The sequence below is a fragment of the Elgaria multicarinata genome, chromosome 8 (assembly GCF_023053635.1).
Source record: "Elgaria multicarinata webbii isolate HBS135686 ecotype San Diego chromosome 8, rElgMul1.1.pri, whole genome shotgun sequence".
NCBI lineage: Eukaryota > Metazoa > Chordata > Lepidosauria > Squamata > Anguidae > Elgaria > Elgaria multicarinata.
This window is the reverse complement of record NC_086178.1, coordinates 6,771,732-7,060,089: the sequence shown is the minus strand read 5'-3', so window position 1 is coordinate 7,060,089 and position 288,358 is coordinate 6,771,732. Positions and strand designations below refer to the sequence as shown.

General features: G+C 49.4%; 2 protein-coding genes across 3 annotated transcripts in view; both read left to right on the top strand.

Annotated features, from left to right (window-relative positions):
• The first annotated feature begins 86,118 nt into the window (after nt 1–86,118).
• On the top strand, nt 86,119–214,660 carry LOC134402377 (solute carrier family 12 member 9-like). Its single transcript, XM_063131794.1, has 13 exons — nt 86,119–86,320; nt 121,596–121,730; nt 122,036–122,173; nt 123,484–123,780; nt 126,412–126,519; nt 126,655–126,766; nt 142,106–142,263; nt 144,552–144,634; nt 161,464–161,588; nt 194,652–194,844; nt 202,964–203,138; nt 210,671–210,817; nt 213,339–214,660. The coding sequence occupies exons 1-13, from the start codon at nt 86,119–86,121 to the stop codon at nt 214,139–214,141; spliced, it is 2,676 nt and encodes an 891-aa protein (XP_062987864.1). The 3' UTR covers nt 214,142–214,660.
• A 62,801-nt stretch (nt 214,661–277,461) lies between these two features.
• ECEL1 (endothelin converting enzyme like 1) overlaps nt 277,462–288,358 on the top strand; it is a 62,271-nt gene continuing 51,374 nt past the window's right edge. For both annotated transcript variants that reach the window (XM_063131421.1, XM_063131420.1), the window contains exon 1: nt 277,462–278,223. In XM_063131421.1, coding sequence (XP_062987491.1) covers nt 277,462–278,223 — 762 coding nt within the window. The remainder of the gene's footprint in view (nt 278,224–288,358) is intronic.

Genomic DNA, 288,358 nt, shown 5'->3' with positions numbered 1-288,358 from the left:
TTTGTAGGCATGCAGCACCTGGCGATATTTCCTCTTCATCACCACAGTTAAAGCTATACTGCAGCTAAACTGTGACCAGATATAAAGAGGGCAGGGCACCTGCAGCTTTAACTGTTGTGATGAAGAGGACATTTCACTAGGTCCTTCATATATACAAATGACCCCTGCTGAAACTCCCTTTTCAATACAACTGTTAAAGATCCAGGAGCCGGGTCCTCCTTTTATTATTATTATTATTATTATTATTATTATTATTATTATTATTTATTTATTTATATAGCACCATCAATGTACATGGTGCTGTACAGATTATACACAGTAAACAGCAAGACCCTGCCGCATAGGCTTACAATCTAATAAAGTTGTAGTAAACAATAAGGAGGGAAAGAGAATGCAAACAGGCACAGGGAAGTGTAAACAGGCACCGGGTAGGGTGAGGCTAACAGTATAGAGTCAGAACAAACTCAATATTTAAAAGCTATAGGGAAAAGAAAAGTTTTTAGCTGAGTTTTAAAAGCTGTGATTGAGTTGGTAGTTCTCAAGTGTTCTGGAAGAGCGTTCCAGGCGTAAGGGGCAGCAGAAGAAAAAGGACGAAGCTGAGTAAGGGAAGTGGAGGTCCTTGGGCAGGCGAGAAGCATGGCATCAGAGGAGCGGAGAGCACGAGCGGGGCAATAGTGTGAGATGAGAGAGGAGAGATAGGCAGGAGCTAGACCGTGAAAAGCTTTGAAGGTCAGCAGGAGAAGTTTATATTGGATTCTGGAGTGAATTGGAAGCCAATGAAGAGATTTCAGAAGTGGAGTGACATGGTCAGAGCGGCAGGCCAAGAAGATGATCTTAGCGGCAGAGTGGTGGACATAGACCAGCGGACTGATGTGAGACGAGGGAAGGCCAGAGAGAAGAAGGTTGCAGTAGTCCAACCGAGAGATAACCAGTGCGTGAACGAGAGTCTTGGCAGACCCGAGTAGCAACAGGGTGAGGTATGTATGCCCTGTCATTTTCAACTGGCAATGGGGAGAGTCCCGAGCCCTTACACACCTAGATGGAGAGGGTGAAGCTTAGCTGATGAACAGGAGTAGAAATGGGGCAACTCTTGTGTCTAGAAGGATTTGGTGTAAAGGCCATAGCTACGGGGTTCCCGAGGTGGGAGTCCAGGGGTGGGAGTGGGGGTCAGGTGGCCCACAGGCCGTGCGTTGCCCACTCCTGTCCTGTGTGCTTTGAACACACGCACAAAAGGCAGAAATTCAACAGGTGTAGCTTTTCTGGAAGCATGGAGAAATAATAATGATGGCGAAAGCTGCATCTCGTAAATTGCTGCTGGAAATGGATGCTGCTACCATAAAACCTTGGTAAGTAGCACAGCCAGGCCTGTCCATTGTGAGGGGGAACAAAACATCTCTTTCTCTTCCACAGCCTTTCCAACCTGGTGACTACAACTCCCACCACCTCTTAGCCAGCCATACTGGCTGGGGTATGCTGGGAATGATAGGCCAACTCATGCAGAGGGCACCAGGTTGGGGAAGGGTGCTCTAGGATTTTGTATAACCAGAGAGCTGACAGTGAGCTCTTTAGCTCGTTTCTGCTTCAGGCCAGTATTGCACACAAAAAAGGTCAGAAGGAAAAGATGGCAACTCTAGGAACTAGGACTAGGAATGGAGTGTTGAGTCTCTATGGTACCCAAAGAACATAGACTAAAAGATCTCCAAGGTGGCTACGTAGAGCACTCAGGGGGTCCAAGTGCATGATCAGGTCTGGGCATGTAAAGACAAAGGTAACATTTTTAGGGCAGTGGGGTTATTCTGGAAATGCCCCCTCGCCCCCGCCTTTAGTCCAAGAGCGGATCTACACAGCGCACTGCAGGCGCTTGCATGCGCCTGCAGTGCACCCCGAAAGCGACTGTGTATCATAGAATCATAGAATCATAGAATAGCAGAGTTGGAAGGGGCCTACAAGGCCATCGAGTCCAACCCCCTGCTCAATGCAGGAATCCACCCTAAAGCATCCCTGACAGATGCTTCTGCCCTAAGAGGTGGAGGAAGAGGCGGAGGAGGAGGCGGCTGGGGCGCCACCACCGCCCACCTCCCCGCCGGCCTCCTGCTGCCGGCGAAAGAGCCACCCGGGTCGGAGAGCTTCTTCCGCTCTCCGCCCCCCGCCGAGTGGCTCTTTCGCCGGCAGCAGGAAGTCGGCGGGGAGGTGGGCGGCGGCGGCGGCGGCAAGGACATGGCCGGATTCCCCAGCCGCCTCCTCCTCCACCTCTTCCTCCGCCTCTAAGGGCAGGATCTACACAGTCGCTTTCGGGGCGCACTGCAGGCGCATGCAAGCGCCTTCAGTGCGCTGTGTAGATCTGGCCCAAATGTACCTCTGCTATGCATGGTCACGTTCTGAAGAAACAGTTCTGCAAGTCTGAAGCAAAAGCTGCTTGATGTCACCCCAAAACTACCCCTTCCGGAGTGATTTTGCACTTTAAAAAAGTTTCCTTTTTTAAAATTAACGAGGCATGAAGGAAGGCATACAATCACACATGTGCAAGTAGCACTTTTAAACGTGTTTCTTAACCCGGACAGGTCGCAGGAGGGCAAGACTGACACTAGAGCCAGCGATCGATTCCCTGGTATACACCTCTGTCATTTCAATTAAGCTGAACCCACAGCTGAGGGATAAGCTAAGAGCTCCCTTTTTTATCAGCTCTGTCTTCACCCCAAGGTGTTCATCAGGACGTGGACCAGTGAGTACCTCTGGAATCTTGGTGCCCTCGAGCAGGGAAGAGATGCCGGTAAACCTGCTCCATGAATTGAGGAAGAGAGCGGGTGAAGAACGAGAAGTCGATCTGGGTGCGGAAGAACTCCTCCGCCCGGCGCAAGAACTCCAACAGGGTCTGGGCATACGAGCGCAGCTCTGGAGGAAACAGAACGTCAGAAGAATCATTCTGGATCAGGCCAAGGGCCCATCTGCTCCAACATGCTGTTTACACAGTGACCGACCAGCTGTTGACAGAAACCCACAAGCAGGACACAAGTGCAAAAGCACCCTCCCGCCCATGTTCCCCAGCAATGGGTGTACGTAGGCATACTCCCTCTGCTCCTGGAGGTAGCATATAGCAATCAGGGCTAGTCAGATATAGCTATCAAGGTCACAGCTAGACCACAGCTAGCAACCAGGATGATCAGGGCGTCTGGAAACAAAGCCCTATGAAGAGAGACTGAAAGAACTGGGCCTGTTTAGCCTGGAGAAGAGAAGATTGAGGGGAGACATGAGAGCACTCTTCAAATACTGAAAAGGTTGTCACACAGAGGAGGGCCAGGATCTCTTCTCGATCCTCCCAGAGTGCAGGACACGGAATAACGGGCTCAAGTTAAAGGAAGCCAGATTCCAGCTGGACATCAGGAAAAACTTCCTGACTGTTAGAGCAGTACGAGAACGGAATCAGTTACCTAGGGAGGTGGTGGGCTCTCCCACACTAGAGGCCTTCAAGAGGCAGCTGGACAGCCATCTGTCAGGGATGCTTTAGGGTGGATTCCTGCATTGAGCAGGGGGTTGGACTCATTGGCCTTGTAGGCCCCTTCCAACTCTGCTATTCTATGATTTTATGACCTAAGGTTTATCCTGGGATCATCCAGGGTTCGCCCCTGCCTGAGCACTGGATCACCTAGGCCATAGGTAGACCTAAGGTTTATCCCTGGATCGTCCAGGGATATAGTAGAAGACAAATAAGCTCACTTGATAAAGAGGACTAACCATCCAGGCCAATCTGACATTGCCAGAAGAGTTATGGGCCATCTGTTGATAAGGTATAATGAAGAAGTTTTCTTTGATCTGTCTTTGTTTTGCTTTAGAAATTTGCCGACTGCTAATTGGTAAAGATGCTACCGTGTATAAATATACCTGCTTTTCACATGCCAGTTGAGAAGTTCTTTGTCTGTAGGACTCTCTCTATACAGCTGTATTACGCTCAATAAAACAGAGTTGCCTACAACCAAAGTGGATTTTTATCTTTGACTTTCTTTCTTTCTTTCTTTCTTTCTTTCTTTCTTTCTTTCTTTCTCTTTCTAAACCAGACCATGAAATGGGATCGCACATTTTCTGTATCACCTGCCATGTTTGCCCCTAAATGCTTTGAAGATGGGTCAGGTTTATCTTTACACCCCTTTGGAATAAGTCCTTCAGTTGTTAAGAGACATGAATGGCTCAGATACTCCTTACAATCTCCAAACTGTTATTTTACATTATTTAAATGGTCAAAGCAAAATTAAATATAGCCGACCACTGGGGAGGGGGGGGGAATAATGATCCATCCCTCAGATTTCTGATTGGTCCCCCACCAAAAAAATATAGAATGTGTCATTTATGGTAACATAAACATGTTATCCAAAATCCTGAGCAGGAAGTCAAATAGCTAATATATTTTATAGAGAATTAGTCAGTTTTCCTAATGCGCTGGAATGATAAATATTGGGGGAAATGTTCTACTGCGTCCATTAGTTTCTCATTTATAGTATACATGATTGCATATTATTGCACTGTGTGTGTCAGAGAGGGTGGTGGTGGAGAGGGAGGGAGGGAGGGAGGGAGGGGAGAGAGAGTGGGAGGGAGGGGGAGGAAGAGGAGGAGAGACAGAGAGAGGGAGGGAAAGAGAGGGGGAGGGAGGGAGGGGAGAGAGATGGAGAGAGGGAAAGAGAGGAGAGAGAGAGAGAGAGAGAGAGGGAGGGAGGGAGGGAGGGAGGGGGAGAGACGGAGAGAGGGAAAGAGAGGAGAGAGAGAGGAAGGGAGGGAGAGGGAGGAAGAGGGGGAGAGAGAGGGAGGGAGGGGAGGGAGAGGGAGGAAGAGGGGAGAGAGAGAGAGAGAGGGAAAGAGAGGGGGGAGGGGAGAGAGGGAGGGAGAGGGAAAGAGGAGAGAGAGAGGGAGGGAGAGGGAGGGGGAAGGAGAGGGAGGAAGAGGAGAAGAGAGAGGGAAAGAGGGGGAGGGAGAGGGGAGAGACAGAGAGGGAGAGGGAAAGAGAGGGAGGGAGGGAGAGGGAGGAAGAGGGGGAGAGAGAGGGAGGGAAGGGAGGGAGAGGGAGGAAGAGGGGAGAGACAGAGAGAGAGAGGGAAAGAGAGGGGGAGGGGAGAGAGGGAGGGAGAGGGAAAGAGGAGAGAGAGAGGGAGGGAGAGGGAGGGGGAAGGAGAGGGAGGAAGAGGAGAAGAGAGAGGGAAAGAGGGGGAGGGAGAGGGGGAGAGACAGAGAGGGAGAGGGAAAGAGAGGGAGGAAGAGGAGAAGAGAGAGGGAAAGAGGGGGAGGGAGAGGGGGAGAGACAGAGAGGGAGAGGGAAAGAGAGGGAGGAAGAGGAGAAGAGAGAGGGAAAGAGGGGGAGGGAGAGGGGGAGAGACAGAGAGGGAGGGGGAAGGAGAGGGAGGAAGAGGAGAAGAGAGAGGGAAAGAGGGGGAGGGAGAGGGGGAGAGACAGAGAGGGAGAGGGAAAGAGAGGGAGGGAGGGGGAGGGAGGAAGAGGGAGGAAGAGGGGGAGAGAGAGAGAGGGAGGGAGGGAAGAGAGAGAGAGAAACAGAATGGGGAGAAGGGTTGACAAAGGACCTGGCACTTGTGTAGCTCAACAAAGAATATCTGGGCCACCCACAAGGTGGGTGACTGTTGAACCAGCCCCTGTAGTATCGCTCGCCTTAAACAGCCATTGGATCTGCAGAAATTAACAGAGCAATCATGTTTGTCTCCACATCTTTGTAAAGCTTGGCCAGCAATTCCTAATATCCAGCTGCTTTTAAGGGCACAAGAGTGAGCCAGGATGGGGTTTTCCTAGGGTGACCCTATGGAAAGGAGGACTGGGCTCCTGTATCTTTAACAGTTGCATAGAAAAGGGGATTTCAGCAGGTGTCATTTGTAGGCATGCAGCACCTGATGAAATTTCCTCTTCATCACACCAGTTAAAGCTGCAGGAGCTATACTAGAGTGACCAGATTTAGAAGAGGGCAGGGCACCTGCAGCTTTAACTGTTGTGATGGAGAGGGAATTTCACCAGGTGCTGCATGCATACAAATGACACCTGCTGAAACTCCCTTTTCAATACAACATTTAAAGATACAGGAGCCCTGTCCTCCTTTTCATAGGGTCACCCTAGTTTTCCCCTCCTGGTCAGTTGGCAACCTCAGTTCCTAGTAGAACCAGGAGGAAACTGAGAAGGATAGATTTGGCCAGGGCCGGTCCAAGAGGTTTCCCCAGGCCCAGAAGACACCCTGCCAATCTGAGAGGTTTTCCCCCTGCAAGGCAGCAGAAGAGATCTTTAGTTGTTGGGTGGTATAGAAATACAATAACTAATAAATGAGTGTGCAGGCGCAACTCCCAGGTCACATGCGCACTCTCTGCGTCCCCAACATCCTCTGCCCGTCTCTTTTATCTGCAAGGAATCCCAGCCTAGGGTTCCACAAGGAAACCCCAATGGTTAAAGTAGAGCGCATTGGTCTCAACACCTGCAGGGTTTTTCTCTCCCCAGCAGCACAAAGCCGCACCTTCTGAAATCGTTTCTTCTACACAGCTCTTAGAGCTTCATCCCACGTACCCGTTTCCCTCGAATTATCCCCATAGCGTAAAGCTGCCGTTGTTGCTGTTGTTAGCTAAATCACACCCCGGGCGGTGGCACTCCTAAGATCCTTTGCATACCAGGAAAAGGGTTTAAGAGGGGGGAATGTAAAAAACCATAAAAAAATCAACAGATAACCCAATCCGATTCAAATTTGGTGTGCTTAAAGCCCTCCTTAATATCTATTACTGTGCCGATTTTGATGTCTTTATCTTGAAAACTTACGCAGATGAAAGCATTTGTTCAATTTTTCTTTAAACATATCAAATCCTCCTCCTGCGCCCCCAGTGGCCGCTCGGAGAACAACAAAGGATTTGCTCCGAAAGAGGTAGTAAAATACACCGGTTCTTTCGGCTAAGAAGCACAATTAAAGCGGGATGCGTGGGAGTGCCTCACAGTCAAAGTAGATTATAAGCTGGAAAACTTCGGAGTCCTTTGCCCACCATTCGCAGTGATTGCACAGATCCTGTTGCATCCAGCCGGCCCCTCTCCAAATGCACCCGCAGCGCGCTTGGGAAATACGTTTGCAGGGTTTGACCTTTCGGGAGGCCGAATCATGGTGCAAACGTTCCATCTCCCACTCGGTAAATCCCAAGCTGAGAACCGGGGTCGTAAACAAGGCACACACCCCGCCACCCTGAGAAACGATGCGAAAAACGCGCTGTGTTCAGATTTGATCCTCTTCTCAGAAACGACAAGGCTTTGGGGGAAAACAAATGTTTGCGTAGATTTGATTAAGCCAGGAATGTCCTACAGAAGACCCGGAACAATCCACCCCAAACGCCCAGCCTGGGAAGGACAATGGAGCCGCATGAGATGCCTCTGCGAGACGCCAAGAATCCGGCCTAGCTGACTTTGGAGAGGTTTTATTTCTTGGCAAAGCTGGGAGACAGAGGGAGGCCGAAGGAAACGGCCGTGAAAAGAAGCTTCACGGGAACGCTCCTCAAGCCAGAGAAAGCATGATGTGCCCATGTCAAAACAGGGGATGGAAAACTCAAGATATCAAAACCCTGTGGATTTTTTCAAAGCGGGAGAAGAGATTCGCCTGCTAGAAACGACCTTGTGAAGAACACGCCATTCAGGTCTTACTACTTGCATAAGGGTAGGGTGACCGTATGGAAAGGAGTAGGGCTGGGCACGGACCCCCCCCCCGAACTGCTTCGTGGCCCGATCCGCAACTTTCAGATGGGGCTAATCCGCTTCGGGTCGATTCACCCTGCCCCGCTCCACTCCACGGAGCGAGATCCGGAGAGGCGGAGCGAGCTTTTGCCCCCCCCTTTCCTACTCACTCGCCTCTGCGGCGGATGGCGGAGGCAGGTAAGTGGGGAAGTGGAGGCAAATTGGGGGCTGAATAAGCCCCCCTCCCTCCTTACCTGGCTCCACCACTGTTGCCGCACAGACTGCGGCAGCAGCGGAGCCAGGTAAGCCCCTCCCCCCCACTTACCTGTGTCCGTTGCGGTCTGGTGCAGGCTTCAACTGAGGGCCACGCCCTCAGTTGAAGCCTGCACCAGACTGCAACAGACACAGGTAACCCCCCTCCCCCCTTACCTGGCTCCTCCGACATCGCCACACAGACTGTAGTGCCAGCAGCACCAGGTGAGACCCCTCCCCCTCCACTTACCTGCATTTGGAGCTCTGGATGGATGTGAACCACTTTGCCTCGATCCACAGCTCCCCCAACCCGTTTGGCGGAGGCGGATCGGGTCGCTCCGCTCCGGATCTGCGATCCGAATCGGAGCGGAGCACAGCACTAGAAAGGAGGACAGGGCTCCTGTATCTTTAACAGTTGTACAGAAAAGGGAATTTCAGCAGGGGTCATTGGTAGGCATGCAGCACTTGGGGAAATTCCCTCTTCATCATAACAGTTAAAGCTGCAGGAGCCCTGCCCTAGTGACCAGATACAAAAGAGGGCAGGGCTCCTGCAGCTTTCACTGTTGTGATGAAGAGCCTACATAAGGGAAATCTTTAGGACTTTCGGGGCTGTAACCAACGGGTCTACTTAGAGTAGACCCATTGAAATGAATAGTACTCCTTTAACTCCACTGACATCCAGTGGTTCAACTGTCTCCCTAGCTGGTTTCTTGCTGCTGCTCCAGATTCTGAGCTTTATCACACCAGCGTTATACTGTGCAATCACTGTGAATTGCATGCAAAGGACTCAGAAGTTTTCCACCTTATAATCTGCTTTGATTGTGAAGTACTCCCTGGCATCCTGCCTTAATCGTGCTATGAAGCCAAAAGATTTGCCGTATTTAGCCCCTACTTTTTGAGCGTATCTTCCGAGCCGCCGCTGGGGTGCAGGAGCAGGATTTTACACAAATGCTTACATCTGTGTAAGCTTTGAAGATAAAGACACCAAAATTTGCACAGTAATACATATTAAGGAGAGCTTTAAGCATACCAAATTTGAATTGAATTGGGTCATCCTTCAATTTTTAATGATTTTTTACATTTCCCCCCTTAAACTCACTTCCTGGTATGCAAAGGATCGCTGTCGCCTGGTAGCAAAAACAACAGCCACCGCGAAAGCTTAGCACAACGGGGACAATCCGAGGGAAGCAGGTACGTGGGATGAAGCTTTCAGGATGCAATCCTATGCGTATTGAGACAGAAAAAGTCCTACAAGTCCCAGCATACCTTTTAAACACGCATAGCATTGCATCTTTAATCTCTAAATCACTATGGCTTTCACTGTGTGTGTCTTTTAGCTTTGTTTTAAATAAATTGAACCTTTTGAATTTGTTGTCCGATTTTCATCACATGTGTTTGCAAGCTTGAGAATAGTTTTATAGAAAGAGGAGATATAAACCCATTTAAAATAAACAAATAAAAGGGGGCATATGACAGGCTCCGCTGGGAATTCTCCCTACATGGGATCTCAGCTGTCTCTATCCCCATTAGGAGACCCTCACGCCACCCCTACAGTACACTGATCTTCAGCCGATGAAGAGAGACTGAAAGAATTGGGCATATTTAGCCTGGAGAAGAGAAGACTGAGGGGAGACATAATAGCACTCTTCAAAGACATGAAAGGTTGTCCCACAGAGGAGGGCCAAGATCTCTTCTTGATCCTCCCAGAGTGCAGGACATGGAATAACGGGCTCAAGTTAAAGGAAGCCAGATTCCAGCTGGACATCAGGAAAAATTTCCTGACTGTTAGAGCAGTACAAGAATGGAATCAGTTACCTAGGGAGGTGGTGGGCTCTCCCACACTAGAGGCATTCAAGAGGCAGCTGGACAACCATCTGTCAGGGATGCTTTAGGGTGGATTCCTACATTGAGCAGGGGGTTGGACTCGATGGCCTTGTAGGCCCCTTCCAACTCTGCTATTCTATGATTCTATAATTGGGTATCTCCCCTCCCATTGTTCCCACCTTGCAAACAGAAATGTTTAAGCAGACTCCCTAGGAATAACTGTATAGGTCATTCGTACCGTTTCAGCAGGTTGAAAGATTAAAAAGAGTCAATTTATAGAATCATAGAATCATAGAGTAGCAGAGTTGGAAGGGGCCTACAAGGCCATCGAGTCCAACCCCCTGCTCAATGCAGGAATCCACCCTAAAGCATCCCTGACAGGTGGCTGTCCAGCTGCCTCTTGAAGGCCTCTAGTGTGGGAGAACCCACAACCTCCCTAGGTAACTGGTCCCATTGTCGTACTGCTCTAACAGTCAGGAAGTTTTTCCTGACATCCAGCCGGAATCTGGCTTCCTGTAACTTGAGCCCGTTCTTCCGTGTCCTTTACTCTGGAATTGCCTTGCAATTTTTAAGTAAATGCCCCTGCCTGATCCCCCTGGAGAGAACGGTCACCTCCACAGCCGACTAGGTGAATGCCTGCAGACCAGCCTGCATGAGCCTCCGCCTCAACCTTCCCCACGGCACTCACCGCACTGCTGCCTCTTCGTCTTGCACTTCTCGTCCACGGCACGGGCACAAGCTGCCGGGCTGGCAGAGGGAGAACAGGACTGCGCATAGAAGGCACACAGGTGGCTGAGCTCCACTCGCTGCCGTTCAGCAGGCATCTGGGCCAGGGCCAGCATCTCGAAGCAAGTGGGCTCCTGGCTGGACGGCGGTTCTGTATGGAGGAAAGGGGGAAATGCTTTAGGGCGCTTGGCCCCAGCAATGTCCTCCGGCAAGGACAGAGGTACATAAGAACACCAGATAACCCTGATGCTGGATCAGACCAACCATCTAGTCCAGTACAACCATCGGCCATGGATCACAAGCAGGACACGATGCAACAGCACCCTCTCACCCATGTTCCCCAACAACTAGGGTATACAGGCTTACTGCCTCTGATCCTGGAGGTACCACATAGCCATCAGGACTAGTAGCCATTGACAGACTTCTCCTCCAGGAATCAATCAATCAATATGTTTATTGCTCAGTCCACAGATCACTGCAACACATACAAACTCGACATTTTGCTATACTATACATGATAAAAATTACATATGGTTAAAAATTACAGAGCTATCAAAAACGTAACATGCATTACTAAAAGGATAGTAAGATAGGAGCACAGCGGGCACACAGAAACCATTAATTGCTTCTCAGTGACATTTCATTTATATCTCTGAATCTTTATAACAACACACACCAATAGTATCTAAAAACTTTGCTCTACATCTATTAGCTTTCACTGCAAATAGTGCAACCCTTTGTATTACATATGGGTTGGTTGAATATAATAAGTAACTCAGTTTTTCCTTAGCACCCCAGTATTTCACTTTCTTTAAAAAAGGCTCTAAATAACTTTTCCTTATATCTATATATAAGGGGCAGTCAAATACATAGTGTGTTATGTCCTCTGGAACTGGCTCTCCACAAACACATAACCTGTCTTCTACTGGTATCATAGAATCATAGAAAAGCAGAGTTGGAAGGGGCCTACAAAGCCATCGAGTCCAACCACCTGCTCAATGCAGGAATCCACCCTAAAGCATCCCTGACAGATGGTTGTCCAGCTGCCTCTTGAAGGCCTCTAGTCTGGGAGAGCCCACAACCTCCCTAGGTAGCTGGTTCCATTGTCGTACTGCTCTAACAGTCAGGAAGTTTTTCCTGATGTCCAGCCGGAATCTGGCTTCCTTTAACTTGAGCCTGTTATTCCATGTCCTGCACTCTGGGAGGATCGAGAAGAGATCCTGGACCTCCTCTGTGTGACAACCTTTGAAGTATTTGAAGAGTGCTCGCAAGTCTCCCCTCCAATCCATCCAACCCCCTTTTGAAGCCATCCAAATTGGCGGTGATGGCCACCAATTTGGATCACCGCAAGATGTGGTGATGACGGCCACTGTGTGAACAGAATGCTGGACTGGATGGACCCTTGGTCTGATCCAGCAGGGCCCTTCTGAGGTTCTTATGAATTCCGCACCAATTCCTGAAATTCAGACGACACCGAATTCCAGCAGGTAGGCAAGGAACCTTCAAAACCGGGCCAAGCATGCGTCAGGATGAGGGCTTCAGTTCTTACAGCTTAAATTGGGAGCTACTGATCAGAAGTAGCTGATTTCAGGTAGCTCCTCCCCAGCTTCAACACCTCCCAGCACGCATTACCTTCTGCTGCCTTGGAGCGGCTCCCCATGGCGGAGGCTGAACATTTGAAGGCAACTATCATGTAACGTTGGATCACACGTGCACGCCCGTCGCTGGATTCCTTAACAAAGGGCTCATCTACACCAAGCAGGATATTCCACTATGAAAGTGGTATGAAAGCGGTATATAAAAGGCAGGAGCCACACGGCTGCTTTATAGCGGTATTGATGTGCATTGCAGGATTTACGCTACTGCTTTATAGCGGTACTGAAGTGCACTGACAACTGTTGGGGCCCAGGACACATCTACACCAAGCAGGATATACCACTATGAAAGCGGAATATAGTATGTGTCAATGGGCCCCAACAGTTGACAGTGCACTTCAATACCACTATAAAACAATAGTGTGGCTCCTGCCTCTTAAATAATAATAATAATAATAATAATAATAATAATAATAATAATTTTATTTTTTACCCGCCTCTCCATTTTGATCAAGGAGCGGAACAGCAGTAAGTATAAAATACATAAAATACTGATTAAAAACATAGCAGACATTGTTAAAACATCATAAAAAACATCCTAAAAGCATCCTAAAATCCCCCTGGATAGGCCTGCCGGAAAAGATCAGTCTTTATGGCTTTCTTAAATGTTAAAAGACTGTTAAGTTGATGAATCTCCTCCGGCAGGCCATTCCATAGTCTGGGAGTGGCAGAAGAGAAGGTCCTCTGCGTAATACCTGTCAGCCTAGTTTTGGCTGGCTGGAGTACATTCTTCCCAGAGGACCTGAGTGTGCGGGGTGGATTGTACGGGAGAAGGCGATCCTGCAGGTAGCCCGGACCCAAACCATGCAGCGCTTTAAAGGTGATAACCAACACTTTATACTTCGCCCGGAAACTAATTGGCAGCCAGTGAAGAGATTTTAAAACTAGTGTAATGTGGTCCCCCCTAGGTGTACTGGTGACCAACCTGGCTGCCATATTTTGAACTACTTGAAGTTTCCGGACTAGGCACAAGGTGTAGAGCGCATTGCAGAAGTCGAGCCTCGAAGTGACCAGCGCATGCACGACCGTCTTTAGGTCTTCCAATTCTAGGAAGGGGCGCAGCTGGCGCATCAGCCTAAGCTGATAGTAGGCATACTGCTTTCATAGTGGAATATCCTGCTTGGTGTGGATGAGCCCAAAGCCACTGCAAAGCAGTGTATCTTGAGAGGACGGCAGCATGATCTTCCGCCACTAGATGGCACTGTCTCAATGGAACTGATGTGGAGGGGAAGTATACAATTCAAACCGCGGGGTCGCCCCTCTCCGCCCATATAATGCAGCCCATAACAATCGTTCCAATCGACACCCTGAGGAGCCCAAGCACTGGCGCACGCTCACCTGTAAGCACCCAGACCGTGCCCCAGCGTACTACCACAGGAGATACTACATAGGCCTTATCCTCAGGGCCTTGAGTTCCTCACATGCCCAACCTTTAATCATTTGTATACCTCTTCCATCATGCCCCAACCCATAGTGATTTGACCTTTCTCGGTCCGCCCTTGACATTCAGTTTGTTCGCCCCCCTGCTGGAAGGGTGCCCCACCACAGCACTCACTCTCCATCTGCCGGTGTATCCAGTCGGTGAAGGCAGCAACCCGGGTGTACACCCCGGGCTTCCCACGCTCCCCACAGCCGTCGCCCCATGACGTGATCCCGTACAACACGTAGCGCTCAGACGAAGGCTCCCAGCAAGTCAGTGGCCCCCCGGAGTCGCCCTGGGAGGAAAAACAGCTGTGTGTTCAAATAGGAAACGCCGAAGCAGAGGAGAACCACATCTGGAGAAGAGGAGAGTGATGGGAGACATGATAGCACTCTTCAAGGATTTGAAAGGTTGTCGCACAGAGGAGGGCCAGGAACATTTCTCGATCCTCCCAGAGTGCAGAACACTGGATAATGGGCTCAAGTGACAGGAAGCCAGATTCTGGTTGGACATCAGGAAAAACTTCCTGACTGTTAGAGCAGTATGGCAATGGAATCAGTTACCTAAGGAGGTTGTGGGCTCTCCCACCCTACAGACCTTCAAGATGCAGCTGCACAGCCTTCTGTCAGGGATGCTTTGAGGTGGATTCCTGCATTGACCAGAGGGTCTACTATTCTATGATTCTGTGATCTGCTCAATCTTTTCACTGGTATGAATGGAAGGGTTTTGCCTAAGCTTAATTGCTGTGCGGAGGGGTTGGGGTTGGGCAGGACATGGTGCACAGAGGACAACCATTCCCACCCCAACCTTGAACCCTCTGGAAATCATCCTCCCTGCATGGCACTGAAGCTTAGGAAAAATCTCCTATTGTCAGCAATGGAAATCATAGAATCATAGAATCATAGAATAGCAGAGTTGGAAGGGGCCTCCAAGGCCATCGAGTCCAACCCCCTGCTCAATGCAGGAATCCACCCTAAAGCATCCCTGACAGATGGTTGTCCAGCTGCCTCTTGAATGACTCTAGGGTGGGAGAGCCCACAACCTCCCTAGGTGACTGATTCCATTGTCGTACTGCTCTAACAGTCAGGAAGTTTTTCCTGATGTCCAGCCGGAATCTGGCTTCCTGCAACTTGAGCCTGTTATTCTGTGTCCTGCACTCTGGGAGGATCGAGAAGAGATCCTGGCCCTCCTCTGTGTGACAACCTTTCAAGTATTTGAAGAGTGCTATCATGTCTCCCCTCAGTCTTCTCTTCTCCAGGCTAAACATGCCCAGCTGTTTCCTCCCTCTTTAAATAAAAGGTGAGATTGTTGGGATGCCAATTTATGTGCCACTAATGAACACAGGACATGCATAACCGCAGACAATTGCCCGGCACTGTTGCCTGGCACTGTTCCCCTCTAACCTACCCTCTACAGACCCTTACCTGACAAGAGTCGATACCCCCAGAAAGGTACCCAGCACAGAACATGGCATTGGTGAAGAGTTGGCTCCCCAGTGCGCCACGGCAGATGTCTTGAGCCAGTATGGGCACCCGGGCTTCCATGATCACATCAGCTGCTGGCCCATCTATGAGATAAGCAGAAGATGTTCTAGGCAGCTCCTCATCTGCCTAGTCTCCACCGCTTTGCCACACTTCCATGGCAGTGGAAGACCTAACCATATGCCAGGTGGATGAAGCCACAAAGGAGAGGCCAAATGATCACCCAGTCCCAGAGAGTGTCATCGCTTTTTAAGAAGCAAATCAGTTGAGCTCCTGTAAGAAGAAGCACCCAACTCCAAAGAAGGACTCTTCAAGAGGAGGGAACGTCTTGGCAGCAAGGCTTGTAATGTTCTGCAGCTGAGCCTTGGGTAGGACTCAGGAGGCTCTGGCAACATAAACCTGCATGCTCCACTTTTGCTGGAAACAACGCCATTCCTGCACCTCCTGTATCTTGTGCCCTGACCTTGACTCATGTTTGGACCTCCAAGTTATTGGCCTTTGGACTTCTGCCTGATGCTGTTTCTTGTTTTTTTTTTTTTTTTTAATTTTTATTCATTTTCAACACTATATAAACATAGATAAACATTACCAAAATATAACTGAAACAAAACACAATAATGTTTCTTGGAACTCTGATTATACTTGACAGATATCGCCTGAGGGCCCAGACTCCCCCAGGTCTCCTAATACAGAACAAGGTATGGGCAAGCCCACAGAAATGTGCCCAGGTTAGAAGGCCCCAAGGGGCTCACTTGGTGGTGTCAGCAGCGCGGCAGTCAGCTAAGAGCTGCCATTTTCATTTCCCACTATGTTCCTGACATGGTATCACACTCCAGGGCATTGTGGTTAATTTGATTGACAGCCCTCACAGGGTGGGGATTCCTATGAGGCAATGCATGACACAGTGAAACAATTGCACATCGAGGCCATTACAGAACATTAAAATGGCATAGCAGGGCCAGCCACAAGGTTGTTATGATGATAAAATGGGGTGAGGGGGTGAGATATATGTCACCCCGAGCTCAGGCAGCATATAAATGTAATAATTACTTCTTAATATTAATAAAACTTCACAGATTCTTTTCCCAGAAAAAAGACTCAAGCTGTGCAACAGCAAAAAAACACCCCTAAAACATAAAAAAATGTAAAACAATTACAGGCAGTTACAAAAGATTCACAATCAAATAATAGCAACCCGCTAAAACAACTCGTTTAAGAATATGCCATCAAATGGCTGGATATAGAAGAGAGTCCTGACCTGGTGTGTAAAAGACGATAATGTTGGTGCCCGGTGGAGCTCACTGAGGAGAGCATTCCACAATCGGGGGGGGGGCACCCCCGAAAAGGTCCTCTCCCTTGTTGCTACCCTCTGAACCTCCCTCAGAGGAGGGCCTTGGAGGAGAGCCTTTAAAAGGTTCATACTGGGAGGGGCACTCCATCAGGTACATAAAAACCCATCACCCCCCGCACCCCTGCATGGCTTCTCCCGCCACTACCTTCATAGAGCGAGCCCCAACCAATGATATAGCAGAGCGTCCCCGTGTCCAGTTCTGCGGGTTGCTCAGGCAGGCACACTGGGGTCATCCAGGACGAGGGGGTCACAGGGCTGCTCAGTTCCAGCAGGGCCACGTCGTTGTGGAAGGTCTTGGGGTTGAACTGTGGAAAGAGAAATGAGAAGGAGACATCAGCAGTGGGATAAAGGATATCACCAAGGATGGCTTCACCCCATGGAAGGGTAGAGAGGCGGAATCCCCGTTTCACCTTGGGATGGGACAGGATGCGACTCACAGGGGCGACCCGCTCGCCTTCATCCGGCTTCGTCAGGTCGTAATCGCCCAGGACCACGGACCAGGCCAGCTCGTTTCTGCTCCTGCCAGCGGAAAGACATAAGAATGTGAAAATACAAGAGTGCTCCACTCAGGGCCCGTAGTGAGAGAAACCTCGCCCCTTCCATCCCTAGTACAGGCACCGGCTAACTACTGAAGAGGTGTGCAAACAGGGGTTGGACATTTTAGCTACTTTTCTAGGCCCTAAACAGTTTAGGGCCTCCCATTCAAATCTCCTCTTGACTTCTGCTCTTGGGGGCGAGGCTCTCTGCTTCGAATTCCCCCACCTTCTGAAAGACAGGTGGCCAAAGGAGGCAGGGCCTTTTTGGTTGTAGCGCCTTCCTTCTGGAATTCTCTTCCAAGGGAAGCCCACTTGACTCGTTAACCCACTCACTCTTTGGCTTCAAGAGACTGGTCAAGACAACTATTATTATTATTATTATTATTATTATTATTATTATTATTATTATTATTATTATTATTATTATTGGTTTTCTGGCATTTGCATGGATTTCCCCTGCATTCTGAAAGGCTGCAATGTGTCTCGTGAAGGCTTAGTTATTGGCAGTAAGAACTTTCAAGTAAAAGATGCCAGTATTGTTGGTATTTTGGCCACGCCCCTTTGCCTTCAGCTCCGCCCACCACTGGAATGCGGCCCCCGAGAGCTTCTCTGGAATTGAATTCGGCCCTCAGGCTGAAAGAGGTTCAACACCCCTGGTATAGAGGACACGATAGTTTAAATGCTGTTTCATGGGCTGCAAGGGGAATCTCACCTGGCCTGTCAGGCAGGAAATCTACAAATAATCATATACAGAAGGATGCCTGCCTGGCCTGGGTACCAGTCCCATCCACACGGGCTCTAGCTTCTTTCCCCTTGACATGCTGTGACAGGAATATCGGTAACTGACTTACAGAGTCTCTAAATGAAGGGGAAATCACACTGCCTTATCGGGGTTTTGTGCTTCTGGCTTCTTTTGCGCAATTGAAATGGGCTACATTACACGGGCAGAGAAGGGCGACCACGTGGTCTAAATTGCTGACCATGTGGTATGTAATTGAAGACTTCCCCGCCTCTCGGTGCTCATAGCCTTGAACGGGACAGCGCCCTCTAATGGGTGCTTTGTAGCACAACTTTGGCTGCACACGTTAGGGAAACCCACACTATTTCAGAAGAATCGGAATATCCAGGGGATTTTTTTTAGAGCGAGATTACCAAGGGAAGGTGCGGGAGAAGTACAGGAGGTTGACGGCTTCATCTAAAGGACCTGCAAACTTCTGTGAGTGGCCAGTCTTGAGCATGTCATAATATCGCTGGTGTAAAGATGCTCTTATACTGAGTCAACCATCGGTCTGTCTAGCCCAGCGTCGGCAATTCTGACTGCCAGTAGCTCTCTACAGCGTCTCAGCTAGACTCTTTTCTCCATGATCTACTTTCATATCCTTTTATCTGGAGATGCTGGAATCATAGGTGTGCGCAGCACATTTCAATAGGGTGCCTACCAGGAGGAGGGCTTTCTCTGCTGTGGCACCCCGGCTGTGGAACGAGCTCCCCAGAGAGGTTCGCTTGGCGCCTACATTGTTTTCCTTCCGTCGCCAGCTGAAGACCTTTTTTTATTTTCTCAGTATTTTAACACCTAACTGAACTCAAATTTACACTTTGCCTGTTTTAATCTCATATTTTAACCTATATCAATTTTTGCTCTGTGGTTTTTATCCTGGTTGTGCTTTTCATTTTGTATTTTGTATTTGTGTTTTTAAAATTGTTGCGTTGTTTTGATGCTCTTCATGGTTTTAATTGTTGTGAACCGTCCAGAGAGCTTCGGCTATTGGGCGGTATAAAAATGTAATAAATAAATAAATAATAAGGGGTGCACCCAGTGATATATATTAAAGATGAACATTTGTTAAATACTCAGTCATAAAGGACATTATTTTTAGTCATTTATTTATTAAATGCTGTAGATGCTGATGCCCTACTCGGCGTTCGGCTTGCCTGATCGTGGGGGGTGGGGTCCGTAGCAGGTGGGGGTGGGAATGAGCAGATGCTCCTCAACCCCATCATCAACATCTAAGGTCCTCCTCCGAGTGCCTACTCCGAGGGAAGCTCAGAGGATGGCAACAAGGGAGAGGGCCTTCTCGGTGGTGGCCCCCCGACTGTGGAATGATCTCCCCGACGAGGCTCGCCTGGCACCAACATTGTTATCTTTTCGGCGCCAGGTCAAGACTTTTCTCTTCTCCCAGGCATTTTAACAGCATTGAACAACGTTAAGTTTGTTTTTAATGGACCCCAGAACTGTTGCTTTTAAATGGATACTGTTGTTTTTATACTGTTTTTGATGTTTTTGATGTTTTTTAAATTTTGTATACTTTTAATGTTTACTATTTTTAACTGTTGTAAAGTGCCCAGAGAGCTTTGGCTGTGGGGCGGGATATAAATGTAATAAAATAAAAAAATAAATAAATAGGTGGGGCTTTATGGTGACACTGGCCATTTCCTTCCTGCTGTTGGGAGCAAGGATGCTGTCTTAGAGACAGCAGTTTTTCGGCACGACGGTGGACCAGCCACAGGGCCCTTCCTGCTACGTCGGGATCCCCCTCTGGATCCCTACTCAATACCCGCCTCAATTCAGCACTTATTGCTTGAGACATTAGGGTGTGCCTGGACACACCCAACACACCCCTTGTGCACACCTATGGCTGGAATGGAACGTTGCAGCCCTCTGCGTGCAGAGCAGGTGTTTAGCCACTTTGCTCCGGTCCCTCTCCAGCCAAGAGGTCCGTCGTTATGCCTCGGCATCGCCCTGCTCCCTGCTGAATGGATCTAACCCTCCTCCTCCTGCCTGGGGGCTTCGCAGGAGGATATCAGCCAACTCCAGTTCTCACGTTGACTGGATCCACCATGTTTTCCAGACACCAGGGGGCAGCAGAGACTTCCTGAGTTCGGAAGGGAAGGAAGGGAAGAGACGAAGATGTACCTTGGCTGATAAAAGTTGGGAAGCGAAGAGCGGAGGATCCAGGGAACAAACCAGGGCGTGCAAGGCCTCGGTCCTTTGCCCGAAGCCCAGTCTTACCCAGTGAAGCAGTGGGCAGCCGTCAGGACCCAGGCAGCCCCCACTAACACTCCGCCGCACATCAGCTCTCCGTTGAGGCGAACCGACACCAGCCAGGGCCAGGCCCCAGGCCAGGCTTCGCTGCCCCCCACAATCTTCCCCTTCGCCGTCGTGGTGTTGGGGGCCGGAACCCCGCGGTGCCCACACAGTCCTGGCGGTGGAAGCAAAGGGGAAAGGTTTAGAAGGGGGGGCGCTGGGATATTGGCATCTGGACTCATCACGAAACTGGGCCTCGCCCATTTGTTTCCCTCAGTGTAAGCGCGCGGGGAGAGGGGTACTGATCCACATCAGGGCAACTTTAAGCTCCCCAGCCCCCTGCCTGCTCTTTCTGATGGCTCCCCAACTTTAAACAGGACTTTTATCATTTATCTTCTAGTATTAGTTGGCAGTATATTCATCTTCAGCATTTATATAAGAACATAAGAAGAGCCATAGCTGTATCGGACCAAGGGTAGGGTGACCCTATGAAAAGGAGGACCGGGCTCCTGTATCTTTAACAGTTGCATAGAAAAGGGAATTTCAGCAGGGGTCATTGGTACGCATGTCGCACCTGGTGAAATTCCCTCTTCATCACAACAGTTAAAGGTATACTGCAGCTATACTGTGACCAGATTTCAAAGAGGGCAGGGCACCTGCAGCTTTAACTGTTGTGATGAAGAGGGAATTTCACCAGGTTCTCCATATATGCAAATGACCCCTGCTGAAATTCCCTTTTCAATACAACTGTTAAAGATACAGGAGCCCTGTCCTCCTTTTCATAGGGTCATCCTATTTTTCTAGACGGACATGACAGGCCTTGCCAAGTTATGCTGTATTTTACTGATTCAGGAATTTCCTATTGTGCATGTTTTAAGTGTGAGTCCTTTCTGGATGTTGGTGTGCATGTATTTTGATAGGCCCAGTTTCTGAAGGTTTTCTGTATAGTTTTCTGATGTGATGTTGGTGATTGATGTAACTAATGGTATAATTGTAGGGTGACCATATGAAAAGGAGGACAGGGCTCCTGTATCTTTAACAGTGACATAGAAAAGGGAATTTCAGCAGGTGTCATTTGTATGCATGTCGCACCTGGTGAAATTTCCTCTTCATCACAACAGTTAAAGCTGCAGGAGCTATACTGCAGCTATACTGTGACCAGATTTAAAAGAGGGCAGGGCTCCTGCAGCTTTCACTGCTGTGATGAAGAGAGCGTTTTACCAGGTGCTGCCTGTATACAAATGACCCCTGCTGAAATCCCCTTTTCTATGCAACTGTTAAAAGATTAGGGTGACCATATGAAAAGGAGGACAGGGCTCCTGTATCTTTAACAGTTGCATAGAAAAGGGAATTTCAGCAGGGGTCATTGGTACGCATGTCGCACCTGGTGAAATTTCCTCTTCATCACAACCGTTAAAGCTATACTGCAGCTATACTGTGACCATATTTCAAAGAGGGCAGGGCTCCTGCAGCTTTAACTGTTGTGATGAAGAGGGAATTTCACCAGGTTCTCCATATGTACAAAATGACCCCTGCTGAAATTCCCTTTTCAATACAACTGTTAAAGATCTTAATCACCCACATGTTTAGTTTTTTTTAACGGTTTTTAATGCTTTATGTGTGTATGTTCTGTGTTTTAGGATTTTAAATTTTGTATACTCGTTTTAATCTTAATTTTAGAATTTCTGTAAACCGCCCAGAGAGCCCTGGCTATGGGAGCGGTATATAAGTGCAATAAATAAATAAATATAAATAAATAATAAATTAAAGATACAGGAGCCCTGTCCTCCTTTTCATATGGTCACCCTATAGGCTTACCACCTCTGATACTGGAGCTGGCACCTAGCCATCAGGACTAGTGTCGTGTCTCTCTGAATGCTCCGTACTTTCGCTGGGAGGCAAATCACAAGGCTTGCTAAGTAATCTACAAAGCTTTTATTAAGCAACAAATGTCTCTTCAACCTGGAGAGAGTCTACCTCTTTGAAACAACCCCCTAGGCAAAACTATGCAAACTAAGCAAGACAATTGTCAAGAAGAGAAAGAAGTTGCCTGTAACTTCAAAGCGGTGGCAGGTTCTGGCGTAATCTCTCCAACTTTCTCACGGCTTCTTTACACACCGTGCGTTTCAGCTTCCGGTGGATCCTAGCATCAGTTAGTGTCTCGGAACGCTCTCCTCCGGAAGAAGGCTCACTTCCCACTGAGTGTGTAGGATTTGGCCTTCTGGAGTTAAGGTCTGGAGGGGGCTGATTTCCAGCTGGGGAATCGCCCCGTGTGAGCTTCCTCCCCCACTGGTACAGGCTGGCTGGTGTCTGGCACTGCGTCTTCTAGTTCTGAATCTGATTCTGGTTGATTACCTGAAACACCTTCTCCCGAAACAGGGGCAGTAGGGTTAGACATAGAATCATAGAATCATAGAATAGCAGAGTTGGAAGGGGCCTACAAGGCCATCGAGTCCAACCCCCTGCTCAATGCAGGAATCCACCCTAAAGCATCCCTGACAGATGGTTGTCCAGCTGCCTCTTGAAGGCCTCTAGGGTGGGAGAGCCCACAACCTCCCTAGGTAACTGATTCCATTGTCGTACTGCTCTAACAGCCAGGAAGTTTTTCCTGATGTCCAGCTGGAATCTGGCTTCCTTTAACTTGAGCCCGTTATTCCGTGTCCTGCACTCTGGGAGGATCGAGAAGAGATCCTGGCCCTCCTCTGTGTGACAACCTTTTAAGATTTTTGGGAGTGCTACCATGTCTCTGTGCGATAACCGTTGAAGTATTTGAAGAGTGCTCTTATGTCTCCCCTCAATCTTCTCCTCTCCAGGCTAAACAGGCCCAGTTCTTTCAGTCTCTCTTCATAGGGGTTTTTTTCCAGACCCCTGATCATCCTGGTTGCCCTCCTCTGAACACGCTCCAGCTTGTCTGCGTCCTTCTTGAATTGTGGAGCCCAGAACATGACAGCTAGTAGCCATTGATCGCCTTCTCCATGAATTTATTCAATCCCCTTTTAAAGACATCCGAACTGATGGCCATCATTATATCCTGTGGTAGCGAATTCGTTGGAATCTATGCACGGCCATCAGCAATGAGTGCTTCAGCGCTTCCAGCACTGTTAGAGCGATTAATTGGTTCCTTAGAGAAAGCTAAGCCCACAATAGCTGTCTCCATAAGTCTTCTGGAACGTAGCAAAGTAGATGTTGAGAGGCTCAGAGACGATTGGGGAAAGAAATGATGGGAGTGTTCTATACATTAAATCAATGCAAAGTTGCCATCGCTTCCATATGTGCTATTTCTCTGGGTTTAAAATGAAGATTGATTGGACAAAAATGGATGTTTCGTATATATTGGACATCGTCGAGGCTAACTAAGGAGCCGGCTATATCTGCCAGATGCTGGTGATGTGAAGAGGACAATGCCTCATTGAGGCACATGATGTGGGCATGTCCTGCAGCAGCTTCTGTGGTTGGAGGCCCTTGCTTGCGCACATTTTGTTCTTGAAAAAATCTGTGATTTTTCAAACTGTGTCACTTTGAAATTACATCCTTGCGAGGCAGGGATTAACAGATGGGCAGCAAACACGGATACCGCAAAGCCTTAATACTCCACGCTTGGAACGAAAAAAGAGCCACCCCTGTCACTCAATGGACTGACGCCCTTACTGCTCTTGCTACATTTGAGACCAACTCCTACAGTTCTTATGGAGGCCTATTTAGATAGGGTGACCCTATGGAAAGGAGGACAGGGCTCCTGTACCTTTAACAGTTGTGTAGAAAAGGGAATTCCAGCAGGTGTCCTTTGTATGCAGGCAGCACCTGGTGAAATTTCCCTCTAAAGTTGCAGGAGCCCTACCCTCTTGACCAGGTACAAAAGAGGGCAGGGCTCCTGCAGCTTTCACGGCTGCGATGAAGAGGGAATTTCCCTAGGTGCTGTGTGCATACAAATGACACCTGCTGGAATTCCCTTTTCTATACAATTTATTTATTTATTTATTTATTCAAAGCATTTTTATAGCGCCGCCTCACCATTTCTGGCATCGAGGCGCTTTACAATAACACATAAAACAATTCCATTAAAACCCTCAACCCACATTACAACAATTCCATTAAAACCCTCACCCTCAAACCATTAAAAGCCCTCAACCCCAATTTAAACCACCCCCTCCCCAAACTCTTGTGAAAATAAAAACACCTTACAAAGGCATTTGAAGCAATTAAAAGTGGGAGCCTGTCGAATCTCCAGTGGCACATTGTTCCAACTGTTAAAGGTACAGGAGACCTGTCCTCCTTTCCATAGGGTCACCCTATATTTAGATATTTGGGTAGGGTGACGGTATGAAAAGGAGGACAGGGCTCCTGTATCTTTAACAGTTGCATAGAAAAGGGAATTTCAGCAGGTGTCCTTTGTATATATGGGGAACCTGGTGAAGTTTCCTCTTTATCACAGCAGTTAAAGCTGCAGGAGCTATACTAGAGTGACCAGATTTAAAAGAGGGCAGGGCTCCTGCAGCTTTAACTGCTGTGATGAAGAGGAAATTTCACCAGATTCCCCATCTATACAAATAACATCTGCTGAAATTCCCTTTTCAAAACAACTGTTAAAGATACAGGAGCCCAGTCCTCCTTTCCATAGGGTCACCCTATATTTAGATATTTGGGCTGCCTATCTTAACATATATATTTGAAACGGAGATGTTAATCCTTTCTCTCCACCTCCTTGTGCTTTCTTTTCTTCCATCCCCTTTTTTCCTACGAGTCATGATTACTGTATATTGCTTTATTTCATGATAGGAATCCCTTTTGGGGAGGTGTTTCTTGTTGTAAATAAAAAGAATGTGCCGCAAATAAAAAGATTAAAGTCTTTAAAATGGAAGATGCCTTGACTTAGAGGACTGCCCTCTGACGGCCCTTTGAATAGGGAATGGCTCTGTAAGGTGGGTTGTGTGGCCACCCTAGCCGTTCCCCCAATCCCGTCCAAGAGGCCTAATCTGCAGCCCTGAAACCGAAGCGGCAGCCTCCACTTCCGCACACACACACCCCCCACACACACCTAAATGCTTCTGGGCCCGGAGGCAGGGAGCTGGGCAGGAGTACGGAGCGTGGCTCTTTCATGGGGGGCAGGAGAGGGGGCGTTCCCGCGCCCCTCGTGGAGCTGTCAAACTTAATCCCAATTAACAAGGTGAGTGTTTTGTCCCCGGAGAGCAGTGCTCGGCCCATTGGCCCTGTCAGCACCCAACGCTGACCTTTCTCCTTGCGGGAAACAGCAGGAAACCGCTGCCGGGGCACTGGGGCTTGGCCAGGCCTCTGCTGCGACTCTCAAAGGGAATTGAGGGGCAGCAAGGCCCGTGAAGCAGCGCTGGCCTGGGAGCGGATTATCTTGGCCAGGGGTGACTTTCCAACCTGCTTCCGGGAAGGGACGTTGTCCACCCCTGCACCCGGGGTTGCGTTCTCACCTGCGACGGGCTGGTCTGCAACGGTGTTCAGATAGTCCATGTCGCTTTCCAGCCCTGGAGGAGGACAAAGGAGAGGGTGAGCAGCTGGGCCATCGGTCTCAGGGCCCACCGCCACGGCCCCCTCGGCTCAGGGACGGCTCGAGAGACCTGGGTGGAAAACCCAAAGAGCGCCGGTCCTCTACCCCATGCAGCGGCAAATAAAAATAGAAGAACTGTTTCAACAAATGAGCCCATTAATGGCATCCCAAATCCGCTTCCTAATTGGCAGCGCCACGGGGCCAGCCCAAGACAATTGCTGCCTGAGGTAATAAACAAGATGGCGCCCTGTCCAATTCCATGTTCAAAAAGTGGCTGGACTGACAGCTGACTCTTTCTTCAATATTGATGATCATAGAATCATAGAATCATAGAATAGCAGAGTTGGAAGGGGCCTACAAGGCCATCGAGTCCAACCCCCCGCTCAATGCAGGAACCCACCCTAAAGCATCCCTGAAAGATGGTTGTCCAGCTGCCTCTTGAAGGCCTCTAGTGTGGGAGAGCCCACAACCTCCCTAGATAACTGATTCCATTGTCGTACTGCTCTAACAGTGAGGAAGTTTTTCCTGATGTCCAGCCGGAATCTGGCTTCCTGTAACTTGAGCCTGTTATTCCGTATCCTGCACTCTGGGAGGGTCGAGAAGAGATCCTGGCCCTCCTCTGGGTGACCACCTTTGAAGTATTTGAAGAGTGCTCTCATGTCTCCCCTCAATCTTCTCTTCTCCAGGCTAAACAGGCCCAGTTCTTTCAGTCTCTCTTCATGGGGCAGGCCTCTTTCACCGCACCTGAAGGCAGCATGGTAGTTTAAGGGGCACCAGCCAGGCTGCTTGGCCCACAGCTCTCTCCTCCAGCACCTTGCTGCCACCCCCAGCATCTGCCGCCTGAGCCGAAGCCTCACTCTGCCTAATGGTAGGGTCGGGCCTGCAGGGCCAACTGTGAAGATCTGACCCCAGAGTAGGTTCCCAGAGGTCTCACAGATTACATAGCCCGGTGAGCCCCATAGAGATTGCCCTTCTGCAGTGCACGGACGTGGCGTGATCCTAAAATGCTGCCTTATACTGGGTCAGACTGTGTGCCCATCTAGGCCGCTATTGCCTGATTCGGACAGGCAGTGGCCCGCTGTGGTCTTTCCCGGCACCTATGAGCCTTTTTACACCCGTGATATACGGCACATTCGTGACTGGCCACTCACAAAAGTTTGTGGGTCCTTTCAGATGATGTTGTCAACCTCCTGCGCCTTCCCCCCGTTATCACGGTCTAAAAAAACCCCTGGATATCCCGATTCATCTGAAATATCGTGGGATTTCCTAACATCTGCAGCTGAAGTTGTGCTACAATGCAGCCACTAGGAGGTGCTGTTCCATTCAAGTATAGGAGCACAGAAAAGTAGGGGAAGTTTTCAGTTACAAACACAGCGGTCAGCAATTCAAACTACAAGCTCCGCCCATGTAATGAAGCCCATCACAATCGCGCAAAGGAGCAGGTCCGGTAAGGCAGCGTGATTTTCCCCGAATGTAGAGATGCTGCACGCCCTGAGATCTTCTTAACAGAAGATGCCAGGGCTAAATTTGAGTCTTTTTCATGCAATCTTGGGCTCTACTACTAAGGTATGGTCCCTGCCTAGAGCCGATTCCCCAAAGAGTGCTACTATTTCCCATTCTCCACCGACCTCAGTTTGGCCTTAACAATTCAAGGGTCCTTCTTTGAGGGAGGACAAGGTGGAGAGAGAAATATGACGGAGCACGAGAACACTGGATGCAATACTCTATTTGCCTTTCTTGCAGCCATATCGCACTGTTGGCTCATATTCAGCTTGCAATCTACAACAATTCCAAGATCCTTCTCGTTTGTAGTATCGCTGAGCCAATTGTTGTAGATCACAAGCTGAATATGAGCCAACAGTACGATAAGGCTGCAAGAAAGGCAAATGCTATTTTGAGCTGAATTAATTAGGGTGACCATATTTGGGAAACCAAAAAAGAGGACACCTAGTGTGTGTGTGGGGAAGCAGCTTTCTGAGTCCTGCAGAAAGTACGTTATTCCCCCGCCACCTTAAAGAACCCGATTGGAGTGGAGGAGGGGAAAGGATTTCATTCTGCACCACCACCATCCACTCCAAGTGGGGCCTTTTCTATAATATCCACGAATGACCCACTTTCCCCTTTAAGACCTCAATTGGAGCTCGGGGTGGGGGAATGATGTGCCTCAAGAAAGCATGTCATTCCCTCCTGCCATGCTAATGGCAGCCTTAAAGGGGAAGGTGTGTCATTCCAGGACATTATTGAAAATTATAGAAAATCCCCCCTGACACCATGGAAAGAACAAAAACCAGGACAAATCCGGGGAAATCCTGACAGTTGGTCACCCTACATTAATAGAAGTATAGCTTCCAAATCACGTGAGGTACTGGTTCCTCTCTATTCGGCCCTGGTTAGGCCTCATCTAGAGTATTGCGTCCAGTTCTGGGCTCCACACTTCAAGAAGGACGCAGACAAGCTGGAGCGTGTTCAGAGGAGGGCAACCAGGAGGATCAGGGGTCTGGAAACAAAGCCCTATGAAGAGAGACTGAAAGAACTGGGCATGTTCAGCCTGGAGAAGAGAAGACTGAGGGAAGACATGCTAGCACTCTTCAAATACTTAAAAGGTTGTCACACAGAGGAGGGCCAGGATCTCTTCTCGATCCTCCCAAAGTGCAGGACACGGAATAACGGGCTCAAGTTACAGGAAGCCAGATTCCAGCTGGACATCAGGAAAAACTTCCTGGCTGTTAGAGCAGTACGGCAATGGAATCAGTTACCTAGGGAGGTGGTGGGCTCTCCCACACTAGAGGCCTTCAAGAGGCAGCTGGACAACCATCTGACAGGGATGCTTTAGGGTGGATTCCTGCCTTGAGCAGGGGGTTGGACTTGATGGCCTTAGAGGCCCCTTCCAACTCTGCTATTCTATGATTCTATGAACACAGCTGCTCCTGACCTCACCCCAGTGCATCATCACTCACGGCATTCCTGAAGGCGGAGCTGGCAGTGGCTGACCATGAGGCGAACGCAGCCAGGGGGGCCTAGTCCCTGGCCCGAGCAGAGGCGTCGGTAAGGAGCACATGCTTTGCTGAGGGCCCAGTTCCTGGCCGGCTCATCTGGGGTTGCCTGTGCTTGCAACACAGCTTCGCAGCTGGGCAGGGAGCCTGGGGGCAACGTCGAGGCTGCGGAGAGAGAAAGCAGGAAAGAGAACTAAGAACTGCTCCCAGGCCAACTCCCAAGGCCCTTTGCGGATTAAAACCCCACCTCTACGCACATCGGATCATGGGCTGAACAACGCAGCAAAACCACTTTCGATAATCCCCTGGGAACAAATTTTCTCACGTTCTTTTTTCGCATCCGTCACTAACTTTTCTTCCTCAGTTCACGGAGGGTAAAGCCATCACTGGCTGCTAGCCTTGATGGCTAGGTGCTACCTCCAGTATCGGGGTGGGTGGGGGCAGTGTGCCTGTGTGCACCAGTTGCTGGGGAACATGGGTGTGGGGGGTGCTGTTGGGTCCTGCTTGTGGGTTTCCTGTGGGCAGCTGGTGGGCCGCTCTGTGAACAAAATATTGGACTTGATGGACCCTTGGTCTGATCCATCATCAGGGCTCTTCTGATGTTCTTCCCCTTTACAAAAGTATTTGCAATACTTTTTTGCCTGTACAATCAATGGAAATCAAAAGGATCTTAGGCCGTTTCTACACCTGCCTTTTCCCCCGGGATCGTCCCGGGATCATCCCTGTGCGTCCAAATGACACACAGGGGATCCCGGAAGCAGGGGGGGACGATCCCTCTGTTTTCCTGGGATAATCCTTAGGAGCACTGCGCCCATCAGGGTAGGGTGGGGGGGAGTAGGGGAAATCAATTAAAATTTTAAAAATTACCTTTTGCGCACGACCGTTTGTGCGCTGCTGTCCCTTTAAAAAATAAAAAATGGCGGGCGCAACGCCTCTCCTTCTGAGGTCGTCGCACGTCACGAGTAGACAGAGGAGGGATCTCGCGTTAAACACAACACGAGATCTTCCCTCCTTCATTGCGGGACAACAGGGAGGTCTAGCTCAGCCTTCCTCAACCTGGGGCACTCCAGATGTGTTGGACTGCATCTCCCAGAATGCCCCAGCCAGCTGGCTGGGGCATTCTGGGAGTTGTAGTCCAACACATCTGGAGCGCTCCTGGTTGAGGAAGGCTGGTCTAGCTAAAGCCTTAGAATACGGTATACAGTTCTGATCACCACACCACACACCCCAAAAAAGAGAAAAGGATTTTCTAGAGTTGGGGAAAGTGCAGTAAGGGACTACTCCAATGATCAAGGGGCAGGAGCATCTCCCTTACGAGGCAAGGAGACAACAGCTGGAATTGTTTAGCTTAGAAAAAAGGAGGCTAAGGGGAGACATGATAGAGGTGGACAAAATTATGCACGGTGTGGAGAAGGTGGACAGGGAGACATTTTTCTGCCTCTCTCAAAATACTAGAACCCAACGGGTTCATCCCATGAAGCTGATTGGTGGGAGATTCAGGACAGATAAAAGGAAGGACTGCTTAACACAGCGCAGAGTTAAACTATGGAACTCACTACCACAAGATGTCGTGATGGCCACCGATCTGGATGGCTTTAAAAGGGAGTTGGATAAATCCCTGGAGGAGAAGGCTATCCATGGCTACAAGCCCTGTTGGTGGTGTGCTATCTCCAGTATCAGAGGCAGTAAGTCTATGTACACCAGTCGCTGGGGAACATGGGTGGGAGGGTGCCGTTGCACTCCTGTCCTGCTTGTGGGTTTCTGGCCAGTGTGTGAACGGAGTGTTGCACTAGACGGACCCTTGGTCTGACCCAGCAGGGCTCTTCTTGCGTCCTTATGACAATTCCTTGGGAACTTACAGGCGCACTCGCTGGTCTGATTGCCGCAGTCACCGAAGAGGCACAGCACACACTCCTCACATTCCTGCAGCCGCCGCGTGTGCTCCTCCAGCGCTCGCTCCAGCGACAGCAGCGCACTTTTCATGGCGGCCTCCAGCACCAGCGTGCCCCGGTTGGACAGTGCTGCAGAGGGAGCGGGTAAGACCGGACGTTAGGCGGAGGAAGAGACTAGAATCCTAGAATCCTAGAATCCTAGAATAGTAGAGTTGGAAGGGGCCTCTAAGGCCATCGAGTCCAACCCCCTGCTCGGTGCAGGAATCCAACCAGTCCTCTCCTGCAAATGTCCACCGAAGTTGACTTTTTTTCCCCTTCGGAGGCTGGAGGGAGGTCAGCTGCAAGGGAGAAATGACCTGGGGGAAAAGAATCTGCAGTTGCAGAGGAGAATCTGCAGTCGTGGGAAAGGGAGAAGTGCTCCTAGTGCTACCCACCCCCTTCAAATAATAATAATTATAAAATAATTATAATCATAATAAATAATAACAAGCGTGTTCAGAGGAGGGCAACCAGGATGGTCAGGGGTCTGGAAACAAAGCCCTATGAAGAGAGGCTGAAAGAACTGGGCACGTTTAGCCTGGAGAAGAGAAGATTGAGGGGAGACATGAGAGCACTCTTCCAATACTTGAAAGGTTGTCACACAGAGGAGGGCCAGGATCTCTTCTCGATCCTCCCAGAGTGCAGGACACGGAATAACGGGCTCAAGTTAAAGGAAGCCAGATTCCGGCTGGACATCAGGAAAAACTTCCTGACTGTTAGAGCAGTACGACAATGGAATCAGTTACCTAGGGAGGTTGTGGGCTCTCCCACACTGGAGGCCTTCAAGAGGCAGCTGGACAACCATCTGTCAGGGATGCTTTAGGGTGGATTCCTGCACTGAGCAGGGGGTTGGACTTGATGGCTTTGTAGGCCCCTTCCAACTCTGCTATTCTATGATTCCCCGTTTGGCCTGCTTGTGTTCCATTTCCTTTTATCATGTATTCATTCATTCATTTTTTGCAAGTTGGCTTGATCTCTCTTACAGTGCAAGGCTTTCCCAGAAGCGTTTGGCTTTTGGCATCCAGCTGTTGGTAGCAAATAATGCCAGCTGGTGTTGCCAGAGGGCAGCCTGCATTTGCACTGAGCAACATGGAGCATACAGAGAGGGCGGGTGGTTTGCCTATGAACATGGCTGCCTGAATCAGGCGAAGAAGACCAGCGGGGCCCAAAGAAGTCGGGAAGCCATCGGATTTGAGTGTTCAAGCACACAGGTCAGCTCCAGTCAAGTCAAAAGGAGAAAACCGGGACCCGTTTTTCACCGAGAAAAGAGGGCTGAGAGATGCACACACCGCTTATGTCCCTCTTCCCAAAGCTCTTTTCTTCCAGTCAAGCTGGTATTGGAACTTGGCTGAGCAGAAAAGCACCTGGGGGAACGATATTAGGCAAGAGAGATGTAAGACAGTTGGGGCTGGGGGCTCCGATGTCAGTGGGGCAGTGAATCCACTCCGGGTTTCAGTTGGAACCAATGAGAACTGTAAAGGAGCTCTCCAAGGTGTGGTTCTGTTCTGACAGAAACCTGGAGCGGATTCACTGCCCCCCCCCGGCATTGGAGCCACCAGCCTCCACTGATGTAAGCCATGAGTGAGGATAAGGGTCGTTCCTCCTCTGCACTTTTGCTGTTAAAAATGGGCCTCTTCCCCCCTCCCCCCCCCACACACTTTATACGTGATGTCATAGAATCACAGAATGGTAGAGTTGGAAGGGGCCTCTAAGGCCATCAAGTCCAACCCCCGTGCTCAATGCAGGGATCCACCTTAAAGCATCCCTGATGGATGGTTGTCCAGCTGCCTTTTGAAGGCCTCTAGTGTGGTAGAGGCCACAACCTTCCTAGGTAGTGGGGGCAGGACCATGCGTTGGACCTAACCCCATTGCATGTAGTCTGGCCCCGTTGGGTTTACCTGACATGTCCAGCCGCCCTGGCACAAACGCAGAGATCAAGGACACCCCTCATGCACTGAAGGTGGAGCGGAATTGTGCATGGAAGCTACATTCTCAGTCAGCAGCCGTATGCCCCTCTGGCTGGGCGTTTAGCGCACACGAGAAGTGGGCAGAGGTGGTCGGGATTTCCCCTGGCATGGAGGACCTCACTAATACACCCATGCACAGGTTAGAACTGGTGCAGCGGAGGGCAACAAAGATGAAACGGGGACTTGAGGACAGGCTGGACAGCCACCTCTCATGGGTGGCTTTCCTCCACATTGCAGAGGGTTGGACCAGATGATCCTTGGTCCTTCATCCAAAACAACAGGAGTGTAAGACGAATGTAGAATTATAGAATTGTGATGTTGGAAGGGACCCCAAGTACCATCTAGTCCAACCCACTGCCATGTGCAGGAAAACCAATTAAACCATCCACGAGAGGTGGCCGTCCAGCCTCTTCTTAAAAACCTTCAGAGATGGAGAACCCACAACTTCCGTAGGTAGACCATCCCACCGTTGTACAGATCATACCGTCAGGGAGTTTTAACACATGTAATTGAAAAATCCAGGTAGCTGTAACTTATACCCATTGTTTTGGGTCCTGGTTTCAGTGGCCATGGAAAATAGTTCTTGACCCTCTTCCCTGTGGCATCCTTTCTTGTACCTGAACACTGCTAACATGTCACCCCTCAGTCTTCTTTTCTCCAGGCTCAACATCCCAAGTTCCTTCAGCCTGTCCTCAAGTCCCCGTATCAACTTTGTTGCCCTCCTCTGGACCTGTTCTAACCTGTCCATGGGTGTATTAGTGAGGTCTTCCATGCAAGGGGAAATCCTGACCACCTCTGCCCCCTCTCCCCCCTTCTCGTGTGTGCTAAACGCCCAGCCAGAGGGGTGGACGGGTGCTGAGTGAGAATGTGGCTTCCACGCTCCACCTTCAGTGCATGAGGGGTGTCCTTGAACAATGCGTTTGTGCCAGGGCAGGTGGACATGTCGGGCCTTAAGTCACCCAATGAGTTTCATGGCCAAGTGGGGGCTAGAACCCGGATCTCCCGAATGCCAGTCCGACACCCTAACTACTACCCCACACTAGATCTCAATATTCACGTTGTAGTCTGATTTAAGCCCAAACTGATTTAAATCCCACATGAAGAACGCCTTTATTATTTGGGTCCTACAAGCAACATCCATCCGTCTAAAGGAATTAACCAAAGCAATGAAGGGCTGCTAGCCCTGGACGGCTGTTCTGCACCATAGGGCATGCAGAGGCGTCTGCTTTCCACCACAGGTTGCAATGTGCAAGAATGAAACGAAACCAAAATAAATAAATAAACCATTCTCTCCCCAGGGAAATAGTGTGAGCTCTTCCTGCATCTTATATGTATAGGTACAAATTTAGAAATAATAAGTATAATTTAAACAGAAATACAAGGCATCTCACCTTAGCAGAGAAGACCAACCTATTCATTTATTTATTTACTTAAAATATTTATATCCCGCCCTATATCACTAAGATCTCAGGCGGCGTACAAATAAAAACATACCTTATAAAACAATAAATATACACAGTTAAAACCAAATTAAACCATGATCCATGACCTAGGTTACCCGTGGGCCTGCCTGCCCAGCCTGCTGACTGGGTGCACCCCCACACACACCTGCTCCCTTTTCTCCGCTATGGAGAGATGGACTGAATTTCTCTTTAAATTTACGTTATTCCTGACTTCGCGCTTATGCATACAAACGCGCAACTGTAAATGTCACGCAAATTCATGTCCCGCTTTGTCCTCTCTTTTGACAATGTATAAATGCCACCCCCACCCCCATCCTAACTCACAAGATTCCAGGTTCAGTCAATATCAATAGTAGAGCTGGAAGGGGCCTACAAGGCCATCGAGTCCAACCCCCTGCTCAGTGCAGGAATCCACCCTAAAGCATCCCTGGCAGATGGTTGTCCAGCTGCCTCTTGAAGGCTTCTAGTGTGGGAGAGCCGATCACCTCCCTAGGTAACTGGTTGCATTGTCATACTGCTGTAACAGTCAGGAAATTTTTCCTGATCATAGAATCATAGAATCATAGAATCATATCATAGCAGAGTTGGAAGGGGACTACAAGGCCATCGAGTCCAACACCCTGCTCAATGCAGGAATCCACCCTAAAGCATCCCTGACAGATGCTTGTCCAGCTGCCTCTTGAATGCCTCTAGTGTGGGAGAGCCCACAACCTCCCTAGGTAGCTGATTCCATTGTCGCACTGCTCTAACAGTCAGGAAGTTTTTCCTGATGTCCAGCCGGAATCTGGCTTCCTTTAACTTGAGCCCGTTATTCCGTGTCCTGCACTCTGGGAGGATCAAGAAGAGATCCTGGCCCTCCTCTGTGTGACAACCTTTTAAGTATTTTAAGAGTGCTATCATGTCTCCCCTCAATCTTCTCTTCTCCAGGCTAAGCATGCCCAGTTCTTTCAGTCACTCTTCATAGGGCTTTGTTTCTAGACCTCTGATCATCCTGGTTGCCCTCTTCTGAACACGCTCCAGCTTGTCTGCATCCTTCTTGAATTGTGGAGCCCAGAACTGGACGCAATACTCTAGATGAGGCCTAACCAGGGCCGAATAGAGAGGAACCAGTACCTCACGTGATTTGGAAGCTGTACTTCTATTAATGCAGCCCAAAATAGCATTTGCCTTTCTTGCAGCCATATCACACTGTTGGCTCATATTCAGCTTGTGATCTACAACAATTCCAAGATCTTTCTCGTTTGTAGTATTGCTGAGCCAAGTGTCCCCCATCTTGTAACTGTGCAATCCAGCCAAACTGTGATGTCCAGCCGGAATTTGGCTTCCTGTAACTGGAGCCCATTATTCCATGTCCTGCACTCTGGGAGGATCATTGATATCCCAAAGACAATCTGAGGCCCCAGAGATTAGTCAGAGAAGGCAATATTGGACTCAGTGGACTAATAGCCCGATGGACTAATTCATGCTTATTAGAAGCTTATTCCCGACGCCACGACCGCTCTAAGCACTGCTCCACGCTGCTTACCGATGCACGGTGGGGATTACTAATCGTTCATTAAGTGCATCCCTAAGAACAAGAAGTAAAAGAAGACAATGTCCACATCTAAAAAACTGGGTCATCTGGCCGCCTGGGCCTGCATCCTCTGGCCGCGGTAGCCACCCCAGGCAAGAGGCCGCTGGAGGTGTGTGCTGTACCGTCTGCCAGCGGAGGACTCAGCCAGGACTAGAATGCTGACGGGTGGTGGGCAGCCCATGGCTCTTACCTCGCAGGACGCTGGGTGGCATCGGGTAGAGCTCCTTGCCCAGGGGGGCGGCGAGAGCCAGCTCCACAAGGCAGGGGAAGAGTAGCAACACCACAAAGTCCATGTCCCGGTCGGAGACGGGGACTGGTGTGGGTCGGCGAGCCCTCTAGACCGGAGTACGGAGCTTCGACCTGGCTGCCTCCTTATTACCGGCCACTGACAAGCGTGAACAATGTGTCGGCTGCCTTTGTATATATGCAGTGGCACAGGGGTGGGGTGGGGTGGGGGGAGTGTACAACATTTCCCATGCTTCTGGGGGTGGTGGGGGTGGACACAAACAGCTGAATTCATTAAGGCCCACAGTGATGCCAGGCAGGGTCCTGCAATTGCTATGGGAAGGGCTTTGAGGTTGTGTGCGTTGGGGGGGGGATATAAAGGGGGAGCAGTGTAGCAGAAGGTGGTGGTGGTGTTCTAACAGTGGTGGTGGCGGTGGTAGCCGTGGGGAGATCCAGTTTGGCTTCATTAGGGTATTGAATTGAGCTCGCTTCCCTCCGCTGAATGGGCCCATTGTTTCGGGGACCCCGAGGACACGGCACCATCAAAAGGCCCCCTCATGATCAGAGGCGACCCGCCTCGCTTGATCATTTTCATGCTTTTATCTTCGCCCATGAAATATTGTCAGTTCAGATCACTTTGGCCTCAAAGCCGGGGCGAGAGGCCGGGCGGAGGGGCGGCGGTGGAGGGAGCGAGGAGGCCGGGGTGTGTGTGTGTGGGGGGGGAGAAGCCTGGGCTCCCCCACCAGTTACAAGCAGACGCTGCGCCGCTAGGCCTTTGGTGTGGGGTGGCCCCAGAGAGGGGGGGGCAGCAAGAGGCCGGGGGCGGGGGGGGGATATAAAACAGACACATCAGCAAAAAAAAAAAGCCTTCAGAGGCTTCAGAGTTTCTCCCACCCACTCCCGGCCCCGGGCTGTGTTGTCTGGCAAACAAGCCCCACGGCCTGCCTTTGGCATAATGAATCGTTACGCAAGCCCCACTTTCAGGGGCGCTGCCGCCATTTACGTGACCGGGGGCTGGTTCAAAAGCAGGCGGCAGGGCCTGAGGGGTGTGTGTGTGTGTGTCTGTGTTTGTGTGTGAACAGCGCCAGGCCGAAACTCTTGCGCAGGGCGTTGCCGTTTTATTCTTTTACTATGTACAGCGCCATGTACATTGATGGTGCTATATATAAATAAAACAATAAAGTGAATCAAATGTGTTTGTGCAAGGGCATTGGTGACATTCAGGAGGGCAGGCCGAAGATTCGAGCCGTCTTTTTCATCGGTGGAGGAAACAGCGCCATTTCATCTTGAGCGCCATTCCCTACCCTGGCACCCACGGGTGCTCAAAATAGGGTGGGGAACACACACCGCCGCATTTCTTTTCAGGCAGGCCTGAAACAATCCCACTTCTTCTCAACGGACGTCCCTGAAGTCTGGCCTAATTGGGAGCGAAACCGAATCCGCTTCAAGCCCCGCTTCCCGCCTACACAAACCACTGTTCTGTAACCTTGCCCTGGAGGATTCTGGGAAACTGGAGCCGCTGAAAGCCGAACTGAACATTATGGGTAGGAAGGAAGGTGTCTCAGGGCCTCTGCTAGCTCACAGGTTTCCTGTGTGTCTGTGGGAATGCATCATAAAAGAAATGTGTGTGGTGTGATGTGGTGGGGTTCAGAGCCCCCCGGTCTGATTTTATTTACCAGTGCTTGCAGACTGAGGGGAACAGCTGATTGAGATGATGTCATATCACCGGTCACATCATCTTCTGTTTCTTTTAGTAAATACTACCGGGAAGAAGCATGAGGTGAAGCCATGTGTTTCTTCCTGTATTCAGTGATATTAATGGGTTGGTTTTATGTGACTCCATTCCCAGCCATTACACCAGAGGCTCGAGCACAAGGCACACTCTTCACTGACCAGGCCAGACTGAAACGCCCTTCTAAAAGTTAAAAACGCTGGTGCTTAGGTCCACCTGGAAGCTCTGCCTGGCCCCAAGCCGTGAAGAGAAGATTAAGGGGAGACATGATAGCACTCTTCAAATACTTAAAAGGTTGTCACACAGAGGAATCATAGAATCATAGAATAGCAGAGTTGGCAGGGGCCTACAAGGCCATCGAGTCCAACCCCCTGCTCAATGCAGGAATCCACCCTAAGCATCCCTGACAGAGGGTTGTCCAGCTGCCTCTTGAAGGCCTCTAGTGTGGGAGAGCCCACAACCTTCCTAGGTAACTGATTCCATTGTTGTATTGCTCCTGATGTCCAGCCGGAATCTGGCTTCCTGTAACTTGAGCCTGTTATTCCGTATCCTGCACTCCGGGAGGATCGAGAAGAGATCCTGGCCCTCCTCTGTGTGACAACCTTTTAAGTATTTGAAGAGTGCTCTCATGTCTCCCCTCCATCTTCTCTTCTCCAGGCTAAACATGCCCAGTTCTTTCAGTCTCTCTTCATAGGGCTTTGTTTCCAGACCCCTGATCATCCTGGTTGCCCTCCTCTGAACACGCTCCAGCTTGTCTGCGTCCTTCTTGAATTGTGGAGCCCAGAACTGGACACAAAGGAGGGCCAGGATCTCTTCTGCTTGTTTAGACAGACAGACAGAGAGAAAAATGTCCTCTAATTCCCAGTATGTCCCAGCTGGCTAGGGCATGTTGGAAGTTGTAAGGCTTTTTCCCCCTGTCTAAATATGCGTAGCATTGCGCCCGAGTCTATAATGTGGATATGGCCACTCTGTGAGCCTCCAAGCAGATCAGTGTGGTGTAGTGGCTAAAGTGTTGGACTGGGAGCTGGGAAATCCGGGTTCTAGTCCCCACTCAGCCATGGAAACCCACTGGGTGACTTTGGGACAGCCACAGACTCTCTCAGCCCAACCTACCTCACAGGGTTGTTGTTGTGAGCATAAAGAGGAGAAGAGGAGGAGGATTATGTACACCGCCTTGGGTTCCTTGGAGGAAAAAAGGCAGGATATAAAAGTAATAAATAAAAAATAAATAAATATGGTTTAACGGTAATTCCTTTTCCCCAGGGAACCCTGGAATTGTAGTTCTTTTGGGAGGGGTGTAGCTAAGGCTTTGTCACAGAATTCTCCACCCGTCAGCAACTACAGTTCCCGGGATTCGTTGGGGGAAGGAATGACAGTAAAAAACTGATATAAGTTTCGTAGGTATTGTATGAGTTAGTTTAATTTACATTCCGCGTGCGTATGCATGTGTACGTATCTGTCTATCTATCTAGCATAAATTGGGTTAATTTTGATTGCACGCAGTTCATCTAACTCACAAATGTTCCATTTCCTTTGCCGGGGAAACGCCACTTCCAACCCCGAAAGGCACCCTGTGCAATCAAAATTAACATAATATCAGTACGTTATGGCCTACTATCAAATATAAGCAGATATGGCATTGGTTCTCCTTTAAAAAATAGGACATTAAGACATGGCACACAAAGATTACTCCGTGCACTTTTGAGATTAAAAAAATGACTCACAGTGTTCCTCTTTTCCTTTTCAGGAGAGGGATGGAGGGGGGGGGCGGTTGCTGGGCTCAGCGGTCCTTTTTCTGCACGCACGCACCCCCACCCCGCCCTGCTGCAGACAATGCCATTATATTGCACAGTTCTTAATTGTCGCATGGAGTGCTCTCAACAATAGGCACTTCTCTGGCAGATCAAAGGACTGTAATTGTAGTGGGTAAGGGGGGGCGCAGTGGCTGGCACTGGCGTGGGGGCAAAGGGGGAGATGAAAGGACCACTGGGCCATTGTGTCTCATGTGCATGCGCACTCCGCCTGCCTGTGGGCAGCAGCCAGGGGGTGTAGACCCCCGGCATTTCAACGAATGGGCTCCTCCAGTGTGCGCCTGCTAGCTAGCTCCGTGCCACGCAGGCAAGAACATGGCTGTAACGCCCACAGCTCTTCCCCAGGCCAGGAGGAATTCGGGTGGCCCCATACGCATCGCGAAAAAGAGGAAACACATCGCCCAAAAAAAGCGGAAAAGAAAGGGCACAGATTTGCATATGCCTCTCTCTCTGTATTGAGAGAGAGAGAGAGAGAGAGAGAGATGGAAATCTGAAAATAATTGCCATAATTTAAATAAAGTTACGATCCATCTCACCACAATGGGGGAGGCTGAGCAGGTGAGTGGTCAAAATACTAGAACCCAAAAGGGGCATCCCTTCAAGCTGACTGGTGGAAGATCCAGGACAAATAAAAGGAAGGACTTCTTCACACAACCCTTAGTTAAATTGCGGAACTCACTACCACAAGATGTAGTGATGGCCACCCACTTGAATGGCTTTAGAAGGGGGTGGTATAAATTCCTTGAGGTGAAGGCTATCCATGGCTACTAGCCCTGATGGTTGTGTGCTATCTCCAGTATTTCATAGAATCGTAGAATAGTAGAGTTGGAAGGGGTCTATAAGGCCATCGAGTCCAACCCTCTGGTCAATGCAGGAATCCACCCTAAAGCATACCTGACAAAGGGTTGTCCAGCTGCCTCTTGAATGCCTCTAGTGTGGGAGAGCCCACAACCTCCCTAGGTAGCTGGTTCCATTGTCCTACTGCTCTAACAGTCAGGGAGTTTTTCCTGATGTCCAGCTGGAATCTGGCTTCCTTTAACTTGAGCCCGTTATTCCGTGTCCTGCACTCTGGGAGGATCGAGAAGAGATCCTGGCCGTTCTCTGTGTGACAACCTTTTAAGTATTTGAAGAGTGCTATTTGCGGCAGTAAGCCTGTGTGCACCAGTTGCTGGGGAACATGGGCGGGAGGGTAGTGTTGCACCGTGTCCTGCTTGTTCATCCCTGGCCGATGGCTGGTTGGCCCCTGTGTGAACAGAGTGCTGGACTAGATGGACCCTTGGTCTGATCCAGCATCAGGGCACTTCTGATGTTCTTATGTGCCTGCTCTGCCTGCTGTCTGGGTGCCCACTGTGGATGGGCAACCTCAAGTCCCCCAACCCCTCCCCCACCCACATTCTCTGATTTTGATGGCACTAGAATGTTAAACCAGGTGTGGTCAGGACAGTCCTTCATATAGAGGGCTGTCCTTTCAAAGCTCTTCAAATAGAGGACCGTCCTCTGTAAAAGAGGACACGTGGCCAGCTTGGACAGAAAGGCCTTTGTAAAGGACTTGGGCACAGGTCTTCTTCATCACAGGTGCTGTGATGCCCAATTCAAGGTGCTGGTTTTGACCTATAAAGCTTGACACGGCTTGGGACCACAATACCTGATGGAACACCTCTCCCAACGTGAATATACCTGGTCACTATGTTCAACATCTAAGGTCCTCCTCCGGGTGCCTACTCCGAGAGAGGCTCGGAGTGTGGCAACGAGGGACAGGGCCTTTTCGGTGGTGGCCCCAGACTCTGGAAAGATCTCCCTGACGAGGCTCGCCTGGCGCCAACGCTGCTATCTTTCTGGCGCCAGGTTAAGACTTTCCTCTTTGCCCAGGCATATGGCAGCACATCTTAATCACCCACATGTTTAGTTTTTTAACGGTTTTTAAATGCTTTATGTGTGTATGTTCTGTGTTTTAGCATTTTAAATTTTGTATACTTGTTTTTATCTCAATTTTATAATTTCTTTGAAACGCCCAGAGAGCCCTGGCTATGGGAACGGTATATAAGTGTAATAAATAAAATAAATAAATATCACAAGTGGAAGATGGAAAAGGAATAGGCCAGACGGGCTGCGAGGAGTCGAAACCACGCCATGAGGGGTGAGGGCCAGGCATTTGGTGCCTGTGGGTGAAAAACTGAATGGCCCCTGCCCTAACACCCACTAATTAATGCGCGGCACGATCGACCAGAAAGTTCTCCTGCATAAGAATCAATGGCTACGGTGGCTGGGCATGATGGGAGTTGCAGTCCAACACTGCTGGAGAACACCAGGTTGGACCACAGGAGAGGCATGGATGAGGCAGCAGAGATGTCCGGTAAAGGAACTGGCCTAGGGTGACCATCTTTTGGAAACTAAAAAGGAGGACAACATGGTCACCTCCCAAGGGGGCGTGTCCAGTACCAAGGGGGCGTGCCCACCCGAACATAGCCTTGGTCACATGTCTGATTTTACAGCACACATTTAAGACAAATCTGTTCTACATAACATCTTAATGTTAAAATCACTGAAATAAAGAACAAGTGAGAGATTCAATGTATCTGAAATTAACTTCACTCACTCCTACTTTTGTAGGTTTTGCTGTACTTTGAAGCTTTTGCTATACTCTGTGTGTTACATTCTCCCCTTCCCTCAAATATCTTTTCTGACTGTATCTTCACTCATTGCAAGCTGGTGTTGTTGTTAACAGGGTTTGCTACTGGCCCCAGATCTGTTTCAAATTTGGTATGGCTAAAGCGCTACCTAAATCCTTTAATGGTGCAAAGTCTCATCTCTTTATCTTTAAAAATGACGATTTAAAAAATAATAATTTAAAAAACTCAATTTTGAAAAAAATCCTAAAAAATCAATGGATGAATGGATCTGTTTCAAATTTGGCGTGGCTAAAGCCCTTCCTAAGAGCTATCATTGTGCCAAGTTTCATGTCTTTATCTTAAAAAATGACGGAGTTATAAGCATTTTTTGTTAATTCCCATTAGAGCTGCTCTTTGAAAAAAGAAATCCGGATTTCCCCTCCCCCCTCCCGGATTTGCCATCAAAACTCGGCCAAATCCGGTCAGATGGTCACCCTAAACTGGCCCAGGACTTGAATCCTTTTCCAGCCATCCGTTTTGTAGCACAAGTGGCGGCACAGCGTCCACCCGTTTGCTTTCCATCCTTCAGGCGTCTTCATCCAGTTAAGCACATGGGAGCTTAAGAAGAGCCTTGCTGGATCACACCAAAGGCCTATCTAGTCCTGCGTCCCACCGTGGGCAATCAGATGCCACTGGGAAGCCCACGAGCAGGACGCGAGGGCAATAGCTCTGTCCTGTTGTTGTTCCCCAGCAACTGATATTCGGACCAAGGTAGAGTGCTGTTGAACATCCTCCATGGGTTTGTCCAGGATTCCCTTTCAAAACTACCTAAGCCTGTGGCTGTCACCACAGCTTGCGGCCACGACTTCTGCGCGGTGTATAGATCTCATCTTGAGGATTGCGTCCAGTTCTGGGTTCCACAATTCAAGAAGGACGCAGAGAAGCTGAAGCGTGTCCAGAGGAGGGCAACCAGGATGATCAGGGGTCTGGAAACAAAGCCCTATGAAGAGAGACTGAAAGAACTGGTCCTGTTTAGCCTGGATTATTATTATTATTATTATTATTATTATTATTATTATTATTATTATTATTATTATTCTCAGGGCCTGGAGACTCTCAGAGTGCCATAGATCTTCAAGTGCCCATAGGTCCACATTTGCCCATCTTCGGCAGCGGACAGAGCTGTCTGAGGGACGAGTTAAAGTTGACGTCTCATTGTTTGTTGGAACTTTATTTACACAATCCATCTGTACAACCAGCGGCTGGTGGTCGCTGCATGGGTATACGTCTACTTTAAAAAGCTTTATGAAGCCAAGGGTTGCTGGCGATACTGCTACGTAATCAATAACACTGGCACCTAAATGGTTTATAAAAGTGAACTCCCCTTTCTTATCCTCGGGGGAGGTACCGTTTAGCACATTGAGACCGCTCTGCAAAATCATTTGGGCAAACATTTTCCCTTGGGAGTTTACTGTTTGATCCTTGGAGGGTCTGTCCCCTAGCCATGGGAAATCCTCCTGTGAAAGATGGGTTATTTGTTCTACAGCAGACCAGTCCGAGCCCAGCCGAGCATTAAAGTCACCACAGCTTGCGGCCACGACTTCTGCGCGGTGTATAGATCTCATCTTGAGTATGGCGTCAAGTTCTGGGCACCACACTTCAAGAAGGATGCAGACAAACTGGAGCGTGTTCAGAGGAGGGCAACCAGGATGATCAGGGGTCTGGAAACAAAGCCCTATGAGGAGAGACTGAAAGAACTGGGCATGTTTAGCCTGGATTATTTATTTATTTATTTATTTATTTATTTATTTATATAGCACCATCAGTGTACATGGTGCTGTACAGACTAAAACAATAAAATAGCAAAACCCTGCCGCATAGGCTTACATTTTAATAAAATCATAATAAAACAATAAGGAGGGGAAGAGAATGCACCAAACAGGCACAGGGTAGAGTAAAATTAACAGTATAAAAGTCAGAACAAAATCAAGTTTTAAAAGCTTTAGGAAAAAGAAAAGTTTTTAGCTGAGCTTTAAAAGCTGCGATTGAACTTGTAGTTCTCAAATGTTCTGGAAGAGCGTTCCAGGCGTAAGGGGCAGCGGAAGAAAATGGACGAAGCCGAGCAAGGGAAGTAGAGACCCTTGGGCAGGCGAGAAACATGGCATCAGAGGAGCGAAGAGCACGAGCGGGGCAATAGTGTGAGATGAGAGAGGAAAGATAGGAAGGAGCTAGACTGTGAAAAGATTTGTAGGTCAACAGGAGAAGTTTATATTGGATTCTGAAGTGAATTGGAAGCCAATGAAGAGATTTCAGAAGTGGAGCAACATGGTCAGAGCGGCGAGCCAAGAAGATGATCTTAGCATCAGAGTGGTGAACAGAAACCAACGGACTGATGTGAGAAGAAGGAAGGCCAGTGAGATGAAGGTTGCAGTAGTCCAACCGAGACGAGGGGAGACATATAGCACTCTTCAAACACTTGAAAGGTTGTCACTCAGAGGAGGGCCAGGATCTCTCCTCAATTGTCTCTGAGTGCAGGACACAGAATAATGGGCTCAAGTTACAGGAAGCCAGGTTCCGGCTGGACATCAGGAAAAACTTCCTGACTGTTAGAGCAGTATGACAATAGAACCAGTTGCCTAGGGAGGTCGTGTGCTCTCCCACCCTAGAGGCCTTCAAGAGGCAACTGGACAACCATCTGTCAGGGATCCTTTGAGGTGGATTCCTGCATTGAGAAGGGGGTTGGACTTGATGACCTTAGAGGCCCCTTCCAACTCTTATTAGTCTATGATTCTATGTTTCTGGGCACAGTTTAGCATAATGTGTCGTTTGACTGAGCCTACACCACAACAGCATTCTTTCTACACCAGCCCTATTCTAATATGACATAGTGTATAAAAAGAAAGAAAGATCTCGGGGTTGTGGTGGACAGCTCGATGAAAATGGCGGTGTGCCGCTGCTGTAAAAAAAGAAGAAGAGAGACGCAAACTCCACGTTAGGCATAATCAGGAGAGGAATTGAGAATAAAACTGCCAGTCTCATACTGCCCTTCTACAAATCTATGGGGCGACCACCCTTGGAATGCTATGTTCAGTTCTGGTCACTGCACCTAAAAACAAGAAGAAGATATTGTAGAATTGGAAAAGGTGCAGGAAAAAGGAACCCAAAATGGTTAAGGAGCTGGAGCAAATCCCCTACGAGGAAAGGTTGCAACACCTGGAACTGTTTAGCTTAGGAAGAAAAGACACGCGTGTGGTTAGGGAGACGTTTGCTGGGTTGCAGTTAAACCTCAAAAAAACCAAGATTATGGCAACCAGCTTGATTGATAACTGGCAAATAGAGGGGGAAAACGTGGAGGCAGTGACAGACTTTGTATTTCTGGGCGCAAAGATTACTGCAGACGCTGACTGCAGCCAGGAAATCAGAAGACGTTTACTTCTTGGGAGGAGAGCAATGACAAATCTTGATAAAACAGTTCAGAGCAGAGACACCACACTGACAACAAAGGTCCGCGTAGTTAAAGCAATGGTATTCCCCGTAGTAACCTATGGCTGCAAGAGCTGGACCATAAGGAAAGCTGAGCGAAGGAAGATAGATGCTTTTGAACTGTGGTGTTGGAGGAAAATTCTGAGAGTGCCGTGGACTGCAAGAAGATCAAACCAGTCCATACTCCAGGAAATAAAGCCAGACTGCTCACTTGAGGGAATGATACTAAAGTAAAAACTGAAGTACTTTGGCCACATAATGAGAAGACAGGACACCCTGGAGAAGAGGCTGATGCTTGGGAAAGTGGAAGGCAAAAGGAAGAGGGGCCAACCAAGGGCAAGATGGATGGATAATATTCTGGAGGTGACGGACTTGACCTTGGGGGAGCTAGGGGTGGCGACAGCCGACAGAAAGCTCTGGCGTGGGCTGGTCCATGAAGTCACGAAGAGTCGGAAGCGACTGAACGAATAAACAACAACATCATACTAGAACCCAATGGGGTCATCCCATGAAGCTGAATGTTGGGAGAGCCGGGACAGATCAAAGGAACGGCTTCTTCACACAGTGTGTGGTGAATCTATGCAACTGGCTGCCACAAGATGCCGTGACGGCCACCAATTTGGATGGCTTTAAAAAGGGATGAGACAAATCGATAGAGGAGAAGCTGCCAGAAGCTACTAGTCCTGATGGCTTTACGCTTCCTCCAGTATCAGGGACGGTGGTGTGCCTGTGTATAGCTGGCTGTGGTTGATCATTTTGCAAATGGAATGGTGGACTGGATAGACTCTGGGGTCTGAACAAGCACGGTTTTTCTGATGTTCTTAATCCTGTGTTTCCCAAACTACCCGAAACAACAACAGGACAAGGCAGGTGTGCAAAATGACTCTCTGTTAGAACATCAGAAGAGCCCTGATGCTGGATCACACCAAGGGTCCATCTAGTCCAGCACTCTGTTCACACACTGACCAACCAGCTGCTCACGGAAGGCCCACAAGCAGGACCCGGGTGCAACAGCACCTTCCTGACCATGTTCCCCAGCAACTGATGTACATAGGATTTAGGATGACCCTCTGAAAAGGAGGACAGGGCTCCTGTATCTTTAACAGTTGCATAGAAAAGGGAATTTCAGCAGGTATCATTTGTATATATGGGGAACCTGGGGAAATTCCCTCTTCATCACAGCAGTTGAAGCTGCAGGAGCTATACTAGAGTGACCAGATTTAAAAGAGGGCAGGGCACCTGCAGCTTTAACTGTTGTGACGAAGAGGACATTTTCACCAGGTTCCCCATATATACAAAGGCCACCTGCTGAGATTCCCTTTTCTATGCAACCGTTAAAGATACAGGAGCCCTGTCCTCCTTTCCAGATGGTCACCCTAAGTATATTCATCTTCAGCATTTATATAAGAACATAAGAGCCATAGCTGGATCAGACCAAGGGTCCATCTAGTCCAGCATTCTGTTCACCCAGTGGCCAACCAGCAGTCGACCACCTGCACCCTCCCACCCATGTTCCCCAGCAACTGGTGTACCTAGGCATACTGATACTCCAGATAGCATATGACCGTCAGGGCTAGTAGCCATGGATAGCCTTCTCCTCCAGGAATTTATCCACCCTTTGTTTAAAGCCATCCAAATTGGTGGCCCATCACCACATCTTGTGGCAGCGAATTCCATCGCTTTAATGAGGTGCTGTGTGAAGACGTCCTTCCTTTGATCTGTCCTGAATCTTCCGCCGATCAGCTTCATGGAAGTGACTCCTTCGGGCTCTAGCGATTCCAGTTGCCTCAAGCCGTGTTCCGTTGCCTGACAGCATTTGCTCACCCTCCTCGGCCTCCATCCCACCCTCGGGCAGGAGCTGCTGGCAGGCCTGCCTGCCCCACCCGCCACGCCGGTGCCCCCCTCCTCGTTTCCCTAATTGGCAAGTTTCTCAGCAGCTTCGGCCTAGTCTGTGTCGGTGAGATCATTCGGCCAGGGCAGATCCCACCCTTCTAGTCGCACCGGCCGGGCCCCCCTGGGCCCCGGCGGGACTCCTGCTCCCAGTTCAAGGGGGAAGGTGGGCACTTGGCGGCCCCAGCTGCAGGCAGCGTGTCGGGTTGACTCATCGCTCTTTGTACGGTAATTGGTGTGAGCAGCCAAGCTTAGCAATTGCGGGCCGGGCCTGGGAACAGCAGCAGCGAGGGGGACAATGCGGAGAGACAATGGCGTCCGGTTCTGAAAAACAGCAGCCACCCACAACAATGGGCCTTGGGAGGCGGCCAAGTTCTCCAGCTTCAAAGTGGAGAAGGGGGCGGACAGTGGCTCGGAGGCAGAAGAGGTGGAACATCTCTCTAACCCCCCTGGGGGACCACAGCCCCAAAGGGCCAGGCCACCCAAGCCACCCCGTTGCAGAGGAGAAGGCTTTGCCGCCCCCTGCAGGCCAAGCGGGCAGCCTGCCACTCCTGCCGTTCCAAACCACGGCGCCTTGCCGAAGCGCTGCCGTCAAACAAAATTCACTGCGGCCGTTCGTTTGGGTTTTGCTCCCCAAGGAGCGAGGCTTGCTTCCCCCTGCCTTCACAAGCGGGGAGCAGACGTACTTTCTAAAGAGTCCTGGCTCCGATCTTCCTTAGCCTTCTGGCACGCCGTCCATCTGCTTTTTAAAACGTTTTGAAAGTGTCCTTCGTTCACCTGGACAATCCAAAGTTCAATGGTGGTTGTTAAAGAAAAAAGAAAGCATTTTTAAACCTTGCAAAAGACTCTGGGGAGGGGGAGGTTTGTGATATCACAGGTGCTCGCCAGTCAGTGCTGTGCACTGACCATCTGTCAGGGATGCTTTAAGGTGGATTCCTGCATTGAGCAGGGGGTTGGACTTGATGGCCTTAGAGGACCCTTCCAAGTCTACTATTCTATGATTCTATGATCCAGTTATTGCTGCAATCAAGCAGTTATTCTCTAAGTTCAGGCCTGCTGAGAACTAAATACGTGTGAATAATACACAGGGATTCCTCTTTCTATGTACATCTATATGTACCCTGCGCTGCCTTGCTCATACCAGTCACAGCGTATTTATTTACTTGCATGTTTACTGTTTTATTCATAACCGCTTTTTCCATGGAAGGCATCCAAAGCTGTGTGCAATGATATAAGATAAAATTTCACAACAGGAGATAATTAAATACGAAAGTGTCGATCAAAATGCATATTAGTCTAAGAAAAGCCCCTTTTTATTTTAGATATTCAGATACTGCTTTTCAAGTCAACCTCACAAAGCAGTTTCCTTTAAACAAGACAACACCCGAAATAATTAAACCATACAACGGTTGAGACCAGAAACCTACAGGCTTTGGTTTATTTATTTATTTATTACATTTCTATACCGCCCAATAGCCGGAGCTCTCTGGGCGGTTCACAAAAATTAAAAATATTCAAAGTATAAAACAACAGTATAAAACCATAATATAAAATACAATATAAAAGCTCAACCAGATCAAAACAGCAGCAATGCAAAATTACAAATTTAAAACACCAAGTTAAAATTTATAGACTGTTAAAATGCTGGGAGAATAAAAAGGTCTTCAGCTGGCGTCTAAAAGCATATAACGTAGGTGCCAAGCGAACCTCCTTAGGGAGCTCATTCCACAGCCGGGGTGCCACAGCAGAGAAGGCCCTGCTCCTGGTTGTTTGTTGAAAGTCAGATCTCCTCTCAGGGCAAGATTACCCTTGAGTAGACCTGTGGGGGGGAGGTTGGGAGAGGGAAGGACCCCCTTACCAGGAACTAAGACTAAGCAGCAGCTGAAAAATGAAATCAGATGCAGGCAAATACTCAAAACAAGAAGAAGTAAAAAAACTATTCCAGTCCAAAGATCCACAAAACAACACCAATTTCACCAATTGACAGAATGTCTCTGAAGTGGCATTTGGAGGGAACTATGCCAGCAGAGGCAACTCAAAAGCCCCAGCACCACTACCGAAAAGGCCCTGTTCTTGGTCCTCACCAACAATGCCCCTGAGGGTGATGGGAAGCAACGCAGGGCCTCTGCTGATCATCTCAGTAGGCAGACAGGTTCCCAAACCATATAGAGCAGTGGTTCCCAATTGGTGGGGTCCGTGGCACCATTCACATATTCACCATTCATTTCTGGAGTCCACTGACGACGAATTCCTACCAGAAGTAAAATCTAACATCCCTGAGCACCTGCGTGATTTAGCGACTAGCTTCAGAGATTCCTTCCCTGCACCTAATCCTGGAAACTCATGGATAAGGAATCCTTTTGAATGGGGTGATGTACAACTAACAACTCTATCTGCGGAAGAGCAAGGTGCACTTGTTGACGTGACTTGTGATGGTTCATTGAAATCATTTTTCAAAGAATATAGACTGGACCAATTCTGGATGAAGGTTTTTCCTGATTATAAGAAGTTAGGTGAAAAAGCTTTGAAACATCTAGTTCCCTTTTGTTCCACATATCTTTGTGAACAAACGTTTTTGACATTTTGTTATATGAAGAACAAGCATAGAAATCGGCTCGATATTGATCCAGATTTGAGATTAAGAGTAGGAAATATTGAACCGGATGTGGAAGGGATTGTTCGGGACAAAAAGAGGCAGGATTCCTCCCATCACATTTAGGTTTAGTAGCTGCTCGACATGCCATCATTTGTTCAATTGTAAATTAGACGTTAATATAATTAAATTCGTCTTTATATTCCTAACTAAATCATTGTCATTTTTGCGTGATAATATCACAAATTTTATGGTCTGGTTTTTTAGTATACCTAAAATCCTTTGCTTATTAGGGGCTACCCCTTATTTTGGGGGGGATAGCTAATACCCTGGAAGACAGAAACAAACTTCAAAGTGATCTTGATAGGCTGGAGTGCTGGGCTGAAAACAACAGAATGAAATTTAATAGGGATGAATGCCAAGTTCTTCATCTAGGAAATAGAAACCAAAGGCACAGTTACAAGATGGGGGATCCTTGGCTCAGCAATACTACAAACGAGAAGGATCTTGGAATTGTTGTAGATCGCAAGCTGAATATGAGCCAACAGTGCGATATGGCTGCAAGAAAGGCAAATGCTATTTTGGGGTGCATTAATAGAAGTATAGCTTCCAAATTGTGTGAGGTACTGGTTCCTCTCTATTCGGCCCTGGTTAGGCCTCATCTAGAGTATTGCGTCCAATTCTGGGCTCCACATTTCAAGAAGGACGCAGACAGGCTGGAGGGCAACCAGGATGATCAGGGGTCTGGAAACAAAGCCCTATGAAGAAAGACTGAAAGAACTGGGCCTGTTTAGCCTGGAGAAGAGGAGATTGAGGGGAGACATGATAGCACTCTTCAAATACTTAAAAAGTTGTCACACAGAGGAGGGCCAGGATCTCTTCTCGATCCTCCCAGAGTGCAGGACACGGAATCGTGGGCTCAAGTTAAAGGAAGCCAGATTCCAGCTGGACATTAGGAAAAACTTCCTGACTGTTAGAGCAGTACGACAATGGAATCAGTTACCTAGGGAGGTCGTGGGCTCTCCCACACTCGAGGCATTCAAAAGGCAGCTGGACAACCCTCTGTCAGGGATGCTTTAGGGTGGATTCCTGCATTGAGCAGGGAGTTGGACTCGATGGCCTTGTAGGCCCCTTCCAACTCTGCTATTCTATGATTCTATGATTCTCCAAAAAAATTGCTTTGCACAGGTAACTACCATACAGATAACATTTTTTTTTTTTTTTGGCATTTGAACAACAAGGGGTCTGCAGTACTTAGCTAATTGGGAACCACTGATCTAGAGCTTTAAAGGATCCCTTCACAGCACTGGACTTGGAAAGCACTTATTGGAGCAGGAACAAGGAGGACACAAGGAGAAGGGGCAGAGAGGTAATCAGGACGAACCACCTCTACTCCCTCTGGCTCTCCATTCCTTCCCCCCCAATTTATTTTTATTATCTGTATCTGCGCAGTTGCGGAGATACAGATAATATTTTTTTTAAAGGGAGATCTGCGAGATCCCAACCCCCATTTTTATTTTAACTTTTACAGGCATGGGGCCGCCCATGGTGACCAATTAGGGGGCGTCATGGGCTCCGCTGCCAAAAGAGTCAGGGTGAGTGTCTGAGGTTTTTGGAGCGGCATTTCCAGGGTTTGCCCCTGGATGGCTTCGCAATGGCGGCTGCGTCATGTAGACGACGTGCCGCTACTGCAAAGCCACCCCAGGGCAAACCCTTCGTGTAGACGAGACCAATGAAAGGGATGAATTTCTTGGTTGTGCCTTGCTTTGCCCCGCTTTCCATGTGCACCTTGGACTGATCACTATTGAAGATGGAGTGCTAAGCTGGAAGTACCTGTGGTGGGAATCCACAAGACAATTCTTATCCTTCTGTTCACAGAGGCCATTTCTACACCAGCCCGATGTAGAGGGAGGGAGGGAGGAGGGACGATCCCGTGTTATCCTGATCGTGAGATCCTCCCCTTAGTCTACATGCGGGATCGACATCCTGGGAGGAAAGAGGGTGTACCGCCCGCCTTTTTTTTTTAAAGGAGATCATAGAATCATAGAATTGGAAGGGGCCTACAAGGCCATCGAGTCCAACCTCCTGCTCAATGCAGGAATCCACCCTAAAGCATCCCTGACAGAGGGTTGTCCAGCTGCCTCTTGAATGACTCTAGTGTGGGAGAGCCCACAACCACCCTAGGTAACTGATTCCACCGTCGCACTGCTCTAACAGTCAGGAAGTTTTTCCTGATGTCCAGCTGGAATCTGGCTTCCTTTAACTTGAGCCCGTTATTCCGTGTCCTGCACTCTGGGAGGATCGAGAAGAGATCCTGGCCCTCCTCTGTGTGACAACCTTTTAAGTATCTGAAGAGTGCTCTCATGTCTCCCCTCAATCTTCTCTTCTCCAGGCTATACATGCCCAGTTCTTTCAGTCTCTCTTCATAGGGCTTTGTTTCCAGACCCCTGATCATCCTGGTTGCCCTCCTCTGAACACGCTCCAGCTTGTCTCCGTCCTTCTTGAATTGTGGAGCCCTGAACTGGACACAATACTCTAGATGAGGCCTAACCAGGGCTGAATAGAGAGGAACCAGTCCCTCACGTGATTTGGAAGCTATACTTCTATTAATGCAGCCCAAAATAGCATTTGCCTTTCTTGCAGCCATATCGCACTGTTGGCTCCTATTCAGCTTGTGATCTACAACCATTCCAAGATCCTTCTTGTTTGTAGTATTGCTGAGCCAAGGATCCCCCATCTTGTAACTGTGCCTTTGGTTTCTATTTCCTAGATGAAGAACTTGGCATTCATCCCTATTAAATTTCATTCTGCTGTTTTCAGCTTTCAAATGAGTGCATGTACGCTCCAACTAATATATATATATATATATATATATATATATATATATATATTAAAAAGCCCCGGCCCTGCTCCCCCCTTCCCCGATTCCTCCAAGCCTGGTTCCTTCCCCCAAATGATCCCTGCTACTCGCGGGGAGGAGGGAAGAAGCCGGGACAGGCAGCCACACCTCCCACGGTCTCAGGATCATCCCAAAACTGCGGGAAGAATCGGATTTTCCCAGGGAGTACTTATCTTTGGGAAAACCCGTTCTCATCCCTCCTTCTTCCCAGGAGTCCCTGTGTGCCATTTGGACGCACAAGGACTCGTCCGTGACCAGCCCGGATATTTGGGCTGGTGTAGAATGGCCAGACAACCAGCTGGATTGCAGCCATTACACCTGTGCAGGTAACAACCAGGGAGCAATTTTGTCCAAAGTGAGGCAATTCCCGATCATCCCTCTAGGTGGAGCCCTGTCCCTACCTTATGCCAATTTAAGTACTAGCAGCAGCGCCTGTTGCAATGTACTCTTTTGGCTAGCTACTCCGTGGTTTTGAGCCTCCCGGAAAGCCCCAGACGGGGAGAAGAAGAACAGGGCTAAAGGTGATTCCAGGAGGTATCACTTAGATCAGCCTCTCCCAATCTCCTGGCCTCAACATGTTTTGGACTTCAATTTCCATTGGCCCATACAGCATGGCCAGTGATCACATGTGCTGGACGTTATAGTCCAAGAAGTCTAGAGGGGACCGCATTGAGGAAGGCTGACTTAGGCCGTTGCTAGACGAGGCGTTAGCGCAGTGTGAGGCCCAGTCTCCCTCCTGTGCATCCAGATGACACACAGGGGATTCTGGGGTGAGGCCGGGCTAAGACCTCCCTTAACCCGGGATAAGCGGATTCGCTTTTGGCCCTGCCTTAGGCCGGGGCTGCGGAAGGTCTAGCAGGGTCCCTGGCTTTTCCCGGCTGCTTGCTCGTGAGTAGCCAGGAGGAGCCACGGGCTGGGCACAACATTCCATAGGAGCGCTGTGCCCATCGGGCCGGGGGGGTCACGGGGGGGGGAGATGGGGGCCAGGGAAAAGAGCCAACCCGGCAGGAGAGATGGGGGGGAGAGCGGAGCCAGGGCACGGCAAGCAGGCACGGGCGAGCGGGCAGGGGACGGGCATGGCAAGCGGGCACGGGCGAGCGGGCAGGGGACGGGCATGGCAAGTGGACATGGGCGAGCGGTCAGGGGAAAAGGCATGGCATACGGGGACGGGGGACAAGGCATGGCGGACGGGGGAGGACGGGCAAGCGAGCAGGCAGTGGGGGCATCAGACATTGGGGGGAAATCAGGGGCAGGGGGAGCGGGGAACCCTTTATTTTTTTTAAAAAAAGACTTATCTGTTTCGGCGGTGCGCTCCTGTGCACATAGCCCTTTAAGTGAAAAAAAAGCCGGATGCGACAGGGGTTTCCCTTGCCCTGTCGCATGTTACGTCTGGAAAAGGGCGACGGCGCGCGCTAGCTGTAGCGCGCCGTTGCCCCGACTCCCAGACAAATTATCCAGTAGGTCTAGCAAGGCCCTTAGATCTAGGAACTTGAGTCAACACAGGGCTGCATCTGTTAGTCACAGCGTTTGTACCTGCTGGTCACATAGTTCTCTTTATGCCAATTATTAAACATTTCAAGACTCTCATCCATCCAAGGTTGCTGATATTATACAGGTCTTTGTTCACTGCTGGGCAATATAAATTCCAATCAGTGGTACAGATCATGGTGACCTCTTCGGATGTTTGTGCTTATTTATTATTGAAAAGGACATTTCTAGTCCTCAATGCTATAGCAAAAAAAATGTGGGCTTTTTCACGGAAGAGCTAACGGGATAGTGGACTTGCTCTTGTGCAATTCCCATTCATTTGAATGGAGTTAACCCTCCCAAAGAGTTGTCTCTCCTAGGGCTTGAGAGGGGAGGTGCCATTTTGTAACCGTCGGCAGCATACATGTATTTCCATTGGTTTTCCATCCCACTTCCAGATCTCGGTCAGCAAATCGCAAGACGCCTTCTTGGCATCCAGCCACTCTAATAAAAGCATCACATTAAGAGGATGTCCAACTAGTTAAAAGAGGCAATTAAAGGAGGTGAAGTCATTGGAACACAATGGGTTGGCCAAGTTAACCACGGCCTTCAAGGTGACGCAGACTCACTTACAGACGTAGGAAGAAGGTTGTGAAAATGGATCGGAGCCTTTGTGGGTCATCCGTTGAATACGGAGACAAACAAGCTGGGTTAGAAGACACAAAACTTTCTGTTTTCACCCACACAACCAGGGCCGGCGCCAGACTATATTGGGCCCTAGGCAGGCGCGTTCTGAAGCTGCCCCCCCGCCCGCTTGCTCCCTCACCGCCCCCTCACTCACCTGCCCACCCGCTCGCTCGCTCACTCACTGCTCCCCCCCGCCCGCTCGCTCGCCCACCCGGCCGCTCGCCGCTCTGGCGCCCCCCTCACTCACATGCTCCGGCTCCCCCCCATCGCTCGCCTGCCACCCCCGCTCACTCGCTCACTGCTATCGCTCCCCCCTTGCTCGCCCACTCACCGCCCGCTCCCTCCCGCTCCCGGCTTTGAAGCCAGGACGCCGGGGTTGGGGGGCGGGGCAGAGGCTTTGAAGCGGCACGCCTGGAAGTGGCTTCCTGGCGCGCTGTACTGAAGCCTCCGCCTCCAACCCCAGCGTCCTGGCTTCGAAGGAGCCAGGACGCTGGAGTTGGGCGGAGGCTGGGGCGGCGGCTTTGGAACAGCACACCCGGAAGCCGCTCTAAGACAGCAGCTTCCGGGTATGCTGTTTGGCGCCCTCGTTTGCTTGGTGCTCTAGGCGGCCGCCTGAGTTGCCTCTATGGCAGCACCGGGCCTGCACACAACGTGCTTTCCTTCATCCATTGGCTTCCAAGCTCAATTCTTTTCTCTTTTGAACTCATAGTAAAGCAGCCTTCCCCAACCTGGTACCCTTCAGATGGGCTGGACTACAACTCCCATAATCCCCTGGCATCATGGGAGTGGAGGCAGTAAAGGGTGGCTCCCAGAGAGAGGGCTCCTAGGACTAGCAACAGAAGGCATTGAGCAGCATTTTTCAACATTTTTTCTTTAACATCTTTTTCCATGGTAAGGAAAAAGACAGAAGAAGATGCCGTCATCTGGAGCCCCTGTAAAATTCCATGAATGAGGTAGAACGATGGTGCAATAAGACCCTCAGCTGGAAGTGCAAGGAAGCTGGTAGGGGGAAGGAAGTTAGAATTGTTTGGGGGAGAGAGAAAGATGGGTGGCAGAAGTGGCATGGTGTGAGAATCTCACTATCTCACAGATTGTGAGCTCCATCACACCTTCCCCCCCCCCCCCCGGTATACACCCCCGATTTCCACCTCCGTTTCATTAGCGCGTCAAGCGCTGGTCACTTTCACGTCTGTGCATTGTTGCGCTGTTTCGCCTTGTTTACCTTATCATCCATGCCGGCTCGTGCTTTCTGGTATCGCCGAGGCAAAAGTAACAAGGGATGTATGTCAGCATTTGGGGGGGTCAGGCTTTCAGGCAGGAGTTTTGCCATCCCTACCTGGAGATGCCAGAATTTGAACCTGGGACCTTCTGCATACAAAACAGGGCTTCTACCACGGAACTACAGATCCAAAACACCTGCCCACATTCTCCCACGCTATGATGAGATGTATTGTTGATCTATTTCAGTTCTACAAATTATTTCCAAATCTGCAAATATAGATTTTGTTGTTTATTCGTTCAGTCGCTTCCGACTCTTCATGACTTCATGGACCAGCCCACGCCAGAGCTTTCTGTCAGCCGTCGCCACCCCTAGCTCCCCCAAGGTCAAGTCTGTCACCTCCAGAATATCATCCATCCATCTTGCCCTTGGTCGGCCCCTCTTCCTTTTGCCTTCCACTTTCCCTAGCATCAGCCTCTTCTCCAGGGGATCCTGTCTTCTCATTATGTGGCCAAAGTACTTCAGTTTTGCCTTTAATACCATTCCCTCAAGTGAGCAGTCTGGCTTTATTTCCAGGAGTATGGACTGGTTTGATCTTCTTGCAGTTCAGATCACGAACTTCTTATTGCACAATTTAGAATCAAACTAAAGAGAATAGGGAAGACCCACAGATCAGTTAGATATGAGCTCACTAATATTCCTAATGAATTTGCAGTGGAAGTGAAGAACAGATTTAAGAGACTAGATTTAGTAGATAGGGTCCCGGAAGAACTATGGGAAGAAGTTCGCAACATTGTCCAAGAGGTGGCAACAAAAAACGTCCCAAAGAAAAAGAAAACCAAGAAGGCAAGATGGCTGTCTGCTGAGACACTGGAAGTAGCAAATATAGATATTAATATGCATATGTAAAGCAACTCTGAATCCTCTTTTATCCTCTTTTGAGGGGATGCATTTCTGCTTTTGTGTGTGTGTCAGTGGGTAGCGGGCCACCCTAGATAGGGCCTCCAAACGTATTTTGGAACTGGCCTTTTGCGGTCTCATAACAAATTCCACATTTGATTGCAGATAACAAGGCCTGACACCCGATTAAAGGAATCTCACTTAATCGACTAATTTGTTAGTTGTTTGATGAATTAACCAATTAGAACTGTGTAAATGTGCAAATGCACAAAACAATAATCTTAGTCAATCAATAGATTAATTAGTAAAATGATTAATTATCCAATTAAATCTGCATATCTCCAAATCTGTATGCGTAAAACAATAATTCTAAAGGCAGGCAACATGTGGACGCAGTTGTCAGAGCAGGCCTCAGCTGAGAAAGACGTGCTCTCTTCTCTATGCAAACACAGGAGGTGTCCCCTGCGGTTTTTGTAACTTCTATTAAAAATAGTTAACCATTTTTAGACATTTGCTACATAGCCAATTGGGAATGCTTGTTTTTAATCCATCAAACAGGTTTTTTTAATTAATTGATTAATATAATTACTTAATCAACAAAAAATTGCAGCCCTAAAAAACAGCATTTCGAGTTGCAGTCTTTTATAGCAGCCGTCTCCTGCACCCGTCATTCCCAGCTTGGCCAATATATAATCCTACCTAGTTTACATTTACCTAACGATAAATGGGGTTTACTCTAGGGCTGTGCACGGACCACCCCCAGCTCCGCCCCGCTCATGATCCGCAAATTGGGGATCGGGCCGCTCCGCCCCACCTTGATCTGCCTAGGGTCCGCTCCGCTGTGGAGCTCCGGCTCCGAATCGGAGCAGTACGACAATGGAACCAGTTACCTAGGGAGGTGGTGGGCTCTCCCACACTAGAGGCCTTCAAGAGGCAGCTGGACAACCATCTGTCAGGGATGCTTTAGGGTGGATTCCTGCACTAAGCAGGGGGTTGGACTCGATGGCCTTGTAGGCCCCTTCCAGCTCTACCATTCTATGATTCTATGATTCTATGGTTGCAGCTACAGCATATCTAAAGGACGGTCACCCAGTTTCATCTCCATCAGGCCCTCTTGCTGCTGCTAAAGGAGCTGTCCAAGAACTCTGCCTGGTTCTGACTGAAACCCGGAGAGGATTCGCCGCTCCGCTGATATCAGAGCCACCCGCCTCCACTCATGTTTTCCTGTAAAAGTCCCCTATCCCAGGTGAGAGTTGTACCTACACCCCAGAGTACAAGCCCTGACTGACGGCAGAGGCTAGGTAAAGAGAATTAAGGGCTTCAGGAACTGAAACCGAATGAAAGGAGATGGAACACTTCCACCAGAGGAGTCCAGCAGAGCCCGCCTGGCTGGGGTCTGGGGAATAGAAGCGTGCAGATTTATAGCCGTCCTCTGCCGGCTCGCCCTTTGCGTTTCGCTTCTGATGTAGCTCCGCGCTTAGAGCCTTAGAGGAGAGCCGGAAAAGCCAGAGTCAGCAGACGGAGCAATTACCTCCACGCAAAGTGCAGGCTGGCCTGTCAAGGAAGGGGGGGTTGAAAGAGGGGGTGGGGAGGGGGTGGGGCGTTCCTCTCCCCCTCCCCACCCTGCTCACAGAACTGCAGCTTGACATGCAGACGAAAGGAGACAAAAGCGGACAGAAAAACGTGCTCCAATAAATGTTGAGCGGGTAAAGCAGGGGTGGGGAATCCTTAGATCCAGGGGCGAAATCTGGCCCTCCGAGATTCCCCTTTAACAGTTGTATAGAAAAGGGGATTTCAGGAGGTGTTATTTGAATGCATGCAGCACCTGGGGAAATTCCAGTTAAAGCTGCAGGAGCAGAGGAGGGCAACCAGGATGATCAGGGGTCTGGAAACAAAGTCATATGAAGAGAGATTGAAAGAACTGGGCCTGTTGAGCCTGGAGAAGAGAAGATTGAGGGGAGACATGAGAGCACTCTTCAAACACTTAAAAGGTTGTCACACAGAGGAGGGCCAGGATCTCTTCTCGATCTTCCCAGAGTGCAGGACACGGAATCATGGGCTCAAGTTAAAGGAAGCCAGATTCCAGCTGGACATCAGGAAAAACTTCCTGACTGTTAGAGCAGTTCGACAATGGAATCAGTTACCTAGGGAGATTGTGGGCTCTCCCACACTAGAGGCATTCAAGAGGCAGCTGGACAACCATCTGTCAGGGATGCTTTAGGGTGGATTCCTGCATTGAGCAGGGGGTTGGACTCTATGGCCTTGTAGGCCCCTTCCAACTCTGCTGTTCTATGATTCTATGAGCTATACTAGAGTGAGTAGATACAAAAGAGGGCAGGGCTCCTGCAGCTTTAACTGTGGTGCTGAAGAGGAAATTTCATCTGGTACTGCATGCCTAAAAATGACACCTGCTGAAAATCCCTTTTCTATGCAACTGTTAAAGATACAGCAGCCCTGTCCTCCTTTTCATATGGTCACCCTACCCAGAGTGCCACACCCCCTATTCCACACCGCAGCCCCTTTCCCCTGACTGCTGATCATTTGGTGATTTCCCAACTTTTGTGTGGTTCTTTCCCATTCTACAAGGTTGAAATGCATTTCTTAAGGCTTAGTTACTTAGGGTGGCCATTTGGAAAGGAGGACCGGGCTCCTGTATATTTTACAGTTGCATAGAAAAGGGAATTTCAGCTGGTGTCATTTGTATGCATGCAGCACCAAATCCTCTCTTCATCACAACAGTTAAAGCTCCAGGAGCCCTGCTTTCTTTTGTATCTGGTCAAGAGGGCAGGGCTCCTGCAGCTTTAACTGTTGTGATGAAGAGGGGATTTCACCAGGTGCTGCATGCATAACAATGACACCTGCTGAAATTCCCTTTTCTATGCAACTGTTAAAGGTGCAGGAGCCCTGTCCTCCTTTCCATATGGTCACCTTAAGTTACTGTACTCACAGTAAGAGCTTTCAGCTAAACTATGCTGACATTTTTTGATATTTTGGCCCCGCACCCCTAGCTTTGGCTCCACCCACCACCAGAATCCTGACCTGGGGCTGGTTCATTTCCCCTGGTGTAAGGTCATTTTTGAACCTTCCTGCAGATGTCAACCTGCCTCAACTTGAATGTCCAGCAGGTTGGTGGCGAATGCAGCAGAATCATCCTGTACAAAGTTTCTCAGCCTCAGCTGTGCTGTCCTCCAGATCAGAGACTGCAGAACAAAATATACAAATGAAATTTAAAAACTTTTGGAATAAACCACAGACGTCATTGTGGGGTTTCTTAGATTTGCTTGAAACCCCGAAGCGACTTCTGTGATTTATTCCAAATGTTTTGTTTTGTTATTTCATTCGTATCTTTTTGTTTCTCCTCTTTCTGAACTGGGGGAAAGTAATCCAGACAGGAAAGTCTTCCCATAGTGGGGTGGGTGGGAGGAAACCCCAAATCCTGGAGAGAGAGAGAGAGAGAGAGAGAACGAAAAGGGTCATTCTGGACCGAGATGAGCTGCCTTTTCCATATCTCCCATTGTGGAGTTGAGTGTGGACAAAGCCCCACCTCACTTCTCCTGAGAAGGGCAAAGCTCTTGCTTGAAAGGAGACGGCTTCCACCATCTAACAAAGGGAGAAGTTGTGGAGATCTTTCTCCGATCCTCGCCTTCAATCGCAAGCGAGGCTGGTGACCTCCTCTGGACTGTTGCAAATGTGAAATTTGGCATCTAAATTTGCTAGCTCGCAATTTTCCACTTGCTTTCTGAATCTCTCTCTCTCTTTTATTCTTCCCTCTCTCCATTTCTCTCGCTTTCTCTCGCTTTTCCATCGAGTGTCATCCTGCCAACTTGTGATTTTATGATTATAAACAGGATGTTGTATTCGCTTTTAAGAAGGAATATGAAACTGGAGGTAGAGTTACAAACGGCGCTTTCTCAGCTGCCAAAATAGAAAACAATGAGCTAAAAATACCAAGTGCAGCAAAAGGGTGTTGCGGCAAGGAATTCTAAAGGATCCCTGAGACGGATCCTTGGATCCTTGCTGTCTGAAGCGGGAGCCTGTTCTTAGCAGCCCTGAAAACTGTCTCTGAAAGGTAACGAGGTCCTGGCAAGCAAACAAACAAACAAACTTAGTAGCCTGAGTGGTTTGGGCTCCAGAGGAAAGCTCTTTTGAAATCTGCATTTGGTAGTTTATGAGCATTGTGTATCCCGGGTACAGAGTTAATTAAATGTTGCTTTCATAGATGGGCTTCTCCAAGGAGATCCCCTATGGCTCAGAGGAGTTTTGTTCCTTGTTTTCCATTTAAGATACTTCCGTGCTGGGGAAACAGGACTCTTGATTCTGGGGAGACCCAAGTTGAATGAGTGTAGTGGCTAGGAGGAACGTGAATGGTGAGATGATTTCGATCTGGGCCCAGCCACAAACGCATTAGAGGCCTTCAAGAGGCAGCTGGACAGCCATCTGTCAGGGATGCTTTTGGGTGGATTCCTGCATTGAGCAGGGGGTTGGACTCGATGGCCTTGTAGGCCCCCTTCCAACTCTGCTATTCTATGATTCTATGATTCTAGTTGGATTTTGTTTCTCAGCCCCAGGCCCTAATTTCCAGCAATGAGCAGGGGGTTGGACTCGATGGCCTTATAGGCCCCTTCCAACTCGACTATTCTATGATCACCTCCATGGGCAGCAAGAACTAAATGCCACTTCACATCTGCTGCAGAGTTAAAGGAGGTGGATGGATGGAGCTATGGGACTTAAGGCTGACAAAGGTGTGTTTTTTTAAACACAACTACTGTATTTTGAATAGCTACGTAGGAGGTTAATAGAAGTACAGCTTCCAAATTGCATGAGGTACTGGTTCCTCTCTATTTGGCCCTGGTTAGGCCTCATCTAGAGTATTACGTCCAGTTCTGGGCTCCACAATTCAAGAAGGATGCAGACAAGCTGGAGCATGTTCAGAGGAGAGCAACCAGGATGATCAGGGGTCTGGAAACAAAGCCCTATGAAGAGAGACTGAAAGAACTGGGCCTGTTTAGCCTGGAGAAGAGAAGATGGAGGGGAGACATGATAGCACTCTTCAAATACTTCAAAGGTTGTCACACAGAGGAGGGCCAGGATCTCTTCTCGATCCTCCCAGAGTGCAGGACACGGAATGACGGGCTGAAGTTAAAGGAAGCCAGATTCTGGCTGGACATCAGGAAAAACTTCCTGACTGTTAGAGCAGTATGACAATGGAATCAGTTACCTAGGGAGGTTGTGGGCTCTTCTCCCACACTAGAGGCCTTCAAGAGGCACCTGGACAACCACCTGTCAGGGATGCTTTAGGGTGGGTTCCTGCATTGAGCAGGGGGTTGGACTCTATGGCCTTGTAGGCCCCTTCCAACTCTACTATTCTATGATTCTCTGAGGTGGTTGTCCAAGAGGTCAAGCTTACCTCATCTCTATATTTCTGTGCTGAGAAAAGAGAAACCTGTTGAATGTCTGTCATACACAAGAACCTTTTTCTATAGTTTAAGATTGGAATAAGCTCAATCCATCAAAAGAAGCAGGGTTGACCAACAGGTGAACTCTTCTTGAACTTAGCAAGATAACATACTTTAAACACACACACATGAGGACAATACATCTATTTAAAACTATGCTTTATGATGTCTGGAATCCCTTTTTATTATACTAGAAGAGTGGATACTTTACACACTGACTCACATATATTATCTGTATTCTGATTCCATGAAAGCTTGTACCATAAAAAGGCTGCAAACCTGTACGCACTTACCTGCAAGTAAGTCTCATTGAACTCAGTGGGACTTTACTTCTGAGTAGACCTTCCTAGGATTGCACTGTAAATCTGTTTAAATCTGTGCCCCAAGACTTTGACAGTGCAAACTTAAGTACGTCTACTCAGGAGTAAGTCCCACCGAATTCAAGGGGTCTTGCGTCCAGGTAAGGGTGCATAGAATTCCGGCCTTAGCTGTGTTTGCTGCAACCGATGAACCTCAAAACCCTTCTGGAAAGTATTGATATCTTTATTATATTTAAAATTGGCTAGCAATTTTCATCTTTGCTTAAATTTATTTACAGATAAATAGATATAGATATATAGTAATAGAAATATTATCCAGCTTACTACCCTTTAACTGACATGACTCTTTATACCTCATGGCGAGCAGCAATCTTATTCATCAGCCTCCTCCAACCCAGTTCCCTCCAGATGTGTTGGACTACAACTCCCATTATCCCCAGGCTACCTTCTGAGAAGGCTGGTATACGATTGCCCTGTCAATGAGATTTTCTACATGAGGCATTTATTTTGCACTCTTCATTCCCTACTCATGGTTGCTCCCAGATCCTTCAGATAACGTTATGACCCTCCAATTTTGCTTCTGTGTCTAACCAGCACTTTTGACAAGTTTTTTTTAAGAGCAGGGGAAATGTGGTATTATTTCTGATGGCGAAAGAAGATGCTGTTTCCATTTGTGTATTTACGCTATTCTGCTACATCACAGTGCCTCCTAGAGATTATGTAATGGAAAAGCAGGAAAGGAAACGCTCTTCGTGCAGTGCTCAGATCTCAGTTCTGCGATGAAACTGAAAGTAGATGCAGCAGATTAATTAACATCAGTGTGTAGAAAAGTCCAACACATGAATCTTTGCATCTCCACATTGCAAAAGCAATGTCTGGAGATATATTTTTTTCTGCTCAAAGAACAGAGCCTCTGGCCCCCAGAAGGAACATTCCCAGTATCTGTTTTCTCAGGATGAATCACCAGCACTTTGTGTGCAATGAAACTGTATCCATGGGGCTTTCCAAATTATTCCATTGTGCAATATATGTATATATATCCAATATATATTGGTGACTTATTAGTCGCTCCGAGGGATCAGCTCATCTTTGGTATATAGGGGCTAAGAATTTTTGGCTGCCGTAGGTGAATTAAAACATTACCGTTCCCCCTTCCTTCTGCGTTATATCCTATGCTGAACAGAATAACACAATGACGAGCGTTTTATCACATGTTCACTGCTGCCCGCTCACGGATGTGCACACATCCTTTAGACAACAACGTCTGCCTCCCGCTCCTTCTGCTCATTTTTCCGTTGCAAAATAGACCCTTTTTAATCCGTCTTTTTTTTAAAAAAAAACACGGAATGTGCTGCTATTTCCTGCTGTGTGCAGGGAAAGCGGCGCCATAAAAACGGCCACGTGGTCATTGCTGCTTCCTCTTTCTCTCCCCATGTAAAGAGATCATCGCTCTCGTGGGACAGCAGCAGGAGGCCAGAGCGATGGTAGGGAAATGCGAAAATCCCCCCCCCACACACACACACATCTGATGACTCTCCCGGATACTTTTTTTCCGGCCTAGGAAATCAGGAAATCAAAAGGCTCCCAAGGATGAAGAGTGCAGGTGAGGAACTGTTTTTGGCCCAAGGACCACATTTGCTCTTGGGCAAGCACGTCAGAGCTGCGTGCCAGAAGTGGGCAGGGACATAGCCCAAAGTGGGCGGGGCTTCCCCACTGCTGGCATGTGACTCACTCACTCCCCACATGTTTGCCTGGATGCACACGCACCGTTCAGGCACACCTACACAGACCAAGGAGAGAGAAATTCCTTCTCCCCCCCCCCCCCATGGGCACTTTCTAGACAAGAAGGCTCCAGACAATTGTATTAAAATATAAAATATATAAAAATTCATTATATAAACACCAGCCGTTAACACAAAACTGCCTCTTTGCCGGGCGAGCCAGACAGATTGCTTGGCTGGTGGAAAACAGAAGTAGAGATCAAACGGCAATCTTTATATAAGCGGGAGAGAAATGTAGATGCTGTGTTAGGTAAAAGAAGAAGAAGAAGAGTCAATAGAAGTCAAATTGGATTAGGGTGACCATATGAAAAGGAGGACAGGGCTCCTGTATCTTTAAGAGTTGTATAGAAAAGGGAATTTCAGCAGGTGTCACTTGTACATATGGAGAACCTGGTGAAATTCCCTCTTCATCCCAACAGTTCAAGCTGCAGGAGCCCTGCCCTCTTTTAAATCTGGTCACTCTAGTATAGCTCCTGCAGCCAAGGCTGGTGCCAGACGATTTTGTGCCCTAGGCAAGGCGAGCTATTTGCCCCCCCAAAAAAATTGCGTGGAAGTCCGAACGTGTGCGCCAGGTGGAGAGCTGGGACTGGCTCACTTCGATTTGGGACCGAGCCGTCTGGAATTCACCAGGACTTACTTCCGTGCGAACGCAACCCGCTATGCAGCCTGACGTCCCGATCCCCTCCACACGTTTACTCGGGGGAATAAGGCTTCCGAGTAAGGAGGCATAGGCGGATCGGCCCGCACTGGTGCCTCCCAGTGCAACGCTTTCTCGGATGCAAGTCCCGTTGATCCACAGGCGCAGGATCCGGAAGCAGGAGAGTTTGCCTTGCGAGGAGTCCACACGTTCCTGGCTTTCCTGGGGGAAGGGATAGGAAGGTCCCCTTGCCTGCCTGCTTGGACATCACAGCCTGTTTGAGGAGAGAGGCGAGGTGACCCGGTGCCCTGTCCTCGGGAATAAGGAAGAGGCTGGCTTGAGCCAGGGTCAAGCTCTCCATGTGCTTCTTTTTCTTCTTCTTCTTCTTCTGGTGGTGGCCTCCCAGCTCTGGGAGGGCGGCTTCTGGGTGGCTAGAGCAGCTCTGGGAGGGCAGCTTCCGGGCGGATGTCCGAATGTGGAGCCACCCCACCACCCCAGCGTCCCTGGCTTTGCTTTGGCTGGGTGGGCGCGGGGCACCATCTCGCCCACCCAGGCCCAGCTGAATCCTCGGGCCGGCCCGGCTCATATCCAACAATGCGTGTGAATGCTGTGTTGCACCCCTCTTAGCCCGGCGCTCTAGGCAGCCGCCTGAGTGGCCTCTATGGTAGCACTGGCCCTGCCTGCAGCTTTAACTGCTGTGATGAAGAGGGAATTTCACTAGGTTCTCTAATATATACAAATGACACCTGCTGAAATTCCCTTTTCTATGCAGCTGTTAAAGATACAGGAGCCCTGTCCTCCTTTTCATAGGGTCACCCTAAATTGGATAGTTTTACCTAGTAGTTAGAGGGAATGATCCCTCAGAGGAAAAAGTCCCAGCTTCAGCAAGGTTGGCGCTGCCATAGAGGCCGGTCAGGCAGCCACCTAGAGCGCCAAGGTAAGGGGGGCGCTGAACGCCGCGCCTGGAAGTCGCCCTCCCACTCCCAGAGCCACTCTGGCCGAGCAAGAACAGCTTCCGGGCGCGCCATTCCAAAGCTACCCTTCCGCCCCTCACCCCAGCGTCCTTGGCTTGGCTTCGGCTGGGCACTCGCCCAGCCAGAGCCAAGCTGGGACGCGGGGGGGGGGGGCAAATGGACGGCTCCACGTTCTGACTTCCGGCATGCGAATGGACGGCTCCATGTGTCAGAATGTGAAGCCATCCATTCCCCCCCCCCTCCCCGTCCCGGCTTGGCTTTGGCTGGGTGGGTACCCAGCCGAAGCCAAGCCAGGACGCGGGTGTGTGTGGGTGGGTGTAACGGACGGCTCCACATTCTGGCTTCCGGGCACGCTGGATGTCAGAACATGGAGCTGCCTCACCCCCACCCTACCACAGCATCCCACCCAGCCGAAGCCAAGCCGGGACGCACGTTCTGACTTCAGGCGAGGGAAAGGTAAGGTAATGCGGCCTCCATCCCTGCCTATCTCCGCCTACCTGGGGTGGGGTGGGGGGGTATGGTGGGGTGGGGTGGGGGTGGGGGGTACGGTGGAGGGTGAAAGCAGCTCACCTTGCCTAGGGCGCAAAATAGCCTGGCACCAGCCCTCCAGTGTAGGGTCTTGCCAGTCAGTTCTGTCCTGGAAACAGATCCAAAAAAGATCTTTGCTCTCTGCAGGAAATCCTACAGGATTCCCTTCAACATCTGATGGAGAGCAGAAATCTGTTGGTGCATGAGCGCTGTGGACCCTCAGAGCCTGTGTACACATGTAAACAAATGTAATATTACAGAAATGCCATAAGTTTATGGCGATCTCTGTGTAAAGAAACTGAGCCCTGAGTATGCGCTGGAAATCCTGAAACCTCTCAGTGCCTGGAAGCAGGGCGCACGCCCGTAACGCCCGCCACCACTTCGCCCATCCGCGGCCGGAGGTGGGTGAAATGCATTGCTGTCACGGGCGTGTCATTCTAAGTATTACGAGAAAGACAAAGGGAGCAGAAGCAGTTCTTGTTTCTCCTGTAACATCTAAATCAACTTCCCCAGTCTGGTTGGGGGATACTGGGATTTGTAGACCAGGTTGAATTGGATCTACACAGAGTAATGCTGCAGTCCTCTGCAGACAGGATTAAGCCCCGTTAACCACAGTGGGGCTGACTTCTGAGCAAACACGCATAGCATTGGACTGTGGATTTGGCAACAAGACTAATAAATACGCGAGGGATTTTCAGCCTTAGATTTAGGAATATATGAAGCTGCCTCATATAGACCACGTTGGCATGACACGGTACCTGATGGGGGGGGGTTAATGAACCCACTAGTAGCCTTGGTGTGCAGGATGCATGCAGACACCATTTTGAATAGGCAGCCTCTGATCAGGGTGATCTAGAATATCTCTGTGTTGTGCAAATCTGGCCCTCAAGGGTTAAACAACCCACGCTTAACCATCAATTGGTATATCTGTTAAGCATAGGTTGCTTAACCCCTGATTAATCCATGATGGCTGGTTTGCCTGACACGCTGAATCTCCTTACCTGAAATGGAGGTTGTATATTCCAAATGGTGGCTGTGTGCGCCCCATACACACCAGGGCTAATTGTGGACAAATTAACCCATGATAAGGCGCCGTATCGTGCGAACCAGCCCATAATGTTCAGAGGAGGGCAATAAGGATGATCAGGGGTCTGGAAACAAAGCCCTATGAGGAGAGACTGAAACAACTGGGCATGTTTAGCCTTGAGGAGAGAAGATTGAGGGGAGACATGATAGCACTCTTCAAATACTTGAAAGGTTGTCACACAGAGGAGGGCCAGGATCTCTTCTCGATCCTCCCAGAGTGCAGGACACGGAATAATGGGCTCAAGTTAAAGGAAGCCAGATTCCAGCTGGACATCAGGAAAAACTTCCTGACTGTTAGAGCAGTACAACAATGGAACCAGTTACCTAGGGAGGTGGTGGGAGGTTGTGGGCTCTCCCACACTAGAGTCATTCAAGAGGCAGCTGGACAACCCTCTGCCAGGGATGCTTTAAGGTGGATTCCTGCACTGAGCTGGGGGTTGGACTTGATGGCCTTATAGGACCCTTCCAACTCTTGAAATGTTGAAAGGCTCTTCAACATTTTTATTAATGATTTGGACGAGGAGGTGCAGGGAATGCTGATCAAATTTGCAGATGACACAAAATTGGGTGGGATAGCTAATACCCTGGAAGACAGAAACAAACTTCAAAGTGATCTTGATAGGCTGGAGTGCTGGGCTGAAAACAACAGGATGAAATTTAATAGGGATAAATGCCAAGTTCTACATTTAGGAAATAGAAACCAAAGGCACAGTTACAAGATGGGGGATACTTGGCTCAGCAATACTACAAACGAGAAAGATCTTGGAATTGTAGATTGCAAGCTGAATATGAGCCAACAGTGCGATATGGCTGCAAGAAAGGCCAATGCTATTTTGGGCTGCATTAATAGAAGTATAGCTTCCAAATCACGTGAGGTACTGGTTCCTCTCTATTGGGCCCTGGTTAGGCCTCATCTAGAGTATTGCGTCCAGTTCTGGGCTCCACAATTCAAGAAGGACGCAGACAAGCTGGAGCGTGTTCAGAGGAGGGCAACCAGGATGATCAGGGGTCTGGAAACAAAGCCCTATGAAGAGAGACTGAAAGAACTGGGCATGTTCAGCCTGGAGAAGAGAAGATTGAGGGGAGACATGATAGCACTCTTCAAATACTTAAAAGGTTGTCACACAGAGGAGGGCCAGGATCTCTTCTCAATCCTCCCAGAGTGCAGGACGGAATAACGGGCTCAAGTTAAAGGAAGCCAGATTCCGGCTGGACATCAGGAAAAACTTCCTGATGGTTAGAGCAGTGCGACAATGGAATCAGTTACCTAGGGAGGTTGTGGGGTCTCCCACCTTCAAGAGGCAGCTGGACAAGCATCTGTCGGGGATGCTTTAGGGTGGATTCCTGCATTGAGCAGGGGGTTGGACTCGATGGCCTTGTGGGCCCCTTCCAGCTCTGCGATTCTATGATTCTATTAACCCATCAAATCCATACTCTCTACTCTGATTGACAGCACCTTATAAGAATGGCCACATGCTGTACATGACACAAGACTCCTGCTTCTTTAACACTTATGCAGAAGAGGGAATTTCAGCCTCTAACCACCGTAGCAGCTCCACAGCCTTGCTGTACCAGAGATCCTTTTAAATTAAGATGGCAGAGAGAGGTTGGAGCGGCTCCTTCTGCATGCAAGACATGTGTTCTGCTGCACTGAGCCGTGGTCCCTCCCCATAAAGCCTCAATTGGCTTAATTGATAGATTAATCAACTAACCGTACATTTTATTCAAAAGCTGCTGGAGTAGAAAGTGTGCTCAATTGAACACCACGACTCCTGCTTCACAATTGCATTAACAAACTTTTTCATTCATTACTTACTCTTTCGCTCAGTTAATAAGCGCACCAGAGGCTCTTGGGGAAAACCGACTCAGCCCCTGCTTCTGTAAAAAAAAAAGGGGGGATCACAATACTGTGGGAATGTAGGTGTGTATTTCATTTTAAAATATGTCTTGGCTTTTCAGGGTAGGAAAAGCGTGTGTTACCTGAACAGGCCCAATAGCAGCTACAACCCAGGCTGCTGAAACATAATCAGGCCAGAGCAAACAAATAGGTTTTGTTTTATTTATTTGTTTGTTTTTGCATTTATTTTTTGCATTTATTTTGCAGTCTCTCCCTCCTTTCGCGCATTTATATCCCGCCTTTTTTCCTCCAAGGAACCCAACGCGACGTACATAATCCTCCTCTTTTCCATTTTATCCTCACAACAACAACCCTGTGAGGTGGGTTGGGCTGAGAGTCTGTGACTGGCCCAAAGTCACCCAGTGGGTTTCCATGGCCGAGTGGGGACTAGAACCCGGATCTCCGGACTCCCAGCCAGTCCAGCACCATAGCCACTACACCACACTGGCTCAGGGCCTTCCTAAAATCCTGCAATGATGGGGCCTGGGCGGCTGAGAATGAGTAAGGAGGAATTCTAATTTGCCTTGAGAGACCCTAAAGAGAGCTAGACATTTATAAGCAATAGCAATGAGGTTTTTCCCTCACTCCCTAACTCTTTGGAGTACAACAAGGTCTCCGCCTCCTCGGTGGCTGGCAATTATCGCAAAAACTCCCGAGTCATTTGCCATCTCCTTCTGGAGTGGGAAACAGCAGGGACCTTCTGAGTCATCCTTTGATCGCCAGATGTGGCGAGATTCTGCCTTAGGACTGCACATCTGAATATTGGTGTTGTTGTGCCACCGCCTGCCTTTCCGATTATGAGCAGCGAGTGTTCTAACCCTGCCCTGTGACTCACGCCTGGCAGCCTGTGAGGCACATTCCCTTCACCTCAGCTGCGCATCCGGGGTGTTGCCACGAAGCGGAGGAGAGTCAGAAGACTCACGCCTCTGCAGCAGGAAGAGGAAGGCTGCAGGATGCGGAGAAGGCAGGCCGAGCTTCTCCGCTTCGAGTGTCGGCAGGTGCAAAACTGCAGAGGCTGAGCAGAGAAGGGGGAACTGGAGAACAATTGAAGGGCAGGAACCGGGGCTGTGGGGGATGGACGGATACATCAGAAGAGCCCTAATGCTGGATCAGACCAAGGGTCCATCTAGTCCAGCACTCTGTTCACACAGGGGCCAACCAGGGACCAACAAAGCAGGACACGAGTTCAACAGCACCCTCCCACCCATGTTCCCCAGCAACTGGTGCACCCAGGCTTACTGCCTCTGATACTGGTGGTAGCACATAACCACCAAGGCTAGTAGCCATTATTTATTTATTTTATGTATTTTTTGCATTTTTATCCCGCCTGTCTTCCTCCAAGGAACTCAAGGCGGTGTACATAATCCTCCGCCTCTCCATTTTTATCCTCACAACAACAACCCTGTAAGGTAGGTTGGGCTGAGAGTCTGTGACTGGCCCAAAGTCACCCAGTGGGTTTCCATGGCTGAGTGGGGACTAGAACCCGGAACTCCCGACTCCCTGTCTCTAAATATATGGGGAGGGAGGAAGCCAGCCTGAAAATCAATCCCAGAAGGTCTTTGTCTTAATATTTATTTTATTTTATTTATTTATTTATTTATTTATTTATTTATTTATTTATTACATTTATATACCGCCCCACAGCCGAAGCTCTCTGGGCGGTTTACAACAGTTAAAAATGATAAACATTAAAAAGTACACAAAATTTAAAAACCATCAAAAACATAAAAACAATATGAAAACAGCATCCATTTAAAAAACAACAATTCTGGGCTCCATTAAAAACAGACTTAATGTTGTTAAATGCTGTTGAAATGCCTGTTAAAATGCCAGATCTTTGTGAGCTTGTTGTGGTTACTCAGTGGCGAGAATGAGACACTCTGTATGAGATCAGAGGCACTATTGCTACTTGTGGCTTAAACAACAGCCTTTCATTGCAGACATTAAGGACGTGAAACTTTCCCCCGTCATCACTCCTCACCCACTTCATTTCCACGTGCCTGGACGCTGCTTAGAAAGCACAGGGGCAGATGGCAGCCCCAGCAACCTTTGACTTCTGAATCAGTCCCCAACACCAAAACCTCTCCAGGGTGGAGTAGAGGTGGTGTAGAGGTTAGACTGTATTGGACTGGGACTCAGGAGACCTTGGTTCTAATCCCCAGTCAGCCACAAATCTCACTGGGTGACTTTGGGCCCAGTCACTGACTCTCACCCTGCCTACCTCACAGGGTTGTTGTTCTGAGGATAAAATGGTGAGGAGAATTCTGTGAGCCACCCTGAGTTCTTTGCAAGAGGGTAAAAGGCTGGATATAGATGTCTCGATACATGTTGTTTATTCGTTCAGTCGCTTCTGACTCGTGACTTCATGGACCAGCCCACGCCAGAGCTTTCTGTCGGCTGTCGCCACCCCTAGCTCCCCCAAGGTCAAGTCCGTCACCTCCAGAATATCATCCCTCCATCTTGCGCTTGGTCGGCCCCTCTTCCTTTTGCCTTCCACTTTCCCTAGCATCAGTCTCTTCTCCAGGGTGTCCTGTCTTCTCATTATGTGGCCAAAGTACTTCAGTTTTGCCTTTAATACCATTCCCTCAAGTGAGCAGTCCAGCTTTATTTCCTGAAGTATGGACTGGTTTGATCTTCTTGCGGTCCAAGGCACTCTCAGAATTTTCCTCCAACACCACAGTTCAAAAGCATCTATCTTCCTTCGCTCAGCTTTCCTTATGGTCCGGCTCTCGCAGCCATAGGTTACTACAGGGAATACCATTGCTTTAACTATGCGGACCTTTGTTGTCAGTGTGGTGTCTCTGCTCTTAACTATTTTATTAAGATTTGTCATTGCTCTCCTCCCAAGAAGTAAACGTCTTCTGATTTCCTGGCTGCAGTCAGCGTCTGCAGTAATCTTTGCGCCCAGAAATACAAAGTCTGTCACTGCCTCCACATTTTCTCCCTCTATTTGCCAGTTATCAGTCAAGCTGGTTGCTATAATCTTGGGTTTTTTTTGAGGTTTAACTGCAACCCAGCTTTTGCACTTTCTTCTTTCACCTTCGTCATGACGCTCCTCAGCTCCTCCTCGCTTTCAGCCATCAAAGTGGTGTCATCTGCATATCTGAGTTTACATACCTAAAAACTAACGCTGATTTGGGGAGATCAGCCATGAGAAGCCTGGCCTGTTGAGTGGAGGGGCAAGGACTTAGGGGTAGGGAAAGCCCATTGCTGGGACTGAAGCTTTTGGAAGCCCCTCGCCCCGTCTGCTCCCTCGCCTTCCTTTCCCCATTCACCACCCCCTTCCTTGCGCTGAGCGTCTGCCAAGCCCTGCAAGTCCCTGGAGGAGGATTTATGGGGAGTGATTAAAGAGCAGCAGGCAAGGAGCTTTCAGCGTGATTCCAGCCCGCCACAACGAAAACAAATTGTTGGGGATTCAAAGTAATTAAACAGGTGAAGGGAAAATGTGCGGCTTCGTGCATCGGGCTAGAGCTGGCTTCCACAGTCAGAGGATGGAGTTGTGGTTTGGCAATACACATACCCACAGGTGTGTGCACACATGAGAGCACTCTTCAAATACTTCAAAGGTTGTCACACAGAGGAGAGCCAGGATCTCTTCTCGATCCTCCCAGAGTGCAGGGCACGGAATAACAGGCTCAAGTTAAAGGAAGCCAGATTCCAGCTGGACATCAGGAAAAACTTCCTGACTGTTAGAGCAGTCCGACAATGGAACCTGTTACCTAGGGAGTTGTGGGCTCTCCCACAGTAGAGGCCTTCCAGAGGCAGCTGGACAACCATCTGTCAGGGATGCTTTAAGGTGGATTCCTGCAGGGAGTTGGACTCGATGGCCTTAAGAGGCCCCTTCCAACTCTGCTATTCTATGATTCTATGATTCTATGATATGCACATGTGCGCACGCGCGTATACACTGCTTCCCTTAAATCAATGGGAAGAACATAAGATCATAAGAACAGCCATGCTAGGTCAGACCAAGGTTCTATCAGTCCAGCACTCTGTTCACTAAAAGCTTCACCCCACGTACCTGCTTCCCTCGGATTGTCCCCGTAGCACTAAGCTTTCGCGGTGGTGGTTGTTTTTGCTACCGGGCGACAGCGATCCTTTGCATACCAGGAAGCGAGTTTAAGGGGGAAATGTAAAAAAAAAAAAAAAAAAAATCAACAGATGACCCAATTCAATTCAAATTTGGGATGCTTAAAGCTCTCCCTGATATCTATTACTGTGCCAATTTTGGTGTCTTTATCTTCAAAGCTTATGCAGATGTAAGCATTTCTTTAAAATCCTGCTCCTGCGCCCCAGCGGCGGCTCAGAAGATACGCTCAAAAAGTAGGGGCTAAATAGGGCGAATCTTTTGGCTTTATTGCACAATTAAGGCAGGATGCCTGGGAGTCCTTCCACAATCAAAGCAGATTATAAGGTGAAAAACTTCAGAGTCCTTTGCATGCAACTCGCAGTGATTGCACAGTATAACGCTGGTGTGATAAAGCTCACAGTGGCCAACCAGCTGTTGGCCAGGGATGAACAAAGCAGGACATGGTGCAACAACACCCTCCTGCCCATGTTCCCCAGCAACTGGTGTCTATAGGCTTATTGCCTCTGATACTGGAAGTAGCACATACCCATCAGGACTAGTAGCCATTGATGGCCTCCTCCTCCAGGAATTCATCCAACCCCCTTTTAAAGCCATCTAAATTGGTGGCCATCACTACGCCTTGTAGCAAATTCCATAGCTTGAGTATACGCCGTATGAAAAAGTACCTCTCCGTGGCTTAAGGACAAGCCTTCCCCAGTCTGGTGCCCTCCAGATGTGTTGGACTACAACTCCGACAATCCTCAGCCAACCTGGCCAATGGCTAGGTTGTAGTCCAACATCTGGCAGGCACCCAGTTGGGGAAGGGTCTCCTACAACAACTTTCCCCAACCTGGTAAGCCTCCAGATGTTGTCAGCCACAACTCCCATCATCTCTGACCATAGGCCATGCTGGCTGAGGATTGTGGGAGTTGTAGTCTGACACATCTGGAGGGCTGGCTTGGGACCATGATATCTGGAAAGCCTCTTCTCCTATGCAGCGTTACTCAGGCTTCTGAAGAGTCCCTCGTCTCTCTCCCAACAGCAAGGTTCGAGTAACGTCCGGAGGGGGGCGGAGGGAGGGAGGGGCCCTTTCTCAATGATTGTGCCCAAGAATTTGGAATTTCCTTCCCAGGGAAGTGCATCTATCCCCCTCATCTATGCCATTCTGCCCTGCCAATACACAACGAGTATTTTATTTCAAACTAATTCTGTGCCACGTTTCATGCAATTTGCAAGCGTGGGTGGTTTTTAAAGTGGGGAGGTTCAGAGTCAGAACCCCAGGGATGGGCAAAGGGTTAAAGTTGTCTTCTCCCCTGAGTCCAAATCTGGATCATGTCTCCCCCACCACCACCATGCCTGCCTAAATTACACTGAGGCTGCAATCCAATACACACTTCCTAGGGAGTAAGTCCCATTGGACACTGTGTCCTGGTTCAGACAACACGCTAAACCATGCTGCTTAAATGCATTCCCTTAACCATTTTGTGGTTAAGCAGCATAGTTTAGCGTGTTGTCTGAACCAGGCCAGAGCCTCGTGTGGCGCAGAATGGTAAAGCAGCAATTTCTGCAGCTGAAACTCTCCCCATGGCCTGAATTTGATCCCAGCGGAAGCTGGTTTCAGGCAGCCAGCTCGGGTCGACTCAGCCTTCCATTCTTCCGAGGTCGGTAAAATGGGGGAAAGGTAATAACGGCCGGGGAAGGCAACGGCAAACGACCCCACTATATAAGGACTGCCAAGAAAACGTCAGCGAAAGCTGGCGTCCCTCCAAGAGTCAGTAATGACTCAGTGCTTGCACGAGAGGTTCCTTTCCTTCCCTTTCCTGAACCAGGCCAGTGACCTGGTTCACATAAAACGAACAATCCATGGTTAACAAACCATGGGTTGTTTGGGAACAACCACGGGTTAAAACTCTGATGTTTCTCCCTCAACAACCCAGAGTTCCATGTTCACACAACCTGAAGAAACACCCAGGGACAGGGTGTCTCTAGATAGTTTAGCACAGCAGAAGTGGGCAAGCAGTGGGGAACTCCTGAGACCTACCAGACGAGCGTTTTATCACATGGTCACTAACGCCCACTTAGGGATGATGTCCACCTCCCGCACGCCTCCCGCACCTTCTACTTGTTTTTCCGTAGCAAAATAGACCCCTTTTATACCGACTTTTTAAAAAAACACAAAACACAGAATGTGCCACAATCTCCTGCTACGTGCAGGAAAAGCCGCACTACGAAAACAGCCTCTGAATGGGCCACGTGGTCTTTGTTTACTTCTAGTTTCCCCTCTGGGAAGAATGAAGAAGTGCGGAGAGCCGACAGTAAGGAAATGCAATCCTCCCACCCACCTCCATGCGATGACGCTCCCTGTGTGCTCTCAAACAATGCATGGTTAAGAAATGGTGGGCTGTTCATTGTGTGTGTGAACTGAGTCATTGGGTCCTACATCTAAGTAGACATGTTTCGGCCTGCACTGTTAAAAAAATATTTAGTTACTAATGGTGCCATGTTCCATTTTGAATATTCATCTCTCTTGCCTTATGGGCTTTCTGGTCTTAAGTGGCTCTGTTTTTCAAAGCTGAAGGGAAAAAAAATACTACTGTTTTATATTATTGGGACGATTTTATCTGCTTCTTTATTGTACGCATTGTTTTTGTACTGTTTGGATTTTATTTTTTAAAAACTATGTTTTTCTATGAGCTGCCTTGGGCTGTCACACAGAAAGCCAGGGTACCCGTGAGTCTTAAGAAATAATGAACAAATTATTTATTTGTTTATTATTCGTTTGCTATACATTTCCAGACTGGTGTACAATTGTAAGGCTGCAAGAACCGAATCCTAAAATATCATCGGAACCAAAAAACACAATACAAGTAACAGCAGACAAAAGGAATATACAGCAGAGCTGCGTGCATTAGTGCACCCATTTTTTTGAAAACACAATAAAGGAAGATTTTAACCTGCTTCTGAAAGGATGTCAGAGTGGGACCCCAGTGGAGGTGCCTTACTGGTGTTGTAGCTAAAGAGTTTTCATTTCTAGAGCGATAGGAAATTGCGTATCAATTATTGACATTCTTCCACAGAACCCATGGTCTCCCCACCTGTATTTATCCTCACAACAACCCTGCGAGATGGGTTAGGGTGAGAGAAATAAGATCACTAATGAGCTTTGTGGCTGAGGGGTGCCGGCAAAAAGATATGAAGTTGGTTCATAGAATTCTAGAATAGCAGAGTTGGAAGGGGCCTACAAGGCCATCGAGACCAACCCCCTGCTCAATGCAGGAATCCACCCTAAAGCATCCCTGACAGATGGTTGTCTAGCTGCCTCTTGAATGCCTCTAGTGTGGGAGAGCCCACCACCTCCCTAGGTAACTGATTCCGTTGTCGTACTGCTCTAACAGTCAGGAAGTTTTTCCTGATGTCCAGCTGGAATCTGGCTTCCTTTAACTTGAGCCCGTTATTCCGTGTCCTGCACCCTGGGAGGATCGAGAAGAGATCCTGGCCCTCCTCTGCGTGGCAACCTTTTAAGTATTTGAAGAGTGCTCTCATTTCTCCCCTCCATCTTCTCTTCTCCAGGCTAAACAGGCCCAGTTCTTTCAGTCTCTCTTCATAGGGCTTTGTTTCCAGACCCCTGATCATCCTGGTTGCCCTCCTCTGAACACGCTCCAGCTTGTCTGTGTCCTTCTTGAATTGTGGAGCCCAGAACTGGACGCAATACTCTAGATGAGGCCTAACCAGGTTCCTCCTTATTGAAGATGAACGTTCTAGATCCTAAGACACGTTCTCTGTAAATCAATTCACATTCCAGGAATGGTGCCCAAAATGTATTGAGCCCGACCCACAGACAGCACATTCCAGTAGTGCTCATTTATGGGCCAAATGAAACAAGTAGCTTCATTCCTGATGTTTGGGCTGTGGGTACTGTTGCTTATGGAGCCCAAATAGCCCCACCCATGCGCAGGGTAAAAGGAAAGTCTTCTTCACGGGGGGGGGGGGGCAAAGTTAAACCATGGCATTGGTGACCACGAGATGTAGTGACGGCCACCCATTTGGATGACTTTAAAAGGGGATTCGAGAAATGTATGGGGATTGCCTCTAGGCTAGCCCCAATATCACAGCAGTATGCCTATGTACACCAGTTGCTGGGGAACACAAGCAATAGATTACCGACTTGTGTGGTCATCACATTGGTGGGTGGGTGTGTCTCTCACGTTGTTTGGTGGCAACAGGAGAAAGGGCCTTCTTGGTGGCTGCTCCCATACTGTGGAACTCCCTCCCAAGAGAAGCTAGGTTGGCCCGCTCTCTGCTGTCCTGCTGCCATCAGGCAAAGACATTTCTACCCAAGCAGGCCTTCAGCTTGCAAAATAGTCTGTTGGGTTGGATGCCATTTCTATTCCGTAAATCTTGGTGTATTTTTAACAACAGTCTCTTTTTTTAAAGTGATGGTTCTATGATGGTTTAGCTCAGCCTTCCTCAACCTGGGGCGCTCCAGATGTGTTGGACTGCATCTCCCAGAATGCCCCAGCTGGGGCATTCTGGGAGTTGTAGTCCAACACATCTGGAGCGCCCCAGGTTGAGGAAGGCTGGTTTAGCTGCCTTGAGTGCTGTTTTCTTCCTGAAAAGATAGGGTATAAATCGAATGAATAAATAAATCTGGTGTGAAGAGAAATAAATCTGCCGCTGTCTGAACGGAATGCTGGACTGGACAGGCCTTTGGTCTGATTGAGTAAAGCTCTTCTTATGATCTTAAGGTTTTCAGCCAGCTTGGGGAAAACGCAACAATCGCAGAAGTATAAAAATATTCAGAAATAACCCTAAAATGGGGGCAAGGAAACCCAAATAGCTCAATGAGGACTCAGCATGCTCAGAGGCTATGGAATGCTGATTTTGCAGGGTGGGGAGATAGAATCCTGGAATAGCAGAATTCATTTTCTTGCATGTCCCGCTTGTAATTTTTTAAAACTAGAGGCAATTCATGCAGACACGCCGTATAATTGCAAGAGCCATCACATGGTTGTGCAGTGATCAGGGAATGAACCAGCAGCCGTTGTGTGGAATTTTTCCATATCCCGAGGGCTCACATGGGATCACATACCCAAGACACTCCATGTGATCCACAGGTCTGTGTATTGAGCCAGTGTGTGGCAGAAATGAATGGCAGAGACCCTGGTTCGAATGCCTGTTCTGCCGCAAGGCTTACTTGGACCCGCGCAGCCTGGCCTACCTCACAGGACCATAGAATCATAGAATAGCAGAGTTGGAAGGGGCCTACAAGGCCATCTAGTCCAACCCCCTGCTCAATGCAGGAATCCATCCTAAAGCATCCCTGACAGATGATTGTCCAGCTGCCTCTTGAAGGCCTCGAGTGTGGGAGAGCCCACAATCTCCCTAGGTAACTGGTTCCATTGTCATACTCTTCTAACAGTCAGGAAGTTTTTCCTGATGTCCAGCCGGAATCTGGCTTCCTTTAACTTGAGCCCGTTATTCCGTGTCCTGCACTCTGGGAGGATCGAGAAGAGATCCTGGCCCTCCTCTGACAACCTTTTAAGTATTTGAAGAGTGCTATCATGTCTCCCCTCCATCTTCTCTTCTCCAGGCTAAACATGCCCAGTTCTTTCAGTCTCTTTCAGGGTTGTTTGGAGGATAAAATGAGGCCTGTGGCAATCATGCTGGATTAGACCAAAGGCCTCTCTTGTCTGGCATTCTTGTTCCACGGGGGTCAACCAGATGCCCCAACAGGACATGAGTGCAATAGCACCCTCCCACCCATGTTCCCCAGCAGCTGGTGCACATAGGCATACTGCTTCTCATTCTGGAGGCAGCACATAGCACTTAGCCATCAGGGCTAGTAGCCATTGATAACATTCTCCTCCAGGAATTTATCCAAACTCCCTTTAAAGCCATCCAAATTGGTGGCCGTACCTCCACCTTGTGGAAGTTAATCCTGGATTTTACCTATGCACTGAGTGAATGAGTATTTCCTATCATCTGTCCTGAATCATCCACCAATCAACTTCCTGGGAGGATCCCACTGGGTTCTAGTACCACGTGAGAGGAAGAAAAATATCTGTGTTGGGAGACCATGTCCACTGCCTGGTATTTTCTGGAGGAAAGACAGAATAATTAACACGGACGTTAATCGGTGTAGTAAGAGGCCGACTAAATAAATAATGCTGCAACGTGGAGATGTTGCAGAGGGAAAGCCATTTCCTGAAACACACCTAGACAAAACTTGAAACTGACTGCCACGTCACAAAGTCCAGGGACTCAGGTGTCACAGACGCCAATGTAGCAGGCATGCTGAAAGGAAGGGAAGACGGAAACGCTGGAGGTTGGTGGATCCAAAGTCAGTGGGGCAGGGAATCCACTCCAGGTTTCAGACAGAGCTCTAATGGAAACCATTATACTTTTATATCTAAACTATTCAAGGTGTGGAGCTCTTTTAGAGTTCTGCCTGAAACTCAGCACACATTCACCACCCAACTGCTGTCAGAGGCGCCAGCCTCCACTGGAGGGTAGGGAGAATGTGTCAGGGCCGGCCCTAGCATTAGCCAGAGTGAGGCGGTTGCCTCAGGCAGCAAAATGCCTTTGGCCGGCCCTGGCGAGAACTGACACACTGCCTATCATGTTCCTTGTGCAGCAACCTTCCCCAACCTTGCACCATTCAGAGGTGTTTGACTACAATTCCCATGACTCCAGCCACCTTGGACATGGGCAGCGTACTTGATGAGGCTCAGATTTAAGCTCTTGTTTTTTCCAATTCACTGTCCAGCCTTACAATTGGCTGAACCCATGGATGGGAAGGGCTATCCGTAGCTACGAGCCACGACCACTACGTGGAGCCTCCCTGTGCAGAAGCAATATATCTTGCAAAGAACAGTTGGACAACTGGATGTCTTCATGCTCTCCTTGCGATCTTCCTCGGGCGTCTGGCTAGCCACAGTTGTAAACCAGTTGAACCAGAAGGGATTTTGATCTGAACTTCCAATAGTCTCAGTATGATCCCTTCCCTTAATGTTCCTGTATGGAGAGTAGGGTGACCATATGAAAAGGAGGACTGGGCTCCTGTATCTTTAACAGTTGCACAGAAAAGGGAATTTCAGCAGGCATGTCCTTATGCATGCAGCGCCTGATGAAATCCCCTCTTCATCACAATAAAGCTGCAGGAGCCCTGCCCTCTTTTGTATCTGGCCACGCTAGGCAGGGCTCCTGCAGCTTTACCTGTTCTGATGAAGAGGGAATTTCCCCAGGTGCTGCATGCATACAAATAACACCTGCTGAAATGCCCTCTTCACAACTGTTAAAAAGATACAGGAGCCCTGTCCTCCTTTCCATAGGGTCACCCTGCATCTGTAGAACCCCAGAAGGCTGAACTGGAGCCTCAGGGCTGAGGTTCTGCACACCTGTATCTGAATGACCTTAAGGTGGCCATTCTTGAACAAAGGCGTTTCAAATTGCAGAGCTGAAGTGCAATTTATCAAGAGATTCAACTATTTCCTGTCGTTTGAATGACAAAGGTTTATTATTATTATTATTATCCTCTCTCTTTTATCACTCATGGCGGTTTTTCTAAACAAGTCATGCTGTCTTTTATTGAACATGTTTTGAGTGTGACTGCTTTCTGGATGTTGGTGTGGATGTATTTTGGGAGGCTGAGTTTCAGAAGGTTTTCGGTATAGTTCTTTTGATGTGATGCCAGTGACTAATGCTGCTGTTGTTATTACAACACTATATATATGAACTGGCTCACCCTTGCAATGATGCCTGCGTTATCACCCAGCAACGTTTTGTGAAGGGCGGCTGTTCCGCTCACCACCAGCCTGCCTGTTTTTGCATTCCGGTTCCCTCTGACCACATAGTTCACAACCCACCCACCCTCACCACGTGTATGTAGATCTGCCTAACTGAGGTTAACATTTCATGCAGCCAACGAAGGGGCACTGTCCACGAAAGCTTATGCCAGAATGAACAAATCTGCTGTTAGTGCCACAAGACTCTTTGGTGTTTATTTTTTTACCTTTGCAGCGTTGGTACGGCCGGGCAGCTTGGGGCGGCTGGCCTCTCTGCTCCGGCACATTCAGGGTTTGGGGAAGGCCTTTTCCAGACCACCGCTGTAATGCCGACCACCGCTCCTTTTGGGAGCCTTCACGCCAAGTACTCCGGCACCAGAGGGCAGCTGCTCCTCGTCCCCTTGCGCCTTCGTGGACCCTACTTTCATGTGCAGCTTTCCTTCTCTGCTTTTATTGCCGTTTTTAATTGCTTCTTAGATTTTATGTCTCCGATTTCTCTGGTGTCCGGGGAGGTGTGCCTCGCTGCAACAGCTGTTTAAATCATGGGGAGGTTGGTGGTGGAGTTGCTAGAAAAGGTAAACGGGATGGCAGGGACACAAAAAGGCAGAGGAGAGATAGGAGGGAAGTGGCTGGAGAGAACATGTGGGGCCTGCAACAAGGTGTTGCGGCATGGAATGCTGCTATTCAGGTTTCCAAGTACTCCCATACATTCCACCTCCCTGCCTGGTTTTCCATCCTGCCCCCACCCCCCCAGTTCAGCAGCACTCCATACCCACGGAGCACACTCCATTCTCATTGGGATGTCTGGGGGTTCCCACTCCCCTATATGGATTTTTCCCCTCTGAAGATATTTTGTACTGCTGGAAACCTAGGGGTTCCCCCAGCTTAGGGTGACCCTATGAAAAGGAGGACAGGGCTCCTGTGTCTATAACAGTTGTGTTGAAAGGGGAATTTCAGCAGGTGTCATTTGTATGCAGGCAGCACCTGGTGAAATTCCCTCTTCATCCCAACAGTCAAAGCTGTATACTAGAGTGATCAGATATAAAAAGAGGGCAGGGCTCCTGCAGTTTTCACTGTTGTGATGAAGGGGGAATTTCACCAGGTGCTGCCTGCATACCAATGACACCTGCTGAAATTCCCTTTTCTGTACAATGGTTAAAGATACAGGACCCCTGTCCTCCTTTCCATATGGCCACCCTCCCCCAGCTCTGCTGACACCTCACTCTTCTGCATGCCATTTTAGCTACGTAAGCAAGAGCGCTCACAGCTTGAACATTGGAACTAGAAGGAATAACATGAAGACCTCGGTCTTCCCTGCGTGGTCCCCAAGAAATGTCGAACTCACTGGAACTTCTTGGTCCAATAATAATAATAATAATAATAATAATAATAATAATAATAATAAAAAATAATATATTTCTTACTTACCCACCTCTTCACTTGGATCGAGGCGTGAAGCAACAGCGAATATAAAACACATAAAAACTGATTAAAAACATAGTATACATGATTAAAACGTCCTAAAAACATTCTCCAGGAAATGTCCCATGGAAACGAATGGGACACTCAGTGCTGAGTGAACATGCTGGAGGCAAGCATAAGAGAGAGACTGAGGCCACGGCTAGACCTAAGGTTTATCCTGGGATCATCCAGGGTTCGCCCTTGCCTGAGCAATGGATCCTCTGTGTGTCACCTAGATGAACAGGTTTGACCCCTGGATGATCCAGGGATAAACCTTAGGTCTAGCTATGGCCAGAGACAGGGCCAGATTCTAGTGAGGGAGGGGGGCATTTTCTTGCCTCCTGCCTCCGTTTCCGTGTGTTGTTCAAAAAGATAACGCTGGATGTCACAACGCCACCCAGTAGGTGCCCACAACCACGCTTGTGCAACATCCCAATTGCAACGTGTGGGTTTGCGGAAGAGGGAGGGCGGCACAGCGCTTTCTCTTCGACTCAGCATTGAGGTTGACTGCAGAGATTTCAGCGCAACGGATGCACTCGCAGGGGAAGGCGTTGTCAGGAACCTTAGCAACAAGTCTGGCCACTGGCACACATGGGCAAACCTGGAAAGGACTTCCTGCTTTCCAGGGAGCTGTCTTTATTACACATGCTTATTCTGAAGTTACCCCCCTTCTCCTCATCCCCTACAGGAAATACTGTCCTGTAAGTAAAGGGCAGTGCAGAAAGGGTCAACTAAAAGGATCGAGGCCTTGGAGCGACTCCCGTACATGGAAGGGTTACAACAGTTGGGACTGTTTAACTTAGAAAAGAGGTGAGGGCAGACATGATAGTGCCTACTCCGAGGGAAGCTTGGAGGATGGCAACAAGGGAGAGGGCCTTTTCAGTGGTGGCCCCCAATTATGGAATGATCTCCCCAATGAGGCTCGCCTGGCACCAACATTGTTATCGTTTCGGCGCCAGGTCAAGACTTTTCTCCCAGGCAGTTAACAACATATGCTGAGTTTTTAACAGACCCCAGAATAGTTGTTTTAAATGGATATTGTTGTTTTTATGCTTTTGCTGGTTTTAAATTTTTGTATATTTGTTTTTAATGCTCACTGTTTTTAACCTTTGTAAACCACCCGGAGAGCTTCAGCTATGGGGCGGTATATAAATTAAATAAATAAATAAATGATAGAGGTGTACAAAATTATGCATGATGTGGAGAATGTGGATCAGGAGACATTTTTCTCCAAGAATACTAGAACCCGGGGTCATCCCATGAAATTGATTGGTGGGAGATTCAGGACACATAAAAGGAAGGACTTTCATGATCAGAATGATCAGGGGTCTGGAAACAAAGCCCTATGAGGAGAGACTGAAACAACTGGGCATGTTTAGCTTGGAGAAGAGAAGATGGAGGGGAGACGTGATAGCACTCTTCAAATACTTGAAAGGTTGTGACACAGAGGAGGGCCAGGATCTCTTCTCGATCCTCCCAGAGTGCAGAACGCGGAATAACGGGCTCAAGTTACAGGAAGCCAGATTCTGGCTGGACATCAGGAAAACCTTTCTGACTGTTAGAGCAGTATGACAATGGAACCAATTACCTAGGGAGGTTGTGGGCTCTCCCACACTAGAGGCCTTCAAGAGGCAGCTGGACAGCCCTCTGTCAGGGATGCTTTAGGGTGGATTCCTGCACTGAGCAGGGGGTTGGACTCGATGGCCTTGTAGGCCCCTTCCAACTCTGCTATTCTATGATTCTATGACTTCTTCACACCGAGCACAGTTAAACTATGGAATTCACTTATCACAAGATGGCAGCTAATTTAGGATGGGGCTTTCAATGGCTATTAGTCATCATGGCTAAATATTACCTACAGTATCAGCGGAAGTATGACTCTTTACCCTAGTTGTTGGGGAACATGGGCACGAGGGTGCTGCTGCTCTCAGGTCCTGCTTGTGGGCCTCCGGTGGGCAGCCGGTTGGCCACTGTGTGAAGAGAATGCTGGACTAGATGGACCCTTGGTCTGATCCTGCAGGGCTCTTCTGATGTCCTTAAGTAGGGTTATGATTTCAGACTTGTGCTATGGTCCTAATCCTGTTTTTCTTTGGGAGTCCTCCCCTTGACTTGAAAAAAGACTTAAGAGGAGAATCCCAGGAATGTTTAGGATTTTTTCCTGTCTTCCTACAACTCCCAGCATTCCCTAGCCAGCCATGTTGATTGGGGAATGCTGGGAGTTGTAGTAAGATTGGGGGGGAAATCCTAAACACGCCTACAGTTGCTCCTTACTTTCACGTAAGCCTGAACAGGTCTGCAACCGTGTATTCCTGGGTCTGATTACTCGGAAGTAAATACCACACCAATTCCCACGCGAGGAGAGATGTAAAGGCTAGGATGGATGGGGACAGAAGATTTTGGGAAAACGGCTTCCCTGGAGGAAAACGTGGGAAAGGGAGATTTTTCGTAATTTCTATTGATTTATTTTGCATTATTGATTTGTACTCCGCTTTTCTACCAATAAATAAATAAAAAATGGCACTCAAGGTGGCTATTCCCCCCCCATTTTTAGGGTCTCTCTGTCCCCCACCCCTCAAAATCTCTAGTTATTCCGCCCGATCGTGTCTAGGATTGCTTGGAAGCAGAAAAAGAAAAGAGAAGACCCAGCCTAGCTTGCGTAATTTACTTGCAAGCAGGCACACCCAGGCTGAGTTCGGACGACACGCTCATCAACTGCGGGGAGGGGTAATGGGAAAAATGGGAAACAACCCTTGATTAGCGTGTCGTCCGAACTCAGCCACAGGCTGTCGGGGCTGAAGCGGAGGCGCTCTCTCTCGCCTTACGCGCGCACTCTTCCTAGGGGAGGAAAGGCCCCGATCCAATTGGGAGCCAGTCCCAGCGAGAGCGAGCGGGTGGGTCGGTGGGGGGGGGGGGTTATTTCGTAACAAACGTGCTTGGTGAGGATCGCGCTGCAACGCTGCCCCGGGGTGGGCGTGCGCGCGCGCGCGTGACTCGCGAGGAATCCCGGCGCACCGCCTGGCGGTCTCCTCCTCCTCGCCCGGCAGCCCTTTAACTCCCAGCCATCCACGGCAGAGGCACCGGGGGTGGTGGTTCCCGGCCGGGGCTGAGCCGGGGCAGCAGGAGGCGGAGATCGGGGCGGGTCGAGGGCGGCGCGCCCTGCTGGGACTGCCGGCGGCGGCTCAGTCGTTTTGTCCCGTCCGGGGCGCCGAGTCGCCACCATGCCTGGCTGCCGGGGCGTCGGCGGCGTTGGCTTGTCGGAGCGGAGCCCGCTGCTGGCTTACCGCCTGTGCAGCAGCGTCTCGGTGGAAGCGGAGCCGCCGGGCAGCAGCAACAGCCGGGACCGCAAGCTGCCCACTTTCTCGGGCGTCGTGGTCCCCACCTTGCTCTCCATGTTCAGCGTGGTGCTCTTCCTGCGCCTCGGTGAGTGGGGCTTTCTCCTCCCCTGGCGGGGTTGGGACGCGGGTTTCCGTATACGAAAGCAACCCGAAGGCAGGCGCGAGTTGAACGTGGGGCGGGGTCCTGGGGTGGGGGTGGTGAATTCGAATTCCGCGCGCCAAACACACACATACCCTCCCCAAATCCCACTTGGGAAGCTCGGCTCCTTAAAGTTTGCCCGCGCGCAGGAGGGGGAAACGGCTCTTAAGTGAGACATGGGCTGAGTTCAGACGACACGCGAATCCACGGTTGTTTCCCATTCTGGTCCTATTACTCCCCCTCCCCCGTTGATTAGCTTGTCGTCCGAACTCAGTCACGGTGCCTAAAGCGTGTTAAACCAGTCGCATAGGTTAAATATCTATTTACTAGATGGCCATCAGCCCCTTCCTGAAATCTCTAGTGGTGGTGGGGCCGCCTATAACACTGGCCTACTTTACAGGGTTGTTGTGAAGAGTCCTGAGATAATAGCCAGGAAGAGGTTTAGAGGCCTACACAAGCGTTATTACAGGGAAGCACATGAGTGTTTCCCTGTGTTATAGGCCATCCGTGAAAAGAGCGTTCCGCCATGTTAAGGCCGTAATTGGGGGTGGGTCATTCTGACGTTCGTAAAATGGAAAACGTTTCACCAATCTTTCTGAAACGGAGACCTGCCAGAAAGAAATGCTGGTTTTACATGCCCTGCGCGTTTCAAGAAGATTGGTGAAATATTGAGGGCAGGGTGGCAGTTCAAAGGACCAAAGTGGGAAAAGCCTCTCTGGCTCAAAATGGAGTGTTATAAAGTATTGTGCATCTGTGGTTCAAGCTTGAACCCACACAGAGAAACAAAGGTCCAGGACTTCAGTGTTCAGGAGTTTCCCATTTATTTATTTATTTCATTTCATTTCTATACCGCCCAATAGCCGAAGCTCTCTGGGCTTCTCACATGAAGGCTGGCCTCGCCCGGTTCCTTTTCCTTCCCTCCCCTCATCCCATAATTTAACACCCTTCCTCTGCCAGGATGGTAGTTGTTTATGCTGGCTTCATCACACCCCAAAGTACTTCTTGGCCTTCCTGTTTAGGCCTAGTCCTCACTGAGGCGGTAAACTGTGTTTGGAGCTAAGGTAGGTGGCTCGGGTGAATAACGCTCTTTCATTGAAACTATTACTCCCCTTGTGCGAATGCTCTTTCATTGAAACTATATAACCCTGCCCAGGGAAGACTAGCATGTCAGTGAGAGGGATGTCCCTTCTCTAAACTCTTCTCCCTGACATGCTAGAGCTCTGCATGCAGGGAGGATTGTTTTATATGGAGGTGTCTTTGGGCCTGCGAGGCCCGTCTCCACTTGCTGCCTGAAGTGGCACAGAACAGACAACACCGGCTTACATCCTCAGTGAGAATCAGGTGCTAGTGACGTCCATCATTCTTGGCTCCAGGGCGCCCTGCCTGACAGCACCTTATAATTAACCGGGTGACTAGCTTAAACGCTTTGCGCTCATAAGGTCCTGCCAAGCACCTACATTACCCCATAAGTTTGAGTAACTTAGCAGTCCAAGTGCTTCCTAACTGAGCCATATTATTCATTTAACCAATTTTCCTGGGACCTTGAATTTAGCCTTCGCTCCTAGCTGTAAGATGATGTCTGTATAGGACTCCTTATCTTGTGTAGAATTGGGTCCCCATAATATTTGCTTGCCTCCTTATATCCCAAATGGACCCCCCTCCAATATTCCAAGACTTTAGTAAACACGCCCCACCAATAATATCCTAAAGTCTCTATAACTGCACCCTCCATCCCAACATTGTAGCTACTACAGTAACTGCTATCCCTTTGAGAATTCATAGAATCATAGAATCATAGAAGGGTCCTCTAAGGCCATCGAGTCCAACCCCCTGCTCAATGCAGGAATCCACCCTAAAGCATCCCTGACAGATGGTTGTTCAGCTGCCTCTTGAAGGCCTCTAGTGTGGGAGAGTCCACAACCTCCCTAGGTAACTGATTCCATTGTCGTACTGCTCTAACAGTCAGGAAGTTTTTCCTGATGTCCAGCTGGAATCTGGCTTCGTTTAACTTGAGCCCGTTATTCCGTGTCCTGCACTCTGGGAGGATCGAGAAGAGATCCTGGCCCTCCTCTGTGTGACAACCTTTCCAGTATTTGAAGAGTGCTCTCAAGTCTCCCCTCCATCTTCTCTTCTCCAGGTTAAACCTGCCCAGTTCTTTCAGTCTCTCCTCACAGGGCTTTGTTTCCAGACTCCTGATCATCCTGGTTGCCCTCCTCTGAACACGCTCCAGCTTGTCACACCCTCTTTGACAGGCTGTAAATACTGGCTCTTGGTCTACTCTCCTGTGGCGAGTTTGAAGTGCCTGCAGGCCACCAAGCAGGGATTTCCCCCCATAAATCTTTCTTTGGGGTTCTTGATGTGGCAAAAATGACTCGGCGGGACAGAAGCTAATAATCACGGTGTCCTAATAACTGCCCGGTTAAGCGGGCCCGCCAAACAATGAGGGGGAAATCATACTATTTCCTTGTGTTTTTTGGCTCAAGTGCAAAAAAGACAAGTCACTCTTGTCTTTTGGAAAAGTTAATGTTTATTGTACACTTTACTGCAGAAAAGCAGCAAATAAATATACCAAAGGTGCAATCTTATGCATGTTTGAACAGAAAAAAGTCCTGCAACTCTCAACATGCTGGGAGTTGTGGGACTTTTTCTGTCTGAACATGCATAGGATTACCACCCAGAGAGCTCCGGCTATTGGGCGGTATAGAAGTGTAATAAATAAATAAAATAAAATAAATGAGTGGAAATAATGGTGCTGGGATCAACTCATTATGAGCCAGGCCTGAACTTCAGTGGAGTTTATACTCTGATCAAAATAGGTATGGAACTGCTTAAGCACAGCCTTCCCCAACCTGGAGTCCATTAGATATGTTGGACTACAGTTCCCATAATCCCCAGGGCCTGGTGGTTGGGGAATGCTGTGAGTTGTGGGGCTTTTTCTGTCTAAACATGCATAGGATGGCGCCCTAAATTATCCTTCTCCAACCTGGTGTCCTCCAGATGTGTTGGGCTACGGTTCCCATACTCCCCAGGGCCTGCTGGCTGGAGATGATGGGAGTTGTGTTCCAATCCTTCTGGAGGACAACAAGTTGGAGAAGGAGAATTTAAGGCTAATTTGCCAAGTGGTAAATGTGGTCAGCCCTGCTACCGTCCCCAGCCAATCCTGTTGACCTGAGACCCCATTTATTCAGTTTATATCCCACTTTTCTACTACAAATAGCACTCAAGGTGGCTGTGACAACAACGCGCGCGATAAAATGCAAAATTAAAATTACATCGTAAAAAAATCTCAATTAAAAACACATCAGTAGTCAAGAAATAAACAGCACCCATCAGTTAAAACCTATTTCAGCGTCAGCTTAAAAGCGAAATGGCTGCCGGAATAAAAATGTTTTTGCTCACTAGCAGAAGGGCAACAGAGATGGAGGTAGCCTGCACCCCCAACCCCGTTCAAAATCAGGGAGTTCCGGAGCCTGGGAGCAGCCACTGAGAAGGCCCTGTCTCGTGTTCCTGACAAACATGCCTCCAATGGTGAATGCCTCTCCCAGGGATCTTAAAACCTGGACAGAATCCTAAGGGAGACTGGTCTTACAAAAAGCCTGGTCCCAAATTGTTTAGGGCTTTTTAGGCCATAACCAGCACTTTGAATTGTGCCTGCGAATGGATCAGTTGCCAGTACAGCTGCTATAACAAGAGAGCTACGTGCTTTCTATCATTAGCCGCAGTCCACAGTTTGGCTACAGCGTTCTGGACGTCGCGTGTGTTGCAATCATCGAAACGGGATGTCCTCTCCCTGATAACTTCCACATGCCTCTAAATCTCACTTCGAAGAACTCCATTATCTATAGTGGAGTTGCTCATTTCCACTGGGGATGAAGGCCTGTGTCTTGCTCAGGGCCTCGGAGGAACGTGTGGCAGGGCGAGGCTTCGAACCCAGGCCTGTCCTTGAGCCGCTCAGTGGGGCTCAATAAATTACACAATGCGAATGTCGTGTGATTGCAGAAGAAAAGCTTCCAGATGGAGGGCTAGGACTCTAAAAGGTGCGGCAGGCAGCTCTTCTGGGCTTTTCTTCCTCAACAGCTTTCTTCTAGTAAGATGAAAGATGGAAGTGGCGAGGAAATCTAGGAGGGCTACAAATCGAAGGCAGCAACGTCTGGATCTGTCTGGACCTGCACAGTAAAAGCCTCTTCTGGAAGCACCTCCTGGGAGTCCTTCCTTTGTGGTTCACACCTCATACTTCCTCATTGTCCATTTGAGTGAGAACAAAGTTGCCTCTTTCCCCAACTCCCTGATTTTTAGTTGTAGGCTGCCTTCTCAATGGAACCTTCTCAATGGAACCTTTGAGTACTAATCCGTTGAGTACTTATCAATGGAACCTTCTCAAACCGGGGAGAGGCAAAGAGTGGGGTACCACAGGGCTCAGTCCTGGGCCCAGTGCTCTTCAACATTTTTATTAATGATTTGGACGAGGAGGTGCAGGGAACGCTGATCAGATTTGCAGATGACACAAAATTGGGTGGGATAGCTAATACCCTAGAAGACAGAAACAAACTTCAAAGTGATCTTGATAGGCTGGAGTGCTGGGCTGAAAACAGCAGAATGAAATTTAATAGGGATAAATGCCAAGTTCTACATTTAGGAAATAGAAACCAAATACACAGTTACAAGATGGGGGAAACTTGGCTCAGCAATACTACAAACGAGAAGGATCTTGGAATTGTTGTAGATCGCAAGCTGAATATGAGCCAACAGTGCGGTATGGCTGCAAGAAAGGCTAATGCTATTTTGGGCTGCATTAATAGAAGTATAGCTTCCAAATCATGTGAGGTACTGGTTCCTCTCTATTCGGCCCTGGTTAGGCCTCATCTAGAGTATTGTGTCCAGTTCTGGGCTCCACAATTCAAGAAGGATGCAGACAAGCTGGAGCGTGTTCAGAGGAGGGCAACCAGGATGATCAGGGGTCTGGAAACAAAGCCCTATGAAGAGAGACGGAAAGAACAGGGCCTGTTTAGCCTTGAGAAGAGAAGATTGAGGGGAGACATGATAGCACTCTTCAAATACTTAAAAGGTTGTCACACAGAGGAGGGCCAGGATCTCTTCTCGATCCTCCCAGAGTGCAGGACTCGGAATAATGGGCTCAAGTTAAAGGAAGCCAGATTCCAGCTGGACATCAGGAAAAACTTCCTGACTGTTAGAGCAGTACGACAATGGAATCAGTTACCTAGGGAGGTTGTGGGCTCTCCCACACTAGAGGCCTTCAAGAGGCAGCTGGACAACCATCTGTCAGGGATGCTTAAGGTTGGATTCCTGCATTGAGCAGGGGGTTGGACTCGATGGCCTTGTAGGCCCCTTCCAACTCTGCTATTCTGTGATTCTTGCAGATGTCGTGGCAGGCTGCAGGTTTCTTTTTTTAATGTGCAGTTGGGAAAAAATGTGCAGTTGAAAATCTGATTATGTGCAGTTGAAAAAAGGGGTGAAAAAAATTAAGACACGTGTTATGTGTCTATTAAGAACTTAACAATAGACAAAGTCAGGGATGGCACGTAACACAGATTATATAAGGATGCAGGTGAAAGAGCCCTTGATGGTGGGACTGATGTTGTTGGGTCCTGTGACAGTGTTGCCTGGATAGATGCGGGGGCAGAGTTGGCACTTGGGTCTATTGCATGGTCTGGTCCCTCTGTCTGTGTCTCTGTCCTGTGTGCTGTTGCTGGTTAGCATCTGCTTCAGGTTGGGAGGTTGTCTGTAGGCCAGGACTGGCCTGCCTCCCAAAGCTTGTGAGTGAGTAGTGTCTGTGTTGCTGATGGGTTGGTGTTCACTGATGATCCGTTGCAGTGGTTTCAATTGGGGGCTGTAGGTGACCACCAGTGGTGTACGTCTCTTGGTCTGTCGTCCTTCCTGGGTATCCCTATGGTCTTGTCAATCTGTGTTTAAGTTTAAGGTGCCACTAGTGTTGGTGATCATCCATCCAGTCGTGAAAGAAAAAATCATCTATTTGGCGGGGTGGCAGGAAGGCGCAACCCTATGTCTTCAGTCCTCCGTGCTCATAAGCGCCTGAACTCTGAGGCTTACAAGCGTCTAGTACAGAGCGGGAGGTGCAGTGGAGGTGGTCTTCTCTTCTGCTGCTCCTCCTGCTCTGCATTTTCGCTAGATGGGCTTTTTGCCCATCTAGCTGGGGTGTTCCAGAGTGGGAGGGAAGGAGGCTGGAAATGCCTGGGTTTGGCTCGTATCCTGGCCTTTCCAGTCCGCTTCGCACCCATCACATCGCCCCCTTTACCCTCTCTCTGAGGTCCAACTGGTGCAGTACTTTCTGTGCTAGTAGGGTGGAGGGCAGATCTGAGGCCAGAGTGCTGTCTCCAACCTCGGACCCAGGAATACAAAGCGCCCCCCACCCCCCGATGCTGTCTTGGGACCATCAGATTGCTCCCTAACAGATTTATTCTGCTTTAGGTGTTTGTGGATTAGAGAGCCCTCTTCGTTGTTTGAACTAAGTTTCAGAAATCTCAAAATGGCGGAAGTGAAGATGTGCGCGTTTAAAAATATGTTTTGACATACGTCACGTTTCTTGGAAGTTTTTTGTTAAAAACAACAACGGAAGGATTCCAGTAATGCTTTCTTAAAAGGCCTCTTGTTGGTTCTACTGAAACGGCTTTGCCACATATTTCAGAAGTTGACTCACAAGACACCAACAAGTAGGTTGCACAGAAATTCGAGTTATGTTCCCGAATCATAGAATAGCAGAGTTGGAAGGGGGCCTACAAGGCCATCGAGTCCAACCCCCTGCTCAATGCAGGAATCCACCCTAAAGCACCCCTGACAGAGGGTTGTCCAGCTGCCTCTTGAAGGCCTCTAGTGTGGGAAATCCCACAACCTCCCTAGGTAACCAATTCCATTGTCGTACTGCTCTAACAGTCAGGAAGTTTTTCCTGATGTCCAGCTGGAATCCGGCTTCCTTTAACTTGAGCCCGTTATTCCGTGTCCTGCACTCTGCGCTTGTGTATATTTGAATCTACTCTAAAGCTAGATACAGGTGAAGAAATAAATCTAAACCAGGCAAAGACGTACTTCTTTTTCCAGGCATTTTGATATTAGTTATGGGCCAGTCATTGTGGGCTGCTTTTGTTGTGTTCATTCCAGGGTGGGGTGGATTTGTGTATTGTGGATGAACAGTTTTCATATTCTACTGTTCTTCGATTGTGTTTTTATATTTTGGTTTGTGTAATTGTACTGATTCTGGTTTATGTTGATTACGTTTTTCTGCTAAATTAATAGATTTCTGTATATGTGTTTAAGTCACTTTGAGACTGCTTTTTGTGGTGTGGAGTGACTCATAAACGTTGTTATTAATAATAATAGGTACAGTGACTGATAGTATTAGTTAGGTAACAGTTAGCACATGATTTGGTGGTTTTTCTGGTGTGTGTGTGTGTGTGGAAGTTTTCTGATACTTTTCTGCACATTCAGGCTTTTGAAGAAGCTGCAATCTGCAAATGAAATAAATACTGTGCCCAGCAAAGAGACTAGATCATATTTATTTGGTATTGCAAAGTACTGTATATTAGAGAACCATATAACAGGTCTACAAAAATGGGAGGAGAAAAAAAAAGAGAGGATTCACTTATTCCTTTTGCACTGAACCATAATTTATTTATTTATTTAAGCATTATTATGCCGCCATTCAGCCAAAAAAGGCTCTCACGGCGGCTTACAAAAGTATTTCTTGACATATTGAACCATAATGTATATCCATCCTGTCAACTTTCTCTCCATATAGTCTTTATACACTCATTACTTCTCCGTTTTTACTATAGCCTCTCCTCGCCCCCAAATTCTGAACAAGTGTCAATGTCGGACTCACAACAAGGCACGCAATTCTGAACATAGCTTTTGTAAGAGAAGCCCACTTGCAAGCCGCTTGTTTGGAATGCAGGTCCCTTACCCTGGTTTTGATGGGGCTGCCGCCATGTGGCGTGGCTCACTCGCTTGAGTCACCTAGAACGATTTTCTTTGCAAGCACCTGTTTGCAACCCATTTTAACCTCTGGTGCCTTATCTGATTTGCTTGGTTTAACCCAACCTGGTGCCCTCCAGAAGGTTCTAGCCTTCAGCTCCCATCATCCCCAACCAGTCAGGAATGCTGGAAGTTGTAGTCCAAGCTATCTGGAGAGCACCAGGTTGAAGAAGGCTGGGTTACACAGTAAATGATGTTGTGGATGCTTCTTGGGACACGGTGCTTGGACTCGATGACTTTCAGTTCTCTCCTTATTTGCTCCTAGCTGTGTAGAAGTAGTGTGGGATTGGGGTCTTGCTTCCCTATTTTCAATTGCCAGACATACTAATTAGAGTCCTCCAGTTCTGCTTTTCTGCATTCAACTGCTATAATACACACCCGGTTACTGTCAGTGTACACGCTAGACCAGCCTTCCTCAACCTGGGGCACTCCAGATGTGTTGGACTGCATCTCCCAGAATGCCCCAGCCAGCTGGCTGGGGCATTCTGGGAGTTGTAGTCCAACACATCTGGAGCGCCCCAGGTTGAGGAAGGCTGCGCTAGACTGTACAGAGATTCCAGTTTTGTATTGGGCTCAGAATTCAGGATCCTTAGAATCTCCGCTTTCATAAGGAAAACAAGTTTCTAGTTCTTACGACAAGGACTATGTGTGGAGATTGCCTAGTAAAATTTCAGAAGCTGGATAGTGGTTGATTTCCAGTGATTTCTTTCCCCCTTCCCTATTGAAGTAGAACGCTTCAAAATTATTCCAAAAAAAGCAAATATTGACAAGATTGTATAATGTGTACAGGTTGAGGGGATTTGATATTTCTTGGTATAGTATCTGATTTACCTTTAGCACAATTTTTTATTTTTTATTTTTTAAAGAATTGTAATCTTCAGGGTTTTTTTGCTGCTTAAGAAATCCCCTATAAACATTAATATTAATCAAGACTGAGAATGATAACTGAAAGAATTTAACCCCAGTGATAAAAACATAAGTGGATCTCTTTGATCCTAAGAAAAGCCTGTCGACAGAGATTAATCTTTGCCAATTTTCTAAAGGTTGCAATCGATTGAGTTAGGTTTCCGGTTTCTTGCAGATTCTGGTTTGTCGCCCGATCCTAAGTGTGTTAACTCGGAAGTAAGTCCCATTGAGCTCAGTGGGCTGACACTTGGGTAAGCGTGCATAACTGCACCCTTTATCCAGTGGATTTCCCTGCTGCTAGAAGTAGATGCCAGCTATTGCAGCATGAATCCAGGAGCTTTGCGTCTAAATGCTAATGCTAAGTGCTAATGGAGGCCTGGAGTTGGGTGCAACTTAATCCTACGTCTTTTAATAGTAGCTTTCCCCAACTGGTGCTCTTTGGGTGAGTTGGGTTACAAGTCTGGGGGATTCTGGGAGCCCTGGGGCATTCTGGGAGTTCTAGTCCAACACAGCTGGCTGGAGAAAGCTGTCCTCTAGGCTTTCTCTGGTATTTTAATCTGAACATCTGTCCCGACATGAATCTACCCGTACACTGCGCTCAATACCTAAGGTCCTCCTCCGTGTGCCTACTCCGAGGGAAGCTCAGAGGATGGCAACAAGGGAGAGGGCCTTTTCAGTGGTGGCCCCCCGACTGTGGAATGATCTCCCCGACGAGGCTCGCCTGGCGCCAACATTGTTATCTTTTCAGTGCCAGGTCAAGACTTTTCTCTTCTCCCAGGCATTTAACAGCATTTATGCTGAGTTTTTAACTGACCCGAGAATAGTTGTTTTAAATGGACGTGGGTTTTTTTTTTATATATATATACTTTTGGTGGTTTTAAATTTTGAATATCTGTTTTTAACGTTCATTGTTTTCAACTTTCATAAACCGCCCAGAGAGCTACGGCTATGGGGCGGTCTATAAATGTAATAAATAAATAAATAAATAAACACCGTGAAAAACAGGAGAAAGACATAAGAAAAGCCATGATGGATCAGACCCTAACCTCACACCCTATTTCCCACAGGGACCAACCAGTTGCTGAGAATCCCCCAAGCTGAACCCAAGGGCAATAGCTTGCTTCCACTGTTGTTCCTTTGTTACTAGTGTTGAGAGGCGTGCAGCCTCTGATCCTGGGTTTAGGCTTTAGCCATGGTGACTTTGTAGTCTTGTCCTCCGTGAATTTGTCTAAGCCTCCTTTAAAGCCGCCTTTAACCTGGGGACAGTTTAACCTCTGGACTGGCAGCTGTCCTGATCTTCTTATGACTGAGGTGTAAAGGGGCCTGTCTGTGTCCCTGGATTCCCCTGTCTCCAAGAAAGTGCATCATGTTCAGCTCGGGCAGAGGGCAGAGTCCGAGCAGTAAAATGCCTCTTTCTATTGTCAGTTGATTTAATTGCATACAACCCATCAGCTCTTTTGCAACAGCAGCAAAAAGAGGCAGAAAGGAAAACGTTGAACAAGGCACTCCAATCAGGTCATCATGTGCGCTGTCTTGTCAAAGATAAAAATCCACTTTGGTTGTAAGGCAACTCTTTTTTTTATTGAGTGTAATACAGCTGTATGGAGAGAGTCATGCAAACAAACAAAAATTCTCTATTGGCAGTGTGAAAGGCCGGTATATTTATACACAGCAGCATCTTAACCAATTAGCAGTTGGCAAAATTCTAAAGCAAAACAAAGACAGATCAAAGAAAACTTCTTCATTACACCTTATCAAAAGATGGCCCATAACTCTTCTGGCAATGTCAGATTGGCCTGGATGGTTAGTCCTTATCAAGCTAGCTTATTTGTCTTCTACTATATCAAGTGGTCTTTATTAGTGCATTCTTATTTATTATTGCATTTATATCCTGCCTTTTTCCCTCCAAGGAACCCAAGGCGGCATACATAATCTTTCTCCTTTCCACTTTATCCTCACAACAACAACCCTGGGAGGTAGGTTGGGCTGAGAGTCTGTGATTGGCCCAAAGTCACCCAGTGGGTATCCGTGGCTGAGCGGGGACTAGAACCCGGATCTCCGGACTCTCAGTCCGACACTCTGACCACTACACCACTTGACAGTTAGAAATTCCAATTAAGCATTTCCTTGCTGATACAACAGTTGTAGCATTACAGCACATTCAGGCACATCCGTTATTCCAATCCCATCATGCAGTTCACTTGCAAGAACTAAACTACATACAGAGGCCTACATTCAGAGTGGTTCTATCAAGGCTTGGGGCCTTGCTTTCTCTGTCTACAGCAGAACTTTCCAAACTGTCTCGCGACACGTTAGTGTGTCAGCTGCAGTGTGTAGGTGTGTCACGTGAACGTAATGAGAAACCTCTGAGTCTATGTGAAATAAGCAATACCAACTTGCATGCATTTTTATGCAGCAAACGTGCCGATTAGTATGGTGAACTAGTATATCCCCCTTCCGTTGTATTTGTGTATGCACACCATGGTCGAGGGATCATACAGGTACTGTGCATGCGCAATATGCATAATCGGGTCAAAACAGCTGATTCCGCGTCACTTCCGGTGATGTGGCTGCACCTGGAATGATGCATTTGAGAAATTCCACGGGTCCAGTTTTTTGATGGAACACCATCTCAACCTCCGCTCGATCGCAGCTCGACAAAATTGGTTCAATGTGAAAAGTCTTGGAAATGTATGTTATTATCTTGCAAATCATATATTTTTAAAAATATAAATGAAAGGTTTTCATGAGATGTGTTGTGTCCCCGTACATTTCGTTATTACAGTTTATGTATGTGTCCGTATCTCTTATAAGGGGTTAGTTTAACCTCCGGTTTGCTAGTAAAACTGAATTACTGTGTCGCGAAAGGATGCAGGTCTAAAAAGTGTGTCACCAACATGAAAAGTTTGGAAAGCTCTATCTACAGCAACAGTTTTTAGTGAGGAAGACATTGATGAGCCTGGGTGGATGGATGAAGGCTGGGAAGAGTGTGTGTGTGTGTGCAGCGTCCCTTTAATTAGTTCTATGCCTACAGTATGAGGACCTCTCCCTCTGTTTTCCTTCCTTGATCATTTTCAGTTACTCCGGAAAATAGCTGTGTGTCAGACGAGGTCACAGCCGTTGCAAAGTCAGCAAAGTTTATTTGCATGTTCCAACTTTTCCTTGGTTTCGTTTCCTCATAGCGCTAGACACAGTCCCCAGGGAGACTTCTTCTTCTTCTTCTTCTTCTTCTTCTTCTTCTTCTTCTTCTTCTTCTTCTTGTTAATTTATATAGCACCATCAGTGTACATGGTGCTGTACAGAGTAAAACAGTAAATAGCAAGACCCTGCCGCCTAGGCTTACATTCTAATAAAATCATAATAAAACAATAAGGAGGGGAAGGAAGAGAATGCACCAAACAGGCACAGGGTAGGGTAAAACTAACAGTATAAATTCAGAGCAAAATCAAGTTTTAAAAGCAACGCCGCCTTCCATTTTTCTGGTGCCCTCCAGAGGGTTTGGTCTCCACCTTCCATCATTCTTGACCATTGCTCACGCTGGCTGGGGCAGATGGGAGCTGAAGTCCCCAACACCTGCAGGGAATCGGCACAGATGCGGGACGGGAAACTTGTCTCAGAAAACGTTTCATTTCGTATGTCGATTAGTAACGATGAACGGATGAGAATTGCAAATACAATATTAGGCAACCTTGGTGGTTTCAAAGTTGTAATTAATGGGTGATCATCCCTCATAGTGAATATGTGAGAGAATGCCTATGTCATTAAAATACATATATGTCTGAGTGGGAAATAGAACGAATAAGTAGTCATGGCGAAACTGAAGGTACCCCAACAACTTCAGTGGAAGAGAGTAGAATTCTGTTGAAATGGACCTGTGGTTGTCAGCCTACCAAGCGCAGTTCTTTGGGCTGCTAAAATTAGTTAAAGCATCAACAGTTTTCAGTGCTTTTGTGTGTGTTTTTAAAGGTAAACGATGTAAGAGAAGCGTATGCTATTAGCTTTACATTTTTACGAGTATTGCAATGGAAACGTCAAGTATAACATTTAAATCGCAGTAAGGGTTCAATCTTAATCATGTTTAGACAGAAAAAGGTCCTACAACTCCCATCATCCCTGCAGCCAGCCATGATTACGCCTTGAGTGTCCTTCAGCAAATCAGCCACCGTCCCTTGTCTGCAATATGTGGGTAATATAGCACATTTTGGCCAGGCCAAAGTTACAAAAATCCTAAACAGCCCCTGGGTTGTGTGTGGTTCGTTAACCGCACCAACAGCCCACGCTTCCTGGGTTCGAATGGAACAATAAGCCATGGTGCCCACCCACCATGGCTTGAATATTCAAAATGGCCGCCGGCATGTGCCGCAACTCACCTAAGCCATGGCGAAGTGTCTGAGTCGTCCCTCTGTCGCTGACCGGTCTTGAACAAAGGAATTTCAAGGGCAGATTTCGATGGGAAACAGCTGGACCAGAATTCATCATGAGGTTTAAATCTTATCTCCTGTGGCTTGAAACACACACACTCATAATCGGCTCATAAATGCAAGGGTGTCTGTGTTACCCCATAACAACAGTTTTGTGAATGGCCATTGTTAAGGGAATCACCACGGTCTGTCATTTCCCTTAGATCTCACTGTTTCCAACTACACCTCCACCTCCACCCCCGTTCATCCCATTTTGTGTGTAGTTTGGCCAATTGAAGATAACATTTCATAAGCGTGAAGTCGACTGATTCCATGAAAGCGTATGACAAAATAAATTTATTAGTGTAGATCAGCCTTCCATAACCAGGCACCCTCCAGGTGGGTTGGAATATAATTCCCATCATAGAACCATAGAATAGCAGAGTTGGAAGGGGCCTACAAGGCCATCGAGTCCAACCCCCTGCTCAATGCAGGAATCCACCCTAAAGCAGCCCCGACAGATGCTTGTCCAGCTGCCTCTTGAAGGCCTCTAGTGTGGGAGAGCCCACAACCTCCCTAGGTAACTGGTTCCATTGTCGTACTGCTCTAACAGTCAGGAAGTTTTTCCTGATGTCCATCTGGAATCTGGCTTCCTGTAACTTGAGCCTGTTATTCCGTATCCTGCACTCTGGGAGGATCGAGAAGAGATCCTGGCCCTTCTCTGTGTGACAACTTTTTAAGTATTTGAAGAGTGCTATCATGTCTCCCCTCAATCTTCTCTTCTCCTGGCTAAACAGGCCCAGTTCTTTCAGTCTCTCTTCATAGGGCTTTGTTTCCAGACCCCTGATCATCCTGGTTGCCCTCCTCTGAACACGCTCCAGCTTGTCTGCGTCCTTCTTGAATTGTGGAGCCCAGAACTGGACGCAATACTCTAGATGAGGCCTGACCAGGGCCGAATAGAGAGGAACCAGTACCTCACGTGATTTGGAAGCTATGCTTCTATTAATGCAGCCCAAAATAGCCTTTGCCTTTCTTCCAGCCATATCGCACTGTTGGCTCCTATTCAGCTTGCCATCTACAACCATTCCAAGATCCTTCTCGTTTGTAGTATTGCTGAGCCAAGTATCCCCCATCTTGTAACTGTGCCTTTGGTTTCTATTTCCTAGATGTAGAACTTGGCTTTTATCCCTATTAAATGTCATTCTGTTGTTTTCAGCCCAGCACTCCAGCCTATCAAGATCACTTTGAAGTTTGTTTCTGTCTTCCAGGGTATTAGCTATCCCACCCAATTTTGTGTCATCTGCAAATCTGATCAGCGTTCCCTGCACCTCCTTGTCCAAATCATTAATTAAAATGTTGAAGAGCACTGGGCCCAGGACCGAGTCCTGCCGTACCCCACTCGTTGCCTCTCCCCAGTTTGAGAAGGTTCCATTGATAAGTACTCTTTAAGCTATAGTCCAGCCCATTCAGTGGCCCAGACAGTTGGGGAAGTCTGGTGTATAAAATACCACTTAGTTGTAATATAACTGTAATCGTAAATACATGTGAAGCCCCCTGACTAAAACATGCCTTTGCTATTAACTCTTTTAGGGAACAATCCTAAGTGTGGCTGGCTGGGCATTCCGGGAATTGTAGGACTTTTTTTTTCCTGTCCAAAAATGCACAGGATTGTGCCCTGAGTTGCCTTTGGCAAGTCAGCAGCTTCCCTGACCAAATACTGGAGAATAATGCATGTGAATCATTATCTTTGCTTATTATTATCCATTTAATTTCTAGCTTGCCCGACAGCTGAAGCTCTCTTGAGTGAATGCACTCAAGTGTCAAGTATTATTGATTAGAATGACTGATCAACGAAATGTTCTCGCAGCTAGTGATTTGACTGATACTTTATCACAGAAAGATGTCTTACACCAGGTTGGACTAGCGAGATATTGTGTCCTGTGACTAGCAGTGTCTCTCCGGGGTCTTGGCTTTCCCATAATCTAAGATGCCAGAGATGTAGTCTGGACCTTTTGCATACAGAACAGGTGCTTTTACCCCTGAGACAGGCTCTCATCCTTTGTTCGTGAAGCTATAGGCCTGGTCTACACATGTGGTGGTAGACTGGATTGTGTGACCTGAGTATTGCAGGTAAGGGAGTTGCATTTTTTATATGCTATCAGCATTAAACTCCCTGCAAACAAACAAAAAATAGCTCATCAGGGAGAGAGGTTGTTTCCTGTTGTGCTAGGTTTCTACTTGCAGTGATTTTTGTTTATTCAATTGTTTTCATAGGGGGGCATTTTAAAAAATGCCAGCATTGCTCAATCCAGCATTGTTCAATCCATTATGCCACCTCCTTAGCTCTTTATTCTGATTCCTGTGTCTTTGATTGGGCCTTAATTATGGGTTGGTCAAGGTCAAGGTCCCAGTCCAATGCCTGTAAGTAGAGTTATTATTTATTTATTTGATTTTATGCATTTGTCTACCGCCCCATAGCCGAAGCTCCCTGGGCGGTTCACATGAGATAAAAACACTTAAAAACAATATACAAAGATTTAAAACCACAAAAACAAGCAAAATACTCATACATTTAAGACCACTATAACAACTTTAGAAACGATGAGCCAAAAAACCAGACCCACGGTCATTACATATTGCTAAATGCCTGGGAGAAGAGAAAAGTCTTGACCTGGCGCCGAAAAGGTGACAATGTTGGCGCCAGGCAGGCCTTGTCAGGGAGATTGTTCCACAGTTGGGGGGCCACCACAGAGAAGGCCGTCTCTCTGATAGTGCAGGAGTCCCCAGTCTTTTTGGGGATCCATGGGATGGAAATGGGGTGTGCGCATATCTAACGAGAGACTTTTCACGCAAAGATAAATTTATTATAGCTGCGAGGATGTGGATTGGTGTGTTTCTTTCACACTAGTGGCTGTGACTGTTGGTGGTGGTAGGCCATGGCAAAGAGCGAGGTGTATTCTGGGATGGGGCCGGTCCCACACATTTTAGCACTTGAGGTGGAAATTCCAGCCACAACCCACCGGGAACATTCACCTGCCCCACTGAAGTGAAGAGGAGCTGTGCAAGACCACAGCAGAACGTCCCCGGTGGGTTGTACCCCATGAATCAAAAATGTCTGTAGACCCCTCTGCTACCCCACATCTGTTCCCTGAGGCAGCTGCTTCATGACGGGGCAGCCTCTCTGCTTCCCAAAGAACCGGCCGTCATCTTGCTTCCAAGGCCTCTTCGTCCTTTTGGGGGGAGAAAAAGAAGAAGAGGAGACCAACCGCCCAAAGAGAAATCAAGAATCCCAGGGTGGAGACACTTTGGACTTCCCCAAACTTTTTCTGGTAAACGGCTTCAGTTTTACCCACAGCTGCTTTTTCTTTCTCCTTTCGCTTTGCTGCGGAGGATTCTGGCAATCCCACGCTGTTGTGGCTGAGTAATTTCCCCCTGACATAAGATCTGTGGTTGTGTGTTTTCTCGGCTTGTTTGCCTGACCCAGCGCTTGCGGCAATTAATCCCTTGCCTTCACGCATAGCGGGGTTTTTTTTACTCATCTCTCCAGAAACTTGACAAGGGAGAGGAAAGGTATCAAGTTAGATAGCTGAAGGCCTGATTGGTGCGTGGATGGTTCAGCGAGACTTTTTATGACGCCTCGGCCCTAGCAAGGGGTTTGGGCACTGTTTAGGCCCCACTTCATGCAGCAACATGCCTTGGGCTGGCTCCTTGGATCAGTTGGCAACAGAACAATGGCCAAGAGATTAAACTGTCAACCAGGAAGCAGATTTTGCCATGAGCCACGAACAAAGGAGCTTTTGTGAAAGGAACAGCCACCTTCCTCAGTCAATTAAACTAAATTGCCAAGGACTAAACTGACTGGGCTGGTTGAGGAATATGAGAAGAGGCGTGAACTAGCTCAGACCAAAGGTCTGCCTAGTCCACATAGCTGTTTGCAGCTGCCTGGGGGGAACCCACCGGTAGCACGTAAGGGCATAGAATCATAGAATAGTAGAGTTGGAAGGGGCCTACAAGGCCATCGAGTCCAACCCCCTGCTCAATGCAGGAATCCACCCTAAAGCATCCCCGACAGATGGTTGTCCAGCTGCCTCTTGAAGGCCTCTAGTGTGGGAGAGCCCACAACCTCCCTAGGTAGCTGATTCCATTGTCGTACTGCTCTAACAGTCAGGAAGTTTTTCCTGATGTCCAGTTGGACTCTGGCTTCCTGTCACTTGAGCCCATTCTTCCATGTCCTGCACTGTGGGAGGATCGAGAAGAGATCCTGGCCCTCCTCTGTGTGACAACTTTTCAAGTATTTGAAGAGTGCTCTCATGTCTCCCCTCCATCTTCTCTTCTCCAGGCTAAACAGGCCCAGTTCTTTCAGTCTCTCTTCATAGGGCTTTGTTTCCAGACCCCTGATCATCCTGGTTGCCCTCCTCTGAACACGCTCCAGCTTGTCTGCATCCTTCTTGAATTGTGGAGCCCAGAACTGGATGCAATACTCTAGATGAGGCCTAACCAGGGCTGAATAGAGAGGAACCAGGACCTCACGTGATTTGGAAGCTATACTTCTATTAATGCAGCCCAAAATAGCATTTGCCTTTCTTGCAGCCATATCGCACTGTTGGCTCATATTCAGCTTGCGATCTACAACAATTCCAAGATTCCTTCTCGTTTGTAGTGTATTGTAGGGTTCCATTGTCGTACTGCTCTAACAGTCAGGAAGTTTTTCCTGATGTCCAGCCGGAATCTGGCTTCCTTTAACTTGAGCCCGTTATTCCGTGTCCTGCACTCTGGGAGGATCGAGAAGAGATCCTGGCCCTCCCCTGTGTGACAACCTTTTAGGTATTTGAGGAGTGCTCTCATGTCTCCCCTCCATCTTCTCTTCTCCAGGCTAAACATGCCCAGTTCTTTCAGTCTCTCTTCATAGGCTTTGTTTCCAGACCCCTGATCATCCTGGTTGCCCCCCTCTGAACACGCTCCAGCTTGTCTGCATCCTTTTTGAATTGTGGAGCCCAGAACTGGATGCAATACTCTAGATGAGGCCTTACCAGGGGTGAATAGAGAGGAACCAGTACCTCACGTGATTTGGAAGCTATGCTACTGTTAATGCAGCTCAAAATAGCATTTGCCTTTCTTGCAGCCATATCACACTGTTGGCTCATATTCAGCTTGCGATCTACAACAATTCCAAGATTCCTTCTCGTTTGTAGTATATTGTAGGGTTCCGTTGTCGTACTGCTCTAACAGTCAGGAAGTTTTTCCTGATGTCCAGCTGGAATCTGGCTTCCTTTAACTTGAGCCCGTTATTCCGTGTCCTGCACTCTGGGAGGGTCGAGAAGAGATCCTGGCCCTCCCCTGTGTGACAACCTTTTAGGTATTTGAGGAGTGCTCTCATGTCTCCCCTGAGTCTTCTCTTCTCCAGGCTAAACATGCCCAGTTCTTTCAGTCTCTCATAGGGCTTTGTTTCCTGACCCCTGATCATGTTCTGCAGCAAGTGCTTCTGATACTCCAGGTGATGTATAGCCATCATGGCTAGTAGCCATTGATACCCACCCCACAACCCAGGGGCTGTCGTCTTAGTGCTGCTCTGCTACCAAACCCCGCCCCCTCCCACAGCTTCTGGCAACCAATGGCAGGTCGCCTTCCTCCTGGGAACGCCCCCAGAGCAGTGCCCAAGTGAGGATAGATGGGGAAGAGCCATGCTGACCTCACTCAGGCAGGAAAAGTCAGGGTAAGCCCCTAACTTTTCTGCTCCACGTCTTCGGCTCTTTGCCCTGGGATGGCTCCGAATCAGCGGCTGCATCATATAACTGACACAGCACGGATTCGGAGCCACAGACAGCCTCTCAGTCACACATCTTGGCCTCTCCAACGTCTGTATCCCATTGTGATCCATAAGGCTGAATGCTCGAGATTTTTACCTGAATAAATATCTTTTTGTGTGCGTTTTTCACACAACTGATAATATTTTTTTTGGAGAGTTTATATCTAGGATGTTTACAGCAGGGCTGAGCAGAAGTTAGACCTTCAGATGTCTTGGACTTCAACTCCCATAAGCCCTTGCCAACAGGGCCAACAGTCAGGAGTGCTGGGAGTTGAGGTCCCAAACACACGAATACTCGCTTTCTGCCCACCCCAGGTTTAGAGAGTTCAAGGTGTTTCACACAACATTGTCTGAGTTATCCTTGGAAGAGCCCTGCAAGTAGGGTGATGCTATTATTATCTCAGTTTTGCTGATGAAGGGCTGAGAAATAGGCCAAGCGAGTTCATAGCAGAAAGGCTTCCAGCTTAGGGCATTTCCAGAAGATATTTTATTCATGCAATTAATTCTTAGCTCTTCTGTAGTGCTGCATAGGCACGCCACATACATTTCCTCAGCCATCAGTGCAACAGCCCTGTAAAGGCGGCCAGTATTATTATGCCCCATTATAGAGACGTGAGGAACCAAGTGGGAAAATGCGGCTTGGTTAAGGCCACGGAATGAGCGCAAAGCAGAGGTGAGATTTGAACTGGGGACTTCCAGGTTCACACAACTCCGTCTCATGGCCACTGCATCACAACTCACAGTGTGTTGGGGAAGTGGGCGATTGCCTCACAGTAGGATTTCTGTGTGGGGCTGTCACAGGACGCAAAAAGTGATATATATTTTTTATTGAGTATTGCATTTACTGCACCCAGCAGCCCACGGGTCCATTGCAATTCATTCATTTATTATATTTCTGTACTGTTTCATTGCTGAAACTCTCTGGCGGTTCACCAAGATTACAAACCATTATAAAAGTGCAAAACCTTTTAAAATTAAAAAAAACGCATCAGGAGATAGCACACAGGCAGACAACCTAGATCTAAAAACAAATTTTAAACTCTCAGCCAAAGACAACCCAGGACCTGATTAACCTCATGCTATGCTGCCGAATGTCTGAGAGAAGAGGGCATTTTTAACTGGGCGCCAAAAAAATGGCAATGTTGGTGCCAGGTGGGTCTTGTTGGGAAGACTTCCGTGGCCTGGATTGTGCAGGTGGGCAGGTGATCAAGTGAGTGGCGGTGGTGGCAACGAGGCCACGAGCGCCTGCCATTCCCGGTCCCTGGTAAGTCCGCCCCTCCCTAGCAATGCATGTTGGGAGTTGTAGGCTCTTTTGCCTCTTCGAACCAGGGCTGTGCACTAAGTGGTGGATTCTTCATAAAATGGCTGCCAAAACTTGCACAGTCCTAGTTGGTTCATGCCAGGAGGGGCACTTCATCAGGTGTTGTGGTCCTGAGGTGTGTAAGGCTTTATAGCTCAAAACCAGCACCTTCAATTGCGCTCGGAAACATACAGGCAGCCAGTGCAAGTGGCCCAGAATTGGTCCTATATCATAGAATCATAGAATAGCAGAGTTGGAAGGGGCCTACAAGGCCATCGAGTCCAACCCCACTGCTCAATGCAGGAATCCACCCTAAAGCATCCCTGACAGATGGTTGTCCAGCTGCCTCTTGAAGGCCTCTAGTGTGGGAGAGCACACAACGTCACCAAGCAACTGATTCCATCGTCGCACTGCTCTAACAGTCAAGAAGTTTTTCCTGATGTCCAGCTGGAATCTGGCTTCCTTTAACTTGAGCCCGTTATTCTGTGTCCTGCACTCTGGGAGGATCGAGAAGACATCCTGGCCCTCCTCTGTGTGACAACCTTTTAAGAATTTGAAGAGTGCAATCATGTCTCCCCTCAATCTTCTCTTCTCCAGGCTAAACATGCCCAGTTCTTTCAGTCTCTCTTCATAGGGCTTTGTTTCCAGACCCCTGATCATCCTGGTTGCCCTCCTCTGAACACGCTCCAGCTTGTCTGCGTCCTTCTTGAATTGTGGAGCCAAAGTCCAAATATGTTTGGACTTTCTTGTTTCTGTTATCTGTCCACCACGTTTTGCAAAAGCTGCAGCTTCTGAACCATCTTGAAATGTAGTCCCACTTTGAATATTACCAGTATTGCACAGATCAGCCATGTTGGCTGGGGACGATGGAGGTTGTAGTCTAACCTATCTAGGAGGGCACAGATGGTGACTGTATGACTTACTTGGGCACCGATCGGATAGCTTTTGAGACAGATCGTATTTTAGTTTTGAGACATCACGTCTGACAAGCAGAGCAATTCTCCCTCCTACCGGATGCTAGATATACGTGTTCAATTTTAAAATCAATCGGCAGTTTTCAGATCAATATGTCTTTTGCTTTACATCTCTGGGAACTTGGGAAGTTTATAAATCTAAATAAGGCAGGCTCTAATGCCAGGATTTTGAATGGTTTGTGGAGATGGCTGGGAATGTTCTAGAAAGAAAGATGTCCCTTGGCATGTAAACCTGAAGGTCAACAGGTGACATGGATTCCTGTTCCCTTTGACAATCAGCTTCTTTTATTCAGGGAAATCTCATGGTGAAAACTGTAATGGTTACACACTTCAAAAATACTTAAAGCTGATTGATGGTCAGAAAACTTTAAGCTTCAGGATAATGTACAGTCAAAATGCTACTCACTGCAATAACAACCTGGTTTCCCAGTTGCCATCTCAACGGTTCGAAAAACGAGTTCCAAACCCGACCAAGGGAGGGGAAAGATTCCTGATACGATCCTTCAGGCAATCACAATGGGGAATTCTTGAAAAGCTTAACAAACCATCCCAAGGGAGCTAGTCCAAACATGGCCACACGTTGGTAACTCCGGGGATGTGGCCAAAGCCTAATAAGGATCCACGGTTTAGGTAAAAATGTCAAGCACAAGAACTCCCATGCACGTACTTTAGCACCGGGAACTCCTTGTCACCTGAATCTGGCGGAGGAAAAGTCCAACGGTCAGTCCCAGCCTGTCCTGATGCCGAGCTGACCGCAAACACACAATCCACAGCAAACAAGAATTCAAGTCTATGAAAAGCCTCGCAGTACTTTTCATGGCACAGTCCTTAGAAATCCAAAGCCCAAATAGGAGAGAGTCCATGTGCAGATTGCTTTCAAAGTCCCAAACAGTGATGGATCCAAACAGGGAGGGATTTCAGGCCATGAGTCGAAAGATGATCCTAGCAAAGGCTCCTTGCTTTTGCTCCTGCTTATGAAGGGAAGCGTGGGCCTGTTCAAAACCACTTAACAGACAGGGGCTATGGTCCGTAAATCATGCCCGTGTCCAAACAGGGCGGTACTGCTCAGCCCACCAAGATGACGCTACAATCTGAGTGCCTCCTTCAACAAGGGCCCCCCATGTTTCTAAACACTCTTACCAGTTTCCCACAGAAGTCTTACAGCTCCAAGGCCAAGGGAGGGCATGACGATGAAACCACTCCTTTCTATACTTCCCCTGAGAACCCTGACAGAGATAAACCTGCTCAGATTCTGACATTTCAAATTAGTTCTAATTAAATCTACCTACAACCTGTAAGGCCTCTCGGCCTTGTTGAACCCCTATACCTGACATCAGGCTCTGATGGGGCGTGGAACTGACAGGATGGGTTAATTTAATGGCGGCACAATATGAAGTGGCACAAAACAGAAGAGAAAAAATTCTCAGGGGCCTAAAAAATATTTTTTATTCTGCCAACACATTTCCAAAGGAAATTTCATTCCTCAGGGGCTGCGATTAAAATTCCATCATAAAACATTGTCAACGTTTTATAATACTCCTAAAACATTAAACATTTAAAATTTAGACATGCTTACAGATTTTAAGAGTGTTTTAAACCATTAATAATGTTTTGCAATGATGTATTAGTTTTATCTCAGATAATTTTACTAGCAGTCTTACTAAGAGGGAGCTCTTTTAACAACATTTTGGGGTATTTCTACACACCAGTAGGTGGATGCAAAAAGAAAAAAGAAAAAAAGAGTTTATCTCAAACAATAGTTTTAATATAACAATTTCTTTTGATGATTATGTTTTATAAATGTTATGAATTGTGGATTTGGTGGACAGCATTAATTAATGCAACTTTTCATATCTGTTTAATTTCTTAGGAGTCTTGTGAAATGTTAACGAAGTTTTATGATGGGATTTTAATTGCAGGCCCCGAGGAAGGAAATTTCTTTCTGACATGTGTCGGGCAGAGTAGAAGATTTTTTTTCAGGCACCTGAGAACTTTTTCTCTTTTGTTTTGTGACCCAGAAGTCTTGTTGTTTCCTCAATATGAAGTGGGTATTCTTGATTAATTTTTGTGGCTCACGAGCTGGGATACGGAGGAATGAGGTCTTTGCTGGGTTCCTGGACTGATGGAAGGTTCCAGATTTGTTCTCGTAGTTCATGGTTGTGGGTCCATAGGATCAAAGGAAACCTAGGTAGGCAACACCCAGGTTCTCAGGTAACCATGGGTCACTCAAGCTTTCAGCCTAAACTACCTCATAGGGCTATTGTGAGGATTGGATCGGAATAACCCTAATCCAGTAGTCTTCAACTGGTCCAGACCCGAGACCCACCTTGGACTCCCAACCTGCCACAGGAGACCCACTTTCCCAATTTTCTCCATGGCAATCATGGTGGCAACAGCTTTGGCATGACCCACCTGGACTGATCTGGCGACCCACTTTTGGGTGGCGACACAACTGTCGTAGATCAGTGCCCTTAACTTATACAGTTCTGGGCTTCTTGAGTTGCAGCGGGTAGAAAGGAGACAGCAGAGTGGATAAGAGACTGAGCTCCAGAACAGGACAACCCCCATCTTGCCTCAGGAGATGAAACCTTTATCAATGGAACCTTCTCAAACTGGGGAGAGGCAATGAGTGGGGTGCCGCAGGGCTCAGTCCTGGGCCCAGTGCTCTTCAACATTTTTATTAATGATTTGGACGAGGAGGTGCAGGGAACGCTGATCAAATTTGCAGATGACACCAAATTGGGTGGGATAGCTAATACCCTGGAAGACAGAAACAAACTTCAAAATGATCTTGATAGGCTGGAGTGCTGTCCCGATCCCGTCTGCACGTTTACTTGGGGGAATAAGGCTTCCGAGTAAGGAGGCATAGGCGGATTGGGCCGCACTGGTGCTTCCCGGTGCAAGGCTTTCTCGGATGCAAGTCCCGTTGATCCATGTGCGCAGGATCGGGAAGCAGGAGGGTTTGCCTTGCGAGGAGTCCACAAGTCCCTAGCTTTCCTGGGGGAAGGGAGAGGGAGTCCCGCTTGCCTGGACATCGCGGCCTGTTTGAGGAGAGAGGCGAGGCGACCCGGTGCCCTGACTTCGGGAGTAAGGCAGAGGCTGGCTTGAACCAGGGTCGGGTTTGCCATGTGCTTTTTCTTCCGCCGGCGGCAGCCTCCCGGCTCTGGGAGAGCAGCTTCTGGGTAGCTAGAGGGGCTTTGAGAGGGCAGCTTCCAGGCGGAAGTCCAAACATGGAGCCGTCCCCCACCCCAGCGTCCCTGGCTTCGCTTCGGCTGGGCTGGCGTGGGGCGCCATCTCGCCCGCCCTGGCTCAGCTGAATTATTATTATTATTATTATTATTATTATTATTATTATTATTATTTATTTATTTATATAGCACCATCAATGTACATGGTGCTGTACAGAGTAAAACAGTAAATAGCAAGACTCTTCCGCATAGGCTTACAATCTAATAAAATCATAGTAAAACAATAAGGAGGGGAAGAGAATGCAAACAGGCACAGGGTAGGGTAAGCAGGCACAGGGTAGGGTAAAACTAACAGTATAAAGTCTGCGCAACATCCAAGGCATGTTTGGATAGGAAAAAGCCCCCAAACCTGCTGGACGGGGAATTGTGGGGCTTTCCCCCCCTTTATAAACGCACGCAAGACCAGGCCCTTCAATGCACAGCACACAGACTGACTACAGCAGCCTTCTGCAACCCAGGGCCTTCTCAGACGTGCTGGACTACAATAGTTGTCTTAGTATGGTTTTAATTAATCCTCAGGCCGGGCTGGGCCGGCTCACAGCCAACAACGCGCATGAGTGCTGTGCGACGCCCGGCGCCCCTCTTAGCTTGGCGCTCTAGGCCTGAGTGGCCTCTATGGTAGCACCGGCCCTGCCGGGACCGAAGTATATTCAGAGGTCAAACCTGTTCCTGTCTGCTGTTCTCTTATTATTCTTGCTCCCTCTCATCCTGTCACTCCAGTTCACGAACATAGGAAGCCGCTTGATGCCACGTCATGATCTAGCTCAGTACGGTCTCTTCTGACTGGCAGAAGTGCCAGTCTTGCAGTGTAGCCCACCACATCCGGCGGGCACCATTTTGAAGGTGGCCGCTCTGCGTTCTGGGGCAGAGCGCCTCCTCTTTCCCGCCGCCTGACCCTTTTAACTGGAACCGCTTGCGGGGATAACTGGGGAGCTTTACTCCTAACGCCGCTTGGTTTTAATTCCGCTGTCTGCTTTTACACCGCTCCTTTATGTCGAGTTGTTTTCCTGGATCGTTGTGTGTGGTTTTTTCTGTTGTGGTGGTGATGTTTCCTTGTAACTTTTAACTACCGGCATAAGCCGCTCTAGGGACCAGTTGAAGGGCAAGTTGTAAATGCAACCATAATAAAACACAATGGTTCTGCATGCGCCATGTGCGCTGTACCGCCTGTTGACTGTAGGCCGGCGTCCTGCCAGCAGGCCGAGAAAAAAGAGCGGTGTGGAAGGGGTCCCCGCGGGGGCAGAGGGCCAGGCCTGGTGCAGGAGCTGAAGGGAAAGGACCGGAGGTCTCGATTACTTCCTTCTCTGGTCACGGAGGAGCGTTCAATCTCTGGCGTGCGGCCAGCTGCCTGCCGCGCCTTTTCTGCGCAAGTTGCTTCCTCTCCTGGAACTGTGGCTAACAGCTTTCTCCCCAGCTGCTTACACAGAGGCATTGATTCGCTGGAGGGTGATCGAGTTCGGGGGGACATTTCCCCATGACAGGATGCTCTACACATGGACGGGTCTCTCCCTCATGTGCAGGCGCGCACTTCCCCACGGGGATTAACCTGTGTGTCATCCAAGCCACCGTTTGCCACAAAGCCGTTGGTTCAAACTGGTAATAATCCCCCTTTTTAGTACTGCTTTTTTTTTACAATTGATACAAGGCCATCAGGGTGTCAGAGGACAGGCCCCCCAGTCCCAAGGAATTTCCAGCTTAAAATTCAACACAGGGAAAACGGCAGCAGGGCGGGAATCAGGGTGGATTTGATTTAGATCACGATTTAAATCACTACTCAGAAAGACTTGATTTAATCATGTGACTCCCCCCCTCCCAAAAAAACCCATGCATTGTATTCATTGAATTTTTTGAAACTTAGCCCTTAATTGATTCTGTGTACGCAGATTTGCAAAGGCGCAATGGGACTGTGATCTCTGCAGACCCAAATTCACAGTTTTGAGAACTGTAAAACCAAGCATCTGTGATAATAACTTCTAGATAGAAAAAAAATGCCCCATAATCTTTCAGAAACCTCTAGAAGAACATGACATTGCGAATGGATGAATGGAATTCATTTACCCCCCAAATTTAAACATTGCATGAATATACAGCCTCATGCTACATAATTAAAAACGAATCCTTATTTCATGATGAATCACCTTTGGACTATAATGTATCTTAAATAGAAAACTATCTTTAGGTAGGTTTTTCCTCAAAAAGAATTTTATTAAAAAAAAAATCCGATTTAAATTTTAAAAAAAATCCAATTTAAATAAATAAAAAAAAATCCGAATTTTTTTTTTATATATATATATATATATATATATATATATATATATATATATATATAAAACTTTGATTTCTATCCACCCTGGCGGGAATAGACGAGGAAGATGTGACCTGCTGCACCCCAGTTCCCCAAGCGTCGTGAACTCCGGGGGTGTTGTGCTTCCTAGGTTTGGTTTCTGTGGAAGAGAGGTCGCTGAAGGTTTATCGGCATTCTGCAATAGATGTTTACAAATGTGCAGATTGGGCAAAGGCGGGGGCTCACTGTTTAAATCGCTCTTAGAGATGCTCTCTGGTCCAACGTCAGGTTTGCTGGGGGTCCGGGGGTCCCCCACGCCTGGCTTCCTCTGATGCTGCTCTGTGTCAAAGTTCTACAGCAGGGGAGTTCAACCCAGGCCCGCGAGCCAAATCCGGCCTGCCCGGGGCCCTCCACAGTTCCTTCTTTAGTCCTGCCCCCTTTGCCTTTAGCCCCGCCCATCAGTGGAACACGACTCCTGAAAGCTGCTGCAAAATTGAATTGGCCCTGGTCAGTGACCCAGTTCGCATGATCATGGAATGTTTAACAATCTACGCTGGCTTGTGAACCTCGCCACGAGTGCGGGTTGCGCGCCATCTGGATTTTCCTAATTTTTGTTGCTGGTGCGGCTTGCTGTGTCATTTGAACCCAGGCAACATGGCTTGTTTGAGGGGACAGTAACCCTCAAATAACCCATGGCCTGTGATTGTTTAAGGGTTGCGCGCCATCTGGATTTTCCTAATTTCTGTCGCTGGTGCGGCTTGCTGTGTCATTTGAACCCAGGCAACATGGCTTGTTTGAGGGCACAGCAACCCTCAAATAACCCATGGCCTGTTGATTAGTTAAGGGTTGCTGCTCTCATCCCAAACAAGCCACGCTGCCTGGGTTCAGATGACACAGCAACCCGAGCCACCAAGGATAGGCACACAACTGGCGCATGTGGCGAAGGAAATAAGCCACTGTGCACTGCAAAAAAAACACCATGCGCTGGAAAGGACCCCTGAGAGGTAATTTTGGCCAGGGGTGAGCAGACATTAGCTTTGTCAGATTTGCTTTGTGTTTTTCTAGAACGTCTAAGATCCACGAAGCACCAGAGCCAGGCATTAAAGTCAGACTAAAGGACAGAATGGTGCCGAACACATTCCGAGCCTAGGAATTCATTTTCCCGGAGCAGAACAGAACTAAGCTTTCAGTCCTTTCATTCAAAAATCCATTCCTGATTCCCCCGAACTTCCTTCATTTCAGCAACCTAGTTTGGGTGGAAAAAGTCATTTTGTCTGTGCTATTATTAAATGATTGGCAGCCAATCAGCTGTGCTGGTCTACAGCAAGTCACCCAGAGACCTACCAACAGATTTAAATTGATCAATGTTCCTTTTTTTTTTTTTTTAATAATTTTTATTTAATACTTCAATACAATACATACATCAATACAATAAAAAAACAATACTACATAATACATAAATTGTTATATATCATTTGATAACATATATTCTAACTTATTCTGTTAACATAATCATACTTAACATAAAAGTGCACCCCCCACCACGGGATCTTATTCCTGTTTCCAAAATCTCATAGTTTCTTCTGGAGTGCTTTCCCACTCCCCTTAGATAAGACAAATTCTAGGAACTGTTTCCATATTCCCTCAAAATCATTTGTTTTTATCATTCCTCTTCTAACTTTTATATTACATGTTAATTTGTCATTAATAGCAATATCCCATATTTCTTTATACCAATCTTCTATATGATAATCCCCTTGAACCTTCCAATTCCTAGATATCATTAACCTTGCTGCAGTTAACAAATTCGTTATCAATTCTTTTGTCTCTTTGCTACAATTTAATTCTCCATATAATGATAACAATGCCACTACAGGTGTCTCTTCAATCTCCATTCCTAAAATTTCTTTTATCTCATTAAATACCATTTTCCACAATTTTTGTACAAATTCCCACCACATATGTAAATACATTCCTTTTTTTTTTTTTTGACAACCTCTCCAGCAATTTGCTGAGTTCAGCTTATTTATTTTATTTAATCTCACCGGGATTAGATACCACCTCCATATAATCTTATAATAATTTTCTTTTATCCTCACAGACATACTTCTCAATACTCTTTGTTTCCATATTCCTTCCCAACTCTGTTGCCCTATTGCCCAAGAAAGGCAAATGCTATTTTGGGCTGCATTAATAGAAGTATAGACTGAAAGAACTGGGCATGTTTAGCCTGGAGAAGAGAAGATTGAGGGGAGACATGAGAGCACTCTTCAAATACTTAAAAGGTTGTCACACAGAGGAGGGCCAGGATCTCTTCTCGATCCTCCCAGAGTGCAGGACATGGAATAACGGGCTCAAGTTAAAGGAAGCCAGATTCCGGCTGGACATCAGGAGAAACTTCCTGACTGTTAGAGCAGTACAACAATGGAATCAGTTGCCTGGTGAGGTTGTGGGCTCTCCCACACTAGAGGCCTTCAAGAGGCAGCTGGACAAGCATCAGTCGGATGCTTTGGGGTGGATTCCTGCATTGAGTAGGGGGTTGGACTTGATGGCCTTGTAGGCCCCTTCCAACTGCTATTCTATGATTCTATGATTTGTTCCTTCAAGTCAATTTCCCAAACCATCTTGCCAATACTTTCTGTCTCCCCCTTTTCAACTAAATAAATTGATCTCTGTTCCATCCCTGATCTTGTCCGAACTTCGGATTCATCCACGCTATGCATGTCTTCCGGTTATAGGTATTCAAGGTTAGTTACAGCGGCGTGCAGACGAAGGGACAACTTAGAGGCCGGGGAAAAGGGTTTGTTGAGCAGAGATTTGACAGAAGCAAGAGGTGGCATCACTCAGAAATGTCCTGGGAGGCAGCTCCGGTTGTACGGGACAGCAAGGGGGAAACAGCAGAGCCATTTGTTCGTTCGCAGAACTGTGCTCCCACGTTTCCTGGAAGAATCAGCCCTTTCCTTTTCTTCTGCTTCCAGTGCAATGGCAAATTCACCATAATTGCAGCAAAGGGTGGCGTGGAGCCCCCAATTCCTGGCAGTGGCTCACCTCTGTGCTACCTTAGCTTAGCCAAAAACGCAAGCAAAAGAAGCACTAGGTGTGCCGTCTTGTTTACTCCCGTCTCTACTTCCTCTGTGGTTTTCCTCTCTTTGATTTTTAGATTGTAGGCTCCACAAGAGCCGGGAACTGCCCTCTCGTACTCTGTAAAGTGCTGTGCATGTTGATGGCACCATAAAATAAGAATAATTGCTCCTGAAAAGGGAAGGATTCATTTGTAGCCCTGAGCCAAATAGGTGTTGATAATCCTGTCTGTCTTGAATTGGTCTAACCTATTTTTAGAGCCTCCCCCCCAATGGATAAACCATCACAACATCCTGCTGCAATGAATTCCATTGGTTAATGATTCACTGAATGGAGGACGTGCTTCCTTAACTTTGACCTGTGTTTGCTGCCGGTCTGTTTTCACTGCATCTTCCCAACACTGAATCTCAGAATTTATTTATTTATTTATTGCATTTCTATACCGCCCAATAGCCGGAGCTCTCTGGGGAGTTCACAAAAATTAGAACAGTATAAAACCATAATATAAAATACAATGTAAAAGCTCAACCAGATCAAAACAGCAGCAATGCAAAATTACAAATTTAAAACACCAAGTTAAAATTTATTTATAGACTGTTAAAATGCTGGGAGAATAAAAAGGTCTTCACCTGGCATCTAAAAGCATATAATGTAGGGGCCAAGCGAACCTCCTTAGGGAGCTCATTCTGCAGCCGGGGTGCCACAGCAGAGAAGGCCGTCCTCCTGGTAGCCACCTGCCTCACTTCCTTTGGCAAGGGCTCGCGGAGAAGGACCCCTGAGGATGACCTTCAGGTCTGGGCAGGTACATATGGGAGGAGGCGTTCCTTCAGATAGCCTGGCCCCAAGCCGTTTAGGGCTTTGAATGTTAATACCAGCAGGGTTTCTCCCTGTTTGCCGTATCCCTATCACTGATGATAATTCTGTCCCTCCCAACTTACCCACACCTACAGAGAGCTTCGGCTATTGGGCGGTATAAAAATGTAATAAATAAAATAATAAATAAAATTAATTCATACTTTAAATATATTTCAAGAACTCCTTGTCAGTTACTTGCTGCCTGGGTTTCAGGGTTGTTAGGTATGTTCACAACAGCTGGAAAGCTGTGATTTTGTACAACTGCTGCCCACACAAGACACACCTGCTTACTACTTAACTCTGAAAGTGGGGCACTATTTTTTACATTTGTTGATCAAAATTAAGGATGTGAAGTTTCTAGTGGGGCCTTCCTTGGATGGGGATGATGGAAAGCAGCCAAATTGGTGGTCTCTAGCCCAGGGGCCACTGTGGCATCCCTAGCCCAGCGGCCACTGCATCTGCTCTGGTTATAGGTTCTTGGGTAGGTAAACTAGGGTGACCCTATGAAAAGGAGAACAGGGCTCCTGGATCTTTAACAGTTGCACAGAAAAGGAAATTTCAGCAGGTGTCATTTGTATGCATGTCGCACCTGGTGAAATTCCCTCTTCATCACAACAGTTAAAGCTGCAGGAGCCCTGCCCTCTTTTAAATCTGGTCACTCTAGTATAGCTCCTGCAGCTTTAATTGTTGTGATGAAGAGGGAATTTCACCAGGTTCTCCATATATACAAATGACACCTGCTGAAATTTCCTTTTCTATGCAACTGTTAAAGATCCAGGAGCCCTGTTCTCCTTTTCATAGGGTCACCCTAGGTAAACCCTGAAATCTCAGAGCGCTGTCACCAGTCAGAGTGGGCAAAGAAAAACCAAACACCTGACTCTTCATATAGCTGCTTTCTAAATCCATAGAAAACTTGGAGAGCTCCTTTAGAGTTCTGCCTGAAACCTGGAACGGATTCACCGCCCCACTGACATCGGAGCCGCCAGCTTACACTGCTCTGAGGTTCCGCAAAAGGCCGCACCCCTTTCCCCTGGCTCCACCCCCTTTCCCCTGGCTCCACCTCTTTCCCCAACTACCGATCCTTTGATGGTTTCGTTTGTTGTGTGATTTTTTCCACCTTTCCAAAATGTTGAGATGCTTCTTCTAAGTTTTCTTAACCGGCAGTAAGAGCTTTACGCTAAACCAGGCTGGGGTGTAGGGGTTGCTTTTTTGGTATTTTAGGCTCCCCCCACCACTGGAATGTGGCCCCAAAATAGAATGCACCCCTTAAATGGGAGGAGGTTCCTCACTCTTGCTGTAGAAGGGAAGCAAGCTCTCCCGGGAAGCAAGGGTGATAAAGGAGGAAGAACAGGGAGGTTTCTCTTGCATCTTGTTTGGAGAAGATGTGGGTAGTTCTTCCTTCCGTTCGAAACATCCTTGGGTTGGGAGAAGAGGGCTGGGTAGAGGCAACTTGGGATTTAGGCTGGCTGCCTTGCAAAGTGCATGCCGTAATTTTTTTAAACCTCCATAATGTCTTACCTGAAGCAAATCCCCCCTCCACCCCAAGCTATAAACTCCCAGTTTCTTTCGGCTTTCTCAGTAAGATGCTTCAGCCCAGGTTTCCCTGACCTTGTGCCCTCCAGAGGTTTTGGACTTCAACTCCCATCAGCCCCAGCCAGCATGGCTAATGGTCGTGTATTCTGGAAGTTGTAGCCCAAAATATCTGAAGGGCGCCGGGTTGGGGAAGTCTGCTCTACCCCATAATCAATTTATTTGCTCTTTTCTGTACTTTATCCAAATCAGCAATGTTCTTTCTGAGCAAAACTGCATACAAGGTGATCACCCATTCATTTCTATGGCAATTCTACAAACGAGAAGGATCTTGGAATTGTTGTAGATCACAAGCTGAATATGAGCCAACAGTGTGATGTGGCTGCAAAAAAAGCAAATGCAATTTTGGGCTGTATTAAGAGAAGTATAGCTTCCAAATCGTGTGAGGTACTGGTTCCTCTCTATTCGGCCCTGGTTAGGCCTCATCTAGAGTATTGTGTCCAGTTCTGAGCACCACACTTCAAGAAGGATGCAGACAAGGTGGAGCGTGTTCAGAGGAGGGCAACCAGGATGATCAGGGGTCTGGAAACAAAGCCCTATGAAGAGAGACTGAAAGAGCTGGGCCTGTTTAGCCTGGAGAAGAGAAGATGGAGGGGCGACATGAGAGCACTCTTCAAATACTTCAAAGGTTGTCACACAGAGGAGGGCCAGGATCTCTTCTCGACCCTCCCAGAGTGCAGGACACGGAATAACGGGCTCAAGTTAAAGGAAGCCAGATTCTGGCTGGACATCAGGAAAAACTTCCTGACTGTTAGAGCAGTAAGACAATGGAATCAGTTACCTAGGGAGGTTGTGGGCTCTCCCACACTAGAGGCCTTCAAGAGGCAGCTGGACAACCATCTGCCAGGGATGCTTTAGGGTGGATTCCTGCATTGAGCAGGGGGTTGGACTAGATGGCCTTGTAGGCCCCTTCCAACTCTACTATTCTATGATTCTATGAATTCATTGCTCTTTCTGTATTCTTTCCATGCTGCTTCATTATAATATTATTTTATGGTCATAATATCGTTTATTACATTATTTTTATTTTATTAATAGTAATAATTTAAAAATCGTTAGCTCTTCTGCAGTCATCACTGTCTTCAGAGTGGCTTAACAATACAATAGAAGCCATACAAAGGATAAAACCCACAACAGGCAAGTTAAAACCGTGCATACAAGGAGGTGGGGAACTAAACAAACCACAAGCCCTGGGCAAATAAAAAGCGTTTTCACCTAAAGCCCCAAAAGAATAGGATTCTGTCAAGCTGATCGTAATAGCTGGGAAAGTCCATGTGCGGGCAGGGAGTTCTTGGAGAGACGTCTTATCAATGGAGGCTGAGCTCCACCATATTCATAGAATCATAGAGTAGCAGAGTTGGAAGGGGCCTACAAGGCCATCGAGTCCAACCCCCTGCTCAATGCAGGAATCTACCCTAAAGCATCCCTGACAGATGGTTGTCCAGCTGCCTCTTGAAGGCCTCTAGTGTGGGAGAGCCCACCACCTCCCTAGGTCACTGATTCCATTGTCGTACTGCTCTAACAGTCAGGAAGTTTTTCCTGATATCCAGCTGGAATCTGGCTTCCTGTAACTTGAGCCCGTTATTTCGTGTCCTGCACTCTGGGAGGATCGAGAAGAGATCCTGGCCCTCCTCTGTGTGACAACCTTTTAAGTATTTGAAGAGTGCTCTCAAGTCTCCCCTCAATCTTCTCTTCTCCAGGTTAAACCTGCCCAGTTCTTTCAGTCTCTCTTCATAGGGCTTTGTTTGGAGAAGAGGGCCTTTTCTGTTGTGGCACCTCCGTTATGGAATGAGCTGCCCAGAGAGGTTCATGGTGCTCCTTTTTTGGCACCAGGCATTTTAGCCTTTTAGTTCCGTTTGTTTTAAATCCGTTATTGTATTTAAAATCTCCGCCTTGCTGCTAGGTTTAATTCTGGTTTTACTTTTATTCTGTTGTTGTAAACTTTTAAATGTTATATTCTACTTCACGTTGTTATCAGGGAATTTCAGCTATTGGTCAGTACAGAGATGTAATAAACAAACAAATAAATAAATAAGGAAGGATGGTTCAGAGGAGGGCAACCAGGATGATCAGGGGTCTGGAAACAAAGCCCTATGAGGAGTGATGGAAAGAACTGGGCATGTTTAGCCTGGAGAAGAGAAGATTGAGGGGAGACATGAGAGCACTCTTCAAATACTTCAAAGGTTGTCACACAGAGGAGTGCAGGACATGGAATAACAGGCTCAAGTTACAGGAAGCCAGATTCCAGCTGGACATCAGGAAAAACTTCCTGACTGTTAGAGCAGTACGACAATGGAACCAATTCCCTAGGGAGGTTGTGGGCTCTCCCACACTGGAGGCCTTCAAGAAGCAGCTGGACAACTACCTGTCAGGCATGCTGTAAGGTGGATTCCTGCATTGAGCAGGGGGTTGGACTCAATGGCCTTATAGGCTCCTTCCAACTCTAAATTCCTGGAGGAAAGGGCTCTCTATGGCTACTAGCCCTGATGGTTGTGTGCTATCTCCAGTATTTGAGGCAGTAAGCCTGTGTGCACCAGTTGCTGGGGAACATGGGTGGGAGGGTGCTGTTGCACCATGTCCTGCTTTGTTGGTCCCTGGCCAATGGCTGGTTGGCCCCTGTGTGAACAGAGTGCTGGACTATATGGACCCTTGGTCTGATCCAGCATCAGGGCTCTTCTTGTGTTCTTACTATTCTATGATTCTAAGTACTTTTGGGTTTATGGAAAGCCTTCATATGCCTCTCTCTCTCTCTGTCTCTCATCGCTGGCAGGTTTCGTGGTGGGTCAGGCCGGCTTGTACCAGTCCCTGGGCATGTTCCTCGTGGCCTACTTCATCATTGGCATGACCGTCCTGTCTGTCTGCGCCATTTCCACCAACGGGGCCTTGGATGCTGGTGGTGCCTATTGTATCCTTCCCACACAAACCAAAGGAGACGACCGCTGGAGCGGACCGAAGGTCTCTCTAGACCCGTGTTCTGCTTCCCAACAGCAACCAGGCCAGAATAAACCAGGACTCCTCTGATCGCCCCCGTAAAAGCGCTAGAATAAACCAGGCTTCTTCCTTCCCTATGTCAAACCCCTGCGCCCCCTTCCTGCACCCTCTTGACGTTGGGGGAGTCATGGTTGGGGTCCATCTTCCTCCGGTTGGGGCATGCGTCACAAGGTAGCAGCGTGTGATCTGGTTTCCCGCTCCTTGACATGCCTGGCGCAGATATGATCAGCCGTGCCCTGGGGCCCGAGTTTGGTGGCAGCATTGGGATTATGTTCTTCTTAGCCAATGTTTGTGGCAGCGCCCTCTACATCCTGGGGCTGGTGGAGGCCGTCGTGGATGACTTTGGCGTGCCAGGAGGTGAGTACCAAGCTTCCTAACCTCAGAGAGCTCCTTCAGACTGGCCCTGGCTGACACCCGGAGCGAATTCGCCGCCCCACGGACATCGGAGCCACCCGCCTCTGCTTCATCCCTCTCCCGAATTTTGTACATTGTATGCCTTCTCAGTCCCCCGGGGGAGTCTTGCCACGTACTTTGCTAAATTCCAGCCTAACCCAACCTGGAGCCCTCCAGGTGTGTTCGAGTACTTTGGCCACGATGGCTGAGAATGATGGGAGCTGTAGTCCGACTTATCTGGAGAGCACCGGGTTGGGGACAGCTGCAATTCGTTCTTAAGACTGCGGGTGTTGAACCTCAAGGAGCCAAATTTGATACTCTGGGGCTAGCAGATGGCTCCACCCCTTTTTTGTAGGCCACAGCCCTTTTCCCTCAACGGCTGATCATTGGATGTTTTGCCGGCCTTTGCATGTTTTCCCCCCAAATCTAAAAGGTTAAAACGCCTCTCCTAAGGCTTAGATCAGCCTTCCTCAACCTGGGGCGCTCCAAATGTGTTGGACTACAACTCCCAGAATGCCCCAGCCAGCTGGCTGGGGCATTCTGGGAGTTGTAGTCCAACACATTTGGAGCGCCCCAGGTTGAGGAAGGCTGGCTTAGATGCTGGCAAGAAGATCTTTCAGCTAATAAATGCTGGTGTTTTGGCCGCGCCACTTTTGCCCCGCCCCTTCCCCCCTTTTTATATTATTATTTATTTATTTATTTATTTATTACATTTGTATACTGCCCCATAGCTGAGGCTCTCTGGGCTGTTTACATAGGATAAAAACACTTAAAAGCAATATACAAAAAATTTTAATCACAAAAACATTCAGTTTAAAACCACAAAAACATACAAAAACAAACCCAGGCTCATTACATACTGCTAAATGCCTGAGAGAAAAGTCTTGACCTGGTGCTGAAAAGGTAACAATGTCGGCGCCAGGCGGGCCTTGTCAGGGAGATCGTTCCACAATTGGGGGGCCACCACTGAAAAGGCCCTCTCCCTTGTTGCCATCCTCCGAGCTTCCCTCGGAGTAGGCACCCGGAGGAGGACCTTGGATGTTGAGCGCAGTGTACGGGGAGGTTCGGGTCGGGAGAGGTGTTCCATCAGGCCCCGCCCACTCCTGGAATGCACCCCCCCCAAAGTTTCTCCGAAATGGAGAGGTGTGCATGCATCTCTCTGTGTATATGCACGGATATCTGTGCGCTTGCATATCTGTGCTTGCATATCTGTGTATCTGTGCACATGTGTGTGTCTGCGTTCAGCCTAACGCTCCTCTTGGTTGTCCCGACAGAGGGCACCACCGGCACGGCTATCCACGTCCTGCCGCGCGGTTACTGGTTCGACCTCTTGTACGGCACGCTGCTGCTCCTCCTCTGCCTGCTCGTGTGCCTGGTGGGTGCCGGCATCTATGCCAAGGCCAGCTTCCTGATCTTTCTCATTGTGATGGTGGTGCTGGGCACCGTGTGCCTCAGTTTCTTCGTGGTGCACCCCCACGCGGTGCAGCTCCCTCCGAACGACAACGGGACGGTCCGTGCCAACGCCTCCTTCACCGGCTTCAAGTACAGCACCCTCCTGGACAACCTGCGAGGTGAGATGCATTGTCGTCGTCTTCCGGACACCCCCCCCCCCGGAAAATAATCTCGCCCCGTCCACGCGTGCCGTGCTTTGCAAACAGCAGGGGTAGAACTGAAGGGATTTGACCAAGGGACATTCTGGCGTAGTGAAAGCAGCTTCATGGGTTGGCCTGCTGTGTCTTTTAAGAAATGTGCATTTTTAGAACCGTGTCTTTTTAGGATTTTTTAGAACTGTGTGGAGGCTTCCTCCCCTCTCTCTGCATTTCTATTGCCTTTCCTCCAAGTTGCTCAGGGTGGTGTGCATGGCTGACAATACCCCATACCCCCCCCCCCCGGCAATTTTATCCTCAGAACAACTCTATGAGGTAGGTTAGGCCAGGGGGTGGCAGAAGGTAGACCTGCAGATGTTTTGGACTTCAGCTCCCAGAAGCCCCTGCCAGCACGGCCATTCGTCAGGAATGCTGGGAGTGGTTATCACTTATTTATTTTATTTATTTCATTTCATTTCTATACCGCCCAATAGCCAAAGCTTCTCTGGGCAGCTTACAGCAATACAATATAAAAACACAGCATTAAAATTTACATATACAAAATTTAATAAAAGACATTAAATAGCTAAAAACAGCTTCAATATAATACTTGGCCTGTTTAGACGGCTGGCACAAATGCCCCATCATGTGCCATTAAATGCCAGAGAGTATTCTTCAAATACTTAAAAGGTTGTCACACGGAGGAGGGCCAGGATCTCTTCTCGATCCTCCCAGAGTGCAGGACACGGAATAACGGGCTCAAGTTAAAGGAAGCCAGATTCCAGCTGGACATCAGGAAAAACTCCCTGACTGTTAGAGCAGTACGGCAATGGAACCCGTTACCTAGGGAGGTTGTGGGCTCTCCCACACTAGAGGCCTTCAAGAGGCAGCTGGACAAGCATCTGTCAGGGATGCTTTAGGGTGGATTCCTGCATTGAGCAGGGAGTGGGACTCGATGGCCTTGTAGGCCCCTTCCAACTCTGCTATTCTATGATTCTATGAGTAGAGGGCGATCTTAACCTGGCGCCAAAAAGCTGACGCTTTGGCACCAGGCGGGCCTGAGTGGGGAGCTCATTCCATAGTCGGGGGCCACCACAGAGAAGGCCCTGTCTCTCATCGCCACCCTCCGAGCCTCGCTTGGAGGAGGCACTCGGATGGGCGCCAGACATCTGGCAATCTACTCTCTGCCCATCCCTGGGCTAGACGATGAAATTGTGAGTACCCCAAGGTCACACAGTGAGAACTTCACGGAACCTGGGGCTTGATGTTGTAATTGGCACATTAATTATGGAGCAGGAGGTGGGGGGTCTTAATGAAACCTGCTACCCCCCTCTGACTTGCTCCAATTTTAGTCCCCCTCCCTATAACTTGACCACTGGTCGTAGGCTGACTGCTGCACCCTGCTGCCATTCAGAACCATTACAACCTGCAAACAAGAAACAAACCAGAAGTTGCAAAGGGTTCACAAAATATTGAGACGTGCCTGCACGCGCACGCACCCTCCTCCCTTAAAATAAGAGCTCAGCCCTGGAACAGGTTTCCAGGGCCGAGACATGGCTGTAAAACAGTGACGCGATGAACGGAAGGATGTTCCTGGTGGGCAGCGTGGGGTCTTTTATTTGCCTCACCCACTCACAGGCATCTGGGGCTTAGGAGGCGGGGCATGCAGGTCATGGGGCGGAGCTTCCAGGGAAGGCGCCCATCTTTTGGGGTTGAATTTGGGTGGGTCTCCAAAGTAAGGCTCAATTTGGAGAGCGAGGGGTGTGTTTTCATGGGGCAGGCAGTGAAATTGGGCCTCATTTCAGTCAGGCAGCCTCTTTTTAAACTTATTTTTTCTTGCCTCTACTGTGTGTTTAACGGTAGCAGCCGTGGGTGGGATCTCTTCTCCGCGAATTCTTCCGCAAGGCACCTGGGCTTTGTGTCATTCTCCCATTGAGAAGTTCACCAGACTGCCGGGAGATAAAGTTTCCAAAATGGGACCTCATTCCTCCCCCCCCCCCTGCCATTTCCCCCTGGGGCTATCCAAGAGGCTGTGTTGTTCAAGGGCATTCTGGGAGGATGTCCCAGGGCATTCTGGGAGGAAAAGATGGCTCCCGCCAGCACCTCTCCCCTGCCTTGCTGGTGGCTGCTGCAAAGCTTCCAAGGCACCTGGGAAGTAACGTCCCTTCTCACCATCCGCCCTCACCTGCCGTCTACACCCTCAAATTGCCAAAATGACTCCCCATCCGTGAATGGGGGGGGCAACATTGAAAGGAGAAAATGAGGCTGGCTGAGCTTGAAATGGAAGACGCTGCAAAGCCAGAGCAGCAGCGACTTTGGGTGATTGGGTGCTGTTGAAGGAGGCAGGCCCCTGTGTCGTTCAGCTAATGGGCAGAAGAAGAGAGAATTTCCGCAGGTGCCACTTTTCTCCCCCGTGCAGTACTCGTGTGGTGACAATTTGCACCCGTGGAAATTCCCTCCTTCCTGCAGGCTCTTTAAAGGCAGAGGAGCCCTTTCTTCCTTTGCACCTGGTCATTGTAGCAGCGTTTGGCTGGGCACCTCTCCGTGTGCCCTTCACTGGAGAGAGAAAGGCTTTTTAAAAACCTGATCTCTGCCTTCTACGTGATTGTCCCGCAGCTGACTACGGCGTGGATTACACGACCGGACGCCTGATGAGCTTCAGCACGGTCTTCGCCGTCATGTTCAACGGCTGCACGGGGATCATGGCTGGCTCCAACATGTCTGGTGAGTGTGGATTTTTGCAGGGCTTGGCGGGAAACTGGTGCCAGGGGCAGGGGAAGCAGGTATCCTAGCAGAGGAATATTCTGCTAGGCCTTGTGATGGGGCATCCATGATTGCTCTTCTCCTCCTGTTCCTTAGGGGACCTCAGGCGGCCCAGTTACTCCATCCCCCGGGGCACCATCACGGCTGTCATCTTCACCTACATCGTGTACAACTTGTTGGCTGTGATGCTGAGTTGCACCTGTGACAGGTACGTGTTGGACTGGCCACCAGGGGGAGCTCCTGTTGCATGGCTCTTTCTCATTCACTCTCTCTCTCTCTGTGTGTGTATGTGTGTGTGTGTGTGTGTGTGTGTGTGTGTGTGTGTGTCCAAAGGCTGAAGACTTCTATAGCCTGTCCTGTCCTGAGGAAGTTCAGGAGCAGACAATCTCCTCATTTTGTCCTCCTGCTAACCCTCCTGGTGTGGTAAATTCAGTTATTCCCATTTTAAAGACCGAGAAACTAAGGTGACACATTCCAGGTCTGCTGCAAAGTCTGCCCTGATCCCAAGCTTGGAGCTTCATAAGTCAAAATCTGCCCTTTTAATGGCTTTTGGAAGTAAAAAGGCAGCTGGTGCAGTTGCTATAAAAGGTGTGTGTGTAGGGTGGGGGACAGCATGACCCCCCACCTCCCTGTGAGAAGCCTGGCTGCAGCATTCTGAGCCAGTTAAAGTTTCCAAACGGCCTTCAAAGGCAGACCCATGTAGAATGTGTTACAGTAGTCAAGTCAAGAAGGAACTAAAGGCGTGGGTCACCGTAGCCAGATTGGAAGTTTCCAGAAAGGCTGGCACACCCATCTTAACGGTGCAAAGGTGCTCTTGCCCATATCTGAGACCTAGATATCTAGGTCTAAGTCCGGCTCTAAGAGCACCTTCACACTGCGAACTCTTGAGTTTTCAGAAGGAGTGCAACCCTTTGCTATACCAGTTGGGCATCCAAACGGCCACCCTTCCTACTGATTGGAAGAGCCGCTGCTTTGCCCGGATTGGAGTGTGGCCAGTCCTGTCCAGCTCTTCCGTGGTTGCCAGTTCGAATCACGTTGCAACCTTTCCCCAGAAGGGAAAGGGAGCCTGCACCTTAACAACAAAAACTCCACCCCCAAAACGGTGAAGATCCATGGGGCAGTGGCTGAACGCATGCATATTGCGCCCAGGCGGCCTCAATCCCACGCCTCTACAGTTCAGTGGATCCCTGGTGGCAGGACTGCGAAAGGATCGCCAGAGAGCCAGTGCCCCTTGACACAGACGAGAGATGGAGCTGGAGTCCGACGTGGGATGTGGCAGTTTCATAGGCTAAAGAGAAATTGTGACTAGTCCAAAGCCACCCGGTGGGCACCAGGATTGGGTGGGATTCGAACTCAGGCCTCCTCAGTCATGCTTTAATCGCTAGGCCACCTTAGGTCCTAAGTGTCTTTTCAGGACCTGCTTACTCGTTTTGCCATCTGCATCCTGTTTGCTGCTCTGCAGAGGAACTGATGGGGTATACAGCGTAGAAAATGACACATGGTGTGGCGAGGGAGACATTTTTCTCCCTCTCCTATAATGCTAGAACCCAGTGGGCTCATCCCATGAAACTGATTGGTGGGAGATTCAGGGCAGATGAAAGGAAGGGATTCTTCACACACAGTTTAACTAATCCCATAGTTTGACTAATTCACAGTTAAACTGTGGCATTCACTACCGCAAGATGGCTTTAAAAGGGGGTTGGATAAATTCCTGGAGGAGAAGGCTTTCCATGGCTACTAGCCCTGATGGTTGTGCGCTACCTCCAGTATCAGCGTTAGTAAACCTATGCACACCAGTTGCTGGGGAACATGGGCGGGAGGGTGCTGTTGCACTCATGTCCTGCTTGTGGGTCTCTAGTTGACAGCTGTTTCGCCACTGCGGGAACAGAGTGCTGGACTAGATGGACCCTTGGTCTGATCCAGCATCAGGGCACTTCTGATGTTCTTATGGCGCCTGCCCTTGGGGCAATGGGCCGCAGTGCCAGGCCTTTGGTATCCTTCCAATTCTCCCTCTATGTGCGTTTGATCTCTGCACATGAAAGCCGGTTCTCTGCCGCCTCATAACCCGCCCTTAACTTCCCCTGCGTCTCTGTGGCCGGGATTATGCACACCGTCGCCCGGGAACAAACGTTCTGGGCTTTCTTTCTGACCTCCCCTCCTGGGTTTGCCTGTTAATTTGCTTTGGAAATTTCACAGCCCAATTGCACGTTAAAAAGGGAGCGTGTGTTGTTGTTGTAGTTAGAGCCCCCCCCCCCAATGCCAGAAAAGGCATCGAAACGCAATTTCCTCTCCCTGCGCGCCCTTAGCAGAAGCAAAGTGTGTCCCTGGCCGTGGCGGCACAACGTTAAGCACGGCTAAAATTGCATTGACCTGCCCCAGCAACCAATTCCAAGAAGGTTGCAAGGCAAGCGGCCCGGGTCAGGAGCGCTTTGAGCAACCTCAAATCAGAATTGACGCGCCGGAGCACCTGGGGCAGAAGGCGCTAAAGAGCCCGCAGCCAGGTCTGCGGTCTGTTGCCTGCCCTACTCTCCCAGTCTGTGGACACTTTGAAGTCAACATTCCTTTGCAAATGACTGGCACAATATGCTTACCAGTATGGGGGTTCATTGGCATTATTATTATTATTATTATTATTATTATTATTATTATTATTGAATCAGAATAGTAGAGTTGGAAGGGGCCTACAAGGCCATCGAGTCCAACCCCCTGCTCAATGCAGGAACCCACCCTAAAGCATCCCTGGCAGATATTTATTTATTTATTGCATTTATATACCGCCCCATAGCCGAAGCTCTCTGGGCGGTTTACAAAAGTTAAAAACAGTAAACATTAAAAACAAATATACAAAGTTTAAAAACATAAAAAGCATAAAAACAACAGTATCCTTATAAAAACAGCTATTCTGGGAGATGGCTGTCCATAATAAGTGATATTATGACCATAAAATAATAATACTATAATGAAGCAGCATGGAAAGAATACAGAAAGAGCAATAAATTCATAGAATCATAGAATAGTAGAGTTGGAAGGGGCCTACAAGGCCATCGAGTCCAACCCCCTGTTCAATGCAGGAATCCACCCTAAAGCATCCCCGACAGGTGGTGGTCCAGCTGCCTCTTGAAGACCTCTAGGGTGGGAGAGCCCACAACCTCCCTAGGTAACTGATTCCATTGTCGTACTGCTCTAACAGTCAGGAAGTTTTTCCTGATGTCCAGCCGGAATCTGACTTCCTGTAACTTGAGCCCATTATTCCGTGTCCTGCACTCTGGGAGGATCGAGAAGAGATCCTGGCCCTCCTCTGTGTGACAACCTTTCAAGTATTTGAAGAGTGCTATCGTGTCTCCCCTCAATCTTATCTTCTCCAGGCTAAACATGCCCAGTTGTTTCAGTCTCTCTGTGTCTTAATAATAATAATAATAATTCTTTTCTCGCTCATGGTGATTTTTCTAGATTATGTGATAGCTTTACTAAATCATGCTGTCTTACTCAGAAGTTGTTGTTATTATTTTTGTTGTTATTATTTTTTCCCTGTAGCCTTTACACCTCACAATTATGCCAAATGCCCTTTAACTGGATACAAAAGGACTCCCCCACCCTCACTTGGCCCATGTTTATGCAGCACGCCTTTTATTCCTCCTGTCTGTTTTTCTGAATGTTGTTGTCCTTTTGGGGTTCTAGCCCTTTAAGGGAAGTCCTGGCAAATCAGGCCGCGTATCCACCTGGTCCAGCCCCCTTTCCCAACCGGAGACCAGCCAGAGGCCTCTGGGAAGCCCCCGATCTGGCCATGAAACCAACAGCCTCCTCGTTGCGTGCCCCGAGCCTTTGGCGTTCAGAGGAATTCTCTCTCTGAACATAGAGGTTCCATTTAGCAATCCACACCTCCTAGCTTTCGGGAGGTCGGTTCTCCATGACCTTTTTAAAACGAGCAATTCTCACAAAAATGAATCTTTTCTCAGAGCCTCCCAGCATGCCCCCCCCCCCCATAATTAGCGTTTTGTACTGGAAATAATTTTGTATTGATAATGGCATTTTAGGATGCTCGAAAGCGTTTCGTGTATCATCGACAGTCACGTGAGTTAAGTCAGTATTACCATCCCCAGCTGGCAAGAGTGAGTGTACGAGGTTATTTGCTGATCTCAAAGTGGCCATATATTTTATTTATTTATTACATTTATATCCCGCCCCATAGCCGAAGCTCTCTGGGCGGTTTACAAAGGTTAAAAACAGTGAACATTAAAAACCAATATACAAAAATTTAAAACCATCAAAAGCATAAAAAACCCACCCCAACAATATCCATTTAAAACAACTATTTTGGGGTCAGTTAAAAACTCAGCATATGTTGTTAACTACCTGGGAGAAGAGAATAGTTTTGACCTGGGGCCGAAAAGATAGCAATGTTGGTGCCAGGCGAGCCTTGTCGGGGACATCATTCTGTAACTGGGGGGCCCCACTGAAAAGGCCCTCTCCCTTTTAAGACTCAGAAGAACATAAGAAGAGACCCATAGATCTATTCGGTTCCACAACCAAATGCCCCAGGGAATCCCAGAACCAGGACATCGATACAACAGCACTCTCCCACCCATGGTCCCCAGCAATTGATGTACATAGCCATACAGGCTCTGAAAGTGTAGGTAGCACAGAGCCATTTGGACTAGTAGCCATGGATAGCCGCCTTCTCCAGGAATTTATCCAACCCTCTCTTAAAGCCATCCAACTTGGTGACCACCGTTACATCTTGCACACCGTTTAACGACGCGCTGTGTGAAGAAGTCCTTATAAAAGAAGTCTTTTAAAAAGAGAAAAGCCATTCCACCAACTAGAAGAACAGTGGAAGAAGACCCCCACCACTGGATGTGGATGGGTAAGGGTCTCAGTTCCCCAAATTTCATGCGCAAAAATACTCGCCACCCCAGTTATCAGTGTCATTTTGATTCAGAGAGATTTCCACCCCACCCCCCTTTTGTACTTCAGACTGCCATCCTTCCCTCAATCTTTCACCAATCTTCTAGAAATTTTCAGAGTATGTAAAACCAACATTTCTTTTTGGAGCATGTAAATTTCAGCAAGATTGGTGAAACATTTTCCATTTTCTGAACGTTAGAATGGCCCACCCCCCAATTATGGCTTTATAACAGTGGAATGCTGAAGCAACGTGGCTCAGGCCACCTGGTGAATCTGTGGGCAAGGTGAGATCCGAATCCAGGCCTCTTTAGCTTGCGGCTTGCGCAGCCTACGATTTCCCACCTGCTCCCTCCATTTTCAGGTGCTTCCGCACGGCAGTCCGCAGCATCCCCTAATGCTACAGGGCCTAGTGCCCGTTTCTGCCACACCTGCACACCCCGGGTGTCCCCCTATGGCCAGAGCAGTGCCCAAGCTTGTGAGAAGTGGGAAACCGTGCTCCCTTTCACATCATTCCTCCCCCAGCCAACTCCAGGGAGGTTCAGAAATTGGGGGCTGGATAAAGCTTGTGTGTGTGTGTGAGAGAGAGAGTGTGTGCTTGTGCCTGCCTTGTTCTCAAAGAGCACGGCTTGTTAATTTTCTGCTCTGGAAAGTGCTGCCATAAATCGCGGCGGGGCTGGGGCAGCCGCCAGGAATTGGTTAGAATTATAGCTGTCATGTTCTAATACCTTAATGCACGGCCATTGCTCATAATGACAGGGGACAGGGCAGCTTGCAAGCCCGGTGCCTGACATGCAACTGGCCCCCTCCGCCCCCCCACCCCGCCAATCATCCCTCCTCTGCGCTGAAACACTGAATAGTCCACACCGCCGTCCCCCCTGCTCCCCCGTCTCTCTCTCTCCTCCTCCTCGCCCACTCCCAATATCGCATCAACATGAGCTGATTGGAAAGACACGCCAATGAAATGCTCCCCATCCTGTTGCTTTGCTGTACAGATCTTGCCCTGTTGGTTGCTGATTGCTGGGTGGGGGTGGGGGTGGGGGTGGAAGTGTTTCTGGAGGGGGGTGTTATCTACTGTGATCTATTAGAAAAATGGGGCAAGGGAGGCACAATCTAGAAAATGAACCAGCGCCGGGTTAGAGGTCCAGGTGAGGGGAGATGATTTCAGGCAGGCTTCGGAGCCCACCCGGGAGGCTTCGGAGCCCACCCGGGAGGCTTCGGAGCCCACCTGGGAGGCTTCGGAGCCCAAACAGGAGGCTTCGGAGCCCAAACAGGAGGCTTCGGAGCCCATCCGGGAGGCTTCGGAGCCCATCCGGGAGGCTTCGGAGCCCATCCAGGAGGCTTCGGAGCCCAAAGGGGAGGCTTCGGAGCCCAAATGGGAGGCTTCGGAGCCGACCTGGGAGGCTTCGTTGCCCATCCAGGAGATTTTTGTGTAATGGAGCAGCTGAGAGACTGGGTTATGTGAACCAAGAAGCGTCCAGTTAAAATCTAGCCATTGCCCCCCTCCCTCCCCAGGTTCCCTCCCTCCTTCCCATCCCTCCCCCCACCCCCGATTTACAGTGTGCAGCTGCAAACCCCCCCCCACTTGCTTGTCACGGGGGTTCTTGAGAGGAGGCGTGCAGAGTGCTTCGAACGCCCCGAAGTGCTGCATAAAGAACAGCAACGATAATATAATAAGATCTTTTTTTTTATTAGCGGATGATGTTGTTTAATTGGCCCGGCGGCCTTAAAAGCGTAATTTAAAAGCGCCCAGGATGGCGTCGGCACAAAGGTGGAGGAGAGAGAAGGGGTTGCAGGTAGGTTGGGGAGCCGGTGTTTTATTAAACTGAAACAACCCCAACTCTGACTCTCAGCTCCCCTGCAGTTCCGTCCCCATCTGGCCGCTTTTGGGGCCAGCCGTGGGATCCGGTGCCTTCTGACCACTCTCTGCATTCCAACCTTTTCACTCCCCCCATCCCCAAATCCCCACGCAACCCATGCAGCATGCACCCCACACACTTTTAAAACATTACGAATGGCTTTTAGCCACAACGTCTGAAGCAGGAGCTCCGTGCATAGAGGCACACCACCAGATACTTGGGGTGGGGGGTCAGCTCTGCCTGGGAGTTGGCCGGGCACGGTTTGGAAAGGCCTCTGCGGTAGACAGATTAATTCAGCAGTTCAGTTCTTAATCTGTGCGCCCAGTGGAGGTGGTCTCCATGGCCAAGAGAGTCTCCTTTGCTGGCCCTAAAACAGAGATGGGGAACCTCCAGTCTGCGGCCCCCCCGAGGATTCTCCATTCAGCCCTCGAGCTTCGTCAGTCGAGCTGTTGCAACGACTTTGAGCCGTTGCAAAGCTTTTGCAGGTGCTTGGAACTGAGGTGGGCGTTTTGCACAGCGTCAGCTCCAGGGCGGCGAGGCCCTCGGGCAAGGCCCCCTCCATGGCCCCCCCTCCCTCGCTCCAAGGGGCTCATGGGCCCCTGCTAGGCTCTGGGCCCTCAGCAGCTGCCCAACAATGCCTACCCTTGACCCAGGTCCTGATTTTGCAGGCAGGAGAACTGATGGCCACCCGTTTGGATGGCTTTAAAAGGGGGTTGGATAAGTTCCTGGAGGAGAAGCCTATCCATGGCTTCTAGCGCTGATGGTTGTGTGCTATCTCCAGTATCAGAGGCAGTAAGCCTGGGTGCACCAGTTGCTGGGGAACATGGGTGGGAGGGTGCTGTTGCACCATGTCCTGCTTTGTGGGCCCCTGGTCAACAGCTGTTTGGCCACTGTGGGAACACAGTGCTGGACTAGATGGCTCAGTGCTCTTCAACATTTTTTATTAATGGTTTGGACGAGGAGGTGCAGGGAACGCTGATCAAATTTGCAGATGACACCAAATTTGGTGGGATAGCTAATACCCTGGAAGACAGAAACAAACTTCAAAGTGATCTTGATAGGCTGGAGTGCTGGGCTGAAAACAACAGAATGATATTTAATAGGGATAAATGCCAAGTTCTACATTTGGGAAATAGAAACCAAAGGCACAGTTACAAGATGGGGGATACTTGGCTCAGCAATACTACAAATGAGAAGGATCTTGGAATTGTTGTAGATCACAAGCTGAATAGGAGCCAACAGTGCGATATGGCTGCAAGAAAGGCAAATGCTATTTTGGGCTGCATTTATAGAAGTATAGCTTCCAAATCACGTGAGGTACTGGTTCCTCTCTATTCGGCCCTGGTTAGGCCTCATCTAGAGTATTGCGTCCAGTTCTGGGCTCCACACTTCAAGAAGGATGCAGACAAGTTGGAGCGTGTTCAGAGGAGGGCAACCAGGATGATCAGGGGTCTGGAAACAAAGCCCTATGAGGAGAGACGGAAAGAACTGGGCCTGTTTAGCCTGGAGAAGAGACGATGGAGGGGAGACATGATAGCACTGTTCAAATACTTAAAAGGTTGTCACGCAGAGGAGGGCCAGGATCTCTTCTCAATCCTCCCAGAGTGCAGGACACGGAAGAACGGGCTCAAGTTACAGGAAGCCAGATTCCAGCTGGACATCAGGAAAAACTTCCTGACTGTTAGAGGAGTACGACGATGGAGCAAATTTCCTAGGGAGGTGGTGGGCTCTCCCACACTAGAGGCCTTCAAGAGACAGCTGGACAACCATCTGTCAGGAATGCTTTGAGGTGAATTCCTGCACTGAGCAGGGGGTTGGACTCGATGGCCTTGTAGGCCCCTTCCGACTCTACTATTCTATGAGTCTAGGCCCATTGGTCTGATCCATCAGGGCTCTTCTTGTGTTCTTAATGGAGCTCTGCATTTTGCAGGCAGGAGAGCCACTGTGAGCTGAAGGCCGGAGCATGCTCCCATGGGTGGTACAGCCCCTCAGTGGTACAGCCCCTGCTTTGTGTGCAGGAGGTCCCAGGTTCAATTCCCAGCAGCTCCAGTCAAAAGGATGACGTGGAGCCCCGTGGGGGGGGGGGGGGCTGCTACCTGGCAGAATAGGCCATATTGGGCAACACCGATATTTAGGCAGCTTCTGATGTTTCGATGTAGGCGCGCAAGAGTCCCTGTGGACAATGAGGACGTTTCCTCTGGCACAGCCTCGATTGGAAGGCTCTGTGCAGCTTCTCCCACACTAGAGGCCTTCAAGAGGCAGCTGGACAAGCATCTGTCAGGGATGCTTTAGGGTGGATTCCTGCACTGAGCAGGGGGTTGGACTCGATGGCCATGTAGGCCCCTGCCAACTCTGCTATTCTATGATTCTATGTTTCTATGATTCTATCCGCCCCCCCGCCATCCTGGTCCTCCCATCCCAGGGGCCACGATGAGGACGGAAGCGTGTAAACGGTGCCGGCTGTACAACGGATGCGTGTTCTGAACTCCACTCCGGACCCTGAAGCAAGAACTGGGCGGGGTGTACTCCCTGCAATGCTGCCTTGAACCCGTGCTGGCAGTCCAGTGGGGGGGGGGAAATGGGCGGCAGTCTGGGCCCCCAATCTGGGCCTGCGCCTCCCCCCCCGCCCTTCACTCTGTCGCACCTATTAGCAAAGTGATCAATTTCGGGGGGTAATTAGGTATTAATTGCTGAAAGACACCAGTGTTGATAGCCCGTGCTAATTTATCTCCCACCTGCTCGCTGCCTCTTGTTAAAATCCAATTAAGGCCCAGCCATTTGTATTGTTTAATGTGTTCGCAAAAGTTCCACATCCCTCTCCTTTTATTTCCTTTATTGAATTTTGGCCAGTTGGCTCACACACACACACCACACACCAGAAGCTTCATTGGCCTCCTCCACGTAAAACAGGGCAAGTGACTCCGAACTGATCAATGGCTCGTTCGGGCCAGACCCTGCCGCCGAGATGTCTGGGCCACCGCCGCCGCTGCGCTGTACGTGAGGAGTTTCCAGCCGGCTACCTGGGCCCTGCTGCCGGAAGGCTGGCAGACCAGACCGCAGCTCCTCAGGTGAGGCAGGGGGCACCCCGACCAATATTCAAGAACTTGCCTGGCAAAGTGGACTTGCTAACCGACCCACTGGGCTCACTTGCCTCCCGTGTCTCTAAAAACAGCTGGACTGGCACGATCTCTCTATTCGACCCTGGTTAGGCCTCATCTTGAGTATTGCGTCCAGTTCTGGACTCCACAATTCAAGAAGGACGCAGACAAACTGGAGCGTGTTCAGAGGAGGGCAACCAGGATGATCAGGGGTCTGGAAACAAAGCCCTATGAAGAGGGACTGAAAGAACTGGGCATATTTAGCCTGGAGAAGAGAAGATTGAGGGGAGACATGAGAGCACTCTTCAAATACTTGAAAGGTTGTCACATAGAGGAGGGCCAGGATCTCTTCTCAATCCTCCCAGAGTGCAGGACACGGAATAACGGGCTCAAGTTAAAGGAAGCCAGATTCCAGCTGGACATCAGGAAAAACTTCCTGACTGTTAGAGCAGTACGACAATGGAATCAGTTTCCTAGGGAGGTTGTGGGCTCTCCCACACTAGAGGCCTTCAAGAGGCAGCTGGACAACCATCTGTCAGGGATGCTTTAAGGTGGATTCCTGCACTGAGCAGGGGGTTGGACTCGATGGCCTTATAGGCCCCTTCCAACTCTACTATTCTATGATTCTATGATCCGGCCGGTGAAGCTGTTCTGACAGCATGGCAAGAAGGCATGGTCTCCTGCTAATACCTGCAGGTCCGGCTGCTCTTGTGGGCAGAGGAGCAGAGCCGAACTAAAAAAGGTGGGAACGCTACGGTGCTAGATCTGCTAATTTCCTACTCTACACCTGCTCTTAGCCTTCCGTCAACAATCCATCAAGGCAAGGTGGGTTTGTTGCTCCCGTTTCACAGATACGGAAGGGGAATAAGGCTGCGAGAGGCAGCACATGTTTACTTTACAAATGTTATATCAGTTGCAGACAGGGTTCTGTGTCATGGGACTTCTCCCTAGGAATCCTGGGAATTGTGGTTTGGTGAAGGCGCTGAGAAGTCTCCGCTAGCGGACCCCGGGCCCTTTCAATGGATTGTGCATCCCAGAGTTCCTTGTGGAAAAGGAATAAATGTTAAGTTAAATTCACTCAGTAGCATCGGTATTTCCCTAGTGGGAGGTTTGTTTGGTTTTTGCAGGAGGATTTCTGGCACACCTGAGGTCTGGGGAGCTCCTTTGCCTGATGAGGCTGGTAGTGGGGCGGTGAATCCGCTCCAGGTTTCAGTGAGAACCAGTCAGAACCCTCCAGGAGCTCTCCAAGGTGTGAAGCAGTCAGTGGTGGGCAGCCATCACTTTGAGTTTCCCACATTGCTCTGGGATGCCCATCACTCCAGGGAATTCTGGGAAATGTTGCTGCAGCTGCCCACAGGTGTTTACGCCAGTCCTGAGCTCAAAGGATGAGAAGATTTTGCCTCAAGTGCCCAGTGCTCTTCAACATTTTTATTAAAGTGCAGGGAACGGTTATCAAATTTGCAGATGACACAAAATTGGGTGGGATAGCTAATACCCTGGAAGACAGAAACAAACTTCAAAGTGATCTTGATAGGCTGGAGTGCTGGGCTGAAAACAACAGAATGACATTTAATAGGGATAAATGCCAAGTTCTACATTTAGGAAATAGAAACCAAAGGCACAGTTACAAGATGGGGGGATTCTTGGCTCAGCAATACTACAAACGAGAAGGACCTTAGAATTGTTGTAGATCACAAGTTGAATATGAGCCAACAGTGCGATATGGCTGCAAGAAAGGCAAATGCTATTTGGGGCTGCATTAATAGAAGTATAGCTTCCAAATCGCGTGAGGTACTGGTTCCCCTCTGTTCGGCCCTGGTTAGGCCTCATCTAGAGTATTGCGTCCAGTTCTGGGCTCCACAATTCAAGAAGGATGCAGACAAGCTGGAGCGTGTTCAGAGCAAGGCAACCAGGTTGATCAGGGGTCTGGAAACAAAGCCCTATGAAGAGAGACTGAAAGAACTGGGCCTGTTTAGCCTTGAGAAGAGAAGATTGAGGGGAGACATGAGAGCACTCTTCAAATACTTCAAAGGTTGTCACCCAGAGGAGGGCCAGGATCTCTTCTCGATCCTCCCAGAGTACAGGACACGGAATAATGGGCTCAAGTTAAAGGAAGCCAGATTCCAGCTGGACATCAGGAAAAACTTCCTGACTGTTAGAGCAGTACGACAGTGGAATCAGTTGCTTGGTGAGGTTGTGGGCTCTCCCACCCTAGAGGCCTTCAAGAGGCAGCTAGACAGCCCTCTGTCAAGGATGCTTTAGGGTGGCCTTGTAGGCCCCTTCCAACTCCGCTATTCTATGATTCTATAAGTCTGCTGTGCAAATCCAGCAGGTCTGTCTGGCTTCTGATTTTGTTTTGGGCTCTGCTTGAAGTTGTCTCCCTTCGGGGTGCTTTCCTGACCTCGGGCTGCCTTGGCTCTGTCAGGAAATTCCGCCCGACGCCCTCGGCTGGACGAGCAACGCGAAGCGTTGAAATTGGTTTGTCTTCCTTGGATACGGTCTGAAGAATCGCCTCCCTCCCAGGGACCTCCAAGCCACACAGTCCGTGGCTCTTAATGGACTGAGAACAGAAGGAGCGTCCTTCCCCTGGATGGTTCTGGGGGCGTGTTTTGGGAGCGCAGCGGGGTGTGGAACGGCCGAAGGTCTGAGCCCGAGGCGTCCGGAGGGACCGAGAGCAGCTCGCGTTGTCCGGAACGATGTTCGGGGCACACGGAGGCACCGTTTTTGACAGGCTCAGCGAGGGGTCTGTTTGTGCGAATTGGAACAGCGGTGGAGGGATGGGCGCCTTGCCAGACGCCATGTGCATACAGTCTTGGGGTGTGCTCAGTGTGTATGAGGATGGTGTGTTTAATTAGGGTCCATAATGCCGTTTAAGAACATAAGAGCCCTGATGCTGGATCAGACCAAGGCTCCATCTATTCCAGCACTCTATTCACGCAGGGGCCCAACCAGCCATCGGCCAGGGACCCACAGGCAGGACATGGTGCAAAATAGAATCATAGAATCATAGACTAGTAGAGTTGGAAGGGACCTCTAAGGCCATCGAGTCCAACCCCCTGCTCAATGCAGGAATCCACCCTACAGCATTCTTGAGAGATGGCTCTAGTGTGCGGCAGCACCCTCCTGCTCATATTCCCCAGCAACTGGTGTACATAGACATATTGCGTCTGATACTAGAGGTAGCCAAGTATTTACCCAGCCCCCTTATGAAGCCATCCAAATTGGTGGCTGTGGCGTTACACCCCACAAGTCAGTTCCCAAATGTATGTCTGCAGTTTGTAAGTCTGTGGTGAGTTTAGAACGTGGGCCTGAGTGGGCGGAGTTAGAATGTCTTGGGAGGGGAGAGGAGGGATATATAAGGGAATGACGGAGGGGATTGAGGGGGACTTTTGAGGTCCTCTTAGGGCAGCCTTTCTCAACCTGGGGCGCTCCAGATGTGTTGGACTACAACTCCCAGAATGCCCCAGCCAGCTGGCTGGGGCATTCTGGGAGTTGTAGTCCAACACATCTGGAGCGCCCCAGGTTGAGAAAGGCTGTCTTAGGGTCTTTAGTGCTCTCTGAGTTTAGAGTACTTATGTTCTGGGAAATTTGAGGTTCAGGGTAGAGAGTGGAGTCTTTAGAGTGTGGTGTGCACGTAGTTGATGTATATCAATCAATACAGATAATAAAGAAAGCTCAAGAGTGATTGTGTGAGGGAAAGGAAAGCGTGTATGTGAATGAGTGAAAGGATGGGATGAAAGGTTTCAAAAAGGTTTTTAAATGTTTTATTTGAAACAAAGCTTGTGAACTTTTAAAAATAAATTTAAATTATTTTGTTTTTAACTACCACAAAAATCCCACGTGTCTGTTTGGCATTTATCCTCTGAAGTTTACACATTTAGCACCCACTCTGACAATAATTCACCTCAGCACATACAACTCACAGTGTTTTATTTTATATATTGACATCCTTTTCCATTTAAGCCCTTTCTCCACATAGTTTGGAGGAAGGTGGTTTTCATCCCTTGCCTCAGGCGTATCAAGCGGTGGTGCTTGGCTTGAGCAGGGAGTTACCGTGGCCGGGCCTGGTGTTCAGAGCCTGTGTCATGGCAGTGGCCACCACCGCATCTTGTGGTAGTGAGTTCCATAGTTTAACTCTGGGACGTGTGAAGGGCCTTTTCGGTGGTGGCCCCAAGACTGTGGAACGATCTCCCTGACAAGGCTCGCCTGGCGCCAACGCCGCTATCTTTCCAGCGCCAGGTTAAGACTTTCCTCTTTGCCCAGGCATATGGCGGCACATCTTAATTACCCACATGTTTCATTTTTAACGGCTTTTAATGCTTTCTGTGTGTATGTTCTGTGTTTTAGAATTTTAAATTTTGTATGCTCGTTTTTATCTTAATTTTTTAGAATTTCTGTAAACCGCCCAGAGAGCCCTGGCTATGGGGGTGGTATATAAGTGTAATAAATAACTTAATAAATAACTAAATAAGAAGTCCTTCCTTTGATCTGTCCTGAATCTCTCACGCATCAGCTTCATGGGATGACCCCATTGGGTTTCTCGTATCTCCTGCCTCTGCTCTTGCGCTGTGTCGTCCTTGGGGGGTGCCAGCTGAATTGAGGATAATGCCTCAATGCAGCTGCCGAAGCGGCATCAAGCCCACAAAAGCCCAGGCTTGAAATCGTGTTCGCTGTATAAGGCGCCGCCAGAAAGTTGTGTGTCAGCGATGGACTGACCCGGGGACGCTTTGCAAAGGGTTATATCTCTGGCAGAGAGAGGGTGGTTTCTTTCTGGACCAGTCCACCCCACTCCGAATTCTCATGTACCCTGGGGGTACTTCCAGGTGAGGCTTTCCTGGTGCCATAGAATCATAGAATAGCAGAGTTGGAAGGGGCCTACAAGGCCATCGAGTCCAACCCCCTGCTCAATGCAGGAATCCACCCTAAAGCATCCCTGACGGATGGTTGTCCAGCTGCCTCTTGAAGGCCTCTAGTGTGGGAGAGCCCACCACCTCACCAGGCAACTGATTCCATTGTTGTACTGCTCTAACAGTCAGGAAGTTTTTCCTGATGTCCAGCTGGAATGTGGCTTCCTTTAACTTGAGCCCGTTATTCCGTGTCCTGCACTCTGGGAGGGTCGAGAAGAGATCCTGGCCCTCCTCTGTGTGACAACCTTTCAAGTATTTGAAGAGTGCTATCATGTCTCCCCTCCATCTTCTCTTCTCCAGGCTAAACATGCCCAGTTCTTTCAGTCTCTCTTCATAGGGCTTTGTTTCCAGACCCCTGATCATCCTGGTTGCCCTCCTCTGAACACACTCCAGCTTGTCTGCGTCCTTCTTGAATTGTGGAGCCCAGAACTGGACGCAATACTCTAGATGAGGCCTAACCAGGGCCGAATAGAGAGGAACCAGGACCTCACGTGATTTGGAAGCTGCCTTATTTGCAGACTTTTACCTCTGTGTGTGTGTGTGCCCAGATCTCATCCTGCATTTGTAACCCTCCGGCATTTTCCCACCGCTGCTTCTGTCTTTTCTCTTTACCGTAGAAAATGTGTTAAGGAGAGCAAGGCCGAATGCCTTCTGGCTGGTCGTGCCAGCAGGAGCCCTTCCCCGCCTGGGAGCCTCCCGGAAGGAGCCCTGCCGCTCTCCTCCCTCCCTCCCTCCCTCCCTGGCACAATCACCTTCTCCATGTTGTTGTTCTTTCCCTCAGACTCCTCCTCCAGCGGGACTACAGCTTCCTGAGGGACATCAACTTCTGGCCCCCATTCGTCATCATTGGCGTCTACTTCTCCACTCTCTCGGCCGCCATGAGCAATCTCATCGGGGCCTCCCGGATCCTCTACGCCTTGGCCAAGGATGACCTCTTTGGTGAGTGAACTCCGGCAGCCTGAGCCTGTTCCTTCCGCCCCTGCTCTGTGCTCCAGGGATAGGTGTGTCGTTCCAGGGAAATCCGGCCCTTTTTTGGCCTCGCCCGATTTCCGTTTCACTCCCCACCGGGCTTGTATTTGTGAGCGGAGCCGTGGGTTTCTTTCTGAAATCTGGGAGCTTCGGGGCGGCCGTGTTAAAAATGTGCCTAAATAGCAATTTGCGCATATTTTGGCTGCAGTTTTGATAATTTGCGCAAATTTTAGCCACAATTTGTTCACATTTGGGGTGTAGTTTGTGCAAATTTTGGCCATAACTTGCACACATTTTGGGTGTAGTTTGTGCAAATTTTGGCTGCAATTTGCGCAAATTGTTGCTTGCACAAGTAACACCCCCTCCCCCTGAAAATCCAGAAACTGGACCGACTCGTTGCACACCAGGGAAAACGAGACGAAGTCCAGGGTGGGGCCAAGCGGATGAAAGCTCAGTAAACTTCAGCCCTTGGACGGGATTCCTCCAACATCCGTATCCAGGGTCCGAGCAGAACCGGCCCTACCATGAAGCGGGAGGATGTGGGCGCAGCAGGTGGCAGAGTATGGCCTCCCAACCCAGCTGGCCTTGCCCGCCTGCCGGTTGGCCGGCTAGCTTACTTTTCTTGGGGGGGTGTTTCTAAAGCGGTCCAAGGAAGATGCTTCGTGCTCTGGGCCACAGCCACTGCTCCCGTGTTCCTGCTTGGCTCTTTCTGCCTGTGTCTCTCCCTGACGGCTCCTCTATTCCAGCGTCTGGCCGTCCTTTCGAAGTCCTCTGTTTTCCTGGCGGGCTGCCTGGCTGCTCCAGCATGATGCTGGAAGCTCCCAGAATGCCTGTGCCTTCCCTTGATAGGGGCTGCCTGCCAGTAGGGCTTTGGTCCTGAGCCTAGGCCTAGGCCTGGAGGCATCAGGCCAGGGGTGGGCAACTTCAGGGGTCAATTTCAACCTCCCCCCTCCCAGGAGCCGTAGCCCTGCTGTCGCTTTATGTGCACCCTCTCCTCACACTCATAGAATCATAGAATAGCAGAGTTGGAAGGGGCCTACAAGGCCATCAAGTCCAACCCCCTGCTCAATGCAGGAATCCACCCTAAAGCATCCCTGACAGATGGCTGTCCAGCTGCCTCTTGAAGGCCTCTAGTGTGAGAGAGCCCACAACCTCCCTAGGTCACTGGTTCCATTGTCGTACTGCTCTAACAGTCAGGAAGTTTTTCCTGATATCTAGCCGGAATCCGGCTTTACTTAAGCCCATTCTTCCGTGTCCTGCACTCTGGGATGATCGAGAAGAGATCCTGGCCCTCCTCTGTGTGACAACTTTTCAAGTATTTGAAGAGTGCTATCATGCCTCCCCTCAATCTTCTCTTCTCCAGGCTAAACAGGCCCAGTTCTTTCAGCATCTCCTCATAGGGCTTTGTTTCCAGACCCCTGATCATCCTGGTTGCCCTCCTCTGAACATGCCCTTCTCTGAACACTCATAGACAGACAGACTTATAAATACCCAACACACCCATGCTTCCTCTCTTATCCGCCATTCTAGCAACTTGAGAAGGCTAGCGATGGCTACTAGCCCTGCTGGGCTATGGGCTACCTCCCGTCTCAGAGGCAGTTAGCCTATAGACACCAGTTGATGGGGAACATGGGTGGGAGGGTGCTGTTGCACCATGTCCTGTCTTGTTGGTCCCTGGTCGACGGCCGGTTGGCCACTGTTCTGAACAGAGTGCTGGACTAGGTGGGTTTTTGGTCTGATCCAGCATGGCTCCTCTTAAATTCTTGATCCCTGGGAAGAGGGAGAGGTTAATATCCAAGCAGTGCAGGGAGGTACTCCATCAGTCTGCTTGGTCTTCTCCTGCCAACAGGGCAAATCTCTTTTGAGTTTCCTCTTCGGCGCCTCATCTAGACCCAAAAAAGGCCTACAATTCCCAGCACTCCCGGACAATGAATGAACTAAACATGGCAGCCATGTCACTGAATTAACATGTAATAAAATGGGCCGCAGTTCTCCACTGTGGTCCTTTAGGGGACCAGTCCCCCACCCCCTTCCCACAGCTTTCTCTCTCTGATACATACTGGTTTAATAGAATCTCTGGACTTTATTTATTTATTTATTTATTTAGAATATTTATTGCATTTTTACACCGCCCAGTAGCCGAAGCGCTCTGGGCGTTTTGCAAAAATTAAAACCTTTCAAAATATAAAACAAACAGTGTGAAAAAAAATGTCTTGTGTTTCTCTCTCTCTCTCCGCCATTCTCTTCTGATGGCAAAGGCAGAGTTCTGGCCCCGGCAAAGCGGACGTCCCGTGGGGGCAACCCCTGGGTGGCTGTGGTCTTCTCCTGGGTGCTTGTACAGGTGAGTTTTGCCACTCCTCGGCGATCCCTTCTGGGACTATGATTTCATGCTGAAGTTCTCAGTTGTGGAGAAGTATCGGCGCTGGTTGGGGTTGGGGCATTTAAGGGCGCAGCGTGCCCGCGGCAAGAGTCCCGGTGGATCAGGACCGGAAGCTGGGGGAAACCCTGCGGTCGATTTGTCCAGGGGGCCGGGCAGGACTGGGACAGCAAGCCATTGCAGGCAAGGTTGGATTCTGGCGATGGGGCCCGGAAGCATTTATAGGCAGGCCAGGCTGGGGTGACGTAGGATTTCGCTACCGTGAGATGTAGCGACGGTTTGGATGGCTTTAAAAAGGGATTTGACAAATGCGTAGAGGATGAGGCTGCCCAGAGCCACTAGCCATGCTGGCTGCTCTTGTTATGTTCTTATGAGAGGCCCCTGTGGCGTTACACCCCACAAGTAAGTTCCCAAATGTATGTCTGCAGTTTGTAAGTCTGTGGTGAGTTTAGAACGTGGGCCTGAGTGGGCGGAGTGAGAATGTCTTGGGATGTGGGGGAGTGATATATAAGGGAAGGACGGAGGGGATTGAGGGGGACTTTTGAGGTCCTCTTAGAGCAGTCTTCCTCAACCTGGGGCACTCCAGATGTGTTGGACTACAACTCCCAGCTGGCTGGGGCATTCTGGGAGATGCAATCCAACACATCTGGAGCGCCCCAGGTTGAGGAAGGCTGCCTTAGAGTCTTTAGTGCTCTCTGTGTTTAGGGTACTTAAGTTCTGGGAAATTTGAGGTTCAGGGTAGAGAGTGGTGTCTTTGGAGTGTGGTGTGCACATAGTTGATGTATATTAACCAATACAGATAATAAAGAAAGCTCAAGAGTGATTGTGTGAGAGAAAGGAAAGCGTGTATGTGAATGAGTGAAAGGATGGGATGAAAGGTTTCAAAAAGGTTTTTAAAAGTTTTATTTGAAACAAAGCTTGTGAACTTTTAAAATAAATTTTAATTATTTTGTTTTTAACTACCACAAAAATCCCACGTGTCTGTTTGGCATTTATCCTCTGAAGTTTACACATTTAGCACCCACTCTGACAATAATTCACCTCAGCACATATAACTCACAGTGTTTTATTTTATGTATTGAGATCCTTCTCCATTTAACCCCTTTCTCCACACAGTTTGGAGGAAGGCGGTTTTTATCCCTCGCCTCAGGCGTATCAAGCGGTGGTGCTTGGCTTGAGCAGGGAGTAGCCGCGGCCGGGCCTGGTGTTCAGAGCCTGTGTCGTGGCACCCCCCTCCTCCCTCCTCTCACGCACACAGTGCAAAAACTCTAAAACCGTTGCCTCTGCAAGGGGCCATAAAGAGAGCATAGAGCTGGCGTTTCGAATCTGAGGTTTGCAGGTCAAATCCAGCCTGCCTGCGGCCCCAATCCAGCCCTACGTGGTTCCCCAAATGGCCACGCCTCTTTGCCCTGCCCCCGGATCCTTTGTTTGGTTTCCTGGCCTTTACGCCGTTTTTGGCCCATTTTAACTGGTTGAAACATCTCTCCTGAGGCTCCGTTACCGGCACTAAGCACTGTAAGCTAGAACTCCCTGGTAATTTTGGCCACTCCCCTTTTTCCCTTTGGCTCCGCCCACTCCGAAACACAGCCCTCCACGAGCTGCTCCAGACAGATTCCTCCCCTCCGGACTGAAATACCACCCCCACCCCCCCGGTATAAAGCCTACAGAGATGTTGGGGTTGGATGGCTGAATAGTTCCCCGCTCTGGCTTCCAGCCCATCACAGCGTTTTTAATGGCGTCCGCTGCGTTCACGCTGCCGTTAACATTTGGGACGGGGTCTCTTGCCTTTTCTTTGAAATAACGTTTTGGTTTCCTTTTTATCGGCATATGTTTTATGTTGTCATTAGCTGCCTTGGGGGCCCAATTTTGTTTGAAAGGCTACTTAGAATTTTTTTAAAAATAGAAACGTATATATGCGTGTAACTGCATTCGAGAGGCAGGATGAGAAGTTTGGATTTGATCTAATGAGCTGCGGAGGAGAGGAGCAAGTGAGCTATGCCTGAGGGTGCGGGCAACATAAGGCAGAACAGACCAGCTTTCCTCAACCTGGTGCCTTCCAGATGTTTTGGACTTTTCCTCCCAGAATCCCCAGCTAGCTATGCTGTGGGCCTAGGAGATTCTGGGAGTAGAAGGAACCAATGACCTAGGGAGGAGGTGGGCTCTCCGACCCTAGAGGCATTCAAAAGGCAGCTGGATGGCCATCTGTCAGGGATGCTTTAAGCTGGATTCCTGCATTGAGCAGGGGGATGGACTTGATGGCCTTATGGACCCCTTCCAACTTTACGATTCTATGAAATACTTGAAAGGTTGTCACACAGAGGAAGGCCAGGATCTCTTCTCGATCATCCCAGAGTGCAGGACACGGAAGAATGGGCTCAAGCTACAGGAAGCCAGATTCTGGCTGGACATCAGGAAAAACGTCCTAACTGTTAGAGTGGTACGACAATGGAACCAATGACCTAGGGTGGTCGTGGGCTCTCCCATGCTAGAGGCCTTCAAGAGGCAGCTGGACAACCACCTGTCAGGGATGCTTTAAGGTGGGTTCCTGCATTGAGCAGGGGGTTGGGGGAAGGAAGGGAGTACTGGTAGGTGCCAGGTCTTGTTGGCTAATGGCCTGTGCCCCCCCCCTTCCCCAGCCCAATCCAGCCCTGTCTCGCTCTGCACCCCTGGCACTGAAGACCCCTAGTTCCATACATAGAGACTTCATCTTTTCAGACCCACCTTTAATCCAAACAGGCGTTTTCCTTAATTTTGTACCCTATAATTTGCACAGTGGGAACACGTCGATGTAGTGACTCGCCCTAAACCAAACTGCAGCACCCAGCCCTAAAAGCAACTGCCCTAGCCCCCCAACCAAAACCGCCCCCAGCTCACATAAAACACAATTTTATAAACCCCCCAACCAAAATTAAAATACAATAAAACCGAGAATTGTATAAAACGGCAACTTAATAGAAGAAAGAGGATAACAAAGAACGTTGCACATTAAAAGCCAGGTGGAATATTTGGTGGTGGTGGGTGGGGAGAACTTCACACAGGACACCTTAAAGCTTAAAAGGGATCTGGGGGAGGAGGCTGAGCGTCTATAAGGAGAGATGGTCACCTTGTTTGGTTTGTTTATCTGTGTTTTTATGCCACAATTCTGCCCACAAGGCCAGGGCAACTGATATAGAACCATAGGATCATAGAACAGCAGAGTTGGAAGGGGCCTACAAGGCCATCGAGTCCAACCCCCTGCTCAATGCAGGAATCCACCCTAAAGCATCCCTGACAGATGGTTGTCCAGCTGCCTCTTGAAGGCCTCTAGTGTGGGAGAGCCCACCACCTCCCTAGGTAACTGATTCCATTGTCATACTACTCTAAAAGTCAAGAAGTTTTTCCTGCTGTCCAGCTGGAATCTGGCTTCCTTTAACTTGAGCCCGTTATTCCGTGTCCTGCACTCTGGGGTGATCGAGAAGAGATCCTGGCCCTCCTCTGTGTGGCAACCTTTTAAATATTTGAAGAGTGCTCTCATGTCTCCCCTCCATCTTCTCTTCTCCAGGCTAAACATGCCCAGTTCTTTCAGTCTCTCTTCATAGGGCTGTTCCCAGACCCCTGATCATCCTGGTTGCCCTCCTCTGGACACGCTCCAGCTTGTCTGCAGCATGTTCAGAGAAGGGCAACCAGGATGATCAGGGGTCTGGAAAAAATGATCTTTCCCCCACAGACCTCCACCTTACCTTCACAACAACCCTACGAGGTAGGCTAGAGTGAGGAAGACCGACCGCTCTGTGGCTGAGCAGGGCTTTGATTTTGGGTCTCCTCGTCTAATTCCATCCCCTCCAGCTCCTGGATCGCTCCTGCCCCTGGATGTAGTAAGCTCTGGGCAGCTGTTCCAGGAGAGCAGCTGGGGAGGGGGGCTTGCCCGGGGGGGGGGGCGGTGTAGGATGCGGAGGAGAGGGAGGTGAAACAGAGCGCGACGGCAGACGCCCGACGTGAGATCCGTATCAAGCACTGCTAGAGGCCTCCCAGGTGCATTAAGCAATTGGTCTGATGCCGTGTGCAAACGTATCAAAGCGGAGATGCGTCGCGCCGCCTCTGAGACGGATCATGGCGAGGCACCCCGGAGACTCCCATCAACTCATCTGCAGGAGCCGCCGTCTCCTCCCCCCCCCCCCCAACAGCTCTCTCGGTAGCGTTCGCCGCTCCGCCAAATTGGACAAATACATGTAATGCAAAAAAAATTGCCCCATTAGCCGGCTAGGAACATTGCGGTGCGCTCGGAGACGCAGGAGCGGGAAGGGGAGGTGAGTGGGGGGAGGAACCATTAGGCGCTTCAGGCCCAATTGAAGTTGCCATGGATCAGAATCAACTGCGGGTGGCAACAGTGGCGGCGCTGGCTGTACGAAAGACTCGGGTGTGTGTGTGTGTGCGTCACGGCTGGACGTGATGGCAGCCTGACTTTCGAAGTCTAAAAGTGTTGCTCTCGAGCGAGCCCAAACCTCAAACCTTCCCCAGCCTGTGCCTTCCAGATCTGTTGGACTACAGCTCCCATAATCCCCCATCCAGAGCATAGAAAGGCATGGGTGATCTCCCAGATAGGACGGGCTGCATTAATAGAAGTATAGCTTCCAAATCACGGGAGGTCCTGGTTCCTCTCTATTCGGCCCTGGTTAGGCCAAATCATGAGTATTGCGTCCAGTTCTGGGCTCCACAATTCAAGAAGGACGCAGACAAGCTGGAGCGGGTTCAGAGGAGGGCAACCAGGATGATCGGGGGTCTGGAAACAAAGCCCTATGAAGAGAGACTGAAAGAACTGGGCCTGTTTAGCCTGGAGAAGAGAAGATTGAGGGGAGACATGAGAGCACTCTTCAGATACTTAAAAAGTTGTCACACAGAGGAGGGTCAGGATCTCTTCTCGATCCTCCCAGAGTGCAGGACACGGAATAACGGGCTCAAGTTACAGGAAGCCAGATTCCAGCTGGACATCAGGAAAAACTTCCTGACTGTTAGAACAGTACGGCAATGGAATCAGCTACCTAGGGAGGTTGTGGGCATTCCCACACTAGAGGCATTCAAGAGGCAGCTGGACAACCATCTGTCAGGGATGCTTTAGGGTGGATTCCTGCATTGAGCGGGGGGTTGGACTCGATGGCCTTGTAGGCCCCTTCCAACTCTGCTATTCTATGATTCTATGAGACGCACCAAGCCATGGCTGCCTCCCACAACTCACCTTTTACAGAGACCTCCCGGGTCTTAGTTTCTTCTGGAGTTCTCCAGAGTCCAGCCTCCTATTTGCTCCAAGAACTGTTTCCATAGCCATATTAAACGAGAGTGCCTCTGAGCACACGCAGGGTGTATTTTCCACAAGATGGAGGTGCTGCGGTCCACCCTATGGAGATCTGGGGCATTAGAGATGATAGTTCTCCGCTCAAGCCTCTATCCCTGAACTTCTCTTGCAGTGTGGTGCAATTTCCGTTGCTCATAATTTGTGCAACATGTGGGATTTGTAGGTGCCTGAGAGGGGGACCTTGGAACGTCATCTCAACCAGTCCCGTGCTCAGTGCAAGGTGCCTCTACAGCAGGCGTGGGCAACTTGTACCCCCTGACTGTTTTGATAGCCCCCGCCTGCCCTCGTCCATGCCACTTTTGCTGCTGCAACAGCAGAGACATTGGCGATCTGCTGCTGAAATTTGGTGGTACCGCAGTGCCGAAAGAGACTCTATTTTGCTTTAAAATGATTCATTTATTTAGTGCATTTTTATAGAATCATAGAATCATAGAATAGCAGAGTTGGAAGGGGCCTACAAGGCCATCAAGTCCAACCCCCTGCTCAATGCAGGAATCCACCCTAAAGCATCCCTGAGAGATGGTTGTCCAGCTGCCTCTTGAAGGCCTCTAGTGTGGGAGAAGAGCCCACAACCTCCCTAGGTAACTGGTTCCATTGTCGGACTGCTCTAACAGTCAGGAAGTTTTTCCTGATGTCCAGCCGGAATCTGGCTTCCTTTATCTTGAGCCCGTTATTCCGTGTCCTGCACTCTGGGAGGATCGAGAAGAGATCCTGGCCCTCCTCTGTGTGACAACCTTTCAGGTATTTGAAGAGTGCTCTCATGTCTCCCCTCCATCTTCTCCTCTCCAGGCTAAAGATGCCCAGTTCTTTCAGTCTCTCTTCATAGGGCTTTGTTTCCAGACCCCTGATCATCCTGGTTGCTCTCCTCTGAACACGCTTCTCCTTCCGGGGCACAGATAGAGGAGAAGCAGGTCATGAGGAGGAGCAAGCCCTGGGGGGCTCTCATCAGTACCCCTCCCCATGCTGACCCTGGATACCAGCCTTGGGTATGTCCCCAGTTCAGATCCCCAGAAGCTCACCCACAGATTGGGAAGGTGACTGTTTATCTTAGCGGCTCTCCACATGCCCGCCCCCCCCCTTGCCCTGACATCACCGCTGCTGAAGGCGGCTGCTCATTTGGCGGCCATGTGCCTTATCCAAAAAAACGATGGCGGCCAGTACCGGGGCTGAGGTAGCCACCTGCTGGAAACTCACCGAGACTCAGACAGTTCAAGAGTTCTCTGTGCTTGCTCCGCCCGAGAAGCCCAGAAGCTTTATAGGTCTGGCTGAAATCCTCTTGGGTCCCCTGAGCTGCAGTACTACCCTCTGGCCACCCGCAGCGGTGGTGCCAAAGCGCCGCTGAGAACTGGCCGGCAGCTCCCAGGAGCGACGTGCGAGAAACTCATTTCGCTTTGCAGAATTTAGCTGCTTCGCACCTCCCGAACCCGAATGCCAGCGCAGCCCGCGGCCAAAGGGCGTCCGTTTGCGAGCTCGCGATGCCATTCGCAGAGGCGAAATGCGTTCCCAAAATGCGGACATTTGAAAGGGGGGGGGGGAAGTGCTTTTTAAAAAGTGCTTTCGTCGGTGGTATTGAGTGCCCAAGTATGGACCCTAGCATGGAAACGAGTACTTCGCGATTTTCGTGTGAAAAGTGGGGAAGAGGAAACAGCTCACCGTCGGAGTCGCATTGAGTTTGGATTGGGAACTTAGAGGATTGTCAAGAAGATTGGGTTTTGCTGATCTCCGCCTCCCGTCTTGGCAGAATGCCTCCCTTCGCCTTGCTGGTCCCCTGGCGCCATCCGAGAGCACCGTGACGTTACGGGAAGGGAAGAGCCAGTGTGGTGCAGTGGCTAAAGTGTTGGACTGGGAGTCCGGAGATCCGGGTTCTAGTCCTCACTCGGCCATGGAAACCCACTGGGTGACTCTCAGCCCACCCTACCTCGCAGGGTTGTTGTTGTGAGGCTAAAATGGAGAGGAGGTGGAGGATTATGTACGCCGCCTTGGGTTCCTTGGAGGAAAAAAGGTGGGATATAAATGTAATAAATAAATGAGAGGGCGGGCCCACCTCCCCTTGTGCTCCGCCCTGTTGCGAACAGAAGACCAGCTTGTCCGCCAGGTGTCTTGCGAACGTTCTCTGACCTGCGTGATTTGGGGCGGGGTGGGGGGCGCTTCCGTCCCAGGGCACGCACGCCCCAGCCTGACAAAAGCGCCTCCGTGTGCAGCAGTGCAGAGAACAGCCAGCCCCTTCCCAGTTCGTCTCAACGACGCTCTGCGGGAGCCTTGCCCGCTGCTCCCCCCGTCCCCATGTGCTCCCCTCGGCGCTGGGGCACGCTACCTTTCAGCAGTGGCTCTTTTACCTTGACGAGCAGCTAAATGAATTATAAATCAAAGGCAAGTGTCTGGGGAGGGGCGGAGGAGAGACTCCATTAGAGCGGCCGCGCACGATCTCCGCTTGGCGCACGCTATTAACTCGCAACCAGCTAAAAATCCCCAATTGCTTAAATGGTCTGAATAATCTCAGCCTGTTCCCTGCAACCTCCCACCCCCTCCCTCCCTCCCACCGAAAACAATTACGGCCAGTTGGGCTGCACCGGGAAGACGCGGCTCCTTTCCTAGGGGCCGGGGGTGTGGGAGGGGGAGGCGAGGGTCTTCGCAGCGGGCAGCAGGCCAGGATTTGGCCCACGTGGGAAGGGCGGCCGCTCAGTGGCGGCCAGGGCATCCGCTTGGTATGCAGAAGGCCCCCGGTTCAGTCCCCGGCATCTCCTCTGCTCATAAAAAGGCTCTTACTAGGCAAGGCTAGGAAAGGCCTCTGGAGAGGCGGAGTTCATAGAATCATAGAATAGCAGAGTAGGAAGGGGCCTACAAGGCCATCGAGTCCAACCCCCTGCTCAGTGCAAGGATCCACCCTAAAGCATCCCTGACAGAGGGTTGTCCAGCTGCCTCTTGAAGGCCTCTAGTGTGGGAGAGCCCACCACCTCCCTAGGTGACTGATTCCATTGTTGTACTGCTCTAACAGTCAGGAAGTTTTCCCTGATGTCCAGCTGGAATCATAGAATCATAGAATAGCAGAGTTGGAAGGGGCCTACAAGGCCATCGAGTCCAACCCCCTGCTCAGTGCTGGGATCCACCCTAAAGCATCCCTGACAGAGGGTTGTCCAGCTGCCTCTTGAAGGCCTGTGGGCAGGCCACAGTTCTCCAGGGCAATGGTTCAGATCTTTCCTATATGCTGCGACCTGAGATTCTTAGGACGGGAGATACCAGGGGCTGAACTGCAGTGTGGTGTAGAGGCTAAAGTTTTTGGACTGGCAATCGGTAGATCTGGGTTCTAGTCCCCTCTCAGCTATGGAAACCCACTGGGTGACTTTGGGCCGGTCAGAGGCGCTCAGCCCAACCTGCCTCACAGGGTTGTTGTTGTGAGGATAAAAATGGAGGATTATGTATGCCATCTTCATAGAATCACAGAATCGTAGAGTTGGAAGGGGCCACTAAGGCCATCGAGTCCAACCCCCTGCTCAATGCAGGAATCCACCCTAAAGCATCCCTGACAGAGGGCTGTCCAGCTGCCTCTTGAAGGCCTCTAGTGTGGGAGAGCCCACAACCTCCCTAGGCAATTGGTTCCATTGTTGTACTGCTCTAACAGTTAGGAAGTTTTTCCTGATGTCCATCCAGAACATCTTGAGTTCCTTGGAGGAAAAAAAGGCCGGATATAAATTCAATAATAAATAAATCAATAAATTTATGTGCAGGCTGCAAATAGGGATCTCGAAGAAATACAACAGGAGCGTGGAGTTCGATGTGTTTCCCCAAGTTTGGCCTCCTCCCTCCCCCCCCCGGGTTCCTGCTGCAGCACCTGACCCTGTCTGCAACGTGTCGGACCACTTTGCAGTTTTTCTGGGCGTTTTGTCCATCCCACCCCCAGCCACACCCGCAGGTTCTGCAATTTGCACAAGTTTGTAGCCATTGGCTCAAATTTCTCAGCAGTTTGTGCCCTTTGGGGGCCGAACGTGCGCAAATTCGACCGTGACGTGTGCAGACGGCTCGGAAATTCACGTCCTTTGCAGGATCTGTGAAAAAGAAATGTGCAAAGGAAAGAGGCAGAGGTTTAGAGACGGCCCGTTTGCTGTTTGGGGATCTCTCTTTCCGATGAGATACCCATCAGAGTTAGGAAATGACAGCCCTCCCGCTCAAGGAAGGGAGCAGGTGTGTGTGTGTGTGTGTGTGTGTGTGTGTGTGTGTGTGTGTGTGTGTAAGAGGGGGAGAGAGAGAGAAATTGTCAGTTTGGGGAAGACAGAGCAAGTGAGCACCAAACATTTCTAGCTGGCATTAGGTGGGCAAGGGAGCTTGTTGCTTCCCCGGGGGAATCTTTCCCCCCTGCTTCTTTACACTCTGCTCGTGTGGTTGCTAATCAAGCGCATCTGTTACAAAGACACCTTAAATCTCTCCGGCGCGCTCTCGAGTCTGCAAACTGGCTGTGCTTTCCCCTGGAACGCCTTGCTGCTCGGGGAAGTGGGGAACAATATAATCGCCAGTTGCCAAGATGTTCCCTTTCTCTCCGTGTTCTGCTTCCAGCGTTCTGCTGTACTTGGGTGGGTCTAAAATTATACCTGCGCCCGGGAGCTCACCTGCCGCTTTTCCTTCTTGAACTCGATGCTGGCAGTGCACTTACGGTTCAGCAGCAAATTACACTTGGGAGATCACACTGTGAGCAGCCCTCCTGGGCCGAGAAGAAAATAATAATAATAATAATAATAATAATAATAATAATAATAATAATAATAATAGAATAGTAGAGTCGAAAGGGGTCTCAAAGGCCATCTAGTCCAACCCCCTGCTCAATGCAGGAATCCACCCTAAAGCATCCCTGACAGATGGTTGTCCAGCTGCCTCTGGAAGGCCTCCAGTGTGGGAGAGCCCACCACCTCCCTAGGTAACTGATTCCATTGTCGTACTGCTCTAACAGTCAGGAAGTCTTTCCTGATGTCCAGACGGAATCTGGCTTCCTTTAACTTGAGCCCGTTATTCCGTGAAGGTAAACTACCTTTTACTGAGGTATCCTCTTCTGCCTTGTGTGTTGAATTTCTGCCCATCCAGGAATGATACCTTTCTAACTCTTGAAGGCCTCGAGTGTGGGAGAGCCCACAACCTCCCTAGGTATCATCATCATCATCATCATCATCATCATCATCATCCATTTTTTATTTCTTACCTGCCTCTCCCTTTGGATCAAGGCAGGGGACAACATTAGTACAGCAAATCAACACATCTTAAAAATTCTTGATTTCAGATTCATCTGGGTAGGCCTGCCGGAAAAGGCTAGTCTTTAAAGCTGTCTTAAATTCAGACCGAGAGAGTTAATTTTACAAATCTCCTCCGGCAGGCCATTCCACAATCTAGGGGCGACATAATTGGGGTAGAACGCTCTTTTCCGGGGGCATGGGTGGGTGGAATAGAAGTCTCCCTGTCCCCCTGTGCTTGCTGGGTGGGCTTATTATGGGATAGCTCTTGGTTTTTCGGGGCCAACCGATACCTGGCATGAAGGAGTCGTGCAAATCTTCTTAAAATGGTGTCAGTCAATAGCAGCTGCTGGAGGTGAGCTTGCGGTCAGGATCGGGTCCACGGCACACAGGGAGGGCGCTTATGGGTCTGGGCAAAAGTCCCCTCTCCGCCGTACTTTGACTTGGCATGAGAGGCAAGCTTCCGTTGGTGGCAAGAGTGGTTTTCCCTTCCATAACCAGAAGGCGGATTGGGACCTCGTCACAGGAGGAAAGGCTTCAGCCCACCTCCCCACGCGCTGCAGTCCTGGTTCTGACGGAGAGGTGCGAAAGCAAGGAAAACCCCGTAGGGCAGTGCACCTGGCACTTTAATAAAACTTTTACTAATAATATTATTGTAGAAGATTGCTTGGTTCCGCCCTTGCCTTTGGCTATTTTTTACTCCACTGAGGGAGAGGCCCAGCAGCTGCAGTTTTGGGTTCTTTATCAGCGTCGCAGGTGTTTTGTCCCCCAGCTCAGGGACACGCCGAAAGTCCTTTCTAAGCAGCCCGGCCGAACTTACCCTATACAGATTTGTGTGCACGTGCCAGTGGGTGCTTCCTCTGGTAGCTCCCTGGGGGTTTTCTCCTTGCGCATGTGCGCATCTGCTCTTTGCGTTACCATGCGCACCAGATCTCTGTTTCACCCACCCACCCCTCGGTACACCCTTTTCCATTCACATGTTGCTTAGAGGCTACTCAGTGGAGGCTGGTGGCTCCGATGTCCGTAGGGCGGTGAATTCGCTCTGGGTTTCAATCAGAACCTGCCAGAAGTCTAAAGGAGCTCTTCGAAGAGCGATCTACTGAGTCTACGCCTCCACCAAGCCTTCCCCCAACCTAGTAGCCCTCCAGCTGTTCTGGACTCCCACACAGGCCCCAGGCAGCATGGCCAGTGGTCTGGAATGCAGTCCCAACACATCTGGAGGGTGCCCGGTTGGGGAAGTCTGCCTCAGACTCTCTCAGGTCCCCCCTGGTGCTTTCATGGGTGGTGGCGGGGGCACTCCCTCACGGCTGGCGTGTGTGGCTGGCATTCAGCATGAATGCCCTCTTGGTGAAAGATGGCCACCTTCAATTGAGGCAATGACTCACAGACAAATTCCTTGAGTGGCACGGCCTGATCCTGTTGGCAGAGTAGAGTTAGGTGTTCTCTGCCTCAGGGATGCTAAGCTCAATGGAAGCCTGGGTGCTGCAGAGCATTGCATTCTGGGAATACGGCTGGGTGCTGCAGAGCATTGCATTCTGGGAATAGGGCTGGGTGCTGCAGAGCATTGCATTCTGGGAATAGGGCTGGGTGCTGCAGAGCATTGCATTCTGGGAATAGGGCTGGGTGCTGCAGGGCATTGCATTCTGGGAAAAGGGCTGGGTGCTGCAGGGCATTGCATTCTGGGAAAAGGGCTGGGTGCTGCAGAGCATTGCATTCTGGGAATAGGGCTGGGTGCTGCAGGGCATTGCATTCTGGGAATAGGGTTGGGTGCTGCAGAGCATTGCATTCTGGGAATAGGGCTGAGTGCTGCAGGGCATTGCATTCTGGGAAAAGGGCTGGGTGCTGCAGAGCATTGCATTCTGGGAATAGGGCTGGGTGCTGCAGAGCATTGCATTCTGGGAATAGGGCTGGGTGCTGCAGAGCATTGCATTCTGGGAAAAGGGCCGGGTGCTGCAGAGCATTGCATTCTGGGAATAGGGCTGGGTGCTGCAGAGCATTGCATTCTGGGAATAGGGCTTATCCTTGCCTCCAGTGAGCGTAGGACACCTCTTGTCATCCTGAGGACCTTGAGTCTTGTCCAGCTGCCAGTCTCTCTCTCTCCCTCAGTCTCTGTCATCCCCACCACCCACTACCTGCAATATAGGAAATAATAATACTGGCCTGCCTTACAGGGCTGTTATTTATTTGAATTATTTTTATCCTGCTATTCATCCAAAAAAGGCTTCCAGATTGGCTTATAATCAATCAGCAAAAAAAGACAGTCCTTATGTTTCACAATATAAAAAGACATGACACACAAGGAAAAAAGCGATGAGGGAGAAGGAAAAAAAATTAAGTAGGCTGTCAGCAGGACTGGTGGAATTAAGGCCTTGCTTCTCCACTCATCTCCACCTCTCGCCAGGTACCTTGAAAGGAAGCCCCACTTTGTTCCTTCCTCTGATGTTGTAAAAGTGATTTTTGGAATTCGGGTCAGTTGAGGGTTCAGTCGTGTATTCCAATACAAGCAGTGCAGGCTGGTGGCTCCGATGCCAGTGGGGTGGTGAATCCACTCTGGGTTTCAGTCAGAACCATAAAGAAGCTCTCCAAGATTCGTACCTCAGAGAGCTCCTTTAGAGTTCAGGCTGAAACTTGGGACAGATTCACTGCCCTTCTGATGCTGGAGCTCCCAGCCTCCACTGGAGGCAAACTGCCCTGATCCGTTGAATCCTCAACTGATGGGCAAATCAGAACTACAGTCAGAAAAAAGGCGAAACAAATTCTCAGGGCGCAGATGTTTTTATTTCAAAGCCCAGCGCGTTTCGGCCTGTTTTCTCTCAAAGGCCTTTTTCAGGTGGCGCTGAAATTTTCAGGTGGCGCTGAAATTTTCAATTACGAACTCTAAATCCCAGTGGGTTGACTTGATTTTTTGCCACTTTTGTGGCTCAGCAATGACTTGCACCCCCCCCCCCCACTCCCCAAATAGCAGCAGTGTCTCATGGCAAGACCTTGTACTTATCAGAGCCGCATGACAACACCTGGCAGAGCCTGGAAAAAACGAAAAAGAACATAGGAAGGTCCTTAAAATGGTGTTATTTCCAGTCACCGTTGAAACAATTACCTTGCTAGAGAGAATTCTGCAGTCATCTTCTAACAATTTAGAATTTTGTGGAAATGGCTTTTATAAGGTTTCATCATTTGATATGTGTACAGTGTCTTCATGTAATAATAATAATAATTATTATAATTTTAGAACTTACTTACTACTACTAATAATAATAATTTTTAGAATTTATTTACTGGTATAAGCCCTTGAGGCAACGTGCCCAATTAACTTTTCATATACAAACTCATAGAATCATAGAGTTGGAAGGGGCCTCTACGGCCATCAAGTCCAACCCCTTTCTCAATGCAGGAATCCACCCTAAAGCATCCCTGACAGATGGCTGTCCAGCTGCCTCTTGAAGGCCTCTAGGATGGGAGAGCCCACCACCTCCCTAGGGAGTTGGTTCCATTGTCGTGCTGCTCTAACAGTCACGAGGTTTTTCCTGATGTCCAGCCAGAATCTGGCTTCCTGTAACTTGAGCCCATTATTCCGCATCCTGCACTCTGGGATGATCAAGAAGAGATCCTGGCCCTCCTCTGTGTGACAGCGTTTCAAGTATTTCATAGAATCATAGAATGGTAGAGTTGTAAGGGTCTCTAAGGCCATCAAGTCCAACCCCCTGCTCAATGCAGGAATCCACCTTAAAGCATCCCTGACAGATGGCTGTCCAGCTGCCTCTTGAAGGCCTTTAGGGTGGGAGAGCCCATGACCTTCCTAGGTAATATAGGACGTGTTGTCCTGTAATTATAGTTGAATCCTAGCGGCCTGGTTCAGACAACACGTTAAACCATGCGTGTTGTCTGAACCAGGCTATTGTATTTTAATGTTGCAGCCCCCCTGAAGAAGGCCTTTGAGAGAATACAGGCCGAAACGCGTTGGGCTTTGCAATAAAAAAAACTGTTTGCATACTGAGAATTTGTTTCTCTCCCCCCCCCCCCCCCCCCCGACCTGGCTGGGATGCTCTCCTCCTTTACGGTTTTGGTTATCAAATCCAGAACTACAGCTCCGATTTCCCGTTTCTTCTAACGTTAAGGTGACGTTGCGTGTTCTGAAAACATAATAGCAACGCCTTTTTTGAGATCAAATGTGTAAAGAAATATGTATTTAAATGTGAGTTTCTGGGCAGATTTCCCTTTCGGAAGAGGAAGCAGATTAATGTGGAAACGAGAGAGAAACGGGCGTTTAGAATGAGGATCAATGCTGAAACAAACAAAGGCTGAGAGTCCTCCTTTTTCTCCATGCCAGGTCCCCCTTTAGTTTTTTCAATTGGCTTTTTAGGTAGCTTTTCTATAGCAAAATGTTAGTCTTGTTTGAATCGGACCTGTTTTCCACAGCAGATTTTAAATGCAGCTTTTTATGAAATCTATATAATTGTTTTCAGATATCGGTTGGGTACACCATGAATGCGTGCGGGCTATTCCTCAAATTGCCACTTGTTGGTTTTTAGTTTTCTGTCTGGATATATGCAGCTTGAGAGCTGCCCATCGACTTAAGATTAAAGCAAAGCTCGAATGAAGAGAGGAGAGAAGAGAAGGAACCCCTTTAAAATGGATAACAAGCTGGTTGGAATCCTCAGGCTCCTTTAAATGTATTCTAAGACCCTTTCTACACCTAATGGTGCAGAGGGAGGGCGAGGATCACGCGATATGCTGATCACGAGGTCCTCGCCCTGGATTCACACGCGGCGCGCGACGTCCGGAGAGGAAGCAGGGACGTCACGGCCACCATTTTGGGGGGGCTGGGGGGAAGCAGTGGGGCCGGCATGCAAGAGTGAAGCCTTGCTCCAACAAAAAAGTAAGGGGGAGAAAAACTCCCCCCCCCATGAAATTGGCCCCCAAACCCCCTCCCTGCGATCCAGGGGTGGCGAAATTGCTGCCACCCCGTCCCCTAATGGGCACGGAACCGAGCAGCGCGGCTCTGTGCCCATTTCTGGTGCCAGGCAGGATAAGTTCATCTGTGCCTCAAGTGACAGTTCTGGATCCAAGAGCACCCCCAAACTACGGACCCGATCCTTTAGGGAGAGCGCAACCCCGTCCAGGACAGGGCAAACATCGCCTCGCCGGACAGATGAACCACCCGCTAACAGTGCCTCCATCTTGTCTGGATTGAGTCTCAGTTTGTTAGCCCTCATCCAGGTTAGCGAAGCTCTGGTTCTCTGGGGTTAGCACTAACCACAAGCCGTGCTGTCGCACACAACACTTTAAGCCACGGTTAGAGCCGCAAGCCCTGCTGCAGACAGTCCGGCCGTGGTTAGAGGAGAGCCAGTTCCAGAGGACATAACACACTATGTATTTGACTGCCCCTTATATATAGATATAAGGAAAAGTTATTTAGAGCCTTTTTTAAAGAAAGTGAAATACTGGGGTGCTAAGGAAAAACTGAGTTATTTATTATATTCAACCAACCCATATGTGATACAAAGAGTTGCACTATTTGCAGTGAAAGCTAATAGATGTAGAGCAAAGTTTTTAGATACTATTGGTGTGTGTTGTTATAAAGATTCAGAGATATAAATGAAATGTCACTGAGAAGCAATTAATGGTTTCTGTGTGTCCGCTGTGCTCCTATCTTACTATCCTTTTAGTAATGCATGTTACGTTTTTGATAGCTCTGTAATTTTTAACCATATGTAATTTTTATCATGTATAGTACAGCAAAATGTCAAGTTTGTATGTGTTGCAATGATCTGTGGACTGAGCAATAAACATATTGATTGATTGGTTAGTGCGTGAGCAGGGGTTAGCAAAACGCATCGCCCAAGGCACCTTCGACCCTGTTGCTTAACCCAAAGCCTTAACCAGCAGGGTTAACGGCGTCTTCTGAACAGGCCCATCGATAGCCTTCTCCTCCAGGGAGTTATCCAGCCCCCTTTTAAAGCCATCCAAACGGGTGGCCGTCACGACATCCAGCGAATTCCAGAGTTTGACTATTTGAAATACGGAGTGCTTGGGAGGGGCCGGGGGCCGCTCTGGGATTTGGGCCGCGGGCTACATTTGGCTGCTTCCTGTGTCTTTCCACTGCCCGTTTATGAAAGCCACCTTGAGGCCGTGAAAGATGCAGTGTGACACATTTTGGCATGCGCCAACGTTTTCAGCAAACGAGGCTCGGGTCGCCAACCGTTCATGGCTGCCTGCTACGTCTCACCTCTCTTGTCCTCTGCCCCTCGCAGCTGGTGCTCTTCTCTGGCAAGCTGAACACCATTGCGGCCGTGGTCACCATCTTCTTCCTGCTCGTCTATGCCACCGTGGATTTGGCCTGCCTGGCGCTCGAATGGGCATCTGCCCCAAACTTCAGGTGCGTTGGGCGCGCAGGGGAGGAATTGCTCGGCGTGGAAACCACCCACAAGCTTCCAGGTGTGTTGGGCTGCAACGCCAATCCTCCCCGGTGGTCGTGCGGGCTAGAGGTGATGGAAATTGAAGTCCAACACAACTGGAAGGCACCCGATTGGGTAGGGATGAACTTTGGTATTTCTGAGGGTAGGTGGGAGGTTGTGTGTGGCTGCGTGGATCAAAGGGGAGCAAGATCATAGAATCATAGAATAGCAGAGTTGAAAGGGGCCTATAAGGCCATCAAGTCCAACCCCCTGCTCAATGCAGGAATCCACCCTAAAGCATCCCTGGCAGATGGTTGTCCAGCTGCCTCTTGAATACCTCTAGTGGGAGAGAGCCCACCACCTCCCTAGGTAACTGGTTCCATTGTCGTACTGCTCTAACAGTCAGGAAGTTTTTCCTGATGTCCAGCTGGAATCTGGCTTCCTTTAACTTGAGCCCGTTATTCCGTGTCCTGCACTCCGGGAGGATCAAGAAGAGATCCTGGCCCTCCTCTGTGTGACAACCTTTTAAGTATTTGAAGAGTGCTCTCATGTCTCTCCTCAATCTTCTCTTCTCCAGGCTAAACAGGCCCAGTTCTTTCAGTCTCTCTTCACAGGACTTTGTTTCCAGACCCCCTGATCATCCTGGTTGCCCTCCTCTGAACACGCTCCAGCTTGTCTGCGTCCTTCTTGAATTGTGGAGCCCAGAACTGGACGCAATACTCTAAATGAGGCCTAACCAGGGCCGAATAGAGAGGAACCAGTACCTCACACGATTTGGAAGCTCTACTTCTATTAATGCAGCCCAAAATAGCTTTTGCCTTTCTTGCAGCCATATTGCACTGTTGGCTCATATTCAGCTTGCGATCTACAACCATTCCAAGATCCTTCTCGTTTGTAGTATTGCTGAGCCAAGTATCCCCCATCTTGTAACTGTGCCTTTGGTTTCAATTACTTCTACTCTCCCCACCAGCCCACCCCTTTGTTTGTTTGTTTATTTGTTTATTGCATTTATATACCGCCCCATAGCTGAAGCTCTCTGGGCGGTTTACAAAGATGAAAAAGATTAGATTAAAAAGACGGGGCATTAAAAGTCAACATACAAAATTTAAAAACAAAAACATAAAAACAGCTAACATTTAAAAACGATTTTAAAACACTCAGCCAGGTCAGAGCCTGTTTTGGAATCAGTTAAAACTCAACATATGCTGCTCAATGCCTGAGAGAAAAGGGAAGTCTTAACCTGGTGCTGAAAAGATAACAACGTTAGCGCCGTGGAGATTGTTCCATAACTGTGGGGGGGCCACCACTCCCTTATCACTCACGGGAAGCTATGAAATGGTGGTGCGGGTTCCCATGCCTCTGTTCCCTTGACCGTTGATTGATCGTTTGGTGATTTTTTCAGCTTTTGCACAGTTTTTCTCCCCAATCCTAAAAGGTTGAAATTCCTCTCCTGATGCTTTAGTACCTGGAAGCAAGAGCTTTAAGTTAAAATATCCTGGTCTTTGGGGTCTTTTGGCCTCACCCACCACAGCAGTGCCGTCCCCAAGAGCTTCTCCGACAGAGCTGAAAGAAGTTCCGCACCCAATAAGAACTAGGGCCGGCCCTTCCATTAGGGAGTGTGACACAATTGCCTCAGGCGGCAGGTACAGGGGGAGGGGGAACAGCAGCAGACCTCTAGCTGCTCTCAGGAACTCTCTGGCTGTCTCCCGTCTGTGGGAGGGCAGAGAAGTGTACGAGAGACGACCTGTCTTGGACCCCGGAAATGTTGCCTATCGTGGAGGTTGCAATACCATCGAGTAAGGCTCTGTCCGCTTCTGTACCCAGACTGGGCAACGGGCGACCTTTGGTCTTTGGTCTCAGGCAGCGAAATCACTTGGGATGAACCAATAAAAAACCAACAACACATACCAGCATATAAAACATTTAACGCAGTCCCCAAAATAACCATATGCAGCAGGTTGATTTCAGAACGAAACAGAATTGTCATTGTCTGCCTAAATATAAAAGCTTTCCTAAGTACCAAATGTTTGTTTTAAAAAAATTGAATTTAATCACAGGCAGAGCATTTTATAATGCACACACACACCCCAACCAATTAGGAACCGAGACATCTTTGAAGGAGGTTCTGGGGTACGCGGTTGGTTCACAGCCACTTTTTGAAATGGCCCCACGGCGTACGGCCTCCATAGCATCTTTCAGCACGGCTGGCTTTCCACAGGAGGCTGTGCTCATAGCCAGCGTTGGGACACCCTCACCCTGACCTGGAAGACGTCAGACCTGTGGTCGTTGTCTTCCCCCGGCCCCTGCCTTTCCCTTGATCTCCCCCTTTTCCCTGAAATGCATTTCCCATGCGACGGAGCAGGATGGGGGTCAGACATCCTCTAAACCCCCCGGGCCGTATGCATGTTGCAGAGTAAGTGTGCCTGCTCAGGGACATGTATTGAGATGGTTGTGGGGTGTGTGTGTGAATGGGTGGGAGGGATCCCCTCCCCTCTCCCTCTGCCCCCTCTCCTGCTGGGAGAGGGGGCAGAGGCTGGAGTGCTGGGCTGAAAACAACAGAATGAAATTTAATAGGGATAAATGCCAAGTTCTACGTTTAGGAAATAGAAACCAAATGCACAGTCACAAGATGAGGGATACCTGCCTCAGCATTACTACAAACAAGAAGGATCTTGGAATGGTTGTAGATCGCAAGCTGAATATGAGCCAGCAGTGCGATATGGCTGCAAGAAAGGCCAATGCTATTTTGGGCTGCATTAATAGAAGTATAGCTTCCAAATCGCGTGAGGTACTGGTTCCTCTCTATTCGGCCCTAGTTAGGCCTCATCTAGAGTATTGCATCCAGTTCTGGGCTCCACAATTCAAGAAGGACGCAGAAAAGCTGGAGTGTGTTCAGAGGAGGGCAACCAGGATGATCAGAGGTCTAGAAACAAAGCCCTATGAAGAGAGACTGAAAGAACTGGGCATGTTTAGCCTGGAGAAGAGAAGATTGAGGGGAGACATGAGAGCACTCTTCAAATACTTAAAAGGTGGTCACACAGAGGAGGGCCAGGATCTCTTCTCGATCCTCCCAGAGTGCAGGACACGGAATAACGGGCTCAAGTTAAAGGAAGCCAGATTCCAGCTGGACATCAGGAAAAACTTCCTGACTGTTAGAGCAGTACGACAAGGGAACCAGTTACCTAGGGAGGTGGTGGGCTCTCCCACACTCGAGGCCTTCAAGCGGCAGCTGGACAACCCTCTGTCAGGGATGCTTTAGGGTGGATTCCTGCATTGAGCAGGGGGGTTGGACTCGATGGCCTTGGAGGCCCCTTCCAACTCTGCTATTCTATGATTCTATGATCCTCACTTGCAGGAAGCCTCCGCCCCTGGCCAGCAGCTCTGGGAATCCTCCTCCCCCTCTGGCCCTCGCTCCGTTGGCGGGGAGAAGGGCCTGGTGATCAATTTCTCCCCCGAGCTAATCCCATCAAGCCGAGCACATCGGCCGTGTAATAAGCATTTATGATCCTGTTTAAAAAGCTTTTGCCCTTGAGCAAATACCGTTTTTAGCCAAGAAGGGGAAAAGGGAAAGGGGGCGGCGGGAGGGGGGAGGGAGGGAGGGAAGACCCCGACTGCATTCGGCTCTTTGCAGTGAATTTATGGGACTTGTACTGCTCAGCTCTCTGAGGCGGTGTGCCAGTGTTTTTTATGGAGCACAGTTTACATTAGTGGTAATTAAACTGAAGGGAGCAGGAGATGGGGGGAGTGGGGGGGGTGCATGCGCGCGCACACGCATGCCTGGAGTGGCATTCCTGGAACCAGCTTCAACCTTTTTGGTGAATGTTAACTCTCCTGCAGCCCTGGGTGCCGGCAAGGGCTAGAAAGGCCAAGAGAAGACACGTAACATTTGAAGAAGCGCTGTGAAACCCTGCGTTGCGGGGCTGTTCCAGGGCAGGCTCTGAAGAATGGTTCAGTATGGTTCATTTTGAAGTGGGGAGGAAAGCACCTATTGGCTAGCACCTGGAAAGTCACCAACTTATCTCCCCCACATCACCCTAATCCCTGTAGGACAGTGGTTCTCAACCTTCCTAATGCCGCGACCCTTTAATACAGTTCCTCATGTTGTGGTGACCCCCAACCATAAAATTATTTTTGTTCTTCTCCACATGATCCATTGTCATGGGATGGTTTGCTAATGAAAATAATACATAACAATAGCTTTAATAATACAAGAGATGATACATGACATAGTTCAGTCAATACAGTTTCCTAAGACCATTGGAAATATGTGTTTTCCGATGGTCTTAGGCGACCCCTGTGAAAGGGTCATTTGACCCCCAAAGGGGTCCCGACCCACAGGTTGAGAACCGCTGCTGTAGGAGTTTTGCAAATATTTTGTGGCTATTTTCTCTTAAGGCGTGCTGCTGTTGTTTCTCTTGCTGTGGATGTTAAAAGCGTAATGAGAGAGTCAAGTTTGACAAATGAACCAATGTTCAAATTGCTATTTCGCATGTATTTTAGGCAAGTTGTAAGGATAGAGTCAGTTTGGTAAAGTGGCTAAGGTGTCGGACTGGGAGTTGGGAGATCCGAGTTCTAGTCCCCACTCGGCCATGGAAACCCACCGGGTGACTTTGGGCCAGTCACAGACTCTCAGCCCAACCTACCTCACAGGGTTGTTGTTGTGAGGATAAAATGGAGGATTACGTACGCTTGGGTTTCTTGAAGTAAAAAAGGCGGGTTATAAAGGTAATAAATAAATAATAATAATATCGCGAAGGACCATGTAGTGTGACTACTGTTAAAAGCATAATGTTTTGTCTTCCCACACAGAACATTGTGTGTGTGATAAAAAATGCTGGGCGCTAAAGCTTCATGGGAGATGAAAGTTCTGTTTCCCACTCTGCCACAGGGTTCTCTTATGCCCTTGGCCAAGTCATCAGCCGTGTGCACGTGTGTGTGTGTGTGTTTGTGTGTGTGTGTGTGTGTGACATGACGTCTCCTTTGGGAATTCTTCTGTGCTGTTTCTCTTTTGCTCTCTGCATCGCTGCGTGAGTCGGTGATGTGCCCTAATCCCAAACAAGATCATGAAGCCTCCAGGATTTCCTTCTCTCCCCTATCCCGGAACATTTTTTTCTGATTTATGCGTTCGTTACCCTGGAACAACAGCCCTCCCTTTTTTTTTGCATGCTCAGTTGGCATTGCTTAAATGCACCTCAGGCTTTTTAAACGTTCGTTTTCACGCCGAAAAGATAAATGGGAGGCGAAGCCATGCTCGAATTTATAGGGGATGGTGGCCCAGGGCCCCTTAGCTACTGTTTTTACAAGACTGTTGTGGGGGACATGATTTGGCTAAAATCCAGAGTGTTGAGGGATTGTGGATTTCGTGGAGAGCCCCCTGTGTCACACATACTGCCCCACGTAAATCAAGCCCTGCAGTGAAACTTCTCTCTTGGTTGTTGCCTCTCACTCCTCTGCCTCCATGGCCATCAGAAGCCAGCTTGGGGCAGGGACCTGTCGGTCCGTAGCTCCCGCGATAAGAGCGCGTGCTTTGCCTGCCAAAAGATCTCCCCTGACATCTCCACCACAAAGGATCTTGGGAAGCAGGTAGTGGGAACAACCTCTACTGGAGACCTAAGTGAGCCACCACCAGCCCAGGTGTCCAAGATGGACAAAGAGACCTGGATGGAACTGGCTCCCTGTGTTTGTAGAGCTAAGAGGACTGGCAAAGGCCTCTGTCTGCCCTAAACCCTGAAAAGGTGCTTCCAAACAACGCTGGGAGAGATGGAGCAAGGGTCAGACTTAGAGGAAGACAGCTGTAAGTTAGACAGCAGCCTTCCCCAACTGCTTGCCCTCTAGATGTGTTGGTTTTCAACTCCCAACACAGGAAGAAGGGAAAAAAACCCGAAAGTGGAGAACATCCAAGTCAGGACAGAAAAAAAAAGAGAGAAACAGGTTCTCAGGATGCAAAAAATACTTTACTTCAAAGCCTGATGCATTTCGGCCCATGTTCTTTCGAAGGCCTTCCTTCTATGATAATCAATGGCACCATTGATTATCATAGGAATCATAGAATAGTACAGGTGGAAGGGACCTCTAAGGCCATTGAGTCCAGCCCCCTGCCTAGTGCAGGAATCCACCTTAAAGCATCCCTGACAGATGGCTGTCCCGCTGCCTCATGAAGGCTTCTAATGTGGAAGAGCCCACAACCTCCCTAGGTGATTGGTTCCATTGTCATACTGCTCTAACAGTCAGGACGTTTTTCCTGATGTCCAGACGGAATCTGGCTTCCTGTAGCTTGAGCGCGTTATTCAGACCCTCTGGGAGGGTCGAGAAGAGATCCTGGCCCTCCTCTGTGTGACAACCTTTCAAGTCCTCGAAGAGTGCTATCATGTCTCCCCTCAATCTTCTCTTCTCCAGGCTAAACATGCCCAGTTCTTTCAGTCTCTCCTCATAGGGCTTTGTTTCCAGACCCCTGATCATCCTGGTTGCCCTCCTCTGAACACGCTCCAGCTTGTCTGCATCCTTCTTGAATTGTGGAGGCCAAAACTGGACACAATACTCAGTGCCGAATAGAGGGGAACCAGTACCTCGCACAATTTGGAAGCTATACTTCTATTAACGCAGCCCAAAATAGCATTTCCTTTTTTTGCGGCCACATCACACTGTTGGCTCAGGTCAGACCCAGTCAGAACCACCTTGGACAGCTCCTTTGGACTTCTGACTGGTTCTAACTGAAACCCGAAGCGGATTCACCGCCCCACTGACATCGGAGCTGCCAGCCTCCTCTGCTCTGATGATGAGAAAAGTCCATGAACTCATGCAAGTTAACGAGTTATTTGGTGAGTGAGGGGAACAATCGCTGCTTGAGATCCATGGGAGCTGATCCGGGTCAGAGCAGACAAAACTGGGCCAGGCAGATCGGTGTTGTGACTTGGCCCACTTGACGTTACGTTAGCTGCAGGGTTGTGACCGCTGATACGGAAGGTTGTGTCTGTGTTCACTGATCTGTTTGTGCAAGTGGAAGGCTGGAATTGCGCTCATGCGCATGCTACATGCTCTCCTTCCCTTCCTCCCTCTTGCTAATTTTTTTTAACGCTCTCCCATCGCTATTGGAGGGTCGCACAATGAAATTAATTGCTATTGAGAGCATAAATTACAGAAGCGCCCCCCCCTTCTCTCCCTGCTCTGATGAGTTTCTCGCTCCTTCTCTAGGGTTTCGGAGACGACAGAGCAAATTTTGTGGGCTATGGGGAGAAGGGTGGATTCCTGCATTGAGCAGGGGGTTGGACTCGATGGCCTTGTAGGCCCCTGTCAACTCTGCTATTCTATGATTCTATGATTCTAAGGGGGATACTCCACGGGTCTAGCTGGAGAGAGGAGCAGGGCAGGAAGGATTTTTAAGTCTGTTCTGTTTAGAATGTGGACCTGAGTGGGGGGAGATTGAATATCTTAGGAGTGGGGCGATGAAGATATATAAGGGAATGACTGGGGTGATAAGGGGGGGGTGTTTTTAAAGTGCTTTGGTTCGAGGGAGAATGAGAGGATCAGGGTAAAGAGGATTGTCTTTTGAGTGTAGGATGCAGATAGTCAGTTGGGGTGTATTAAACAATCCTGATTATAAAGAAAGTTCAGGAGTGAAGGTGTGAGAGAAAGGAAAGCGTGTATGAGAAGAGAGAAAGGATTGGATGACAGGTTTTGACAAGGGTCTGAAAAGTCTTATTATGAAACAAAGTTTGTGAACATTGAAATACGTTTTTATTCCGTTTGTTTCACCACCACCAAAAAACCCCACGTGTCTCCTTGGCATTTATTGCCTGCAGTTATATACTGTACATATAACACCCGTTCTGACATTGATTCACCATCGGCACCTATAATTCACAGCGCGTTATTTTATTCCTGAAATCGTTCCTGTTTCACCCCTTCTTTCTCCACATAGTTTGTGGAAAGGTGGCGTTTGTCCCTCGCCTCAGGCTCATAAAGCGGTGGCGCTTAGCTTGAGCAGGGAGCGTCCGCGGACGGGCCTGTGGTAAAGAGCCTGTTGTCGTGGCACAGCACTCCCCGCAAGGCCTTTTTTGGGGGAGGCTGACTTCCCTTGTTCATTTCTCCGTTTCAATCCTTCCCTTTACATGCACAGGGAGTTTCCTGTTATAGGAAGAGCTCCTGTTGCACACATTAAAAATGGGGGTGCAGTTCCACCTGGGAGGGGGAACACATTGCTGCTGCCTGAAGCCCCTCCCCCTCCCCAAAGCCCCTCCCCTCACAATCACCGGACCCCTTTCTCCGTGCAGAAAGACGCACAGAGCAATTGGCCGGTGTCTCTCTGTGCCCGGAGAAAGGCTCTAAGCTTCCCTTGCTCAGTGCGAGAGAACGGCCTTCTCCTGGGCTTAGACCAGCCTTCCTCAACCTGGGGCGCTCCAGATGTGTTGGACTGCAGCTCCCAGAATGCTCCAGCCAGCTGGCTGGGGCATTCTGGGAGATGCAGTCCAACACATCTGGAGCGCCCCAGGTTGAGGAAGGCTGGCTTAAACGGACCCGTGGTCTCTCTCGGCGTGAGGCCTCTTCACATGCCCGTGCGTCCTCCTCCTCCTCCTCCTCCTCCTGTGGCTGATGCCTGATTTGCGTTCCTGCAGGATAGTATTCCCACTAAAAAGATGTGTTTGCGTCGTCATCCTCAAACACCATAGGAGGAGAATCTCCCGTTTCAGTCGGGGAGATGTGGGCTTTTAAGTTTAATGCAAAGCTTTTATTATCTCTCTAAAGAGCTGAATCGATTGTAAGATTTGGATGGCACGCCACCTGCACAGTTTCAATCAAACACTAGTTTTTTTTAAAAAAAAAAACCTGCGGGGAGGTGAATGAGGTCAGGGCATGTGCGTGAAGGAGGCCGAGGCTTGCATCTATTTTTTTAAGGACACGAATGGAGGCTTCTACATTAAAAGAGGGCAATTCCTAGGCCCCATTGACCCACGTTTTCCTTTAGGAAGTAGCCGCTGCCCCAGCGCGCGCCCCCTGCCCCAGTGACACCCCCCTTCCCCGTTGCTCGCGTCAAATGGCAATCCCATCCCTCCACTTCTCTTTCTCTCTTTCTCTCTCCCCCCCCCTTCCTGCCACGGAGGTCTCCGGCGCACACGAAATAAAAAGGGATTTTAATTACCTTTCAGCAAAAACAACAATTAGAGAAAATCACAGCTTGTGGTCTCCCCGCCCCCGGGCTGGCTAATCGCACTCCAGCGCTGAGTGCAGAATTGGGTGTGTGTGTGTGTTTGCACAGAGAGGAGGAGGGGCGGAGGGGAACGCGAGGCCGACTCACCCACCCACGCGGCACCCGCATTTTGCAAGCCGGTCCGTTGCCCACCGACAGGTCCTTTCACCTGGCTAATCGATTCCTTGCACACGCGTGCACACACGCCCACGCCCAGACTTGGTGTGTGTGTGGGTTTTTTTATTTTTGTGGATGCTCAGCCTTGAGAGTGAGACCTTGCTCCGAACTGAGGTGACTCCTCGTGGCCCCCTTTCTCACTCCCCCTCCCCTCCCCTCCTGTCTCTGCCCTCCCTCCTATGAAAAATAACGTGCGTCGGGATGGATGCAGGGAATGGGTACCAAAACGTCAAACCAGGCATGCTCAGAGTTTCCCTGTTCCCCCCCCAAAAACACCTGAGTGGATGTCCTGCTGCCCTGAAGACTCACGGGGGTCACGGAGTGCCCTACCCGATACGAGAGACCCCTGGGGCTTGACAGGTGAGAAGCCATCCTTTCAGGCTTCCATGTCAAGGGCTGCCTTCCGCCGAGTCAGACCGCTGGTCCGTCAAGCCCAGGGATGGACAACTTTCCAGTCCCCGGATTCCCCCGGGAGGCCGCACTCCTGTTGCCTGCAGTGGCGAATAAAAACAGGGCAAACTGCTCGGGAGACTCAAATGGGCCATATTTATAGAATCATAGACTAGTAGAGTTGGAAAGGGCCTACAAGGCCATCGAGTCCAACTCCCTGCTCAATGCAGGAATCCACCCTAAAGCATCCCTGTGACAAATGGCTGTCCAGCTGCCTCTCGAAGGCCTCTAGGGTGGGAGAGCCCACCACCTCCCTAGGTCATCGGTTCCATTGTCATACTGCTCTAACAGTCAGGAAGTTTTTCCTGATGTCAAGCCGGAATCTGGCTTCCTGTAACTTGAGCCTGTTATTCCATGTCCTGCACTCTGGGAGGATCGAGAAGAGATCCTGGCCCTCCTCTGTGTGACAACCTTTGAAGTATTTGAAGAGTGCTCTCATGTCTCCCCTCAATCTTCCCTTCTCCAGGCTAAACCTGCCCAGTTCTTTCAGTCTCTCCTCCTAGGGCTTTGTTTCCAGACCCCTGATCCTCCTGGTGTCCCCCAGCAAATGGCGCGCGTAGGCGTACTGCCTCTGAGACTGAAGGCAGCCTGTTAGGCCCGCCGCTCCTGATCTGTCAAGTTGTAAACCAACGGCTCCGCTGAGTAGGATCAAGCGAGGCCGGGCTGGCGCTGGAGGAGGGGGCCGAGAATTGAGAAGGAGAGGCAAAGGAAAACTTTGCTCTTTGCTTTCCCCTTTTCGTCTCTTCCTCCTGCGAAGGTGAGATGTGACAAAACAAAAGATGGGTGCTAAATCCCCAAATCACAAACAGGGATTTTGTGTGTCCACGTGAGCACAATGCATTTTTGGGGGGAGGAGTGAAGAGGGGGATCTTGCAAGACCTGGAGGGGGTGGGCAGCTCGAAGCCACTGCAAAGTCCCTGTCAGGAAGGCTCCAGCTGCTCACCCACCGCAAGGGCTTCGCCCTTCCACGCCCCGGGGTCAAAGTGAGCGGCGGACCTTTGCTTTTACAGGAGAAAGGGAAAGGGTGCACGTCGTTGAGGCGCCCGTTGCTGCTGGGCTTAACCAACCTTTCCCCAAACTGGTGCCCTCCGGAGGCGTTGGACTGTAACCCCCATCATCCCCAGGGGTTGCAGTCCAACGTCTCCGGAGGGCACCCAGTTGGGGAAAAGCTGCTCATGGCCATGTTGGCTGAGAATGATGGCCGTTGTAGTCCAACACCGCTGCAGAGCGCTGCGTTTGGGGAAGGCTGCCAACGGCCGTGCTGGTTGGGGGATGATGGAAGTTGTAGTCCAGCACAGCTGGGGGGTGTTGTGTTGGCGAAAGGCTGGGCTAAAGCCATCCCTCTGGTGCCCCCGTGCCCAGTTCGGAACGGAGCCCAGTCCTCCCTGCATTGCTCCATCCCGGTGACGCTGGGTGCTCACTGTTTAATCTATACATAGACAGAGGCTGGCAACGTGCCCGACATTACAGCATCTTGCAGAGTTGCCTGGAGAAGCTCCATCCATCATGGTCCCCTCCGCCCGCCCCCCCTCCACCTGCCTACGGACTTCCCTTCCGCGGCAGCTGGACCCTCCCCTGAGCATCAGAGGATGGAGCAGTTTGGGCTTGGTGCCTGGATGAGGCCGTATCGCCTACCCTGACGGATTCAGTTACCCTTGCCTAGAACGAAGGGAGGTTCGGGGATTTGCTGTTGGAGCAAAAACTGCTCCGGGTGATTCCAGTTTTGTGGGCTGGGGTGTTGATCAGAGGCGTTGCTCTCCCCTGACAATATCGTTGGTTGCTGCCTCTTCCTTTGTCCCTTTAACAGGAGCCATTGAGGCCCCGTCCCGCCTCCTTTCTCTTGGTCATGCTGGAGTGTAACAGGTAGGGCTGTGGAGGGACCACCCCGAACCGCTTTGGGTCGATCCGACCCTCCCCTGCTCGACAGAGCGAGATCCAGAGGGGCAGTTCGAGATTTTGGGCCCCCCTTCCCTATTTACTTGCCTTCCCGGTGAGCAGCGGAGGCAGGTAAGTGGAGAAGGGGGTGAAATGGGGGACGAATAAGCCCCCCTACCCCCTTACCTGCCTCCGCCGCTGTAGCAGCATGGACTGTGGCGGCGGAGCCAGGTAAGCCACACACACACACACTTACCTGCCTCCGTCGCGGTCCGTCGAAGATTCAACTGAGGCCCAGGCCTCAAAGCGGAAGCAGGCCGCGCCAGGTGAGCCCCCCTCCCTCCCCACTTACCTCCGTTCGGAGCTCCGGATGGAGGCGAATCGCTTCGTCTCGATCCACAGCTCCCCCGACCCGATACGGATCCACCTTTGGCGGAGGCGGATCGGGTTGCTCCGTTCCGGATTCGCGATCCGAATCGGAGCGGAGCACAGCCCTGGTAACGGGACCCTGGTGAGTGGCTTTTCAGTAGCTTGCCAGAGCACTGAAACGCTGTTTTGTGATGAGAACCTCAGAAGAGTCCTGATACGGGATCAGACCCAGGGTCCATTTCGTCCTGCATTCTGGATTGTGGGAAGCCCACAAGCAGCGCAGGAGCGCAGTATCAAATGTGCAATAGCAGTGACAGTTGGTAGTTCGTGCTAGCAGCCTTCCTCAACCTGGAGCGCGCCAGATGTGTTGGACTACAACTCCCAGAATGCCCCAGCTGGGAGAAGCAGTCCAACACATCTGGAGCGCCCCAGGTTGAGGAAGGCCGTGCTAAAGCCATCCGGTAAGAGTCATGGCTGAGGCGGGATTTGAAACCAAACCTCAAACAGACAGTGTGGTGTAGTGGTTGGAGCGTCGGGCTGGGACTCAGGTTCTAGTCCCCACTCAGGCCATGGAAGCTCCCTGGGTGGCTTTGGGCCAGTCCCTGACTCTCGGCCCGACCTACCTCACAGGGTTGTTGTGAGAATAAAATGGAGAGGAGGAGGAAGACCACGTAAGCCACCTTGGGTTCCTTGCAGGAGGGAAAAAGGTGAGATAGAATTGTAATAATACAAAATCCAACCGTCAATCTATCTATCATGGCTCTTTTGTGTCCCTGAGGTTATGCGATACCTGACGAGAATCCTCTCCCCGCCTCCCACCTACCCCTGGCCAAGTGGTCAGCAGTTACTTGAGGTCGCTTTCCCACAGTCCTTTGTGGTTCCCTAGAATTTCCCACAATGCTCTCCCCCCACCCCCCGGGGCTACTGAACGCTGGCAGGCAGTGGCGAGAGACAGGGAAGGATGACATTGGGGACTCCAAAAGACGGACGCGTTGTGTGAACGCAGACGCCATGCGCCTCGAGGTGCTCACCGTAACTCTGGCGTTGGAGAGTTGCCCGGTTCCGTCTGTTCCGGAGCGGGACTGTGAGCAGAGTAGCTGTTCCACGGCTGTCTGCAACCAGGAGTTTGTGTACTTGCCTGCCCTGGTCAGCCAGCTTTGCTCTTCCATGCAAGCCGCTCCGTTTTTCTGCCGCTTTCATCGTGTGATAATGGGGGAAGTGGCAGCGGGGGGGGGGGAAGGAAATAGCACTAAAATGAGTGAAACCGACTTGATGTACAGTTGGAAACCAGCGCGTCCACCTCAGATCGAGGGAGCCTCCGAGCCTCCGAATCTGCTTTTGTTTCATGGGGGGGGGGGGGAGAGGAAATCCGAGCCCCCGAATCAGCTTTTGTTTTATTTGTGGGGGGTGGGGGTGGAAGGAATCCGTCTTTCTGATTGACTGTTTTCTGTTGGCTCCTAATAAAGCAGTCGGGCAAAAGCAAATCTTAAATGCATTGTTTTTAACTCTTGGGATTTGGAGGCAATTTTGAGATGTGTGTGTGTGTGTGTGTGTGTGTGTGTGTGTTTTCCTGTGAGTTGTAGTTTGTCATGTTTGATGGGGTGGGTGGAAGGAAGCGTAAAGCGTGATCCGTGGCTCTTCCAGGTGGCACCCACAGCCCAGTAGAACCAGGGCAGGTCCTTCTTCTGTGCAAGGTTGCCAGTGCCCCCCCTCACCCCCCCCATGGAATGGATCCAAGCAGAAGGAGGCTGGGGGGGGGGGGAGACTCGTTCATGTTGCCAAGTAAGCCTGCAGCCATTATCCCAGCTGGATGCATTAGCACTGAGAACCAGAGGGAGGGGGGTATTTTTGGCCCGGGGGGGGAGGAGGACGGGGGGAGAGACGATTTTGCTGCCTGAGATAGTAATTGAAGCCGTTCTGCCCAGCTAATGGCTGTTATGATTAAGTTCTATTATGGAGCCCGCGCACAGGAGCGGGTGGGTGGCGTTTTTTGTTGGGAAACGCGACGGGGAAGGGACGCATTGACAGCCTTTCAGAGGGAGCGACAGAGCCTGCTGCTCCTCGGCCACACGGTCCCGTCCCCCCTGAAAAGTTCTTAATAGCAGCCCACATAATAACCCGCGAGTGGTAAGAAAGAGCACATTCCGGGGTGTGGGGTGGTGGTGAGGATTTGCTGGGAGGCTGCGTCTCCCCTTCCCCTCTGCAAGGACAAAGTAATGAACTTGTAGGTTCTCTGGGCGCGTGCCCCGCTGCTGCACCCCTTTCCGGTCCTCTCCACCCTTCCTCGCCGCCCCGCCGTGACTTTGACCCAGTTTACGTCGAACGAGGCTGGCCCAGCGCTCACTCTCAGCCCTTGGGCCGAAACCTGTTTTGGAGAAGTTTTCGGGGGACCATATTCTAATGTGGGGCAAAGGAGAGGAGCAAAAATACCACCAGCACAGCGACGCTTCAAGGTCGTCCTGCCAGGAACCAAGACTTGAGAGAGGCATGGAGAATGGGGGGGAATCGGCCTCAAAACCAACCAATGATCCGCGTTGGGGGTAGGACTTTGGCACGGCCGTCTGGGAAACCTTAGCCGGCCGAATTTGGCCCGCGGGCTTGACCTTCAACACCCCTGATGTAAACCTAAGCACCAGGTCAGTCGGCAGACCTGTGTCACCTTTACCGCTCGTGATGGAATAAGTTATTTCCAGGGCGATTGCAAACTGGTTCCCCGCTTGGGGCATGATAAACGAGGCCCCTGGTGTGCATGGAGCATCGTGGAATAACTGGGGAGACCCACTGTTTGAGCGTGTGCCACGTCCCCTGGCAATGGTCATTTCTCAAGTGTGCAGCAGGTCTTGAACTGATGACCTGAGGTTTGTCAGGCAGGGATTTAGCCAGTCCACCACCACTGGCCAAAGAAAGGAGGTCATCGACCCAGGCCAGCGACAAAGGCCCTTGGCAACTATAGGCCTCAGCTGGTCATGTGACTGGCAAAGGCTTAATTGGTTTAAAACAGGGCTGGGGAACGTCAGTAGGTCCAGGGGCCTGTTTCCTCCCCCACTCCAGGAACCACACCTCTCTCCGCTACCGAAATTGTCGCCAATTTTGCCACTCGAAATTCGTGATGTGGTGTCAGCAAAAAAGCTGCAACCTTCCTTTGAAACCAGGCTTGTGGGAACCGTGCACCTTGTTTTAAAGTAGAATCGCCCTCCCGGGAGACTTCCAAAAATGAGATTTTGTTTGATTTTGTTTTAAAAGGAAAATAACCCTTTTTTGCTGCCGCTGCTGCACTAGCAAATTTCGGTGGCAGTGAAGGCCGAAAAAAGTCTGGCGGGGGGCAGGCGGCTAATGCCCACACCTAATTCAAAATAGACATTAAAAGGCCTCAGAGGGAACCTGCAAGCTACTTCGACTGCTCTGGTTCCTGAGAAGAAACTGGTTGTGCTGGAGAAGGGGTGCTCTGGAAATATTCCTCTCTTCAACAGCTCACTCACAGGTGTAGACAAATATTATCCCAGATGGAGCACCGTAGACCCGGAATGCAAGTCTAGCTTCTGGAACAGATTCTGGGCCTCAGTATCTTAGCTTGTGTGTTCAACTGTTATTGTGGCTGTGAGAGTGGCCTGGCATAAACGTAGCCAGGAGGAAGTAATTGAATCGTAGAGTTGCAAAGGGCCTCTAAGGCCATCGAGTCCAACCCCCTGCTCAGTGCAGGAATCCACCCTAAAGCATCCCTGACAGATGGTTGTCTAGCTGCCTCTTGAATGTCTCTAGTGTGGGAGAACCCACAACCTCCCTAGGTTATTGGTTCCATTGTTGTACCGCTCTAACAGTCAGGAAGTTTTTCCTGATGGCCAGCTGGAATCCAGCTTCCTGTAACTTGAGCCCGTTCTTCCGTGCCCTGCAGTCTGGGATGGATGATCAAGAAGAGTTACTGGCTCTCTTCTGTGTGACAACCTTTCAGTTCCTTGAAGAGTGCTCTCATGTCTCCCCTCAATCTTCTCCAGGCTAAACAGGCCTAGCTCTTTCAGTCTCTCCTCATAGGACTTTGTTTCCAGACCCCTGATCATGCTCCAGCTTGTCTGCATCCTTCTTGAATTGTGGAGCCCAGAACTGGACGCAATACTCAAGGTGAGGCCTAACCAGCACTGAATAGAGGGGAACCAGTACCTCGCACGATCTGGAAGCTATACTTCTATTAATGCAACCCAAAATAGCATTTGCCTTTTTTTTTGCAGCCACATCACACTTTTGGCTCATATTCAGCTTGTGCTTGATTGTCTCTTGCTATGGGGGTCATCTTACAGCAGAGGTGTGCATTCCAGTCTGTGCATATCTTTGTATCCTAGAAGTGTAGGGACAGGCTCTTCGAAAGGGCCCAGCAGTAGCTAGGAGGTGAGTTTACAGGGCTCAAACCTCAAGTATTCGAAGGGAATTGAGGAAGGGTGCAAGAAAGATAGAGAACTGGAGCCAAAGGGACAAGAAAAGAGGGCAGTGCCTAAGCAGAGAGGGCAAGACCAGGCCTTCCCCAGAATCCTTTGCAGCAGTTCGCCACCGCTTGCCCCTCTGTGCTGATACCGCTTGGCATTGTCTGATTCACGGCAGCCTCGGCCTGCCGGTATATTGGCAACATGGTGGATAATGAATTGTTTACGACCGGTAGTTCTGTTTTTCAATGAGCTGAAACGTGTCGGATAATAAGTTGTTTATAAGCCGTAAATCTCGGCTACCATAAACCCAAAGCGCATCACTTAATGGTGAATTGCCAGCTCTGGCCCCCTTCGGGCGGCGGGTCTCAAGCCCGCCATCTCATTGGACGCCGGATCGATGGGAAGCGGGACACCCTTCTCCCATTGGACGGCGTGCGGATGATAAAGCCGTGAGCTCCCGTGCCGTTGGACGGGGCCCGGGAGATGAGTTGTGAGGTCCGTCCCTATTGGTTAGTAGATGGATGATGAGTTGTGAGCTGGCGTCCCATTGGGTAATGAATTACTCGGAGACATACTTGCTCAGGAGAAGTAAATCTGTTTGCTACATTGTTGCAGAGTTGTGATTATATTGTAGCCACGCTCTGTAAATCACAGGGAAGGGCCTTGATATACTGCTCTGGGAGCTGGTTGCAGCAGGATACATCTGTACCGGCAGGCTGGGGCGACCGGGCGGCAGCTCCGCTCTCCTCTGCCTTATCCCGGGCTGGCTTTGATGCGGTCCCCTGGGCAGGCCTGCACCTTGACTGCGTGCCAGTACACAGTCAAGCTATGCTGGTAAATGCCTGGAGACAGGAGCGGGAATCGTTAACGCAATAAGCAGGGGCGTTTGTGCCTGTCTATAAAAAGAAAAAGTCTGATTTCTGCACCGAGGCGAGCTTGAATTTGCGAGTCAATTTCCACGTAATGTTTGCATGGTTGATTCTGCCGCCCGTTTGCCACGGGGAAGGGATTCAGGCACAGGGCTGAAGAAATCCTGCTTTGATGCTGCCCCTCCTCCCCCTCTCTGGCTTTTGACATTGGCTGCACGTGTCCGTTTTTAGCCATAAGGTCTAGAAACCTGTTTCTAAATACGTTGGAAGCTTAACTTTTTTAGATGCCGACTGCCATGATTTCAGTGTGGTCAGCGATCCCGTCTAGCTAGGCGTGGGGTGGTTGTTCTTAGCCGGCAGAAAGAGGAGGAAGTTCAGTGTTCCCCACAGAGAGAAAGAGAGTTGCAGCAGGCTGTTCTAGACAGTGAGCGCGGCAAAGTGAAATGCTGGGGAATTTCCGTAGGCAGTTGTTGTTTCAGGATGACAACCCTGAGTCAACATACCGGAAGGTGCCTTCCGTGATTGCATAAACAAGCGTGCGGCGCTGTTGGGCTGCCATATCGCACCCAGACTAGGGAATGGATATCAGGTGTGCTAAGCCGTGCATTTTACAAAGCCAGCTGTGGTGCACGGCTGCTGATGCCACGCTCGGCATTTGAATCGTAAGAGTCGGAAGGGACCTCAGTGGCCATCTAGTCCATCCCCCTTCTGATGCAGGAAATCCACTGGGATAACGTGGCTTTATGCCTCAAACGAAGGAGAGCCCAATCCCTTCTAAGGCAGCCTGCTTCGCTGTTGAACGGCTCTTACCGTCAGGACGTTCTCCCAAAGATTGAACCGGAATCCTTTTCCTTGAAACAGAACCCCATTGCGCTATCTCCAGCTTTTGCTGCCTTGCTCCTGCAGTCCTGCCCAGCCTCGGGGGCTGCCGGCCCAAGGAGACTGCTCAGCTGAGCTCCTTTGGTGTGGTTCAGCAAGGAAGCAGCCTATAGAGCCTCTTCAGCACCAAGGACAGGGACTGTGAAGCATGAGAGCTCCACGTGAGCCCTTAGCCCATGCTTCCAAACCTGGCGCCCTCCAGATGTTCTGGACTGCCACTCCCATCATTCCCACGCAACAGGGCCCATCTTAGTGGAGAGTCTTGTTGAGCTAACAGAGAGGAGGGGTTCTTCTCCCCATTGGTGCTGTTGGAGTCACTGGTCTCTTCTTCCAGGAAGCCTTCCGATGGTGTCCCATTGGGTGCTCCTGCAGGTAGGTTTGGGGGCTTGTGGGGGTTGGAAGAAGCCTCCTTCCGTCAATAGGGCTTTCTGGTCCACTGCGCAAGAACTGAAGTGGTTGTAATAACAGCGGCTTCCCTTTATTAACGTCAAATGACAATGCAGCCTTGCTTGGAGGCTTAATAGGTGCAGCAGGCCAGGCAGAGCGAAGCACAGTTCGCCGTTGCTGTTGTGGGAGGAAAACCGTTGAGGCTGTGACATTGGACAGCAGCCGCCAGCAGGATGTGTTTGTGTATTGTTTTGTTTTTGTCCTGAGGGCTTTGAGCAGGCGCAGTCTATCTGAGCACTGAGAATAAATGCCCTGAGCATAGAATGACTCATGACAGTACTCCGTGGAGGTAAGGGTGTCTTCATGTCCTCCAAGGCCACAGGAATACGTGGGGTTCCTATTTATGCAAGATGTATCTGGTTTCTAAAATGAGAGGTGCTGGAGCTCAGGAAACCTACCAGATTGCTGGGATTTGAGGAACCTCAGCTTATAACTCAGGGTGTGTGGAAGCCATGCTGCCCAAGCTGTGCGTCCCCAAATCTTAGCTGTCCAAGGCCTGGAGGCAGGGATGCTGATGTGGCCATTTGTCTGCCTTGGCGATCGTTCTGCAGCGAGCTGAGCTCAGAAGCAACGGTTTATTCTTAGGGTGCAGAGGATAGGGGGCTTGAGAGGCCGTGTGAGCGAGGGGCCGTTGCCCAGTGGTAGAGCCCGTGCTTTGCATGCAGGAGGTCCCAGGTTCAAATCCAGCATTTCCAGGTAGGGCTAGGAAGGAATCCTGAAACCTTAGAGAGCCACGCTGCCAGCCAGTGTTGGCAATACTGAGTTAAATAGACCAAGGGACTGGTTCAGTATAAGCTAGTTTCTTAAGTTCCTGCGAAGGAGCAGACATGTGAAGAACAGATGCAGTCACAGAGATGTCTCAGTGTGCACATCCTGGCTCTTCTGGATTGCCCCCGCTAAGCCGCTATAAAGACCCTTGACCAGACCGACACCTGCCCTGGTGGGGGCCGTGTTGCCTGCACCACATCACAGAGTGGGAGAACTCATTCTTTCCTTCTCCCCCCTGGTATTTCCCCTGTGTTGAAACTCTGGGTAGCCCAGTGAAATTGCTCAGCAGCAAGAGACGGGCTGGCGAAAGGAAGCCTTTAATCACACAACGCAGAATTAAGGAGTGGGTTTTTCTAGTGCCAGAAGTGGAGAAGGCCTGTCTGTCCAAAGAGGGCAGACAGATTTATGGAGGGAGAAGTGCTATTCACATCCGCCGGGTGGAACCTCCATGTTTGCATGCAGTGTACCTCCGCATACCAGATGCCGAGGACATGCAATGGGGCGAGCCTTCGCGTCCTGTACAGGTGCTTCCCGGGGACACCTGGCTGGCTGGACCCTCTTGGAGACAGGCAGGCCGGGATTTCGGCGGGCCCTTGCTCTGATCCGGCACAAGCTTCTGTGCAGGTGCCTGGGTCAAGTCTCAGCGATGTCGCTGCTTGGTAGGCCAGAGAGCCAGAAGTCAGGCGTCTCCAGGAAGGATAGGCAAACTTGGCTCTCGAAGGATGCTCTCTGGAATAAGGCAAAGCGAGTTCAGAGCTGGCTGATTGGCTGGGCCACCGGGGGAAAAGCGCTTTAATGGCATTCTGCGTGAAGAAGGGGCAAAGGCAGCTCAAATTGGGAATTGAGCTTTCGATAAAGGCGCTTAAATAGACTTCGCTTCCAGGGGAATTGAGGAGTTTGGTTTGTAAATGATCCGAGAAGTTGTTAACGGCCTCCGTACTCCTACTTTCAGCATTCCCGTGTGTGCGTGTGTGTTTCCTGGTGTTAAATTATCATTGGGAGCCTCTTGGATTCTGGGGGGGAGGCGGTTGCACTTCTCCTGTTCAAAGCACGAATTGAAACTGCACTCCCCCCCCCCTTCCTGCTCCTTTGAACCAGGTCAGAGGCTTTGGGCGTTTTCACACATTGGCACAGAGTACTAAACTAAACAAGAGCCGAATGGGACTCCCGTCACTGGATCTATGTAAACAGCCCAGAGAGCTTTGGCTGTGGGGCATTATACAAATGCAATAAATAAAGTAAATCATTATTATTATTATTATTATTTATTTATTTATTTATTTATTTATTTATATAGCACCATCAATGTACATGGTGCTGTACAGAGTAAAACAGTAAATAGCAAGACCCTGCCGCATAGGCTTACATTCTAATAAAACCATAATAAAACAATAAGGAGGGGAAGAGAAAGCAAACAGGCACAGGGTAGGGTAAACAGGCACTGGGTAGGGTAGAACTAACAGTATAAAGTCAGAACAAAATCAAGTTTTAAAAGCTTTAGGAAAAAGAAAAGTTTTTAGCTGAGCTTTAAAAGCTGCGGTTGAACTTGTAGTTCTCAAATGTTCTGGAAGAGCGTTCCAGGCATAAGGGGCAGCCGAAGAGAATGGACGAAGCCGAGCAAGGGAAGTAGAGGCCCTTGGGCAGGTGAGAAACATGGCATCAGAGGAGCGAAGAGCACAAGCGGGGCAATAGTGTGAGATGAGAGAGGAGAGATAGGAAGGAGCTAGACTCTGAAAAGCTTTGTAGGTCAACAGGAGAAGTTTATATTGGATTCTGAAGTGAATTGGAAGCCAATGAAGAGATTTCAGAAGTGGAGTTACATGGTCAGAGCGGTGAGCCAAGAAGATGATCTTAGCAGCAGAGTGGTGAACAGAAACCAACGGACTGATGTGAGAAGAAGGAAGGCCAGTGAGAATCATAATCTCGGGGTTTGTTTTTAAAGTTAAAAGCAGCCACGAGGGGAACCGAGAGGAGGGGAGTTTAACACTTTCACCTCCTGCCGTTTTCCTGATCTCAATTGCCGCACGGGCAACCCCGATAGAGCGGAGCTGGAAGTTCTGAAACGAGAACTTTGGGCTAGAATTTGGGAGGCCTGATAGAGGCTGAACCCCTGTTCAGGTTTGGAAGCAGAGGGAAGAAAGTCATGGAAGGGTGAAAATGACCACCACTGCCTAGAGCTCTTCAAGGGTGGCACTGGAGATTCCCCCCCCCCCCCACACACACAGAAGCCCCAATAAAAGAACAACCTCCAAACTGGTGACCTGCAGATGTGTCGAGCTACTATAACCCCCATAATCCCCAGCCAGCATGCCCCCCATTGCTGCTTTTAATTTAAATCTATTCACAGATTTCCCACTCTGTAGTGTGTCAGGGCCGGGCCTGGTACGTTGCAGACGGGACTCAAAGTGAATTTTACCCTGCGCAGGTCGCTGGAACAGAAAAGGGTGCCTGTTGCTCTGTGGACTGGTACCGCAGGGCTCAGTCCTGGGCCCAGTGCTCTTCAACATTTTTATTAATGATTTGGACGAGGAGGTGCAGGGAACGCTGATCAAATTTGCAGATGACACAAAATTGGGTGGGATAGCTAATACCCTGGAAGACAGAAACAAACTTCAAAGTGATCTTGATAGGCTGGAGTGCTGGGCTGAAAACAGCAGAATGAAATTTAATAGGGATAAATGCCAAGTTCTACATCTAGGAAATAGAAACCAAAGGCACAGTTACAAGATGGGGGATACTTGGCTCAGCAATACTACAACGAGAAGGATCTTGGAATGGTTGTAGATCACAAGCTGGATATGAGCCAACAGTGCGATATGGCTGCAAGAAAGGCAAATGCTATTTTGGGCTGCATTAATAGAAGTATAGCTTCCAAATCACGTGAGGTACTGGTTCCTCTCTATTCAGCCCTGGTTAGGCCTCATCTAGAGTATTGCATCCAGTTCTGGGCTCCACAATTCAAGAAGGACGCAGACAAGCTGGAGCGTGTTCAGAGAAGGGCAAGCAGGATGAACAGGGGTCTGGAAACAAAGCCCTGTGAGGAGAGACTGAAAGAACTGGGCATGTTTAGCCTGGAGAAGAGAAGATTGAGGGGAGACATGACAGCACTCTTCAAATACTTCAAAGGTTGTCACACAGAGGAGGGCCAGGATCTCTTCTCGATCCTCCCAAAGTGCAGGACACGGAATAACGGGCTCAAGTTAAAGGAAGCCAGATTCCAGCTGGACATCAGGAAAAACTTCCTGACAGTTAGAGCAGTACGACGATGGAATCAGCTGCCTTGTGAGGTTGTGGCCTCTCCCACACTAGAGGCCTTCAAGAGGCAGCTGGACAACCCTCTGTCAGGGATGCTTTAGGGTGGATTCCTGCACTGAGCATGGGGTTGGACTCGATGGCCTTGTAGGCCCCTTCCAACTCTGCTATTCTATGATTCTATGAAAGGCAGAATGCCAGGATTCTGGTATTTATTCTAGGTTTGGCCAGTCCAAAGCCCCTTCCAATCACAGGGGCTGATGTTAACGCATCTTCTGTGCACCTTAAAACTCTGAGTCCTGAGAGCCACACAGTCTTGTCTGAGTTCAGCCCCAAGGTCTTGGTTCCAGGTTCAGATCCCCGAGGCACCTGGTCCAAGCCTCTGGCTTGGAGTGGGGATACTCAGGCCCAGGGCCCCAATCCAGCCTTCTGGGGTTCCCCAGATGCCCCCCTGCTCCACCCGTGAATCGTTACGTGCACACACACACACACACACACACACCTCGTCACGTTAAACGGTTGAAATACTTCTAAGGCATAGTTACTCGCAGTAAGAGCTGGACTGCTTCTCTGAAATTGAATTCGACCCTTTGGCCTGAAGAGAATCAACATCCTTGCTTCTGATCTTCTGTCGTGCTGTTTCACATGCAGGATACTTGTCAGTGAAAGGCATTATTTTAAAATCCACGGGCTGTCAAGCCAATGTTAAAAAATAAAATAAAAAAATCTCACGTTTGTGGTACCAAGGTGGCAAAAACGCAGGAAGCGCTTTTTAGCATCGTGGGTGAAAAACAGCTTCAGAAGCGGAGAACTGGAAGTCTTAAGTGCTCCTTGTCTCTGTGTTCATCCCTCGGCCCCCAGGCAGGACTCTCCAAGTCCTGATTTCTAAGTGGATGCTTAATTGATAATTACCCAGTTTGCAAGCCCCTGTGACTACCAGGGAGAGAAGGGTTGGAGGGAGTACTTTGGCGCGTGAGGAGAAGGAAGGCGGGTGGGGGATCAAGTCGGCTACCGAGCACGGGGCACGGCTGCTGCCCAAGTCCACAGAATGGAATATGCCTGGGGCTCAATGGGTGTGTGCTGGGTGGGGGGCGGAAGTAAAACTGTGCACCTACCTAGTCCAGTTTTTATGCCAACAAAAGCAGCCGCTTGTTGCTCAGTTTGCACAAGTCCTGCGTTTGCATTATTTTGCATAATTTATGTGCGTTCCTTTTTTAATTTCATTGTGGTTTTGCTGGTCACGGAGGAGCAACCGGATATCCCTTCTGAGACTGAGCAAGTCTTTCCTACACACTTTCAAACTTTGCAGCCTTAAGGGATAGAAACACCTTCTTGAGCAGGTGGGTTTTGCTGTGAGCATGCAGCCCCTGCATATGGCTTGGCTCTACTTTCCCCGTGGGTGTGGGTGTGCGCAATGGCCCAAAATCGTGGACCCCATGAAGACCAGAAGTCTCCATGACCCTGGAGAAAACCATCTTCCTCCTGGAAAAGTGCAAGTTCAAGTGGAAGTTACAGGTGTAACTTCTGATCCATAAACAGCTGCTTTTGTGATGCTGCCCACAGGAACAGGGACAGGCCACTAGTCAGTGGCAAAAGGAGAGAGACCAAGAGGTTGCCTGAGCCCTGTGTGGGTGGCCTTGGCCAACTTCAGTGCCCTAATTCCCTCTGCACAGAGGCTGTGAAGAGGGATTCCCAGCGCCCGTTCCATGCGCTGAGCAAAACCCTGCAGAGCAAAGATGGGAGTCAGAATGCAATAGCGTAGACCTCTGGATCGTTAAAAGTTTAAAGCAGAATAAAACCAAAGTAAAATCCAGAGCAAATGCTAGCAGCGTTATAAAGATCTAAAAGTGCAATAGCAAATACTTAAAAACAAAAAAGATTAGGTATATAAAGAAGCACCCAAAGGCCACAGTGTAGGCACTAGGTGAGCCTCTCTGGAAAGAACATTCTGCAGCTGTGGTGTCACCACTGAAAAGGCCCTCTCCTCTGTAGCCACCTGCTTCGTCTCCTTTGGTGGGGGCACCTGGTGTTCGGCCTCTGAAGATGACCTTCCTGTCCAGGCAGGTATATATGGGAAGAGATGATCCTTCAGGTAACCTGTCCCCAGAAGTGGACTGGCAGCCTTTGGGTTTAGAATGGAGGGGACAGCATCAATCCCTTACAGACCATATGGGGAGAGGCCAGAACAGACTGAGAGAAGGTCCCTGGGATCAGTTCCTTAAACTTGCAGTTCAACAGTCAGGTAGTAGTCCAGCTGCCAAACTTGCGTGTCCTGCTCCCGTTCAAGAGAATGAAATATGGCTGGGGCTCAATGTGTTTGTGCTGGGGGCCAAGGAATTAAAATTCTGCACCTAGGCGGTCCAAATCCTATGCCAACCAAAGCTACTGCTTCTTGCTCAATTTGCATCTCCAACGAAGATGGGCCAATCGCTCTCGCTCCATCCGACTAGCTAATTTCCCCATACCTGAGACAGGTTCACCTGTGGCTCACCTGACAAGGAGAGAAACTGGATGGACCCCAATCAGATACAGATGTATACATCTTAATTCATTGTTTTGGGCATCATGAAATGGAACGATTGATGGGTGGTGGTCCCTGCACAACCTCATGAGCCAGACAGCACAAAATTGGTACTAAAGTACGTATATATTAATCTATTTATTTATTTATTAAAACATTTGTATCCCGCCCTATATCACTGGGATCTCAGGGCGGCGTACAGATAAAATCAGAACAGTGTCAACATAAATAATATAAAAACGTATTAAATCGTTAAATTAAAACCAGTAGAATTTTTTTTAAAGCAATAAAAACAATTGCAACTGTGTAACAATGGCGAATTTAGCTCTCAGAGGCTTTGATAAAGAGCCGTGTTTTAACTTGGCGCTGAAATGAAGCCAGCGTCGGCGCCAGTCAGGTCTCCAAGGGGAGGGCATTCCACAACCAGGGTGCCACCCCAGAGAAAGCCCTGTGAATTTAGAGTTATGGTGCAGGTAATCTGAGAGAATAACGTATTTTTAGCTTGATGAAGCGGATCACAAACATCCCTAAATACATAAAGGTTATGATTACTAAAAGTCTAATAGAAATAGTGGCAAGCATATTCTTAATGAAAGCAAAACACAAGTTCCTCTCCATCTAGCAGTTAGTATATAATTTTCATGTTTACCTTAATAGAAAGCATGGTTGAAAGGGTTAGCAGAAGCACGTTGGGGGTAGGCTTCGCGTTCGCTCCCTTTCTCTCTACACAAACTGGTTAAAATCTTATTATTCGTAATATTCTAACTAACATTAGCTCTATATTCTTATCTTAAATAAACATAGTGGAGGCGGGTGGCTCCGATGTCGGTGGGACGGTGAATCCGCCCCGGGTTTCAGTCAGAACCAGTCAGAAGTCTAAAGGGGGTGAAGCGCCTTGGATAGTTGTGTTACGGTTCTGAGTGAAACATGGAGTGGATTTGCCGCCCCACTGACATGGGAGCCACCCGCCTGCACTGAATCGACACCTATATGGCTTGACTTGCACCAGAGCTTCAGACCAGTCGTAGCTCCGGCACCCAGTATCAAGAGACAGAAACATCCCATTCCCCTCTTGAGACAAAGGGCTCACCTGTGGGCACTGGCTCACCTGTGGGCAGCTCCCTTGCCCTACTTCCAAGAACACGTTCTTGCCCACAAAGCTACCTCAGAACACTTATAAAACTAATCACCTCTACCAAATACAAGACGTTCTTCTCAACCTCACACATTACAATATGTCTTCTTCCTTCATATTTTTGGGCCGGCAGGCACGTTTGGGAGATGGTGTGCTCACAAAATGGCAGCCATGGTGAGGGGGCCTTATCAGTTTACAAAATGGTAGCCGTGGTGAGGGGGGCTTATTAGTTCACAAAATGGCAGCCGTGGTGAGGGGGCCTTATCAGTTCACAAAATGGCAGCTGTGGTGAGGGAGCGTTATCAGTTCACAAAATGGCAGCCGTGGTGAGGAGGCCTTATCGGTTTACAAAATGGCAGCCATGGTGAGGGGGCCATATCAGTTTACAAAATGGCAGCCGTGGTGAGGGGGCCTTATCAGTTCACAAAATGGCAGCCGTGGTAAGGGGGCCTTATCAGTTCACAAAATGGCAGCTGTGGTGAGGGAGCGTTATCAGTTCACAAAATGGCAGCCGTGGTGAGGAGGCCTTATCGGTTTACAAAATGGCAGCCATGGTGAGGGGGCCATATCAGTTTACAAAATGGCAGCCATGGTGAGGGGGCCTTATCAGTTCACAAAATGGCAGCCGTGGTAAGGGGGCCTTATCAGTTCACAAAATGGCAGCTGTGGTGAGGGAGCGTTATCAGTTCACAAAATGGCAGCCGTGGTGAGGAGGCCTTATCGGTTTACAAAATGGCAGCCATGGTGAGGGGGCCATATCAGTTTACAAAATGGCAGCCGTGGTAAGGGGGCCTTATCAGTTCACAAAATGGCAGCTGTGGTGAGGGAGCGTTATCAGTTCACAAAATGGCAGCCGTGGTGAGGAGGCCTTATCGGTTTACAAAATGGCAGTCGTGGTGAGGGTGGATTATCAGTTCACAAAATGGCAGCCGTGGTGAGGGTGGCTTATCAGTTCACGAAATGGCAGCCGTGGTGGGTGTGGCTGGCCGCAAAATGTTCATTTCCCAGAAGGCAAAGGGGCTAGACTGGAAGAAAAGCAACTTGTCCAAGAACCTAATTACAAGGCAGTGGTGGGGTCTGAGCTCTGACCCAAATAAAGATGGAGCTGCAGGGCAGCCCTTCCCTTTGCAGTCTGCCAGCCTCCCAGTAAAAAAAATAAAAATAAAACATCTTAAGAAAAAAAATGAAAATCAGGAAGGGCAGGGAGCTTGCCAGGCACCAAAAGAGACATCTGGGGACTCATTGGTGCCCCTGGACACCATGTTGGAGATCCCAGATGTAGATGAACCTGGACTAAAGCAACCAATGGTCTGATCCATAATAAAGCTGCTTCCTGGAATGTCCGCCAGCTGAAATTGCCAGGGCTTGGGAGGCCGGTGTGGACACCCCAAGGACAACGAGGGCCAGGATCTCTTCTCGATCCTCCCAGAGTGCAGGACACGGAATAACGGGCTCAATTTACAGGAAGCCTGATTCCGGCTGGACATCAGGAAAAACTTCCTGACTGTTAGAGCAGTACGACAATGGAACCAGTTACCTAGGGAGGTGGTGGGCTCTCCCACCCTAAAGGCATTCAAGAGGCAGCTGGACAGCCATCTGTCAGGGATGCTTTAAGGTGGATTCCTGCATTGAGCAGGGGGTTAGACTCGATGGCCTTGTAGGCCCCCTTCCAACTCTACTATTCTATGATTCTAAGTGTTTTAGGTGCCTGAGTTTTAGGGTGCTCACCAAGAGTGGTTAGGGGGTGTCTGAGCCCCCCCCCCCCCCACTCTGCTCCCTCGCCCCGCTGCAGTTATAGCACATTTTAGCAGGCCTTTTGCTGCTGGACTGAAGGCAGCAGAGCTCTGGTCTCCCTAACCCCTCCGCACTGTGTTAACTAGCTGGCAGCTTTTCCCCCTCTTATCTTGCCTGCGTGACACTCACCCTTACAGCTATTTAACACTCTCTAAACGGGGTCTCATCTTGCCTGGGGGCTGAGCGCTTTCTAAAAGGAGTAATTGAATCTAGACCTTCTCTCCCCCACCCCTCCGACAGACACTTGCACGCGCGCACACACACATCATCTCTCAGGAAGAGGGGTGAGGACTCCGCATCATTCTTCATGGAGCCATTTCCCAGCATTGATTAGCCCCGTGAAGCTGGAAAACGTAGGAGAATAAAGCATCTCACATTGATGAGCGAACAGGACTCTTGAAAGGCCGGGACTCCGCTACCAAGGCTTAATTTGCATCTTTTCATTCTCTCTGAGGAGGTACAAGTAGGAGCGATGACGGGGAGACTTTTTCAAGGCGCCATTGTTCGAGTGGCTTTATTTCTCCATGTCTCCTTAGTACCCCGCCGGATCTGTGCATCTTCCTCCTTTTTTTGTGAAAGAGAGAAGAAATTTTTAAATGAGTCCCCTGAGCATGTGCAGAGTGTGTCCTCTTCCAACACTGAGCAGAAAATAATAAGGATCCCGGATCCCGTACGGGCCTGGTCTATGACACGTCCTCTCTTTAAACAGCTCCCTTGATAAGGTTTTGAGAATATGGCCCGGCGTGTTTTGTTTTGTTTTAATTTAAAAATAAATGCCATAATGGTACTTCCGTCCCACTGCTAAGCCGTATGCCAGTACTCCTTACAGGCTTGCTTTCAGCGCTGCCTCTCTGCTACTCTCAGGAATGAAGTTGAACCGTAGAAGCCTGGGTTCGAACCTTCTTGGTCAGTCCTAGTAGGCAATAGCATCCACAGGAAAGGAGGAATCTCCATTGGTGCCACACAAGGAACAGTGGGAAAGGCTCCTGCCATCATCTAACTTCGGGTCCACCTGGTTTGTGGCCTTGTTCACATCTTGCTCCATCTAGTACGGATACGTTTATTTATTTGCATTTTTATGCAATTAATCTACCAAGACATGCGAGGCAAAACCGTGACGTTCATCAGCAGACTGCTTATGCATGCCACGGCAGGGTCGGCTCCAGGCTTGAGGAGTCCCTGGGCAAGGTGTCCTCTGGTGGGTTTACCTGGCCTTGGTAGCAGTACTCTGGGGGCTCCACACCTTGGAGAGCTCCTCATAGAATCATAGAATACCGTATTTCTTCGATTGTAAGATGCCATCGATTGTAAGATGCACACTAATTTCAGTACCACCAACAGAAAAAAAACACCTAAGACACACCCGCGATTCTAAGATGCACCCCATTTTTAGAGATGTTTATATAGGGAAAAAAGTGTGTCTTAGAATCGAAGAAATAGGGTAGTAGAGTTGGAAGGGGCATACAAGGCCATTGAGTCCAACCCCCTGCTCAATGCAGGAATCCACCCTAAAGCATCCCTGACAGATGGTTGTCCAGCTGCCTCTTGAAGGCCTCTAGTGTGGGAGAGACCACAACCTCACCAGGCAACTGATTCCATTGTCACACTGCTCTAACAGTCAGGAAGTTTTTCCTGATGTCTATCTGGAATCTGGCTTCCTTTAACTTGAGCCCATTATTTCATGTCCTGCACTCTGGGAGGATCGAGAAGAGATCCTGGCCCTCCTCTGTGTGACAACCTTTTAAGTATTTGAAGAGTGCTCTCATGTCTCCCCTCCATCTTCTCTTCTCCAGGCTAAACAGGCCCAGTTGTTTCAGTCTCTCTTCATAGGGCTTTGTTTCCAGACCCCTGATCATCCTGGTTGCCCTCCTCTGAACACGCTTGTCTGCGTCCTTCTTGAATTGTGGAGCCCAGAACTGGACGCAATACTCTAGAGCTTTAGAACTCCGACTGGTTCTGACTGAAACCCCGAGCGGATTCCCCGCCCCGCTATCATCAGAGCCTCCACTGCACCTCAGGCCTTCTTCGGAAGGACAAACCCCCAAATCCCCCCCCCCATCTGATAGGGCCTTGTCGACTGCTTGGCCAAAGTTGCAGTGGCAGTGACGGGAGCTGGTCTTTCCTCACCCTTGTCAGCACCTTTCCTTTGCCTGCCATTTAACCTCTCTGCCTCTTTCTGGGGAAACAGCTTGGCAGCCCCGCCCCCCAGGTGTGCCTGTGTGCATTAGTATCTGTGCGCTTCAGAGCTTCTGTAATATGCGCTCCTCCGGCCTGCTGCCGAGCCCCAGGAGGGCGCCGCCGTTTTATACACATCGATTACGCACTTAACCACCATTTGCGTTTTATCCCTCACCTTTTCTCCTCTCCGAGCGGCAACGCAGGAGGCACACATGGGCCGCGCATGCATGCACGCACCCTCACGCACTGCCTCTCCCCTTGTTCTCCTCTCCCCCCCCCTTTTCCTGGGGTTCGGTTGTGCAAGAGAGGCGGGAAAAGGAGGGAGACGGGAGTGATTAGTATTCTGAGCCTTTTTTAAATCTTCCTAAGCAATATAGATAAGACAGCGGGTTAGATGAGAACAATTTAATTAAGTCGTATAAAGGAGGCCCTTAACCGGCACCCTGGCTCAGCCAAAGTCTCCGCTTTGCCAAGCGCGCCTGCCTCCGGGCGGGGACCGGGCTTGATGTCACACAGGGCCCTGACTGCAGCCCCCCCCCCCCCGTTTGCAGGATCGATTGCCCCTTTTTGACTCCTTTTCCCTCCCCACCCGCCTGCCCCCCTCCTCCTCCCCACCACAAGGCGGAATGAAAAAACCAAGAGTGGAATTAAAAAACGCCAAGCACTTTGGGGATGTGGTCAGGATGAGAAATGCCTGCACAATCACAGGCGCCCAAGATTTTCTGGAGGAGATTTGAGGCTCCCTTGCCCCAGAGGATAAATAAAGATATGACATCGCGGGTGGGCAGATTTGCAAAAAAAACCAACACATTTTTAAAGCAGTATTTTTATTCTCCTTCCTCTGCGGAGCGCAATACTGGGCATATCTTCAGGTTGTGCTGTTTTATGCTTCCAACAGACCTTGGAGGGATGGTTAGGCTGAGAAATAGTGAAATGTCCAGTAGGCTTTATGGCCGAGCAGGGATTTGAATTCAGGTCTTTCCAATCCAGACTTCTATTGTCCCCTAGATGTGTTGGGCTGCAACTGCTGATTGGGAATGATGGGAATTGTTGCCCCAAACCTCTGGAGGAGCCCAGGTTGGGGAAGGCTCCTGCCATCTAACTTCCTTAACTACTTAATGCGTAATGTCTTAATGCATCACCGATCGATAGAAACTGAGCATTTTTCGTGCCCTGACGTGAATGGTGTGTACTTAAGATCTCAAGAGGGATGGGGGAATCATGTCCAAGGAGCTGTGTGATTAAAATATAAATTTAACAGATGTGTATGGCACTTTTTTGTCATTTTAATATCTGGGGGAATTGGGTTGTTTGTTGTTTGGCATTTTGGTTAGAGATATATGGTAACCAGACTGCGACAGGTTCACTTTTTAATTGCATAAATAAGGCTACATTTTTCCTAAGTTTCTGCGGAACAAAACTTGTGCAAAAGCCCTGCTGCATTCACAAGTCAGCTCACGTCTCCCACATCTAAGAAAGACCAGTGCCGAGAGAGCAACTTTTTGAAATAAGAGGAAGTAAAGCTCTCGCTCTTAAATAAAATGTTTTGTCAGAATAGGCCAGGCAGTTTTATTAATGAATTCTCTGACCGGTGCTGCCTCTCTCTCTTTGCTTTCTCTCCCATATCTAAATCCCGTGATCTAGCCACGGGCATGCTGCCTTTCAAGGGTTGTTTGTGTGTTTGTTTGTTTGTTTTCCCTTCCCGGCACAAGCTCTGTACCTTTTAAAAGGTGCTTGGCAGGCAGAAGTTCAACAGGCGAATCTCTTCCCAGTTTGCAGTAGCAATGACGAGAGTAAGTTTCCCTTGTTGAATTTGTGCTGTCCTGCAGGTGTTAAAGGGACGTGTTTCTGAGAGGGCAAGAGAATCTCCGTTCGCTCATCTCCTTTCCTGAAATTAGATGGTTTCAGTAGTCCGCTTGCTTCTGGTGTCACTAAATTAAAAAAGAAAACTATGTTCCCTAACAATTGCCTTGCTGGATCAACTCTCTAGTCCAACTTTCTGTTTCCAGTGTGGGTCAGCTAGATTCTTCTAGCAAATCATAGGGACAGCCTACTTGCAGGCCCTGTTAAGCTGGGGTGATCTTTTCATTCCACTTGCACAAGAACATTTTTGCACTGGGTTTCCAGCTGCCGCCTTTTTTCCCCACGACAGAAATTCAACAGATACAGCATTCCCAATTGCTGCATCCTCAGCCCAGTCTTAGCCACACCGTTGAAGTTCTGCCTGTACTTCCATGGGAAAAATGCTATGCAACCTATGTGCGTGGGAGAGAGAAGTCAAAACCTGGATGCAAAAGCCCCTTCTGTGCAGGAAATGGTATACATGTACAATCATCACACAGCCCCTTTGGAGTGCTTGAGCAGCCTTGAGAAAGCAAAGCTAGAACTCTTTTATCTACTCAAACGTCTTGTGGTTGGAGATGAGTGCCTTGGACTGTCTTAATGGCTCCTTTGGGGCAAAAGCAATTGCATTCCATCTCCATTGTCTTTAAATGTTGTTAACCAACTGTGAGCCTTCTGGGACAGGGCAGGTTAAAACCCAAATAAGAGGATTTCCTATAAACTGGGCGGGAGTTGCATCCCAGGACAGCCGTGTTATTAGTGCGAAGTCCCTGATCGAATGACGGCCTGGCGTGGATTGGGGGGGGGGGTGTCACATGGCCCTTCGTAGAATTTCAGAGGTCTAAGTGGATCTGTGCCTTCTAACACACACCCTGTGCTCCTTCCACAGGCCCACGTTCCAGTATTTCACGTGGCACACCTGTGTGCTGGGCATTGCGGGCTGTCTTGTCATGGTGTTCCTCATCAGCCCCATCTATGCCTCGGCCAGCGTGGCCTTCATGGTGGTCCTCCTCGTGGCTCTCCATTACCTGTCGCCCAGCAGCAGCTGGGGCTACATTAGCCAAGCCCTCATCTTCCACCAGGTAAGGACAAACGCCGCTAGGCGGGATGTGAAAGTCAGGTCCAGTGAAAGCACATTCACACCTTCCCACTGGAGCAGATCAGAGACGGGGATACATATGCATTGGATATGTCAAGCAAACTGGTGCCCTCCAAGTGTTTCAGATGAGAGCTACCATCAGCCCCAGCCAGCATGGCCAGGGATGATTGGAACTGTAGTCCAAAACAGTTGGAGGGCGTCAGGTCTTCTACAAGTGTTCTAGGTAACGCTGCCTTTGAAGAGTCTCCAGGCGTGACAGTCTAGGATAGCCTTCCCCAACCTAGCGCCCTCCAGGTATGTTGGACTACTACCCCCATCATCCTGAGATATTATGCCCCTTTGTCGTGCAGGTTGGGGATGCTGGGAGTTGTGGTCCAACATGTCTGGAGGGTGCCAGGTTGGGAAAGGCTGCTTTAGCCTATATAGGTTTTTACGCTAATAGATACTTTTAATGATTCTCTTTTCGTAGAATCATAGAATAGTAGAGTTGGAAGGGGCCTATAAGGACATCGAGTCCAACCCCCACCCCCAGTAGCTTTTCGTATTTTTGATTTGTTTTTCTGAATTTGAGCCGCTGTGTCCTTTAACAGAAAAGCAGAATACAAGTGTTCAATCAACCTACCGTCTTGAACAAACTTCAACATTGCGACCAAATAAGAACCCAGAAAATGAGAAAACAAGAGGTCTGTAGTTGTCCTAAGATAAGGGTGAAAGGGAGGAGGAAGGAGAACGTTTCCTGTCTTAGGATCCTGTCCCTTCCATACATTTTGGCTGGGCGGCTTCTCTTGAGAACTGCTCATTTGCCAGAGACAGAACCAGGTGGTCCTCTGTATTCCAGATTGATTTATCTGGTGTAATAATAACTTTCTCAACTTGCAGCCATTGCCTTTGCCTTGTGAGCCTTGTCCTTCTGTGTATCCCTTTAACAGACAGCTTGCCCTTCCAGCTGGCGCCGCTCCCAAACGCCGCCTTTCCCTGGGATCCGTTCCCAGCCCCAGCGAATTGGGCCCGTTGCCCATTCCCAGCCTTTTAATTTTTGTGTCATAAAACCGACACTTAAAAACTCCTGTTAGCGCGTAATGGAATATTCTTATTACCCAGCTGCTGACTTGCTGGCCCGCGACACAAAACACGAGCCCACGTTCATGCCGTGGCCAGGGTGGGTTACTAGGTCGGCGGCTTGGCCTGGCATGTTGCTTGCAGTGCCGGGCCAGACACCACTTGCATTTCGGGGTGGGTGGGTAGAATGTATGGGGAACATACGTAGACGCGTGCGGATTCTGTTGGTTGGTCTTTCTCTGCTTGTACGTGAGCAGGTGGGGTGAGGGCGAGGATGGGCCCCCTCCCATTTTAGAGGTTTCTCAAAAGCTAAAGTTGTGAGACTCTTGTGGCAGATCTTAGTTTCCAGATTTTAGCTTTCCCAGCTGCACACTTATGCATGTTCAGACAGAAAAAAAGGTGCAAACTTATGTATGTTTAGACAGAGTGCAATCCTATGCATGTTTAAACAGAAAAAATGTGTAATCCTATGCATGCTTAGACAGAAAAAAATGTGCAAACCTATGCATGTTTAGACAGACTACAATCCCATGCATGTTTAGACAAAAAATGTGCAAACCTATGCATGTTTAGACAGAGTGCAATTATATGCATGTTTAGACAGAAAAAAATGTGTAATCCTATGCATGTTTATTCAGAAAAAATGTGCAAACCTATGCATATTTAGACAGTACAATCCTATGCATGTAACATGCATAGGATTGTGCCTTCAAACATGTATATAGCGCTTAAGAGTGTCCAGTACTGAGATATATTATCTCAGTACAACAACCCTGTTGGTTACTGTTCCCGATGTTGCAAGTTTTGGAGCTGAGTGACTTGCGGCTTGCCTGAGGCCAATGAAGAGCTCCTGGCAGAGGCAAAATCTTACGGACGCTAACCCTTCTTGCCTTGCCTGCTGGCCTGCTGTCTGCTGACTTGGCTTGCTCCTCACTTGCAAGGTAGAAAGTGGAGTCAGTCCTTCTGCACACTTCTCTGTGCGTCAGGGCAACAGTCAGATGTAAACCTCCTGGACAGCAGCTGCGCTGCCTGAGCCCTCCCCACTCCACGGAATTCATGTTCAACAGGAGCTGCTGCAGGCTTCATCGGGCCATCCTGTCTGTCTCTATCACCTGTGCATTGCTGAAATGCATCTGACTCTGGGATGGAACGTTTCTGGCACTCGATGGCCTTAGAGGCCCCTTCCAACTCTACTATTCTATGATTCACAGAATCATAGAATCATAGAACAGTAGAGTTGAAAGGGGCCTACAAGTCCATTGAGTCCAACCCCCTGCTCAATGCAGGAATCCACCCTAAAGCATCCCTGACAGATGGTTGTCCAGCTGCCTCTTGAAAGCCTCTAGTGTGGGAGAGCCCACAACCTCCCTAGGTAACTGGTTCCATTGTCGTACTGCTCTAACAGTCAGGAAGTTTTTCCTGACGTCCAGCTGGAATCTGGCTTCCTTTAACTTGAGCCCGTTATTCCGCATCCTGCACTCTGGGAGGATTGAGAAGATCCTGGCCCTCCTCTGTGTGACAACCTTTGAAGTATTTGAAGAGTACTGTCATGTCTCCCCTCCATCTTCTCTTCTCCAGGCTAAACATGCCCAGTTCTTTCAGTCTCTCTTCATAGGGCTTTGTTTCCAGACCCCTGATCATCCTGGTTGCCCTCCTCTGAACACGCGTTCATTTCATGATTCTATGAAATGAACAGGAGCTGCACAGCATCCTGGGGTGCGGTGCCCATTGGGGTGCGCCATTTAGAATCGCCCCACCTGGATCAGCCCCCTCAGTCTGTCCAACCCCTCACTCCCACACCACACACCCCCAGATGGGAAATGTCAAGTTTTGTTTTTAAGTCCGGCAGAGCTGCAAACATGTCTGTAGCCATCAGTCTGTCTTGTGACATTTAGCAGATCACTGCACAAAAGGAGGCCCAAAAGCAGGTGTCGCAAACACTGCTTGGGGATTCCCCCTCCCTTTTTCTTTTTCTTTTTTAAAAAAACACCCTCTCTCATTCCTGGTCCTGCCGCACCGGGTCTTTGGTTAGGAGCCAGCGACAGATTGTGTTCAGAAGAGGGGGGCGAGAAAGAATTAGCGTCTGTGCTGTGTGCGTCTGGGGTAATAGCGTTTACTCACCGGGGCGATGGTACCCCGATGGACGCTGATCAAAGGCACTTGTCCCTGTAGTGAAGACAAATGCCAGGAGCTGAGGATGTAAATGCATTAGCTTGCCCTGAACTCTGGCTTGTCGGACTGTCATTCTCATGTGTGCACTCACACACACACACACACACACACACACACACACAGTGAGGAAGGTAATGGCCAGAGCTCCAGCAGAAGGAGAAAAAGTAGCAGCTGATTTTTCCTTGTCGCTTCACAGCGAAGGAGACAAGGATAGTTTTACTTTGGGGAAGTAATCTGCGGAAATACCGAGAATCGTCGCTCTTCAATTCCCCGAAGAGCCGTCATGTAGAAGACAAGAAAAGCTTCTTCTCTGTTGCCCCACGGCCAGATCTAACAGGCTTAAGTAGATTTTGAGATGAAGATTAGGAGCAATGATTTGATGGTACAAGCAAGTGGACCATGGAACCAGTGACTTAGGGATGTGGTGGGCTCTCCTTAAGAACATAAGAAGAGCCCTGATGCTGGATCAGAACAAGGGTCCATTTGGCCTAGCGTTCTGTTCACACGGTGGCCAACCAGCCATTGACCAGGAACCCACAAGCAGGATACAAGTGCAACAGCACCCTCCTGCCCATGTTCCCCAGCAACTTGTGTCTATAGGCTTATTGCCTCTACCACTGGAGGTAGCATGTAGCTATCAGGACTAGTAACCTTCCCCCGGTAATTTATCGAACCCTCTTTTAGGGCAATCCAAATTGGGGGCCATTACTACATCTTGTGGTAGTGAGTTCCATTGTTTAACTCTGCGCTTCGTGAAGAAGTCCCATCCTTTCGTCTGTCCTGAGTCTCCCACCAGTCAGCTCCATTGGGCTCCGGTATTATGGGGAAAAACTTGTCTTCCTATCTACATTCTCCACACCAAGCATAATTCCGGAACAGTGGGCACAGGGCTATTGAGGAAAACCAGAGACCGTTGGACGCCTGAGGCTGGTGCAGTTGGGCACGTGAAGATCATGAACAGGGAGATAGAGCTGGCTGGGGGATGCTGGGAGTTTTAGGGCACCAGGTTGGGGAAGGGTGTAATACGGTATTAAACAGAGGTGTTGAACCTCTTTCGGTGTGAGGGCCAAATTACATTTGGTGAAGCTCTCAGGGTCAACATGCCAGGAGTAGGCCGGAGCCAAATGGGTGGAGCCAAAATACTGAGAAATACCAGCATATATTAGCTTAAAGCTCTTAAGAACATCATAGAATCATAGAAGAGTTGGAAGGGGCCTACAAGGTCATCGAGTCCAACCCCCTGAAGTGGCCTGCTGGATCAGACCGAAGGTCCATCTAGTTCAGCACTCTGTTCACACAGTGGCCAACCAACCATCGACCAGGGACCAACAAAGCAGGACATGGTGGTGCAACAGCACCCTCCCACCCATGTTCCCCAGCTGCCAGCAAGGAGAGGTGGGAAGCCAGTGTCAACGCCAACACTTCCTGGCACTTTCCTGAGAGGCCACAGTGAGAGACGTGACCGGCTGCGACCGAAACTATCCCAGACCAAAAAATCCCACGTGTATCGATGGCCCTCACCGGGACCACCGCGGTCGTCGTCCAGCATGCCGTTTCTGTGAACGTAACTCGCTGGGGGGTGGCCGTCTTCGCCATTTCAGGTCCCGTCCCCCCGCTGCTGACGGCAAGCGGCCGTCGACTGGGAGCGCCACCCGTGCGTCAAGGCGGAACCACCAGCATATGGGGCTGTCAGTGGCTGCCACCCCTCATTATCCCCTCAGCGCACGGCACGGGGAGTGGGGCGCTCAGGCGGAACTCTCCTCCTGCCAATCCGGGGAGCTTGACAGGCAGGTGCCGTGTTCCTCGCACGCTCCCCATCTGCCTCTCCTTGTACTTGTGCGTCAAGCCTGGCTGGCCGCGGCAGAAGCGTGGGCTGCCTTCCCCGGGGGCAGGAGGGAGGGGAGGACGTGGCTGCAGCGGAAGGTGGACAGGACTTTTCTCTCCGTATCGTTAGCGGGGCAATTCCCATACCCGAATCTGGCCTGAAGCGAAACTCGGAAGCAAATTCCGACGTCCCTCAGGCAAAACACATCCATTTCATGGGAGGCCAGGAGAGTTTTGAGTGAAATTTCGCCAGGGCATTGCCAACAATGGCTAGGCTTTTGCCTGAAGCAGAATTTTGGGGTTCCGCAATTTGGAAAATTGTGAGGGAAGTCAAAGGGAGTTGGATAAGGCTGGCAGAATTTCTCACGTCCCTTAAGATAGGATGAATACGGGTGGCCTTTTTTTACCACACATTTTTATCACATTATTATTATTATTATTTATTTATATAGCACCATCAATGTACATGGTGCTGTACAGAGTAAAACAGTAAATAGCAAGACCCTGCCGCATAGGCTTACAATCTAATAAAATCATAGTAAAACAATAAGGAGGGGAAGAGAATGCAAACAGGTACAGGGTAGGGTAAGCAGGCACAGGGTAGGGTAAAACTAACAGTAGAAAGTAACAGTAGAAGTCTGCACAACATCAAGTTTTAAAAGCTTTAGGAAAAAGAAAAGTTTTTAGTTGAGCTTTAAAAGCTGCAGTTGAACTTGTAGTTCTCAAATGTTCTGGAAGAGCGTTCCAGGCGTAAGGGGCAGCAGAAGAAAATGGACGAAGCCGAGCAAGGGAAGTGGAGACCCTTGGGCAGGCGAGAAACATGGCATCAGAGGAGCGAAGAGCACGAGCGGGGCAATAGTGTGAGATGAGAGAGGAGAGATAGGAAGGAGCTAGACCGTGAAAAGCTTTGAAGGTTAACAGGAGAAGTTTATATTGGATTCTGAAGTGAATTGGAAGCCAATGAAGAGATTTCAGAAGCGGAGTAACATGGTCGGAGCGGCGAGCCAAGAAGATGATCTTTGCGGCAGAGTGGTGAACAGAAACCAACGGACTGATGTGAGAAGAAGGAAGACCAGAGAGAAGAAGGTTGCAGTAGTCCAACCGTGAAATAACCAGTGCATGAACAAGCGTCTTGGCAGAAGAGACAGACAAAAATGATCGAATCCTGGCAATATTATACAGGAAAAATCGACAAGATTTAGCTACTGCCTCAATATGAGGAATAAAGGAGAGCGAGGAGTCGAAGATAAAGCCAAGGCTACGAGCTTCCTTGACCGGAGTAAGCGTAACATCATTGACAGTAAGAGAGAATGAGAGATGAGGAGAAGGTTTAGGAGGAAAAACAAGCAATTCAGTCTTTGCCATGTTAAGCTTCAAGCGACGATGAAGCAGCCAAGCTGAGATATCTGAAAGACATGCCGAGATACGATCGTGAACATCAGGAGAAAGTTGCGGAGATGACAGATATAGTTGTGTATCATCGGCGTACAGATGATATTGGAGGCCATGAGATTGAATAAGCTTGCCCAAGGGCAACATGTATAAGGAAAACAACAACGGGCCAAGCACCGAGCCTTGCGGAACCCCTACTGAAAGGGGAAAGGAGGAAGACGAGCTGCCATTAGTCAACACGCTGAAAGAGCGACCCGCTAGATAGGAGGCAAACCAGTTATAGACAGAGCCACAAAATCCAAGGTCATGAAGGGAATCTAAGAGAAGATCATGATCAACCGTGTCACACATCTGCACTGGTAAAATCCTCTGCAGGACTTGACAGGATATCCCTGATGAGGGTCATTTAGTGGTTTGGGATCCACAGAGTCTGAGGGGGGGGGGGCATTTTCTCCCAGAATGCCCCTTGGAACAAAGTTTTGTCATCTCTTTCCAGGGCAGGATGGGGAAAACAAAATGGCGTCTTTGAACCTTCGGGAACACCAGTAAATTTCACTCAGTGTACTCCTCTCCCTGAAATCACCAAGCTTCCCCTGACCCCAAATATTCCCAGAATGCAAATGGGGCTGTTAAATTTGATGGCGATGTTATTTGGGCCCCTGACTAGCTTTCTTACTTTGGTAGGAATGAGTCCTTTGTTCAGAAGTTTTGTAAGGGTTTCGTTGTGCTTCAAAGCTCTGGAAAAAATCCCTCTCCCATCAGCCAAAGCATAGTCTAAGGATTTGTTCTCCTACCTTGACAATGATCCCTTGGGTCCAAACTAGGCAGGACGATGAAAATCCATGAACGCATTTCCATGGACTTTGTAAAGTGCTTCAAGACAATGGAAATGCATTCATGTTTGGACCCAAGAGATCATTGTCAGGGTGTCTGGTTCGGGCTGCCCATGGATCTACCTGGGCCTGCAACTAAACCGAAGCACGTGTGTTAGATCAATGTTCTTTTCACCCAAGGACGAAATCCAAACAGCCCTTAAGCATGACTCCACCATTCCAGTGACAGTGGGTTCAAAAGCGCTTTATTGATTAGTAATCAAGGCCTGGTCTCTTCAAAGGGAGCAATCAGACAAAAGACATAGGGAATACAGTACAGTATTTGAGCTTGCAAGGGGCAGGGCCCAGTAGCAGCATTAACCAATCAGAACATAACACTGGGGCATAGCTAATTATGCTAAACAATTCTCTCTGTTCTGTAAACAATACCTTTGGCCTTACAGTAAGTTACAGAAAGTTAACTTTGACACAGGAATTCTGGAGCCAGAGCTCTTGTTTATATTAGATAAGACAGATGCAAGGATGTACACAAGGAGATATTTTCTCATACATGACATTATGACATTTTGCCTGCAATTTGATGGCTACTTTACAGTTTCCTGTTAAAAATGGAGAGACTTCTGCTAACAAGTGGGCCTGAAAACAACTGCATTGCAATTTTCCGTTTACCCCTGCCCTCCTTTTCCCTCCCCTTTTCCCATTTCCCCCCGAGTTGAATTTTACACTGAAAGGACCTGACCTCTTGTGAGGTGTAGGGATGTGAGGTTTTGAGGCGTGGCTCCTCTTCCTTACTCTTCCCCCTTGTGCTTCCGTCCCTCCCAGGTCCGTAAGTATCTGCTGATGTTGGACATCCGCAAGGAACACGTCAAGTTTTGGCGTCCCCAAGTCCTGCTCATGGTACGGAACCCTCGGACGTCCCTGCAGCTGATCAGCTTCATTAATGACCTGAAGAAGAGCGGCTTGTATGTGCTCGGTCACGTGGAGCTGAACAACCTCGGTAAGGGAGCAACGGGGATGAGAAGGTGGGATCCCCACGGCCATCGGGTGAAGCAGCTGGAGGTGCAGAAGGAGAATCTTTTAGGGTGGATTGTACGCTTTATATTTATTTACTTTATTGAATTTATATACCGCCCCACAGCCGAAGCTCTCTGGGCGGTTTACAAAAGTTAAAACCAGTGAACATTAAAAGTATATAAATTATAAACCATCAAAAATATAAAAACAACAGTGTAAAACAGTATTCATTTTAAACAGTGACAGTTCTGGGGTCCATTAACAAACAAACAAACTTAGCGTATGTTGTTAAATGCTGTTAAACGCCTGGGAGAAGAGAAAGGCGCCGAAAAGATAACAGTGTTGGCGCCAGGCGAGCCTCCTTGGGGAGAGCATTGGGGGGCCACCACTGAAAAGGCCCTCTCCCTTGTTGCCATCCTCCAAGCTCCCCTCGGAGTAGGCACTCAGAGGAGGATCTCAGATGTTGAGCACAGTGTATGGGTAGGTTCATGTCGGGAGAGGCGTTCCGTCAGGTATTGCGGTCCCAATCCGTGTAAGGCTTTATAGGTTGAAACCAGCACCTTGAATTGGGCTCCGAAACGTATAGGCAGCCAATGCAAGCGGGCCAGAATCGGTGTTATATGTTCGAACCTTCTGGTTCCAGTTATCAATCTAGCTGCTGCATTTTGCACAAGCTGCAGCTTCCGAACCATCTTCAAAGGCTGCCCCATGTAGAGAGCATTGAGGTAATCTAATTTGGAGGTTACCAGAGCATGGACGACTGAAGCTAGGTTATCCCTGTGCAGATAGGGGCGTAGCTGGGCCACCAAATGGAGTTGGTAGAAGGCACTCCATACCACCGAGGCCACCTGGGCCTCAAGTGACAGAGATGCTTTAGGGTGGATTCCTGCATTGAGCAGGGGGTTGGACTCAATGGCCTTATAGGCCCCTTCCAACTCTACTTTTCTATGATTCTAAGACCCATCCTCCATTACAGGTTTCTCCAACCAGGTTCCTTCTAGATGTGTTGAGCTGGAATTCTCATCATTACTCAGAGCCAACGTGGCCAGTGGACATGCTGGGTGGGATTGATGGGAATGGTGGTTCGACCTATCAACAGGGTGGGTCTGGACCAGCTCCCTGTTCTTTAGAGAGAGAGAGAAAGCGCATATTTCCTGTTATAAACTGAGACCACCGCGGTGAGTGTTGATCAGTAGTTACAGATCTGCAATTTAGTCGGTTAATTATTTAGATTAATTTCTTTGACACGTTTTCGTTGACTGGAACGGTGGCACCAATTAATCACTCAGTCAATTTTAAAAGAAAATGTCTTTAAAGTATTTAAAAAATTGCAAAGTGTGTATGTGTGTGTGTGGGGGGGGTGAACTTGGGCCAGATGTAGCCCCCATGTTTTGCATGACAAAGGTCCACTGCAAAGGGTCTCAGTTAAGTATTCGAGGCAGTAAGCCTGTGTGCACCAGTTGCTGAGGAACGTGGGCGGGAGGGTGCTGTTGCACCGTGTCCTGCCTTGCTGGTCCCTGGTCAATAGCTGGTTGGCCCCTGTGGGAACAGAGTGCTGGACTAGACGGACCCTTGGTCTGATCCAGCATCAGGGCTCTTCTTATGGGATGCACGACCTCTTCCAGAGACCCTGGAAAGCTGTTGCTGGTCAGAATGGACAATGTGGGGCTAGAGGGACTGATAGTTTGACCTGGCTGAAATGCTCAGTCTCTGCTGCGGTCCATGACCCTGTACGCCCGACTGCCTCCCTGACCTATCGCAGATCATGGCTGCAGATGCATCTCCATGTGCAGAGGTGATTGCAGGCCTGGAAACTGAGCAATGTGTGTGTCCAGCGAAGCCGTGAACCACGAGCTCTCATCAACGTGATGTGGGCGGGATCTCCCCAAATCCTGCCCCTCATGCTGCCGTTTTCTTCGTTGGTGCGCATATCATAGAATCATAGAATAGCAGAGTTGGAAGGGGCCTACAAGGCCATCGAGTCCAACCCCCTGCTCAATGCAGGAATCCACCCTAAAGCATCCCTGACAGAGGGTTGTCCAGCTGCCTCTTGAATGCCTCTAGTGTGGGAGAGCCCACAACCTCCCTAGGTAGCTGATTCCACCGTCGCACTGCTCTAACAGTCAGGAAGTTTTTCCTGATGTCCAGCCGGAATCTGGCTTCCTTTAACTTGAGCCCGTTATTCCGTATCCTGCACTCTGGGAGGATCGAGAAGAGATCGTGGCCCTCCTCTGTGTGACAACCTTTCAAGTACTTGAAGAGTGCTCTCATGTCTCCCCTCAATCTTCTCTTCTCCAGGCTAAACATGCCCAGTTCTTTCAGTCTCTCTTCATAGGGCTTTGTTTCCAGACCCCTAATCATCCTGGTTGCCCTCCTCTGAACACGCTCCAGCTTGTCTGCGTCCTTCTTGAATTGTGGAGCCCAGAACTGGACGCAATACTCTAGATGAGGCCTAACCAGGGCCGAATAGAGAGGAACCAGTACCTCACGTGATTTGGAAGCTATACTTCTATTAATGCAGCCCAAAATAGCATTTGCCTTTCTTGCAGCCATGAGATACCACAATTATTATTATTATTATTATTATTATTTATTTATATAGCACCATCAATGTACATGGTGCTGTACAGAGTAAAACAGTAAATAGCAAGACTCTGCCGCATAGGCTTACAATCTAATAAAATCATAGTAAAACAATAAGGAGGGGAAGAGAATGCCAACAGGTACAGGGAAGGGTAAGCAGGCACAGGGTAGGGAAAAACTAACAGTAGAAAGTAACAGTAGAAGTCTGCACAACATCAAGTTTTAAAAGCTTTAGGAAAAAGAAAAGTTTTTAGTTGAGCTTTAAAAGCTGTGGTTGAACTTGTAGTTCTCAAATGTTCTGGAAGAGCGTTCCAGGCGTAAGGGGCAGCAGACGAAAATGGACGAAGCCGAGCAAGGGAAGTAGAGGCCCTTGGGCAGGCGAGAAACATGGCATCAGAGGAGCGAAGAGCACGAGCGGGGCAATAGTGTGAGATGAGAGAGGAGAGATAGGAAGGAGCTAGACCGTGAAAAGCTTTGAAGGTTAACAGGAGAAGTTTATATTGGATTCTGAAGTGAATTGGAAGCCAATGAAGAGAGGCAGGCCAAAATGGTCTGCGCAGAGCGCTGGTGTCAAGGACAAGGCGTGGTGAGCCTGCACCCCGTCAGGGGCCCACTGCCAAGAGCAGCTTGGCGTTCCCCTCCCTTGGCCCTCCTCTTCCTCATTGCCACCTGCTTGCTCGCCTGCCTCTTGCTCTGACCCAGAAAACCCAGCTGACTCGCTCCCTGGTTCTCTGCCTCTCAAGCGAACGGTAGCCGTGATGAGAACGAGGATGACGTGGAAGAGCAGCAGGTGATGGGGTGTCCAGTTCTGGGCTCCACAAGGAAGTATAGCTTCCAAATCACGTGAGGTCCTGGTTCCTCTCTATTCGGCCCTGGTTAGGCCTCATCTAGAGGATTGCGTCCGGTTCTGGGCTCCACAATTCAAGAAGGACGCAGACAAGCTGGAGCGTGTTCAGAGGAGGGCAACCAGGATGATCAGGGGTCTGGAAACAAAGCCCTATGAAGAGAGACTGAAAGAACTGGGCCTGTTTAGCCTGGAGAAGAGAAGATGGAGGGGAGACATGAGAGCACTCTTCAAATACTTAAAAGGTTGTCACACGCAGGAGGGCCAGGATCTCTTCTCGATCCTCCCAGAGTGCAGGACACAGAATAACGGGCTCAAGTTAAAGGAAGCCAGATTCCAGCTGGACAACAGGAAAAACTTCCTGACTGTTAGAGCAGTACGGCAATGGAATCAGTGACCTAGGGTGGTTGTGGGCTCTCCCACACTAGAGGCCTTCAAGAGGCAGCTGGACAACAGGGATGCTTTAGGGTGGATTCCTGCATTGAGCAAGGGGTTGGACTCGATGGCCTTGTAGGCCCCTTCCAATTCTGCTGTTCTATGATTCTATGAGAATGCCGGCTCCCTGAGGGAGGGCCCCCACTGAGGACGTCTTGCCCTCAAGAACGGAGAGCTGGCACTTCTTTTGCATCGCATAAACGGATTGGGGAGCGCTGTGCATGCAAGAGGCCAGGACGAGAAGCTCTCACCGCTCGGATCAACGTTTGGGGCGGTGGTTGAAAAACCGGCCTGTAAGTCTCAGCCCAAGCCTGAGTTTACTTCTACTCGTTAGCGCATGCACCGTCGCGGAAACACACGCTGGGCAGCACACACGCTCCAGCCGAAAGCATTTACAGACACAGAGGGGTGTGCGTTGCACGCCCAGGCACTCGCTTTTGCCTAACTCCCGTCCTTTGTACTGCAAATTGATTTCTCAGCCGCTTTTGTGAAGGCCGCAAACGGGGCCCCTCCCTGAGCCATTCTGGTTACCATGGTGACTAATGGATTTTTTTCCCCCTGAAAAGTGGGTGGGGGGGGTTAGTACAAGCAGGGGGATTGTTAATTTCATTTTTCAACCACGTCGCAAAGAAAGAGCGAGGGAAAAATAGATCAAATCCAAATGATTGTGCAAATCTGAGAGAGACGGAACTGCGGGGTGGTAGCGGGTGATCGGCCCCTGTGAGGTAGGATCTGAGCCTTTGGTGGGATGGGGGGTGAAGTCTGCACCCCTTGTGAAGCCACACTGTGAATAAGTTGTGAGCATAAAGCAGTTTTACACGCTACCCACGTTGGGGGAACTTTGTGGCAGATGGAGAAATAGCACTTCATGGGCATGGCAAGCAAGGACTCTGTTCGGACAACACCTGAAGCCACGGTGGTTAAGCATTTTGAGCTAAACATTATGGCTTGGGGTGCCGTGTGAACCATTCCTAACCATAGAATCATAGAATAGCAGAGTTGGAAGGGGCTTACAAGGCCATCGAGTCCAACCCCCTGCTCAATGCAGGAATCCACCCTGAAGCATCCCTGACAGATGGTTGTCCAGCTGCCTCTTGAAGGCCTCTAGTGTGGGAGAGGCCACAACCTCACCAGGCAACTGGTTCCATTGTCGTACTGCTCTAACAGTCAGGAAGTTTTTCCTGATGTCCAGCCGGAATCTGGCTTCCTGTAACTGGAGCCCGTCATTCCGTGTCCTGCACTCTGGGAGGATCGAGAAGAGATCCTGGCCCTCCTCTGTGTGACAACCTTTCAAGTGCTTGAAGGGTGCTATGGTGGCTACACCATTGGCTGCAAAAGGGTTAGCGGCCTAACCATGGCTTAGCGTGTCGTCTGAACAGGCCCGAAATGCCCAGCACTGTAACACAAAAGTATGACCCAGAATTCTCTGAAATGATGTTTTAAAAAGAGATGAGTGACGTTGAAAGGCAGCTTTGGTTAATGGTTTAGGGCGAGTTCGTAGTGGGTTTCAGAGAGGCGAGGGAGATCTCCATTGAAAGCAGAGAATATGACTGGGTTCAGACGACATGATTATTATTATTATTATTATTATTTATTTATATAGCACCATCAATGTACATGGTGCTGTACATAATAAAACAGTAAATAGCAAGGCCCTGCCGCATAGGCTTACAATGATAACCAACAGTGGGTTAAATAGTCAACGGTGAGTTAAACATTGTGGTTTAAGTTTTATACTTTAAACTGTACTTTATGGTTTTGATTTTTGTGAACCACACAGAGAGCTTCGGCTATTGGTCGGTATAGAAATGTAATAAATAATACATTGTCAACCGGTTGGTTATTGCATCGGCTGGACTTGGCACTGTTGACTATTTCGTCGCACACAGTTGGTTATTTTCGGCGACTACAGAGTCCTCTGGCAAGAGCGACCAAAGGGGCGGCCGCCGCTCTAGGCCAGCCGGCAGGACTCGCAATGGCTGATGGGATACCAGAGGGAGGACTGAAGTGGGAGAGAGGTCAGGGGATGTTTCAGTTAAACACACCATTGAGTAATAGTCAACTTGATACTGGCCTTCATCCACACCACGGATGATGATGATGATGATGATGATGATGATGATGATGACGATGATTTACATTTATATGCCTCCCCATAGCTGAAGCTCTCTGGGCAGTTTACAAAAGTTTATAATCATGTCATGTGGGAGTACCCAACCAAAAATCAACCGTAGAGTTGACTATTAACCCACCGTTGACTGCTGTGTTGTCCGAACGCAGCCTATGGAAGTTTGAAGAAAACATAGTGGGTTTGCCAACTTTCTCCCCCACCCCAAAAACGGATAAATGTAACAAAAGAAAAAGAAGTTGGGATAACGTAGGCCGCAGTCTTTGAAACCTCTGTCGTGGTAAGGCCTGTGGCGTCAGACAATTTCCTGGCCATTGACTCAGTGTTAGCAGTATAAACATTCCACTAGCTTTGGAACCTTAAGAACAGGACGGACGCGAAACCTAGGAATAGATAGGGCCGTGTGCCGCTGGTGGCTGCAGGACCTAAGAGAAAAAGAAGGTGGCAGCACTATCACCATGTGATAGGGTTGGACTCGATGGCCTTGTAGGCCCCTTCCAACTCTGCTATTCTGTGATTCTATGATTCTATGTTGTCGATCAACTCTTAGATCAGCTTTCCCCAACCTGGCACCCTCCAGAAGGGTAGTCCAACCCTTCTGGAGGGCGCCAGGTTGGGGAAAGCTGTGTTAGATGGTTTGCACGTAGTGGAAGAGGAGTGGAATGTGACCGGCTCATATGAGAAGGATCACACGTCTGTAACAGCACTGCATATGAATAGCGCAACTGGGTGGGAGCAAAGGGGAGAGCGATAGGGCATCAACATTGAGACGAGGCATTAGTGATGATCTGAAAAGAGATTCCAGAACCAGTTCATAGATTAAACGCTGCCACCTTTTGCTCCGTACTTACCGCTTCCAAAGCTGCTCACGCTTATTGATAGGTTGGCAGGCTGCTCTGTCAGAAACCTCCCACCCGTCTCTATCCATGAATGTGGATTTGGACCCTCTTTATCCCCAAGCTAGCCTGGGGGGCGGGGGCATGTTTACACCAGCCCTATATCCCAGGGTAGTCCTTGGATTGTCCCTGTGCATCCAAATGGCACACAGGGGATCTCGGGAGCAACCAGGGACTTTCCCTAGGATATCTGGGACCGCGGAGGTCCCGGGATCATCCCAAGGACCGTGGGCCATGTGGCCATTGCTCCCGGGTCGTCCCTTCCTCCCCGTAATAGCAGAGCTCTTAAAATGGGCACGGAACTGCGTGAGGGCAATCCGTGCCCGTTGACGGTGGGGAGTGGGTTCGGTTTCTTTTTTGAAAAAATACTCTCGGTGGAACGCAATTGCGCTCTTCTCCCGTTTAAAAAAAGAAAGTGGCGGCCGCGACGTCCCTCTTTACTTCCGGGACGTCGCGCGGCTGTCAAGACGTTGGGGGAGGGTCGCAGAAGCAGGTAAGTCCGCGATCCTCCCCCCTCCCTCCCTCCCTCTACACCCTCAAGGTGTAGAGGTCTCCTGCTCACCTTTCCCTTTGTTATGGAGGCCCGTGGCAACCCCAGCACGCTGACCCCTCTCCCTTTGGCTCTCTAGACTCCCTGCCTGCCGACCCGCTGGCCGACCAGTCTGACTCGTGGCTGCAGCTCGTGGACAAACTGAACATCAAGGCCTTCGTCAACCTGACGCTCTCGGACTCGGTGAGGCACGGCACCCAGCAGCTGCTTTTCATCTCTGGCTTGGGTGAGTCGCCATCTTGTTTGGGCCATAGACCTGGGGGGGGGGGGTGGAAGAGCAGGGGCCCAGGCAGCCTGTCATCCTCCTGCTAGCCGCCGTTTTAAAGCAGAGCCTCAGCCCTGGACAACCACCTTGCCGTGATCTTCTTTGTCACATGTTGTTGTAGCAAGGAGCACTGTGGTGGAGTTTGGGGTGAATGAATGGATGGATGGATCACTCTATACCTGTTCTGTGTCAGTTTTGCACATGTCCATTCATAAGACCGGTGGGTCCCACTTCTGCATCCACCTGTGATTTTTAAAAAAACACGTGAAACATTGCACGACTTTGGTAAGCGTCTTTCACAAAATACTCATGATGAACTGGGAATGTTTAGCCTGGAGAAGAGAAAATTGAGGGGAGACATGATAGCACTCTTCAAGTACTTAAAAGATTGTCACACAGAGGAGGGCCAGAATCTCTTCTCGATCCTCCCAGAGTGCAGGACATGGAATAACGGGCTCAAGTTACAGGAAGCCAGATTCCAGCTAGACATCAGAAAAAACTTTCTGACTGTTAGAGCAGTACGACAATGGAATCAGTGACCTAGGGAGGTTGTGGGCTCTCCCACCCTAGAGGCCTTCAAGAGGCCTTCAAGAGGCAGCTGGACTACCATCTGTCAGGGATGCTTTAGGGTGGATTCCTGCATTGAGCAGGGGGTTGGACTCGATGGCCTTGTAGGCCCCTTGCAACTCTGCTGTTCTATGATTCTACGATTCTATGATTCTATGTTATCATAAAGTAGATATTTTTGGGTGCACTTTAGCCTATAATACTTATTTTATATGCATTTTGATACCTTCCCCCTTTTTGTTTTCGTTTTTGAGCTGAGAAATGTATCATAAAGTTCAGAGAAGTGCAAAAACCAAAGGGGCATTGCATTCCGATCCATTGGTCTGGGAAATGCAACTTCGGTACATGTGCTCAAATAGGTGGCCTGCATGGAAGCCTCAAGCATCCCTGAGTAGAGCACACAGATTGGGTGCTGCAGAACTGTGGTTTATTCAGTGGCACCACCGGTTAAAAAAGAAATGCAGGTAGCAGACCTGGGAAAGTCGGAGACTTTGGAGTCAGAATCAATGGTCCTAAGTTAGATGGACCAGTGGCCCCAGTTCATATGGTCTGAGAGAGTAGGTTAGCAGTCCTTCTAAGGGGCCTTTGGTACCTCTGCATCCCAGGTTATCATTCTAGCTGATCAGGGGACCGATGGAGTACATAAACTAGGGGGATTTGGGGGGGGGGCGATCTATACATTAGTGGTAGAATAGTGTACCTAGTTTGCATGCAGAAGGCCCCAGGTTCAGTCCTCAGGATTTCCAGGTAAAAACTGGCAACAACCTCTGCCTGTAAACCTGGAGAGCTGTTGCCAGTCAGTGGAGACAGCAGTGGAGGCTGTTGGGCTGATGTCAGGTGGGGCAGTGAATCTGCTCCGGGAATCTGCTGTGGGCTGCATTACTAGAAGTATAGCTTCCAAATCACGGGAGGTACTGGTTCCTCTGTTCGGCCCTGGTCAGTCCTCATCTAGAGTACTGTGTCCAGTTCTGGGCTCCACAATTCAAGAAGGACGCAGACAAGCTAGAACGTGTTCAGAGGAGGGCAGCCAGGATGATCAGGGGTCTGGAAACAAAGCCCTATGAAGAGAGACTGAAAGAACTGGGCCTGTTTAGCCTGGAGAAGAGAAGATGGAGGGGAGACATGAGAGCACTCTTCAAATACTTAAAAGGTTGTCACACAGAGGAGGGCCAGGATCTCTTCTCAATCCTCCCAGAGTGCAGGACACGGAATAACGGGCTCAAGTTACAGGAAGCCAGATTCCGTCTGGACTTCAGGAAAAACTTCCTGACTGTTCCAGTACGACAATGGAACCAGTTACCTAGGGAGGTGGTGGGCTCTCCCACACTAGAGGCCTTCAAAAGGCAGCTGGACAACCCTCTGTCAGGGATGCTTTAGGGTGGATTCCTGCATTGAGCAGGGGTTGGACTCGACGGCCTTGTAGGCCCCTTCCAACTCTACTATTCTATGATTCAGTCAGAACCAGTCAGAAAGCCGAAGGAGCTATCCAAGGTGTGAGGCAATGGCTTGGAGTGGGGCTGCCAGGCACCTTGGAGAGCTCCTTGAGAGTTCTGACTGGTTCTGCCTGAAACCCAGAGCGGATCCACTGCCCCACTGGCATCGGAGCCACCAACCTCCAGTGGCAGACAGCCCTGGGCTAGATGGACCGAAGTTCTGGCTCGGTATAAAGCAGTTCCGTATGTTCCTAAAACGGTGACGCTGGCCAATGAAATGCAGCGATACTGCTTCTTCGTGTGGCTGCCATTTTGTTCGGAACTGAATGCATCTGATACAGTTATTGGGGAAATCTGGCCAAAAAAAAACCTCGAGGGGAGGGGTGTTTGTGGGCTCCTTTGCACCGCCTCACAGTGCAGTTTTGTCCGTTACATGCAGTAGAACTCAGCAACTTCTCCTTGTCTGTCTTCCTCTCCCCTAGGAGGCATGAGGCCTAACACCGTTGTGCTAGGTTTCTACGACAACAGTGCCTCCCAGGACTGCCTGTCCCAACACCCGTCCTTCAGCAGCGAGGAGGCGGCCTGGCAGAATTTCCCTCCGGTGTTGAAATCGGAGAGCCAGAAGCGGCTGTCCTCCCGCGAGTACGTGGCCATTATAGCCGACGCGGGGAAGATGCTTCGTAACGTCCTGCTTGCCCGCTACTTCGACGAGCTGAAGCTGCCTCAGGCGTTAGGGTGGCGGGCACAGCCCCTCATTGACGTCTGGCCCATCAATTTGCTGCGTCCGGACAGCGCTCGCTACGTGGACACCAGCAGCCTCTTCCTGCTCCAGATGGCCTGCGTCCTAGCGATGGCCCGGGCCTGGCGCCGGGCCCGCTTGCGCCTGTTCCTGTGCGTGGAGAGCGGCACCCGGCCCCGTGGCCAGGAGGACAAGTTGCGGCAGCTCCTGAAGGACCTGCGCATCCAAGCGGACATCCACATGGTGCCATGGGACGACGTGGTCGCCCTCCACTGGCACAGCCGCCAGGAGGGAGCAGGAGAGGGTGACGTCATCAACTTCCCGGGCAATGTTGCCTGCGTTTCCGACGAGTATCTGGGCGCAGTCAACCAGCTCATTCTCCGGCAGAGCTCCGCGCCCACCGTCCGCTTCCTCTACCTGCCCCGTCCCCCCGCCGATACCAACCTGTACCTCAGGTACTTGGTTCAGCTTGAACTCCTCACCCGTGGGTTGGGGCCCACTTTGCTGGTGCACGGGGTCAGTGCTGTGACCAGCACCGAACTGTAGGCCACGTGCGTGAGGTCTCTGAGTAATGGGCTCAGGGCGGTTTGCTTGCTGTTGTACACTATGGTCAAGGGTTTGGTGACTAGCGAAACACCGGACTGGGATAATGTATGAAGGAACAAAGGCGAGACGAGCTGAAGAGAGATTACTGCAGCTCCTCTATTCGCTCTGCCTGAGCTGGCTCTCGTCACCCGTCTTCCCTTTTCCCCACAAATTGGGCCACTTTTGAGGCCTCCCAAACACGGGAACAGTGAGCAAGGCCTGGTGCTCGGCAAAGCTGTTGTAGCCACGAGAGGACTGTTACCACCATGTGCCTTCTGCTTGCACTGTTCCTTTGCACTCCGGCAGAGGTGGAACGTAGCAAGACCAAGGAATGTCAAGCCAGCACCGGGTTCCTCGATTCGACTCTTGTCAGCAAGGAATCTCCATGGGTCAGTGGCCTTGGAAACTCTGGGACCGCCACCTTTCTTTTGACACTTGTAGAAATGGGAACAAAATTAAAAATGGCATTGTTGGATCTAAGGAGGCTGTTGTGGTGGCATTGGATAATAGTGAGGCCGGGGAAGGCAACGGCAAACCACCCCGCTATAAGGCCTGCCAAGAAAACGTCAGCGAAAGCTGGCTTCCCTCCAAGAGTCAGCAATGACTCAGTGCTTGCACGAGAGGTTCTTTTCCTTTCCTTCCTGCGGGGTGACCTAAATGACACGTTGGTTACTGCAGCGTAGAGGACCCTCTGCTGGTGTCCAACTGTGGGCCAGTTCAACATACGATAACTGCAGCTTTCGCGTGATAGCTTGACTGTCTGAAATGGCAACAGATCCGTTTATTGTTTGAACGCGAGCTCATCGTTCCTACACTTCCACCTCAACTGTCCTTATGCCCGAGAGATTGTCCGGTGGGTCTACAGTGTACCAACTGTCCAGGCCCTAAGAGAGAAGTCTGAAGTAATATTCTGAACAGCAGTCTCTCACGTTAGGAACATGGGAAGCCGTGGAGGGGGTGAACCCGGTCCGAATTTCAGTCGGAACCAGTCAAAGGTTCAAGGTTTCTGGCACGTTTTTAGCTTGAGGATCACCTGTGTTTGATAGTGGAGGCTGGTGGCTTTTGCACCTTGGAGAGCTCCATTAGAGTTCTGTCTGAAACCTGGAGTGGATTCATTGCCTCATTGACATCATGGGAAGCTGATTTATACTGATTCAGACCATAGATCCCTGTAGCCCAGTATTGTCTGCACTGACTGGCAGCAGAACTCCAGGATTTCAGATAGGTTTTCTTCCCAGCTGTACCTGGAGATGCAGAGGATCAAACTTAAGACCGTTTACATGTAAAGTACGTACTACTCCACCATTGAGGTATAGTTTGTCCCCATAATTCTGCCTAGTTTTTGTGTGTAAGCAATTCCCCGATGAGCCAGAACCATACACTGCTGGTGATTGCTCTACCACTAAATTCTTCACCGGCAGTGTGAACCTGACTTCACAAATTGTCTTCAATATCAGTCACTTCAATCTATATCCCACCCCCAACTCACCCACCCATACGAACAACAGTTTGCTCTGGAGTTTAAGGCAACTGAAATATGTTGATGATGTCAAAGGTACTAGCCAATAGATGCCCATCAAACCTAACTCCCCCCCTACAAAATCCTAAAGACTTGCAGCTCACAACAGACAAAAGAAGAAGTGTGTATTTTCAGGGCTCTCGAAGTGTGTTCAATCCACTTCAGCCATGGTTAAAATATTACTTCTGTCTTCATTACTGGGTCCTTCGTGCAACTGTTACTTCTGTCTTCATTACTGTGCCCTTCATGCAGATGTTGCTTCTGTCTTCATTACTGTATCCTGTATGCAGGCTCCTGTTCAAGTATTAATCGTGGCCAGAATCGAAATTTGGTTACCTAGAAGAAATACAAAATCACCCTGGCTAAACCTTCCAGGACTTAGTGGTAGATCCTGCATCATTCCCCATTATCTCGGGTGGTGGGACATCCACCTAAAATCCCTCAACAGACAACTTGTCCCACACCTCTGTTCTAAGCCACTCAGTGCAGGAGTTTCAAGCAATGGCCTGCTTTGCCCCCTAACCTTGCAGAGTGCTGATTTAGGTAACCTTTGAAGGCTTCCTTATGCTGGGTGCTAAGAAACCAGAACTATTGCCTCCCACGTCGTACCACCTCTCTAGATCCGTCTCTCCCCTTCTCTGACCAGGCAGGTGCGAGAGGGAAAACTGCCAGGATTCAATTACTGGTGTCATTGCTGCCTGCTAACAAAAGCTCCCCCTGGGGCTGTCCTCCCTTCATCCAACTTGTCACTTTTCCTGACAGGCGGCCGCTTTCTGTCACCGCAGCGCCGCGGCACACGCTCGCCCCCACCGTGGCCCTGGGCTGATCAGTCCTTCTCAAGGAGAGACGCGCGGCGGGAAGACCCTGCGGGGTTGCAACTTCGGTGGTGAGCAGTGTGGCATGACGTGCCCACCTGAGGGCGTCGAGAGGCCGTTTCGGCTCCTCTGGCTGGTAGAAGTAGGTTGTGGAACCACCCTCGGGGTTGGAAGGATGTGAGAGGTTTGGCACGAGGTCTGACAAATGCCTATGGGGGTCACCAACTAGCTGCTCGTGGGGTGAATCTGCCCCAAATCCTCCCCTTTTGTCAACAGTTCCTGTCCCTTTGATTCTTCCTGAAATTGATCCTGGGTTAGGGTGATCCAATGGAAAGGAGGACAGGGCTCCTGTATCTTTAACACAGCCTTCCTCAACCTGGGGCGCTCCAGATGTGTTGGACTACAACTCCCAGAATGCCCCAGCCAGCTGGCTGGGGCATTCTGGGAGGTGCAGTCCAACACATCTGGAGCGCCCCAGGTTGAGGAAGGCTGCGTTGTATTGAAAGGGGGGGGGGTTCAGCAGGTGTCATTGGTATGCAGGGAGCACCTGGTGAAATCCCCTCTTCATCACAACAGTTAAAGCTGCAGGAGTATAGCTAGAGCGGCCACATACAAAAGAGGGCAGGGCTCCTGCAGTTTTCACTATTGTCATGAAGAGGGAATTTTAGCAGGTGCTGCATGCCTACAAAGGGCACCTGCTGAAATTCCCTTCTCTATACAGCTGTTGAAGATACAGGAGCCCTGTCCTCTTTTCCATAGGGTCACCCTATCCTGGGCCAGAAGGGAGACAGAGCCACACATAACAGAGGAGTCTCCTTTTTCCTCTCTTGCGTAGGCGCCCATGCCCGCCCCCTTTCCCTCTTACTATAATGAAATGGAAGAGAATCCCCATTTGGAGTATTAGTGTACACTGGTTGGGGTGGGCGGGGATAAGCATCCCCTCTTTTTACAACCCTGATTGTACTTCTAAAAGTGGCTCAAGGAGACACAATCCCGATTGCCACTTGCGCTCTAAAATTGAACGGATCTCCCATTCTAGCCTCCCATTCAGAGTCTATAGCAGTCTTCCCCAACCTGGTGCCCTCCAGCTGTTTGGATGTCAGCTTCCATAAGCCCTAGCCAGCATGGCTAACACTCAGGAATTCTGGGAATTGGAGTCCAAAACATCTTGAGATCACCAAAGTGGAGAAGCCCGGTGTGGAGGGTTATTGTCGTCATCACCCACTTCTCATTGCTCCAAACACATGTAATGGGTGTATAGGTACGTGGTGGGAAGAACTTCTATGTTAAGAGAGTCCATAGATAAGTTCATCAGACCAAGGGTCCATCTAGTCCAGCACTCTGTTCACACAGTGGCCAATCAGCCATCGGCCAGGGACCCACAAAGCAGGACATCGTGCAACAGCACCCTCCCACCCATGTTCCCCAGCAACAGGTGCACACAGGCGTACTGCCTTGAATACTGGAGATAGCACACAACCATCAGGGCTAGTAGGCATAGATAGCTTTCTGCTCCAGGAATTTATCCAACCCCCTTTTAAAGCCATCCAGATTGGTGGCCATCACTACATCTTGTGGTAGTGCGTTCCATAATTTTAACTATGCACTGTGTGAAGAAGTACTTCCTTTAAACAAACATATTTATAGTCCAGCAGACAATCAGTGGTTGATAAAGCCACCCTTTACTCGCCCCCATGGTCCTGGGTCCCTCCCTTTCAAGGTCCTGGCCCTAGAAAGGAACCTTTCCTGCCATACCTCACTCTCAGGGCCAAATCTTGATGCACACACACCTTGTCTCTAATTCCCCAAAACAAAATGCTTGCATGCTGCTGCCTGCAACGCACCAACAGAAGCTATCTCCAGAGGGCCTCACTCTCCACCCGCCCTTTCCCAATCAAAGAAGCCCCACGCACAGTGAAGCACCAGCACAGAGGGAATTTCCTGCTGTTATCTCCATTCTATAGTTGGAGATAACGGGATTCCTCTGCCTCATCCACAACCACCGGTGGGGGTGGGGCCACGGAGGTGGCACAGGCTGGACGCAGAGCCTTGAATAAGGCCCACAGGCTGGAGATTCTTGCCCTGTATGCTGTTGTAACTAAGCCAAGGTACCTGTATTGCAAGATTCCTGCACTGAGCAGGGAGTTGGACTTGATGGCCTTGTAGGCCCCTTCCAACTCTGCTATTCTATGATTCTGTGAAACAGCCCACGTTAACCCCGTCTGTCCGGTGTGGCATTACAAATCATCAGCTCCTTGGCACAGCGACCTGTCTTCCGTGCAAAACACCATGGCGATAGTATGGCGTGCTTTAAGGAATAATAATTTCCACCACAGATTAAGAAAGAGAGCAAAACCTCTCTATGGCCTTGGAGAAGCCTGGCCAATGGCAGTGTTCACTTTTAGCCAGTTACTCCAGTGTGCTTGAGAATCCTACAGTTTTTCTACAAGGGGACAGGGTGAAGAATCCATGCTAGGTGGCTTACATGAGTCTCACTGGCGCCCCTTTCATGCGCCGCGTTGTGGCTATTGCTTCTCCCATGCTGCAATCTCCCTCGGTAACCATATCATGCATTTAAACTGTTCGTTTTCGGGTACCTTTCCCCGGTCAAGTAGAGGCCTGGCTTTTGTCATTTGGGACATGTTGGGGGAGGGTTTTTACAACGTTTGGCAGCGCACACGTGCGAGAGGATTCCACTCTCGTGGGTGGGGGGTGAAGGGTGGGAATGCCCTGGGAGTCTAACCCACCAATGCGTAAATGTGCAGGCGTGGGCGCAAAATGGCAGCATGCGCTACCCGATCATGGTTGGAGCAGTTTAGCGCTGAAAGAAAAGTGGGTTTTTTTGAGAATTGCCTGGAAAACTGTCTGCTAAGACGAGCATGGGATGGGGCAGTGGCACAGTGGATCCCACCCTCTCCACGCGTCTTCCGTTTCTGGATGATTCTGTGCACCTCTCAGCCTGGGGAAGGTGGCTCTCTCGGGCAGTGCGCCAGCTCCTGGGATTGATTTGAACAGGGGCCAAGCCCCCCCCCCCATGCGCCACTCTGTCTTCCGTACACCAGCCACATGGGTGGCTTTAATTAGAAGGGCTAATGGGAGGAGGGGGAACAGAGGACTGGCTAGCAGAGTCAGCAGTTCCAGGGTGGGAGATCTTCCTTGCCTGGTGGAGATGAGACCCCCCCCCCCATTGGCAGGCGGCAGCTGGAGGTGCTGCAAAGCCAGTGTGTAGGCAGAGAGTCTTTGAATCAAGAGTGGTAACTCTGTCGTCAAAAGTAGGGTTATGTACCCACCCACCCCCGATCCACCTTGGGGGCAGGCTCGGAGCCCCCAAAGCAGCCCTGGTTCGGCTTGGGGGTGCTTCAGGGGTGGCCTGACCCGCCTCGGCACCAAAGCCGAGGCATCTTGGATTTTTCTGGGTGCTGGCTGCGCAGCCGGCACCCAGAAAAGGCCCCCTTTCCCCGCTTACCTGCTGCCGCCGCCCACCACCGCTGTCCGTCGTCCACCATCCTTGTGTCCGGCGGCGACGGTCCCTTACCTGCTGCCTCCACCACCATCACCGCCATATGCAGCAGCAGCAGCAGCGGAAGCCGCCAGATGCAAGGGCGGCAGATGGAGGAAGAGGAGGCAGCAGGTAAGGGACTGCCGAGGGCCACTCCGAAGCGCCGAGGCACCCCGCAGCTTCGGAGCCAATTCGCTTCAGCTTCAGGGCGCCTCGGGCTTTGCCCGAACCGCCTCAGAACCGAGCCAAAGCGGGCCGAATCTACCCACCTCGGCTTGGATTCAGGGCCTCGACCTGAGGCACTGCACAGCCCTAGTCAAAAGCAATGTTTTCAGGCCTGGCACAAGCGCTCCAAGCTGAGGTTCCAAGACTGACACTGGAAAGGGCTGTGAGTCATAAGGAAGGTTTGAGAAAGACCACACCATGGCCCGGAAGCAGCAATCACTGCTAATCTCCATCCTCAGGAGGTTAAATGAGCACCTTAGAGCATGTGCAAAGTACTTTCCTGCTTCTTGGTAACCACAATGGGTATAACTTGTGTAGCTGCGCTGCCAGAGATCTTCTCTGGCAAAAACGTGTTTTCCAAGGACCCTGCCTTGATTTCTTGTGCTTTATTTTAAAAAGTGCACCCTCTTTTCAAGGGGGGGGGGGAGGCAGCCCTGCAGTCGCCTGATGTGAGCTGTAACATCAGAAGACCTCCGTGCTGTTCAAAAGCTACATTTTTCACATATTTTGCCCAACACAAATCTTTAATATGACCTCCTCAGCATGAATTTTTAAAACCTCCACAAGAACCGCTCATATATAAATCAGGGGTGGATTTTGCTCCTTCGAATCAGAACGGGAGGCATCTATCCTACTTCTTAGGGGTGATCCTCAATGGATGAGACTTGAGGGCAAATAATTGAATACTGCATTCGTTTTGCGCCCCCTATTAGGTCAACAACAATACAAATTGCTTTTCCAGGTCAGACTTTGATTCCATCTGATCTTAGTCCGGTCTCCTGTTTCCAGCGTTTGCCGGCCAAGTGGGTAGACATGGTCCAGAAAGGCGCCTTATAATTTGCGTAACCTTTTTTTTAAAAAAATGGTTAAAGGCTAATTATGATCTATTGATTATCTCTGTAGAGCAACGGGAGTGTCTTCTCTGTTAATACTACAGGTCTACGGACTCACAGCCAGTGTTCTAGTCTTCTTACACTGCTCTGCTTAGGTTGGCCAAACCAGCTGTTTATACAAATAACTCATCTGGGCATGACTGAGTGCCAAGAGCTGTGGTGAATTAAGAATAGTTTATTAGTTGTGAACATTTTAAGGTGCTGCTGCTGAAATGCCGCATTCTCCCCGCTCAGAAGCTCTTTCGCAAGAAGCCTGTTGGTTGCTGCTGTCCAATACCATGTTTCCATTTTTTTCAAATTCACTCTCTGATTGTGCTTTCTTGTAGTAGCTTGCAGATGCAAAAGTTATAACAATGCCATCCTTCCTGGCCTGCTGCCCTCGCTAATCCTCTGACTAAACTGACACCTTATCACCTTGAAAATTATGCCTAATTATTCCACAGTAATAAGAAAAGGCTACTTAATATGACGGCCTCCAATGTGTCCAAGAGGCTGCCTGCCCCTCCTGATTTAAATTTTATTTCTTGAGATTAAACAAAAAAATGGCGTGGTAGCTGCCATCTTTATTTGTGTACAAAAGAGCGGAGGGAGGGGGAGGTTTCTTCTGGAGTTCAGACCTTAACTTCTTCCTTGTACTTAGGTTCTTGGGAAAATTGCTTTTCTTTTAGTCTCGCCAGTTTGCCTTCTGGGAAATGGGCGTTTTGTGACTGGCCACAGCTTCCATGGCGGCCATTTTATGACAGAGCAAGCCTGCCATGGCAGCCATTTTGTGAGAGTGCCCACGACCCACTCAACATTCCGACCCCAAAAAGGTTGGGGACCCCTTCCTTAATATAACAACGACAACTGCCTGTATGTTAACCGACCTTTTGAGGGACGTTTTTGCACCCTTGTCCAAGCGGTGGCCAGAGGCAGGGACCCGCATTGCCCCACCCTGGTTCCGCCATTCCCTCTGAGGGTCTGGTCTGTGACTGCCGCGCTCCGCCGGTGTCATGGCGGGCTGGTGGCAAACGAGGCCCCCAGACGAAGCAGACCTGGCAGGATGACGGGAATCCGGTGGTAGCGCCGAACGGCCCTGTCATTTAAGCCGGCAATTTCCTCCTCCGATAGCCATCCGAGTGACACTATTCATTTTCCTATTGAGCGCAGCTCTATTGATTATGAGGAGGGGAGGAAGCAACTGCCAGGACGGCAGATAAACATATTAGCTGCTGCCTGCCGCACCGGGAGGGGCCTTTCACACTCCGCAGTGATGGATGGGTTCCTATTAGCCCCGGAGCAGGTGGAGAATTGCAGCGGCTCTGGCTAGGGTGGTGACAGAGGCAGACCGGGGGGGGGGGGGCTGCAGATGGCAGAGAGAGATGCGGGGTTTTAGCAGGAGGCGACCGCTTATCGTCCCCAAGCACGTCAACACCTCATGCGAGCGCTGGGAAGGAGGGCCTCCGTCCTTCTTGTGGCGATTTGGGGGGTGTTTACTTGAGGTTCCTGAGTCGTTGTTGCGTCGCTCTTTGCTGGTGGGAACAGCAGGGCCGGCCCTGCCATTCGCAGAGTGAGGGAGCTGCCTCAGGCGGCAAATGCTAGGGGGCGGCAGAGAGGTGTTGGAGGGCAGAGTTGTGTGTGACATGCGGCCCGGCCTAGCCTGCCCAGCGGCCCCCTTTCTTCTTCGCGGTCTCTGTGCATCACACTGATGGGCTCTGCGCCTGCGCGGAGCTTCATCCGGGAACCTTCTATAGCCTAGAGTTTTGGCGGGAACCCGGTCCGTACTGCGCATGTCCCCAGGGATTCCCACCTGAGCCCCTGAGTTCTTCGTTGACCGCCATTGTGGTAGCTTCAACTGCAACTTCTCCGTTCTTTCGAACCGCTTAGAGTAAAAAATACAAATAAAAAAAATGTTATATTCCTTATCCTTTTATTCACCCTCCTTTCTATATTCTTGTCTTCACTCCATCTGTTTTGCGATTATTTTCCTCGTGTTAGTTTAGCGATCGTTGATCGCTGTGCCCTAGCGCATGGCCGTTAAGGCACCCTTTCGTAAGTGTGTTCGCTGTGGGAGCAAACTTCCACCCACAGACAGGCACTCACTTTGTGTTTTATGCCTAGGTGAAGGACATAAGGTTGAGACCTGCCATCATTGTATGTCCTTCACCAGGCAGACCCGAAAACACAGAGCGGATCGCTTACGATCCCTACTCTGGGACAAAGCCCTCAGAGCAGTAGACACACCCTTGAAGACGAGTAGACAACAACTCATGGCGACTCCAACCCGAGCAGAAGCTCAGGATAATAGCGGGCTGAACATAATACAAGTCTCCCCGGCCAGGTCATCCTCAACCTTATTTACTATGCCCTGCCATTCACAGAGTTAGGGAGCTGCCTCAGGCAGCAAACGCTGGGGGGCGGCAGAGAGTTGTGTGTGACATGCGGCCCGACCTAGCCTGCCCAGCGGCCCCCTTTGCTCGCCGTTCAAGTAGAGTGGAGGATTCTGCCCCATGGCCAGTGCTGAAATGAGATACAACGGCCAGCCCGGTTTGGTTTTGCGCATGGAATTCGGGAGGGCGCCATCTTGTCCTGGCCTCAGGCAGCAAAATGTCTTGGACTAGCCCAGGGGTTCTATCCAGTCCAGCATCTTCTTTCAACAGTGGTCGGCCACAGCAGGTATCTCTGTAGATCCCACCAGATGGGCATGAAGGCAACAGCCCCCACCCACCCACCCCTCAATTCTCATGCTCCTCTGAGGTTTCATTTACCTTTCTGTCCTTGTCCATAAATTTATGGAACCCTTTATAAACACCATTGGAGCTCGTTGTGTCAGCAAAGCCTTGCGGTAGTCAAATGCCGTCAACCCTTCCTTGGGTGAAGACAGATGCCGTTCCTTGGGCCCAGCGCTCCCAAACTGTTTTGGGTTGGTGGGCACACCGGGAATTCTGAGAGAGTGTTGTGCGCATCGTCACAAAATGGCTGCCATGGCAGACGCGGCCAGTCACAAAACACCCATTTCCCAGAAGGCAAAGTGGCGAGGCGAAAAGAAAAGGAACTTGCCCAAGAACCTAAAGGCAAGGCAGCAGTGGGTTTCCTGAGCTCCGAACCCCAAAACGACTCTTCTGAACCCCCAAATAAAAATGGCGCAGGAGGGCAGCACTTTGCTTTGCAGCCTGCCAGCCTCCCAGGTGAAACATAAAATAGTATTTTTAAAAAAAATCTTAAGAAATAAAATAAAAATCAGGAGAGACGAGGAAATTGGAAGGGTCCAAAGGAGTTACCTACACTAAGGAGTTACCTCCCACACTAGAGGCAGCTGGACCACCATCTGTCAGGGATGCTTTAGGGTGGATTCCTGCATTGAGCAGGGGGTTGGACTGGATGGCCTTGTAGGCCCCTTCCAACTCTGCTATTCTATGATTCTATGATACAAGCACATTGGCGCCCACGGCATTGGGGACCCCAGCTTTAGCCTGTCCCGAAACTATCAAGATTGAGGAGAGACATGATAGCACTCTTCAAATACTTGAAAGGTTGTCACACAGAGGAGGGCCAGGATCTCTTCTTGATCCTCCCAGAGTGCAGGACACGGAATAACGGGCTCAAGATAAAGGAAGCCAGATTCCAGCTGGACATCAGGAAAAACTTCCTGACTGTTAGAGCAGTTCGACAATGGAATCTGTTACCTAGGGAGGTTGTGGGCTCTCCCACACTAGAGGCCTCCAAGAGACTGCTGGACCACCATCTTTCAGGGATGCTTTAGGGTGGATTCCTGCATTGAGCAAGGGGTTGGACTCGATGGCCTTGTAGGCCCCTTCCAACTCTGCTATTCTATGATTCTATGATCATCCACCAATATCATTGGATGACCTTCAGTTTTAGCACCAGGTGAGAGGGAGAAAAAAAATCTCTGTCTGCATCATACGTAATTTCATGAACCTCTACGGTACCCGGTCTTAGCGAAAAGCTTTCTCTTTTCTTCATGTGGAAGGTGATCCAACCCTTTGATCATTTTTTAGTCCTTTTCACAAGTAATCCACCTGAGGAGGGAATGATCTCCCGAGGCATTGCAAGAGGTCCTGGCAGGCACCGTTTGGATCGTGTTCTACTGGCACTGGGCAGCCAACCTTCTCTGACACCTTGCAGTGTAGGCTCTGGGAAGGAAATACATGGATACAGTCTGTGAGCCAATGCTGCACCAAAGCAAAGCCAGCCTGAGAGCCAGTGTGGTGCAGTGGCTACAGTGTCGGACTGGGAGTCGGGAGATCTGGGTTCTAGTCCCTACACAGCCATGGAAACCCCCTGGGTGACTTTAGGCCAGTCGCTGACTCTTAGCCCAGCCTACCTCACAAGGTGGTTGTGGGGTTTTCCCCTCGTATAGACAACCCTCAGCTACTAGGGTAATGAACAGGCAGGGAATAGGGCAAAAAAGGGGCTGGGGCAGAGGGGGCAGGAATTGTTTGCATCCCTTGGCTCGCGTAAGAAGGGGCAAGGCCCAAAATGGAAGAGGGCCCTGCTGAACGGACAAAGAGTGGAGCTACAAGGCCAGGTCTGACGGCATCGGCACAAAATGATGCTTGCTCACGCCGTCCTCCATCCGCTTCCTCATTCTTGGTCTGCAACCTACCCTATGGGGTGGGGGTGGTCTGCATCACTCTTCAAATACTTGAAAGGTTGTCCCACGGAGGAGGGCCGGGATCTCTTCTCGATCCTCCCAGAGTGCAGGACACGGAATCATGGGCTCAAGTTACAGGAAGCCAGATTCCGGCTGGACATCAGGAAAAACTTCCTGACTGTTAGAGCAGGACAACAGTTCAAAAATTGAACTCTGGGCAGTTCAATTTTTTGTGACCCGCCCAGAAAAATGTAATAAATAAATAAAATGTAATAAACAGTGGGACCAATGACCTAGGGAGGGTGTGGGCTCTCCCACACTAGAGGCATTCAAGAGGCAGCTGGACAGCCATCTGTCAGGGATGCTTTAGGGTGGATTCCTGCATTGAGCAGGGGGTTGGACTCGATGGCCTTGTAGGCCCCTTCCAGCTCTACCATTCTATGATTCTAGCCCTCTCCGAAAAACATGGGCTGCGTCACCGGAAGAACACACATGGCTAGAACTTTCCTTCGTGGGTGCATGTGCACCCATTACCCAGTGGCAAAAGCATATCTCAAATGGGCCACCTTGCCTGACATGGCACCCATGAGACTCCGTCAACATGGCCAATTGCTAAGGTGGATGGGAGCTGTCCCAAACATCTGGAAGGCACCAGTTTGGGGAATATGCTACCTCTGGTATCAGAGGCGGTATGCTTATGTACACCACTTGCTTGGGACACACTTGCAGGAGAGTGTTGTTGCACTCATGCCTTATTTGTGGCTTTTCTATGGGCAGCTGACTGGCTACCTCTGGAAGAGGATGCTGGCCGAAACAGGCCGTTGGGCTGATCCAGTATGGCTCTTCTTACACACTTTTGGAAAGACATGACAGCACTCCTTGAAAGCTTGTCATACAGAGGACGCCCAGGATCTCTTCTCCATCCTCCCAGAGTGCAGGACACGGAATAACGGGCTCAAGTTACAGGAAGCCAGATTCCAGCTGGACATCAGGAAAAACTTCCTGACTGTTAGAGCAGTACGACAATGGAATCAGTGACCTAGGGAGGTGGTGGGCTCTCCCACACTAGAGGCCTTCAAGTGGCAGCTGGACAACCCTCTGTCAGGGATGCTTTAGGGTGGATCCCTGCATTGAGCAGGGGGGTGGACTCGATGGCCTTGTAGGCCCCTTCCAACTCTGCTATTCTATGATTCTATGATGCAAGCACATTGGCGCCCGTGGCATTGGGGACCCCAGCTTTAGCCTGTCCCGAAACTATCAAGATTGAGGAGAGACATGATAGCACTCTTCAAATACTTAAAAGGATGTCACACAGAGGAGGGCCAGGATCTCTTCTCGATCCTCCCAGAGTGCAGGACACGGAATAACGGGCTCAAGTTACAGGAAGCCAGATTCCAGCTGGACATCAGGAAAAAATTCCTGACTGTTAGAGCAGTACGACAATGGAACCAGTTACCTAGGGAGGTGGTGGGCTCTCCCACCCTAGAGGCCTTCAAGAGGCAGCTGGACCACCATCTGTCAGGGATGCTTTAGGGTGGATCCCTGCATTGAGCAGGGGGTTGGACTTGATGGCCTTGTAGGCCCCTTCCAACTCTACTATTCTATGATTCTATGATTTGCTTGCCATTTTGAAAAGGTGGAGACTTCCGCCTGCTTTTTGCTTAAGCAAAGCACTTAGAAGTGGGAAAGGGCAGCGATGGGGTTTGGTGGCATTTCCTGCCTGGACTGCTGTCGCTGACGCAGCCACAGCCGCACGCCCTGAAACCGTGCCCGCTCTTTGCCCCGGTGCGTGCCGCACGGCATGAAGCTGGCACTGTGAGGAGTACCACGGCGATGACAGAACTTTCCAGCACTGCAGCCGTGGGCGGAGACAGCGGCAGGGTGCGGGCGGTTAATTTTATTTACAAACAGGCGGGTAAGCTGGCGCAGGGCAGACGAGTAATCAGGACTGAGGGTCCATAATGTTAATTATCACGACGTAATTAAAAGCACATAAAAAGCCTCACACTTCATTAAATTAACTTCCCAGGCTCGGCGCAATCACAGGAGAGTGGAGTTTTTAACCCACGACGTTCTGCGGCGGAGCAGATGGAAGCAGAACCCAAAGAGATGATCGAGAGGCGAGATGGCCGCTGTTCTCGATTTCAGATATCCGAAGGGCTGCCACAGAGGCCACGGGGCAGATTGGTTTTCTGTTACTCCAGAGGAGAGCACTCGAACAGTGGGTTTAAATTTCAGGAAAGGGGATTGCCACTCAATGTTAGGAAGAACGTCCTGATGGTATGAGTTGGCCTCAGAAGATGGTGGACACTACTTCATCAGTAGGCTTTAAGGCAGCCTTCCTCAACCTGGGGCGCTCCAGGTTGAGGAAGGCTGCTTTAAGGCCTGTTGTTGTAGGAGTGGGTTCCCTCCTGCATCTGCAGGGGGTCAGACTAGATGATCTCGAAAGTTTCTTCTATGATTCAAGCGGCTTTATTTATTTATTTATTTATTCATTGGAGGTTTTGTGGTGTAGTGGCTAGAGTGTTGGACTGGGAGTTGGGAGATCCGGGTTCTAGTCCCCACTCGGCCGTGGAAACCCACTGGGTGACTTTGGGCCAGTCACAGACTCTCAGCCCAGCCTACCTCACGGGGTTGTTGTTGCGAGGATAAAATGGAGATGGAGGAGGATTATGTATGCCACCTTGGGTTCCTTAGAGGGGAAAAGGCAGGATATAAATGCAATAATAAAATTAAAAAATAAACCATTTTTTAAGAGTAAGCCCTCCCCAGGTGTCAAACAACAAAACGTAATCCAACAATCACAAAATCAAAATGAACAGCCAAAAACCAGGTGGCACCGCACACTTCATGGCCCCCATAAAGTCACAATTCAATTATAGACCAAGGTAGGCAGGTGAGACTTTGGGGCCCACTTGGAGGCCTGTAATGATGGGGCCAGGCAGACATCTGTTGCAGGGGAACTAATTGGATATCTTGTTTGATTGATTATTTATTTGTTTATTTATTTTACAGATCAGTGCTAGGGGAAGCCGGACAGTGTTAGGGGCATAAGATTGTTCAATTTACTGGCTCTGAGGATGGAGACAGGGTTCTGACCTCGGAGCCAGTAAACCAGGCTCCCTGTCCCCTCCCCTTGTAGCCAACACAGAGAGAACCACGTTGGCTACTTCTCCATGCTTGGAAACCTGGTTGTGGACATGGGGGAAAGGGAAAGGTCCTGGGGCAGGGAGAGGAGGGGATATGGGATTATGCAGCGTTTTATGCCTCGCCTAAGCCTCCTTCCTTCCCACTCCAAAGTATCGCAGCTAGATAGGCGAAATCGCCTGTCCAGCAAAACTACAAGGCAGCCGCACAGAGGCGAGGACTGCCTCTGTCCTCTGGCCACCCTGCATTAGGGTACTCGGAGTCGGCAGTTTCCGAAATAGGATTGCACCCTAAACAGTTTTTACCCTGATCTTCAGATGAAAAGGCTCCCAGAGTGGCTTACGAAAGATCAATAAAAACAAGTCCGTTCCCGCCTGCAGCCCTATGGTCTAAAATAATGTGGCACAAAAGGAAAAAGGGATGAGGAGGGAAGAGGAAAACCAGCAAACTCAAATTTAACACTTTGGATAATCGTTGGGAATGCCTTTAAGTGTGAGAATTGCCATTTTTTCCAGACCCTCCCCCCCCCCCAAGTGTTTAGGTTAAACCAATATGTGAAAGCGGATTGATCTTGACTTTCACAGGCTGCGCATAGAAATGCATGTCTTTGGATGCAGCACGTTTTCCTTCCATCTCTCACTACTCCCCCCCCCCCAGCAACTGCCTATCCAAACAATAAATGCTGCAGAATGTATTTTAATTGCAGCGATTCCATAATAAGTGCTACCAGATCTGTTGTGAGATTAAACATTCCATTAAGCATCCTTATGTTTTAAAAAACGAAATGGTTATGGTCAGTTATTACCAACACGCCTGCTTTAAAAGCCCAGTGCAGGGCAGGCTATCACTGCAGCGTTGGGCTAGATGCAGCAGGCAGAAAAGAACCTTTGCCAATATCTGGGAAGTGGAAAGCTCAGGCTGTGATCCTTTGTGTGAAAAGAACAGGGGTGTTACAAGTACATAATGTGCATGTGCAAGCATAAGTATTCAGAAATGCCAAGCACAGCTATCAACGTCAAAGTACAATTCATCAAGAGATTCAACTCTATTTCTTGCGGTTTGAATAAGAACAAAGATATTATTATTATTATTATTATTATTATTATTATTATTATTATTATTTCTTTTTTCTTGCTCATGGTGGCTTTTCTTAGGCTGACCATATGAAAAGGACAGGGCTCCTGTATCTTTAACAGTTGCATAGAAAAGGGAATCTCAGCAGGTGTCATTTGTATATATGGAGAACCTGGTGAAATTCCCTCTTCATCACAACAGGTCAAGGTGCAGGAGCTATACTAGAGTGACCAGGTTTAAAAGAGGGCAGGACAACTGCAGCTTTAACTGTTGTGATGAAGAGAGAATTTAACCAGGTTCTCCATATATACAAATGACACCTGCAGAAATTCCCTTTTCAATACAACTCTTAAAGATACAGGAGCCCTGTCCTCCTTTTCATATGGTCACCCTATCTTTCTAGACGGACATGACAGGCCTTGCCAAGTTATGCTGTATTTTACTGATTCAGGAATTTCTTGACTATTGTGCATGTTTTAAGTGTGAGTCCTTTCTGGATGTTGGTGTGCATGTATTTTGATAGGCCCAGTTTCTGAAGGTTTGCTGTATAGTTTTCTGATGTGATGCTGGTGATTGATGTAACTAATGGTATAATTGTAGGGTGACCCTATGAAAAGGAGGACAGGGCTCCTGTATCTTTAACAGTGGCATAGAAAAGGGAATTTCAGCAGGTGTCATTTGTATGCATGTCGCACCTGGTGAAATTTCCTCTTCATCATAACAGTTAAAGCTGCAGGAGCTATACTGCAGCTATACTGTGACCAGATTTAAAAGAGGGCAGGACACCTGTAGCTTTAACTGTTGTGATGAAGAAGAAATTTCACCAGGTTCCCCATATATACAACACTTGCTGAAATTTCCTTTTCAATACAACTGTTAAAGATACAGGAGCCCTGTCCTCCTTTTCATAGGGTCACCCTAATAATTGTGACTTCTTCTTCTTCTTCTTCTTCTAATGATATAATTGTGACTTCTTCAGTTGTTGTTGTGTTGTGTTATTTTCCCACTGCATATGTTATTTTTTATTTTTTTTATTTAATACTTCAACATACATCAATACAATAAAAAACCAATACTACATAATACATAAATTGTTAGATAACATTTGATAACATATATTCTAACTTATTCTATTAACATAATCATACTTAACATAAAAGTGCACCCCCCACCACGGGATCTTATTCCTCTTTCCAAAATCTCATTGCTTCTTCTGGAGGTGCTTTCCCACTCCCCTTAGATAAGACAAATTCTAGGAACTGTTTCCATATTCCCTCAAAATCATTTGTTTTTATCATTCCTCGTCTAACTTTTATATTACATGTTAATTTGTCATTAATAGCAATATCCCATATTTCTTTATACCAATCTTCTATATGATAATCCCCTTGAACCTTCCAGTTCCTAGATATCATTAAACTTGCTGCAGTTAACAAATTCGTTATCAATTCTTTTATCTCTTTGCTACAATTTAATTCTCCATATAATGATAACAATGCCACTATAGGTGTCTCTTCAATCTCCATTCCTAAAATTTCTTTTATCTCATTAAATACCATTTTCCACAATTTTTGTACAAATTCCCACCACATATGTAAATACGTTCCTTTTTTTTACAACCTCTCCAGCAATTTGTTGAGTTCAACTTATTTATTTCATTTAATCTCACCGGGGTTAGACACCACCTCCATATAATCTTATAATAATTTTCTTTTATCATCACAGACATACTTCTCAATACTCTTTGTTTCCATATTCCTTCCCAGCTCTGTTGCCCTATTTGTACCTTCAAGTCAGTTTCCCAAACCATCTTGCCAATACTTTCTGTCTCCCCCTTCCCAACCAGTATTCTATATATTTCACTCATTAACACTTTTATTAATTTATTTCCCCCTTTCTCTGCATATGTTAATCAGCTCACCATTGCAATGGTTATCACCAATGTTTTGTGAATGGCAACCATTAAAGTTATCCCTGTCGTTCCTTTTCACATTTCAGTTCTCTCTGACAACACAGTTTACATCTCATACACACAACAGCATGTGTATATAAATTTGCCAATTTGAGGGGCCAGGCCAGCACCTCCTTTGCATGAAGAAGGCCTCTGGCATCTTCAAGGCTAGAAAAACGTCTGCCTGAAATCCTAGGGGCTGTCTATATGGCAGCAGTTTGCTGCTGTGATCAGCTAAACTCCACGCTTTTGCTGCATCGGGGTGATGGCGCCTAACCCCTGTGCTGCAACAAAAGCGTGGGGGGGTTCCAGTGGCTGGGCTCAGGCAGACAGTGACCAATCAGGGGTCGCCGTCCGCCCGTCCACGCCTCCACCCCAACTCCGGAGCAAGGATAGACGGCAAATGTGCCTTACTCACCTCACTCCGGAGAAAAAAGTCAGGGTAAGTCCCTGAATTTTTTCTTTGCAGTTTATAGAATCATAGAATAGCAGAGTTGGAAGGGGTCTACAAGGCTCAATGGATTCCTGCTCAATGCAGGAATCCACCCTAAAGCGTCCCTGACAGACAGCTGTCCAGCTGCCTCTTGAATGCCTCTAGTGTGGGAGAGCCCACAACCTCCCTAGGTAACTGATTCCATTGTCGTACTGCTCTAACAGTCAAGAAGTTTTTCCTGATGTCCAGCCGGAATCCGGCTTCCTTTAACTTGAGCCCGTTATTCCGTGTCCTGCACTCTGGGAGGATCGAGAAGAGATCCTGGCCCTCCTCTGTGTGACAACCTTTCAAGTATTTGAAGAGTGCTCTCATGTCTCCCCTCCATCTTCTCTTCTCCAGGCTAAACAGGCCCAGTTCTTTCAGTCTCTCTTCATAGGCTTTGTTTCCAGACCCCTGGATCATCCTGGTTGCCCTCCTCTGAACACTCTCCAGCTTGTCTGCATCCTTCTTGAAGTGTGGAGCCCAGAACTGGACGCAATACTCTAGATGAGGCCTAACCAGGGCCGAATAGAGAGGAACCAGCTTCACCAGAAAGCCCCACGATGGCTGCAATGTGGCTGCTGCATTGTAAAATTTATCGAGCGTTACCATGCACCCACCCCGGGGCTTTCTACGCATATAGACAGTGTATGCTGCCATTCAGTGTCAATAATACTGGGCTAGATGGACCTACGGTCTGACTCTGGATGAAGCAGCTTTCCATGTTTCTAGATTAACACCTCATGCATCTGATGAAGTGGACAATGTCCATGAAAGCTAATGCCAAAATAAATGTATTCGTCTCTAACTTGCCACAGGGTTCTTTTCTTGTTTAAGTACATAAAATGGGCATGGCCTGCCAACAGGAAAGTTTTAATGAAAGGCACAAGAGCCCCCAAAGTTTCAAGAGGGTTTCACTTGTCTATTGTTGTGTGTTTGTACAGTTTGATCACTGAATGGTTAGCTGATGAGTGGCTGGGGATCTTGAACAAAAGAACCTTAATTGTCCTTAATGACTGGGGAGGTTTTCTCAGGGAGGTTTTCTTGATTCCCCGTTCCACTGGTGTTGGAGCCACCAGCCTCCACTGAATCCAACAAGTCTCCAAACGCAATAGCAGAATATTCAGTCCAGATACAATTCATGCCTCAGCCAGGGATGGTGCCCGGATGTTCAGCACTTGTTTATTCTGCTCAGATTTATGTTCATTTTTTTATGTATATTGATTGATATTTTAATAGATTATTTTATTGTTTGCATCTATTTTATGATGCATGCACTTTGAGGTTCTTTGGTGGCAAAGTGGCCTTAAAATATAAACAACGAGTGAACTACTCTGAGTAGAGGTGTGCTCGCCCGTTGGGCGGGGTTCTATCCAGCGTGCTGCGATTAAGGAACAGAAGTCCTGCCAGTAATTTAAGGAAGGAGTTTTTTTGTCATGCACAATGCATCCAATATGTCTTTGCTTTCCAAAGCTACTTCTCCCTGAAAGCTGCTATTTGACAGAGACAATTGGAGTTATTTAAGCAGCATTATGCTGCAGCAAAGTGGGGTGGAGGGAGGCCCCACCAGAATTGGAGGGAATGACCAAAAAGACAAGTTTTCTTTGGGTCTGGCTGGGGAGGAGGTGGCCGAAATGGAACAGGTGAGGGACGGGGGTCCATGAAAATAGGCTCGATGCTCTCAGAGGTAGGGTGACCATATGAAAAGGAGGACCGGGCTCCTGTATCTTTAACAGTTGTATTGAAAAGGGGATTTCAGCAGGTGAAATATGGAGAACCTGGTGAAATTTCCTCTTCATCACAACAGTTCAAGCTGCAGGTTCCCTGCCCTCTTTTAAATCTGGTCACTCTGGTATAACTCCTGCACCTTTAACTGTGGTGATGAAGAGGAAATTTCACCAGGTGCTCCACATATACAAATGACACCTGCTGAAATCCCCTTTCCTATACAAGTGTTAAAGATACAGGAGCCCTGTCCTCCTTTTCATAGGGTCACCCTACTCAGAGGTAAACCTGTGTCAAGGTGGGGGCAAAACAGACGTTGCTTTAAATCCAATTTCACAGCTATGGATTTTTTTTCCATTGTTACTTTAGAATGCGGAGGGCTGATCTGGAACTTACCCCCAGGGGAGTCCCAATCTGGATTGGGGCCCTATACTACTCTAGAGCAAAAATGAAGGGGGAAAAGATGTAGCGGATCTAAAGCAATATTTGTTTTCGCCCTGGCATCTGCAGATGGAAGTTCACACAATGGAATACTCCCATGACGGAGCTATTCACGTAAGGGACCATGCACACACACAAAATCCATGCATGAAAGTGTAGGCCGAAGCCTGCTCCATGACCTGCTGGTTTTCTACGTGCAGGGATTTGGATTTTTAAAGCTTTGAGGGAAAGGAGGAATATTTACTCACGTGAAACCGGTCTGCCGTCTGAGGTGATGCAGCCCAGATCCAAGAGGACCACCCGAGCGGGAAGTTGGCTGTAAATTAGAGGATTGTTCCTCCTCTTTGGAGCGGGGGAGGGGGGATTTCCAGCTGGATTTTGGGGGGGTGTCACCGAATGGATGTGGCAGTAGCACTCCGTAAGAGCTGGCAAAGAGGAGAAAAATGCCCCACTTTGTCAATGGAGAGCCAGTGTTGTGTAGTGGCTAGAGTGTCAGACTGGGAGTCGTGGGATCCGGGTTCGAGTCCCCACTCAGCCACAGAAACCCACTGGGTGACTTTGGGCCAGTCACAGCCTCTCAGCCCAACCCACCTCACAGGGTTGTTGTTGTGAGGATAAAATGGAGAGGAGGACGAGGAGGATTATGTACACTGCATTGGGTTCCTTGGAGGAAAAACGGTGGGATATAAATGCAATAATAAATAAATAAATAAATTGCTTAAAATTGTGGGATGGGGCGAGAGGAATGGGTTTTGTGTGAAGCAGAACTCTGCCCTGCTGTGTCTCTGGACACTCCCAGACTGCAGTGAAGAGGAGTGTTTTGGGAACAGCCTTCCCGGAGTCCCACCGTTCGTGCATCTGTTCTCCTCGGCTCTGCCGCCAGACACCTCCCCGGCGACAGCTGGGAAGCAGCCCCGGTGCCGGCCACCGCGCCTGGCCTCGGTGCCAACGGCAGGTGGGCCGCTGCCCTCTCTTCTCGACCCTCAGCAGCTGTCGATGTGAGGTGGTTCACGGGCAATCGCCGGTCACCAGCCTCCTGCTGGCAACTGGCGTCCCCTCGGGAGCCTGGAACGGCCACAGGAACTGTGGAACAGTTGGCCGGCCATTTGGCAAGCGAGGGGACCGGGCTCCGAGCCGCCACCTCTCTGCATGCCCCCGGTGGAGCTGGGTCTTCACCAGAGATGGGCCGCCCCGCCTGTGAGGAGGCCTGGCAATTTAACCCCCCTCTCCTCAAAAGAGCCTACTTCTGTAGGTACCCTAAAGTAAATGCATTTAGGTATTATATATTTTTATTATCTATGCCACGTTTTAGGGTAGAAAAACCTTTCAAAGGTGGCTTACACACGCACGTACCCCCGACAACATAAAACTATAAAATCACGTTCTCATAAAATACAGATTTAAAGCAGCCATTTAAAACCTTTCACAGTCCCGCAGCACATCCATATAAAACCAGTTTGAACAGTTTAAGAGAAACACGTTTAAAAACACCAGCGACACGTTCTGAAGGCACATGAGTATGCAGGCTCTGGTCAGTGTTTGGAAGAGGGACTACCTGAGAACAACATGTAGCCTCCTTGAATTCCACAACACAAGAAGGTGGGATAGAAATGGAATAGAATAAACGAATAATTAGAATCCATTACAGCTCGGAAATTCAGCTCAGAACCTCAATTAACAGCAGTTCAAAATAAACGGCCTTTCAAGTCCCCTTTAAAAGCCTGTACTGATAGAGGCAAATATATATATCGCTCGGGATGGGAGCCCCACAGATATGGGACCACCACCAGAAAGGCCCTGTGACTAGAAAAGCATCCAAGGCGATGTCCAGGGCCTTCCCAATCCACAAAGAACACGCTAAAGCAGCCTTCCTCAACCTGGAGCGCTCCAGATGTGTTGGACTGCATCTCCCAGAATGCCCCAGCCAGCTGGCTGGGGCATTCTGGGAGTTGTAGTCCAACACATCTGGAGCGCCCCAGGTTGAGGAAGGCTGCGCTAAAGGTTCTACAAGTTGAACATCATCCGTTAGCCCTGGACAGCAGACTGAGCAGCTACACTAGTCACCTGGTCAGACTTCTTCACTATGGTGCGATGTCTTGTATTTCTATTCAAATGACAGCGATTATTTCTCAATTTTCATAGACAGACATAAATGTGCATGTGCAAATGATCTGCAAATCGGTGTCTTCTTCTGTCTCCTTTTTTGCTGATGCATTTCCCTCTGGGGGGGGGTGCAATGCAGGGTGAGAGAACACCAAGATCTCTAGGGCAGGAGCTTCTGCAGCTTTAACTGTTGTGATGAAGAGGGAAATTCACCAGGTGCTGCGTGCATACAAAGGACACCAGCTGAAATTCCCCTTTTTATATAGCTGTTAAAGATACAGGAGCCCTGTCCTCCTTTCCATAGGGTCACCCTACCCAAGAGCTCCGGCTATTGGGCGGTATAGAAATGTAATAAATAAATAAATAAAATAAATAAGTCTTCCCACCCACCCCCATCAACAGCAGAGTCTTGGCTGTTCCCATTACAATGACTGTCCCCGTGCAGCACTTAAGGACTTGGCTTGCAAAAGGCTCCAGTTTTTCCTTGTTCATCATTTTCTGGGTCACCTTGTCGAGAGGCGCGGCGCACGCAGGGTCCTCTCCCCCCCCCCCCGGCCGTCAAAGGACCAAGGCTGAAGCCACTGCCAAGTGGGCTGGGATTATTGTTAGCCGGCTGCCAAGAACATCCAGAGACAGAACGCCTGGACCACGTAAGTGTGGAAATTAAAAGCCATACTTACGGCTGCTGGGAGGTTTGTGGCATGGGAGGGGTGAAGGATTTTCCATGGGACATCTGCCTCATGGCAGGCAGAAATTCTCAATTGCCCGACTCAGACTATGGTTTGCTTTTTTTATAGAATGCTCTTAGGACATAGCAAGCACTATAAGAATATGCTAGGAGTGATTATAGGACATTTAACATGGAATGGAGATGCAGAGAGAAGAAAGGCTTCACCTGCTGAATTTCTGCCTGCAAAGAGCACGAGAAGAAACGGCAGCAACCCACACTTGTATTCATCCCTCTTCTCTACCCATTCGTCCCCCTGCCTGTGGTTGTCTTCCTCCCCTGCACTGCCATGGCTCTTCAAATATTTAAAAGGTTGTCACATAGAGGAGGGCCAGGATCTCTTCTCGATCCTCCCAGAGTGCAGGACACGGAATAACGGGCTCAAGTTACAGGAAGCCAGATTCCAGCTGGACATCAGGAAAAACTTCCTGACTGTTAGAGCAGTACGACAATGGAATCAGTTACCTAGGGAGGTTGTGGGCTCTCCCACACTAGAGGCCTTCAAGAGGCAGCTGGACAACCATCTATCAGGGATGCTTTAGGATGGATTCCTGCATTGAGCAGGGGGTTGGACTCGATGGCCTTAGAGGCCCTTTCCAACTCTGCTGTTCTATGATTCTATGATTCTATGCATTCAGATTGTATGCTCCGTGGGGCAGGGACTTGCCCTTTGCTTACGTTGCTTTGTAAAGTGCTACAGCCACCGGTTTATCTCCCTCCCTCCTTTTACTAGAACCTGAGGTCAATGGATGGAGCTGACTGGCAGTACATAAGAGCATCAGAAGCGCCCTGATGCTGGATCAGACCAAGGGTCCATCTAGCCCGGCACTCTGTTCACACAGGGACCAACCAGCCATCGGCCAGGGACCCACAAGCTGGTTCGAGATGGCTAAAAGGAAGCCATCATTAAGTAATGGAAATTGCTACCACAAGGTGTAATAATAGTTGTTAGCTTTAAAGATTCACAGAGGGTGTCTGTCAACAGCAATTTTCAATGAAAGCTAAACTGAATTTCCATGGCCCAATTCCATGGGAATGGTCAGAGGACACTGGGCTGACCTCTGTCGGAAGCAGGATGCTGTTCTAGATGGCCCTTGGCCTTATCCATACAGTTGTATGTTTTTTCAGCCCTCCTGTCCTGTATACCTCCTTGGGAGGGTTTTACCCTTAAAGACAGCCTAAAAAGAAAGAAAGAAATCCAGACAGAGATGTTGATGTTCGTATGGGAAAAATGATTCTCCCACAGCCTCTGTTCTAGGTAAGGATGTTAGAGAAATTCGTAACAGAATCAAATGAATTCAGATTTTTATGAATCTGACCTGCAGATTCTGCATGTTTGTTTCATTTTGCTTTACTTTCTGACATTTAGTCTTGCGGGGTGGGAAACATAGAAATAAAATTAAAATAACACCAGCTGAAATTTTCCCCATTAGCTAGTACATGAAAATGTTTGGGCAGGATTTGCACATTTGGGATGGGATTTGCACATTTTTGCAAGGGCGAATTTGCGCAAATTTGGGAGCTGGGGAAAAAAATCCATTTCCATCAATGAGCGGACAATGGAACGAAAAGCACCAGATAATCCACCAAATTCAGACAGAATGGATTTTACAAAACCTGTCCATCCCTGGTTCCAGGTGTGTAAAAGCGGAAAATCTGAGCAAGCGTGCTAGTTTGTTGTGCAGGCGAAGGAAATGAGGACCAGGATTTAGTGCATCAAAATTGCCATAGATATGATAAAATAATCACCGCTGTTTATGATAATGGGAGGAAGAGATGGGGACGAGATTGGCGGCCACGGCTTGGCTGTGGGGTGACGGGTCTCTGGCCGATTTCTCATCGGGGTTGGACCGACAACCCGCCCCCCCACCGCCGCCCATCTCTGCCACCACGAGACAATAGCCGGCGTTTGGCTATTTCTTGGAAATTTCACAGCATTCATTTCGGAGCAAATAAAAGCTGTCATTGCGGGAGAAATGATACCAATCGGGGCCTTGAAAAGGCAGCAAATTACACACCCGAAAATGCAGTGCCGGAGAGAGAGAGAGAGAGAGAGGAAAAATGCATATTAAAAACACAAAGAGGCACTTTGCCATCAGCTGCGCTTCCCCTGACGATCTGCAATAACCACACTTTACATAATGCTGCCTCTCCACCTCAGATTAATTTCACAAAGAGAGAGAGAGACCGAGAGAGAGAGAGAGAGTCTCGGAGGCAAGGAGGGGCCGCTGCAGAGAACCCCCCGCACCCCTCAGGCCTTGTCCCCGAGACCCTCAGGGAGCACCCTCCCTTCCTCCGGAGCTGCCCCCCGTAACATAAACTGCACGGTGTTAATGTCTCAATTTGTGCATCCTGTTGCTTCTAGAGAATGAGGAGGGCCTTCTTAGCCAGGCTGCCTCTCAGCAAGGGATGGCATGAGCAAAGAAAGAGAGGAACGGGATCCTTCTTTTCTTTGCTTTTTAAGTGGTGGAAGGAAAGGAGGAGGCAGAAGTGAAAGAGCGGCCACTGACCCCAAGAAATCTACCATTTAAATGTCTGTGACAGCGGAGTGGTCAGACACCTGCTTTCAGAACATCCATGCTGGATCAGACCACAGGTCCACTTCATCCAGCTTTCTGTGCACACGGTGGCCAACCAGCAACCCACAAGCAGGATGTGGAACAGTCCCCCTCCTGCCCAAGTTCCCCAGCAGCTGGTGTATATAGGCATACTGCAGGTAGCACATAGCCATCAGAGCTAGTAGCCCTTGATGTTCACCTCCAGGAATTCATCCAACCCCCCTCTAAAGCCATCGAAATTGACGGCCATCTCTACATCTCGTGCTAATGAATTTTGATGTTCTCCAGGAATTCATCCAACCCCCTTCTAAAAGCCATCGAAATTGACAGCCATCTCTACATCTCGTGCTAGAGAATTTTGCCTGCAGGATGTCCCAAGTTCAATCTAAGTAGGGTTGGGAAAGACCCCTGCCTGAGAGTGTCAAGAATACCAACCTAGATGGCCCAGTGGTCTGACTCAGGGTAAGGCTGAGGTTTAATCCCATGTCACGATCCCGGCTGTCATGCTGCCACTGGAGTCGTCTTCAGAGGAGGACCAGAAGCTTCAGAGCCAGTGGGTCCCTCAGGAGACCCTGGCAGTAGCCCAGTTGATTGGGGCGCTTCAGGAGTGATGCCTGGCAAACCTGCCTACTAGGGAGGCAGAGTGCTCAGCTTCTGAGATGGGGAGGTGCTGAGCCACAATCTGGCCCCGAGAACCCCAGCACCTTAAGATCCACGATAAGATGGTGGCTGGGTGAAGGAGTGCACGTTTCCTGAAGAGGGCAACTCAATAGTTGGGCTCTCCTCATGAGGAGGACCTCGGACAAGGCTCTAATGTGATGCAGCTGAGCACTGGGTGGGGCTGCAGTAACTCTACCATTTCTCACTGGTGACTTCAGAACTGCTGGGGACAAGGCCCCTGCCAATTCTAGTGTCTGCTATCTTGCCTCCTGTGCCCTATGATTGATGCTCCGTGCTCCTGACCTTTGGTCTGTTTCTTGACCCTGCTTCTGGACTGAGAGATATATCTGTCTTGACCTCTGCCTGCTATCTTGACCACTCCTGCCTTAGCCTGAACCCCATTGGACTGAAACCTGTGCGCTTGACCATTTGCATGCTTAATTAATGACTGTTGAATACCTCCCTGTATTTGCTTTGCAAAAAGCCAGGACGCAGTCTAGCGTAGGACATCTAGCCCTTGATTCAGAACCCCGAGGACTGGAATCTTACTTTGTTTTTTATGGGAAGCACAATAGCTCAGTGACATGCATTTCATGCAGGAAGTCCCTGGGTCGATTGCTGGCATCTCCAGGCAGAGCTGGGAAATACTCTCTCTGAAAACCCTGGGGAGATGCTGCCAGTCAGTGTAGGCAATGCTAAGTTGGATGGATCAAGGACCTGATTCCGTTTAAGGCAGCTTTCCTATCTAATCCTCCATCTGTCAGGGATGCTTTAAGGTGGATTCCTGCATTGAGCAGGGGGTTGGACTCGATGGCCTTAGAGGCCCCTTCCAACTCTACTATGATTCTATAATTCTATGACTCAGTTTATCCCTAGATCCAGAATAAGATCTGCACAGTTCCCCTGTGTGAAAACAAGTGCTGGTGTGTTCTCAGGTGATCCCTACGAGGAGGACCCACAGCTCAGCAACAAAGTACATGCTAGGGTAGCCAGGTGTCCTACTTTGCAGAGGTCAGTCCTCTATTTTGGAGTGCTGGCAGGGGGCAGTTGCTGATTGGAAGCTGTCTTCTGCTTGATGTCCAGCTCATGTTTGATTTAGGGCACAGGGAATGCTGGGAGTTGTGGGACTTTGTTTTCCCCTGTTGAAACATGCATAGGCCTGTGCCCTTGAAGGTGAAGAATTACAAGAAGGGAGAGGCCTTGAAATTGCTCCCCAGTGGTCATCCACCTGGACAACAGCCTGAGTAGCCACCCGGTCATTCTCCTCCACTATGGAGAGATGTCCTGTATTTCTATTTAAATCATGGTTATTTCGAAATCTGCATCGATGCCTATACATTTTCAAACGCGAATGTTATGCGAATTGACGTCCTCTGTTTCGATGATGCGTTCCGTCTTCCTTGGCCGTACCTAAGCGTCCACCCTCTGCATGGCACGCCAATGGTCACGGATTCCATCCCAGTTAAAGGATCTGAGGCCGATCTCTTTCTCTGGAGGAGACTCTGGAGAACTCTGAGCAGAACAGAAAGCAGAAAGGGTCTGGCCCGGCACAAGGGCAGGTCGATATGTACTGCCAAAACAGATCATTCTATAATCGCCATCGGTGGACCCGGGGAGGGCAAAACGGTCCTCCAGAGAACCTGAGTCTTCATTTTCGAACGGCTGCTTCAAGACAGCCTTGCCTGGAAAGGTCAAGGAGAAAGGACACCGTGTGGCATTTTTTCGTTCTTCCTGCATGCCTCAGCTGGGATCCTCCAGACGTTACGGTCGCCGGGTCCAAAGAGGCTTGGATAGCATCAAAAGACAGTTGCAGCCTCGCTCGTATCCCGGCTGCAGCTGCCATGGTAACCCACGCCAGACAGGCATCTTGCAAAAGGCCTTCCTGATTAATCAGTGTGCACGATGAACGGTTTCTGAGCCCACTGGAGGGTTGCTCGTGGCAGGCAGAGGGGCGAAAGCCACACTGAGGACATGAGGGGCGAGAGCCAGCCACACACAGCCTGGACACGAGGCACGGGGGCTTGGGAAAGTATTAAATGTCAATTAGGACAAAAGGGGCAGAATGCTGAGCCAGGTAGCCAGGTCTTTCAGAGCAGACCACAGGTGTGAAGGAATACCCATGACTACCATCCCCAAAAGGCCTGGCAGCTCCAGGTACCAGGATGCCAGTGAACAGCACCGTGACCCAGAGTGGCCGTGTGTCCTCTTTTACAGAGGACTGTTCTCTATTTGAAATGCGGCCTGTAGGACTGTCCTCTATTTTTAAAAAATTAAAAAACAGGTTAAAAGGGGAGCATCCAATACAGGTCCAGTCTAGTTCCAAAAGCCTGCTGAAACAAAAAAAAGTTTTTGCCTGCCTCCAAAAGTGCAGCACAGAGGGAGCCAGCCTAGCCTCCCTGGGAAGGGAGTTCCAGAGCCTTGGAGCAGCCACCGAAAAGGCCCTCTCCCGCGTACCCATCAGGCGTGCCTGGGATGTTGGTGAGACTGAGGCCTTAGCTACTAGACCTAAGGTTTATCTCAGGGTTGTCCCTGCCTGCTCCCGGGATATCCTGTGTGTCATTTAAATGAACGGGGATGACCCCGGGACGATATTTATTTATTTATTTATTTATTTATTTATTTATTTATTTATTTTATTGTGTTTTTATACCGCCCAATAGCCGAAGCTCCCTGGGAAAAACCTTAGGTCTAGCTAAGGCCTGAGAGAAAGCTTCCCCAGAAGATCTCAGAGCACGGGCAGGTCCATATGGGAGAATATGGTCTTTCAGATAACCTGGACCCAATTCGTAGAGGGCTTTATAGGTGATACCCAGCACTTTGAATTGTGCCCAGAAACAGACCAGAAACCAGTGAAGCTGTTTTAACAGGGTTGATGCAAAGCACATACATAAAGTGCTTTACAGAGCAGGGATGGGGAAATGTGTAACTCCACAGATGATGATGCACTACAACCCCCATGATTCTTCACCATTGGCTACGCTAGCTAGGGCTGATGGGACTTGCAGTCCAACAACATCTGGAGAGCCACATGTTCCCCATCTGTGCTTGAAAGCATGGGTCTCCAAGTGGTGGGTCGGGACCCACTCCTGAATTACAACCAGAGCAAACGTGAGTCAGCATTACCACCATACAAAATAAATGGTAAAAAATGTAAGACGTTGGTTCCAAAACATGCGTCTGGGCTAAAGTTGGGTCCCAGGTCTGAGAAAGGTACTGGTTCCTCTCTATTCGGCCCTGGTTAGGCCTCATCTAGAGTATTGCATCCAGTTCTGGGCTCCACAATTCAAGAAGGACGCAGACAAGCTGGAGCGTGTTCAGAGGAGGGCAACCAGGATGATCAGGGGTCTGGAAACAAAGCCCTATGAAGAGAGACTGAAAGAACTGGGCCTGTTTAGCCTGGAGAAGAGAAGATTGAGGGGAGACATGATAGCACTCTTCAAATACTTAAAAGGTTGTCACACAGAGGAGGGCCAGGATCTCTTCTCGATCTTCCCAGAGTGCAGGACACGGAATAACGGGCTCAAGTTAAAGGAAGCCAGTTTCCAGCTGCACATCAGGAAAAACTTCCTGACTGTTAGAGCAGTACGACAATGGAATCAGTTACCTAGGGAGGTTGTGGGCTTTCCCACACTAGAGGCCTTCAAGAGGCAGCTGGACAACCCTCTGTCAGGGATGCTTTAGGGTGGATTCCTGCACTGAGCAGGGGGTTGGACTCGCTGGCCTTGTAGGCCCCTTCCAAGTCTGCTATTCTATGATTCTAAGTTGGATACTGCTCTAAAAGCAGGCAAAAACTTTTTTGTTTCAGCAGGGTTTTGGAACCACACTGGAACTGTGTTAATGTATTGGGGGGGGGGGGGCTTTTAATCTGTTACTGTTTTTTTTAAAAAAAAATTAACATGGTTTTAATTTTACTGTAGGTTTAATTCTATTTTAAATTTTGTAATTTATATTTATATGTTTTAATTGTAATAATAACAATAATAATAAATTTATTTATTTCCCGCCCCTCCGTTTTGATCGAGGTGGTGAACAGCAGTAAGTATAAAATACATAAAATACTGATCAAAAACATAGTAGACATTGTTAAAACATCCTAAAAAACATCCTAAAAGCATCCTAAAATTCCACTGGATAGGCCCGCCGGAAGAGGTCAGTCTTTATAGCTTTCTTAAATGCTAAAAGGCTGTTAAGTTTATTTATTTATTGCATTTCTATACCGCCCAATAGCCGAAGCTCTCTGGGCGGTTCACAAAATTAAGACCATTCAAAGTATAAAACAACAGTATAAAACCCTAATATAAAATACAATATAAAAGTTAACGCGTCTCCTCCGGCAGGCCATTCCACAAACGGAGCGGCAGAAGGAAAGGTCCTCTGGGTAATAGTTGTCAGCCTTGTCTTTGTTGGCTGGAGTAGATTCTTCCCAGAGGACCTGAGTGTGCGGGGCGGATTGTACGGGAGAAGGCGATCCCGCAGGCAGCCCGGACCCAAACCATGTAGGGCTTTAAAAGTAATAACCAACACTTTATACTTCGCCTGGAAACAAATTGGCAGCAAGTGAAGAGATTTTAAGACTGGTGTAATGTGGTCATCCCCCAGGTGTACCGATGACCAGTCTGGCTGCCATGTTTTGAACTAGTTGAAGTTTCTGGACTAGGCACAAAGGTAGCCCTATGTAGAGCACATTGCAGAAGTTGAGCCTCGAAGTTACCAGCACATGCACGACCATCTTTAGGTCTTCCGACTCTAGGAAGGGGCGCAGCTGGCGTCACGCCAGTCCTTTTCCAGTTTCATTGGCTGCCAGTCCAGGTCCGGGCCCGATTCAAAGTGCTGGTATTAACATTTAAAGCCCTAAACGGCTTGGGGCCAGGCTCTCTGAAGGAATGCCTACTCCCATATGTACCTGCCTCAGGGGTCCTTCTCCGCGAGCCCCTGCCAAAGGAAGCGAGGCAGGTGGCTACCAGGAGGAGGGCCTTCTCTGCTGTGGCACCCCAGCTGTGGAATGAGCTCCCTAAAGAGGTTCGCTTTGCACCTACATTATATGCCTTTAGACGCCAGGTGAAGACCTTTTTATTCTCCCAGCATTTTAACAGTCTATAAATACATTTTAACTTGGTGTTTTAAATTTGTAATTTTGCATTGCTGCTGTTTTTATCTGGTTGAGCTTTTATATTGTATTTTGTATTATGGTTTTATACTGTTGTTTTATACTCTGAATGGTTTTAATTTTTGTGAACCGCCCAGAGAGCTCCGGCTATTGGACGCTATAAAAATGTAATAAATAAATAAATAAATCAGCCGAAGCTGATAGTAGGCACCTGTACATGTTTGAATCTCATCAACCACCTTGAGTCCCAGTACTGGGAGAAAGGCGGGATATAAATATCATCATCATCTTTGAAAATGAGAAATATAATAATTATTATTTACACCTTCTGAGATCTGCAGCTACAAGGTGTGGCGATAGGCACTGACTGAAATAGATGATGATGATTTTTTTAAAGGATTGTTTCCTATTATTTCAAACTATTTATTCCTAATGATAAGCCTGGATTTAGAATCTAGCCTTTTATTTGATTTTATTTAAGCCCACAGTTGGAATTTCACCTTGTGGGTGTTTTTCTTTTTTCCGTCTGCTTCATTTATCTGTGACTTCAATTAGCTTAAGTAGGCTGATTAGTTTGTTCAAAAGTGGACTAATTGAAGTCAAATGTTGCGCAAGCTTAGCAAATTAACGGCATAAATTCCAAGCAAATACTGTTTCCACTGCTGGTAATTATTCTGGGCCACTGGCGGAGTGGGCCTCGCTTAGCCTTAAGGCTGAGCCACCTGTTCACCTGTGGAAGATTGTTTGGGACAAAGTGTGTGATGGGAGGGCACGCCCATGGCGAGGGTGGGGTGGACCCCATAGGGCGCATTTGTTTTTTCATGGCTTTTCACAACCACAATGATCCCATTCTTGGGTTCAGCACCATTTTCTTTTCTATAACTCAGTGATCCTAGCCAATCAGGGATCATTGCATGAGCAAGATTATGTCATACTGCTACATAGCCATTCAGAGTCGGCTATATAGATCATCACTCACATCAAATGAAGCAACATTGCCCTCACTGGCAGAGTGTGGAGGGGTGGGGGATGCATCCCTGTGTTACCTGGACAATTGGGTGAATCTCCCTGATTTGGGCTGTGCTGTGGATATTTTCATCGTCTACCCTTGCAGCACACACAGGGAGCACAGAGATGCCTGAATTTGCTTTCCTTTTCCCCCTCCTCCTCCTCCCTCCCAATCTCCTTTCCTTTTGTGTCATGTCTTTTAGATTGTAAGCCTGTGGGCAGGGACTGTCAAGAAATACTTTTGTAAGCCGCCGTGAGAGCCTTTTTTGGCTGAATGGCGGCATAAAAATCCTTAAATAAATAAATAAAATAAATAAATAAATAAATAATATTATTTGTTCCTAGACAGTGCATGTATGGTAGGTAGGTAGAAGAGGCCTTCCTTGCCATTTGAGAGGAGAAGGCCTCTTTCAAGATGGCCTTTACCATCCTCTGGCCTTATGAATACTTAAATTAAACATTATTTAAGAATTCTGAATGTATTCCCTGAGTAACCAGGATTCCCTGTTTCATTGCTCAAAGAATTATTATTCAATTTTACTTTGAAACTGCAATCTTGTATTCTCTTAGCCGGAAGTAAGCACCATTGAACTTAATGGACTTACGTCTGAGTAGAAATGTACAGGATTGCACTGTGAGTCTGGAATCCTATACAGGCATAGTGGGGAACCATTTTTCTATGGGCTGCTGGATCAGACCATGGGTCCATCCAGTCCAGGATTCTGTTCACACTATGATGCCTCTGATACTGAAGGTAGTAGCACATAGCCATCAGGACTAGTAGCCACTGAGCGTCATCACACGGGGGGAATCGTGTTTCCTTACTGTCGCTTCTCCGCCTGTGCATTTCCCCTCATTACTTCCTCATTCTCAAGGGAGAGGAAACAGGAAGTAAACAACATCCACGTGGCCCATTCAGTGTGCCGATTTGATCACGCTGCTTCTCCTGGCCACAGCAGGAGATGGCAGCAAGTTCCGTCTCAAAAAATAAGTTGGACTTACTGGGTGTTTTTTTTTGTTGTGCGAAGAAGGCTAGGAGGGGCGGGAGGCAGAAGATGTCACGAGGCGGACCTGCGAAAAACTGTGAGTGCCCAGGAACGAGCGTGCAATAAAACCCTCGTCTGATGGAGCTCAGAGTTAGCTTTCGCTTCCAGGAATTTATCTAACCCCCTTCTAAAGCCATCCAAATGGGTGGCCATCACTACATATCGTGGTAGCGAATTCCATAGTTTTAACTATACGCTGTGTGAAAAAGTCCTTCCTTTTATCTGCCCTGAGTCTCCCAGCCATCGGCTTCATGGGATGACTTGGTTCTAGTATTATGAGAGAGAGAGAGAGAGAGAGAGAGAGAGAGAGAGAGAGAGAGAGAGAGAGAGATGTCCCCCTACCCACATTCTCCACACCATGCCTGATTTTGTACACAGTTGGGAGATGCATTTTCCGCACCTTGGATAAACTCCTTTAGAGTTTAGACTGGCTCTGAATGAATCCTGGAGTGGATTCATCAGCCTCCACTGCATGAAATGAATAGGGGTGTGCTCCGCTTCGTTATGGATCCCCGAGACCTCCTAAGCCTGGTTCCATAGCTGATCGGGGGAGGTCCGGAATGATTCAGACCGTTCTGAAGCTTTGGAGCCAGGTAAGGGGTAGGGGGGCTTATTCGGCCCCCATTTTGTTCCTCCTTCCCCACTTACCTGCCTCCACTGCCCACCGCAGACGCAAGTAAGTTGGGGAAGGGGGGGCAAAATGGGGGCCGAATATTGATCCGGACCTCCGGATCTCGCTCCGGAGTGGATTAGGGGAGGTCCAGATCTACCCGAACTAGTTCGGGCCCAATCTCGGATCCGAAGCGGTTCGGGGAGGGTGTGCACAGCCCTAGAAATGAACCTGTGGGCTGCATGCAGCCGAGGACCCAAATATTTCCCATCCCAATATATACACTTAACTATGTGTAAGATCCATTGGATGCAATGGGACTCCCTTCTGGGCAATCCACGCCTAGGATTGCACTGCAAGGTAGACGCTGCAGTTGGTTTTTAAAAATGTTACGGCTGTATATCACCATGGGAAATTTTAGTGGGCAATTAACAAGTTTTAAAATAAATTAACAAGGCAGGCAGGCGGGCAGGCTTAGAGTAGGTGGAGTTTATCGTGTAGGGGCGAGCAGTCCCGGCTGAGATATTTGTTTGTTTATATCGCCCCATCAAAGCGCGATATGGCTTTACAACATACAGTTCTGCCGAGGCTCTCACCATCTCAAATTTGGCACAGAGAAGGCAACAGAGGAAGGGATGGGGAACATGGCACAGTAGAGGAGGAGAATAATCAGGCTTTATTTCAGTCCCATATCCTTGCAGTGGAATCCTATGCGCCTGTAAACAAGGTCTAGATGTGCCTTTGCCACATTTGATCCATAGGTTGGCCGCTCCTGCAACGCTGTTCCCTGTGGCAGGCTCCCCCAATTCCCTGTTCCTTACAGCCATTCTGTCCAACATTGGCTGTTTAGCCTGGAGAAGAGAAGACTGAGGGGAGACATGAGAGCACTCTTCAAATACTTGAAAGGTTGTCCCACAGAGGAGGGCCAGGGTCTCTTCTCGATTATTTATTTATTTGTTTATTTAACAGTGTACATGGTGCTGTACAGAGTGCAGGACACGGAAGTATGGGTTCAAGTGACAGGAAGCCAGATTCTGGCTGGACATCAGGTTAAAACTTCCTGACTGTTAGAGCAGTACGATAATGGAACCAGTTACCTAGGGAGGTTGTGGGCTCTCCCACACTAGAGGCCTTCAAGAGGCAGCTGGACAACCATCTGTCAGGGATGCTTTAGGGTGGATTCCTGCATTGAGCAGGGGGTTGGACTCGATGGCCTTGTAGGCCCCTTCCAACTCTACTATTCTATGATTCTCTTTCTTATCTTCCCCAAATTCCCCCCAAACCTTCCTCCTTTCCTTTTTCTTCCTCCTCCTTTTTTTCTCCCCTTCTCTCTCCCTCAGCTCTTCTTCCAACCGCTCCCAACTTCTAACCCCTCCTTCCATTACCATGACAACCCATGTCACACACCTCTACTCAGCAGTAAGTCCCATTGAGTTCAATGGAGCTTACTCACAGATTCTTGGATGTAGGGTTGAAGCCTTAGTTAAGGTGGGGTAGCGGAAGTAAGGAGTTGTTCCCAAGTTTTCTCTGAAAAGGAGGCTTTTGAAGAGGGATTTGAAGAGAAGGGGAGAGGCTGGGTTCAGACAACATAATAATGAACAGTGGTTTAAATAGTCAACGGTCGGTTATTTAACCCAATGTGGATTGGGTTGTGTGGAGGGAGTTTTTTAACCAACAGTTGGTTATTTGGCAGAAATAATCAACGCAAATAACCAAGACTGTGCAGAGTTGGCTGTTTGAACCACTGTTGGTTATCGTGTTGTGTGGAGGGTACTGCGATGCCACCCCCTCACACACAAGGCTTTGATGCACACACGTCCCTCAGGCTAAGCATCACCACTTAAATACCCGAGGAAGGCGTAAAAAGAAAAGGATAACCTTTCCCTTATAGCAGAGGGAAAAGGTAAGGGGATTTGGAAAGGGCTTTTCTGTGAATATAGCAGGCTGAAGATTTAATGTAATGTGTTTATTTATGAACTAATAGAGCAGGAGACGCAGCCAAACTGACATGTGGTTTTATGGTAGCAAAATAAAGAAAATGTTTATTGTTGTTTACAGTTCTTAGTTCCTTCAAATTCTATTCAACTCCTGCTTATTCTTAAGAATACTGCTAGTAACAAGTCTAATCATAACAGTCCTTAGTCCCTATGATCTTATTTTCACTCACTCCTCACACAACTCCTGACAAGAAATTGCACAGCTAAACACATCTACCCTCCAAACCCCATCACCAACTGAACCCCTCAGACCACTCGACTCCCCCATATATATAGACTCCTCCCCCTTTCCACAGCATCACCAGCCCCACCCACTCAGTCCAACATTCCGCACTCTCTAGACATACTCAACCAGACATACCTAAGGGAATAGAAATGTGGGTAACGCCACAGGTACTGTTGGTTATTTCCTCAGCCACAGAGACTCAAGGCAAAAGCGGTCAAAACGGTGGCTGCCGCTAGAGCAGGATAGATTTTTGACAGCAATGGCTGATGGGATACTAGTGGGAGGACTGAGGGGAGAGAGGGCAGGGGATGAGTGAGTCAACTCATGCAGATCTTAATCCACACCACGGTTGATTATTATCATGTTGTGTGAGAAGTACCTCCTAGATAAACAACTGTCAAGTTAATTATTACCCCACCATTGACTATCATGTTGTCTGAACGCAGCCAGAGACTCACACAGGTGTTCTGAGATGTTTCCAGGCATAACAAGTCAGCAAGGGAGAAAAGGGGTGGAGTCATTTGAAGAACCAACAGGAAGGGTGGCCAAGTGTCCTACTTTACAGAGGGCAGTCCTTTATTTTGAGAGCTGGCAGGGGACAGTCCTGTGTTTAAAGAGGTGTCCGCTACTTGAAGAAGTGTCCAGTCCAAGTCTGGTTTAAAGTTAAAAAACATACCGGAAGGGAAAACCGGGGGAGGCCATGAGATTCCCCATCAACAGTTATCACCTGGACAATGGACTGAGCAGGCACATGGGTTACCTGGTTACAATCTTCCACACTGTGATGACAGGTATCGTGTTTCTATTTCTGGGAGTTGTAGTCCAGTACATCTGGAGAAGGTTTGGGAAGGAGGCCCTAACCTATCCAAAACTGGGGTGGGGGGTAGTTGGGTTTGCTATTAATTTACCTGCCAGCTTGCCAAGAAGATAAAACATTTGGGACGCCACATTTTGCTCCCGAGAGCTCCCAGGGGACCGGAGCCTTTAAACACAGTTTAATTGCAGGTCATCTCTTTACAGGAAAATCTCTATTAGATCTCAGATTATTAATAGCCTATAAAATGTGTTTATGGAACAGCTGCTGGATAGCAAATATATATCAAGGGGAGCCGTGAGTTGCTCCCGACTGTGGCTTGGTATTTTCGAGGACGTGCCTGAGTTAATTAGGTGAAAAACAAATGGACACACCTTTGCGGTTATGTTCTGCCAGCCTTCTCCTGAGCTCTGGGGGTGGCTTTGCTGAGTCGAGGGAGTCCTGTCTTCTCTGTGGATGGCTGGGAAAAACTCAACCATGATCTAGAAGAGGCTGACCATCACACACACACACACACACACACACACAGAGAGAGAGAGAGAGAGAGAGAGAGAGAGAGAGAGAGAATCTCTTTCCACACTGTGCTTCTGTGCTCTTTGGACGATACACAGAAGATAGGGAGATGTTACGAGGCCCTGGGACAGAATGACCCTGTTCAGATGACACGCTAAGCCATGGTGGTTGGTTAAGCATTCCGAGCTAAACGTTATGGCTTGTGAACCAAGGCTTAGAGTGTTGTGTGAACCGTTCCGAACCATGGTGGCTCCATAACCACGGTTCCAACACGCTCACTAACCATTTGCTGCAAAGGAATTAGCGGGCTAACCGTGGCTTAGCGTGTTGTCTGAACAGGCCCACTATGATTGTTCATTTCCCATTGCCAAACAGTGCAAAGTTCAGGGGAGTCAACCGCAGAATCATGCAATTAGCACTGTATGAAATGGTGGCTTCCCCTGAGGAACACTGGGAATTGTAGTTCGGGAGGAAGCTAGCAATTGCACGCCTGTCTCCTTCTGCCCCTGGACATCTGTTTTGGTGCCTCCTTGCCCCTGCTGATTTTCATTTTTAGAAAATTATTATTATTATTATTATTATTATTATTATTAATAATAATTTTAAACTGTGCGCCTGACATGCTGCAAAACGAAGCACCACCTTCCAGAGCTAACTTTTATTTCCAAGAATGCCTCTGGGCCCCCTCTGGCATTCCTGGCCAAGTTCCTTGTCTCTGAGCCTCATTGGGTTGCTGTCTGTGAAATGGGTGCTACAGCAGGAAAACGTGGCTTCAAAGGATGTTCTTGGGCACGTTATTCTTCTCCTCGTGGGTGGGGACATCTGGGGAACCAAATTTGCCCTGCGGGTCTGATGTGCAAATGCTCCTGCCTTTCAGGGTGGCTGAGTATGCTTTAGGGTGGATTCCTGCATTGAGCGGGGGGTTGGACTCGATGGCCTTGTAGGCCCCTTCCAACTCTGCTATTCTATGATTCTATGAAGATGTAGTGATGGCCACCAATTTGGGTGGCTTTAAAAGGGGGATGGATAAATTCCTGGAGGCGAAGGCTATCCCTGGCTACTAGCCCTGATGGTTGTGTGCTATCTCCAGTATTGGAGGCAGTAAGCCCGTGTGCTGAGGCCAGCCAGAGAGGAAGACAGCTAAGGTGGATTCCTGCTTTGAGCAGGGGGTTGGACTTGATGGCCTTATAGGCCCCTTCCAACTCTACTATTCTATGATTCTATGATTACAACTAGATAATGTATATTAAGTGCTTTGAAGTGCTATACAAATAATAATAATAATAATAATAATAATAATAATAATAATAATAATAACGACAACGACAATGACAAACGTCATTGTTCCAGGAAACGTCCCCTTAATGACCAGCCGCGGTTTATTTTGCACTTCGTTTCTTTTCAAAATGTACTTTTAATGTGTTTTTTATTCTATTTTTATCTTATTTTATTTGTTCATCGCTCCGAAATTCTGAATGGGGAGTGGTAGATAAATATTGTAAATAACTAAAATAAATAATAATAATTTGCTAGTGAAGAAAGGGCAAATACAGCCCCTTCTTCACAGAATGCATAATTAATTCACTGCCATAAGATGTGTTGCTCTCTACTGGGATAGATGGCTCTTACATGGGGTTAGTCCTTTATTTATTTATTTTTCATTTATTTAGACACATGCCCCAGCTTCCCAGCCCATTCAAAGAGCCTTCCAGAGCTCATAATAAAATAGCAAAGGATTAAATTAGCATTATATCTAGGGTGACCCTATGAAAAGGAGGGCAGGGCTCCTGTATCTTGAACAGTTGTATAGAAAAGGGGATTTCAGCAGGTGTCATTTGTATATATGGGGAACTTGGGGAAATTCCCTCTTCATCACAACAGTTAAAGCTGCAGGAGCCCTGCCCTCTTTTGAATCTGGTCACTCTAGTATAGCTGCTGCAGCTTTAACTGCTGTGATGAAGAGGGAATTTCACCAGGTTCCCCATATATACAAACGACACCTGCTGAAATCCCCTTTTCTATACAACTGTTAAAGATACAGGAGCCCAGTCCTCCTTTTCATATGGTTTGAAGATTCACAAGAGCCAGCTTTGGATAAATAATCATTATTAGACTAAAACCTTGGGTTCAAAAGAAAGGGGGTACAGCACCAATAGGCATTTGCCAATTATTTTCCCTTTGTTCTGCTTTTCAGGTCCGATAGAAACTCCCTATATCTGAGGCATAAAAAGTTGTTTTTAACGTTTGGGGATTTTTGTTTAAAGTTTGATGTACGTGGACTATTCTGTTTAGATTTTAGATGTATGTATTTGTTTAAAGATTAAAATATTTTCTACTAATATGATTTTATTGTAATAAGTATAGTTATACCTAGATTTAATATATTGTTTGTATCAGTTTTCTTAAACTTACTTGGCTTTCAGGTTTGGTTTTGGTTTAAGATAGCACTTTTTCACATTTCTTTCAATCCAGCATTAAACAACGTCTATGGCTGGGGGAGCACATAATTCACCACCTCCTCCCTTTCCGCCACCTGAGGCAGGGGCTTCACTCCACTTCATGGGAGGGTCAGACCCTAGGATGAAGATAGGGTCTGTCAATGGTTATTAGCTGTGACAGCTAAGTGGATCCTCCAGGATCATAGGAAGTGTACCACAAGATGCCAGATGCTAAGAAAAAACAAGATTAGAAGTTTGGGATCTATTTTCTTGTAAACTTTCCATAGGGGTCTGCTAGGTGAGATAGATGTTGGTCCTAGTTTATTCGTGTAGTGGTAAAAGCTTTTCCTGGGCTGTCCTACTTTAGACTGCAGATAGAAGTGATATGTTTGAATGCTCACCCATCCTTGTATGTAGAAAGCTCATACCTCAGGAAGAAGGAATCAGCCCTGCTTTCTCACTGGCATGTATCGAGCCAAGTTAAGCATGTATTAAACCTATAGACATGCAACTGAAATAAATACCCATTTCCCCCTGTTTACCCTCCGCCCCATTTCCTCCCATTCCTCAGTTATTAAACGCCTGATTGTAACCTCTTCGGGGCAGGGGCCTGCCCACCTGCAAAGAGCCATGCACCTACTAAGCCATGTTCAAGGTATTATCCTTGACATATAAATTATAGAATCATAGAATCATAGAATAGCAGAGTTGGAAGGGGCCTACAAGGCCAACCCCCTGCTCAATGCAGGAATCCACCCTAAAGCACCCCTGACAGATAGTTGTCCAGCTGCCTCTTGAAGGACTCTAGTGTGGGAGAAGAGCCCACAACCTCCCTAGGTAACTGGTTCCATTGTCGTACTGCTCTAACAGTCAGGAAGTTTTTTCCTGATGTCCAGCCGGAATCTGGCTTCCTGTAACTTGAGCCCATTTTTCTGTGTCCTGCACTCTGGGAGGATCGAGAAGAGATCCTGGCCCTCCTCCGTGTGACAACCTTTTAAGTATTTGAAGAGTGCTCTCATGTCTCCCCTCAATCTTCTCTTCTCCAGGCTAAACGTGCCCAGTTCTTTCAGTCTCTCTTCATAGGGCTTTGTTTCCAGACCCCTGATCATCCTGGTTGCCCTCCTCTGAACACGCTCCAGCTTCTCTGCATCCTTCTTGAATTGTGGAGCCCAGAACTGGACGCAATGCTCAAGATGCGGCCTAACCAGGGCCGAATAGAGAGGAACCAGGACCTCGCATCGCTCAGCACCTAACCCTCGTCCCACGACTGGTTACGCTATTGCGCCATTACATCCATTGCTGGGGCAGGCAGAGGGATCACCCCCCCTGCAAATTCAGCAACCTCCATGGGGAAGGACGACATTAGAGAGTCTTCTTTCTTTTCTTATCTTTCTTTTTTCTTTGCCGGACAATTAATTCACCCTATTGCTTGGATAAATAGCAGATGAGCGGCGTTCGCCGGCAGCCCCGGCGTGTGCACGCCGCGCTGCGTTGGGTTTGCATTTTCAATTGCAAAATCATGCCGTGTTGATCATACAAGTGGAAAAATCCTATTTGTCACCTGCAGTTGCGGCATGAATACATCAGCGGGTTAGAGAAATAAAAGAAATGCCGGGGCTGGGGTGGGGGGGAATAGCGATGCCCGGAGGTGTGTGGGTGGGTGTCGGAGGCAAAATTGGGAGCAAAAACTCTAGAAAGATCAGCCTCCCCCCACCTGGACCCCTCCGGATGGGTAGGACTAATTAATTGTCCAGCAAAGAAAAAATAAAAAAGACAAGAAAAGAATGAACAGCCTCTCTAATGTCGTCCCTCCCCATGGAACTTACTGAATTCGCACGGGGAATGATCCCTCTGCCTGCCCCTGCAATGGATGTAACGGCACAATAGCGTAACCAGTCGTGGGACGAGGGTTAGGTGCTGAGCGATGCGAGGTCCTGGTTCCTCTCTATTTGGCCCTGGTTAGGCCTCATCTAGCGTATTGTGTCCAGTTCCACAATTCAAGAAGGACGCAGACAAGCTGGAGCGTGTTCAGAGGAGGGCAACCAGGATGATCAGGGGTCTGGAAACAAAGCCCTATGAGGAGAGACTGAAAGAACTGGGCATGTTTAGCCTGGAGAAGAGAAGATGGAGGGGAGACATGAGAGCACTCTTCAAGTGCTTAAAAGGTTGTCACACAGAGGAGGGCCAGGATCTCTTCTCGATCCTCCCAGAGTGCAGGACGCGGAAGAACGGGCTCAAGTTACAGGAAGCCAGATTCCAGCTGGACATCAGGAAAAACTTCCTGACTGTTAGAGCAGTACGACAATGGAATCAGTTACCTAGGGAGGTTGTGGGCTCTCCCACACTAGAGGCCTTCAAGAGGCAGCTGGACAACCCTCTGTCAGGGATGCTTTAGGGTGGATTCCTGCACTGAGCAGGGGGTTGGACTCGATGGCCTTGTAGGCCCCTTCCAACTCTGCTATTCTATGATTCTATGATTCTATAATAGCGATGCCCGGAGATGTGTGGGTGGGGGTCGGAGGCAAAATTGGGAGCAGAAACTCTAGAAAGAGCAGCTTCCCCGCACCTGGACCCCTCCGGATGGGTAGGACTACAACCCCCATTATCTAGATTTGGGGGGTGGGGATGGGGATGGGGCTTAATATTCCGTTCCTCCGTCCTTTTGCAGTATCAGGAACTTTCGTTTATGGATTTGCGTTATCCCTCCCCATGACGCTTCCTTTTTGAACACTGGATCGTTGTTGTTTTCAAACAAAACAAACAAACACACACACACACACCTTTCTCGTTTTTTGGAACAAGTCGACCCTTTTCTCCCCCTGCGGTTTCATTAGCTCAGAGCGGCATCCGTGTCGGTCAGCTGTTCTTTGCTTTGCAGATAGTTTGCTTGGTTCTTTCCCAATACTCAAAGTATTCAAAGATTTATTACTGTCAGAGACCAGCACAATCCAACTTTTCAAAGCTGAAGGAGGAGCACAGCACTCAGGCAGAACCCTCATGCTCCACCAATTTGTGGCAAGGGAGGCAGGAGCCTTATTTTAAATATCCAGACTACCCCCCAACCCGCCATGTATTTTGGGGAGGGGGGCTGCATGCTGGAACTCACCCTGCCCTCTCCCCAGCCTGTTTTCGTGGCTTGGGACCGGAACGGTGGAACCTCCCAATATTCTGTGACCTGCCACCCTGACCTCTGCACAGCACCCGTTCTATGGTGGCACCCAGGACAGTTTCTCAAAATTTTAAATGGGCCCCTAAAAGGTTGAGGACGCTGGGCTTTGTTGTACAGTGGGTGCAGCAATAAAAAGACAGAGAGAGAAAGAAAGAAAAAACCCGAAAGAAAACACCCCAGCGCCTTCGGCCTTCGGCCTTCGGCCTTCCCCTCTGCAGGCCTTGAGGAAGTAGATCTCCAGGGTTGATCTGAAGGTTCACAGTTTTCGCCTCCATCCTAGGTTTTCCAAGGGTGAAGGGAGAGAAGGAAGGAGGCAGCTGTGATTGCCTGCTTGCCTCCAGAGCTTAGCTCTGCCCCCATGGCATAAAATCACAGAGTTGGAGGGAGTTGCCGTTTAGTCCAAACCTGAAGACAGCAACTTCCGGCTTCTGAGCCTAATCCAGCCCATGGAGGTTTCGGCTCCCCTGCGGACCAAGGCCACTCTCCTCTTCAAGCTCCACCTCCTGGCCTGGAGACTAACAGCTGCTTAGTTAGGAAGCTGGGAGAGGAATCTCCCAATAGAGGGCAAATTGTGCACAGGAGAATCCCCTTGTTATCTCCAAACACAGATTGGAGATAACGAGGGGATTTGGAGAGCCGCGGTGTTGCCTGCCCAGAGTCTTCTCCTCTGTGGGATAAGGTGCTGGGCAGGCGAACCTGGTTCCTGGCACCTGGGTTGGGAGAATGATCCTCCTGATGTGGCCACTGGGGACCAAAAGTTTTCCATGTACCACATCCTCTTCCCAGTGCAAGAAGGCACAAGGCAGGGGGAACCATTTCCTGACCATCCTGTCAGGAGGGTGATCTTCCCGACATGGTTGCTGGGAAGCAAGTGACACCAGGGGGCATGCCCCTGCCCCTTGGATGCCCCCTACCCAGCCCTACGGAGGGCTGCTTTGATGGGGTCATTTGGCCCCCTTCGCATGATGGTTTCCTGCCTTGCCTACCATCTGCCAAACAGGCCTCTCTTTAAAGATCTCTAATGAGGGAGAACCATTAAGTGGTGAATCCGCTCCGGGTTTCAGTCACAACCAGCCAGAAAGTATCTTGGAGAGCTCCTTCAGAGATCTGACTGAAACCCAGAGTGGATTCGCTGCCCCACTGACATTGGAGACACCAGCCTCCACTGCGTGAGGTGCCAGGTGCAGCCAGGCTCCGCCCCTTTCTACACCAACCTGGACCCTCTGCCACTCCCCCAGCACCAATAGGCTCCGTTCCATCCCACCAGGCTCCACTCCTTGGCTTGGGCTCCACCCACCCAACACACACCATGGGGATGCGGCTCACCCAAGGGCTCATCGCAAAGGTGCCATCCGTTCCATCCCACAGGATTTGCACCCGGAGCCCGCCCAGCATGGCTCCGGGTGCAAATCCTGACTCATCCTGAGAGGCACCGAGCGGAGCTCCGAGTGTAGCCGAAATGTCAGCGTCGCTGCAAATCTGGCTGTCAGAAATCGGAGGGGGCAGCTTTTTATGCCTTAGCTGTCATTACTTATTAAGTTAGGAAACATCTGCAGACGTTGGCAAAGAAACAAATAGTCTCTGGGGCGGCTGAAGGGGACGGTGTTTACACAAACCCTGAATTAGATTAGCAGAGCTCCGACTCCACTCCGCTGCTTCCTTGTTCGAGTCCTTTGGACACCGTGTCGCCATCGCCAGGCTCATAAAGAGAAGCACGCGGGAATGAGAAGTTCAGCTCTTGCAGGCGGCGTAGCGTCTTCCAGCCTTCGGTTCCATAGGGCAGCCTCCTCCATCCTGGTACCCTCTGGATGTGTGGGACTACAACTCCCATCAGCCCCAGCCAGAATGGCCACTGACAGGGGAGATGGGAGTGGCTGTCCCACGAGCCCGCAAACCTAGGCATCTTTCGTTGCATGGAAGTCCGCCGTGTTCGACGGCCCTGCAGCCTAAACCTTCACTGCATCATCCCAGCAGGAAGCATGTGTGTCATTGAGCCTCAAAGCGGGTGGGTGGGCAGAGGTGCCATCCAAAGCTCAGGCCAAGAGGGCTTCCGCCTTGGGACCAAGGAGGTGACCTGCTCTTCTTCCAGCCACGTCCTCCTTGGTTCTGTTGGCCACCCAATAGGAACCCTGCTGGCTGTGTGGCACGTCTGGAGTTCTGTTCACCACATCAGTCAGAGGCAGGATGGAAGCTGGGAGGGGGAGGGGAGATTTAACTGGGGAGGGAACAGCTGGCATCTGCCTTGTCTCCCCCTGCACCAAAGGATTCTGGGCACCACACTTTAAGAAGGACGCACACAAGCTGGAGCATGTTCAGAGGAGGGCAACTGGGATGATCAGGGGTCTGGAAACAAAGCCTTATGAAGAGAGACTGGAAGAACTGGGCAGGTTTAGCCTGGAGAAGAGAAGATGGAGGGGAGACATGAGAGCACTCTTCAAATACTTAAAAGGTTGTCAGGTTGTCACCCAAAGGAGGGCCAGGATCTCTTCTCGATCATCCCAGAGTGCAGGACACAGAATAACGGGCTCAAGTTACAGGAAGCCAGATTCCAGCTGGACATCAGGAAAAACTTCCTGACTGTTAGAGCAGCACGACAATGGAACCAGTTACCTAGGGAGGTTGTGGGCTCTCCCACACTAGAGTCCTTCAAGAGGCAGCTGGACAACCATCTGTCAGGGATGCTTTAGGGTGGATTCCTGCAATGAGCAGGGGGTTGGACTCGATGGCCTTAGAGGCCCCTTCCAACTATATGATTCTATGATTCGGTGAAGTAGGTGTTGTTCAGCGGCAACGGATGCAATGAAGCGAGGGCCAACGGCCCTCAGTTGCTTGAAGGAAAGTAACTTCCATACAGCTTTTGGAGGACTGACGTAGCAGGAGTCAAGGAACGCTATGTTTTGCTTCAGACTTCTAGTGCCCTTGGTGACAAGGGCTTTACACTTATATAATATAATAATATAATGTAATATAATATTACATCGTTAGCCTTGCTGTGCCTTCACCTACAATGCCTGCAATTTGGCCCTTCTCATCTAGCCCCTGACAAAGGGATTCTGCCAGGGTTTCACTTTCCAGACCTCTCCTTAGCATCACCCTTCCGCAGCTGATGGGCTGAGGGCAGCTCCTGGCGAGGGAATTGCCAAGGTGAGGCCTGTCTGCGTGGCAGGAAAACGGCGCCATCCGGCTGCCAGGATTCAGAGCAGCCCGGAACGAACTGCATAAATAACCTGGAGACCCTTTCAAGTGCTGCTCCCTTTCCTCCACTGCAGCTGCTGCTGGTGACAAATGCTCCGTCGTCTTGCTAGTGACAGATGACGCGTCTCGCAGGAGAGGAGCAAGCAGTGCCGCTCCTAGCAGGGCCTGGCGAAGAAGAAGAAGAAGAAGAAGAATGACGACCTTATCAGTGTACAGAGACCGGCAGTGGAGGCTGGTGTCTCCAAAGTCAGTGGGGCAGTAAATCCGCTCCGGGTTTCAATCAGAACTCTAAAAGAGCTTATATAGCTTCTTTAGGGTTCTGAAACGCGGAGTGGATTCATTGCCCCACTGACATAGGAGACACCAGCCTCCACTGGAACTACATTGTGGGTATTTGAAAGACTATAAAAAAGGCTTCGTTCCTAAATCATCATTCATAGAATCATAGAATAGCAGAGTTGGAAGGGGCCTACAAGGCCATCGAGTCCAACCCCCTGCTCAGTGCAGGAATCCACCTCAAAGCATCCCTGACAGATGCCTGTCCAGCTGCCTCTTGAAGGCCTCTAGTGTGGGAGAGCCCATGACCTCCCTAGGTAACTGGTTCCATTGTTGCACTGCTCTAACAGTCAGGAAGTTTTTCCTATGTCCAGCTGGAATCTGGCTTCCTTTAACTTGAGCTTGTTATTCCATGTCCTGCACTCTGGGAGGATCGAGAAGAGATCCTGGCCCTCCTCTGCGTTACAACCTTTCAAGTATTTGAAGAGTGCTCTCATGTCTCCCCTCCATCTTCTCTTCTCCAGGCTAAACAGGACCAGTTCTTTCAGTCTCTCTTCATAGGGCTTTGTTTCCAGACCCCTGATCATCCTGGTTGCCCTCCTCTGAACACGCTCCAACTTGTCTGCATTGTCACCACCGATTTATTTGTATGCTGTTTTCCCATTATAAAGTCATGTTCAGTGCAGCTAATAGCAGCATAAAAAATAAAATCCACAATTAAATGTATTCATTTATTTATTCCATTTGTATCCTGCCTGCCTTCCAAGGAGCCCCAAAGGGCGTGCCTGATCCCCCTTCTCTCCTTTTTATGCTCACAACAACAACCCTGTGATGTTGGTTAAAGCTGAAAGACAGTGATTGGCCCACAGTCACCCATTGGGCTTCATGGCAGGGTGGGATTAGAACCTGGTTCTCTCGAGACCTGGTCCAACACTCTAATCACTACACTACATTGCCTGTAAAATATAGCAACATTTCTACATAATTGAGAATTGCAAATCATAGCAAGATTTAAATAAACACACATAAAAACATCTAGCATTAATAAATATATACTTGGATTAAACAGCTAATAAATTTACACTGAGATTAAACTATTATGCATGGTGTGGAGAAAAGTGGACAGGGAGACTTTCCCCCCCTCTCTCATAACTCTAGAACGCAGCGGAGTCACCCCATGAAGCTGATGGGTTGGGAGTTTCAGGACCTAGGAAAGGAAGGACGTCTTCGCACAGCGCAGAGTTAAAATGATGGAATTTGCTACTACAAGATGTAGTGATGGCCACCAGTTTGTCTACTTGTCGTGATGGCTGTGTACTGCCTCCATTAGCAGAGGCAGTAAGCCTGTGCACACCATTTGCTGGGGAATGTGGGGTGGGAGAGTGCGGTTGTACTCATGTCCTGCTGGTGGGCTTCCAGTTAACAGCTGGTTGGCTACTGTGTGAAGCTAGGGTGACCATATGAAAAGGAGGACAGGGCTCCTGTATCTTTAACAGTTGTATTGAAAAGGGAATTTCAGCAGGGATCATTTGTATATATGGGGAACCTGGTGAAATTCCCTCTTCATCACAACAGTTAAAGCTACAGGAGCCCTGCCCTCTTTTAAATCTGGTCACTCTAGTATAGCTCCTGCAGCTTTAACTGCTGCTCTGTCGTCCTTTTCATATGGTCACCCTATGTGAACAGAGTGCAGGACTAGTTGGATCCTTGCTCTGCTCCGGCCACGTTCTTCCGATGTTCTTAACCAAGAATGATTAAACTTAAGGTCAAAGAGAGGAGAAATGAACAAATGCAAACAGCAAACATAGTGGAAGCCAGCTTTGTAGCTGGAGTCACGTCAGTTGCTTAGGCGTGTGCAAGGGGTGTGCCGGGTGTGCCCAGGCACACCCTAATGCCTCAAGCAATAAGCACTGAATTGAGGAGGCCATTGAATAGGGATCCAGACAGAGCGGGAAGGGTCCTCTGGCTGATTGAGGTCCCAAGCCGTGTAAGGCTTTATAGGTTAAATGGCACTGAAATAGATTCCAAAGTGGAGCCTCAGTTTCCAGGCCCATAGCCAGCCTAAATATTCAGGGTGGTGGTGGTGGTAGGGGGCAGTTTATCTGGTTTGCAGGCCTTTTAAAGACAACGTTGTAAACTGTTTAATTATTTCTTTGTATAAAAAAAAATAGGGGGCAGAAATAATTTCATTGCCCCCTGGGCCCCCTCCATAAAGCGCCCCTGTGTCTTCTTCAGGAAGGCAAACTGTGGGTTATTGATTACAGCAGGTATCGAAGTGCACTGACAACTGTTGGGGCCCATGACACGTCCCGTATACTGTTTTCAAACCACTTTCAAAGTGTTATATCCTGCTTGGCATAGAGGTGCCCTCTGCCTGTGTTGGACTACAGCTCCCTTCATCCCCTCCATCCAGCATGGCTGACCCTGGCGGGGGATGGTGGGAGTTGCAAGTCCAATTCATCCAGAGGGCACTGCACTTCAAAGCCCTTCAGGGCTGTTCAGTTAACTCTAGGGCATGCTAAATGCTCCTCCATGCCCCATTTCTAGAAAATAAGCCCAGAACAGCCAAGCCAGGTATTCAGTTGACGTTAAAGGCTCCCCTCTCCAACTGTTCTTGCTGTTATTTTCGTGTCCCCATTCAGTTCTGTATTCGCTGGTTCTTTAATAAACAGTCTACGACTTGACTTAATGGATCCAAGGAAGGCAAACAGAAGAGGCGGCTTCTTGGAAGCGAAACGGTGACAAAAGCGCAGCACAGGAGTGAAGTCTTGTGGCTTCTACAGTGCGCAGGAACTCTGCGCACTTCAGGATCTCCGGCCAACCCCTGGTGCAAGAATGCTTCACTTTCGCATGTTCAAAGGAGAGATGTCAGGCCCTGTGAAGTGCCCCCGAACCACGTTCAAAGCAGAAGCGAGTTTTACAAGTCCCGAAATTACTCTCCAACTGGATTGAAATCAGCACTGGAGAAGAATTACAACCAGTTTCCCCCACGGAATTGGGAAAGTGTCTGCGGTGCTCCGTTGCCTTGGACGGCGGAAAAAGAAGACGCTAGCAGAGGGTGTGTGGGGGAGAGGGCTGTCACCTGGAGAGAACCAGTATGGGGTACCCCCTCCCCATCCCCTCAAACTGGGCCCACTCTCACCCCCATGTAAATGACTAGAGCTGGAGCTAGGGTGACCATATGAAAAGGAGGACTGGGGCTCCTGTATCTTTAACAGCTGTGTGGAGAAGGGAATTTCAGCAGGTGTCATTTGTATGCAGGCAGCACCTGGTGAAATTCCCTCTTCATCACAACAGTGAAGGCTGCAGGGGCTATACTAAAGTGACGAGATACAAAAGAGGGCAGGGCTCCTGCAGCTTGAACTGTTGTGATGAAGAGGGAATTTCACCAGGTGCTGCCTGCATAACAATGACACCTGCTGAAATTCCCTTTTCCACACAGCTGTTAAAGATACAGGAGCCCGGTCCTCCTTTTGATATGGTCACCCTAGCTGGAGCTGCCCTATTAGGCTGAATGGGGAGACCGAGGAACTCGCTGAAGGGCCCCAATCCACGATGGGAGGGTGTTACTACCAGTGATCCCTAACGGGGCATAGGCACCCCTTCAGACTGGCCACCTGCAGCAGCAGCTCCCCACAGATGCATTGAGGGGGATACCCCAGAGAGAGATGGACAGGTAACTTCCCCAAAGGCCACCGCCATCCCTTCAGATTGGCTCAGAGAAATCCCCTGACATCTCCCATGTTGAGTGTAGGGAAGAGCTCTGATAATTACCAGGTTTGTCCAAGGGGAGTTTTAGAGCGCTCGCCCATCTTTGGGTTAAAGCATTTTGCAGGTGTTAGCTCAGTAAACCTCTCAACAACCCTGTAAGGTAGGCCAAAACGACTATACCCATATTGCAGATGAGAGACTGATTATTATTATTATTATTATTATTATTATTATTATTATTTATTTATTTATTTATATAGCACCATCAGTGTACATGGTGCTGTACAGAGTAAAACAGTAAATAGCAAGACCCTGCCGCATAGGCTTACAATCTAATAAAATCATAGTAAAACAATAAGGAGGGGAAGAGAATGCAAACAGGTACAGGGTAGGGTAAGCAGGCACAGGGTAGGGTAAAACTAACAGTAGAAAGTAACAGTAGAAGTCTGCACAACATCAAGTTTTAAAAGCTTTAGGAAAAAGAAAAGTTTTTAGTTGAGCTTTAAAAGCTGCGCTTGAACTTGTAGTTCTCAAATGTTCTGGAAGAGCGTTCCAGGCGTAAGGGGCAGCAGAAGAGAATGGACGAAGCCGAGCAAGGGAAGTAGAGGCCCTTGGGCAGGCGAGAAACATGGCATCAGAGGAGCGAAGAGCACGAGCGGGGCAATAGTGTGAGATGAGAGAGGAGAGATAGGAAGGAGCTAGACCGTGAAAAGCTTTGAAGGTTAACAGGAGAAGTTTATATTGGATTCTGTAGTGAATTGGAAGCCAATGAAGAGATTTCAGAAGCGGAGTAACATGGTCGGAGCGGCGAGCCAAGAAGATGATCTTTGCGGCAGAGTGGTGAACAGAAACCAACGGACTGATGTGAGAAGAAGGAAGGCCAGAGAGAAGAAGGTTGCAGTAGTCCAACCGTGAAATAACCAGCGCTGAGAGACTGTGGCTGGTTTAAAGTCACCTACATGGCTGTATCTCTGTTTCGCCAGGAAGTTTACCTTACTGCCCTGTTCAGAAGACACCTTAAACCATGGCTTTAACCACAGTGGTTAAGCCAGAAAGCCAGGCCATGTTCAAAAGGCACCTTAAACCATGGTTTAAGATGTCTTCTGAACACAGTCCTGCTTTCTGGCTTAACCACTGTGGTTAAAGCCATGGTTTAAGGTGCCTTCTGAACAGGGCCATTGTCTCTCATCCTCTGCTGTCTTCCCTTTCACACATCTTCTTTATTTAGCTCATCGTTATTTAGCTTGCAAATCTGCAGACGGGTTTTTGTGGTTGTTCACTCTACGTTTTATACTTTATAGCACCTTGGCTGGCTTTCTTCTCTCTTTTTTTTTAAGGCACTTATGAATATTTATCGTTCCTTTATTATTATGGCAGAGGCAAGATTAGAACAAGGGACTCAGTGGCTCTTACCTCGGTGCCCCAGCCAGGAGCTCTGTGTGACCCCACACTGCATTTCCCAGCAGCCCCAAGACCTGCAGGGAACCTGGAATGGTTTACTTAAAATCCAGCCCAGCACAGAACCCCCAGCAGCGGTGCATAAATAAAGGTAAATAAATATATGTAGTGCTTTGCAAAACGTTGGGATTTATTCTTTCAGTGCCTGTGTGCTGCCTTTAATTTTTACTGCCCCATGCAAACAGGTACCTTGCGTCATTAATAACGGGGTCTGTGTGTGCGTGCGTGCACGCGTGTGTTCTGATTCGGCAATATAACATTGCTAGTATGGCACTTAAAACCCAGTCTTATAGTGCCAGAAGTTCCTTTTCTTCTATCTCAGTGGAGGCTGGTGGCTCCGACGTCAGTGGGGTGGAGCATAGAATCATAGAATCATAGATTAGTAGAGTTGGAAGGGGCCTCTAAGGCCATCGAGTCCAACCCCCTGCTCAGTGCAGGAATCCAACTTAAAGCATACCTGACAGATGGTTGTCCAGCTGCCTCTTGTGTGGGAGAGCCCACCACTTCCCTAGGTAACTTGTTCCATTGTTGTACTGCTCTAACAGTCAGATTGAGAGGAGACACGAGAGCACTCTTCAAATACTTAAAAGTTCGTCACCCAGAGGAGGGCCAGGATCTCTTCTCGATCCTCCCAGAGTGCAGGACATGGAATAACGGGCTCAAGTTACAGGAAGCCAGATTCCAGCTAGACATCAGAAAAAACTTCCTGACTGTTAGAGCAGTACGACAATGGAACCCATGACCTAAGGAGGTCGTGGGTTCTCCCAAACTGGATACTTTCAAGAGGCAGCTGGACAACCATCTGTCAGGGATGCTTTAAGGTGGATTCCTGCATTGAACAGGGGGTTGGACTCAATGGCTTTGTAGGCCCCTTCCAAACTCTACTATTATATGTTTCTATGTTTTCAACCACCACGGTGAAAACATCTCACTTTTTTTTACCCCCACTATTCCTCATGGGAAAGATTATTTTTGTTTTGCAACAATTTAAGAGAACTGCAGTATCCAGCCAGAGGGAAGCCCGTAGAACTAGGGTGACCATCTGGAAAGGAGGACTGGGCTCCTGTATCTTTAACAGTTGCAAAGAAAATGGGATTTCAGCAGGTGTCATTTGTATATATGGAGAACCTGGTGAAATTTCTCTTCATCACAACAGTTAAAGTGCAAGAGTTATACTAGAGTGACCAGATTGAAAAGAGGGCAGGGCACCTGCAGCTTTAACTGTTGTGATGAAGAGGAAATTTCACCAGGTTCTCCATATATACAAATGACACCTGCTGAAATCCCCTTTTCAATACAACTGTTAAAGATGCAGGAGCTCTGTCCTCCTTTTCATATGGTCACCCTAGTAGAACATCCCTCCCCAGGCTGGTGCCCGCTAGCTATGTTGGACTATAATATCCAGGATCCCCCAGTCAGCTGGGGGATACTGAGAGTTGTAGTCCAACACAGCTGGAGATTGGGAGGGGGCCTTTCCCATTGAAACTGACAGGCCTTTGCTATGGAGGGATCGTGGGCGAAATTACAGGTGAAGGTGACTATCCAGAATCACTGCTATATCCTTTATCCGCTGTGGAACTTCTCTGGTGCAAGACCCCACTGAAATGTGTGGGACGCTGTTCAGGAGTAAGTATGAGAAGTGTTCTGATACAATCCCCATTCACTTCAGTGGGGGGCTTGTATCACAGAATATGCCCTGGGGATTGGGCCCGTTGAGTCAAGGGCTTGGTCTACTACAGCTGGGCCCAGCCCAGTGCTCTCCAGATGTGTTGGACTGTAACTCATGTCACGCCCAACCAGCTTAGAAAAAAGTTTAGAGAAAAGAGCGAGTAACGGGAGACCTGATAGAGGTGTACAAAGTTATGCATGGTGTGGAGAATGTGGACAGGGAGACATTTTTCTCCCTCTCCCATAATACTAGAACCCGGAGACATCCGATGAAACTGATTGGTGGGAGATTCAGGATAGGTAAAAGCAGTGGAGGCTGGTGACTCCAATGTCAATGAGGCAGCAAATCTACTCTGGGTTTCAGTCAGAACCTTCACACCTTGCTTAGCTTATTTGGAGTTTTGAAAGGTTCAGAACGGAGCGGATTCACTGCCCCACTGACATTGGAGCCATCAGCCTCCACTGGATATGAGGAAGGACTTCTTCTCACAGTGCCATTGTTAAACCATGGAATTCGGTACTGCAAGATGTAGTGATGGCCACCCATTTGGATGGCTTTAAAAGGGGGTTAGATAAATTCCTGGAGGAGAAGTCTATCAATGGCTACTAGCCCTGATGGTTGTGTGCTACCTCCGGTATCCGAGGCAGAAATCCTGTATACACCAGTTGCTGGGGAACATGGGTGGGAGGGTGCTATTGCACCCCTATCCTGCTTGTGGGTTTCCCGCAGGCAGCTGTTTGGCCACTGTGTGAACAGAACACAGGACTAGATGGACTCTTGGTCTGAATCCACTGTGGCCCTCTTTATGTTCTGAAGGCTGGTGTGTAGCCTTGAGCTCCAGTAGTGCAGTGGCTGTGTGATGAATCTGTGAACTGCCTTTTTCATCTCCATGAATCTGGAACTGCCTCTTTCACCTCCGCGAATCTGTGAACCGCCACTTTCACCTCTGTGAATCTGTGAACTGCCTCTTTCACCTCCGTGAATCTGGAACTGCCTCTTTCACCTCTGCGAATCTGTGAACCGCCTCTTTCTCCTCTGTGAATCTGGAACTGCCTCTTTCACCTCTGTGAATCTGGAACTGCCTCTTTCACCTCCGTGAATCTGGAACTGCCTCTTTCACCTCTGTGAATCTGTGAACTGCCTCTTTCACCTCCGTGAATCTGGAACTGCCTCTTTCACCTCCGTGAATCTGTGAACTGCCTCTTTCACCTCCGTGAATCTGTGAACTGCCTCTTTCACCTCCGTGAATCTGGAACCGCCTATTTCACCTCCGTGAATCTGGAACTGCCTCTTTCACCTCTGTGAATCTGTGAACTGCCTCTTTCACCTCCGTGAATCTGGAACTGCCTCTTTCACCTCCGTGAATCTGGAACTGCCTCTTTCACCTCCGTGAATCTGGAACTGCCTCTTTCACCTCCGTGAATCTGTGAACTGCCTCTTTCACCTCCGTGAATCTGGAACTGCCTCTTTCACCTCTGCGAATCTGTGAACCGCCTCTTTCTCCTCTGTGAATCTGGAACTGCCTCTTTCACCTCTGTGAATCTGGAACTGCCTCTTTCACCTCCGTGAATCTGGAACTGCCTCTTTCACCTCTGTGAATCTGTGAACTGCCTCTTTCACCTCCGTGAATCTGGAACTGCCTCTTTCACCTCCGTGAATCTGTGAACTGCCTCTTTCACCTCCGTGAATCTGTGAACTGCCTCTTTCACCTCCGTGAATCTGGAACCGCCTATTTCACCTCCGTGAATCTGGAACTGCCTCTTTCACCTCTGTGAATCTGTGAACTGCCTCTTTCACCTCCGTGAATCTGGAACTGCCTCTTTCACCTCCGTGAATCTGTGAACTGCCTCTTTCACCTCCGTGAATCTGGAACTGCCTCTTTCACCTCCGTGAATCTGTGAACTGCCTCTTTCACCTCCGTGAATCTGGAACCGCCTATTTCACCTCCGTGAATCTGTGAACCGCCTCTTTCACCTCTGTGAATCTGGAACTGCCTCTTTCACCTCTGTGAATCTGGAACTGCCTCTTTCACCTCCGTGAATCTGGAACTGCCTCTTTCACCTCCGTGAATCTGTGAACTGCCTCTTTCACCTCCGTGAATCTGTGAACTGCCTCTTTCACCTCCGTGAATCTGGAACCGCCTCTTTCACCTCCGTGAATCTGTGAACTGCCTCTTTCACCTCCGTGAATCTGGAACCGCCTATTTCACCTCCGTGAATCTGTGAACCGCCTCTTTCACCTCTGTGAATCTGGAACTGCCTCTTTCACCTCCGTGAATCTGTGAACTGCCTCTTTCACCTCCGTGAATCTGGAACTGCCTCTTTCACCTCCGTGAATCTGTGAACTGCCTCTTTCACCTCCGTGAATCTGTGAACTGCCTCTTTCACCTCCGTGAATCTGGAACTGCCTCTTTCACCTCCGTGAATCTGTGAACTGCCTCTTTCACCTCCGTGAATCTGTGAACTGCCTCTTTCACCTCCGTGAATCTGGAACTGCCTCTTTCACCTCCGTGAATCTGTGAACTGCCTCTTTCACCTCCGTGAATCTGGAACCGCCTATTTCACCTCCGTGAATCTGTGAACCGCCTCTTTCACCTCTGTGAATCTGGAACTGCCTCTTTCACCTCTGTGAATCTGGAACTGCCTCTTTCACCTCCGTGAATCTGGAACTGCCTCTTTCACCTCCGTGAATCTGTGAACTGCCTCTTTCACCTCCGTGAATCTGTGAACTGCCTCTTTCACCTCCGTGAATCTGGAACCGCCTCTTTCACCTCCGTGAATCTGTGAACTGCCTCTTTCACCTCCGTGAATCTGGAACCGCCTATTTCACCTCCGTGAATCTGTGAACCGCCTCTTTCACCTCTGTGAATCTGGAACTGCCTCTTTCACCTCCGTGAATCTGTGAACTGCCTCTTTCACCTCCGTGAATCTGGAACTGCCTCTTTCACCTCCGTGAATCTGTGAACTGCCTCTTTCACCTCCGTGAATCTGTGAACTGCCTCTTTCACCTCCGTGAATCTGGAACTGCCTCTTTCACCTCCGTGAATCTGTGAACTGCCTCTTTCACCTCCGTGAATCTGTGAACTGCCTCTTTCACCTCCGTGAATCTGGAACTGCCTCTTTCACCTCTGTGAATCTGTGAACCGCCTCTTTCACCTCTGTGAATCTGGAACCGCCTATTTCACCTCCGTGAATCTGTGAACCGCCTCTTTCACCTCTGTGAATCTGGAACCGCCTATTTCACCTCCGTGAATCTGTGAACCGCCTCTTTCACCTCTGTGAATCTGGAACTGCCTCTTTCACCTCTGTGAATCTGGAACTGCCTCTTTCACCTCTGTGAATCTGGAACTGCCTCTTTCACCTCTGTGAATCTGGAACTGCCTCTTTCACCTCCGTGAATCTGGAACTGCCTCTTTCACCTCCGTGAATCTGTGAACTGCCTCTTTCACCTCTGTGAATCTGGAACTGCCTCTTTCACCTCTGTGAATCTGGAACTGCCTCTTTCACCTCCGTGAATCTGGAACCGCCTATTTCACCTCCGTGAATCTGGAACTGCCTCTTTCACCTCTGTAAATCTGGAACTGCCTCTTTCACCTCCGTGAATCTGTGAACTGCCTCTTTCACCTCCGTGAATCTGGAACTGCCTCTTTCACCTCTGTGAATCTGGAACTGCCTATTTCACCTCCGTGAATCTGTGAACCGCCTCTTTCACCTCTGTGAATCTGGAACTGCCTCTTTCACCTCTGTGAATCTGGAACTGCCTCTTTCACCTCCGTGAATCTGTGAACTGCCTCTTTCACCGCCGTGAATCTGGAACTGCCTCTTTCACCTCTGTGAATCTGGAACTGCCTCTTTCACCTCTGTGAATCTGGAACTGCCTCTTTCACCTCCGTGAATCTGTGAACTGCCTCTTTCACCTCCGTGAATCTGGAACTGCCTCTTTCACCTCTGTGAATCTGTGAACTGCCTCTTTCACCTCTGTGAATCTGTGAACTGCCTCTTTCACCTCCGTGAATCTGTGAACTGCCTCTTTCACCTCCGTGAATCTGTGAACTGCCTCTTTCACCTCTGTGAATCTGGAACTGCCTCTTTCACCTCTGTGAATCTGTGAACTGCCTCTTTCACCTCCGTGAATCTGGAACTGCCTCTTTCACCTCTGTGAATCTGGAACTGCCTATTTCACCTCCGTGAATCTGTGAACCGCCTCTTTCACCTCTGTGAATCTGGAACTGCCTCTTTCACCTCCGTGAATCTGGAACCGCCTATTTCACCTCCGTGAATCTGGAACTGCCTCTTTCACCTCTGTAAATCTGGAACTGCCTCTTTCACCTCCGTGAATCTGTGAACTGCCTCTTTCACCGCCGTGAATCTGGAACTGCCTCTTTCACCTCTGTGAATCTGGAACTGCCTCTTTCACCTCCGCGAATCTGTGAACCGCCTCTTTCACCTCTGTGAATCTGGAACTGCCTCTTTCACCTCTGTGAATCTGGAACTGCCTCTTTCACCTCCGTGAATCTGTGAACTGCCTCTTTCACCGCCGTGAATCTGGAACTGCCTCTTTCACCTCTGTGAATCTGGAACTGCCCCTTTCACCTCTGTGAATCTGGAACCGCCTCTTTCACTGTCTGCCTGCTTCTGTCCTCCATCTTTAATACGGGGATGATGATAATAATAAATAATGGTCTACCTTACAAGGTTGTTGCACAGATGCCCAAGGGAGGAAAATATACGATGTCCTCAGAATGTTCTAAATGCCCTATACATGCTACCCCGCCCCCAGAGAAAGACTAAATGGCTGCACATGTGGTCAGTGCCCACAGGGGCTTGCTTGTGGTCCAGTGTCCCCCACAGGATACACATCACGCTTAGCTGACATGCCACAGGGAGGAGCTGACTGCCGTACACTCCACATTATGTGCCAATGGGGCCGACATGATCTGCAGGTGCGCATCATATGGTGGCGCCCCTCCTCCATTCTTTTCCCAACCCTTTTGATTTACCCGGAGCAGAGTGGCACCCGCTATAAATGATGGGCTATAAATCTCCACTGGCGACACCCGCTGTAGAAGGCGGACTTATGGTGGGGTTTCATCTGCATTGCAGCGTTATGTTCCCGATTGGATTCAATCTGGATATTGGAAGTGGGTTGGGGAGAGAGAGAGGGGGGGAGGGAAAGGGAGGGAGGGATGATCAAACTCCTGATTTCCACGCCCAACCCTACTTTTTCCTGGCGCGCACACATCCACCTAGGCTGGAACACGGGAGCTGCCTCCCCAGCGGGCCCACAGACCCCCACGCAGCCGCCAGCCTCCCACAGAACTACACTGTTGCACACATTGGGAATGGGCCAAGGGATCAACTCTGTCGAGGCCATAACCCCCCCCCCCCAAAGTCCTCTGCTCCGGTCCTCAGCCTCGCCTGGGACAGGACAACACCACCTGCCCCAGGCAATCCACAGCCACAGCAGCCACTGTGCCATGAGCAGAGAAGCCACGGGAGCCCAGGAAGGGTGCGCCAGGCGGTGGCTGGAGCAGCGCCACTCTTCAGTGTGAAGCTAACGTATCGCCAAAAGCACCCGGAGCGACGGGAAAGGGCTCCCCACCCCCCGAAACCCTGGGGTCTCTGCAGCAGAGGCTGGTGGCTCCGATACCAGTGGGGCTGTGAATCCGGTCTGGGTCCCAGCCAGAACTTTCAAGAAGCTATCCGAGGTGCTGATCCTATTGGGCTCAGCACCTCGGAGAGCTCCTTTAGAGTCCTGACTGGTGCTGATTGACACCGGGGGGGGGGATTCACAGCCCCACTAACATCGGAGCCACCAGCCTCCACTATTCCCCTACTAACACCCCCTCCCCGCTTTCTCCCTCCCCCTCCTGCTTTCTTTGCCTAGCTCAAAGGGCAACGCTCCCTTCCCCCCCCTCCGTTGCCCGTCAGGTCTTTCTCTTGCTTCCCCCCCCCCCGCAACTTTTATATATTCCTCCCAGAGAGGGGTCTCCTTCCTGTATGTCACCGGGGCTCCCCCCTTCTCCGGCCAGCCACTGGGGTCTTTGCCACGGGATCGTGGAGGGGGAGGACACACGTGGCCCCTTCCCCCCCCCCCCCGTCCGCCCCGCTTCTTCCTTTCCCTTCCTCTGGCGCGGCGCCTCAGTGCTACGGAGGGGATGAGGTAAGACTTTTTAGCTCAAGCCTTGCCGGACTATTTGCATAATAACCATCGAACGGATTCCCCACCCCCCACCCCGCGCGCCCTCTTTCAAGGGGGGAGGGGGTGGGCGGGCTGGAAAGGGGGGCTGAGGCGGAGGAGAAGCCCCCTCCCCTCCCCTCCTCTCCCCTCCCCGCCCCGGGCAGGCTGCAGCTCCGATCCAGGCGATCGCACGATCTGACAGGTACTTGGGGAGGGGAATCGGGCCCGGGGGAGGGGGGGGAGGCGGTTGGAGGCGGACGGACGATCGCGGCGCTGCCTCCCGGCGCCACTGCGCGACAGACGCCGGCCACAGCGGTCCCCCGCGCTCCGGCGCCGCTCCGCGCACTGTGGGGGTAAGATTCGGAGGCGGGCAGGGCTCCTGCGAGGCCCCGTGGGGTGGGGTGGGGCTCGGGCAAGGCGCTCCCCCTCCACCCAGTCCCGATCTGGCTGGGGGATGGCCCGTGGGGGCGGGAAGGTTTGGGGCTGGGCTGCGTCGAAGAGCCGCGCCGCTGCCTGCAACTTTCCGGCGTTGCTTTCGGAGCGCTCCGTTTGCGCCGTGGAAAGCGCAACAGATCGGCCGGCGTGGGGGCGCGAAGGCGCCGGAGATCCGGGCCGGGGGGAAGCGGGGAAGGGAAGGGGGCCCGGGCCAACATGTCCCGAAACCGGAAGGCTTCTGGGGGGGGGGTGTCTCCAAGTTACACAGGGGGAGGGGCTGCCCCGGACTGCGACGCGCAAAAATTGCTGCGCTGTTTGGAAAGTGCCCGGAGGTTGGAAGAACAATGAAACAGACGCGCGCGGGTGGGGGGGAGGGGGAGACACCACCTTCTTTGCCCCCCCCTCACACCCCCAGAAGTTGATCTCGGAGAGCGGAGATGTTATTAGGGTGGGGGAGAAATCGAAGGTCCCCCGCGGAGTAAACGGGCCATTTCAGGGGCGGCGGGCTGCTCCGATTTCAGTAGGGTTGTGGATCCGTTCTGGGTTTCCCTCTCCCATAATACTTAGAACCCCACCGGGTCACCCCCTGAAGCTGATGGTTGGGAGAGGTTCAGGGCAGATCAAAGGAAGGACTTCTTCACACGGCGCAGAGTTGAAGTAGGAAATTCGCTACCATAGGATGTCGTGATGGCCACCAATTTGGATGGCTCTAAAAGGCAGATGGATAAATTCCTGGAGGAGAAGGCTATCCATGGCTACTAGCCCTGATGGCTAGGTGCTACCTCCAGTATTCGAGGCAAGAAGCCTGGGTGCACCAGTTGCTGGGGAACATGGGTGGGAGGGTGCTGTTGCACCATGTCCTGCTTCTTCATCCCTTGTCAATGGCTGGTTGGCCACTGTGTGAGCAGAGCGCTGGACTAGATGGACCCTCGGTCTGATCCACCATCAGGACACTTCTTAGGTTCTAACGGATTCACAGCCCCACCAAAATCAGAGTCACCAGCCTCCCCTAGGGGGATCCCATTCCTTCCTTCTCGGTTTCAGTCAGAGCAGAAAGAGGGTGCAAGTGGCGAAGGCGGAGGAAGAGCTGGAGGAGGAGGCGGAGGAGGGGGGTGTACCCGTCGTCTGGCCTTCGATCGTGGAAAGAAAAAGTTGACGGGCGATCCGGCGTTTGAAGGATGGCCCGTCTGGTCGGCCGGGCCGGTTCGGACGCCTTTCACCGCCGCCCTCCTTCTCTTCTCCCCCCCTTTTCCCCCTCGCTCCCCCATTTGCATTGCCAGCCAGGCACCCCCGGGGTCGAGCGCCCCTCGCCCGGCTCCTCCTTGGCGATCGATCCGTGGCTGGAAATAGCCCACGGTTCTGTCTGAGAAGCAGCCGGGGCAGCTTAGCTCTCCGCATCTGTTGAAGGCGAGGATCCTTGGAGGGCGTGGGGGGGGGGGGCGCTGGGCTGCTCTCGCTCCCTCCCTTTTAAAGATCGTTTAACAACCGCTCAATAAATAAAAACATTACAAGAGGGGTGGGGGGAAACCCACACAGCCTTGATCAAAGGGGAAAGAGGCGCTTAGCGCTGCTCAACGCGCCCCCCCCTCGGGAAAACCAGAGAACGCCCCCTCCCCCCCCATTTTCAAGTTATAGGGCGGAGCGAGCCCAGCTGGTGGGATGCAGAGAAGTTAGAGGTAACCTCTCCGGTCCCTTTCCGCTCACGATTTTGATCCTAGACAAGGCTGGTCAGTTTCACCCAAATGTCCATGCGCGATCCGCTGGTCAGTTACCTCCTTCCCTTTCGGGCGGGCTGGAAACGTCTTTTGAAGCCGGCAAGGGCTTGGAGCAGGGGCGGGGTGGGCGTGTGGGTAGGGGGTGGGGTGGGTGGCTGGCTGAGGGCGGAGTGGGGGTGGCCCGCAGCCCCCCCCCCCTTTGGATCCGCAGCGAACCACGTTCATTTCCAGGGCGATTCCCTTTCAGCGGAGAGTCTCCAAAAACGAAGGGGGTGCTTTCCACCTGCCTTGCCCCAAGCCGGTGCCTTCCAGATGTGTCGGACTACAACTCCCATAAGCACCCAGCCAGCATGACGGGAGTGGTAATCCGACACATCTCGAGCGAAGGCGGTTTGAGATGAATGAATGGAGTCTTGTCAGTTTCAAGGGAAGTCCTCCGAAGAGATGCGCGTCTCCGGCGGCGGAGGGCTGCTTCCGAATCGGGGTATCTGTGTGTGTGTGTGTGTGCGCGCGCGCGCGCGCGCGTGTATCCTTTGCCATCCTACTCTGCCCCGTCCCCGTCCCCCTCCTCGCTCTCCATGCGGGTGGGGCCCATCCCAACATCACAGACACAGGCAGCGTGTCTCTTCTCTTCCGGATCCGCCTCCCTAAAAACATGTGTTGTTCTCGTTCTTTTCTGAGCCGGGGTGGGTGAGAGAAAGGACACGGAGAGATGCAATTCGGAATGGAGAGGACATGTATGTGGGGAGGGCGGTTAATTCGGGGTGGGGGAAGGAATCACTTCCATCTCATAGCCCCAGAAGACGAGATAGTTTACAATCAGCAAGAGTGAGACGGGGGGGGGAGGGGGCGGTCATCAGACTTTCCTGCCCGCCCCCTCCAACCTCAGTTGGGAACAATTCACGAGTCTTTTTTCTTCTTCTTATAAGTGCTGTGCCTCAGGACATTATTAAAAGAGGAGATGCACCATCACAAGTTCTCCCCACCATCACTAATTAAAATATCTGTGTGTTTTTTCAGAGCGCCGCCCCCCACAACAGAATTTTAAACAGGGAGGTCTCCATCTGTTCCCAGGCAGCGCAGGTGCCCTCTCCCCCCCCCCCCCCCGGCGTCCAGCGAGGGGTTCCCCTGGATTTCCGCCCAGGATCCGCGCTCCAGACCATGAGCCTCCGCCACGGCTTGCGTGATTGCCAACCTTGAGCGCCCCCTGCTGGACGCAGCCTCGGCCGCGCCATGGCCACCCAGTGACCCTCCTTGCCCCTTGCCTGGCAGCCAGCCCTGCAGCCAATGCCGCGCCGGCCGGCCGCCAGCATGGAGAAGACCTACTCGCTGACGGCTCATTACGACGAGTTCCAGGAGGTGAAGTACGTGAGCAAGTACAACAGCAGCAGCACCCTGCCCAACGGCTTCAACCTGCAGCTGGGCGCCCCCGGAACCAAGAAGCCGCGCTGCGGCCTGCCGCGCTGGAGCCGGCGCGAGATCTGCCTGCTCTCGGGGCTGGTTTTCGCCGCCGGCCTCTGCATCATCCTGGGCTGCATCCTGGTGCTCAAATACATGGCCCTGGAGCAGGACGCCTATTGCCTGGAAGGCTGCCAAGAGAGGAAGGCCTTCACCAAGGCCTCCCGCTTCATCGCCACCAACATCGACCCCACCATCGACCCCTGCAAGGACTTCTACTCCTTCGCCTGCGGCGGATGGCTCCGGCGGCACGCCATCCCCGAGGACAAACTCATCTACGGCATCATCGCCGCCATCGGCGAACAGAACGAGGAGAAACTGCAGCGCCTGCTCCTGCGGCCCGTGCGGCGGCCCTACCAGGCCTCAGCGGAGCGCAAGGTCAAGGAGTTCTTCCGCTCCTGCCTGGACATGGCCGAAATTGACCGGCAGGGGGCCCGCCCCATGCTGGAGGTCATCGAGGACTGCGGGGGTTGGGATATGGCGGCCACTGGCCGGCAGTGGCGCTGGGACTTCAACGAACTGCTGTACAAGACTCAAGGCATCTACAGCACGGCCGTCTTCTTCTCGCTCACGGTCAACCTGGACGACAAGAATTCCTCCCGCTACGTCATCCGGGTAAGTTGGCCAGCTGGCCGGCCGGTCGTTCACGTTGGATATGGCAGGCACAACCGCTGGGGAGCAGTCAAGGCCGGTGGCGCTGATGCCGGTGGGGTGGTGAATCTGCTCCGGGTTTCCATCGGAACCAGTCAGAACTCTAGGCAAAGCACCCTGGAGAGCTCCTTTAGAGCTCTGACTGGTTCCGGCAGAAACCCGGAACGGATTCGGCACCCCACTGGCATCGGAGCCACGAGCCTCTCCTGTTTGAGTGTGAATCAAAACCTAAGCAGGGTAAGTCGACGAGAAATCTCACAGGAACGTATGAAGGTGTTTTCAACTGAACCAGAGCATTGGCCCACCCAGCTCAGTATTATTTTGCATCAGTTTTTCCCAACCAGGTGCCCTCCAGATCATAGAATCATAGAATAGTAGAGTTGGAAGGGGCCTACAAGGCCATCGAGTCCAACCCCCTGCTCAAGGCAGGAATCCACCCTAAAGCATCCCTGACAGATGGCTGTCCAGCTGCATCTTGAAGGCCTCTAGTGTGGGAGAGTCCACCACCTTCCTAGGTAACTGATTCCATTGTCGTACTGCTCTAACAGTCAGGAAGTTTTTCCTGATGTCCAGCTGGAATCCCCTAGCCAGCCATGCTGGACAGGTTGGGGCAAGCTGATCTACATGGATTGGGGCCTTTTGCAGGCGAGGTCTGCGCTCTACCACTCAGCTATGGCCCCTCCCCTCATACAAATGCAGCACTTGCCTGCCAGAACAAGCCGGGACTGCCTGGGCCCAGGGTCATGCGTGGTTTTGTCGACCCCTGGTGGCTGAATCTTCTCCCCTGCAATTGATCGACTTGTGTGTGTGCTACCTGTGCTACCACACAATGCTTGGTCATCTTTTAATCGCTCCTTCACTGCCATGTGTGTGCCTGTGTGTGTGTGTCGGTGTCTGTGCCTGCGTACACCAATGACCACTTTGTTGTTTTTGCTGCATAGATAAGCTTCTGCTTTTTATTTCTTTTCTTTTTAAAATCCATTGAATACTCATCATTTTCAAAGGAAATCCATCAAATTGCGGGATTATTATTTTTTTTTAAAAAAAAAAAACCAGACACATAATTCAAGCATTGTTATATGCAGTTGCAGCCGTATCATACCTACTTTCCCAACAGTTAACAAAAGGATCCCGTCCCTTTCAAATGTTCAATACACCTCGTTCTGCCATACATATTCAGTAAGGCTGAAAACAGACAATCATTTTTAGGAGAACTGAAAGTGGTTTGCGAGAGGCGGGGGCCCTTCTTACAGTAATCCCTCCAGGCAGAGCTGAGCAAAGTGGTCCTTCTTTCTCATTGCCTTCACCTCTCGGGGTGGGGGGACCCCATTCATTTCACTGTCTAGCTCCTTCCTATCTTTCCTCTCTCATCTCACACTATTGCCCCGCTCGTGCTCTTCGCTCCTCTGATGCCATGTTTCTCACCTGCCCAAGGGTCTCCACTTCCCTTGCTCGGCTTCGTCAATTTTCTTCTGCTGCCCCTTACGCCTGGAATGCTCTTCCAGAACATTTGAGAACTACAAGTTCAATCGCAGCTTTTAAAGCTCAGCTAAAAACTTTTCTTTTTCCTAAAGCTTTTAAAACTTGAATTGTTCTGACTTTTATACTGCCTGTTTGGTGCATTCTCTTCCCCTCCTTATTGCTTTATTATGATTTTATTAGAATGTAAACCTATGTGGCAGGGTCTTGCTATTTATTGTTTTACTCTGTACAGCACCATGTACATTAATGATGCTATATAAATAATAATAATAATAATAATAATAATAATAATAATAATCTGCCCACAAATGCTTTTTGCATTGTAGATTCCAATTTGTCCACACCACTAAAATAACCAACTAAGAGATTAGGAGGAGCACATGAATCCGATTTCAGATCACGCCGCCTTATCTGAGAGCAGCGTACCCCAACCTGGTGCTCTCTAGGTGGGTTTGGACTAAAATCCCCCAAACTGACTTGCAGCAACTCACAGTTCAATTGCAGCAGCAACAGCACAACAAAAGGGAATTAGGTTGGAGAAGTCTATGTTAGAACATTTCCACCGTATGGAACAAAGTAGTGTCCAGGGCACATTTCAAGCTGGAGCGTGTTCAGAGGAGGGCAACCAGTATGATCAGGGGTCTGGAAACAAAGCCCTCTGAGGAGGGACTGAAAGAACTGGGCATGTTTAGCCTGGAGAAGAGAAGATGGAGGGGGAGACATGAAAGCACTCTTCAAATACTTCAAAGGTTGTCACGCAGAGGAGGGCCAGGATCTCTTCTTGATCCTCCCGGAGTGCAGGACACGGAATAACGGGCTCAAGTTAAAGGAAGCCAGATTCCAGCTGGACATCAGGAAAAACTTCCTGACTGTTAGAGCGGCACGACAATGGAATGAGTTACCTAGGGAGATGGTGGGCTCTCCCACACTAGAGGCTTTCAAGAGGCAGCTGGACAACCACCTGTCAGGGATGCTTTAGGGTGGATTCCTGCATTGAGCAGGGGGTTGGACTCGATGGCCTTGTAGGCCCCTTCCAACTCTGCTATTCTATGATTCTATGATTTCCTCCCAGACCCTGCCCAGTGTTCATACATCCAGTTGCCATGTGTGACGTGGCCCAGATATAAAAACAACGTTGATCCCTCATCCATCAGCAAAGCACGTTGTTATAGCGATAACATGTATGTCACCACACGCCAGCATTTTACACATGAACGTTTTTTGTTTTGTTGTTTGATCTATGCGTATGTATGTGCTGGGATGGGCTGTGACTTTTTGCTGCATGTCCTGTGAGCCTCGTGTGGTGTAGAGTGGTAAGCAGCAGTTACTGCAGCCGAAACTCTCCCCACGGCCTGAGTTCAATCCCAGCGGAAGCTGGTTCTCAGGCAGCCGGCTCAGGTTGACTCAGCCTTCCATCCTCCCGAGGTCGGTAAAATGAGTACCCAGCTAGCTGGGGGAAAAGTAACTGCGACTGGGGAAGGCAATGGCAAACCACCCCGCTGCAAAGTCTGCCAAGAAAACGTCAGCGAAAGCAGGCATCCCTCTAGGAGTTAGTAATGACTCAAGTGCTTGCACGAGAGGGTCCTTTCCTTTCCTTTCCCACTACTCCTACTTGCATGCAGTGAAAATCCCACAGATATAAGCAGGAAGCACAACAATCAACAAGTAGTCACCGCACATGGTGAGGGAACTAAACAACCAACACTGCAAATGCCCTTCAAATATTATGAGCGTCATCACACGGGGGGGGGGGATCGCGCTTGCTTACCGTCGTTTCTCCACCCACGCGTTTGTCCCTCATTACTTCCTCTTATGAAAGAGGAAGTAAACAACGTGTGCGTGGCCCATTCTATGGGCAGTTTTGATGCTGCCACTTCTCTTGCACACAGCAGGAGAGAGCAGCAACTTGCATCTTTAAAAATAAGTCGGACATACCGGGGTATTTTTTTTGTTGCACAAAGAAGGCCAGAAGGGGCGGGAGGCAGACGATATCATGAGAGGGACCTGCGAAAATCTGTGAGTGCCCAGGAACGAGGGTGCAATAAAACTCTTGTCTGATGGAACTCTATGTCTGGGTTACCCTTTAAACACCTAACTGCAGTTTGTACACAATGCATGTGAACTCAGACAATCAAGCATGGCTCTCCTATTACACAACAACTTCTGTTGATAGGAAGTAATAGGAATTCAGTGGAATTCAGAAGCTGCCTTATACTGAGTCAGACCCTTGGTCCATCCAGCCCAGTGTTCTCAACACTGGCTGGCAGCAGCTGTCCAGGATGCTCTCTAACCATTGAGCTACGCTGCCTCCCTGAACGGCTCACTCATTCATTACATTTCTCCACTTCCCCATAGCCAAAGCTCTCTGAGCGGTTTACAAAGATTAAATTGTAAAAGTTTAATTTTAACTGTAAAAATATAATACGATAAAAAATAATATAAAGCCTTTTTTACATACGTAAATGTAAAAGCAGTTTAAAGAGATCGACAGTAAAAATCCAAGGTCGGTTTTTCAATGCCAGTGAAAAGGGCTACAGGTGAAGCCCTTTGAAGGATAAGGTGCATTCTGCATTGCTGCCATTCGGCCTGAGTTTATTGGACAACGAAGCCAGTGTTGGGCTGCTTTTGTCACCATCTGCTGGACACACAAGTCAAGGCAGGGTGTGGACATAACTCCAGGGTGACCCTATGGAAAGGAGGACTGTCCTCCTATAACTTTAACAGTTGAATTGGAAAGGAAATTTCAGCAGATGTCATTGGTATGCATACAGCGTGTGGTGAAATCCCCTCTTCATCACAACAGTTAAAGCTGTAGAAGCCCTGCCTAGCATGACCAGATAGTCAAGAGGGCAGGGCTCTTGCAGCTTTAACTGTTGTGATGAAGAGGGGATTTCATTGGTGCTGCATGCATGCAAAGGACCCCTGCTGAAATTCCCTTTTTGATACTGTTAAAGTTACAGGAGCCCGGTCCTCCTTTTTATAGGGTCACCCTACACAACTCCGACCACATGTAGACGGTGGGGTTTACTCCAGAGGTGCTTTACTGATCCCCAGGAGAAGGTCTGTGTAGGTGCATCTTATCTCATCCCTTTACCAAGTTACCAAAGAAACACCCAGACGTTTGGAACGGTCTTCCCCAACTTGGTGCACACCAAATGTTTGGGACTACAATTCCCATCATCCCAAGCAAGCATGGGGATTTTAGCCTGTTATCGAAGCTCCGTTCATAAAAATCATGCCAGCAAGCCAATGTTGCTAATTAGGGCTGGGAAGCATCAATCCCCTCATTGATTGTGATGAATTAATTAATCACAGTTTTAAAACCTGGATTTTTGAGCTGGGGGTGCCCATCCTCTTTGAGAGGGTGTCAGATGGCAACACTGTCTAGCTCCTTCCTATCTTTCCTCTCTCATCTCACACTATTGCCCCACTCGTGCTCTTCGCTCCTCTGATGCTACATTTCTCACCTGCCCAAGGGTCTCTCCTTCCCTTGCTCGGCTTCGTCCATTTTCTTCAGCTGCCCCTTACGCCTGGAACGCTCTTCCAGAACATTTGCGAACTACAAGTTCAATCGCAGCTTTTAAAGCTCAGCTAAAAACTTTTCTTTTTCCTAAAGCTTTTAAAACTTGAATTGTTCTGACTTTTATACTGTTAGTTTTACTCTCCCCTGTGCCTGTTTGGTGCATTCTCTTCCCCTTATTGTTTTATTATGATTTTATTAGAATGTAAGCCTACGCGGCAGGGTCTTGCTATTTTATTGTTTTACTCTGTACAGCACCATGTACATTGATGGCGCTATATAAATAAATAAATAATAATAACACTACCGTGGGAGACTTTCAGAGAGCATCTCCTGATCCCTTTCATGAATATAACTTTTTGGGACAAGGGCATGTAGCGTCTTCGTGCAAGAATGCAGACTGAAAATATCAGCCCTGAGCAAATCATCAGTCCATCGATAGGTGGGCTTGCACTGCACAAATTCACCAATCACCCATCTAGGGTGGGATTGCCCACTTTGCCTGGCAAGGGGTCTCCAAGGCAGAGAGGGGGGTCTTCCCATCCTCTGCTGTGTGTGAGAACCTTGCAACTTGACATCCCGCAACTTGTATCGGAGGCTGTCTGCATTTGATAGGGTGACCAACTGTCAGGATTTCCCCGGATTTGTCCTGGTTTTTGTTCTTTCCATGGTGTCAGGGGGAATTTTCTATAATTTTCAATAATGTCCTGGAATGACACACCTTCCTCTTTAAGGCTGCCATTAGCATGGCAGGAGGGAATGACATGCTTTCTTGAGGCACATCATTCCCCCACCCCGAGCTCCAATTGAGGTCTTAAAGGGGAAAGTGGGTCATTCGTGGACATTATAGAAAAGGCCCCAGTTGGAGTGGATGGTGGCGGTGCAGAATGAAATCCTTTCCCCTCCTCCACTCCAATCGGGTTCTTTAAGGTGGCAGGGGAATAATGTACTTTCTGCAGGACTCAGAAAGCTGCTTCCCCCACACACACACACTAGGTGTCCTCTTTTTTGGTTTCCTAAATATGGTCACCCTAGCATTTGAGAATCCATTCGATCCTCTGTGTCACAGCTTTTGTAGGTTTTTGAGAGGCAGGCCACGCTCCCTTTGAAAAGGCAGATCACGATGGGAGCAGTCCTAGGCCAGCATCAGCAGCCCTAGGCCAGTATCCGGCCCGGCTAATGAAGGTTGCGCTGATCAATAGCTCGGAAAGGCCCAGAACGGTGGTGTGGGGTGCCCGCCCCACTCCTAGCCCACTTGATTATTGTAAACAGTCCCTTTCCAAACTTCCCCAAACACACCTCATTTCCCAGGTGCGACGTGCTTGCGTGGAAATTGCCACGGCATCTCCCAGGTTTCGTGTACGGCTTGTTCCCTCCGCCCAGCCATTTGCTCCTCCAACTTGACAGCAAGATTTAAATAAATAGATTCTTTAAAAAATATATATTCTTTTTTGCTGGGTTGGTGGCAGCAGAGAAATTGGTCCCTCAGGCAGGGCGGGTTTCGGCCCGGGCTCTCGGTCTTCCCGGCTCCTTGACTCCGCGTGAATTAGTGAGGAACACAGGAAAACGAAGGCGCTTGCTTGCGAGTCAGCCGTAATTGCATCCTCGGGCCGCGAGGCGCTGGCGGGACGCCGCGTTGGGTGCCAGGCCTTTATTTGCATGGCAAGTGGCAGGCGCACGGCTTCGGTGTAGGCGCTGCTTTTATACCCAAATTAATAGGACTTAGATGGGAGGGAAACTTCGCCAGGCAATTTCCCTCCTCGTAATTGCAGTGTTTAGCGAAAGCATCGTGCCAGGCAATTTTCCAGGCTAGCGGAGGATCCGCGTGAACAGAGAGAGAAAGAGAGAGAAAGAGGAGGAGGAGGAGGAGGAAGGGAGCACTCCCCCGGCAGAAGCTCTCCAAGGCACAGAAATGCCTTGCTGGGCCTGCTGGGTGGATCGGGCCTACGAGTCTGACTAGTCCAGTCTCCTAGTGGCCAGGGCCGGTGCTAGACTATTTTGTGCCCCAGGCAAGGTGAGCTACTTTCACACACACACAGCCAAAATGCCAACTTTGATTTTAAAGAACATATGTTTCCTGGAAAAAATAAGCACAAAACTTGGAACTGCTAAATTTATTTTAAAGTGCAAGAAATACATCATGCCAATTAGAGCAAACAAATTGGAAAGGAACGTCTATGGGTCTAAAATGCATTATTTAATAGGAATATCACCTCCAAATCATCCCCCCAACTCACACACGCGTGTGCGTGCACACACACACACACGCTCAGCATCACTCACTCCAAACAAACACACGCATGAAAACATGCATTTACTCAAAGACTCCATGCACCCCATTCACGTTCCGGAAGTCCAAACGTGCAGCTGCCCCACACCCACCCCAGCATCCCTGGCTTCGCTTCGGCTGGGCGGGCGCGGAGCACCATCTCGCCCGCCCAGGCCCAGCTGAATCCTCGGGCCGGGCTGGCTCACAGCCAATGCGTGTGAGTGCTGCTCTGTGCCCGGCGCCCCTCTTAGCTTGGCGCTCTAGGTGGCCGCCTGAGTGGCCTCTATGGTAGCGCCAGCCCTGCTAGTGGCCAACCTGATGGAGCTAGGCTCCATGTCAACTGCCATTCCTCTGAACCCAAAGCCTTCTTGATCAGTAGCCTTTGACAGTAGAGGCTGGTGCTCCGATGTCAGCAGGCCGGTGAATCCGTTCCGGGTTTCAATCACAACCGGTCAGAGCTCTCCTTTAGAGCTCTGACTGAAACCCGGAGCAGATTCACCGCCCCGCTGACATCGGAGCCTCCACTAGGGTGACCCTATGAAAAGGAGGACAGGGCTCATGTATCTTTAACGATTGTAGTGAAAAGGGAATTTCAGCAGGTGTCATTTGTATGTATGGAGAACCTGGTGGAATTCCCTCTTCAGCACAACAGTTGAAGGTGCAGGAGCTATACTAGAGTGACCAGATTTAAAAGAGGGCAGGGCACCTGCAGCTTTAACTGGTGTGATGAAGAGGAAAATTCACCAGGTTCTCCATATATACAAATGACACCTGCTGAAATTCCCTTTTCAATACAACTGTTAAAGATACAGGAGCCCTGTCCTCCTTTTCATATGGTTACCCTAGCCTCCACTCCTTTATAATCATTATTACATTTATATCCCACCTTTTTTCCTCCAAGGAACCCAAGGCGGTGTACATAATCCTCCTCCTCTACATTTTTATCCTTACAACAACAGCCCTGTGAGGTAGGTTGGGCTGAGAGTCTGTGACTGGCCCAAAGTCACCCAGTGGGTTTGCATGGCCAGGTGAGGACTAGAACCTGGATCTCCCGACTCCCAGTCTAACACTTTAGCCACTACACCACACTGGCTTTAGAGGTCTGACTGGTTCTGAATGAAACCCAGAGTGGATTCACTGCCCCACTGACATCGAAGCCACCAGCCTCCCCTGGCCTTTGACAGACCTCCCCTGCTCCGCCCTTAATAACACCCCCCCTTGTCATCTTTGAAAAAAACCCTGAGCTAGTGGCCATTGTCACATCTTGTGGCACAGGGAATGCCATCATTTCGTTCCGTGTCAGAGAATCCGCTGCCACAAGACAGAGAGACCCTGGGTACTGTTTGGCCGATGCTTGAATACATGGGTGCCAATTCCCATGAGTTCTTCAATTTGTATAAAAAGTCAGTGTGTAAAGACTGAGGGGAGACGTGTAAGCAGTGTTCAGGTACATAAAAAGGGTGCCGCATGGAAGATGGTCAAGAACTATTTTCCATGGCGACAAAAATTAGGACCCAAAATAATGGGTATATGCTACAGCTACCTTGATTTTGATTAAGTATAAGGGAAAACTTCCCAATGGTAAGAGCTGTACAACAGCAGAACAGTCTACCTACGGAGGTTGTGGGTTCTCCATCTCTGGAGGTTTTTAAGAAGAGGCTGGGCAGCCGCCCCTCATAGATGGTTTCATTGGCTTTCCTGCACATTGCAGAGGGTTGGACTACATGATCTTTGTGATCCCGTCCAACACAAAGGTTTTATGATTCTACCATCTGTTTTTACACTTGATTTCTGATGTGCAACTGGGATGGAGTTCGTGGCCAGCTTTTTTCCTGTCCGGCAGATAAAAAGTGGACTTTTCTCATGCAACCGCCCTGCCTCGTTCATGAAACTAGAACGTCATCGCCTTCTGATTGCAATACTCCCGTGTTTTTTCAGAGCTTGACTTGTCTTTTTTCTTACCGAAGAGAATGTGTTAAAGGAAAGACAGAATCGTCCCACAATGTCTTTGGCTTGACAACGCTCAGAACCGTCTGTCTGGAAGAACCGTGCAAGTGTTTTGAGGACAGAGGAAAACATTTAGGAAATAGAAACCAAATGCACAGTTACAAGATGGGGGATACTTGGCTCAGCAATACTACAAACGAGAAGGATCTTGGAATTGTTGTAGATCACAAGCTGAATGTGAGCCAACAGTGCGATATGGCTGCAAGAAAGGCAAATGCTATTTTGGGCTGCATTAACAGAAGTAGAGCTTCCAAATCATGTGAGGTACTGGTTCCTCTATTCAGCCCTGGTTAGGCCTCATCTAGAGTATTGCGTCCAGTTCTGGGCTCCACAATTCAAGAAGGACTCAGACAAGCTGGAGCGTGTTCAGAGGAGGGCAACCAGGAGGATCTAAGGCCATCGAGTCCAACTCTCTGCTCATTGCAGGAATCCACCCTAAAGCATCCCTGACAGATGGTTGTCCTGCTGCCTCTTGAAGGCCTCTATTGTGGGAGAGCCCACCACCTCCCTAGGTCACTGGTTCCATTGTCATACAGCTCTGATGTCCAGCCGGATTCTGGCTTCCTGTAACTTGAGATGAGAAAAAGAAGGAGAAAAAGCACCGTTATCTGGTACGAAAAGAGAGACTGGCTCTGGTGCTGTGTAGGATAAAGAGTCTTTTATGGTATTGTCCAAAAATTAAGACTTTTACTTAAAAGATTCAAAAAAGCTCAACGTTTTGGATGCCAAGATCCTTCATCAGGAGCAAACGTTGATACTCTTTCTGTGGAGCGTCTTTTTCAAGAAGAGATCCTGGCGTCCTCTGTGTGACAACCTTTCAA

Excerpts from the sequence above, each read along its gene's own strand:
- LOC134402377 (XM_063131794.1), top strand. The coding sequence starts at position 86,119 with ATGCCTGGCTGCCGGGGCGTCGGCGGCGTTGGCTTGTCGGAGCGGAGC. Across the intron at positions 126,767-142,105 it reads CTGAGTTGCACCTGTGACAG|ACTCCTCCTCCAGCGGGACT; the intron begins GTACGTGTTGGA and ends TCTTTCCCTCAG. Across the intron at positions 142,264-144,551 it reads GGCCAAGGATGACCTCTTTG|GCAGAGTTCTGGCCCCGGCA; the intron begins GTGAGTGAACTC and ends CTGATGGCAAAG.